Source organism: Daphnia carinata, chromosome 8, assembly GCF_022539665.2.
Source record: "Daphnia carinata strain CSIRO-1 chromosome 8, CSIRO_AGI_Dcar_HiC_V3, whole genome shotgun sequence".
NCBI lineage: Eukaryota > Metazoa > Arthropoda > Branchiopoda > Diplostraca > Daphniidae > Daphnia > Daphnia carinata.
In genome coordinates, this window is record NC_081338.1 from 2,492,440 (window position 1) to 2,756,497 (window position 264,058).

At 40.3% G+C, this 264,058-nt stretch overlaps 48 protein-coding genes, 4 long non-coding RNA genes and 1 other non-coding gene across 73 annotated transcripts; 20 read left to right on the forward strand and 33 right to left on the reverse strand.

Annotated features, from left to right (window-relative positions):
- Positions 1-2,941: 2,941 nt before the first annotated feature.
- LOC130703875 (lithostathine-1-like) lies at positions 2,942-3,858 on the reverse strand. Its single transcript, XM_057525330.2, has 4 exons — positions 3,684-3,858; positions 3,540-3,625; positions 3,354-3,471; positions 2,942-3,221 (listed from the first exon to the last, which is right to left on the reverse strand). Exons 1-4 carry the CDS (start codon positions 3,802-3,804, stop codon positions 2,974-2,976), a joined length of 573 nt encoding a protein of 190 aa, XP_057381313.1. The 5' UTR covers positions 3,805-3,858; the 3' UTR covers positions 2,942-2,973.
- A 1,120-nt stretch (positions 3,859-4,978) lies between these two features.
- Positions 4,979-8,592, forward strand: LOC130703856 (uncharacterized). 2 transcript variants are annotated; one of them, XM_057525305.2, is made up of 9 exons: positions 4,979-5,139; positions 5,216-5,448; positions 5,507-5,893; positions 5,952-6,098; positions 6,181-6,309; positions 6,367-6,906; positions 6,966-7,043; positions 7,118-7,365; positions 7,423-8,592. In XM_057525305.2, exons 2-9 carry the CDS (start codon positions 5,220-5,222, stop codon positions 8,140-8,142), a joined length of 2,478 nt encoding a protein of 825 aa, XP_057381288.1. In that variant the 5' UTR covers positions 4,979-5,139; positions 5,216-5,219; the 3' UTR covers positions 8,143-8,592. The 2 variants fall into 2 exon arrangements, with proteins under 2 accessions (XP_057381288.1, XP_059352434.1); XM_059496451.1 differs by having other exon boundaries at positions 6,187-6,309.
- A 948-nt stretch (positions 8,593-9,540) lies between these two features.
- Positions 9,541-14,224, forward strand: LOC130703860 (kinesin-like protein Klp10A). 3 transcript variants are annotated; one of them, XM_057525310.2, is made up of 17 exons: positions 9,541-9,846; positions 10,079-10,173; positions 10,355-10,450; positions 10,547-10,685; positions 10,749-10,877; positions 10,944-11,083; positions 11,174-11,202; positions 11,403-11,583; positions 11,711-11,908; positions 11,991-12,128; positions 12,194-12,370; positions 12,432-12,567; positions 12,634-12,788; positions 12,847-13,050; positions 13,116-13,290; positions 13,366-13,565; positions 13,957-14,224. In XM_057525310.2, the coding sequence occupies exons 1-16, from the start codon at positions 9,786-9,788 to the stop codon at positions 13,524-13,526; spliced, it is 2,214 nt and encodes a 737-aa protein (XP_057381293.1). In that variant the 5' UTR covers positions 9,541-9,785; the 3' UTR covers positions 13,527-13,565; positions 13,957-14,224. The 3 variants fall into 3 exon arrangements, with proteins under 3 accessions (XP_057381293.1, XP_059352435.1, XP_057381291.1); XM_059496452.1 differs by lacking the exons at positions 9,541-9,846; positions 10,079-10,173; positions 10,355-10,450; positions 10,547-10,685 and having other exon boundaries at positions 10,723-10,877; positions 13,882-14,224; XM_057525308.2 differs by lacking the exons at positions 9,541-9,846; positions 10,079-10,173; positions 10,355-10,450; positions 10,547-10,685 and having other exon boundaries at positions 10,723-10,877; positions 11,994-12,128.
- Positions 14,225-15,972: 1,748 nt separating this feature from the next.
- LOC130703863 (fibroblast growth factor receptor 1-like) lies at positions 15,973-18,346 on the forward strand. 3 transcript variants are annotated; one of them, XM_057525313.2, is made up of 9 exons: positions 15,973-16,283; positions 16,350-16,508; positions 16,591-16,771; positions 16,833-17,206; positions 17,286-17,480; positions 17,547-17,728; positions 17,810-17,942; positions 18,020-18,143; positions 18,207-18,346. In XM_057525313.2, exons 2-9 carry the CDS (start codon positions 16,394-16,396, stop codon positions 18,223-18,225), a joined length of 1,323 nt encoding a protein of 440 aa, XP_057381296.1. In that variant the 5' UTR covers positions 15,973-16,283; positions 16,350-16,393; the 3' UTR covers positions 18,226-18,346. The 3 variants fall into 3 exon arrangements, 2 of the variants coding, with proteins under 2 accessions (XP_057381296.1, XP_057381297.1); XR_009421501.1 differs by having other exon boundaries at positions 15,974-16,283; positions 17,810-17,938; positions 18,207-18,224; XM_057525314.2 differs by lacking the exon at positions 18,207-18,346 and having other exon boundaries at positions 15,974-16,283; positions 17,810-17,938; positions 18,020-18,198.
- Positions 18,347-19,195: 849 nt separating this feature from the next.
- On the reverse strand, positions 19,196-20,971 carry LOC130703876 (immunoglobulin domain-containing protein oig-4-like). Its single transcript, XM_057525331.2, has 4 exons — positions 20,729-20,971; positions 20,140-20,273; positions 19,932-20,081; positions 19,196-19,835 (listed from the first exon to the last, which is right to left on the reverse strand). Exons 1-4 carry the CDS (start codon positions 20,841-20,843, stop codon positions 19,677-19,679), a joined length of 558 nt encoding a protein of 185 aa, XP_057381314.1. The 5' UTR covers positions 20,844-20,971; the 3' UTR covers positions 19,196-19,676.
- Positions 20,972-21,459: 488 nt separating this feature from the next.
- Positions 21,460-26,450, reverse strand: LOC130703854 (uncharacterized). Its single transcript, XM_057525303.1, has 11 exons — positions 25,468-26,450; positions 25,228-25,381; positions 24,792-25,126; positions 24,219-24,732; positions 24,034-24,162; positions 23,824-23,951; positions 23,553-23,759; positions 23,377-23,483; positions 23,130-23,294; positions 22,957-23,064; positions 21,460-22,888 (listed from the first exon to the last, which is right to left on the reverse strand). Exons 1-11 carry the CDS (start codon positions 26,364-26,366, stop codon positions 21,522-21,524), a joined length of 4,113 nt encoding a protein of 1,370 aa, XP_057381286.1. The 5' UTR covers positions 26,367-26,450; the 3' UTR covers positions 21,460-21,521.
- A 611-nt stretch (positions 26,451-27,061) lies between these two features.
- Positions 27,062-30,294, forward strand: LOC130704142 (ATP synthase subunit alpha, mitochondrial-like). The gene is made up of 9 exons (XM_057525616.2): positions 27,062-27,192; positions 27,622-27,744; positions 27,800-27,913; positions 27,990-28,186; positions 28,241-28,384; positions 28,561-28,799; positions 28,859-29,088; positions 29,257-29,566; positions 29,746-30,294. The coding sequence occupies exons 1-9, from the start codon at positions 27,133-27,135 to the stop codon at positions 29,976-29,978; spliced, it is 1,650 nt and encodes a 549-aa protein (XP_057381599.1). The 5' UTR covers positions 27,062-27,132; the 3' UTR covers positions 29,979-30,294.
- Positions 30,295-32,043: 1,749 nt separating this feature from the next.
- On the reverse strand, positions 32,044-33,739 carry LOC130703880 (uncharacterized). 4 transcript variants are annotated; one of them, XR_009004834.1, is made up of 7 exons: positions 33,584-33,739; positions 33,198-33,287; positions 32,941-33,028; positions 32,709-32,784; positions 32,467-32,539; positions 32,308-32,385; positions 32,044-32,146 (listed from the first exon to the last, which is right to left on the reverse strand). It is a non-coding gene; the product is annotated as an uncharacterized LOC130703880 (long non-coding RNA). The 4 variants fall into 4 exon arrangements; XR_009004836.1 differs by having other exon boundaries at positions 32,044-32,539; positions 32,694-32,784; XR_009004833.1 differs by having other exon boundaries at positions 32,044-32,539; positions 33,584-33,738.
- Positions 33,740-35,844: 2,105 nt separating this feature from the next.
- LOC130703859 (integrin beta-PS-like) lies at positions 35,845-39,889 on the forward strand. The gene is made up of 20 exons (XM_057525307.2): positions 35,845-36,009; positions 36,070-36,244; positions 36,312-36,452; positions 36,520-36,576; positions 36,642-36,660; positions 36,772-36,877; positions 36,952-37,122; positions 37,187-37,450; positions 37,524-37,676; positions 37,747-37,878; positions 38,016-38,111; positions 38,178-38,266; positions 38,377-38,422; positions 38,489-38,591; positions 38,653-38,718; positions 38,783-38,877; positions 38,974-39,112; positions 39,173-39,328; positions 39,399-39,526; positions 39,587-39,889. Exons 1-20 carry the CDS (start codon positions 35,857-35,859, stop codon positions 39,647-39,649), a joined length of 2,352 nt encoding a protein of 783 aa, XP_057381290.1. The 5' UTR covers positions 35,845-35,856; the 3' UTR covers positions 39,650-39,889.
- Positions 39,890-42,862: 2,973 nt separating this feature from the next.
- Positions 42,863-46,966, forward strand: LOC130703858 (integrin beta-PS-like). The gene is made up of 20 exons (XM_057525306.2): positions 42,863-43,023; positions 43,084-43,258; positions 43,326-43,466; positions 43,534-43,590; positions 43,656-43,674; positions 43,786-43,891; positions 43,975-44,145; positions 44,210-44,473; positions 44,548-44,700; positions 44,772-44,903; positions 45,040-45,135; positions 45,202-45,290; positions 45,401-45,446; positions 45,513-45,615; positions 45,677-45,742; positions 45,807-45,901; positions 45,998-46,136; positions 46,197-46,352; positions 46,423-46,577; positions 46,639-46,966. The coding sequence occupies exons 1-20, from the start codon at positions 42,871-42,873 to the stop codon at positions 46,675-46,677; spliced, it is 2,355 nt and encodes a 784-aa protein (XP_057381289.1). The 5' UTR covers positions 42,863-42,870; the 3' UTR covers positions 46,678-46,966.
- Positions 46,967-47,010: 44 nt separating this feature from the next.
- Positions 47,011-48,324, reverse strand: LOC130703877 (troponin C, isoallergen Bla g 6.0101-like). The gene is made up of 6 exons (XM_057525332.2): positions 48,168-48,324; positions 48,040-48,067; positions 47,824-47,967; positions 47,541-47,660; positions 47,327-47,458; positions 47,011-47,248 (listed from the first exon to the last, which is right to left on the reverse strand). Exons 1-6 carry the CDS (start codon positions 48,168-48,170, stop codon positions 47,220-47,222), a joined length of 456 nt encoding a protein of 151 aa, XP_057381315.1. The 5' UTR covers positions 48,171-48,324; the 3' UTR covers positions 47,011-47,219.
- A 1,639-nt stretch (positions 48,325-49,963) lies between these two features.
- Positions 49,964-51,528, reverse strand: LOC130703868 (serine/threonine-protein phosphatase PGAM5, mitochondrial-like). 2 transcript variants are annotated; one of them, XM_059496455.1, is made up of 5 exons: positions 51,219-51,528; positions 50,993-51,156; positions 50,721-50,935; positions 50,521-50,651; positions 49,964-50,460 (listed from the first exon to the last, which is right to left on the reverse strand). In XM_059496455.1, exons 1-5 carry the CDS (start codon positions 51,392-51,394, stop codon positions 50,310-50,312), a joined length of 837 nt encoding a protein of 278 aa, XP_059352438.1. In that variant the 5' UTR covers positions 51,395-51,528; the 3' UTR covers positions 49,964-50,309. The 2 variants fall into 2 exon arrangements, with proteins under 2 accessions (XP_059352438.1, XP_057381305.1); XM_057525322.2 differs by having other exon boundaries at positions 50,521-50,654.
- A 179-nt stretch (positions 51,529-51,707) lies between these two features.
- On the reverse strand, positions 51,708-53,312 carry LOC130703864 (protein ABHD15-like). The gene has a single exon (XM_057525315.2). The coding sequence runs from the start codon at positions 53,219-53,221 to the stop codon at positions 51,992-51,994; it is 1,230 nt and encodes a 409-aa protein (XP_057381298.1). The 5' UTR covers positions 53,222-53,312; the 3' UTR covers positions 51,708-51,991.
- Positions 53,313-67,310: 13,998 nt separating this feature from the next.
- LOC130703871 (uncharacterized) lies at positions 67,311-69,146 on the forward strand. Its single transcript, XM_057525326.2, has 5 exons — positions 67,311-67,458; positions 67,664-67,954; positions 68,039-68,187; positions 68,265-68,412; positions 68,999-69,146. Exons 2-5 carry the CDS (start codon positions 67,695-67,697, stop codon positions 69,117-69,119), a joined length of 678 nt encoding a protein of 225 aa, XP_057381309.1. The 5' UTR covers positions 67,311-67,458; positions 67,664-67,694; the 3' UTR covers positions 69,120-69,146.
- A 5,051-nt stretch (positions 69,147-74,197) lies between these two features.
- Positions 74,198-80,208, reverse strand: LOC130703867 (protein tramtrack, beta isoform-like). 2 transcript variants are annotated; one of them, XM_057525321.2, is made up of 7 exons: positions 80,075-80,208; positions 78,758-79,006; positions 78,350-78,552; positions 77,642-78,263; positions 77,481-77,573; positions 75,466-75,628; positions 74,198-74,894 (listed from the first exon to the last, which is right to left on the reverse strand). In XM_057525321.2, exons 3-7 carry the CDS (start codon positions 78,530-78,532, stop codon positions 74,702-74,704), a joined length of 1,254 nt encoding a protein of 417 aa, XP_057381304.1. In that variant the 5' UTR covers positions 78,533-78,552; positions 78,758-79,006; positions 80,075-80,208; the 3' UTR covers positions 74,198-74,701. The 2 variants fall into 2 exon arrangements, with proteins under 2 accessions (XP_057381304.1, XP_059352436.1); XM_059496453.1 differs by lacking the exons at positions 74,198-74,894; positions 75,466-75,628 and adding an exon at positions 76,302-76,939.
- Positions 79,680-81,528, forward strand: LOC130703862 (trimethylamine monooxygenase-like). Its single transcript, XM_057525312.2, has 3 exons — positions 79,680-79,819; positions 80,061-80,274; positions 80,343-81,528. Exons 2-3 carry the CDS (start codon positions 80,078-80,080, stop codon positions 81,496-81,498), a joined length of 1,353 nt encoding a protein of 450 aa, XP_057381295.1. The 5' UTR covers positions 79,680-79,819; positions 80,061-80,077; the 3' UTR covers positions 81,499-81,528.
- Positions 81,529-81,631: 103 nt separating this feature from the next.
- On the reverse strand, positions 81,632-84,069 carry LOC130703865 (oocyte zinc finger protein XlCOF6.1-like). 3 transcript variants are annotated; one of them, XR_009421517.1, is made up of 11 exons: positions 83,914-84,069; positions 83,618-83,663; positions 83,032-83,560; positions 82,909-82,977; positions 82,674-82,788; positions 82,348-82,556; positions 82,246-82,288; positions 82,079-82,188; positions 81,901-81,977; positions 81,764-81,832; positions 81,632-81,704 (listed from the first exon to the last, which is right to left on the reverse strand). XR_009421517.1 is itself a non-coding variant. In XM_057525319.2 (10 exons), the coding sequence occupies exons 2-10, from the start codon at positions 83,654-83,656 to the stop codon at positions 81,821-81,823; spliced, it is 1,203 nt and encodes a 400-aa protein (XP_057381302.1). In that variant the 5' UTR covers positions 83,657-83,663; positions 83,914-84,069; the 3' UTR covers positions 81,724-81,820. The 3 variants fall into 3 exon arrangements, 2 of the variants coding, with proteins under 2 accessions (XP_057381302.1, XP_057381299.1); XM_057525319.2 differs by lacking the exon at positions 81,632-81,704 and having other exon boundaries at positions 81,724-81,832; XM_057525316.2 differs by lacking the exons at positions 81,632-81,704; positions 81,764-81,832 and having other exon boundaries at positions 81,839-81,977; positions 83,914-84,068.
- A 325-nt stretch (positions 84,070-84,394) lies between these two features.
- On the forward strand, positions 84,395-85,571 carry LOC130703872 (H/ACA ribonucleoprotein complex subunit 1-like). The gene is made up of 4 exons (XM_057525327.2): positions 84,395-84,548; positions 84,612-84,736; positions 84,922-85,137; positions 85,199-85,571. Exons 1-4 carry the CDS (start codon positions 84,506-84,508, stop codon positions 85,478-85,480), a joined length of 666 nt encoding a protein of 221 aa, XP_057381310.1. The 5' UTR covers positions 84,395-84,505; the 3' UTR covers positions 85,481-85,571.
- A 577-nt stretch (positions 85,572-86,148) lies between these two features.
- LOC130703853 (protein dopey-1-like) lies at positions 86,149-94,724 on the reverse strand. Its single transcript, XM_057525301.2, has 16 exons — positions 94,478-94,724; positions 94,212-94,398; positions 93,955-94,150; positions 93,554-93,889; positions 93,323-93,458; positions 93,105-93,241; positions 91,554-93,008; positions 90,283-91,489; positions 90,042-90,226; positions 89,788-89,968; positions 88,299-89,716; positions 88,017-88,228; positions 87,802-87,945; positions 87,538-87,733; positions 86,806-87,109; positions 86,149-86,736 (listed from the first exon to the last, which is right to left on the reverse strand). The coding sequence occupies exons 1-16, from the start codon at positions 94,622-94,624 to the stop codon at positions 86,524-86,526; spliced, it is 6,654 nt and encodes a 2,217-aa protein (XP_057381284.1). The 5' UTR covers positions 94,625-94,724; the 3' UTR covers positions 86,149-86,523.
- A 492-nt stretch (positions 94,725-95,216) lies between these two features.
- On the forward strand, positions 95,217-96,880 carry LOC130703873 (zinc finger matrin-type protein 2-like). The gene is made up of 5 exons (XM_057525328.2): positions 95,217-95,371; positions 96,003-96,217; positions 96,285-96,358; positions 96,424-96,569; positions 96,634-96,880. The coding sequence occupies exons 1-5, from the start codon at positions 95,354-95,356 to the stop codon at positions 96,778-96,780; spliced, it is 600 nt and encodes a 199-aa protein (XP_057381311.1). The 5' UTR covers positions 95,217-95,353; the 3' UTR covers positions 96,781-96,880.
- Positions 96,881-99,696: 2,816 nt separating this feature from the next.
- On the forward strand, positions 99,697-109,543 carry LOC130704143 (proton channel OtopLc-like). 3 transcript variants are annotated; one of them, XM_059496449.1, is made up of 13 exons: positions 102,041-102,215; positions 103,483-103,998; positions 105,799-105,854; positions 105,952-106,145; positions 106,436-106,550; positions 106,656-106,881; positions 107,053-107,111; positions 107,175-107,270; positions 107,347-107,635; positions 107,707-107,881; positions 108,117-108,390; positions 108,457-108,655; positions 108,739-109,543. In XM_059496449.1, exons 1-13 carry the CDS (start codon positions 102,056-102,058, stop codon positions 109,125-109,127), a joined length of 2,748 nt encoding a protein of 915 aa, XP_059352432.1. In that variant the 5' UTR covers positions 102,041-102,055; the 3' UTR covers positions 109,128-109,543. The 3 variants fall into 3 exon arrangements, with proteins under 3 accessions (XP_059352433.1, XP_059352432.1, XP_057381600.1); XM_057525617.2 differs by having other exon boundaries at positions 108,141-108,390; XM_059496450.1 differs by lacking the exons at positions 102,041-102,215; positions 103,483-103,998 and adding an exon at positions 99,697-100,052.
- Positions 109,544-110,796: 1,253 nt separating this feature from the next.
- Positions 110,797-112,876, forward strand: LOC130704144 (procathepsin L-like). The gene is made up of 7 exons (XM_057525618.2): positions 110,797-110,850; positions 111,265-111,405; positions 111,782-111,832; positions 111,900-111,982; positions 112,094-112,229; positions 112,351-112,511; positions 112,641-112,876. The coding sequence occupies exons 1-7, from the start codon at positions 110,797-110,799 to the stop codon at positions 112,849-112,851; spliced, it is 837 nt and encodes a 278-aa protein (XP_057381601.2). The 3' UTR covers positions 112,852-112,876.
- Positions 112,877-113,566: 690 nt separating this feature from the next.
- Positions 113,567-114,720, reverse strand: LOC130703869 (uncharacterized). Its single transcript, XM_057525324.1, has 5 exons — positions 114,538-114,720; positions 114,400-114,447; positions 114,248-114,316; positions 114,048-114,110; positions 113,567-113,993 (listed from the first exon to the last, which is right to left on the reverse strand). Exons 1-5 carry the CDS (start codon positions 114,685-114,687, stop codon positions 113,568-113,570), a joined length of 756 nt encoding a protein of 251 aa, XP_057381307.1. The 5' UTR covers positions 114,688-114,720; the 3' UTR covers position 113,567.
- A 1,476-nt stretch (positions 114,721-116,196) lies between these two features.
- On the forward strand, positions 116,197-117,928 carry LOC130704145 (procathepsin L-like). Its single transcript, XM_057525619.1, has 8 exons — positions 116,197-116,295; positions 116,396-116,536; positions 116,657-116,815; positions 116,858-116,908; positions 116,967-117,049; positions 117,166-117,298; positions 117,435-117,595; positions 117,718-117,928. Exons 1-8 carry the CDS (start codon positions 116,197-116,199, stop codon positions 117,926-117,928), a joined length of 1,038 nt encoding a protein of 345 aa, XP_057381602.1.
- A 280-nt stretch (positions 117,929-118,208) lies between these two features.
- LOC130703878 (uncharacterized) lies at positions 118,209-119,070 on the reverse strand. The gene is made up of 3 exons (XM_057525334.2): positions 118,938-119,070; positions 118,697-118,844; positions 118,209-118,610 (listed from the first exon to the last, which is right to left on the reverse strand). The coding sequence occupies exons 1-3, from the start codon at positions 118,950-118,952 to the stop codon at positions 118,462-118,464; spliced, it is 312 nt and encodes a 103-aa protein (XP_057381317.1). The 5' UTR covers positions 118,953-119,070; the 3' UTR covers positions 118,209-118,461.
- A 581-nt stretch (positions 119,071-119,651) lies between these two features.
- LOC130704302 (uncharacterized) lies at positions 119,652-120,527 on the reverse strand. The gene is made up of 3 exons (XM_057525781.1): positions 120,462-120,527; positions 120,221-120,368; positions 119,652-120,134 (listed from the first exon to the last, which is right to left on the reverse strand). The coding sequence occupies exons 1-3, from the start codon at positions 120,474-120,476 to the stop codon at positions 119,986-119,988; spliced, it is 312 nt and encodes a 103-aa protein (XP_057381764.1). The 5' UTR covers positions 120,477-120,527; the 3' UTR covers positions 119,652-119,985.
- Positions 120,528-121,095: 568 nt separating this feature from the next.
- LOC130704264 (uncharacterized) lies at positions 121,096-121,947 on the reverse strand. The gene is made up of 3 exons (XM_057525744.1): positions 121,825-121,947; positions 121,584-121,731; positions 121,096-121,497 (listed from the first exon to the last, which is right to left on the reverse strand). The coding sequence occupies exons 1-3, from the start codon at positions 121,837-121,839 to the stop codon at positions 121,349-121,351; spliced, it is 312 nt and encodes a 103-aa protein (XP_057381727.1). The 5' UTR covers positions 121,840-121,947; the 3' UTR covers positions 121,096-121,348.
- Positions 121,948-122,920: 973 nt separating this feature from the next.
- Positions 122,921-123,830, reverse strand: LOC130704237 (uncharacterized). Its single transcript, XM_057525704.1, has 3 exons — positions 123,670-123,830; positions 123,429-123,576; positions 122,921-123,342 (listed from the first exon to the last, which is right to left on the reverse strand). The coding sequence occupies exons 1-3, from the start codon at positions 123,682-123,684 to the stop codon at positions 123,194-123,196; spliced, it is 312 nt and encodes a 103-aa protein (XP_057381687.1). The 5' UTR covers positions 123,685-123,830; the 3' UTR covers positions 122,921-123,193.
- Positions 123,831-125,098: 1,268 nt separating this feature from the next.
- LOC130703924 (protein crumbs-like) lies at positions 125,099-126,194 on the reverse strand. The gene is made up of 4 exons (XM_057525383.2): positions 125,933-126,194; positions 125,686-125,823; positions 125,427-125,555; positions 125,099-125,356 (listed from the first exon to the last, which is right to left on the reverse strand). The coding sequence occupies exons 1-4, from the start codon at positions 125,988-125,990 to the stop codon at positions 125,292-125,294; spliced, it is 390 nt and encodes a 129-aa protein (XP_057381366.1). The 5' UTR covers positions 125,991-126,194; the 3' UTR covers positions 125,099-125,291.
- An 802-nt stretch (positions 126,195-126,996) lies between these two features.
- LOC130703919 (DNA-directed primase/polymerase protein-like) lies at positions 126,997-128,751 on the forward strand. Of its 2 annotated transcripts, XM_057525377.2 has the most exons (3): positions 126,997-127,342; positions 127,479-128,585; positions 128,644-128,751. In XM_057525377.2, exons 1-2 carry the CDS (start codon positions 127,080-127,082, stop codon positions 128,581-128,583), a joined length of 1,368 nt encoding a protein of 455 aa, XP_057381360.1. In that variant the 5' UTR covers positions 126,997-127,079; the 3' UTR covers positions 128,584-128,585; positions 128,644-128,751. The 2 variants fall into 2 exon arrangements, with proteins under 2 accessions (XP_057381360.1, XP_057381359.1); XM_057525376.2 differs by lacking the exon at positions 128,644-128,751 and having other exon boundaries at positions 127,479-128,634.
- A 48-nt stretch (positions 128,752-128,799) lies between these two features.
- Positions 128,800-132,927, forward strand: LOC130703916 (sodium-independent sulfate anion transporter-like). Its single transcript, XM_057525373.2, has 14 exons — positions 128,800-129,190; positions 129,961-130,244; positions 130,314-130,404; positions 130,471-130,575; positions 130,639-130,859; positions 130,949-131,123; positions 131,187-131,351; positions 131,427-131,455; positions 131,520-131,652; positions 131,719-131,859; positions 131,957-132,102; positions 132,164-132,343; positions 132,422-132,575; positions 132,673-132,927. Exons 1-14 carry the CDS (start codon positions 129,109-129,111, stop codon positions 132,756-132,758), a joined length of 1,992 nt encoding a protein of 663 aa, XP_057381356.1. The 5' UTR covers positions 128,800-129,108; the 3' UTR covers positions 132,759-132,927.
- On the reverse strand, positions 132,867-134,882 carry LOC130703918 (methyltransferase-like protein 17, mitochondrial). The gene is made up of 8 exons (XM_057525375.2): positions 134,442-134,882; positions 134,121-134,382; positions 133,837-134,050; positions 133,632-133,775; positions 133,494-133,577; positions 133,297-133,426; positions 133,101-133,239; positions 132,867-133,032 (listed from the first exon to the last, which is right to left on the reverse strand). The coding sequence occupies exons 1-8, from the start codon at positions 134,818-134,820 to the stop codon at positions 132,912-132,914; spliced, it is 1,473 nt and encodes a 490-aa protein (XP_057381358.1). The 5' UTR covers positions 134,821-134,882; the 3' UTR covers positions 132,867-132,911.
- A 4,951-nt stretch (positions 134,883-139,833) lies between these two features.
- LOC132088234 (uncharacterized) lies at positions 139,834-140,321 on the reverse strand. The gene is made up of 3 exons (XR_009421623.1): positions 140,184-140,321; positions 140,029-140,115; positions 139,834-139,968 (listed from the first exon to the last, which is right to left on the reverse strand). It is a non-coding gene; the product is annotated as an uncharacterized LOC132088234 (long non-coding RNA).
- A 466-nt stretch (positions 140,322-140,787) lies between these two features.
- Positions 140,788-142,875, forward strand: LOC130703917 (WD repeat-containing protein 55-like). The gene is made up of 6 exons (XM_057525374.2): positions 140,788-140,977; positions 141,041-141,464; positions 141,525-141,707; positions 141,773-141,846; positions 141,910-142,076; positions 142,184-142,875. The coding sequence occupies exons 1-6, from the start codon at positions 140,911-140,913 to the stop codon at positions 142,778-142,780; spliced, it is 1,512 nt and encodes a 503-aa protein (XP_057381357.1). The 5' UTR covers positions 140,788-140,910; the 3' UTR covers positions 142,781-142,875.
- A 434-nt stretch (positions 142,876-143,309) lies between these two features.
- LOC130703914 (cytoplasmic FMR1-interacting protein-like) lies at positions 143,310-149,033 on the reverse strand. Of its 2 annotated transcripts, XM_057525371.2 has the most exons (20): positions 148,681-149,033; positions 148,428-148,607; positions 148,175-148,356; positions 147,946-148,074; positions 147,659-147,866; positions 147,393-147,596; positions 147,197-147,316; positions 147,064-147,135; positions 146,782-146,996; positions 146,593-146,723; positions 146,351-146,521; positions 146,206-146,288; positions 145,906-145,974; positions 145,611-145,684; positions 145,368-145,541; positions 145,076-145,304; positions 144,460-145,005; positions 144,219-144,388; positions 143,719-144,135; positions 143,310-143,657 (listed from the first exon to the last, which is right to left on the reverse strand). In XM_057525371.2, exons 1-20 carry the CDS (start codon positions 148,888-148,890, stop codon positions 143,315-143,317), a joined length of 3,927 nt encoding a protein of 1,308 aa, XP_057381354.1. In that variant the 5' UTR covers positions 148,891-149,033; the 3' UTR covers positions 143,310-143,314. The 2 variants fall into 2 exon arrangements, with proteins under 2 accessions (XP_057381354.1, XP_059352509.1); XM_059496526.1 differs by lacking the exon at positions 145,906-145,974.
- Positions 149,034-149,369: 336 nt separating this feature from the next.
- Positions 149,370-163,260, reverse strand: LOC130703913 (reelin-like). Its single transcript, XM_057525370.2, has 41 exons — positions 162,955-163,260; positions 162,707-162,789; positions 162,517-162,638; positions 162,326-162,396; positions 162,142-162,244; positions 161,726-162,055; positions 161,432-161,666; positions 161,203-161,360; positions 160,844-161,144; positions 160,416-160,775; positions 158,146-160,355; positions 157,900-158,066; positions 157,605-157,833; positions 157,251-157,534; positions 156,660-157,182; positions 156,448-156,591; positions 156,209-156,374; positions 155,948-156,130; positions 155,740-155,851; positions 155,522-155,675; positions 155,347-155,440; positions 155,062-155,279; positions 154,740-154,978; positions 154,517-154,670; positions 154,196-154,448; positions 153,980-154,127; positions 153,808-153,915; positions 153,566-153,737; positions 153,324-153,466; positions 153,103-153,260; positions 152,829-153,025; positions 152,099-152,752; positions 151,921-152,029; positions 151,582-151,855; positions 151,268-151,502; positions 151,013-151,193; positions 150,676-150,917; positions 150,364-150,534; positions 150,084-150,305; positions 149,791-149,965; positions 149,370-149,729 (listed from the first exon to the last, which is right to left on the reverse strand). The coding sequence occupies exons 1-41, from the start codon at positions 163,184-163,186 to the stop codon at positions 149,598-149,600; spliced, it is 10,446 nt and encodes a 3,481-aa protein (XP_057381353.1). The 5' UTR covers positions 163,187-163,260; the 3' UTR covers positions 149,370-149,597.
- Positions 163,261-165,769: 2,509 nt separating this feature from the next.
- LOC130703921 (tryptophan 2,3-dioxygenase-like) lies at positions 165,770-168,252 on the reverse strand. Its single transcript, XM_057525378.2, has 11 exons — positions 168,093-168,252; positions 167,862-167,934; positions 167,710-167,803; positions 167,577-167,644; positions 167,447-167,512; positions 167,224-167,361; positions 166,938-167,165; positions 166,718-166,861; positions 166,545-166,650; positions 166,389-166,482; positions 165,770-166,325 (listed from the first exon to the last, which is right to left on the reverse strand). Exons 1-11 carry the CDS (start codon positions 168,128-168,130, stop codon positions 166,103-166,105), a joined length of 1,272 nt encoding a protein of 423 aa, XP_057381361.1. The 5' UTR covers positions 168,131-168,252; the 3' UTR covers positions 165,770-166,102.
- Positions 168,253-172,468: 4,216 nt separating this feature from the next.
- LOC130703915 (periostin-like) lies at positions 172,469-178,634 on the reverse strand. Its single transcript, XM_057525372.2, has 14 exons — positions 178,249-178,634; positions 177,051-177,149; positions 176,280-176,344; positions 176,067-176,173; positions 175,782-175,997; positions 175,528-175,659; positions 175,284-175,455; positions 174,845-175,054; positions 174,647-174,784; positions 174,467-174,582; positions 174,169-174,359; positions 173,940-174,105; positions 173,702-173,824; positions 172,469-173,620 (listed from the first exon to the last, which is right to left on the reverse strand). The coding sequence occupies exons 1-14, from the start codon at positions 178,365-178,367 to the stop codon at positions 173,480-173,482; spliced, it is 1,995 nt and encodes a 664-aa protein (XP_057381355.1). The 5' UTR covers positions 178,368-178,634; the 3' UTR covers positions 172,469-173,479.
- Positions 178,635-179,239: 605 nt separating this feature from the next.
- On the reverse strand, positions 179,240-180,282 carry LOC130703926 (ER membrane protein complex subunit 6-like). Its single transcript, XM_057525385.2, has 6 exons — positions 180,129-180,282; positions 179,901-179,972; positions 179,749-179,837; positions 179,592-179,684; positions 179,508-179,527; positions 179,240-179,417 (listed from the first exon to the last, which is right to left on the reverse strand). The coding sequence occupies exons 1-6, from the start codon at positions 180,172-180,174 to the stop codon at positions 179,387-179,389; spliced, it is 351 nt and encodes a 116-aa protein (XP_057381368.1). The 5' UTR covers positions 180,175-180,282; the 3' UTR covers positions 179,240-179,386.
- Positions 180,283-181,394: 1,112 nt separating this feature from the next.
- LOC130703927 (serine/threonine-protein kinase svkA-like) lies at positions 181,395-190,884 on the forward strand. 2 transcript variants are annotated; one of them, XM_059496570.1, is made up of 14 exons: positions 181,395-182,170; positions 182,244-182,386; positions 182,445-182,705; positions 182,779-182,864; positions 182,953-183,222; positions 183,400-183,625; positions 183,709-183,788; positions 183,859-185,689; positions 185,767-185,857; positions 185,939-186,145; positions 186,406-186,547; positions 186,635-186,834; positions 188,581-188,733; positions 188,884-190,884. In XM_059496570.1, exons 8-14 carry the CDS (start codon positions 185,656-185,658, stop codon positions 190,529-190,531), a joined length of 2,475 nt encoding a protein of 824 aa, XP_059352553.1. In that variant the 5' UTR covers positions 181,395-182,170; positions 182,244-182,386; positions 182,445-182,705; positions 182,779-182,864; positions 182,953-183,222; positions 183,400-183,625; positions 183,709-183,788; positions 183,859-185,655; the 3' UTR covers positions 190,532-190,884. The 2 variants fall into 2 exon arrangements, with proteins under 2 accessions (XP_059352553.1, XP_059352554.1); XM_059496571.1 differs by having other exon boundaries at positions 182,222-182,386; positions 183,400-185,689.
- A 270-nt stretch (positions 190,885-191,154) lies between these two features.
- Positions 191,155-192,749, forward strand: LOC130703922 (E3 ubiquitin-protein ligase MARCHF5-like). The gene is made up of 5 exons (XM_057525380.2): positions 191,155-191,188; positions 191,459-191,522; positions 191,581-191,789; positions 191,854-192,344; positions 192,420-192,749. Exons 2-5 carry the CDS (start codon positions 191,464-191,466, stop codon positions 192,567-192,569), a joined length of 909 nt encoding a protein of 302 aa, XP_057381363.1. The 5' UTR covers positions 191,155-191,188; positions 191,459-191,463; the 3' UTR covers positions 192,570-192,749.
- Positions 192,629-193,695, reverse strand: LOC130703923 (2-aminoethanethiol dioxygenase-like). Its single transcript, XM_057525382.2, has 2 exons — positions 193,278-193,695; positions 192,629-193,195 (listed from the first exon to the last, which is right to left on the reverse strand). The coding sequence occupies exons 1-2, from the start codon at positions 193,582-193,584 to the stop codon at positions 192,762-192,764; spliced, it is 741 nt and encodes a 246-aa protein (XP_057381365.1). The 5' UTR covers positions 193,585-193,695; the 3' UTR covers positions 192,629-192,761.
- A 6,546-nt stretch (positions 193,696-200,241) lies between these two features.
- Positions 200,242-202,351, reverse strand: LOC130704254 (probable RNA polymerase II nuclear localization protein SLC7A6OS). The gene is made up of 6 exons (XM_057525734.2): positions 202,097-202,351; positions 201,898-202,038; positions 201,613-201,830; positions 201,423-201,548; positions 200,854-201,097; positions 200,242-200,463 (listed from the first exon to the last, which is right to left on the reverse strand). The coding sequence occupies exons 1-5, from the start codon at positions 202,253-202,255 to the stop codon at positions 200,890-200,892; spliced, it is 852 nt and encodes a 283-aa protein (XP_057381717.1). The 5' UTR covers positions 202,256-202,351; the 3' UTR covers positions 200,242-200,463; positions 200,854-200,889.
- Positions 202,352-202,820: 469 nt separating this feature from the next.
- LOC130704080 (trimethylamine monooxygenase-like) lies at positions 202,821-204,476 on the forward strand. Of its 2 annotated transcripts, XM_057525563.2 has the most exons (3): positions 202,821-203,179; positions 203,247-204,163; positions 204,224-204,476. In XM_057525563.2, the coding sequence occupies exons 1-3, from the start codon at positions 202,965-202,967 to the stop codon at positions 204,385-204,387; spliced, it is 1,296 nt and encodes a 431-aa protein (XP_057381546.1). In that variant the 5' UTR covers positions 202,821-202,964; the 3' UTR covers positions 204,388-204,476. The 2 variants fall into 2 exon arrangements, with proteins under 2 accessions (XP_057381546.1, XP_057381545.1); XM_057525562.2 differs by having other exon boundaries at positions 203,247-204,476.
- Positions 204,477-206,183: 1,707 nt separating this feature from the next.
- Positions 206,184-208,875, reverse strand: LOC132088199 (uncharacterized). Its single transcript, XR_009421513.1, has 3 exons — positions 208,833-208,875; positions 206,874-206,983; positions 206,184-206,758 (listed from the first exon to the last, which is right to left on the reverse strand). It is a non-coding gene; the product is annotated as an uncharacterized LOC132088199 (long non-coding RNA).
- Positions 208,876-210,568: 1,693 nt separating this feature from the next.
- Positions 210,569-228,116, reverse strand: LOC130704051 (protein O-mannosyl-transferase TMTC1-like). The gene is made up of 14 exons (XM_057525530.2): positions 227,609-228,116; positions 225,651-226,069; positions 224,659-224,836; positions 222,870-222,943; positions 220,304-220,558; positions 219,807-219,894; positions 219,548-219,651; positions 219,047-219,102; positions 218,587-218,720; positions 216,673-216,782; positions 214,915-215,271; positions 214,098-214,211; positions 211,912-212,100; positions 210,569-211,413 (listed from the first exon to the last, which is right to left on the reverse strand). The coding sequence occupies exons 2-14, from the start codon at positions 226,046-226,048 to the stop codon at positions 211,035-211,037; spliced, it is 2,436 nt and encodes an 811-aa protein (XP_057381513.1). The 5' UTR covers positions 226,049-226,069; positions 227,609-228,116; the 3' UTR covers positions 210,569-211,034.
- Positions 228,117-238,349: 10,233 nt separating this feature from the next.
- On the reverse strand, positions 238,350-240,574 carry LOC130704076 (alpha-(1,3)-fucosyltransferase C-like). Its single transcript, XM_057525556.2, has 2 exons — positions 239,580-240,574; positions 238,350-239,495 (listed from the first exon to the last, which is right to left on the reverse strand). The coding sequence occupies exons 1-2, from the start codon at positions 239,688-239,690 to the stop codon at positions 238,404-238,406; spliced, it is 1,203 nt and encodes a 400-aa protein (XP_057381539.1). The 5' UTR covers positions 239,691-240,574; the 3' UTR covers positions 238,350-238,403.
- Positions 240,575-240,709: 135 nt separating this feature from the next.
- LOC130704077 (nucleolar protein 16-like) lies at positions 240,710-241,883 on the reverse strand. Of its 2 annotated transcripts, XM_059496470.1 has the most exons (5): positions 241,666-241,883; positions 241,477-241,591; positions 241,276-241,419; positions 240,909-241,062; positions 240,710-240,845 (listed from the first exon to the last, which is right to left on the reverse strand). In XM_059496470.1, exons 1-4 carry the CDS (start codon positions 241,764-241,766, stop codon positions 240,910-240,912), a joined length of 513 nt encoding a protein of 170 aa, XP_059352453.1. In that variant the 5' UTR covers positions 241,767-241,883; the 3' UTR covers positions 240,710-240,845; position 240,909. The 2 variants fall into 2 exon arrangements, with proteins under 2 accessions (XP_059352453.1, XP_057381540.1); XM_057525557.2 differs by lacking the exon at positions 240,710-240,845 and having other exon boundaries at positions 240,863-241,062; positions 241,666-241,882.
- Positions 241,884-242,133: 250 nt separating this feature from the next.
- On the reverse strand, positions 242,134-249,448 carry LOC130704300 (unextended protein-like). Of its 2 annotated transcripts, none has more exons than XM_057525779.2 (14): positions 249,310-249,448; positions 246,140-246,287; positions 245,777-245,893; positions 245,380-245,659; positions 245,037-245,284; positions 244,785-244,958; positions 244,285-244,456; positions 244,060-244,223; positions 243,857-244,001; positions 243,758-243,787; positions 243,407-243,693; positions 243,202-243,340; positions 242,844-243,139; positions 242,134-242,772 (listed from the first exon to the last, which is right to left on the reverse strand). In XM_057525779.2, exons 1-14 carry the CDS (start codon positions 249,348-249,350, stop codon positions 242,590-242,592), a joined length of 2,424 nt encoding a protein of 807 aa, XP_057381762.1. In that variant the 5' UTR covers positions 249,351-249,448; the 3' UTR covers positions 242,134-242,589. The 2 variants fall into 2 exon arrangements, with proteins under 2 accessions (XP_057381762.1, XP_057381760.1); XM_057525777.2 differs by lacking the exon at positions 249,310-249,448 and adding an exon at positions 246,956-247,534.
- A 320-nt stretch (positions 249,449-249,768) lies between these two features.
- On the reverse strand, positions 249,769-251,069 carry LOC130703954 (small ribosomal subunit protein uS3A-like). Its single transcript, XM_057525418.2, has 5 exons — positions 250,993-251,069; positions 250,681-250,764; positions 250,380-250,615; positions 250,141-250,328; positions 249,769-250,043 (listed from the first exon to the last, which is right to left on the reverse strand). Exons 1-5 carry the CDS (start codon positions 251,023-251,025, stop codon positions 249,856-249,858), a joined length of 729 nt encoding a protein of 242 aa, XP_057381401.1. The 5' UTR covers positions 251,026-251,069; the 3' UTR covers positions 249,769-249,855.
- A 211-nt stretch (positions 251,070-251,280) lies between these two features.
- Positions 251,281-251,796, forward strand: LOC130703963 (uncharacterized). Its single transcript, XR_009004856.1, has 2 exons — positions 251,281-251,392; positions 251,704-251,796. It is a non-coding gene; the product is annotated as an uncharacterized LOC130703963 (long non-coding RNA).
- Positions 251,797-252,298: 502 nt separating this feature from the next.
- On the reverse strand, positions 252,299-253,780 carry LOC130703951 (general transcription factor IIF subunit 2-like). The gene is made up of 6 exons (XM_057525416.2): positions 253,444-253,780; positions 253,224-253,375; positions 253,017-253,103; positions 252,833-252,957; positions 252,619-252,762; positions 252,299-252,558 (listed from the first exon to the last, which is right to left on the reverse strand). Exons 1-6 carry the CDS (start codon positions 253,653-253,655, stop codon positions 252,442-252,444), a joined length of 837 nt encoding a protein of 278 aa, XP_057381399.1. The 5' UTR covers positions 253,656-253,780; the 3' UTR covers positions 252,299-252,441.
- A 1,009-nt stretch (positions 253,781-254,789) lies between these two features.
- Trnaq-uug (transfer RNA glutamine (anticodon UUG)) lies at positions 254,790-254,861 on the reverse strand. The gene has a single exon. It is a non-coding gene; the product is annotated as a tRNA-Gln (tRNA).
- Between the last annotated feature and the right edge of the window lie 9,197 nt (positions 254,862-264,058).

Below are 264,058 nucleotides of genomic sequence, written 5' to 3' on the forward strand. Positions count from 1 at the left end.
TAGCCTTAGTCACTCGTTTGGGCGCTACCACCGTAGAACTGACAGGTGCCTGTGAAAGAATAGGAGCTTTAGTCTTAGCTAAATTTTTATCGTTACTTACTTTTTGCTCAGCCTCGGCCTCAGCCAATAGTCTTTGCTGAGTCCGCTTCCTCTTAGACTCCAACTCGTTTTTCTCTTCCAGTGATTGTATCCTTGACACACGAACGGGTGGATTAGGAACTATTTCCCTGTGTCTCTCCTCCACAGATTGAATTGGTGGTACATGGCTTAACTGCTTAAGTTTAGCCATCAATCCATTAAGCAATTTCCCAGGTGGTAACTGGCACATCATATTGGGGTTCTGATTTCGACAACTCAAGTATGGCCATTTTCCTGTTCGCTTGCGAACAGGTGGTTTCGAAGTGGTAGGATGTAGCCTCAGTCTCAGCCTTAGCCTCAGCCTTAGCCTCAGCCTTAGCCTCAGCCTTAGCCTCAGCCAATAGTGTTTGCTGAACCCGCTTTCTCGTAGTCTCCAACACGTTTCCCTCTTCTTGCGATTGTACCCGTGTCACCCGTATACGTCTAGGATTTACGTCCCTGTATGTATACTCCACAGGAAGCAGTTTTCTCGGTGGTAACTGGCGCATCGTATCAGGTTCTGGTTTCAGCAGCACTGGTATCCGTATCCCTTGCAGCCGATTTAAATCAACTGACACTGCGAGATATGGTCGAAAGGTTGGCATTTTCTTGTTAGCTTGTGAATAGGTAGTTTAGAATGTGAGCTTGAATATGGGTTGTAGGAGAGGTCTGCCTAGCTATTGGTTAGACAGTTCAGCAATTAACTTTGCTACTTTAAAAACTCGGATAGACGATTGTAGGTAATGCATTTCGCATGGCACACAGGCCATACGCAACTGTTCATCCTTGAGAAGGCCAATAAGCCCTTGCCCGTGCAGTCTGACACCATCCGGCGACTTTAAAATAGGAAACGCAGTCGTGAAGTTACGATAATGTTTGGGGGAGCTTCATTTTTTGGCCACCAGGTGGCCAAATTTGCTATGCCTTTCTCTTCTGAGCTACAGACGTAATTTCGTCTGCTGTTGTTTACTTGCTTTTTGTTTTCAGGTTTATCGCAATATCAAAATTCAGAATATTTACATAAAATGTAAGAATTATCCATTGACACCCATATATTTAGTGATGATCACTTGTCTGTCTCGTAAAGGTGAGTGCATAGACCAACCCCATTCATCTTTGTGTGAACAGTAGAATTGGCTATTATCCATTAATCTTGTTTCCTAATGCTGAATCGTTACAAGTGCTCAAATAGCCATCTTCGTTTTGTATGTTTTCGACCTGTCACCGTATAGACATTTTATGTTTTATAAAGTTTTTTGTGTGAAAATCAACAATATGTGCTGTATTCTTCAAATATCTCAATTAATAATTTTCACCTTACTTCTTAATTATTTTTCAGCCTTAAATCTTCAAAAGCTGTGCAACCATAGACATTAAGTTTAACTTGCATCGTTCAGCCAACATATTACCCTTTTGTTATCAATCTTGTCAAACATGGTTGGGAAATGGATTTTTCAATCTGCCTCATTATCTACCAGGTTACTATTGAAAAGTTTTATCAAATTGAACTGAAGTTGGCGGTGAGAGTTGAATATCTATGAACTGCTGTTAGTCCAAACTAACAGAATGGTTGTGTTCGATTGAATATGATATTGATTGCATATGAATGTTTGGCAGCTAGAATGTGTGGCTACAGCTAAATTCAGTGCTCATCTCATCAGTCAGCTTTTTCGAAATTTACCATGGAAAAGTGAGTTTACTTTAGTGGCATACTTGGCTGGTATAACAATCGTATTCGCCATGATATAGGTTTCGATTTATTGAATTCTAATGTTGCGTTTATTCGAACATGGAAAGTAGCAAGTGCAGTATATTAGCCTCTGTTAATGTTCCAGTAAGGGTAGTCATTATTTCAAATGAAGTGTGATGTCTCAATTCAGCCATATTATGAGCCGGCATCTCGATTAACTTTTTGTGATCTAAATTACAGTAGAGATGTTGTGCGTGAAAGAGACTTTCGTCATGAAATAGGCAATATTGAATGAATACTGTAATTTCTTTGGTAGCCGGCATCGAATTTTAAAATGGAGTGCTAAGTAAAGGCACTAGAAAGACAGGAAAGGGAGGAGAAAATGTTCCATGCGTCCTTTTTAAATAAGGATATTTCCGCTAAAAAAAAAACGAAGAAAAATGAAGATAACAGAAAATTTAGGAAACAAAAAAATGCAAGCTGACGACGTACGGCTTCTTCTTGATTCCACATATCTAATTGGAACTTGACTCATCTCATGTTGCCGTCGTTTCCTCAAGCATTAGGTCAGGAACGAGGGGATTTCCTCTCGTTGGAGCGTTGGGTTGTATACCCTTTGTATGTGGGGTTCGATACACCCATTCTGAGGCGTACCTTTATTACCTTGCATTCCATCTCCACAGTTAAGGTTTAGCTCTGTTCGGCCTTCCCAGGAAAGTGACACCAACCTGCAGCGTTGAAAATTTGCTCTTAATAGTTGACAAACCATAATTGTTGATAATTTTTACCATCTTTTTCTCCAATTTTTTAGATGAGTGTATCCAATTTCACTCACGTTCGTTTTTTACTTGTTTGATGGGGTAGGTACCTCATTGTAAAAATCAATTTTATTCTAATAGCTTGTTTTGAAAGCTAACGAATTACATACTAATGGTTTCAACTAAAACGAAAATTTTATCCTGCTAGTTTATAGCAACAACGCCAGATACACAGCTTAAACTCTATGTTTGAACGGTAAGAGATTAGTTCTTTGGTTTGTTTCACGAAAACGGTCAATAATCGGTATAACCAGTTTTGTTGTCGTTTGACAAATAAAAAAACACTTCGCCTTCAGATTTCGCCTTCATATGCTGCTACGTTCGACCGTAACATGAAATTTGGTTTATTTAAACTGGTAATGTTATATTTTCTTCACATATAAAAAAATTTGTAAAATCACATGGAAAGTCAGCCCATCTACCTTGAAACGTACTATAATTAATTTCGGTACAGTAACCATCGAGGTTATACACAGGTCTTGTAGAGGCCCAGTTAGTGTAGGTAAACGGCTGGCCAGGATACGGCCCAGTGGACCATTTCCATTGATTCTCACTGTAGGAGCCTGAAGTCCAAAACCATGGTTGCTCGAGTAAGCCTGGATAATTTCGAAACATTGTAAGGTACTGTATTTAGATTTTTGAGATATACTGTACAGTATATCTCAAAATGGTTTCGTGCAGCACGTGCTGCACGAAACCATTTCGTATGTAGGGAACAGCAGGCCCACCTTCTGTGTTGTTAATATGTTCGTGAATCACATCATCCTCCATTTTTGTTTCTATACTTATCAGGGTATAATTGTTAAGTCGACAGTAATATTTCGCATCATTCCACGTCATGAGAAACTGCAGCAAAATTCTGTTTATGTATTTTCGTGACAGCTTTTTGAAATTTTTTGTTGTTGCATCTCTACCAATTGTGTTGAAAAGCAGTAGCACTTTTCCAACAAGAAATAGCAAGGAACACGAACGTCGTTGCGAAAATAGTCGGGACAACTTTCTAGTTAAAAAATGAAAGGCTTTGTCGTCTTAAAATGTTATGAACATTATTTTTATACCTGAGTAAGCAGAAAGTCCATTACTGTTGGCCAAGTTATCGTTCACTGGCGAGACAGTCGGCGTAAGCGCAAAAATGGCACAGAACATCAAATGATTTGAAATAAAAACTTTTAGCCACATTTTGCAGTAGTGATTTAAATTTTCTTTCTTTGCTATAGAAATGGGAACAATTATACAGAAACTTATATAGGTTAACTAGTCTACAACGCCATAAATCCGTCCAAATTCTTATCTAATCAGGTATTAGGGAAAATACTATCATATTATGTATGGCATACAGCCATTTGAGAATAACAAAAATGCTAAGATGTGGTATAATGTTATCACGACTTTTATTAGCCCATGACAGCACAACTTTGAAAGTGCTCGGTTATATATTTCTGCAGTTTTCAACTGCGCTACTTAAAACTGTCACGTTGGCTATATGCAACTTTATTTAAGATTTAGCATTACTTACAATCTCTCCTTTTTATTCTCTCGGTATTAAGTTAAAAAAAAATGTATATGGAACAGCATGCCCTTCTTCCTCCCCCTTGAAATGAATTGCTTAGCAAAAATTCAACAGTTTGCTTCACCAGTAAGAATCGAATTGCGTATTTTGTTTCGATCATTACGTAAGTCGTCGGACAGTAAAAAGACGAAAACTAAACAAAACTAAACAAGTAATAAGTAAATAAAGAATCGTCATTAGTGAAAATCATGCAGACGTTATCAGTCCAAACGGGATATAGGTGATGTGCGAACGCAAAAACAAAACCCATTTTGAAAGCGGTAAATGGAATGTTCGCCATATAGGCTAATGTATCACGAGAAAAACAGAAACTATACCCGTGAGCTATCGGTTTTGTGAGCCTTAAACTTGTGCGTGACAAATATATATATATATACATATGTAAAAAAAAAAAAAAAAAGGAAAATACGTATCCCACTTCTCAAGCACCTTGAACGGGCTTCTATATGGATATAAGGACACGTGACGGCGATGTTGTAAACAAAGGAACGCTGCATTTTCAGTCGCACGATACATTGTTTACTAAAAAGAGGTAGCAGCGTTCAGAACTTTCCGTCGAGCCAAGGGAAAGAACTTGGCTGGCAGTTTACCAAACATGTTCTTCTCCATGAAAAACTGAAAAACAAATGCCACTGCCGTTTCTTGTTGGTTCGTCGTCTAGATCCCATATGGCAGTAATTGCTTAGCCTGAAAGGTCACCCCTGTTTTCACAATTGCGCGTTGCAATACTGTTATGCAGGCATTCTCGCGTTCCTTCGAATGTTTATATGAGTATGACTCTTGTCCTGGTATGACTGTTTTGGTCAGCTGCGTAAATATTAGAAAGTAAACGTGATCAGACGTTGTTGAGGGACACTGAAAGAGTGGGATCGCTTCTGAGCATTTCACTGTCAGCTGATAGTTTGTAACTAATCTAACTTAAATTAAAACCTGCTTGTATAGAGGTATAACAGACATAAGTCTATTTTTGCCAAATTTTACCATTTCCCACTTATTGCTGCCTGTTTTCAATGTCTACAGAACTATGGAAGAAGACATAAGCAAATGTTTTAAAAATACTTTGGAAGAGGCAAATTCTGAAGATGACGTGGAGAATAACTGGATGTTTGTCCTCTCTGAAGATGTATCGTGTGCAAAGAGTGATGGAACAGATACATCTGACAACCACAGTGAGCAGGGAAGTGATTCTGGCAGCTCAATAGTAGTCATTGATTCCCCAATTCTTCCTGTCTCTGACATGCATCCAGTTTCAGGTAAACTACTAGTTCACTACATGCAACTGTAAGCCTTGTTTTGAAGTATTCTTTTTAGCTGACATTGCACAACAGGAGTTGCCAAAGTACGAAGAGAGACAGACAGAAGGCTTTGATGTACCAGATAACATCTCCTGTTCTTCTCATCAATCAAATAACAATGAGTTCTTAAAGGAATGCAGCCCATATGAGGAAATGGAGCAGCCAGATACTTGGGATTGTGATCATGAAGCTCCCGTACAGAAAGAAGGGTTCTCAATGTCAATTCCTAATAATCAGTTACATGATGATGCAACACCAACCAATGAAATCCTAATGAAAAAGGAAAATGGAAATAGCACTAACCCTGAATCTGTTCAACATGGAGAAGCTTTGTTGAATGAGACTGAGTCAGCTGAAGATTCCCAAGTAATAGATGGATTCACTGGTTTATCTGAACAGCAGGGTATCATCATTAGAGCATTGGCAATCTATAGAAAAATAAAATGTGTTCTTTATTCTAGATGATTCTTTAAACAAAGTTAACCATGACTTGGTAAATGGTGACAACGTCGACACCTGTCGAGAAGAAGAAGCTGCTTCCCGCGATAAAGTTTTCTCGGAGCTTCAGAAAGAAAGCGACGAAATCAATCGCGTAGAAAAAGAGCCAAGTATAATAAATGAAAACATTTTATTTTCATATTCCTTGTGTTAATTGACCCCCCTTCTCTCTTTTATTTATTTATTCTATAGCGTTAGTGATTTCAGGTATGAAAGACAATGTCACGGAAAATAACGCGAACTTCCAAATAATACAGAACGAAACACCCCTGTTCGAACAAGCAACTGATCAAATCCCTTGCATGACAACGGAGCCGCCAAGTATTTCCCAAGTCATGGATGGTATTTCGGAAAACTTTGTACCTTCTTTTCGTGTAGGTCTTTCTAGTGTTGACGAAAATACCATTAGCGGCGTTGAATCAGAAGAAAAAGCCGAAGCAGCTGTGTTGGTTTATGTCGCTAATGACGAAAAATCGTCATTACAAGAGGATACAGCATTCTCTACTCAACCGGATGACCAATCAATTTATTCTGTAGATGATGACTCAGAAGACGAAACTTGGGATTTAAGCTTGGAAGTTCTTATGAATGCGAATTCTCTGGCTTCGTCACTTTCGAGTCTTGTACAACAACCTTCCTCGCCGTCACCCCTGGGCAATGAAGCAGATGGGTATCAACGTAGCCATCCGATGCTTAAACCTGATCTTTTGGAAGAAGCCAATCGAATTGAAGAATTAGACCTAATGGACTATTCGGCTGTTACTAACCCTGATCTTCCTGCTGAGATAGCCGTAGCCAACATTGTTCCAGATCGGCACTACGTACATCATCCCAATCAACGTTTGAACGAAAAGCTTAGTTTTGTTATGGCGTTTGCTCTGGCCGCAGTTGTTGGATTCGCTATAGGGCACATAATAGGTACAGCAACGGTTTTGAACACCCTTATAAATTATTAATCTATTTTGATAAAATTTCAGGATTGTCGGACAACTTTCCGTCTCGTTGTAATTACTCAGACGAGTCCACCAAACCCGTAGGCTCCCATTCTTATGAAGGTTTGAATGCAGTATGCTAATGAACATTTGACAGAAACCAAAAGATTATTTTTTTGCGTTCTCAATTGTGGTAGGATGGACTGAAAGCGATCTATTAGATGAAATTAAACGTCTAACGTCACATAACGAAGAATTAACCAGGACTCTTAGAGAGCTATCCGGACAAGATTCAACTGGTTGTCGCTTTGATCTTCAATTAAATGAGCTCATGTCAGAAAATTGGGACCTGAAGCAGTCCATAGGGAGAATTCGCTATGGTAAACCCACTCGATCGGTCGAAGACCGCGATACAATCAACCACCTGCAAACGGAAAATCAAGACGTAAAATATGATTGAACCGGACACAACAAACCCCTTGCTAATTTCCTTGTTTTATAGCTCCGCGCTACAGTAGGTAAGCTGCGTTATCGCTGTGGGCAGCCGCTTTCTAGTCCACAACAACAGGGCCAACAAATCTTAGCGCCACCGATGGCTTTTGTTTCACGACCATCTGCCATCGAACCGTTATGGAAGGCACTCGAGGCGATGAATCTGACAGGCACCTGGAATCATCTGGTCAACTATCGTAATAATCGTTCCATAGAAGACCAACTGAAAAGGGTTAAAGATTCATCTACAGATTTGATCCGTTTGATGGGTTTACGCCGTGAAGAATTGATTAATCTAACTAGACAGACCCGGAACCCTGTTACCGAAAAAATGGAAGCAAGGTTCAAAAAAATTACCCAAAAAACGGTAGACTTAATGGAACGCGTTAACAAACATCACAAGTCATTTGCTTTGTTGCTGGAAGAAGTCGACAACCGTTTGGAAAAAATGCGATTCAAGTTGGAGTCTCAGTGGGAAAATCTGTTACGGTCCTACACCGACTCTGGAAATAGATTCGAAACTTTGGAAAACACAAAGCCATTGAATTCAGATTGGTTTTGGTCCATGGGGCATCATCGGGACAAATTACGACGTAGTGAGAAACAGAGCGAATGGATGTTCGACCGAGCTAGAAACCGCGAGCTAGAACGTCGAGCCCGCAAATTCCAGGCAAAACAAAGAAAGCAGAAGCCATTCCAGGGAAATTCCTGGAATCAATATTCTTCGTGAGGTAGTTATGTTTCGCTTATTCGTTATTGATATGTATCAAATGTAAATGTGAGCCTTTCGAATTAGGACAATTTTTTTTACGGTGTGACGTTAAAAGTTAAATTTTTTTTTTTCTTTGCTTAAGCAATAAGCCATCTTTTGCTTCTTTCTTCTGTTTTGTCTGTCTGTTGGTTTGGTTTTCTTTTCAACAGTGGTGTTCTGTGAGTCATTAATGACTGCAATGGAAAGCTTTCTTCGGGGATACTTTTTCGCTACGACTCGGGATGTATCTGAGTTTCGAGCAAGTTTTGGGATTGGTACGATTGGTGGCTAAATCGGATCCTTTCTCTTTGCCTGAACCTTTGATAAAACGGTTTGGCCCCACTTGATTTTTTTTATCGCATTAGAAGTTCGAATTGTGTAGTTGATATCAAACATAGGGGATATAATAAAGTCTTCGTGCAAAATCTACGTTTTTTTGCAAGCTGTTATCGTGCTTGTGTAATAGATCAAGCCAAACAATTGTTTCTTACATTTTTTTAAACCAAAACTATATATTGCGTACATAACAGCGCATAACGCTTATTTATCATTACTACTTTGGTTCCCCAATGGTTAACACTTGTCAAATTTCCATTCTGGGTGATATTATCCATGCCAAAGAACTGAAGTCTGCCTGTAACTGGAAAAAAGGAGTAACCAGTATATATTCAGCAAAAAAAAACAATCACTACTTCACAAAGGTAGACTGCTGAGGAATGCAAAACTCGTTCGGTAAATAACTGGTTTTACTTCTTTGGTCGGCTAAACCGTTGACAATAAGTGTAAAGGATATATATATATAATATATATGTTTTTGTTTAATTTTACACCTACTCTGGACATGAGCTTTGAAAATTCATTATAAAAAGATTTGTAGAAAATCGAAAATGTGCTATCTTAGGTAGGCCCACATCTATTATTTTTAAATAATATCCTTTTTTTTTTTAAAGTGGACAATAGTTGGATCTTAATATTATAATTTTGGCATAGCTAAATAAGCTCAGGAAGAAACCGGCGTTGTATTGATTTTCAAATGAAAAAAAAAGAAAGAAAAGAAACAATTGTTATTCTTTTGCAGTAGAATATTCTTTTTTGAGCAGATACTAGCGCCAGTTGTAGAACAAAAGAGAATAACGGAATTACCAATTATGACGTCGTATTAAACGCTAATTTCCCTAGGTGCCCACGAAGGATGCTGTTTCCCTGATTGGCTCCAGAAACAGGATCGGGAAATATTCCTAAAGAGGAGAAGCGACGTAAAAATAAAAAGTTCAGGTGGATAAAACAAAAGTTTCAGTATTGGAAAACCAGCCGACAGATGGCATGCTAATGGAAATCGTATCTGCTGCACACAACCGAGGCCAGTCTATGATTGTCTATGGATCCAACACGAGTGGCAGTTGCTATTTGCCCCGGTCGACTCGGTTGACAGGAGGGAATCAGTTCTGGGGTTTTGCGCCTTTATCACCGTTTTTTTGAATTTTAACAAAGCACCAGAACCAGTCACCTAATCTTTGATATCCGTTACTTATGATCATCTTCATTCGGAAGTGATTTAGTATTTACTATTTGACAGGTTTTGATAAATTGTCTTGTGCTCTTGCTCGTTTTTTGTATTCACAATGGACGAGCTGTTCGATCTGATCAAAGTGGGTGGTTCCGTGGATATTCAGAGGACTGATGGTGGGTTACTATAGTGATATTTATGTGTTTTAATGCAATTAGAATCATTTTGTTGGAAGAATCATTAAGTTGCCTGCTGACATATACTACCACTTGAAGTCAGTTTTCAAGGCCAAATGACTTCCTGTTTTGGTCTTTTTCATAGGTTTATGTGACTCACCATTATTTCTTTAGTTTCAGGTGGCACATTTTGTATTGTTATGTTAATGTTTCTTCTTTCTAACTTTTCCAGGACGGATTCACTCAGCTGTTGTATCAGGAATCAATACAACAACCCGCAGTGTTACCGTTGAATGGTTTGAAAGGGGTGAGACCAAAGGGAAAGAGGTAACATGTAATTCATTACTTCTTATTTCTCACTTGATTACTCTTCAAAGACTTCATTGATCATCATTGACCAACTGAATTAAGGCCAAATAGTTCATCATAACATTAGAATTTTGTATTCAAATTATGTGCTAATTAAAAATTGTTTTATTTGTCTGCTGTGTGCCACTGCCATTTTAAGATCGAATTAGATGCAATTTTGGCTTTGAATCCGGATTTGATACCAGCTCAACCTACCGAAAATGTTAGAACTCTGCCTTCAAAATTGCCCGCGCCGGTAAGAACCCATGATTTATTAAACCGAACTTGCACGGTGTGAAATTTAGTTGATCAAATTATTTTGTTATAATTATTCATTTTTTTTAAATCTTAGTCTCGTCCGTCAGTTGCTATTGTGCCGAATAACAAGGGTGGATCCATTTCAACCCGCTCCACAAGGCAATCACAAGCAGCTCACGTCCTATTGGCTAACCAAAATAATTTGGCCTTCTCACAAAATGGACCTCAAACAGGCATGACAAAACTTTTTGCTAATATGAATTGCTGCTTGACTTGAATTATTCTTCCATGTAAAGCTGTAGCCCCTCGTGCAGTTGAAAGTATGATGCCTCCTCCTCCTGCTCCTGTTGTAGCTCAGCCAGCTCCTTCTGTAGTTGCTCCCCCTGGCGGCACAGTCACACGCCAGTCGGCTATGAATCCTCAAGGTTCAGTAGAAAACTTTCACATGCATCGATTTCCTCTCCATACCTTAATTTGATCGATTACTGTAGGTGGAGGAGCAGCTGCTCGTCGGCGATCAAATGTCGTGAAAGAAGTGGAACGATTAGAAAAAAATCGCGAGGAACGGCGCGCACGACAAGCCGAAATCAAAGAAGAAAAAAAAGCGCTTATGAATATGGATCCAGGCAATGTAACTGCAACATTTTTTTCAAAATCGATAGCACAGATTTTTTGTTTGTAAAAAATTTTGTTTTATTAACGCTTTCTGTTTTATTTCCAGGTGAATTGGGAGTTCCTTTCAATGATCAGGTAATGCTGGAAATGGTTTTTTTATCCGCATGCACGACTGACCTTGGTGATTCATTGGGCGTTGACGGGCTTCGAGTTTTATCCAAGGGCGACAATCAGATATTTTTACAAATGCAATGGGTGTCACTGTGCAAGCATCATCTTATTAGACATCTCGTGTATTTACCTTGGCTTACTTTTATGCATATTTGCTTTCAAAGGGAATTTCAAGCGACTTTGGAGTTTCGGCCAATCCGAGATACGGATGGAGTTGAGGATCACCAAATCACTGTCTGCGTCCGTAAACGGCCACTTAATAAGAAAGAACTAGCGCGCAAAGAGGTGGATGTAATCACTGTACCTTCCAAGGACAGAATCATCGTCCATGAACCTAAAACTAAGGTATAAACGATGCAGCCATTCGAATTGGTCGCCCTTTTTGTTTTGTGTTCGCTAAAATTTCGTTCCTACAGAACTTGCTTTATTAACCTTCAAGAACTTTACTTAATTTTGTTTTCCTTTGGAATAGGTTGACTTAACCAAATATTTGGAAAACCAACACTTTCGGTTTGATTATGCTTTCGACGATACGTGCGACAATGAGAAAGTGTACAAGTACTCAGCAAAGCCGTTAGTTCAGACCATTTTTGAAGGTGGAATGGCCACTTGCTTTGCGTACGGTCAAACGGGCAGTGGTAAAACGCACACAATGGGCGGTGACTTCCAAGTATTATAATGGTGGATTCCATTGCCTAACAAACGGAAATCCTGTTCTAATATTGTCGTTTCTTGCGCTTCGCATTACAAAGCAGGGCAAAACTCAAGATTGTAGTACGGGCATCTATGCTAAAACTGCTCGAGATGTCTTCAAACTGCTCAAAAGCCCCAAATACCGCTCACAGGATCTGGTTGTTTCGGCCAGCTTCTTTGAAATTTATTCCGGAAAGGTGAGCCTACTTTAGTGGATTACGTTCTTTACTAGTATAACAGTGGTTATTCGCTTTTGATTTAGGTATTCGATTTACTGAATGGCAAAGCAAAGCTGCGTGTCCTGGAAGACGGCAAGCAACAAGTTCAGTTGGTCGGTCTCTGTGAACGTTCCGTTGATAGTGTGGAGGAAGTACTAAAGTTGATTCAGCATGGTAATGGAGTGAGAACTTCTGGCTCTACATCTGCCAACGCACACTCTGTAATGATTAATTGGATAAATTATTATTCATCCTTCTAATCGGGTTTCGTTTCCTCAATAGTCTCGTTCGCACGCTGTGTTTCAAGTCATTCTCCGACCGCGTGCTGCTCCGACTCGTCTTCATGGAAAATTCTCTCTGGTCGATTTAGCTGGTAACGAGCGTGGTGCCGACACTTCTTCCGCCAATCGCCAAACTCGTAAGTATATTTCACCAATACATTTCTTCACCCCTGTTTCTAAATATGACTTATTTTGGATCACAGGAATGGAAGGAGCAGAGATTAACAAATCGCTACTGGCTTTAAAAGAGTGCATCCGAGCTCTTGGTCGCAAAGGTGCGCATCTACCATTTCGAGCGTCGAAGCTGACGCAAGTCTTGCGCGATTCGTTTATTGGTGAAAAATCGAAAACTTGCATGGTATTATTACATAAAAACGTAGAATGCAACGCAGAGTTCAACCTATTGTTTCTTCTAGATCGCCATGATTAGTCCTGGTTTGATGTCATGCGAACATTCGCTTAATACATTGCGATACGCAGATCGTGTCAAGGAACTCGCAGCTGATCCGTTGGATTCCGGAGGCAAAGGGTCTCCAACCGCCATCGATACAGGTAGCATTTCTCCTCTAATCGAAGAAGACGGACAAGACGATGACCTGGCACAACTTCGATCGCTGAATGTAAGCACAAATTCCATGGTGTAGTGTATCTACATATTTGTAATTTCTTTCTGGAAATTGAACAGGAAGGAGAACTATCCGCTGATCTGTATACATTCCATGAGGCTGTCTCGCATCTTCAAGAAATGGAAGAGGACGTCTTAGATACGCATAAGCTAGTGCTGGATCAAATACCAAAATGGCATCAAGCTTGTGCCACTTTGCTGGCCATGACAAATGAAGTCGACTATGATGTGGATGGTACAATTCGATTTTTTTTTTTCGTCTTGGCTTTGTTTTATACATTCTAAGTTGTTTTTTTTTTTGTCCGACTAGCTTACGTTCAGCAAATGGAAGACATACTAGCTGAGGCTGGAGAAGGATTCCTACGTCTGAAATCTAAAGTATCTGCGTTTAGAGCCGAACTGCAGGCAGAAGAAGAAATGTCTCGTAACATCAAAGAAGCTAATCCTACGCGTAATGGGAGATTGCAGTAGTGATGTTCACATAATGTACCAGTCCAAAACAGCAGCAAAGTAAGTGCTCATAATTTATATACCATTTATTACAATGCAAATATCCCGTACATCAAGAAAGATCACCGTTCCGATGATAGTGTTATTGCAACCGGCTACTGTTGCGTTAGACAAATTCAATGGAAATCCTTAAATGTGCCTAACGTAACAGCGGATGGTTAGCACTATGGAACGGTGTGTAATGTTAGAGAAAACTTTAAGATCAAAGAAAAATCTGGCAAACATTTCGATGGAAGGGATATACCACCCTCCGAAAAGATCAGAAACAATACAAAAATTGTGCTTAAACGCATTTTTTTTTACTCGTTCTGTCCAGATGGATTTCTTCCATTTTGATGAATCGTTGTAATAGAATACAACTACAACTGAAATATTTATGACTTTTGACAAGGTGAAAAGCTGACGGAAACTTTTCAGCGCAAGGCATTCCATCATTCGTCGATATTATTGCCCTACGCCCGGTCGCGGCTTTTTCTTTCTCCAAAAATTGGTTCCCCCCTATTTAGTTTAATTAAATTCAACATCGGTATATGATTTGCGTGCTTTCATTAAAGAAATGTCAAATGCATCAGCATACTACCGTGAACCACTACCATCTCTGCCTTGTGATAAGCTATTTGACCCTCATTATCTTCACTTTCGTCCCCTTTAACCTATATCCAGAATGCTTGGCTGCTGAGACCAATTATGAAAAATAGTCTCTCTTCATATTTGTCAGTGCTTATTAACCACCGGATGCCTTTTGCTTAGCTGTATGTTCCACTCAAGCACATTATGGAAAAGAACGGTATTTTCTGTTTACTCTTCGAAAATGAAGATTCAACTTGTCAAGAATTTAACCAGACTGCTACGGACCGATCAAACTATGCGTGAAAAGACCGTATCTCCGATGATAATACACGACACATTTCATCAAGTCAATCAAGAGGTATCTATTATCTCAAATTTATTACATTATTTATCCGTTTCGGCGATATTATTAGCATGCATTTCGACTAACCTGTTCCGTTTTTTTTTAGTTTTAACTAAAATTGATACATTCACAAAATAGAGAAAAGAGGATCCGTGCCTTGATGTTCGGCTTGTTGTTGCCTCTACCTATCTAATTTGAACTTGACAGATCTCATGTTACCACGATTTTATCAAGCGCCCGATCAGGGACGAGAGGACATCCAACGCTAGGTTGCGTACCTATTGTATGCGCAGGTCGTTACATCCATATTGAGGCGTACTTTTGCCTCGGCGGCCACTTTTATCACATGTCTGATATATTTTATCCAATTCTCCCGTCGGCAGACTATTAATGCCTACTTAATTCACTAGACCATTTTCAGCAGGCATCCCCATGAGTGTGTTTAGCGCTCAACGTTTTATACTTGGATTTCTCACGCTGGAACTCTCTTGTTGGGGGACTCACGTTCACCTAAGCCAATAATAATAAGGCGCCAACAGAAAAGTAAAAACTTCCTTCACTTTTATAGAAGTTCATAGAAAAGCATAAAGAAGTATAAATCAAAACATACTGTAATACTATTTCCACGATTAAGCGTTAGCTCTTCAGTGGGTTCAACGTGAGGATGACTTCAACATCGCAGCCAAACTTCTTCATAATACTTGACGAGTAACAATTCTGCTGATAATTACCATCTCTTTCTCCAATTTTGACGGTAACTAAATTCCATTGCAACTTTTCGGTTTGCACTCTACGTTTTTGCATTTTCTACTTAACAGGAGCTTGTATGTCTAAAACAGTGGACAGAACGAGAGGGAAGGCATAGAAATTGCGTGTGTAGTATAAGCTACATGTGATTAATTTTAGGTTAATAATCTGTAAACTTAGCTTTTCGGGAAAAATTCTATGCACAAAATGTAACTATCATTAACTAGAAAGGGGGTTAGCTTTAAACGGGCTTACACTGTACAGGATTCAACAGCTGGATGTATGTGTTCCACTTGACCCGGAATATTAACAATGGTTTGCTATTGACAACAGATTTTGTAAGTAGCCTAAATAGTAGCTAACGAGCGTTGTAAGTTTGAACTGCATGGGTGGTATGCGTTACTGAAATGACACACCATCAGGAATTTGATACCTAATGGATTTGCGGGGAAAGAGCCTATGTAAGAAAACGCAACAGGCCAAGTCGTAAATGAAAAGCACGTTGAAACGCGTGCAAAGAAAGCAAGTGAGTAACGTTATGCAGAGTAGCGTAACCAAAAAAAATAGTGCATTCAACCATTTTGCATGCTTTTTACGATTGTTATGGAGCGTTGGCTACGCATCTGGCCTGCAGCTTTGCTGCCGATTAGCTTTTCTCGCGATCTGGTGTTGTTTCTAACAATCTAGAGATGCTTATACTCTGCTCGTTGTACCCATAGAGAAAACGCGGGGTGGCACAACGTTTCAGTCGGCATTCATAACTCGCTTTCATCACTCACTCGCTAATGGCTTGCTAACGGATCATTTCTTTAGTTAACTGATCTCGTTTTTGTAAACCATTTCTCTTTCAAATTAGTTTCTGATCGTTTGGCGGTGTTCAATTTCAAAATTCGAAAGAGATCATTTTGAACAATGATCCGGCTCGAATTTGATAACAATTTCTTAATTGATATATCCCAAATAGAAGTACAACTTGCATCCGCCTACACAGTCTTCTGTATGTCTGCAGCCAAGTAGGACTTGTCTGTTGGAACAGGAAACCGATTTGAAAATTATTTGTGAGTAAATGCTTCATGATTTTGAAAAATGCAATTAGTTTCCGTTCTAATTTTTTAAACCTATAGTGCTTACAAAATCTACAACTGAACGTTTGAACACGAACAGACATATGGAAAGACTGTCTACAATTGCACAGTCAGTGTGTTTCCGATCGATTATTGTTGCTGTTTTGATAACGTGGACGTCACCAACCCTATGTAAAACTATTCGCCATCATTGCACACGTAAGTTTTCACAGAATGTCTTTCATTGAGTTAAAAATATTTAATACTATCAGTAAAGTAAATAATCTTTCCTTATTTTTAGCTAAATTAAGCAGTCTCTATGCGTATGAAGGAGACAATATAGCGTTCCGTTGCCCAGAAAAATTGGAGTTTTCACATACAGACCGAATCCATCCCAGTGTTGAATGGTACTTCAATAATGGAGTTGAGACAAAAATAATGGATAGAAAAAAACATCGAAGACTGCGCTTCTCCATCCGTCGGTTTGTGTTGATATGGTACATTTGGGGTCTATTTGAGGAACGATACTTCTATTTGTTCTAGAAACTCCATTCACATCGATAATGTCCAACGGGAAGATGAAGGGGTCTGGGCTGCATTACCACGTTCTGCAGAGCGATTCCAACACGATGTTGGTGATTCTCGTTTAAAGACTTTGGCTACCTGTAATTTCACGCTGGGGGTTCTAGAAAATCGCAAAAATCCTACATCGCCTTCTAGAGACAGTCAAATTCGGACACCAGCCTGGGAAGAGAAATCATTTGAGCTTTCGCAGGAAATAAAAGATCACCCATTCATTGAAAATAGCCACAGTAATTTGTCGCACCAGAATAGACGTTTTAGCGAACAAAGAAAAAGTTTGCGATTAATATCGAAACGTATTGGAGAGTCGTTGGCTCTTAAATGTCCTAATTATGGTATATAAAATATATTATTTTCATAACATTTATCCCTTCTACGAGAAACCTAATTGAAAATTATGTATAAACACCAAAGGTTATAGATCGTCTTCGCAGCCGATAATTGAATGGAGAAAAAATGGGAAAACAATTCAACATTCGAAAAATCGTAATCAGTGGCTACTAAAAATTCAAGCGATTACAAAAAAGGATTCTGGCGAATACGAATGTGTTGTATCTAATAGCCACGGTAGCGTGAATTTTGCGTTCCACTTAACAGTGCTACGTAAAGGTATAACTAAATTTCATTGAAACGCTGGAACAATTCCGTAACCTTTTCTTGCTCTCTTTAACGCAGATGCCGTGCTGAAGCCGAAATTGTTGGGAATGCAGAACGTGACAGTTCGAGTTGGAGACACTGCCCGTCTCAACTGTAGCATGGCTTCTCAAGGCTTTTCCACTGTCGAGTGGTTACTCCAGACCACTGTCAATGGATCTAATGTCGACTCTACGGGTGCTCCCTTTTTCGAAATTCTAGACGTGAGTCTATTTCGATTTCATATATACTTTGCTATTCTTTAAAAATTAAAATCCATTCGTATTTAACACAAAACAAAACAGGTAGATTATTCCGACGGGAAAGATAGACGAATTCTTTCCATAGAGAACGTCACCCATGAAGATAATGGAAAATACTTTTGTGTGGTGAAAAACAAACACGGAACATCCGTTCAAAGTTCTTGGCTAATCGTAGGTATTTTGAATTATTGCTTTTTCAATTTTTCGTCTTACTTCCTTACTCGTCATTCCCCACGTTTTGTTTTTACGTAGGTGATGTAGAAGATATCCTTTTTAACGAGTTTAATTCCAAAATTTCCACCATTGGATCAGTGTGTGGGGTTGTTTTTATATTATCTATTGCCGTTCTCTTCCTGTTAGTCAGGGCAAAACGCAGGTAATATACTTGTTTGCTCGTTATGAAACTGATTGTAACAGGATAAGTTATGGTTTCAATTAGACGCCAAAGAGAAAGATGAAGAGCTGGTATTCGTAACAGATCTCCTATTCTGAACAGGAGAGAAAACAGTTCACTGTCTCCTCTTGGTAACAACGAAACACAACGCTTGTTAACAGATATGCTACGTGAAGCAATTGTAGCCGTGCAGAGTTCTCCCTTGCCAGATATCAATAAAAATCAACATAATAATTATCAGGCTAAATTCAATACTGATTCAACAGTCATTTGTTGTTGTATGCCCAAGCTAGTTAACCGTTTATTTGGACAATTGATAGATTACTTGTAATGCCGCTATAACAATTGAAGGGTAATTTGACTAGACCTCGTTCGCAATGAAGGAGAAGTCTAGTCTACTAGGAATCTACTAAATACTAGGCCCCTCACTCCGTTCGTGAAGTTTCCGATAGCGTTTGGTCCTGGCTGCTATTGAATCGCGGCAACCTTATGCTCTGATTGAATTCAACGGCTCCCGTTGTTCGCAAAGTTTGCGATAGTCTTGCAGAAAAAAAAAATCATTCAGTATCATCAAAATTGACCGCTAATTTCGATTAATTTATTGGTTTTCTCTTTAAACCAGCCGATTTTAAAATAAACGAAACTAAAATGTTTTTACCGCCCCAACTTTAGATTTTTTTTTCCGTTTCGGTCAAAACTTTTAGGCAAATTGAAAAATTAAATTTATTTTCATGATTAGCATTTCATTAAAAATTGAAATCATGTAATTGAAGCAGAATTTGAAATTTGGTCAAAAATGAAAAAATGGGAAGGGTATAACTTTCGAAAAATGTGGCTATGGCGAGTTGGATTAAATGTTCTTCGCATAACGTCGTGGTTCCATTCTTCTGCTTCCATCAACAAGAAGAAAATATGTTTGAAATTACCAAGCCGCGTTCTTAAAGAATTCAAGATTTTAACAATTGATTTCACCATCCCCCCCCCCACCCCACCTTTCGCATGCAAAAATGTTATGGCTTTTTCCATAAATTGTATTTCAATGGGAATGACGTACGTAAAATTGCGTGGACAATCCCAAGGACAATAGCAAAACGTTGAAAACTTATTGGTGCACATAAAAAGAAGAATAACCAACTATCGCGACAAGAATAGCGATTGGCCGATGGGCGACAAATTAAACGGGTCCAGTTGGATACATTGAACGACTGCCAAATTCCCTAGTGTTTTTTTACTGGCTGTCAGTAGGCGGATGAGTTACTGTTGGAACACACCAGGTTTTTTCAATAAAGCTGGAAACGTGCGAGAGACATTGACATTGGTATAGTAGAAAGAGCAAGAAAAGATAGATTGGATGACGAGTATTATATGGCTCTCCGGAGAATAACATGAAAAGTGAAAAATATTGCAAATCGACCAGAATATAATAAGATTTAAACGAAAAATGAGATGTAGATATAGTTAACTCAATTTCAACGTGTTGCAAAATTCACAACTTTCTCAGCCCAAACAAGGTTCTTAATATACGTCAAGGGTGTAATCAGTACGAAATCCTCGTTTATCTACGGCGTATTTGTTATCTGCCTGACATTCGTAATATCCTGAGTCTCGCTGGGTAGTTGGATCAATCTCCATTTTGGACGTAATCTGGTCTTTGCCCACGTTGAATTCGTGCACCTGAACGCAAAAACGCACGTAAGACACATGGCGTTCCGTACATGCGAGAATAACCTAATGCGCAGCAATTTACAAAAGTGATCTGAATAAAGTTACCTGAAAAAAGGGATGCTCGTATAATTCGATGCCATCTTTTAGCCATGTAATGCGTGGGCGCGGTAATCCTTGTGCTTTGCAGTAAAATGAAAGTTTGCGGCCTAAGATGTACTCCGATTCGAAATGGGAAGCGTATTTAATTGAAGCTCCCTATGCAAATTCTAAGTTAGGTCGTATAGAAATGCATAGCAACAAAAACGTCACTTACGTTTGGGTTGTTATAATAGGCATCACCAGCTGATGATTCTAAAAGGGATTCTTTGCCACCTGCTCTGTTGTCTTTACTGATTAAAATGGGACCACCTCCACTTTTTCTACCGCCACCAGATTTTTGCTTCATACCTATAGGGCGTGTTCAAATATGGGTGGCATTAATATTTTGTGTAGGAATATACGTCCCGCAACGTATCGGATACCGCACGCAATGTAACAAATCCAAGCAAACAATCAGTGTTGCCGTTATCGTATTAATAAAAATCGATCAAACAAAAACGATCCATATATTGACTACCAATATATTCTAGATTATATCAAATTATCTTGGAGCGGGGGGGGATTTGCAAAGCTAAGCTTAATTACATGTTCCTAGAAAGTTTTGCGATTAATAAGCCAAAGAACAATGCGATTCATTGCGACTCGAAAACCGAAAGGAACACAAGAGTAAATCTAGTGTCGCCTAATTTTAGTTGGCAATAGATAATAGCATACAAGAGAATTACTTTGACATATCCAGTTTAAATTTTTAATGACGTGACTTAAAATTCAGTAAACGTTTTTTCCGGTAAGCTAAGTCCTACCTCCGCGTCCGCGACCACCCGATCCAACAGCGCCTTTACCGACAGCAGCGGCATCAAGTCTACTAAAAAGGAGACTAAACAAGAATAGGCTCAATATGAAAGAAAAGGTCTTCATTGAATATTATTTGAGTTCGATCGCTTGTAGAGGTCAAAAATGAATAATTAAGTTAAATTTTTTTTTAACAATAAAATTCTTCTAACAGGAAAGGTCTTAACCACTCGAGGACAAAACGGAGACTGCAGTGCCCGTGTCTCCCGCTCACGGTCGCTTTGATCAAACCAAGTCGTAAACCTATGCGTCCGCGCTTCGACCTTCCATGCATCGATTTTTTGCTTAAATATTGCACAACGTGTCAACCATAATTTACTCTTACTGCGTTTGGAGTGTTCTATACCTACAACAACGATGACAACGTTTGCATCCACTTCGTTACGTGTCGTTTGCCAGACAATGATATCTGGATCTTACCCCTGACATTTACAAGACGAACAATGGCATGCTTATAAAGCAAGCAAGTTCACATGATCCTCGTTGTCAGGTTTACTCTCATAAAGACTAATCGTCACTAGTGAAACTTTGCTAACCTTCCTGGAATTGATGACGTAACGTAGGACAAGGATCTAACCTTTTAAACAACAAATCTAGAAGAACTGGATTAATTAAGCACAAGAATAATAAAGGGAACCATCATCAACCGTCGAATAAACAACAATCTGGTTGCCAACGCATCTCTCGTTTAAAATCTAATGAGGAAAACTGCACGTTCATACACAAAAGGTTCTCAAAACAAAACTAAGCTAAAAATTTGGCTTCAATAGAACTTAAAAGGGGGGAATTTTCTAAATGAAATAAACTGCCTTCTTTTGGCGCTTGGAACTTACAAGGTGGTGTTTTTGATTCCTCGATAGGAGAGGTGTTTGGAATGAGTCGTCGTCGCTTAGGAACGGGAGTCTTCTCAGCAGACGATTGGAAAAGCTTTCGTTTGTGCGAGCTTGAATCAACAAGCGTCAAGCGTTTGGATTTTGTTTCGGTTTCTTCTTCGAACTCATATGGATCTTCGGTGTCGCCATTATTAACCAGTACAGAAAAATCCGGTGGAGGTCGAACACCGCTGGTTCCCTCGACGTTCGGCCGTCTATAGTTGACTACCGACCAGTTGGGGTTATGTTGATAAAAATTACTGGCTTGGTTGTTTTGATACGAAAGTGGATGCCGTGACGAACGACGCAGTGTCAAGGGCGAAACGATCGCAGGACGTTCAGCTTTAGCAGGCGAAACGATCGAAGGACGTTCTGCTTTAGCGGGCGATTGAAGCTCAACTTCTTGATCCTGTCGTAACGTATTTTCATCGAGCTTGTGTACTTCACGTTGATTAAAGGGAACTAACATAGATTCATGAGATAATCTGGAGTCATCGCCCGAAAATCCATCTGCCTTGTCTTCTTTCTTGGACTCATTTCCTTCGGGTTTCAAAGGACTATGGAGCTCCAACTGGTGTCTACCCGTAAAATTCGTGTCATCCAAAAAGTGGATTACTTGATGTTCAGATCGACCAAGAGGGCCAGTTTTACACGGCGTTCTGCTTTGATGCGATTGAAATGACATGGGTGACTTCAAGATACTCCTAGGGTCGGGGACAACCTTCGATGACGGAGTTGCGGGTTGAAAACTGAAATCAAACTGCACTTGTTTGGGTGTTTTCATTGGCGTCTTATGAGGCGTTCCCTGGACCAATATTGAAGATGCTGCGGGTTCACCAAATGTTAATCGCTGACGGGACGGCGTGGAAGGCGGTAAAAGCATAGCCGAATCACCCTTTCGCGGGGTGGCGAGCGATGGTATAAGATGTGATGCCTCTGGCTCGGCGACAGTTGTTCGAGGACTAAAACCAAGCTCAGTGGTAGGCATCGAGTCATTCCTCGATAGAATCTTAGAAAAGAGAAATCGTGCAGATTGCCCAACTTGTGGACTAGCGTCTTCTATAGGTTGGATGCTGGTGTTGGCTTTAGCTTTTTCTGACCAGACTTGGCTCTCTCCTCTTGACCAGTTCCGTGATGCTCCCTTTTCCGGATTCAACTCCGATGTTAACGTGGAGTAAAAAGATGCTCGTCGGCGTAATGCGATAGCTGCTTCCAATCGTCGCGGGCTCCTTCGCAAAACTATTTGGAATACAAGGAATAATTCATTTCAGTCATATTCTATGACACATGTAATGCCTTAAACCTACCTTCGTGTTTGATTTCTGGTGATTCACCGACGACGTGGATGCCATCAGTTTTTTTGTTTTTATTATCGCTACGAAGACGGGACGGTGTTTCTGGCGCTAGTATAGCATCTGTTAATAAAATAAAAAAAAGTATATGCTGTTTAGGGAAAAACCGCGATAATTTCGAAAAATACTTGGTGCTTTGCTAGGCGTAGTGAACTCCGTTAGTGGTTCGAACGATGTGTTCAATTTTCTTGGTGTGTAAGCTCCCTTACTTGGCGATTTACTTCGAATTTTTTGAAGGGGTATCTCCGCCCCAAATTGCAAGCTACGACGTACTCGCACGACTTCATTGGATTCTACGAGTATCAAAGACAAGGTCAGATGATTAAATACGAATGCGCCGGGGGTTTCTTTTTGTTCGCCTTTTGAATGATTTACCTTCTTTCTTCACAGGGACTGGAACTTTTTCCATCTTGTTGGGAAGAGTAATCTGTTTCTTGTGTTGAAGAACATTGAGGCTTGGTTGCCTGGACAATGTCCTCGATCTGTAATTATACAAAACCTTTTTTGTGATAAAGGATGCCGAATTTGGGATAAAATGTTTTGACCTGCACCTTAGTTCACGTGCGACTGATCTTTGACTATTGTTTGTTTCTTGCAGGGAAGCAATTGAATGGACAGACGGTGCTTTTGAACTAAGGGCGGGACTAGGCGTCCGAATTGAAGTTTTCAGTCGCACCTGTTCACTCAAGTTGCTCGGAATAGGCTGATTTAATTCTTCGCCCAAACTAACTAGAAATTCAGGAAGCATGTTTTCAAAACTGAAGAAAATAATGCAATTATAAACGACAAATTAGCAAAGTTCAATGTTTATCATTTTGCTACCTGTGTATCAAGGCATCCTGGAAAAAGGTCGAAATAATTTGGGGATTGGAATGGATTGCGAGCATTTGAAACAGGCTAACAGTCTCTTGAAGCATATCTTCTTCTTCTCCTATTAACGAGGGGACAACCTTTTTGTTTCGTATTTACAGAAGAAACGCAGCATTGGATTATTTTTGCTCTAAGTAAAGCCACAGTCAACTTAAACGTTACCCAACATAATTCAAGACGAAGCATGATTTGAAATTTGAATTCGATGACTTTGCTATCTTTCGGCGTTGTGCGATTAACAGTTCCAGGTTTCTTCAGCAAGTTTTGTTGGATTATTTCATATCCCGTTCCCTGTTAAACATTTCATGTATAAGATGAATGGCTATCGTCAATATGCGATTACTTACCAATGTTTTTTTTTCTTGGAAGACATAAAGGATCGTACTGGCTATCACCTGCACCAAGCACAATAATTGCCAGTCTTCAAGCTGGGATGTAAACTCCTGCTGCTTGAGCTTTAGACAGCTATCTAATATCTCTTGTTGATCAAAATTTTCTGTATTTGGAGTTAGTCGAATTAAATCTTCCCCAAAAGCGATGGATGAACGCAGGTTTGACAAGTAGATTTGAAGTTCTTTCCATACTTTCTCCTTCTTTTCTTCTGCTACTTGCATCTCTTTGTAGATTTTTTCTCTTTCTATTTCATCCTTTTTTGCCCGTACCTCTTGGCTTTTCTGTAGAAGAGTAGAAGCGCGAAGATTTTGAATCCTATTACTGCCGATTTTCTTAAGTGCAGCTTCGTTACAACTGGCTGAAACACCTCCAGGTATGTCGCTTTGGGGCATAGGGAGGGACAGTTGATCAAATGAGTTGTTATTGAACTCCTTTATGCCTTCTTCTTGAATTTCTTCATTTTGAAAACTGATATTAAATAATTTAGAGTCAGTAAAATAAACGAGTAAAAACCTAAGATTATGTACCAGTCCTTTAGCATTTGCCAATGCACTCCTACGTGAGTTCCTTTCTTTTCGACGTAGCTTCCTTTTATATGACTCAGAATGTATCGCCTTTGGTCCTGGTTAGTGATTGAAGACGTCATTTGTTCGGCGTATGATGAACAACTAAGGTTATCTTCGACGAGCTTTTCAGCAAAGCTTCTAGTACATGAAAATTTTGGCTCTTTCTGGCTTGTATTTTCAAAAAGACTTGCAGCCCACAACTGAAATGTGGAGTAGTCGGAGGATGGGAATAACATAGAAGCTGTCCGTGAAGTAAGTGGTGAAATGCAACAGAATCGATCATTCAACTGACCAATCTATTACAAAAAAAAACAAAAAAAAACAAAGAAAACATTATGAATAAGTAAAAAAGTAAAACTAAAAGTTTAATATACATTGGCAAAAGTAAATATGTTACCCATGATATTTTTTGTAAGCAAAGCTCTGGTACCAATGTGCTATTGCTGGTGAGTAGAAATAGTGATTCATAGTTCAAAAAGCTGACGACTGGTACTGATGTTTTCTGTACTGCCTTACAGTTGATCACAGTTTTGTTAATTGTGTTCTCCAAACTATGCAATGCACAGAAAGATAGAATGTAAGCATGAACTGGGATGGTGAACTATATTTCAAAAGAGAATAAACAAAAACACAGTACCAAAGACTAGATTTTATGCATCCTGGGTTCCAGCACTGGACTTGGAACTTGATTGGTTCTTGATTTAAAACAAAAACTATTATTTTAGAACCAAGAGAAAGAGATTGGCAAAAATGACATTCTTTTGGGGGGTCATCTTCTGTAAAACATGACGCTTGCAATATTTGACTAAAACTGAAGGGTGAGATAAGGAACTGTGCATTAAGGACTGCCCCACGTAAGTTATTTGCAATTTTTCTAAACATTGTCTTCATATTATTTGAAAAATCTATGAAATTCAGGCTTAATTGGAATTCTTGGAAACGTTTTGCCAACTCTTTAGGCAATATGGCATTTGTAATTGATTTAGTTGATAGTTCATCTTGTACACTGAATTTACAAAATGATCTTATTCCTTCATCAGCAGGTACTTCGGTAAATATGAACACCAAGTTTTGCAATCCCTGCTCAAGCTGTTTTCCAGCTTTCTTCCCTTTCCTAGTAGGTGTCAAGGAATCAGAGGGTGCCTTCCAATCATAATCTGAGATTATATCTTGAAGGGTTCGACTAAGAACACAAGCTCCAGTCATTTGACTGAAACACGCTCCATCAGTCAATCCATTATTCTGTTCAAAACGAACATTCAATGCTTCTTCAAACTCCTCTACCGTGTAGGCAGTAAGTTCCACAAAACTTGCTTTGTTAGTAAGATGGTAATTTGATGAAGAGTAGAAGCGGTAGCCCCACCGAATATTAATTTGTTTTTCACTGAAGTAGTTCAAAATGTTCAGAGCAATGTGTCGTAAAAGATGAATACACTGTGAACGGAAATCATCATCACTGTTAACTAAATTATTACTGGATCTGTGAGAAAGCAAATCTAGATCAAAGAGCAAAATTATGCTTGGTCTCACAGCCATAATGCACGAAATATAAAAAATTGCAACACATTTATTACAAATTGCTTAAAAAAAGAAAACATTCAAACGCTTTTCACTGCAGATTTTCAGATGATTTTTGAGGCGCCTTTAACAACGTTGCCAGTAAAAGTACGGCAACAAAAGCACGTATTTTTTTCCTATAGATTTCGAAATCCAATGCATTTTTTATCTTTTTCATACGCCATTACAATGCTCTTTGACAATTTTTTTTCATATAATGTGATTCTATAATACATTTTTTTTGTCAACCAGTAGTACTGCAAAAAATAATGAGTCTTCTTCGAATAGCCCGCCGATTGAACATAAAAGAGAGTAAAAGCGTTGCACGATCTAAATTATGAATTAGAAAAAAAAATTTAAATTCTATTTTACCCGAGGGTTTTCTTAAGAACTAATATAGTGTTTCTTATGTATTCATCATATATTTTCATAGTACGACACTTTGTAAACTCAGTTAATTTAACGATTTTTAACGTTATGAAACGGAAATTCATTCACATTTTGTTCTTCTATGAATTAAAATTACAATTATTATTCTTCCTGGAATGTTAAAATATTTGACATAAAAAATTTCTTGTTATTGAACTGATAGATATTTGGTTTTTAGAATTTTTGGTAATTTTCATGTTGAAGCAATTCAAAAATGACAACATATGGACATCTTCCGGATTGGCATCCATCTTTTTCTTAGTCGTCTCCACTTGTCCTGGTCTTCAAGTTCAGTATACTTCCTTGAGTCGAGAAAATGCTGTCAGCACGTTTGGTCTCGTCAGTTGCGCGCCAGCTGCCCAAAAATGTCCCAAAGGTAAGCATTAAGGTGTTCCCAAATATTTTCTGGTAGTATTTTAGAAAATTTGTCTTTTTATATTCTCAAACTCGTTCGATTTATCGGCTCGAATAAGAGGCTTACCGGCCGGTTCGGCTCGTGATGGCCGCCATTTTGACGAACATATTTAATGATTATTATTTCAAAGTACAATGGAATTCACAATATTACACCTGTAAAATTCATCAGTACAAGGAGCAATAGTCAATGGAATCACATTAAACCCTCAACAGTCCATGTCAAATTGATTCATCAGTATTTCTATTTTACTCAACATTTTTGGATTCCATTTCTTAGACCTATAGTGACTTCAGGAACTACTCTTATAGGCCCCTGTATTCTCTAAGTCATACCTGATGAAATTTGTGTTGTTCCATTTTTAACTCACATACTCTTGAATATCTTTAGGTGGCCCGCAGGTCTCTGCCAGCTATCCAGGCTGCAGTGCGCCAACTGCATGTAACACCAACGACCAAGGCTGCTGAGATTTCTTCCATTTTGGAAGAACGTATTTTGGGAGCGGCTCCCAAGGTGAAAATTTTTATATAATATACTTAAAAAACTCGAAGTAATATTTTTTGTGTAGGAGAACTTGGAAGAAACTGGACGTGTCCTCAGCATTGGTGATGGTATTGCTCGTGTCTATGGCCTCAAGAACATTCAGGCTGAGGAGATGGTGGAATTCTCTTCTGGTCTTAAGGTGAGGGAAATTACCAAGTTGAGAGTAAAATTCTTCAAGGTAAGCTGTAAATAACAGTCCCTTAATTTTGTCTTAGGGAATGGCCCTCAACTTGGAGCCCGACAACGTTGGTGTTGTCGTGTTCGGTAACGACAAGTTGATTAAGGAAGGCGACATTGTCAAGCGAACTGGAGCTATCGTCGATGTCCCCATCGGCGCTGAGCTGCTCGGCCGCGTCGTTGACGCTTTGGGCAACCCCATCGATGGCAAAGGCTCCCTGGCTGGAGCTAAACGGTATTTCAGCTCTACGTTAAGTGCCATAACCTAGCCTTAACGCATTGTTTCTAGTGCTCGTGTGGGTGTCAAAGCTCCTGGCATCATCCCACGTATCTCTGTGCGCGAACCTATGCAGACTGGCATCAAGGCCGTCGATTCTCTCGTTCCCATCGGCCGTGGACAGCGTGAGCTGATCATTGGTGATCGACAGACTGGGTAAACTGAAATTTATAATCTTTTGTCCTATCAAATATGCGAGGATGAGAATTAGAATTATGAAGCATTGCTTTTGATTTTAATCAAAGAAAGGGATTTCTGGTACTGATAAAAAAAATTTTGAAATTAAAGTTCTGTTCAACTTCAGATTTATAATTAGATGTTTTTCATTGCAGCAAAACCGCCATTGCCATCGATGCCATCATCAACCAGAAGCGTTTCAACGATGGTGCCGATGAGAAGAAGAAACTGTACTGTATCTACGTTGCTATTGGCCAGAAGCGTTCCACTGTCGCCCAGATCGTCAAGCGATTGACTGATTCCGATGCCATGAAGTACACCATTGTCGTGGCTGCTACCGCTTCAGATGCTGCTCCTCTGCAGTTTTTGGCACCCTACTCCGGCTGCGCCATGGGTAGGTGACAGTATTTTTTGGGGATATGAGCAGCTCTAAAAATGTAATCAAATCTATAGGTGAATATTTCCGCGACAACGGCAAGCACGCTTTGATCATCTACGACGATTTGTCCAAGCAAGCCGTTGCTTACCGTCAAATGTCCCTGTTGCTGCGTCGTCCTCCTGGTCGTGAGGCCTACCCTGGTGACGTCTTCTACTTGCACTCTCGTCTGCTTGAGCGTGCTGCTAAAATGAACGAAGTGCACGGAGGTGGTTCCTTGACCGCTCTGCCAGTTATTGAGACCCAGGTATGTATGCGACGAAAGAGCGTTAATGCCTTAATGAACTGATGACATCCAAATGTGCTGCAATATACCGTGAGCAGTCATACCTCTAAGAAGACCTGACCACAACTTTCTTTTTGAACATTGTGGCTGTGATTTTGTGAGTTGAATTTTTTTATTTGGATTTTTCAGGCTGGTGACGTATCAGCATACATCCCGACCAACGTCATTTCCATTACTGACGGTCAGATTTTCTTGGAAACCGAGTTGTTCTACAAGGGTATTCGGCCAGCCATTAACGTCGGTCTGTCCGTGTCCCGTGTCGGATCGGCTGCTCAGACCCGTGCTATGAAGCAGGTTGCCGGCTCCATGAAGCTCGAGCTTGCCCAATATCGTGAGGTCGCCGCTTTTGCCCAATTCGGCTCCGATTTGGACGCTTCCACTCAGCAGCTTTTGAGCCGTGGTGTTCGTCTCACTGAATTGCTCAAGCAAGGCCAATACGGTAATTCCGTAGTTAAAGTAGTCACATACTAAAGTTGAGTAATGTAATGATGAAAAAGAGTTACCGTTTGATTCTTATGAAACCAAAATCTTTGGCTGCATATTGCCTGAACCTCCTACAACTCGTGTTCACGTAATTTGCGCTCTTGCTATGGTTCTCACTGTTGCATTTTCTTGTAGTTCCCATGGCTATTGAGGAGCAGGTCCCCGTCATCTACTGCGGTGTCCGAGGATACTTGGACAAACTTGACCCTGCCAAGATCACCGCTTTTGAGAAGGAATTCTTGCAGCACATCAAGACCACTCACAAGGATGTTTTGGTTGCTATTGCCAAGGACGGAAAGATCACCGACGAGACGGACGCCAAGCTGAAGAAGATCGTCACCGAATTTTTAGCTACTTTCCAAGCTTAGAAGGGAGGAATTTGACCCATCAAACAAACCGTTGGGTTTAGTAAAAAATCGAGGTTATCGCCATCAACACCCAATTACGTGTACATTTTTTCCCTCATTTTTTGTAGTGCACTGATAGAACTCGACCCGAGTCGAGGGAAACGTGTATGTAAAAGAGAAAATAATTAAAGTCATCAAAAAATGGTGATCAAGGTCATTCATAGTTCTATCAGGTGATGAATTGATTAAAAAAAACAATACAGAACAATTGTCCTTGGTTTTCCGAGAATTATTGAAAGGACACGGTTGCAACAAATAGAAGCGTATTTACTCCAGATTTGTCTCATTTTTTACGATTATTTTGTTTTACAAGGTAGCACGTATTCAGCTGGCAAGTTATAGCCACTACGTGCATGCGTCCAATAGGGAGTAAGAAATCATCGGACTCAGCCTTACGTGAATGTAATGGAAATGTCGTTTCAGAATGCTCGTTTGTTTACATAATATGCGTGTTTTTTAAGTAAATTGATAGTCCATGAGACTTACCAATGACAAGAAACCCTTCGAGTTCAAAAATCTTCTTGATATATGAAGACGTCTGGGTCTATACTAAAAGAAATCTTTTAAAATTAAGAAAACGGACTATTGAATGCGAGAAAAGCGAAATACACGCACAGCGTTGTAGTCAGCGTCTAGTTTACGTGTCTCCTGCGAGAGGTTGGCAATTGACAGAATCGTCATAGCTTACTGTATCATCTCATCGAGGCAGAATGCCTATCGAGAAATTCAATATATTTTAGAAACAGGTGGGTTGACGAGAAAACGAGTAATTTTCCTGAAATCAGCTTTAAATTTAGAGTATACACGTAATTTTGTTTAGAATTCCATCTGTTTGTGTTTTTCGTCAAATTGTTGGGCTTGAAAATAAGCCGGACAAAATAATAAGCCCAACCTTTTTACCGATTTTGCTTTTTCTCCAAAATCTTCATATTAGCAACGAACACAGATGTGCTTTAGATTCAAAATCCGTGAAAAATCAGGATAATTTACTTTTAGTTTTTATAACATCAGAAATTTCTGAAAAAATTAACAGAAAACGGTAACAAATGTTGGCGCAATAGCATGGTAGTACAGCGTAGTTATGCTACAACGCAATACTCAACGGCTCTCGGTGTTCGCAAAGTTTGCAATAGTCTTGGGAGAGAAAAATCATATGGCATAATCAAAATTGAACACGGATTTCGATTAAGTTATTGGTTTCCTCGTTAAATTAGCCTTTTCTGAAAATTTATGATGTTTGTTTACGTTTAGTTCAAATATGTAGGTACAGCGGGAAAATAACTTGATTTCCGTGACGTTCTTTAAATTTTGAGAAAATTCTGAGGGCTCCTAATCTATATCTTCGATCTTCGATTCGTGTACAAAACCTTTTCCCTTATCTGGCAACATGCATTTGATATAGAACCTTTTTCTTACCAATCAACAGAACAACATTATTTATCGAATTAATGATATGGATTTTTTAGCACGTATGATATACACAAACTTTTTCACTTTTAGCTATCAAATCACGTGTTTTCCATTGGTAAGTTACCTTGGAAAATGTTGTATAGGTAAACGCCGATGCTGCACTTCTGTCAACTACCGGACTCCTATATCTTGCTAGCAAATAATTTCCAATTTGTTTTAGGTGCTGATAACATTTGAATTAAAGCTCAAATACAATTTTTATTTTTACTAAATAAAATGGTCTCGTCGTTCACTTATTTTACAACAAAAATTAGAAAAAACAACTTAGTCAGTAAGGTACCTTAGACTATCATACTAATTTAATAAAATTTTGTTTAGTGAAATGAAAAGTTTTCATTTTACTTAAAAATACATACAAAAAAATCATCAGTTTACTTATTAATTTGATTTTCAATTCTTATTCTGTCGCATCCTTTTTCCATTTGTCACTACGAATACTGACAATATAACGTGCAACCTAACCTATAACATTAAACGGAGTTTATTCCTAAATCAAGATTAAAAACTTAACCTGGTGGTAAATATTTATAATGGAAATTTTCTTGAACGGAGACGATTTGATAAACCAATTTTTATTGAAAACTGCTATATCGGATCACAATATACCAAAGATTGCTTTAAGTCACGAATCAGCTCCAAACAAATGCAAGGACACCTCACTGCAAATACAAAGAAAATTAGTTTCACCCCTAAAACTCTGCAGATTATCTGCGGAAAGCATCATCAGGTATAAGCAGCCAAAAAAAGATTTTCATCACAATCAAACGGTAACTCGTTATCATCATCTATACACATTGCCTGAGTTATGTTGTACAACTACCTTCAGTCAGTAGTTTGACGACAAGGTCTTCTTTTATATACCGCAGCTTCTGGATCATATGGCTCGCAGAGACCTGCACTAAGATGTAGACAAGCCACAGGGAGTACAGCACATTTTCACAAGAGAGCATGGATAAAGCAGGGAAATGTCAGTAAATACCTCCTACCGTCCAAATGACAGCACCGTGATAAGTTCTCTGCAGTAGAAATCCCAACGGAAGTAAATCCATCACCTGCATATTAAATTTCTTATTAAATAATTCTCTTGCTAAAGGCAGGAAGTTTACACACATCCCATTTCAGTACCAGGAATCCATTGCTTATATTTTAATCAAGGACTATGCCTCATAAGCAAAACTTCTCATCACTAAGAAAAGGTACACTTACGAGAAATCAACCTACCCAGGAACATCCGGAAGAAAAGCAAATTTGAACATCAACAGTAGTACGAACCAAACGAACCTGGGCGGCAGTCCACCTAAATGAAATATGCGATAAATCTTGGAAAGACGGAAGGACAACCATTGTCTGCATTAAACGATCAGGTCTTCTTAGAGGTAGACTGCTCATGGTTAATGCAGCACAAAGTTTTGTCATCAAAATAAAAAAACATATAGGTGGAAGTCAGGCATACCATGCAAGTCCTTGTATAAAACAAAAGCCAATCCCCTTCCAGGTACCACATGGAGAACAGCAAACATTTGTTCAAGGCACAGCTACACCTGCAAATTAAAACTATTAGACTTCATCTCCTCTAGCTCAAAAAATCCTTACACAAATAAACTTTCAGTACCAGGAATCCATTGCTTAAATTTAATCAAAGACTATGCAGACTCATAAGCAAATATTCTCATCATTGCAAACATAATTTGACAAAAAGTTACAACTTACTAAGGCCAGAAATTCAAGAGAAAACTGAATGCAGCAGACCAGCATCAAATCCATATTCGAGATTCAACAGAGCCATTTCCATGGCATAACCTAAGATTCAAAGGACCAAAATGATACATTTTCTTAGCAGTTCACCAGTACTATGAAGTATAATTCAGAAACATTTTAATAATACTAATCAGACAAAATTTGCAGCCAAGGAGATTTTTCACGAGAGTCAAATGGTAACTCCTGTTGTCATCATAAAATAGGAGTGTTTTGGGATACGTTAAGTAAGCACAGACTGCAACTATCTACGGTTACAGTCCATCGCCATTATAACGAATAGTATAATTCTGGCATGTCGACTACAAACAAAACAAGTTTACAAAAATCATCATACTTACTGGATTTCTGCGACTCGTCCAAACTACAATTAAACTAAACTGCTCCATGCTACGATTCAAGTCTAAGTGAAAGAACAAGGTCGATGTTCCTCCTTTTATCTAGAGAACCATGCTCGAAACAATGGAGCTGAGACCGCGTCACCGAAATGCCGGTAGTAACAGGGTTGCCAGTTTTGTATCGAAAATGACAGTCTATCCATGGTGTACAAGTAGGTAGGGCTCGGCCCCGCGACGATCGGGCACGATTTTGGCCGACCCGCGTGGTTTTTTTTTTTTTAAAGGACAAACCGGTGCGGTTCGGTTTGCCAATTTTTCCAAACCGATTGAACCGCGGTTTGACACGAAATTTGTATCCCTTTACGGTTTTGCAGGGTTTGCACTATGAATTTCCAGTTTGCATAGGACAATACATCAGTAACAGAGTTTGCCGCTAGATGGCGGAAAGATCGAACCAATTTTCGATCGCGATACTTACAAGTCTGATTGGAAATTTTATTTCAAACAAGTTTCAGACCGCCATTACGTTCATAGCAATTAGTGATAATTACTTGATTTGTAATTTTAGCAAAATTTCAAAAAAAAATTTTTAATAGCGGTTCAAACCGGTTTGGCCCAGTTGCAAACCGAAAACCGAACCGCAGTCAAAAATGGCTAAACCGAACCGACGGTTTGACGATTTTTAAATGAAAAACCGCGGTTTGCCCCGATCAACGACGATCGGGGCCGAGCCCTATGTACAAGGATGGTGAACAGTGTTTCCACTTTCCGCAAACTGTTATCCCTAGAACGTTGCCAGACTGGGGACACAAATCCCTATTTTTAAAAAATAAATCCCCAGAAAAATCCCTGTTACCAGCTGCTACTTTCTGAAAAGCGCCCCGTTCAATACTGCCCGCTTGGTGGCTCTTATTGAGCCCAGTACTTTTGAAGTTGCATAGAGGCGCCAAAGGCAACAGCGGATGGGTCAAAAATCTCAAAATCCCGAGAAATCCCCAGAAAATTAAATAGGCCCTGGACAATCCCTGAAACCCTAGATTTCCATAACTACACCCTAGATTCAAAAAATTTTCCTTAAATCTCCCTAAATAGGGTAATATCCCTAGAAGTGGAATGGCTGATGGTGAAACAACTCTTCGTTATAACGGCCTATCTCGGCTGAAGCCTGTTTGGGGTCTAGGTTATATATTGTCAGAGACGCCTAGTGGCCGATATTGAAGTAAAAGGTAAAGGCTGCACCTACTTGAAAAATTTTTTAAGTCCAAACAAGGGGACGTGTCCCATTATCCCATTACCTGTTAGTCTGTTACATATCAAAATTAACTTCTAACCTTTGTGTAGTTATATTATCGTATTTTTATGTTTAGTTCGCATAAAATGTGGGAGAAGTGGAAAAAAATCTTTTTTGTACTTGTTGTTTGTACGCGCCGCGCGTGGCCAGTTTACGTTAGGAAAGGAGAAAAAAGAAAGATTTATACTGGGTTCGAACTCGAGACTCCCATACTGCAATCAAGTGTTCTATCCATTAAACCACTGTATTTGTAATTACTCTCCTACCGCGATACTAGTAGATCTCCGCAGTACTTCTAAGTAGTTCCGATGGTGGCGTCGGCTATATCTAACCTCAGTTAGGCCACACCCACCTCCCCTGAAACAGGCTTCATTCGAGATAGGCCTTAAAATGGAGAGTTGTTTCACCATCGTTGTACACCATGGTCTATCATATGATTTTTCACGAGTCATTTGTTTACGGATAAATAACACTGACGATCAAATCAATTACAATACAAATATTATATTAAATTTGTTGTTAGCAATCATTCAGTGGGTGAAAAAGTAACTTTTCTTGTTTCTGGTTAACCAAAAATTTGCCCGTTAATTGTTCAATGCCCCAGTTAACTACAGTTAATGGGATGAAAACCAGGAAATGTGTAACTTAATGCTAAACATCTTTCAAACCAACCAATGCTGTCAGTTTTACAAATGATTGACTACATTTAGAGCTTAATCTTCGATAGGGATCTTGTCTAGATGATTGGCAGGACCATTACTACACGAAAAGTGGTTTTGAAATCTAGTTTCCTGTAACCTGAATATTAGCTAACTTGAGAAAATTACAAAACTTATGTTCAAACAAAAAATAGTCAATCACTATCAGGATGTTTATCATATCTCCAACGTATTTTGACGCCAACGCGAGAGCCCATAGGTTTTATAAGCTAGTGTTAACCTAGATAATCAGTCTAGCGCGCGTTGGTAAAGTAAGGTGGTCGGCCATGTATTCTCCGTGTTGGAAGTTCTGGACAGTTTTCTGTGTTTTGCTTGCTTATAATATTTATGTGCAAGGAAATGCCTATGACCCTTGTCTTTCCCCTACAACGTGCGGTGAGTGCATCCGAGTACCGAATTGTGTTTGGTGTTCCCATAAGGTACGTATTCATATTATTGTCGATTTTCAACAGCATTTCATATGGTAACGCCGGTCATAGAATATGTCAGTCCAAGGCAACAGTAGCCATCCATGCCAACTGAGAGACTTAATGACCTACTGTCCAATCGAGTCGCTGGTTGATCCCATTCCGGTAGAGAAAATTCTTGTTGACAAACCGGATGAACTTATTCAACTTCGTCCGCAACGAGTTTCGGTTACCAATCTACGTCAAGGTATAGTTAAGTTCACATTTTGCCAATAGATACAGGTAAAACACACGGCACATTGTGGAAGCAACAGGTCTTGTCCACAACTTTTCGATGCAATTCAAAGTTGTGAAAAACTATCCAGCTGACTTGTACTATTTGATGGATGTATCGCATTCCATGCTTGATGACAAGAATAACCTAGTACGATTGGCAGGATCACTGGTGGAAACAAGTAAATGAAGTGTATTCTTCATGTCACATTTTTATAACGATTGACATCATTTTTAATAATCGTTTAGTGCGAAATATTACAACAGAGTTCGTATTGGGATTCGGCTCATTTGTTGATAAAAATGGTAAGATTTTTCTCGTTAGTCCATCTGGCAATAATTTACCATTAACCAATTGTTCTTATATCCAGTTATCCCGTTTGTTGAGAAGTAAGAATTGCATTTTTATGTTGATGGTGTCACCTGAATAGCGTATCAAACTTTACATCAAAAATTTTGGCATAACTTGAAATTCTTTTATGGTTGTCTTCCATCGTCAAGAACTAATGCGAGCTGTGGCCCAAGATCATTTCCTGAAATTGGCTGTTCTGTAACCTATTCGTTCAGCCATAAATTGTCGTTAAGCGACAATGTCAACGAATTTACCGTATGCGATTATAGCTGTAGTTGAATCAGCGCAGTTAAGGCACACATGTTATTCTCTTGATCGATGGTCGATAGGAAACTGTAAATTCAACACGTATCGTGACAACTTTCGACGTACCGGAAGGAGGTTTTGATGCTCTTCTTCAAGCCATGGTGTGCAAAGATCAAATTGGCTGGAGGGAAAGATCTCGACGCTTGATTGTGTTTGCGACAGATGCACACTCTCATCTCGCTGGAAACGGAAGGGTATTACCTCAAGATAAATTATTATTAGTTTTCCATTACATTACAAAAATGAACGGCGATGCAGTTAGGAGGTATAATCAAGCCCAATGATGGCTTATGTCATCTTGATTCAAACAACATGTATGCAGAAGCCCTACGTCAGGATTATCCATCTCTTGGTCAAATCAGCCGGTTTGCAAAGGACAACAACATGAACATAATATTTGCCGTGACAAACGATGTTAAATCTAGTTACCTGGAGTTTAGCAAGTTTGTTCCCGGTTCTTCTGTTGCTAATCTTGATCCAAATTCAGAAAATATTGTGGAGCTGGTTCGCGAAACGTACGAGGTATTATAGAAGCTATGCTTAATTAGTAAGGAGAGTCTGTGTCTAAATATTTTTGCTTTGCGTAAATTTATAGAAAATTTCTTCGTCAGTTGAAATGATTGACACATCGGGCCCAGAAGTGAGAGTGCGTTACTATACAGCTTGCACCGGAACCTTGGTACGGGAAAATAATAAATGTGAAGGACTCAAAGTTGGAGATATTGTTAACTTTACAATAAGCATAGAAGTATGATCATCCATTTGTTTGCTTTTCATTGATTTTAAATATTATCAGGATTTACAATTTTCCTTTTTAGGCAATTGAATGCCCAGCAAACGTTTCTGCCCGTACACCAATCATACAAATCAAGCCAGTTGGCGTGAACGAAGTTCTGACATTGGACCTCGAAATCGTGTGCGATTGTGCGTGCGAGAAACCTGGTGGCCACGTGAGTTAAAAAAACCATTTCGGTGTTCTTGTTTGATGTCCTAAAAACGGAAGTACTGGCTTTTAGCCTTTATCTTGCATTACCCTAATAGCCGGCTAAGAACGCTATCATTCGTTATCTATATGTACATTTTACAGGGTTTTGTAGCAAATGCGACCGAATGTAATTCTTCAGGTGACTTGAAATGTGGCGTATGCGAATGCGACAGCTCGCACAGCGGAAGTCATTGCGAAGTAAATAAATCATTCATAAAATTTCACAAGAACGAATAATCAGTGAATAACTATGATTTCACACAGTGTCGAGGGAACGAAAATATTGTTGAGTTGGAGACGAATTGCAAACCTGACAATGCGACAAAAATTCTTTGCAGCGGCCGGGGTGACTGGTATTTTAAAATTTTTATTACAAGGAACTTAGGGCCCTAGCGAAAAACTGAAAAAACAAACGTGCGTATAATCCCATTAAATAATATCAAAAATTATTTATCATTTGCAGCTTTTGCGGTAAGTGCCAATGTCATAAGCGTCCTAACTCGATGGAGGTACGTACCGTTACGATACTACGCCGCGTACTTGTACAATTAATCCAAGTGTAACTAATGAACCAGGAAATTAGTGGGACTTACTGCGAGTGCGATGATTTTTCGTGCGATCGTTTTGACGGAAATCTTTGCGCCGGCCATGGTTCTTGCAATTGCGGTCAATGTTTATGTAAGGCATCACCTGTCTCTTTAATATCATTACGTATGACGTAAAGGAGTTTCCCTTTTAGGTTACGCTGGATGGCAAGGAAGTGACTGCAACTGTAAGACAACGAACGAAACTTGCATCCCGATTGGTAAGTTGAAAACATAATACACTTCCTGTGAGACTATGCTGTATAATTTTCTTGTGGTAAACAGGTGGCGGAGACGTGTGTTCAGGTAATGGTGTTTGCAATTGCGGCAGCTGCCAATGTTCAGCTACCTCGAACGGGAGATATTGTGAAGACTGTCCGGTAAACATGGCCTTCTGGTTCTTTACTTTATGATATTAAGAAACATTTTAAATTATATTCTATTTTTAAATATTTTGGCTTGTATCGCTTCGATAGACGTGTCCTAGCAGGTGTGACGAATTTACACCCTGCGTTCAGTGTAAAGTCTTTCAGACTGGACCTTACTCGGCTGACAATGAAGCAGTTTGCAATAGCGAATGCACGTATTCCATCGAAACGCAAGAGACAGTTCAAGGTAAAAATGACGAGGCGTTAAACGGGGCAGCCGTCTAATGGGGCTATTGGATTGTTTTAGTGGAAGAGACATCCGAAAGAGAATGTTCTTACGAAAACGAAAAAAAATGTACGGTAAAATTCGTTTATGGCTTCGATTCGAATGGTGCTATACTAGTCCGTGTCCAACAAGAACCTATTTGTCCTCCACCAATACCTGTACTGGCTATAGGGTTCGGTAATGACGCAAGCACGCCAATGCGACAGCTTTTTACTTTTATGCCACCTTTTCTGTAATTGTTGAGCAGGATTAGCTGGAGCTCTGATTGCACTTTTGTTGCTTGCGTTGTTATGCTACCGCCTCGTCACCTATTTTTACGATAAAAGGGAATATGCACGGTTTCTAAACGAGCGGGAAAATGCAAAATGGAATACCGTAAGTCTGTTAGTTTGAAAAGCAAACGAACCAACACTATCGAATCTCTTTTGCTTGCAGGACAACAATCCTCTCTACGTTAACCCGACGGGAACTTTTAAAAATCCTACATACAAATTATAAATTGCCTTATTTTTGCTAACTTTCAAATGTCGCACTTTATTACCGATATCACTAAACGGGTAAAGAGATCAGTTCAATTACAAGAATATGCAGTCACCGTAGTCCTACATAAATAAGTTAGATTCATTGGCACCAAGAAGCCATTACATTTTGTGTCTAATGTATTAAAAAAAAAATGAAGAAACACTTCTTTTGTAATTAAATGCAAATGCAAAGAATAAAATCGAACAGAAACAAAGAGCCAATTTCTCATGTGTATAATGTACTGTAATACAACTGCCAGCAAGCAACTTCATTGTACAGATAGTTATAAGAAATGTAGTGAGGAAAATACCAAAAAAAAGGAGAAAAAGCTTTCAAAGCAAAAAACTTCGGTAGAAAAATTGCAATCAAATCAAAAGATCGCGAAACAAATATGAATCTTTGTTTCGATTTGAAGATGTCTTTAGTTAAACCGAAACTAGACCTATTCACCAGTCCATCATTTCCATGAACTCTAAACATTTAAAATGAAATGAGAAAACAGCAATTAACCCCGTGAAATAAAGTGCAGGTAAAATCAAACTGTTACCGTCGAAATCGATGGTTCCTAAGCCGTCCTCGTCGATTTCGGCGATGATTCCGTCCAAATCGTCGGGAGTTAGCTTGCCATTGACCTCGTGAAAAATTTCCCGTAGTACGGAAGTGGTGATGTATCCGTTGCCTGTTAATAATAGTTTGGGAACAGAGGCATTGGGCACATGTTCCGTAACAAGGGCTCTCTTAACCAGTTATTATATTCCTACCATCTTTGTTGTAAAGACGGAAAGCTTCTTTCAACTCGTTTTTCGACCCACGTTATCGAACACCTTCTGCAACACTTGAGAAAGTAATCGAAGATACACAAAATATTATTCTGCCATATCGAATAAGATAAGAGAGTTGACTTACTGACCAGTTGTTCCTTGTTGACATCTTCCTGTTGTACCAGAAACGAGAAAAATACATTACATCCAACCCAAAGACGTAAAAAAGTCGTTCATCACACTGCACCACAAGGCGCAATTGTTAACAGCCTACCATGGTAAGAATTTGTTAGATTGGACACTGAAGTATAAACGGAGCTAATCGGAGGAGTCGAGTTACATATTTTTACAATATAGAGAGACGCGTATGGTATGGCTATCGGCTGCAGTTTTCCGGCAATAAGTCCGAGTGGGTATTGGGTTTTTTTTGGCAAAAATTACAGGATGCGACATAATCTCGTATTTCCGCCGACATGTTTCGGCACCAGAAACGCTCTGAGATGTTTGGTTTGACTTTTGCGAATTCCAAAATGTCCACTTGTTATAAATGCGTGGCATGATTGAAGAATATCTCTAAAGAGAATTGGGGGCACAACTAGCTGGTGTTTCTTTTTCATTTCTACTTCCATTCTTATGATACAACACAGTACTGTAAAGCTGGAACTGGCCGTTTTCTTGAACAGTTGCTTTAGTGGCCGCTAGTCCTTGTAATCGAATCCCTGTATCCTTGATGGGTGCTTCACGCTGCTGCCACATGGCAATTTCTAGTGGTGAATACCAAGATATACTGTACGCAAAATTCCGATCGTCGGCATAGGATGACGCGGTAGGGCATCGGCTACTCTGTTGTCAATTGTTTTTTAATGTCCGATGGAAAAGTCAAATTCTCGTATCTCTAATATCCAACGTGCAAATTTGCCCTTGATTTCTTTTTTGTCAGCCGTCAGCTGCCGACCGATGTATGCAAATCGGTGAAACTCGTAACAATGAAAAACTCGTGGATGTTAAATATCTATTGTGGAAGGTCTATATATTGAACAACGAAGACACGATGAAGTAAACTAATTTTAGTAAAATCACAATATCGTGTCACAATATTTCGAATATTTCTTTAATTTATGAATCAGCTCCAGACACACAAAGAACACATCACTGTAAATAAAAAGAACTAGCTTCGCTACTAAAACCCTGCAGATTACTGGCGGAAAAAATTATCAGGTATAAGGAACCAAAACTTTGATTTTCATCATAATCAATCGGTAACTCGTTGCCAATCTCCTTTCACATTGCCAGAGCTATGACATACAATTGCCTTCGTTCAGCATCCTGACGTCCAAGTGTTCGTTGGCAACTTTTTATAACCCTATGTTCTGGATAGAAGCGCCAACGTAAAACAAAAATAACATACGCCAATTTTTTGTATCATAATCGCTCGGAGAGATCTGCATGAAAACATCAGGTCTTCTTAGATGTAGACTAGTCACGGTGAATACAGCACACAAATTTCAAGACGGAACAGGAATAAAGCAGAAAAATGCCAGTAGATAACTCCCATCCTCCAAGCGATAGCCTCGAGATAAGGTCCCTGTGTAGGAACCCAATTGGAAGTAAATCCCTTGCCTGCATGTTAAAGTTCTAATTAAACAATTCTCTTGCTAACAGTAGGAATTTCAAACATAGCTCTTTTCAGTACCAGGAATCTTTTCCCTTAAATTTTAATCAAAGACTATGCCTCATAAGCAAAATATTTCATCATTAAGAAATAGTACACTGAAGAGAGATCAGCCTATCCCAGGAACGTTGCGGGATACAAGTGTAACGAAGCCAAATATACTGTATGTCTTCAACTTATATTCCCTTTCTTTCGCATCTATATTCATTATAAAATGTAAACTATTAATTGCCACTCACAAATCAAAGATTTTTTAAATGGCGTGATAATGGTGCGATGGTGAGCGTCGCACCGTGCCGCCAATCAAACTGTGTTTGTAGTGATGCTGATGACGCAGGGGTGCGTCAGCTTGCAGGAATTCATCTGTGTCACCCGCGTTGCGTATGGTGTGGTGCAGTTAATGGGAAAAAATAAAGCAAGCAACATAAATTTTAAGCTTATTCGATACTAAACATATTTCAAACCAAACAATGCTATTTATTTTACAAATGATTGACTTCATTTAGAGCTAAATCTCCGATAGCCATCTTATTGTCTCGACATGACCATCTACCACTAAGAGGAAATTGGTTTCGAAATCTAGATTCCTGTAACGTGAATATTGGCCAACTTGACAAAATTATAAAACTTATGTTCAAGCAAAAAATGGTCAATCTGTTCTATCATGGTGTTTATCATATCTCCAATGTTTACTTTATCCGCCAACGCAAGAGCCAATAGAAGATAATCAGTCTCACATGCGTTGGTAAAGTAAGATGGTCGCCATGTATTTTCCGGATTGGAAATTCTGGACAGTTTTCTGCGTTTTGTTTGCTTATAATACTTATGTGCAAGGAAATGCCCATGATCCTTGTCTTTCCGCTACAACGTGTGTTGCGTGCATCCGAGTACCGAATTGTGTTTGGTGTTCCCATAAGGTACGTATTCATATTATTGTCGATTTTCAAATGCATTTCATTTGGTAATGCCGGTTTTAGACGACGTCACTCCAAGGCAACAAGAGTCATCAATGCCAACTGAGAGACTTAATGACGTACTGTCCACCTGAGTCGCTGGTCGATCCCATTCCAGTACAGAACATTCTTGTTGTCAAACAGGATGAACTTATTCAACTTCATCCGCAACGAGTTTCTGTTACCAATCTACGTCAAGGTATAGTTAAGTTCACATTTTGCCAACAGATTCAGGTAAAACACACGGCACATTGTGGAAGCAACAGGTCTGGTCCACAACTTTTCGATGCAATTCGAAGTTGTGAAAAATTACCCAGCTGACTTATACTACTTGATGGATGTATCGCATTCCATGCTTGACGATAAGAATAACCTAATGCGATTGGCACCATCGCTGGTGGAAACCAGTAAATGAAATTTAACCTTTACGTCGCATTTTTATAACGATTGTCATCATTTTTCATATTCATTTAGTGCGAAATATTACACCAGCGTTCCAATTTGGATTCGGCTCATTTGTTAACAAAAATGGTAAGAATTTTTTCATTGATCCATCTGGCAATAACTTACCATTAATCCATTTTTCTTATATCCAGTTATCCCGTTTGTTGAAAAGTGAGAATTGCATTTTTACGCTAATTTCGCCTAATTATTTAACGTATCTAATTTTACATAAAAATTTTGACGTAACTTGAAATTCCTTTGTCATTGTCTTCCCTCGTCAAGAACTACTGCGAGCTGCGACCCAAGATCACATCCTGAAATCGGTTGTCCTGTAACCTATTCGTTTCGCCATCAATTGTCGATGAGCGCCGATGTCAACAAATTTACTGTAGGCGCCTATAACTGTAGTTAAATCAGCGCAGCTAAAACGTACATTTTTCTTCTTTTGATTCGCTACATGACGGTCGATAGGAAACTGTAAATTCAACAAGTATTGTGTCAACTTTTGACGTACCGGAAGGGGGTTTTGATGCTCTTCTTCAGGCCATGGTATGCAAAGATCGAATCGGCTGGAGGGAAAAATCTCGACGCTTGATCGTGTTTGCGACTGATGCACACTCTCATCTTGCCGGAAACGGAAGGGTATTACCTCAAGATAAATTATTATTAGTTTTCCATTACATTACAAAAATGAACGGCGATGCAGTTAGGAGGCATTATCCAGCCCAACGATGGCTTATGCCACCTTGATCCAGACAACACGTATATAGAAGCCCTAAACCAGGATTATCCATCTCTTGGTCAAATCAGCCGGTTTGCAAAGGACAACGACATAAATATAATCTTTGCCGTGACAAACGATGTTAAATCTAGTTACCAAGAGTTTAGCAAGTTTGTTCCCGGTTCATCTGTTGCTAATCTTGACCCAGATTCAGAAAATATAGTGGAGCTGGTTCGCGAAACGTACGAGGTATTATAGAAGCTATGCTTAATTAGTAAGGAGAGTCTGTGTCTAAAATATTTTTGCTTTGCGTAAATTTATAGAAAATTTCTTTGTCAGTTGAAATGATTGACACATCGGGCCCAGAAGTGAGAGTGCGTTACTATACAGCTTGCACCGGAACCTTGGTACAGGAAAATAATAAATGTGAAGGACTCAAAGTTGGAGATATTGTTAACTTTACAATAAGCATAGAAGTATGATCATCCATTTGTTTGTTTTTTCTTTGATTTTAAATATTGTCAGGATTAACAATTTTCCTTTTTAGGCAATTGAATGCCCAGCAAACGTTTCTGCCCGTACACCAATCATACAAATCAAGCCAGTTGGCGTGAACGAAGTTCTGACATTGGACCTCGAAATCGTGTGCGATTGTGCCTGCGAGAAACCTGGTGGCCCCGTAAGTTAAAAAACCATTTCGGTGTTCTTGTTTGATGTCCTAGAAACGAAAGTACTGGCTTTTAGCCTTTATCTTGCATTACCCTAATAGCCGGCTAAGAACGCTATCATTCGTTATCTATATGTACATTTTACAGGGTTTTGTAGCAAATGCGACCGAATGTAATTCCTCAGGTGACTTGAAATGTGGCGTATGCGAATGCGACAGCTCGCACAGCGGAAGTCATTGCGAAGTAAATAAATAATTCATAAAATTTCACAAGAACGAATAATCAGTGAATAACTATGATTTCACACAGTGTCGAGGGAACGAAAATATTGTTGAGTTGGAGACGAAATGCAAACCTGACAATGCGACAAAAATTCTTTGCAGCGGCCGGGGTGACTGGTATTTTAAAATTTTTATTACAAGGAACTTAGGGCCCTAGCGAAAAACTGAAAAAACAAACGTGCGTATAATCCCATTAAATAATATCAAAAATTATTTATCATTTGCAGCTTTTGCGGTAAGTGCCAATGTCATAAGCGTCCTAACTCGATGGAGGTACGTACCGTTACGATACTACGCCGCGTACTTGTACAATTAATCCAAGTGTAACTAATGAACCAGGAAATTAGTGGGACTTACTGCGAGTGCGATGATTTTTCGTGCGATCGTTTTGACGGAAATCTTTGCGCCGGCCATGGTTCTTGCAATTGCGGTCAATGCTTATGTAAGGCATCACCTGTCTCTTTAATATCATTACGTATGACGTAAAGGAGTTTCCCTTTTAGGTAACGCTGGATGGCAAGGAAGTGACTGCAACTGTAAGACAACGAACGAAACTTGCATCCCGATTGGTAAGTTGAAAACATAATACACTTCCTGTGAGACTATGCTGTATAATTTTCTTGTGGTAAACAGGTGGCGGAGACGTGTGTTCAGGTAATGGTGTTTGCAATTGCGGCAGCTGCCAATGTTCAGCTACCTCGAACGGGAGATATTGTGAAAACTGTCCGGTAAACATGGCCTTCTGGCTCTTTACTTTATGATATTAAGAAACATTTTAAATTACATTCTATTTTTAAATATTTTGGTTTGTATCGCTTCGATAGACGTGTCCTAGCAGGTGTGACGAATTTACACCCTGCGTTCAGTGTAAAGTCTTTCAGACTGGACCTTACTCGGCTGACAATGAAGCAGTTTGCAATAGCGAATGCACGTATTCCATCGAAACGCAAGAGACAGTTCAAGGTAAAAATGACAAGACGTTAAAAGGGGCAGCCGTGTAATAGGGCTATTGGACTGTTTTAGTGGAAGAGACATCCGAAAGAGAATGTTCTTACGAAAACGAGCAAAAATGTACGATAAATTTCGTTTATGGTTTCGATTCGAATGGTGCTAGACAAGTCCGCGTCCAACAAGAACCTATTTGTCCTCCACCAATTCCTGTACTGGCTGTAGGATTCGGTAACGACGCGACCACGCAAATGCAACAGCTTTTTACTCTTGTGTCATCTTTTCTGTAATTGTTGAGCAGGATTAGCTGGAGCTCTGATTGCACTTTTGCTGCTTGCATTGATATCCTATCGTATCGTCACCTATATTTACGATAAAAGGGAATATGCACGGGTTCTAAAGGAGAGGGAATGTGAACAGTTTGAAGACGAAACGCAAAATGTAAAATGGAATGCCGTAAGTCTATTAGTTTGAAAAAACAAACGAACCAACACTATCATTTTTTTTTTGTTTGCAGGGCAATAATCCTCTCTACGTTAACCCGTGGGTAACTTAAAAATCCCACGTACAAGTTTTAAATCTACTTCTACATAATGTTCCCGTAAAAAAACTTTTTTATCCAAATCAAGGGCTGATATAATAATAATTATATATTTTGAAGTTAAGTGAAAACAAGGGAACAATGATAAAATGTTATTAAGATAAAAACTTCTTAGACCCTACTTGGCATACAGTACCTTAGTATTTCGTAAGGAATAGTTTTTTTATTAATAATTGCCGATGCCTGATTGCCTTTACATTTCGCCAAGCTAGTATATTTGAAAAAAAAATATTTCAAGCGGCGCTCTTGTTGTGCAGGAAAGAAAAAAAAATAAAACGGAAAAAAGAACCCATTTCACGTGTGTATAATATACAAACAGCTGTCAGTAAACAACTTCATTGTATATAATGTGGTGGGGAAAATACCAAAAAAAAGGAGTAAAAGCTTTCAAACCCAAAAAGTTCGGCAGAAAAATTGCAATCAAATCAAAAGATTCCGAAACAAATATGATAGTTGTTTCGATTTGAAGGATGTATTTCTTTAAAACGGTGATAGGCCTATTCACCAGTCATCATTTCCATGAACTCTAAACATTCAAAATGAAATGAGAAGACAATTAACTCCGTGAAATAACGTGCAGGTAAAGTTAAAATCAAATTCTTACCGTCGAAATCGATGGTGCCTGAGCCGTCCTCGTCGATTTCAGCGATGATTCCGTCCAAATCGTCAGGCGTTAGCTTGTCATCGAGCTCGTGAAGAATTTCCCGCAGTACGGAAGTGGTGATGTATCCGTTGCCTGTTAAGAATAATTTGGGAGCAGGGGCATTGAGTGCATGTTCTATGACAAGGACTCTCCTAACCAGTTATTATATTTCTACCTTCTTTGTCGTAAAGACGGAAAGCTTCTTTTAACTCGTTCTGCATCTCTTCCGCATCTTCTTCGACGAGAAACTGCGCGGCCAAAGTAACGAATTCGGAGAATTCCAATTCTCCGGAGCCTAACATTGAAAAAAAAATGTACGTTTAAAAACTATAACTCCACCATGAAAGCGCATACAGCCAATAGCTGGAAACTAAATACATACTCATTGCCCCGCAATAAGGAGCATAAAGACTTTCGAAATCATAAGCAGTAGAATTGCACGTTCAGATTTTACTTACCGTCGGCATCTACTTCGGCGATGATGGCCCTGAGCTGTCGATCGTCAACTCGGTGGCCCATCACTGTGAAAATCGTCCTGACCATAGAGGAAGGGATGCTGCCCTTCTTGTTGTGGTCGAAGCTGTCGAACACCTTCCGCAGCACTTGAGAAAATAACCAAAGATACACAAAAATATTATTCTGTCATATCGAATTAGTTAAAAGTGTTGACTTACTGGCCAGTTGTTCCTTGTCGAGATCTTCCTGTTGTACCGGAAACGAGAAAAATACATTAAATCCATTTCAAAGACGTAAAAAAGTTGTTTATCACAATGCACCACAAGTTGAATTGTTTTTAGCCTACCATGGTAAGAATTTGTTTGATGGGACACTAAAGTACAAAACGGAGCTAGTCGAAGGAGTCGACGTCGGGGACAACGGATGCTAGACGACTGGTCAGAGAAGAGGAGGAACCTCTGGAAGGACGGCTAGTTCATCCTGGAAGTCTATTGAGGAGCACATCCATTCATCCAGTGAAGGCATCTAAAATTAGCAACAGCTCCTCGACGCGCTTATATTGCCGTTTTCACCCCAAGAAAGTGGAGACTGTTTGCCGTTCGTTGGGCTTCCCCGTCGCGGCAAAAGCAGTATGGAACTGAGTGAAGGAGGCGCGTTAAGAAACTCTTCCCTCCGAATCCTAACGGAGTTGCAAACAACTGTAAAAGCCCGGCGATCCCTCCGCCGAGTACGACCCACTTCAGCAATTAATTCTCAACAAACAGCCGGCCAACACGTTCCGGTTTTCCCAAAAAAAGTCAACACAGAAGGTGTTAGTGACGCAGATAATTTACTCTCTTTCCCGCATCACCTGTCAGAATGTCATGATATCAAATTAAATATTCATCGCTCCTTCCAATTTTACACGTGTATCGTCAAGGAATGTCTTTCCGATTGGCTCCGATCCTAAAAATCATTTTCTTTTGCTAACGAGAGGCGGATCGACTGACTCATTAAGTCTTTGCTTCGATAATGCGATGATTTTATTCGCTAACTGAGAAAGAGACATTATTCTAGTACGTTTGTATTCTATTGCGCATCAGTCAGCACGACACAATTTTCAAATTCAGGATGTCATCACGAGAGCGCCTTCGTTCAAACCATTAAAGTACAGACGCTCTATGGTTTCAACGCAAGATATTTTCTACCGTGGGAGCCGAAGGACGACGAACGAGTTGCAGCTGTTTGCCTTTAACTCTCTGCCGTTGATTTTTTTTTGTTTTGTTTGTTTTTTAACTTCGGATGGGGCGATAGAGACGAGGGAGGTAGCGTGCAATGCGCAGCGTGAAAACACAATCTATATACAAAAAGGCCGTAAGACAGAGACAGCAACTGGTGCTACCAAAGGGGAATACCGGACGGTCGAACGTTTTTACGGTCAGAAAAACGAAAAAAAAGGAAGAAAAAAAAAACCAACAGTTTACACAAGTGACGGAAATAGAATCGAGAGTATACTTATATACTAACTGCGTTCCGTTCTAGATTCAAACCCACGTTACAACTAGAATGATGATGAAGCGGAGGTAGAAAATGCCTACGCATGTCCGGACTTCCTAAGTTGAGGTGTCGATTAAACGCGCGTTAACTCATCATATTCATAAGACGATAGTGATCGACGCTAACAAGTAGAGCAGTTTTTTGCCAACATTTTGCTAACGTGTTCAGACTATCAAAATCGCGTCGTTCCGACAGAAACAGAGAACCCTCACGTGAAAACTGCGAGTTGAATACGCAGTTTTGTTCGAGCTCTCGCATTATTGAATGTTATCAGGTGTTGGAATGTTTTTTTTCTCTTACCACTACATTGTTTTTTCCTAGATTCTTTAGGGAGAGAAAGAAAGGCACATTAAGTGATAAAAATAATAAGCTTTCCTTTTCCTTTAAAGCTATCTTTCTCTAGACTTACGCGTAGGACAAAAGTGATTTCTCATTTATGACTGCCATCACTTGACGCAAGAGTTCCGACCCGTTCTACGTTATTTCGTTTGAAATATGAAATCGGTTTAAATGTTCGCAGAACTTGAGCATTACATTAAAAAAAAGTCAGTTTTTTCTTAAGTGAGCGCCCACGTAAAAGCTACGGCGAAATAGGATTTTCTCGGAAAAGACGAAGGCGTGACTGGAAAGAGATTTATGGACTTTGAGTCAGGATAAATATGGAATTCGACTGGGACTAGGAAACAAGGGAGCAAACTAGGCCATGGGCAAAGATCATAGCCAAGTGTTTTGAGTTCATACGAGCGATCGCATATTTTTTATTGGTTCCGAAATAAAAACAACGGCATGTGCTTCGTCATTGCTGGAGAAAGAAAATGAAAAGCCCACAATGCTAGCAGTTTCTAATGATGTCACAAGAAAAGATGGTAGTTAGCTGTTTGCAAGTATTGCGTTTTACCGAATTCTACTCCGAGCATTGCTGTTACATCATCTACTGATCACCATGCAGACGTCACGTCGTGGTAAGTTTAGCGGGTGGAAGATGGCCACAATCGCCAAGAGCTCGTAAAACAACGCGTCCGGAAGGTCGGATGGCAATCCAGGTGATACTCGCGTTATGGAGACTCATACGTAACCAGGCCTCAGGAGGCAACTGTAAAGCTCTAAATAATAAAAAATCTTTATCATAAAACTGTTTGTTGATGTAAATTGTGAATGCTGACCTGCAAACAAAGTAGCGGATAACGTTGGCGTGGCACACGAGGATTTCGTAACTGTCTTCTTTTTGGGAAGCATCGGCTCTGTGGAAGTATTTTCTGAAAGCAGCTTCTATTCTCGCGCCATCTCGATAAAACTGCTAATGATTAGTGAACCAGTTTAATATACAGAACTGAGATCTGAAAGAAAGTGAGAAGTAGTTTACATGCATCTCTGGCTTCCAGTGACCGACTGGGGGCTCTGGAGGAAAAGGAGCCCCTTCTTGAAGCAAGTCACAAGTATTTACAGGCACATTAGGTAGGTGACCGGAAATGACTTTGGCTGTCTCTCTAGCCCTGCACATGGATGATTGCACTATAGATGTGTATGGCTTAGCCAACTCTTTCAAACGCTTTCCAGTATGATCTGCCTGCTCAATACCTAAATTCCAAAATTCATTAATGATATTCAACAAAAGAACAAAAATAGATTTTTTACCCAAAGCAGTAAGGTATCGTTCTTCATCTTTTGCACCCTTTAAATTATACTGGCCATGACGAATCAAGATAAGATTTCTCGTTGCTGTTGGTTTTACCTTCTCTACTTTTTCGCTATCAACTGATCCAGACTTGGACGGTTTAACCAAAGTGTGTGGTTCTTGCCTAAAAGGCAGGTAAAGTAAATAAAATCATGAAACTAGGAAGCATTTTTTTTAAATTCTGACCTGTCCCAGTTGAAATCCCATTTGGACCTTGAATTTTGATTGGCAAACAAAGCAGGGTCTTCCCTATACTTTTCTTCAAGGGCGACCTCTGCTGCACTTACGGCAAGATAGCTTGCCAATACGCCACCAGCAGCCCCAGCTGCGATGATGTATTTAATCTTACGCAGCAGTCGCATTTTGTTCTATTGATGTTAATATCTCGAGGCAAAAACGAAAGGATACGCGAGCTGCAGTGATTATTATACAAACAATCTAGAGAAAGCTCAGGACAACAATTTAACTTGACACATTGAAGGACCGAATACGATACGATGCCAGATCGAAATTTACGTAGATGCGTATCTTTGCCAGGAAGTATCAAAGAATGTCAGAAATGCCACAAATAAAACCATTATCTCTTTCATTCCGTTGTACAATATGATAAATTTTTATTTTTTAGATAATCTGTAACAGATGTGATATGACAGGAAAAATCATGTGCATAAGAGCGAAAAGCCACAGGAAACAATGAATTGCTAACCAGTTCTTTTAAAATCACAACAATGAATTTCAAATACACTAGGGTGTGAGCATAATCCCCTTGGAACAACACATTACCAAATAAATAAAACACATGAAAAACTAAAATATTTTTTGAAAATGAACAAGACAAAGAAAAGGAAACAAAATAAGATCTGGAACACTTAATGGCAAATACTTGTGACGAAGGAACACATCATGAGGCTGGAATCCAAAAACTTGCATGAAAAAAAATATATGTATGTGTAACACTTTTAGCAGGAACTGCGACTAGATCGGCCGTGTCTCAAGTGATTCTTTCTTGGCTTCCGCGAGGCGGGTGAACACGTAAGAGATCCGGCTCGGCTGCGTCTTGTCTGCTGACATTGTCTTTCTTGTTGATGTATGGTGACAGATAAGGGCCAGCTAGTGAAAGCCAACACTTCGTGAATAAAATCACCTATTACGGCATCTGCAAGCCGGGGCGTCGGTTGCAGATGTCCACAGTGGCCACCCAATGGGCAAGTCACCAAAATCAATTGCGGGTACAAACTGAAAAGCTCCTTGGGCAGAGTGTTGGCCGGCACCAGCGGATCATCATCATAGTGAATTACGAGTAAAGGAACAGCTATGTCATCGGAATCACGAAGTGGATCGACCGTTCTTGAATCCATTGGTACTCCTTTGCATTTGGAAAAGATCCAATCGAGGCCGGTTGGCGGTTGCTGCCACAAAGGGCTAACGGCAATGGCCGAGTGAATCAACGTACTGCTTCCAAATTCGCCCAGATAGGAAATGAGAAGAGAGGCAGCATGACTAAATCCAACCAAAGCCAATGGTGAGTGAGGATGTTGGACGCTCAGGTACTGAATCACCTGTCGCAGATCACCGCAAACAGACGACGATGAAGTCATTGCGGTCAACGGCGTTCCGGCTAACCCACGTCGATTCCAGATCACCGGCTGATGTCCCTGGTGGACAAGCGATTGACAAACGGCCTGTAAGTCTCTTTTAGAATCACAAACCCATTGCCCTGGCATTAAGATGACAACCCAACTGAATTTACTCGACGCTTTGATGTCAAGAATCAACGGGGATGCTATTCGAGGCAGCACTTGTATCCAGTCGAGCGAAACCAGTCCATCATCGTCCATCAGGAGGTATTCACGTAAAAAACGAACTTGACCCGTCCACCGAGTACAAGTTTGAGTGGCTATTGTAGCCACCAAAATGAGCAATGCCCGCCAGCTACCGGTCACTACAGTCCAGCAACCGGGAACTGTGTAAGCGGCTCGTAGAGCAGGTAACGTGCTAATGAGTCTCTCGGACAAAGAAGAAGGACGATAATGCAAGGACGGATAAACCGGATCACCTTGTTCCAGGACGAAGAACACCAAAAGCCGGAGTAGAGCGACAGACAAGAGGCAGCCCATGATTAGAATTAGAAATGGCCTGAAAATCGTGTCACTGAGGAAAGGCAAGACGACCTCCATCAGTGGCTCCATTTCTCCAAAATGATTGGCAATTTGGACGACACCGTCTCAAGACGGAATCAGATGGTCAAGAATCCTAAGTCATTTCAATGTTCCCGTTAGATTAAACAAACTAACTGATATCAACAATAATATGTTAAGTATATGCAAAAAAAAGGAACGCAGTAAAAAAAAACAAAAAAAACAAACAAAAGAATTGGTTAATGCGACAAGTTCCAATCGCGAATGTCCTTGTTCTTCGCTGTTCTATTCAAGCTTACATGTTACAGGATTCCACATTTTTTTTTCCTTGTCAAAGAGAAAAAATTTGCATTTTGTAAAAAATCAAATGAATAAATAATCAAACGCGTACCGAGCTTGTCAGAGAAGATCCAAATTGATCTCGATGCAATTCAGCGCTGTCATCATCGACAGATGACGTCAATGATGCACTGCAGTTTGTACGTACAGTATATTTACATTAGGAGAGTGAAAGCTCTTGGATATTTTGGAACTTCTCGAAAGTTATAAATAAAAGTTTCCGCCTACTTTCAGACGCTTTCAGGTTGCAATTGAATTTAAAGCTACGCCTTCACAGTGGCTTAAGGTTTTCGAATTTTAAGAGTTAGGAAACTAAAGCCTGTCAACGTCTACCACTGCCAAATGCGATTGCATTCATCGCTCACATTTGCATGCATCACGACCGAACCCTTCACATGCTCACATCTAAGTGTACCTAAAATGCTTTTCACTTGCGAATCGATAAATAGAACATGATAGCTCCTATCACAGAAGACAGATTACGTGCAAAATGATAATCAGTTTACCATGAATAAAATATGGTACGTTGCTTTTCAAGGCAATTATACAAAAAACGATTTTCTTCTTGCCTGTTTTTTTTCTCCTAATTCAGTCGGCTAGTCTATTTTGAACTTGACGTGTGCCATAGGGCTTATACACTACGACCTAGACGTTAACGCACATCTATCTAGATAGATGTACAGTTTCAAGCGCAAATTGCGTATCCTCTATTTAACGGCTCCTGTTGATATTGTTTCAAACGACATTGATCGATGCTGATTGGGTTTACGTAGTACCTTGTTAGTATACACAATGTATAAGCGTACATTATTACGAACGCGTTCAACAGCTCGAACGCTGGCGCAATACAGACAACTGGAACTGTCGTGCGGTGCTAATGCAATTTTGTCTGACATACTATACAGGATTTTGCTACTTTATGTAATACATTGCTCCACGTAGGGAAAGCTGGAAGAAAAAAACAATTGAAGCTCTTAGATTCGTTTTGCTCCCCACAAGAGCACGTCTTCGATGATTTAACTTGGAACACAATTTATCGCTAACTACGATAAAGATATGGGAAGTATAAGTTCATATACCTGTGGTAGGAAGTCCTGCTAGACATCATTCTGGGTGTAACGAACTGTAAAAGTTCTAGGACGCAGCATGGATGGTAGAACAAACAAACTTCAATTTCGAAAACCACACATCAGCCGTGCGTCTCGCGCAGTCAAGTAGATAGACAATCTTCTAGCGCTGATGCAACACTGCGACTGTTAGATAATAAGACTATAGCGCAACAGAGAGAAAACAACCACACCAAATCGAACACGAAATTCCCGAAAAAAAGAACTAACAACTCCTGCAACCGCGGCATTGTCGACATTGTCGACTGCCGTTTCCCCCCCAACTAGCATCGATCTTAGTCTCAGTCGATTGAGAAAGTGAGCGAATTTCCAGTTACTTGTCTCTCTCTCTCTCCGTGTAAACGCTTTGATGCGAAATGCACGTTTTTCTTTTTCCAGTTGGACGAACTTTAAGACCAAAAGCCGAGTCTGCGCCATGAAAATCAAACGACTACGTGTTTTCCGTCTCCATCCGTGTAGACGATCGCGTTTGTTGTTGTTTCCTCATATGTGCGCCTCTTTTTTTTTTTTTCTACGATAAAACATAAGCAATGCTTAGACAACCCTTTGTCTTTGTTAGCAAAAAACATTCCGTACTCGTACAGCAATAAAAAAAATGGCACACGGAGGTGCGATCGCTGCAAATTCTTGTTGTCGAAGCGATCAATCGTTTTGAAAGGCGCATGTTCTTTATTATTGCGCACAACTAGACATATTGGAGATTGCTTGTAAAAACCGTTGCCTTTTGATGTGCGTCTTACGCAGCATGCAATCACCGACATCCCGAGAAAATCCTGCCTGATCCCCGATTCGCTTTTGTTCGCGATTATAACTTAGATATGTTGTCTTCTCTCGCGAGACTATTGCCGTAGCATTTTCGTTCATCTTTATGAGGCTCTCGGCGTTCTGTCTTGTGATAAATTACATCCAGAATTGTAAGCCTCCAGATATTAGCCTCGTGGCTTTTATATGATCGTTTCCTTTTGTGCCATTTTCCGTATATTCCCAGTGAATTTTTCAACTTGCAGCAGCACGAACCGAGTCAGTGTAGTCTGTTGCAAGTTGCAAGATAAAAATGAGTTATGAGTTCTGTCTTTTACCACTTATTGTATTGCGTTCCGGCAATGCTCGCGAAGCACCAGCAACCATTGTTACGCTAAAAACACGTTAGGATGTGACACAGCAAGAAGAACGTTCTATTATGATCCGGAAAAAAAATAAATCGAACTCGATATGTTCCACCGGAAATCAACGCACACTGTAATGAAATTACCGATAATAAATAGCACGATCAGGTGTCTTTCCGGGTTTCAATTCCATGTGTTACGTGCTGAAAGAAGGAAAAGGCCGGTTGCCAACCAAATGCCGGACGATGTCCACGTTGTGTTGCATAAGGTTTTAATCTTAGTGTTGTCAATTAGCTGTCTGTGTAGTGCCATAAAGCCTTTTGTGTGCGGTAATCACTTGTCGATTCGAAAGCTATATAGCGGAACAGCGAAATGCAATTATTCTTTTCTGCCATTACCGAAGCGTGGGCTACATAGAGGGCACACACGTAACAACGGGTAATAGATGTACGACTAGAACCTAAAACTATAATGCATTTCGGAATGATGTCAGTTCAATCAATGAACTTTGTTTGCGTCTAACGCGGTTTTTCATTCATTGTTTTTGTTTTTTTACTGGTATTATGTATTGTGACAATTATCCAGGAAGTCTGTGGTTTTCAATTGTACGGAATTTACAGATAGAATACCGTAGGTGTACGGAAAAAAAAAATAAAAAATAAGGACTGTATAACAAATACGGTATATTATTAGCATAAAATATGAGACCCCTACCTCGTTTAGTTGCGTACCTGTCGGCTGTTTGTAACGGGATCGTAAGAATGGCGAGACGCACAACGAATAGTCGTTAGACAAGTTAGGGCGGTTGCAAATCCATGATCAGACGACACATGGAAACCAATAACAATTGACTGATGGTGATGAGCCCAAAGTCCTTTGATGTTTTTGCACGCTACATCGTCGGCAATTGTTGTGATATCCATTAGGGCTGCAGTGAATAAGACTCGCCCGTTCGGTATGACCTTTGATGGGCAAGGCACTGGAAAATACCGAACTTGGCATGAGAAATCGATGACGTCCTCCCCTCTCTATTTGGCGTTGCTCCAGTGAATAGGAAAAAACTCAAGTTCATGGCTGAGATTAAAGATGAGAGAACGCAACGTGCACCTTTGTTGGGAACTAATACTCAATCAATGGACCATGAAATTCAAACGAGAATCTGATATCTCTTTAAATTGGGCCTCTTCCACTTGTTGACTTTGAACGCTGTTGCTCCTTCTTCGGTGTAATCAAAGGCTCATCGACGTTCTGCTTTGTAGTCACGAAGTCAAAACGAAATGTTACGTGAGCCAGCACTAATTATTTTACAAACAATCAACAGAAAGCTGAAGGCAACAATTTCACTTGACACGTTGAAGAATAGAATATTATACGATGTGATATTATAGGCATATTGTGTCATATAATGTCATAAATTTTAATTTTCTTAGATAATCAGCAATGTGTTTGATAATGACAATGGAAAAAATTAGGTTGTTTTATTTGGAACATCAACGCTGAGTTACAGAGAGAACGAATTGTACCAATATCGAGCTACGTTTTTTGTTTACAGTTTATAGCGGTTTTGCTTTGATTGGCCTACAAATTAAAACCCGAATGCGCCATCACCCACAGAACCTGATTCCCATGGTAGTCTGTGCTCTATGATTTTTTTTTTCTCCGACGTCATCTCGTTAGTACTGTTCTCCGCAACACAGATCAACGTGGATCCATAGCGTAAGTCGAAGCTAATGCTAGATCCGACCCAATCGATTTCATCGATAGCAAAAATCGCTGGGAGCAACACGAGCTCATTAAAGGCGCCCTGTTTGCACGCGGAACCGTGTTCTACATTTTAAAATGCATCAATTAGGAAACCTTAGCAACAGAAATGAATGAATCATTTGCCCGAAGAAAAGAGCAAAAATCTATTATTACGTAAGCGTCCGAACCCGGATTGCGCTTACATTCGATTCAAAATCCATCGGAAAGAAAATTGTTTCATCACATCAATAGATGGCTCGTGGCTAGCTGGACTTGAAGCATCACCAACAGGAAGTTCCGAGACGATTCATAAACTTGATGATTCGTGAAAACGCGTTATGAGGACACAGGATGCTGGAACCCCGTGGTACGAAAAAATCCGTTGATTCAGTCAACGTCTGGATCGCCCTTTCAATTTGTTTACGTGGCAAAACACCAAACGCCCAATTTTATTTATTTTTTTCCCCTATATTTTTCCCGGTCGTACGATGTAGTACAATTCGTAATGAGACCACCGTGTGACCGACGGCCAAAATGAAACCGGGCAGCCGACGTCTGTGCGGCGAAGTGCGCAACATTCTCATTGCATTCTGGTTATTGCTGAACAGTTTATACATTATAGACAGATAGGGAAACAACTGGCGTACAAGTGTTGAATGCAATAGCCTTGTTGTTTTTTTTTTTTGCCTTATGATTACAGCCGCCTGTGCAACGCGGTGTGCCCCGCCTGTGGCGGTATAGAGTACAAGTACAATACGCGTAACGGCGGTGAACGAACCGACAGAGACGACGTGTGGTAGCAGCAGATGGGGTAGTCTATAGCAGGTGCCTTTCTGGTCATTTGTTTTTTGTTTTGTTTTTGTACCGTACACGCGTTAGACCATTTGGCGAATGGAAAAAGAAGTAGTTTGTAGTTGACTCCAGTGGCCGTTGAGTTAAAGAGATGTAGATGACCAAAGGACGCCGTGATACGTCATAAACCATTGATGAATAATGAGAGAGAGCGACCCTCTAATCGTTTGAAGTCGACGAGTTGCTAGTGACGTGGTAAAAAAATGTCTTTCATGGGCATTGGGGTCATTGATTCCATAATATCGGAAGTCGAAAGAAAAAATGTGAACAGGTGACGCATATGGAAATGAGAAAACTGTTGGCGTCAAACTGAACAGCAAGTCTTCGCTTGTGACGGCGTGAATTCGTAACCTGAATTTCAAGGTCCGTTCCGTCTGCTGTACGACAACCGAGTTGTCCAAATATGACATTGTTACCGTCAACTGGATAATCTTGGAACGAAAATTGATGTTATTGTCTATTCACATAGGCGATTGAGCTCGTGATGACGCTCAGCGATTTTCTTATAGCACGTTCAAAGGCGCAATAGTAACAGACAAAAAAAAAAAAAAAAAAAATCAAATGTCATTAATGAATGAAAATGGCACATTATTTTGTCATTCTGGCTCGGATAGCTGTTGGAGAAAACTAAATAACGCAAAAACTTTCTCCGACGTAGATTTCAGCTGAAAATGACTGTACTTGTTCTATCTCCATTATTATATTATATAGGTCTATTATTACACGAGCGTTGTAATCACAAACGATTGTTCGTTTCCCTTTTCCCGCTAGCCTTCTTCTCTGCATTGTGTTGATTTCAAAAAAAAAAACAAAAAAAAAAGAACGGCATCGGGTTGAGTTGCGTGTAGTTTCAAAATTCCCCGGTCTTTAAAATAAATAAAGAAGAAAAAAAAAAAAAAAAAAAAAAACGAATGGCAAGGAGAAAGGGGTTTCAGCAAACAATGGAAGGAGCACAGAGAAAATGCCATCGTGATGAGTTCTTTTAGCTTTCGGCACATGACCGCACGGCGGAGAAAGGCGAATAGCGGAGGAGACGATATTATTCTTTCGGTCGGCGTCTGCAAATAATGACAAGGTGGATAGAACGCGGAAATCGGTCTAAACAAGACAACAAGTGGCAAAAGAGAAAATGGTTAAAATACACAAGTAGAGGTGCAAGTAGAAACGAAACTTTCTTTCACGAATTGTTTTCTGCTTTTTTTTTTTTTTTTTCATCTCTCCCCCATCGTCTTTTTCTTTTTTTTTCCCCTCATTTGCAGATGAAAAATGCACGGAAGAGAATGAACGCCAAAGGTCACGAAAAAGAAAGAGAGAGGCTCATAATCGCGGCAATTAAGAGAAAGGAGCCCTCCACTGAAGTTGCAGGGGTCGGTGGCATCATCTAAAGTGAAACTTTTCTTTTTTTTTTTTTTCTTTTTTGACGGCCGGAGAATCTTAACGGAAATCCGCCTCTCTCTTTCACCTGTTCACCGTTGAATATGTGTCACCTATTTTTGTTGTATATCCGTGTTAGAGTCCCGCGTCTATGGCGCCTTCGTTTTCTACGTACGAACGAACAATGGCCGGGTTTTTTTTTTTTTTTCAAAATTTGTCTTCATTTTCTTATGACGTCCATTCGTTTCCTTATTGTGGATGGAGGGGGGGATGTCCTCTTACGTGTACATTCTTTTTCTGGTCGGCACATGAACGAACAATTGAAAATGCAGGGCTTTAAGTGATCCACGTTATACTTGATCGTGAAGCCGAACCAACCGCTTGTGGTGCCGTTCCGCCAGCCGCTTGCGCACAGATTTCATTGTAATGCGTGATGCATCTTGAAAGCATTAATAGTTATACTTAGAACTCCGATTACAACCGAAAATTCTGTGAAACAAAAAAAAAAAAATGAATTGAACAGAGGCCCCCTCTCAGATCGAAAGTAGGTCAATCCTCTCCACCTTAACGCATGCTGTTTTCGCGTCAGATGTTATATGCGAGGGTCAACTCGAATCAAACGAACATTGAAAGCGAAAATTATTTTTTTAAATATCTCATTTCACTATTTTTTTTTGTTTTGTTTTGTTTTCATGTGTACGCGTTAAAAATGAAAAATAATACGATGCGCATTTCGGTGGAAATAAGTATAAAAGATGTAGTATAAAATGCAGCGGTTATCGTTCCCGGAACAAGAGAGACCCGAGTTCATGAGCCCGTCCAAAAAGGGCCATCATGAATAGAGGGGGGGTCGAAAAGGATAGGTTTGGAATTTCTTTTGACTTTTTCCAGCAAACTGGAAAGGTTTCAGCCCTTTTTTTTTTTTTTCCTTCTTCTTCTTCTTCTTACTGAGAATGATGGAAAGTTTAAAAGGCGAAAGACGACGATGACGTTGTTCAACTCGCACACACACACACACACAACCGGAGAAGGGATCTAACGGTACTTTTTCTTTTAAAGTTATTCATTTTTTTTTCTTCTTCTTCTTTTCGTAAGCGACTCTTGGTGATGGCCAGAGGCTGTTGTGCTGGAACGAGAAAAGCCGCCCACAAGAAGCCAAAGAAAACCCATATCTGGTTATCCATGAAGATGAAGAAGAAAAAAGAGGAGGCAAAACTCTTGCTCGAGTTGTAGGTCATTGGGTCATGGTGCAATCACCTTCCTCTCTCTTCTTCTTCTTCTTCTTCGTCTTCTTCAACCAATTCTTCTCCATCTGTGTAGTTTTCTTCTTCTTTTGGGCATGTACAAATTGTGCGTACAAAGAATGGCTTCCAGGTAAGAAAAATAAAAAAAAAAATGTTTGATCTTTTTTAGGTGATTACTTTTTCCCCATCTCAAATGGGGAGTGCTAGGTGGAGTAAATTCCATCCGGCGGCGATCTTGTTCCAGCGTTTTTTTTTTTTTTTTTTTTCTTTATAACGCTATCGTCCCCGCTGTCTTCCATCCCTTCTTTTCACCTTCCTTTCCATCTTCTTTTAAGCACTTACCTTGTCTTCTTCGGTATTTTTTTTTTCGTTTTTGACCGACTCGTGTTGTTGTTTTGGCTGTGTGTGACCTCTGAAGGTCACACATAGCCGCTATGAGGCAGCCGGAAGCGCCAGGACCTCCGACGCGTAGTCGCCTATGTATTACTGTCGTCGCATTCAGTCTGAGAATACCATGTCTCGTCAAAACATTGAATTTTATTTAATGATTTGTTTTTTATAAATCCGCCTATTTTTTTTTTCTTAACTTGATTCTGTGCCACTTCGTCGCTAATAATCCAATTCATTTTGTTTCAAAACGGAATGTGATGCCAACAGCATAACCTGAATTTTAAAGAAACTCGTTTTCTTAGGATTATTCCTGAAATGTGACCAAAATTTCTAACCTTTGGTTGCGAATAGCTGTGCAAATGTCACAACATCCTGCGTCGAATTTCAGCAACGGACGAAACGTGACATCCAAACAATTTCGTTCCAAACTCTTGTTTTCATTCAGTTTTTTTTATTTTTATCGTGGAAATCAAATGCAATTTGCTTACTGCAATTAGGGAAGCTTTTAAAAGCGGAATGTCGTCGGTGACCTTTCTAGTTCATTGGCGTTAGACCTTTCACACGATGATTGTCGTTCACCAAGTAGGAAAAACAAAACAGAGAGGAGGAGAACTACCAGAGAAATACACAGCGGGAGGTAACGATCTCCGTTACTTGTTACGGCACAAGAACTGTATGCCTCAATGCTATAGAATGTCATGGCCGTGTTTGGGGGCTTCAGTATCTGACCTTGACCCTGACTTCACCAGCAACGGTTTCTTCTTCTTCTTCTTCTTCTTCCTAGTGGCCCTCTCCCCCCCCCCCTTCTCCTCTCGCCGTGTTATGTACAGGTGAGAAGAAGCCGAGGTTCAGAGACGAGTCCTTCACTTTGAAGAGGAACCCACATTTTTGCCTCTTTTTCTTTTCTTTCGACCTGCTTTTCATCTTTCAAAAAAAAAAACAAAAAAAAAACATTGGTACTGTATAGCTCATTAGTATTCAACACCGTTTGCCAACGCGCAACGGTACACTGTTTGTGACTTCATTTCTCTTTGAATATAATAAAAAAAAAACAAAAAACAAAACAAAAACACATTGAATCTTCCCAATGAGCAAATGTTTTAGCTGATATGTTTTAAGAGATTCGTTTCAATGTTAACAAGCAAAATGACGTGTATGTATTAGCAACGTGAGTATACTCTGAACGTTGTGCACTTGTCAAGTGACCAAGGGGGGAATGAAACAACATTTCGTTGTGGAACTTCAAGGTGAAGAAGCAACGGACCAAAGACAAGGCCGAACGGTGGGATGGCCGTTGCCATCGATCATTCAACTCTTTGTAACATTCAATGGAATGATGGAAAACGAATAAATTTGGTTGAGCGTCGAACGGCGGTGAGAGGAACGTGAACTTTGTCAAACCACTGAACCGCATAAATGGACCAACGGGGTGTGCGGTTCGACAGCGTGTTGCGAATGATTGAACGACATCGGAATTGCAGTCGGCACTGGCTCCCACTAATCACGTTAATTCATTTCGGAAGCCAAAAAGGCCGCGTCATTCACGCACGTATCGGCAGATTCCACTTGGAATCCATCAATCACTCAACACCACAAATCCAAAAATGATTTTTTAATAAAAGTCTTTCGACGTGATATGTAACCACGCAAAGACCGAGATTCTATTGTGAGCTATTTCAAAGTTCAATGAAATCACGGGTCTTTAATAATAATTAAAAAAAAATAATAATAATAAACTTATTGTTATTCGTTCCCGCGTGTTTCTTTTTCAGTTGTATAGCCAGTCGGTTGAATAATTAGCTTACACGAATGCCGGCCAGAAAAAAAAAAAAACAAGTTTTGGTATTTCGGACAGAGGCGAATGGGTGACATTCCATCGCTTCCTGGCTCTTAAAATCCTAAATCAAAGACAACGACAAACAAACAAAACTTGAGATCAACTCATTTCTTGCTGTTGGACGGCTGCCATTTCGAATTGTGGCATCAGTTGAAGTGAAACGCAAGCTTTAAAGGTATCTATATATATACATACATACATGAGAACTTTACCCGGAAGACAAATATGCCAGCCGGTGGAACTATACATAAATGCATGCGTGAACGATGGTATAAACGCACGAACGCCAACGCTATGACACATCGTTACTTTTGAGGACGGCAAAAAAGGAGGAAATGACCGATGCTAGACGCCAGTTGCCACACACTTACGGATGGAGAAGAAGAAAAAGACCGTGGTGGTTGATTCATCGCCATCACAGCTGCGAAATAATATATGCATTTAAAAAAAAAAAAGAAAAAAAAAGAGGTTTCATTGTGCTCATATGCTACGGGATTTCGTTGTGTACTTGAACGTCGAACTGCTTTATGGAAGCAAAGAAAGACAATAGGGAAAAAAATAAATAAATAAATAAAATATCTCTCTGGTTGTCGATGTATATAAATCAGTAGGTCGTTGACCACTTGTTGTTTTTAAAATAAAAGTCAACTTTCTTTTTGCCTTCATTGTCCCGGCTACCTGAAAAAAAAAAAAAAAATGTCTGGCATGAGTTTTTTCACCCTTTGGGCTTTTGATTTTGATTAGATCCTTAGGAAAAAAAATAATAATAATAATAGTAAAAATGTGGAACGTTTGCTATGTGCATTTCACGCATTTTAGTTTGTTTGATTTTTTTTTTTTTTTTTTTTTTTTTTAGAACTGATGAAATTTCATCCGCCCTGTTTCTCCGCCGACGGCCAAGAAACAGTGACGTCAAACGAGCTGGCATCTGGATGAGAAACCTCACCATCGTCTTTCGCGTATATTTGCGTGTATTACAACTTACTGAATGACACCGTTCTTTACGTGTACACACAGAAAGAGTCAGAAAAAAAAAAAAAAATAAACCTCGTTTATACAACTTTGACATATCACGGTTTATAATGGATGGGACAGTTGCTTCTGATTAACGTCCGATGATGCCAGCAGACTGAACCCATTAGATAGCTGTAAAAAATAAAAGAAAAATTGTTGCTGAAAAGTGATCATTAATGGGGAGGAGGAGGCCTTTCTATGCGTGTAGGTGACCTAAAAAGGGAAAAGAAAAAAAAATAGCGAAACAAAGGCAATTGAAGTAGCCAAGAGAACAAAAATAAAAAAAAAAAGGAGCTCATGAAGAACAAACAGGAATGAGAACCAAGAAAGAAAAAAAGAAGGCATCCGCAAACGGATCGCCATATGTTGTGTAAAAGTCAATATGACACGTTTAGAAACACACGTGGGGTATGTACCCTAAGAAAAGAATGACTGAAAAAAAAAAATAAAAAATAAAATAAAATAAGAAGAAATTTTGGGTTTGGCTCGCATAGTTGGGAACCAGCCTGGGCCCACCACGTCCGTTTGTATGTAGACGGCTGTTCCTAACAGACGGGACATTTCTTTTTTTTTTTTTTTTTTTTTTTAAATATGACATATTGTTCAACTATCCAGCTGTTTTTTTTTTCTCTCTACCCTAAGGAATGATGAATGATTTAGTTGAACGCGCTCATCTTCGCCTAGTTGCGGCCAAGTGAAATCGGGATTTTGAGGTGCATCCGGTTGGTGCAGTTGTATCACCATAATGTTCCGCCCTTCTTTTTCTTTCCTATTAACAACAAAACCACATAGCAGAAAAATGGAGAGAGTGCACAGCAATCGACTGGTAATGTCGAATTTGAACAAAAAAAAAAAACAAAAAAAAAAAACAGGTACATGTTGGAGAAAACTCGCTTAGCGAGCGAAAGAAGGGCATTGTCCGTCTCTGTACGTGTGTCAAAGAAGGATCAAACCCAAACGAAAAACGCGAATATTTAGCGAAAAGTGGGTCCTATTAAAATTGCGCATAATTAGGAACTAACTAACGGTTCACTTATGCGCTGTATGTGCGCTCAAGGAAATGTAGAAATTGAAGAAACACGAGAGTTTTTTTTTATGACTTGTACGTCTCATTAGCGTGCGACTTACTATAGTGAATAACGAGTACAAAATGGCGGCCGGGTAGGTGGTCGTTGATTCCGGATGTTAATTCAGATAAAAAAAAAAAAAAAAAAAAAGAGAAAACTGCAAAATGAAGAGGATGTGAAAACTGGGAAAAAAAAAAAAAAAAAAAAAAGGTTTCGCTTCTGGAAAGATCCGTCAACTTTCACCCGAGCGTTTCCCCCCATTTCCGTGCTGTCGACACACAGGAGCGTGATGCGTCTCGAGATAAAGAAACATAAACACGTGAACTGAAACACGAGATGATTTAAGAGCACATAGCTAAGAGCGAAAACGAGACCTTAATAACGACCTGTCATTGTTTCTCCTTCGTTAACAAACGTAAATTTTTGCGAAAAAATGTAATGATGTAATGAATCTTCTTCATTGCGTCATACCGTTTATTCATGAAAAGAAATTTGCATTAGCTTCCTAATAATGACGTGCTAAATAGCGGTGAAAAATTTCACGCGAGAAATCTCCGCATCTTTCTCGTAGAACTAGAAATGCAAATGAAAAAAACAAAAAAAAAAATCTAATTTTAAATGATATAGATTGAGAGAAAAAGAAAAAAAGGATCATCCGCTATGTTGACTACCCAATTGGGCGGGCCAGCACAGCTGGTGACGTTTCGTGTATGAAAATTTGGTGTTCGACTTGTGATGGTGGCCTGACGGTTTGTGCGGCTGTCATGGCGAAACAACAGAAGCTCGCATTTGATGGTCCGAAAAAAAAAAAAAAAAAAGAAAAGAAAAATGAAGAACGCGGAAGAGAAGATGCACGCGGAGAGGGTCACGGTGGTCGGTCGTCTAGGTGGACCGCAACAATGCAAACCGCTTGTTTTGTCCACAGACTCTTGAAGTGTCTTCTTATTTCTCATATTCAGCAATAAATAACATTTGATTAACAATTCAATGCAGATCAGCTGCGTTTCTCGCGTTCCCGTTGTTTATTTTTAGAATCCAACGAACGATGAATGGTGTTTTAGTTTGACTCTATAAGTCAAACATTCAAAAGACAAATCGTTGTGACGTGAATGAATATTCTTGCATTTGTTTGCTTGAAAGAGGGGGGAGGGCAATGTTAAAAAAAAAAAAAAAAAACGGTGTCTGTTCAAATGACGGAACCGAGTCATCTTGTATTCCCGTTTCTCTTTTTTCTGTGTTATCAAGCACGTATACACACACACACACATATTAGCCCGTTCCTGGTTCGCTTGTCCAGCTGCTGGCTTGACCTACTTATCGAGGAACGAAAAAAAAAATGTGTTCCCAAAGGGGACGGACATTAGGAAGAAGAAGAAAGGAAAGGAGGGACCGAAAGGAGGTGGATGAACGAGAGAGTCTATACGGAGGGTGGCAAACGAAACGGTCTAGCCGGACTGCGCTTCTTTTGGGCGGTGAGTGGCCTGATGTTGATGGCATTCCGGGTGTACAGTTTTGAAAAAAAAAAAAAAGAAAAAAAACATGGCCTCCCTCATCCCACCTGTGCTCACCACAGGACCTCCTGTTTTCTACCCCCTCTCAAATCTCCTACCACCTTCTTTTCATACCTTTTTTTTTATTATTTTAATTTTTTTTTTTTCTTTCCCCATTTCGTCTTCCATTTCTCTTAGATTTTTTACTTCGGCCCAATGTCCAGCAAAAAAAAAAAAAAAAAAAAAAATGGGTGGGTTTTGTGGGGGAAGAAAAAAAAAATAAAATGAAAAAAATAAACCCAAAAGAAAAGACGAACCAGGAGGCCGCTCTATTCGGCACGATGGGGGCCGAGACGGCCTGCGGCTAAATGGAGAAAGAGAGAGAAAAGGTAATAGATGCATACACACACACACGTACGTACGTTACACGGACCTACACACACAGACACACACACACACACACACACACCGAAGCCGTGTGGGCATTTTCCAGCGTACCTGTGGCTTTTCTCCAGTGGGACCTGGCTCGGGTAGAAAAGCAGCTGATTCTGCCATACATTTCATCAGTCTACGACGATCTACTCGTGAAGACACTGTGCTCTCTCCAGTCCCTCGTACAATCTTCTTGATTTTTTTCGCCCACCTCGACTCGAAATTTGTGGATTTACTCCCCTTCGCTCTTTATCCATTTCGATAGCAAATCAGGTAGAGTATCTCAGCCAATTCAATTTTTAGATTGACGCTTTTTGCATTTGTCTCTCTCCCGCTCCCTTGCATTGGGTTGTGGAGTAAGCGCAAATGCCAAAACTCCAATTCAAACGAAATGCTAATTTGCTTCTTTGTTCTTCTGATCGTTCGTTCTCTTTGGCCGTTCTGTTCATCGCAAAAAAAACAAACAAAAAACAAACAGCTCGTCAATTCCCTCCAAAAAAAAAAAAAAGATGGCCATCTCTCGCAGTGCAGCATTCGTTCTAGTGTTGATGATCGGAGCGGCGTGCGGCGCCACGCTCAGCGGCAACACCAAGCCCATCAATGGCAAGCCTTCCTTGATGGCTATCGCCAAGCAGGTCTTTGCCGATCGGGAAGGAGCCGCCGTTGAGCGACAGGCCGTCGAACAGGACAGCTACTTGGAGGCTCTCGAATACTCTCAGAACTCGGCTGCTCTCCAAGGCGAATCTGGCGGTATTGGCGGTTTCTTTCGGTAAGTTCATCACAAACTTCCTCATATTTCGATTGGCATTTTTTAATTGATTCATTTTGTTTGTTTATTTTAAAATCAAAACAGCTCCATCCAGTCTGCCGTCTCTGATGCTGGTCTCAGCCGCGCTGGAATCGCCGCCGCTGCCGTCGCCGTCCCCTTAGTCGCCATCGGTGGTCTTGCCTTGTTGAGCCCCTTGGCCCTCGGCCGTAAGAAGCGTGACCTCGATTCCGACGGTAAGCATTTGCAATCCAATTGTTTCGAATTTGATTGACGCTCATTTTTGGACGCTCGTTTTTATTGTATTATACAGACAGCAAACCAGATGCCGTCGATCGTCTCCGCGCTCGCGTTTCCGACATCTACACCGACGTCGTCTCCTCCGACGAGTGCATTGAGCGATTGGTCTGCGAGTTGGGCGGTGCCGCCAAGAACATCTACTACAAGGACTCCGTCATCCGGTAATTATGAACACGAGTGCACAATCTCAGTCTCATTTGGCCCTTCGTTTTCAAACGTTCAAACAAACCCGTCCATTTTTTTATTTTTGTTGTTTTCTTTAATGGTTGAATAGCTGAAAGGGAGTAACAGTAAAAAAGAAGGGATGTGTGTGAGCAAGAGTACCGTAGTGCCACATAGTAAAAAAAAAAAAAAAAAAAAAAATCCCCATGTAAAGAATGAAGTGACGCATCTTCCGGGTTGACCTCCTTTATCCGAATAGGGTCAAAGTAACGGACCGGTGCGAGCAACCTGTCTCGAACCGAGCCCGTCTCTTGGCACCCCTCCATTTAAACTCGAAAAATTCTTTTGGTTTTTTTTTTTTTTTTTTTTTTTTTTTTTTTTTTTTTTTAGCCTCAAGGTCTTCTTCTTCCTCTTAACAGGAAGAAAAGGGCCTGTAGGCTTTGTTGTTTTACCTGTTTTTATTTTTTTAGAGGGCCAATTGATTACGATCATAGTGTGAAATGCTTTTGCTCCAACACAATAGCAAGTATTTATAATCATACGTTTTTTTTTTTTTCGTGTGTGTGTGTGCGATCATTTTTACAGCGTGATGAACTACTTCGCCCCTGCTTCTTACAAGAAGTACTTGACCACATTGAAGAGCGCCGCTTACACCGGTGATGTCTCCAAGTGCCGGCTCATCAAGTGCCACCCAATCGGCTTGTAAAGCAAAAAACAACAACAACAACAACAACATACTAACATTTTAAAATGCTCATCCGAGTGAAGTGTCAAAGAACGGACCTCGGGAAAAGCCCAGACGAGGTGCAGCGCAAGTCCCTTCTTCCCTTTATTTTTTTTTTTCAAATTTTTTAAAAATCTCTTCGGATTTTGCAACTCTTTTCTTACTAAAAAAAACAAAACAACCCACATCGACTGACGATGACGACGATGACGGATGACGACGACGAAGCTTTTTTAAATTATTACGTCACGAATGATGGCTTGCGTTGATCATCACCTCCAAAAATTGTTTTAAAAAAAAAAAAAGAGTTTTTTTTTTTTTTTTTGCGGGTTTTGTTTTCGATTGAAGAAGACGCTATTTACTTCTATCAACACACTTCCAGTCTCTCTTTTTATATATACATAGACACCTTTGGAGAATTTCGGCTCATTTTTTTTTTGTTTGTTTCAAACGCGACAATTTGCTTCAAAACAACCAATGACAATCGTCGAATTGATTTCTCCTCCAGACTTTTTGTTCTTCCTCCCCTCGCAATGTTTTTGGTCATTTTTAGTCTTCACCATGACGGGCGGACGTCTTCCTCTTGTTTATGTTCTCCCTGAAAACATTGAAAAAATCGGGAGCGAAAAATTGTGTGGACGAATCCACGACAACTTTGTATTCTCCCTCTTCATTTTGATATATTTATCCCGATTTTAATTCCTCATTTTTTTTTTTTTAGTTTCTTATCACAATTTTCTATCGAAGACAACGACGCATTTCGACGACCCCGACAAGCTCATGTTTCTTTCTCAATCTCCGCCCCTCCCCTTTTTCATGATTCCGGCTCACCTCTTGTATGTTTCCTTTTTTTTTTTTTTTAAATATTCCGACCTACTTGTGAAAAAAAAAAAAAAATTCAACACGATGAACGATGATTTATCATCGAATCATCAAGTGTAAGCTGCAGGCAGCACCTTTTATCCTCTATCCCGCCCCCTCCTCGAATACTTCTCATCACATTCCATTACTTGAGAATTAATATAATCTGTTTATTTAGTACAACCAAAAAAAAAAAAAAAAAAAACAATTGCCTTTTTTTTCGTTCACTTGTTTCCCTGCGAAACACACACACACACACACACAACCACACGAAAATTCCGGTTCTTTTTCAAAGGTAATTTTAATTGACTCGATTACAGCTGTTGCGGACCACGCAACAAGCGGGGCCCTTTTCAAACCATTGTACACATTGTCAATTGTTTGGTTATGTTTTTTTTTTTTTACTAACGGTATTTGGGATTCTCATATATATTGGAACGCTTAGAAAAAAAAAATGGCCACCGGGCTCGTGCGGTTTATCCATTTCGGGACTGGAAGGAAGGGCTATTGGCCGAGGTCACCTCATGACGCCATTTCCTGCCTGGCTATATATAAAAACTATTTCTTTATTTTCCCTATCATTTTATGTAGCACATACAACTGCACACAACAGCGTGTTTTTTTTTGTTTTTTTTTGTTTACTGCAAATATTTTTGCGCACAACAAAAATTAATGCCAAGGGAGTGGGTTCTCTGCCCAGATGTTGTCTGGGATCGACGTGGGAATAATACGAGTCCCTCAAAAAAAAAAAAAAAAAAAGGAGTAACCGGATGATGGAATATTTTAAATATTCCAACAGCTGAGGACGATGTTGAAAAGGAGAACACAAGGTTGATCTTTTTTTTTGTGTGTGTGTGCTTCGTTCGCAGAATATAACGGTGAAGGCTCGCATGTTGACTGGTTATGGCAAATCTAACGTGTATTTTTTTGGGGGGGTCTTTCCAGATATACGAAAAGAACCGTCATGATAGCTTGTGTCCAAGGAGACAACAGTTTTGCTGCTATATAATTCTAAAGCAAGAAAAAGAGAGGAAGCCAAAAAAAAAAAAAACAGCTGTTGTCCGAAGAACGAAGAGGTAGCCAGAGCGAAAAGAGCATCGGCATCAACAGCGGGAGGGGAGTTTTAACACTATTATATAGCGGTATCATTTCTTCTTCTTCTTCATCTTCTGCTTCTTATTTTCCTTAACCATTTTCACATTCGTGATACAGGTGAATCTGTTAACAGATCGCAGACTACCTGTTTTTGTGTGTGTGTTAAACGCAACGCACAAAAACATCTGGACTTGTTCTGATGAATGGGAAATCCGCAGTTTGATCGTTGACCAAGCGGGAAAATTTTCGTTTCGCATAAAAACTCATCGAATATTTTATTTATTTTTTGGTTTTCTTAAATGTTGTCATGTAGGAAGAAAAAAAAAAAACAATAAAGAAAAAAAAAGTGGGGGGGGACAAATTGTATAATTAGCCAGACGGGCAAATGGAGGAAGCATAGAAATAAAGCAAAAAAAAAAAAAAATAACGGTAGTTTTTATCCTGCCTTTTTTTCAACCAAATCCTATCACATCGTTTCGCTTCATTCCAAGGTGGTTCGTTTTTTTTTTCTTTTTGGGTGCTTGCATAGTCAAGCTTCGACTCGTACGAGCGTTTAACGGCCACGTATCATCAAGTAAAAATATCGTTTCTTCTCGTCGTGAGTCGAATTCCCGTTCATTTTATTTTTCAAGGACATGTTGGAAAACACGGATCATCCTTCTTTCAATCCGATGGACGAAATAAAAATGCACAGAACGAAATAAGTTTCAAGGAGGGAAAAAAAAAAAATATATATCGGGTGTTGTATTTTGGTCTTCAGCGGGTAAAAAGATATAATTATACAACATTACATTCATTATTTTGCGTTTGATATTTTTTGTCCCGTATCGTTTTTTTTTTTTTAATTTGAATTCTTAATTTTGTTTTTTATTTTTATTGGAAATGTAACTTTTTATTGTTTTCACCTGCAGCTATCACTGAATTATTTGTAATGAAAAAAAAAAAAAGGAAATAATAATAATAATAATAATAATAAACAATCAATCAAATTTGTAATTGTCTTCTCCTGGGGGGAAAAAACCCCGGCCGATTTGGAGGTGGCGGCCGGGTAGGCAAAACGGTGGGAGGTCAAAAGAAGAGTCTAGAAGACAAGCGTGAAACCCCAGCGTTAGATAATAAAAAATGAAAAAAGAAAAAAAAAATTTTTCTTATAATATTTATCTACAGTTGTAACAAGATCGAACTCGCCACAACACAAAATGGCAACGAGTCGTGCAACAGTGATCGATTCAAGTCGTCAGATTTGAAACGTTTACACGAAAAATAAGAAGAAAAAAAAAAAAAAAACAAAGAAAAAATCGTATTGGGTGTGGCTGAAATTGGGGAGATGAGGCAAGATGTAACCGTTAAATCAAAAAATAATAACCGAGTAAACACACATGTTACAATATTAGATGGGAGGGGGGGGGGGGACTTCTGATAATCTAGACAACTAATATTATTGTAAATTATCTGCTTTTTTAGTTTTACCGATCAAAAGATTGATGAAACTGTAAACATAATTCGAGGCAAAGGCGATACATGTTGCAAGCACTGGGTCAGTGCAAACGAACGGCACAAGAAGGTCACTATTAACTTGTTTTTTTTTTTTAATTAGATGTTTAACTGATTGTTTCTCTCTACGTCATTTAGGTGCCATCATTCATCCTGTTTGATTCCGTCGCCGGCTAGAAGCATGGCGGCCGTTCCATCCAGGATGCCGTGAATGCGTGCAATGTGGCGCTGTAGGTCATCTTTGCGGCGAAAGAAACGGCCGCAAACGTGGCACGGAAATCGCGGAGGCAGACCGCATTCGTAGCGCATATGCCGCATCAAGTTCTTGATCATTGACATTTGTTTTGTTTGTTTGTTTTCGATTGTAGAACGCAAACATAAATAAAAAACAAATGAAACAAAAAACAAAAGAAAATGTTCTTGGTCAAGCAAAACAAATAATTTCAAGAAAAACAAACAAAAAACAAAACAAATTAATCGATTACTAAATCATTTCAATCAGATTGAAAAATAACAGTAATCATAAGAATAGTCTAAAGCCAAAAAAAAAAAAAAAAAAAAAGAAAGAAAAAAAAGAAAACTAAATTAAATAAAAAAGAACTGAATTTACATGATACGCGGCGTAGGAGCGGCCACATTGCGTGCAGACGTAACGGCCCTGCTCGTTGGGAGCGTATTTTTTCTTGCGAGCCGCGCTGTTGCTGGCCGTGTTACTTCCACCGCCGGTTCCCCTGTCTCCTGAACGCACCACTGGCGATGACGAAGACTCCTCCGAGCCTGTAATTTAACACACAAACAATGATCGCAATTTGAGAAAATGAACAATTCATTAATCATCCGTCCGTTTGATTTTTTTTTTTTTCAGCTTCCACTTGTTTCACAGAACTTCAATCGTCAAGGCCAAATAAATCAAGAATAAAAAAAAAAAAAAAACAGGTGTAAGATATCGATTATAAAAGAATCACAAAAGAAAGGCATCGATGTATTCGTAATTAGTTCGCTTTGGGTGGGGTAACAGTCAAAATGACTGGCGTCGCCATACAAAGGACGTGTCGCTTAGCACAACCAACCAACCGATAAAGAAAAAACAAACAAAAAAATAAACAAACACGAAAACCGCGTTCGTTTCTGTGTATGTGTGTGTGCTGTAAAGTGCAAAATCAAGGCCCTAATCACCATTAAATATCATTTACGAAAGCACGGTATCTTCGCAGGATAGGGGCATTCATCGATGCCCGTTATTTAACCATATAGGGAGGCAGAAAAGGGGCTGTCATCACGTCCGTCTTTTCCAATTACCGAATTGGAACGATTTATCCCTCAAATTCGCCCGCCAAAATAGAGAAGGGAATATTCAAAACATAAACAAAAAAAATTACAGTTTAACCGAGAGAAAAAAAAACCCCAAACATATACTCACATAATAATTAATAATAATTAAAAAAATGCATCACAAAGAAAGGGGATGTCAGGTGTACCTCCTCCTTCTCACTCACACACACACACGCACAAACGCACAGCGTATCCTTAGAGGATCGATCAACAGACAACTTGGATTCGGGATTAATAATAATAATGTATCGATTAAAACCGAAGTCGAATAAAAGTGGGTTAGATTGCAGCCAACAGTGGCCGTTTTTCTTAACTTTAGTCTTATGCGCGTACGACGAATGGAGGGCTATATCTTGGTTTCCCCTATGATCATATTACAAATACGTAATGGGAAGAAGAAAAAGAAGAAAAAAAAAATTAAAAATAATGACACGTTATAAGGTTTAGGAGGGCACGGAATATCATCCTTAGATCGTCACCACCACTATTATCGGTAAAGCATTTTGATAATCGGCCGGAATCACATCAGCGGAAACACAATCATCGTTGGCCAAAGCTAAATAAACACGTGGCCATATTTTGGTACGTCCATCATCAAAAACTGGAACCAACAAAAAAAAAAAAAAAAAAGCTGAAAAAAAATCGATCATAGCATTTATATAATTTAAGGGGAAAAAAAAGGGGTGTAAGGAAAGGTAAATGGATATCCGTTGCGGAAAAAATCGTTGAAAATGGACGGTTTGTTTAATTTTTCTTTTTCACGTAAAGATTTCCTCGTTCGCTCAAATGTTGACGGGCGTAAGGGGCTGGCAGTTGCTGCGGACGGCGTGGGCTCGCAGATTGGAACGGCGTCGGAACAGGCGGCCACATAGGGAACAGGCAAACTGGGGTGGCTGATCGCCGCAGTCGTAGCGCCAATGGCGTCGCAGATTGCCATACAAGTTGTATGAGCGGCCGCATCGATGGCACTCGTACCTTATTTTTTTTTTTTATATTATTAGACTTGTGGAGGTTTTTCTTTCAAATCAAATGCAAAAATGTTGCTTTATGCAACGATTCGATCCAGCGCATAGTCAACAGTCCTCTTTAGCCGCCGACAACCGAGTTGAAACGTGACCCATCATTCTAGTGCGTTTTTACAACATACGCCATCTTGTGTTCAATGGTGGAATCAAAACAAATAATCTTTCGTCGTTGCATTTTTCACCATTTGGCACATTAACATATCTTGTTCTATTTTATAAGTTACAATAAGAGTCCAGAAAACTAACTCGTCATGGAGGATGACACGTCACAAGACAACTCGGTTGTAGGGCATTTCATTTTCAAGCGGTTTACTGAAGTTAATCTTTCAAAACCCCATTGTTTTCTCGTGTTGAACCCTAACGAATTATTTTGTTCCCTAACCAAATGAACCGCCCTTTTTCTGAAAATCGTGTCGCAAGTGCCTAAACGGATAGGCTAAACGATGGCTGTAAGAGGACTGTCAACCAGCGGCGGATAGTTTGTTACAACAACAACAACAAAAAAACTAATTGCGTTATACCTGCCCAGCTGGTTCGGCAAAACCTTCTTTCGCGACTTGGATCGATTGGTGTTGGTGGTGGTGGTGTTGGCGTCGGCAGTGGTGGCCTCGTGCTGGTGGAGGTGGTGGGTCATATTCGGTGGTGCGCGAACGTGCGTTTGCTTCGTCCACCTGCCGACTAATCCTGCAACGAGAGAGCCAACCAGCGTCACTAAGATATTTTTCTTTTTTTTTTTGTTGTGCCCCCATCCCACCCCACTCCCTTTTTTTTGCATTGATTGCTTCAAGTTTCCACTCTCTTTTTACATCAATTGAATTCGAATTTACGATCTTTTTTAAAAAGAAGTTTTGTTTGCAAATTTGACATATTTAAAAAATGAATTGAGCTTTCGATCTGGCTAGGCTGGCCCCCACCCTTTCGCAGCGCTTTGTGAGCTGGATGGCAAGATGCAAAAGAGGGAGAGCGAGAAAGAGATAAAAGAGGAGAAAATGAACTGTATAAAAAAAATAAATAATCCAATTCCACCACCACCACCTTCGCGCAAGTGTCCATTTCGTGCTCAATGTGTGTCTGTAAGGCATTGTGTACAGTACATGCCCAGCATAGTAAAAAGGATAAGAATGACAGCCCTCTCCACAACGAGGCCGGAATTAAAATCCGGAACCCCCCCCCCCCAAAAAAAAAAATCCTTTGTTTTTAACTAGCACGCAAAACCAAAGCGGTCCGTCTTCTGTTCTCTTAGTCGTCTTTCAACGCGCATCGTCCATATTTCACCCTCTACCTAATAACCAAGTGGCAAAAAATCGCATGACTGAAAACGGCTTCGAAAAACGGCAGGGGAAAAAAGAAGGCCGAGTGTCTTTCGTCCTTTTTGTCTTCGTTTCGGTATAAACAACAGGAAAAACAATCTGTGTAATGCAATGCCATGGCATCGATTCCAGCCTCGGTAATCACAATGAGTAGCTTCAAGAGAACAATTGGTATATACAGTAGTAGGAAAGCGATAGGAAGAGAGGTAGTTCCCATTTGTTTTCTTTCTGCATCACACACAAAATATCACACATATAGACACTCATTCACTAACAGAGGAGCACAACAGTCGAGACGTAGAGAGAGAGTGATGAGCTGTGGACTATAAAAAGGAGAGGGTGGAGGGAGGCAGAAGCCATAGTAGACGAGAGGCAAAGTGAAGCCGAGGAGGGAAAACCCGATTGTTAAAGTGTTAAAAAGAGGAAGATAGAGACTCGGAAGAGGGCCTCGAGTGTATCCTCGCCATGTGGCGAGTCACGTTGTTCTTGCGCGTAAAAGACAGTGGGCAGATGGGGCAGCGGAAACGCCCTGGCCGTCCGCACTCGAGTCGGGTGTGGCGGTCGCGGTTGTCGCGCCGGTTATAGCCGCGGCCGCAACGGACACAACGGTACTTAGTAGCTTCTCTCTCGGATTCCACCTCCACATCCACTTCCGATTCCTCGTCCTTCGAATCTTCCACCTGAACTTTAAGGTGAAAACGCAGAGAGAAAGAGAAAAACAACAACGTGTCAGCCTCTTTCTCCTCGTGCTCTATGCTTCATTCTCATCCTACCACTTGGCCCATCCCCATGCCATATAAACTCCTAGCTCATTTGCACTGACCTTCGTACATTACGCTTGCCTTCTGACTGGTTGAAAGAAAGACATAGGACAAGAGAGTGCCCTAATGTTGCAATAGAACGAGCTATTTTTCTATCGATTCAATAAGCTTACTACCATAACGGATGGAGAAAAAAGGGTAAAGGCAAATGTGAAGAAAAGGAGCCAATATCCAAAGAGCACGTCGGAGGCAAGGTTGTTGGGGAAATTATCGAAGAAATGAAAAGCGAGGAAAGCAATGGTTGGGTCAACCAATGTGTCGAGAAATGTACGGGTACGGAAGTATAAATAAATCCAACCCCAACAGCACACACTCAGACAAGGGAAAAAATGCCCCAGTTTCTTTTCTCTTTCGCGGCTAAGAGATAAAATAAAAAAATCTAGATGAAAATTCAAATTTGCCTACCTCTTGCAGAATTATTCAGGTCAACATGATCCAGATGTGCTTGTCCTTCTCCGCTCATATGTCCATCGGCGTCATCGTTCCAGCCTTGTTCTCCTGTTCGACACGTAATAAAAATAAATATGAACAAAGTCACGGATAAACTGAAAAAGAAAATTTCCTACCGCGTGATGCGTCGATCCTGGATGGATACTCGGAATCACTCCAGTCCTCTTCATCCCCGCTGCCGCCACTGTAATCAGCTTCAAGTTCCGTTTCAATTTTGGGTTCAACGATAGAATATTCTTCACCGTCGTCAATTTCAATGTTCAGGTTGTCGGCTGCCGAGTTTGAGTGCATATCGTCATCAGGACGGCTGTCTGTTGGGGAAGGGACGGGGCTTTCATTTCGATCATTGGGCGCTGCGACAGGAGTTGCGGCTGTAGGTGGAATGCGGACGAGAGAAGGCAGTTGGTGCTGAGGTAGTTGAGTCTTTTCTGTGGGAGGTGTATCTTCTTTGGATTGTTTGCGAACTCTTTTAGGGGGTCTGCTGATGGAGGATGATGAAGGAGATGAAGAACGCATGGCTTTCTCCAAAATTCGCTTTTCATTCTTCCTGTCTCTGTCCCCATCGGCTAATCCTTTGATTTTTAAGGCCTCTGCTGTGTTCAGAAATGCAGCTAGTTGATCCTGGGATACATTTACTTCTCCCCTGTACATGTAGTCTACCAGTGCTTGTAAGTGATCAAACTTGACATCTTTTAGGAATACAACAGCTTGTTTATCCCAATGTAATGAGAGTAGTTCCTGTTAATGAAAACATTAATTAAAATGTTCAAATCAATATCAAATCAAAAAATGATTACTAGGCTATTAATAAAACTAATAAGTACCTGAAAGTAATTTGAACAGGCACATAAAACCAAACGGTGCACTTGAATAGACTTTCCTTCGGCAGCCAATGTAACATCAACCAAGCTACCCTTTTGAAGAAGAGCATCCATCACAGACACTAGCGTGCTGTGATGGTTGTTCCATCTTAAGCAGTATTCCTGCACCCCACTACTCGGTCCCATTTTGAAAAAATATCCTGTAGCTGCAATACAAACAAAAGAATTAAGGAGCTGTTGTGTGTAAGAAATACGAACTCATATAGCGGCCATGCATAGCTAATGCGACCATACGACGAAAAAAGCACAACAACATGCAGTGGTTCTACTACGCAATCGCCATTATGCAAACTTTGATTGGTAACACAGTAACACAAGTCGTCAATAATAACTGTGGTCAAATCTTATTACCACTTCTTTTGAGAGGCACACAGTGTACAACAACTAGTTGCAAACAGAAGATGATTTTTAAATCAAACTTGAAGACGTGGAATGAATATTTGCTATTAAAAGTGGTAACCACCTGCTGCAATCCGGATTATTCCGCTCAAGAAAATGGCGTCCAATCGACGCTAGAACTGCTTCCGGTCATGCTAAGCAGCGCCCAATCCGCCAAGCGGATGATTTTTCAACTTCAGTCAGTAAACAAATCTGAATCGACTGAAATCAAAGCACGATTTTAGTCTAGTAAAACATTATAAAATGCATCTGAATTACCGTTTTACAAAGAATAAAATGTATCTCCGTGAGGCAAATGGATACGTGAATATTAAACTCAAATGGTTGGTTATTTCTACGCCGTAAGCTTATCTGCGTTGTTGCTAGAGCAAGAAAAATTTACTACACTGCCAATGGACCTCATATGTTGGTTTACCAAAATTTTACATTACAGCTGCCAATTAATTTCCATTCTTAGCTATTGTAAGTTATGAATTCCTCGTTCCTTAATGATTCTAGCAAGTAATAGTGAAGTATGGCTGAACTAGCTACATAGTTTTTTACTTAAAACACTCTATCTAAATTCTGAATAATTCTATAATTTTAATATACTTGGAGGAACTGAACCACCTCTACAGCAATCCTGAATAGCCAAAATTTCTTTGTATTAGGGTTCTAGGAGTTATTAAGAGTTCTCTCCTTTGACAGTTTAAAATCCAAGTGGAGACCCATTTTTCTCAGGTTCAAACTCCTCCACAGATTCCACTTTTCAACTCTAAGCATTAATATTTTCACCCAGAAATGATGAATGTGAAACTGCAAAGCAGTGTACAGGTACCATTTTGCTTTAACAGCCCATATAGTTTTTAACTTTTTACGCCATCTTTTGGGATTCATCTTAACTGAGAGAAATTTATTCACTGGGCGGAAGATAAAGAATAACGGATCCGAAACTGACGGGCACCCAATCTGGTTTCTATAGTTGAGCACCAGCCTCCTTTGTGAAGAGCTCTGCCTGCGGTTCTTGTTGCTAAGGTAACTCATCGACATTTAAATATTGTAAGATTCTCGAGTTTGAGAGAAGATAAACTGTTTTCATTGGGCGTTTTTTTTACTCGAGAACGTTAAATCTTTGCGTTTTACAAGCGAAAACACACGGATATTCATAAGCAAGCTACCATAAATGTAGGAATAATTCCCGTACGAAAACAGTATTTGCATAAAAGCAGTTGAATTTAACATTGCGATGCATGCTTATGAAAAATAATGTGAACAGGTCCGTACACTTACATCATGGATCGTCCAGTTACTCCACGAATCGCCATCATTGGTGCTGGCCCAAGCGGATTGTCCCAAATGAGATCTTTCGCCCTGTTGGAATCTGCTGGCGAACATATCCCGGAGATTGTTTGCTTCGAGAAGCAAAGCGACTGGGGAGGGATGTGGAATTACACTTGGCGGACTGGCCTAGATGAATACGGAGAACCTGTGTAAATAAATTCAACAGTAAATTTTAGTGACATTTACATAGACATTAATATATATATATTTTTTTAAGTCACGGGAGTATGTACCGACATTTGTGGTCTAATGCACCAAAAGAGTGTCATGAATTTGCCGACTACAGTTTCGATCATCATTTTTCGAAACCTATCTCGTCTTTTATTCCGCGTGAAACATTCCGAGAATATATCCTCGCGAGGGCTGAACAATCGAATATACGACGGTATGTTCAATTTAATACTGTGGTAAGTTATGTGGACTTCGATCCCGAAAAAAGAAGTTTCTCTGTTCAGACAAGGCATCTGAATACAGGAAAACGTTGCAGTGAAAATTTCGACTACGTCATTGTTGCCGTTGGCCATTTTTCTGTGCCAAACATTCCTTACTTTGAAGGAATAGAGACATTCCCAGGGCAAGTCATTCACAGTCACGATTTTCGCGATGCTAGACAATTCGTTGAACGGGACATCCTTATTGTCGGTGGAAGCCTTTCCGCCGAAGACATTGCATTGCAAACATTTAAATTCGGTGCAAAATCGATAACGATCAGTTACAGAACAAAACCAACGGAAATCAAGTGGCCGAAAAAAATCGAAGAGAAGCCTTTACTGGAAAAAATTGAAGGAAGAACCGCTTATTTTCCTGACGGTAGCACGCTCCAGTTTGACTCCATCATCCTATGCACTGGCTATAAGCATCATTTCCCTTTTCTCGCGGATGACCTTCGACTTGATACCAAGAACTGTTTATATCCTAGCCAACTGTACAAGGGTGTCTTCTTCCAGAAGCAGCCGCGATTAATATATCTAAGAATGCAAAATTTGTTCTACAGTCTATCGTTATTCGATTGCCAGGCGTGGTATGTGCGCGACCTTCTTCTTGGTCGGATATTACTCCCTGATACCTCAAAACGCGAGGAAGATATGTTGGCGTGGAAATCTCGTGAGGAACAGCTCGAAGGAAAAGGGGATTCCATTGATTTCCAAACCTCTTATCTGAAAGATCTGGCTGAAGCTACAGATTACCCTCTAACGGAGTTGAGTTTAGATGCAACTGCAGCAACATTTAAAATATTGGTGGCCGATAAGCAGTCGAACATTATTAACTATCGCGACAAGCCATATACCTCTTCGATATCAGGCACAAAGGCAGCGATCTGTTCGACTCCATGGATGGAAACCATAAATGTTTCAGACGTCGGCTCCTCTTAAGAAAAAAAAAAATCATTAATGCTTGGTAACACAATCCACGTTTTTATATCGTCGAGTACGTTGCAATTTCTAAAATACAATAAAAGTTCAGGTTTTATCTACTCACTTTAGTGCTTTCACAAAAAAAGGAAGGTGGTAGACTTCGGGTGATAGAAGTGTCGAAGTGATCGACATCACTTTATCAATACCGCTCCATTAATTAAAATCTAATGAATTGGCACTTTAAATAAATTAGCACCGTAATGTTATCCTCACTTTTGCTCACTATGTTCGAAACCCGTAACGATGATGCTATAAATGACGTTGAACAATATCACCAGTATCAAACACGATGCTATATTCACGGAAGAAAAAGTTATTAATTTGCGTTTACGGTAGGTTGAATTATAAATTGTCGTTCACTTCTAAAGCCTCAGGCTCGGACGTTTTAACGTTATGTTTCTTCATATGTTTTCCGTATCCCGACGACTCAGAAAACGCTGCAGCATTTGTTACGCCGTAAATAAAAAAAAATACATTAGTTAACATGTTAATTTATGTATACATAAAATATGTATTGGAGATAGTCAATGATTAATACCTTTGTCACATATTGAGCAAACAAATGGTTTGATACCGTTATGTCGATTTTTATGTTCATTTAACGTCTCCATACGAGTAAACTTCTTTCCGCACAAGTCGCAGATGAACCTAAAATCAAAAGTATGAATGAAAAGTCGTAAAACAATTCAAAGAAAATGTCATTACGGTCTTTCACCAGTATGAACGCGGGCGTGCCGTCGGAAGTCACCTTAAGAAGCAATACTTAATGAAATACCGGCATATTTTTAAGTTCAATAAGTTACTTACTACTCGTAAGGAATGACATGGAGCATTCTTGGCAGGAGTATTTTTTCACTTCTTCTCCTTTATGTCTAAGCAAATGAGTTTTCATTTGCGATTTTTGTCGGAAGGATTTCCCACAAAGTTCACAGAGATGACATCGTTGATCGACATGTGAAGCCATGTGAGACTGCAAAATACTCAGTTGACTAAAACGCTTGCTGCAGGTTGAACACCTGTTTTGAAATATGCAAATATAATAGCGAACAAAACGTAATAATTAAATAATGAACACGTTGTGCCCATGGTGATAATAATGAAAAAAAAAAAAAAATAATAATAATAGAAATTACTGATATGGTCTCTCGCCAGTGTGCCTCCTCATATGAACCAGTAAAGTTTTCTTTTCCAGAAATTTTGCGTGGCATTGTACACAGGTCCAGGTTTTCTCACCGATATGTGATTTTACTAATATTATGTTGAGCACACAGAAAAAAAAAAATGGAAATTAATAAATGGAATGAAAGCAGGTTGACGCTGCACACTTATTATCCTTCATACATTTCTTTTCCAATTATTCATGTTTACCGTGTCTTTTAAGGTTACTTCCAGTCGTGAACGTGCTTCCACAATGGGGGCAATGAAACGGTCTTTCACCTATTAATAAAACTATTAGCATAAGTTAAAGTTCATTGAAGACTTTCAGATTACCAGTATGTTTTCTACCATGATCTAAAAGATGGCCTTTAGTCCTAAAGGAAACTCCACAGATTGTGCATTCAAACTGTTTGGTTTTTCCTTTATCAGCATCTGGTAGTTGTTCAGAAGAGCTAACTTCACTCCTCTCCTCAATGCTTAAGGGAAGTGTTAATGGGCACACGCCATCCATATGAATAGACTCATCATCTGCACATTGAATGTCAGAAAAACTGGCAAGTGAATTGTCAGCTTCTATGGTGTCTCTAACTGGGAATTTGTTAGAAATATGGCCATGGCTATTTTCTGTGGCAAAGGGCCCTGGAGTTTCATCTTGTGCTGTTGACTGTTTAGATGGTGGATAAAAGAAAAAACTTGGAGCACCAACAGATGCGGGAGGCTCTTGGAATGCAAGTGCATTTATATCTGCAGCTGAATTATTCACTATTTCTTGAAGTTTCTCAGACAAAATATTCCACAGCTGAACAGCTCTAAGTTTTTCTTCTGCAGTCATGGAAGGCACCATGGAAACAGCTGCCTCAATCTGAACAGAGCAAAATTAGAAATTTCCACTAGCATATGGTTAAGTAACATATTTTACCTTTTCCTTGAAATCAATTAGAGAATTTCCAGTCGCCATAATTGCACTATAAAATTACACAAATATTTTCCTTAGTGCAAGGAATTTTACTTAACCATCAGATATTATTTACATAAAATAATTCACTATGCCAATTGTTTTTAAAGTAGACAACCCTCTTTCGAGATTCAATAGGATTTCTAGACATAATTTGAATGTAATTTTAATAGTGCCACCTTGAATATTCACTTACAACTTCACCAAAAAATTACACAATCCATCACCACAGCTTAATAACCCAAAAGAGATTGACTAACTTGTTATGCTTCAATTCAGCAGAAACATTTTGGTCTTATTGGTAACAAAGTAACTGGATTTCATTTCTTTGAAATAGCAACAGCCTGCTAAGTGACATGGACTCTATGATACTTTTATTAATTTTGAAGTAATTTGCATTGAAAGAATATCCGTTTTCGGACAAATTAACATAGCAAAAACTAAACCTAAACAGAGTGCTAGTATTAAAATTACATTCCCCGCATGCTTCATTTGTTTCATTCGCCGATACCGATAGTGATAGCCCTTATAGGCCGATAGCTAATTCTATTACGGTGGAAAAGCACGAATTATTATTATCATGTTTCTTGTGTCATATTTTTTAATTTTCCAAGCTGTGTTGGAATGACTAAATGAATAATTTACTAATTTACAATTTTCCAGATGTTGTTTCAATAAATTCTTAAGCCACCTGGCGAATCTATTATACACCATTTTCATGTTGCGCTTCAAATCTTTTTGGCTTCTGCTGCGAAAGTTGTCAGGTTCTCCACGTGGTAGAAGCTTGAAGATCAATCTAGATCAGGATTTCATTACAATTTTTCAGTTACATTGAAGCATATATAAATTTAAATGTCGTTTCGAGGAGGAAGAGGGAACGGCGGAGGTGGTAGAGGCAAGGATTTAAACGTTTATTTTATTTATTTTAAAAACAGTTCACTAACTTTATTGGACACAGGTGGAGGTTTCGGAGGACGTGGAGCTGGAGGAGGCCGTGGCGGACGCGGCGGTGGTTTTGGTGGACGAGGAGGTGGTGGTGGTTTTGGTGGACGTGGTCCCCAAGACTTTGGACCTCCAGAATATGTAAGTATCGCTATAATTATTATAACATTTAAATGGATGTGCCAAAATGTGTTGGCCAGAAATGTTATCACCGATTGTTACCTGTTTGCACTGCTCTGTAAAACACATTCTTTTCTACTATTATTTTTCACATCCATTTGGATATTAGACATAACTAGTGCCCTTTACCGATTTTCTTTGTCTAGGTAAAGGAGTTAGGATACTTCACTCACCCTTGCCAGGATGATCTGGTCTGTAGATGTACACTTGATGATGTTCCATATTTCAATGCCCCCATCTATCTAGAAAACAAGCAACAGATTGGTAAAGTGGATGAAATTTTTGGTTCAATCAAAGAGTATTCGGTTACAGTGAAACTTAGTGATGATGTAAAAGCCAAATCATTTACGCCAAATCAAAAGGTAAGTGTATCTGTAATTGTGTGATCATGAGGCAGTTATATATTGATGTGATGTTCTGTAGATCTACATTGACCCTGCAAAGCTACTGCCACTAGCCAGATTTTTACCACAAACTGGAGGTGGACGTGTACAGAAACGCGGTGGAGGCCGTGGAGCACCTGGTGGCAGAGGCGGTCGTGGAGGAGGGTTCGGCCGTGGCGGTGGAGATCGTGGTGGTCGAGGAGGTTTTGGTGGACGCGGCGGCGGTGGATTTGGCGGCCGCGGCGGCGGATTCGGTGGACGAGGCGGCGGTGGTGGATTCGGTGGACGAGGCGGTGGTGGATTCAGAGGAAGAGGAGGCTAATATGTTGACTGCTTGTTCATGACGGAGATTCGCTTTTGTTTCTATTGACCATAACTTTCTTTTATAGGACTTCAAATACAAACTGGAGACTCATTGTGTGAACTTTGAAATCATGTTGGAGCAACCAAATCCTGTCGGCTGTTTCTAGCGTTCTTCTCGTTCAGAATTTGTCGTTCGGCCATGTCTTCGGCGACAGAAGTATTTTAACCACAATAAAAGAATTTCGGCAGTATTTGACACAAGATAAGGAAGTAGATGTCGTTGATAGTGATAACGAACAAATCACCTAAGAGAGACAGAAACAGCAGCAGAACTGTCTCAAATGTTAAAGGTGTTGCACTTATGGGTTAAAGAAAAATTCACGGCAATGCAACTTCACGTTATGGCACACAGCAGCGTCTGTTGCCAGTTATGGAGTCTCCTTAGACTTGTTTTACACTGTTAGGTATTCATGGCAAATGATCACCTGTTGACTAGAGATGCTTTCACATCCCTCAAAAATACCCTTCCCGTGTAAATGGTGGGAAAATGTTTTTACCGCCAATACGATTCCAGAGGGTTTTCTACCCTTCGCCTGCGAAAAAAAGGTTTTCTCTCGATAGAAAATTTCTTACAATTGTACATAATTTTTCCGTTTACACTGTTTCTGTAATGTGACTTGACACAACAGACTAACAACGTAAATTTATTTTATAACCACTTCTTGAAAAAGATTATATCATTTAACCAAATCTAGCCCATCCACCGTGTTATGTGCTGTCGACAAGAAACTATGTAGAGAAATGGGGAATATTCATCCAATAGAATAAAAAAAAACTAACAGAAAAAACAGGTATGGGCAACTTTAAAAATGTGTGAAAAAGGCACACCTCGAACGACTTTGGACGGGTAAAGTTTGAGGGCAGAGTGCTCCATCAAAAACTCGAAAGTTATAAATAACAAGCGATAGTGCGATATTACTTAGAAATAGGAAAAATTTCTACAACCGATGGAGGAAAAAGGAAGGGAGCGCGAGACTAGTTTACCATGACATTTCATCACGTTCAAAGTGGAATAGGTTCCAAGAAATCACGCTCTAACAGAGTTTCCATGAATGAGACTATATGTTCTTCATTTGGTCGGGCGCGTGGGCAACGCTGCTCAATGGCGTGAAAGAAAGGTAGGAGATCCATCAAGCTTTTAATCGTGCACGCAGATGGCAACGCGATATCGTCCAAGGAGATGGTAGGTGGTAGAGACGTTTTTGCCACATCCACCTAAAGAAACAAGTAAATAATTGAAATCAAACATTCAAACGGCAAACGTTCACGAAAGCGAATACCCACCTTACTTCGAAGTAAACGATAGATCCGGGTGAGATATGGAACGAAATTGGGAGTTACGTGCTGCTGCATACTTCGGCTACTGCCGCTAATGTCTCCGTCGTTGACATTGTCATCGCCGACAAATGCCCAACGATACATTTGAAATTGAGGGAGTCTATTTGCTGGGAGGATTAGGGCCAGATGAAGTAGTTTACAGGTGGCTAAGTAGAGATGCAACCACGCCGGGTGAGCGTTCCCCTGCAGACCATTGGTGGTACTTGTCACCCATGTTGAATCCAAGGCACTCAGCCTACGAATCTGTGAACTAGAAAAATCATCCAAGTTCAAGCAAAGTACACTAAGCATATGCCAAGCTAAAAATAACAGGAAAACGGCAACATGCTAAAGAGAACGTGCACATTCAAAACAACAGAACGTGAGATACTGATCAAACATTCAACCCACATACTGACATCTAACCCTGACCCAAATATCTGGTAAAAGTGGCAAACAAAGAAGACACGAACGGAGAAGCTACAAGTTGCTAAGACGCCTAAGCAAACGCTCCACTTCTGGTATATAACCAATACGAACATTCGAATGTAACCACGATGTACCTGTTCCAATGCCTGTTCGGATATTCGTGAGGCAGATTTTGTAGCAAAAAGAAAATAGAGGGACATGAGTCCCAAAATGGAAGGACATCAATGGTTGATTTCCAATTTAAAAATCCAATCGCGACAACTGTATTACCTGAATTCTTCCGTATCTCGACGAAGTTCGTGTTCCAGTTGCGATAGCACTTGAACCGTTTCGGCAATCACTGACGGCCACAGCGATGTCACGTGTTGCTGGGATGTCCTCAAAAGTAGAACACGGAAACACAAGAAAACTTGGGCTTGGACAGTCGGCCATGACTGAGCCAGTCGAAGACTTTCGGATAATTTTTCTGTATGAAGTAAATAACAAATGTTTACATGCTGGTGCTGTTAATGATACAGTAGTCATCATTCAAACCTTGAATATCAGGTAGGAAACGCTGATACTGATCTCCATCAGTGCAAAACAAGGTAAAAGCTAATCTTTTGAGAAGCAACGTTCTCGTCTCCATTTCCAGCTCCCGCGAACTGAAAAGTCCCGAAGGGCTAACTGAAACACGATCTGCGTTACGGAAACAATCAACGTGAATATAAATCCTAGTTCTTTCAATGTCATTTTTAAGATTCACGTACTGAGAAATTCGCGGAAGGCGTCTTTATCGTGACACATGAGATTGTCAATTATGTTTTTCCAATGACGCAGAGTCTCAACGTCCATCATGAAGAAAGTAGGATCCAGCAACAGATCAAACGCGTCCTTCCTCCATGCACGTCTTGTAGCAGGATAATCACTGAGCGAACTCAGCAAAAGGGACGCAGCTCTCATGCCGGAGATATTCGATTGGCTAATCCACATGAAACAAAAATAAAAGTGATGTCAAGAAATTCGAAAATGTTAATACGTTTCACAACAACCTATGGTGTCGAAGATAGGGAACAACATTGGCTAATAGCGATGTTAAAAGAGGAATCACGCGTTCCTTGTCTTGACTAGGAAAAATCAGATCTTGTAAGGGAGCCAACAGCTCGGCCAACACGGCCAATGCCTGGATACTGTAGCGTGACGTTTTGTTGCCATTACTTGGATTCACAACGACAGCGGCATCATCCGTCGCCGACATGTGGACAGAAGACGTGTCGCTGGATGAACTACTCATTTCATCCAGAATAGTAGCATCATCACCTTCGGCGGCCGGAGTAGAGGACAAGGTATCTCGTCTAACCGAGAGGTTTCGTCGTAGCCACGTTGTCTGTTCGAGAGACGCTGCCGCAACGGCACCGCATGCTTCCAACAGCTTACCAGTGACTTCTTGCAATTCACGTTGATCACGTTTCTCGCCAGGTGTCTGATAACGTTGAACAGCTTCTCCAAAAACGACTAGTCCAGCAAAGAGGATCGGTGGTGCCATGGTCGTGACATCTCGGAGCAGCTGAAGGAGCGATCCCCAACATTCGCCTAACTGAACTCGATTGATCTTTTGCAGGTAAGCATGAAAAAAGTGAAGCAATCCAACTTCCAGTCGTGAACTGCGATTATGTAGTTGCATCTGAAGCGGCTGTTTAAGTACTTGACGCAGTAGCTGCACGAGAGTGTCTGGAGGAAGAACTCGCACGGATGAAATGAGGTCTACAAGAGCTAGCTGTTCGCTTCCACATTCGGAAATGATTTTCCTTGATTTGCCATTGCTGGTCATCGAGTCTTTCCGTTTCTCCACCCAGGCCACGCTGACAGCAGCTAGTAAGCTTACTCCGTGATGATGGCCGATTGGACTGACGAATTCAAGCAGCTTTTGGCGTTGTACTTTACCAACTGACGTATCCATCGAGGAGGCTTGCCACAAATAACCGATGCAAACAAGAATTCGTGGCAAATTGGAAAGCATCTGTCTTCTTGCGACTAGGTACGGATCTCCACCTGCGGATGCGCTCTCATTGCCGAAAGTGCCATTGATGCCGTTGGGTGTAAACGCGTGCATCAAATTGTTTAAGATTTGTCCATTCGGATTTGGAGGCGTGCCACTTGCGTAGGCATTCGACACTCCCCAGCTCATGCCACCTAGCATTCCAGCTGATCCAGCAAGAGTGGGACCTCCTGCATTGTGAGGCGAATCTACTAGGACGAAGTGACAGAGAGCAGTAAGAGCTTCCAACTCTGTGATAAGGTAATCGGGTGGGCAGGTTGGATGCTGCGTGGAGGAAGCCGCTATTGATTCTAAATTGAGGCAAACTTGTGGAACGAATGCATTTAATAGAGTCGGCAAAGAGCGACCCATCAGCGGTAAACTAGAAACTAAAAGCCGAGAAAATTCAGTGTGGAGCCAGCGTGACGATTTCTGTTAGCGCAATCACAATCAATAAAAACATTAAAAAAAGTGTATTAAAAATTTAAAGAAATAAAATTTACCTGTTTGAGGGCCGTAAGAATTGCAGTGGTAAACAGGGGTTGTGAGTGAACTGGAACACCTCGCTGATAAGTACCAGGGACTGAGGCAGGTGAAGATGCCGCAACATTAACGTTAGGTAGATCGCCAGGCGAATTCTGTTTGGACAGTTGATCTTCAATCGCCATTATTGATAACAAAAGCCTATACAAGCCAAACAAATTTGACATGAAACGACATTTTTATTTTAGAAGTGCATTTAACCATAGAGACTCACTTTACGAGGGATATCAAGGTAGCCTCCGAATAGCTACTGCCTGATTTCTCGTCTTCTTCATTAAAATGGATGATTTCTTCAGTCAACGTTGGTAGCAGACCTTGATTACCGTTCCGCTTTTTGACGGGCTTGTTATGGTCTAATGTAACGACATGCAGCATAGCTAGAATTGAATGTAAAGCAACCTACGAAGAGAATACATTGAGAAGAAGAACGAGAGCAAAGAAATGTGGATTCAAACCTTTTGCACCCGACAACGGGTCAGCATATCGGAAATGAATGACGAGAACCCTTTGCCCAAATCTCTGACCAACGGTAGCAACTCAGAAAGGAACATGTTGAGGAGTTGAACACACGCTAATTGGACTTGTCGATTCGATATGATTTCTTGTCTCGTCAAACTGCTCATTCCAAGCGATGAGTAGTAAGTTCTCAGGTGGTAGAGCAGCAACTGTAACAAGATCTCTAGGTACATGCTGCTGCGGTTCGGAGCCATCATATCACCGGACACTTCGCCGTAAAAGCCATTGCCAAAGAGACACTTGCGATGGCGAGCTAGAAGCTCTTGAAGTAAAACAGAATGAGGCGAGCGGGACGAAGCAATCCCAGTTGAAGAGAGACTCAACAACAACAGTCTGGGCTGCAGCTGCAGTTGACTGCGCAACGTTCGAAGAACGTGAAGCGTTTGCTCCGCATCGCTAACTTGACAATACAAAAGTATGTGATTATGAAGGGGATGTATATCGGTGAGTTTCTCTACAGCGGCCGAATTGGATTCCTTTAGCTTGAAACGGGCAGCAGCCGCAGCGGCCACAGCTTTATTGACAACTGTTTCAATGAGTTCGTCGAGCAAAGACTTGGCTATTACTGAGGATTCAGGTTCTTTAGGAGATTCTTGTCCAGAGTCTGTAGACGTTGCCGAAGTAGTGTACGTGCCTGGAACATGAAACAAATCTTCGGAAAATGGATTTACAAAGAGTCCGACTGTCTGTTCCATAATTTGGTGTTGTGGAAGTTGCCAGGGGAAGACGACTTGGCGATCAACAAAGGACTCGGGAGCTCGGCCATCGGCGCCGAGGCCAAGCGTTAAAACAGAACGGCTTGGACTAAATGGACGAGATTTCGTTCGGCTAGGCGTAACATGGTAAATGACATGTCCGTTCACGGAACTAATGGCGTAAATGTTATCCTCTCGATCTACAGGCTGCTTTTCGTTTTCCTGGTTAGTGGGCTGGAAGGTGACATGGCGAATGCTCACGCGGGCGGAATGAGGTTTGAGCAGCTTCAAAAGAAGTGGGTCCAATATCCTGCTAAGGTCGTTCCGCAATAAAGCCTGAACGAACCATCCTTCGGCCGCGGTCCTTTGTGGACTAGGGGGATCTAACGACAACCAATCCAGGAGCAATTGCAAGCAACGGTCGAATGTCTTCAATCGCCGAGAGCCCCACCTTATTTAAGGGGAGAGGTTAATCATTATTTATCGTAAAACAATTAAGTGGATTACAAGTTTACCTCGATGGTTCCAAATCCCTTCCCAAGTGCCAGAGGACGGTGAATTTTTCCACAGCGGATGAACAGCCTTCGTTTCGTCGCATTTGTTGGCTAAGACTAGATAAGATGACATCTTCGGCTACATGGCTAAGAGTAGGCGGAGCAAGCGTGTGGAGTTGGTGAATCAATTCTGCACATTGCTGGCATTCGGCCGTTGACCTTACACCTTCCCAGAGCTGTCGAGCCATTCGCTGAAAGACGCAGCTTTTGTTCAACAGAGTTAGCAGTTGTGTAGGCGTAATAACTGGAAGTAATACGACTGTAAACATATCAGAAGGTATGTCTCCTTTTTGTAGATTGGTAGTCTGTTCTGGTTTCCAATAGGCAGTAGGTATGATGGACGAGGTTATCGCTGTCAAGTCAAGCAATGTAGCCGTGCCGATCAAGTAAATTGTATTCGATTGAGATGAGGAATTTGACAAACAGCAGCTGGCCAAGCACAAAAGCTGCAACCAATCTGGCAGTGTGCTCCAATCTTGATTGTTTGATATCACTTGATGGGAAGCCATTGCTGCAGCGCAATATGTCGGGAAAGTGGAAAGTTCTTTAAGAAGGGTACAACATTGCTTCAGCACTGGGAGCAGCCGAGTTAGTTGGTCGACATCAGCTAATTTCAGCTCTTTCGACAGATCTAATTCGTACATTTCCTGAGGTACAGACAGTGGTTTTTCCAGGGTCAAATAACTGCTGGTGCTGGGATTAACGCACTCTTCCAACATCTCTTCAAGCGATGGAGAACAATTGACAGTTTGAACTGACAGTATCTTTGATGCTTGCCCTAATAACGTTGTTCTATCGGAAACAAATATGCCAGGGTTGAGAAGCTTGGCAAGTAGTTGTTGGATTGCCACCACTGAATGTTCAAGCAATTGCTTCTGGTGTTGGGAAGACGAGATTAACGCTGGACTACTTGGAGGGCTGTGAAACTCTCCTGAACTGGATTCGATTGCTTCTTCGCCTTCCGAAGGACTGCTCCAAGAGCCAACTAATTCCTCCGTTCCTTCGTGGGCAGGAAGAATTTTCTTCAATAGCGTGAGACAGAGTTCGATTCCGGCTAACACGGACGTAGCACTCATCGTACCGAAAGAAGCATGCAACAGGTCAGCTGTCTGTACGAGCAGTGAAGGTAGGTGTTCGACTTGCGTGTCACTGCTGGAATCTACGGACAGAAGTTCCAGGAGGAAAGCCGAAAGCTTGCACATCTCGAAGAAATGAGGTGAACCTTGACCCACTTGCTGTACCTCTCTGCTCGTCGTTTCAATGCAACTGCTTTTCTGTAGAAGGCGGCCTGTGTAAGACCAGATGTAGGCTTCTTCTAGTGTCCCAAAGAAAAGGTTGGCTGTTTTCACGAGCTCATCGTGTTGTGCCGCTTTCTTCTGTTTTTTACTTTGGTCATGGTTGGAAAAATATAATGACCTTTTAAAAAACAAAATAATATCAAATAGAGTAACTCATTCCATATACTAATCAAGTACGATGAACGATTAAAATGGAATGGTGGAAAGGCCATACCGAAAGACATCGATAAGAATATCATCTAAAATGATGGGACCAATTTCAGGTTTGTCTAGCAACGATATCAAGACTCGATACGGTTTCATATCTGGTGGTTTAGCTACCACGCTATTTTTTAAAACCAATTGGAGAGACTAAAAAAAACAAAAAACAATTGTTAGCCAGTCGATAAAATGCAGCTTTTAGAAAAATAATTTTAATGATGGTTGTCGTACTTCAACTAAAAGATCCTTGGAATATCGATGGAAGTAGGATTTCATATTAGGCGAGTCCCGCGATGTGTCGTTGACTAAAGAATCATCAGCACTCAAAAGTTGTGGCTCACTACCTAACAACCATGAGAAGAGTCGTCTAAATTGCATCCAGTCGATTGGTCGTTGCGAAAAACATGTTTACAAAATAGATGAGTTAAGTTTTCAAAAACAAAAACCTGGAAAGTGTATCACCTATTAAGCGACATATCTCTTCGCAGCAATGCCGTGACGGCAGCTGCAAGCAAGTGAACCACATCAGGCTTGAGCAAGTGTGATCCATGAAGTGGAAATGCTGCCAATAAAAACTCGAGGGCGCTTCGTTGCACTAGAACACTGCTGTCTTCTAATGAAGCGCACATGGAATGAATCATTAGATCTACATTTTGGCCTAAAATTTCGAGTTGGTCTTCTATTGACAGCTTTCGATCAAAATGTGATAAGATGTAGGTATATGCAGGAAGCCGTATTTGTGGATTCTCAGCAATACATTTCCATAGGCAACCATAGAAAAAATTGGCGGAAACTCCGCTATAAAGCTTGGTTATCTATCTGTTTCAATGAATATTATTGAATTTATTTTTGCTTAAACTTACTTGCAGATTTTGTCAAAAAGTGTGCTTGTGCGGTCATAATGGTCAGCACCCTCTTCCAAACCAGGAAGAACCCCATTCAAAAATCCACTTAATCCTGGTTTCAAATATTCTGCAATTGGTATCAAGTGTATCTCATAAAGAGATAATAGTACTGGCCTCACATTTATTGCAGCATGTGCAAGCAATGGATACAAGCCTGAAAATTGTGTCATAAAGAACATGAAAAGAATGTTTGACAAGTAAATGTAAGTAATTACCAGCACTGTATATAAACAGTTCATTAGAAAGTCTTGCAGCCCCAACTAACTTGAAAATTAGGTCATATGTTTCTAAAGCCTTCAGGTGAACACCACTAGGAAGTGCTGGGTGGAGACACTGAGCAAGACGTTTTGCTATAATGACCCTCCTTGGAATTATGTTAAACTTGGAATGACTTTGTAATACCTAAAATTAAGGTTTTTCAAAAAGAAGGCAATATAAGGACGACATTTACAATAATGCTAGTTGAGCCCAAGGAAAATACCTTATTCAATTTTCCAAGCGCAGCAATAAGGTCGGCCCATTCGCTCGTATACTCGAAGTTTTTCAGAGCTTTATCCACTGAATTAATGTAATTCCGATATTTCGGTTCATCTATGAGTTCCAGTTCTTCTAGACTTAGATGAGACATATTTCGACGTCAGGAGCGTACTTTTATTTTTGTTTGTGTTATCTTTTTCTTTTCATGGCGGACTGAACGTTTATGTTGATTTGACAGCAAAGTGTCGTCTGCTGCACATAGAGCTCAGCCCTACGTAGATCGGGGAGCTATTTCGCCGATTCGGTGCGCGGTTTGCGGGTTCAGTGCCACCCCAATTATATACATGCACTACATGCATATATTTCTATTATATGATTATTTAGAATAACTTGAATTGCTTTTTAGGACCGCTGGCCAACAAAAGCAAATTATGGCGCTAGTCACGTGATTTGGGTTAACTAATCAGGGCAAAGGGTCACTGATAAGACAACCAAACCTCTTTTTGTTTTTGATTGGCGCCAGTTGAGCTCCAACGTTGCTCCCGTTGTAGCACCTTATTGTAGTTATAAGCCACGTACCACACTGTGCAAGAAATCCTCATACCGAGCTTCCATGCTCTTCTTTTTTTTTCGGGGAGGGCATGCGGTATCCCCGATTCCTTGGCGGTCGGGGCTGACTTTAACATTAACGGCGTTAACCGAATGATTGGTTAAGCTTCATTTCCAGTTTGGCAATCGTGTTCTGCTACATTCCTTCTGCTCGTGGCTTTCGGTATTGTTTACCTATTTGGAATACTGCGTGACAGGAGACGTTTTTCATAAATTAAATAACAAGAAGATAATTAAACTTACCGAAAAATTTAAGAAACTAAAAAATCAAATGGCTTCATCTTCCTCGGTAAGGGTCAAATCAAGTTCTCTATTCCTTCATCTGCATACCTATTGTTGCTTCCAAGGGACGATTCAGAGTTTTTTGCTAACAGACTGAGTGATAAACATGCTACAACAAACTAAGTTCTATTTTTTTGGCCGTACTTAAACTACTGCTATGTGGCTTTCCAGTTTTTCGCCAGGTTCATGCATTAGATTTTTTTGCTAAAGCACTTTTACCAAAAAAGAAAAATCATGATGAAAATATATTCTGGATTCATCTTGCAGTTTTCTGCATAGTTTGTGATAATAACTACCACTTAGCTTTAAGTCTTGCTATGCCTATGCTAAATGATGTTTATTTCAACATATGTTTTGCACATTTTAAAGCACAATTTGTTACGTTAGTGGGAACAGACAATTGCAAGAACAAAAATATGATGTGTTCCCAAAAGACAAAAAGTTTTTAAAAACATTTTCAATGGAATTTCTGCAACCTGAAACTAATAAAATTGGAACATTGCTTTAAATGCCCACATCCACAAGGGCACAAGATGTATTAAAACAATCTCAACAATCATGTTTTTTTTTTGTTTTTTTTCAAATAAATTTGACGTTCATTTTTTTTCTCCTTTCTTTGCTTTTCATGAATGTTCCAGCAACCGGCTGATCATCGCCGCAAATGGGACCGAGAAGAATACGAAAAACTAGCGGCGCAGAGGATTCGCAAAGAAAAGGAGGGAGACGATGATGACTTTATGCTTCCGTCAAAGAGAGAACTTTTAAAACAACGTGACTATAAAGTTGACCTCGAATCACGACTAGGGAAAAGCGTCGTGATCACGAAAACCACGCCAGCCGCGCAAGGTGCCGGGTAGGTCAAACACTCTTGTTTGATGATGCGTTCCTGTAGCTAATATCCACGTTACATTTTTCATCAGGTACTATTGCAATGTCTGCGATTGCATCGTTAAAGATTCCATTAACTTCCTTGATCACATTAACGGAAAGAAACGTACGTACCTAAAGTTAACACCACTTTTTTTCTTGTTCTGAGATGTCCATTGTACCTATTTTCAGATCAAAGAAACCTGGGTATGTCCATGAAAGTCGAACGCAGTTCTGTTGAGCAAGTCAAAAAAAGATTTGAGGCATTAAAAAAGAAAAAAGAGGAAAAAACCAAGGAGTATGACTTGACAGAAAGAATCCAAGAACTCAAAGAAGAGGTAAAATATGATGTAGTTGAAGCGCATTGTTGCTGTTGAATGTCTGATCACCTATATTTATTAGGAAGAGAAACTCAGGGAATACAGAAGAGAAAAGAGGAAAGAAAGAAAGCGAAAGCACAACGAAGTTGACAAATCGGATCAGAACGACGATAACGATGACATGGCAGCCATGATGGGATTCAGTGGTTTTGGCTCGTCGAAAAAGTAATGATGAAGAACATGGTAAACTACATCTTCTAGCACTGCTGCATATCTACATTGTCTCCCCTTTTACGTTCGGCACGAAAAATAAATGTTTCGTTAAATAATTGAGAAGGTTGTGCACCCTCTTCTCGTATTCCCCATACTTCAATGGTGAAAAAAAAACTGAATGAAAACTAATGCGCGAAAAACATCCGAAATAACTGGGCCATCAGGTACGAAAAATTGCTTTCTACCTGAAATCTATGCGCCACCAGTTAACCGCAGACCTTTGTTGGCTGGACGTTCGGAAAGGCCGTTTCCTAGAAAAAAGCTCAAATCAGAAATGGAAATAATCTCAGAAGTGGGACGTAACGGCATACGTGTCGAAAAATCTCAAAACACGTACGCGGCCGCAACAATTGAAGAGAAAAAAAACTAAAAGTTTTACAGAAGAAAATTATCCATAATTACCTCATTACCTGATGCACTACCTGGGAAAGTAGCCCTGATTCGGCCGTTTGCTTCCGCTGCATTAGTTGGCTGATATTTCGTGACATGCAAAACACGTTGGCCACCGACGTCAGTTGCAGAGGGGCCGCGAGAAGTTCCCTGTCCCATTTTACACCAACGTCTACATTGTTGAGTCCACGAAGATGAATGCCTTCGCTTTACGTCCAACTACATGGTAAACCAGTTGGCTTACGAATGGCCTTTGAATCGAAAGAAAATCAAACATCGAGATAAAGTGAATTCGATTTACTCCACGTCTGGCTTTTTAAAATAAGAAATTACAAGTGTGTACGAGGTACAGTTAAAATTGCATACATTTCATCATACCGATATTCGCATCCAACGTCTGGTCCACGAAAAGTATACCCACTGAGGTTACTACGTCTTCCTTTTCATTCTAATTATAGTTTTCTGTTTTATTTATGTTTTGGCCATACGGATATCCTGGACGCAAATGATTTCGATGGCGCCACTTCGAGTCCGTGACGAAGTACACCAACCTCAACGCGAAATAACAAGTAATAGCTAGTATTTGGGTGGATAACTCTATCGTGTTGAAGTGCCATTTGTAAAAAAAAAAAAAATAGACAGATGGAAATCAAAGAGTAAGGTGCTTCGAATCAACGCCAGATTGTGATAACTTGAGAGGGTGGCGCACGCAACGTTTGGTAGCAGCCCGGAAATGTGGGCTTGCTAAAAGCTTGGCCAGCCGAGTGGCACGGCCGCGTTTTTTAATCTGGCGCAAGGCCTTTTCCAATTACGGTGCTAATGATCACAACAATCGCGTCGTTGTTCAACTACTGCCGCTTTGTTTTCGTGCCCGTGGTCTAAACTAATGTTCCATGCTAACTGAAAGCAACGGCCGCAATCACTACGAAAGCTTTCCCGTACACGTCTATTTGAACTAACGTATTCGATTTGATGTACTACCTTAAAAGGCGCGGGGTGGGTTAACACTCGAGAAGAAGAAACGAAGAGAGGACGTGATCGAAAGATTAAACTGGAAACATAAGAGACTGAGGGCAACGAACACGCAAAAAGACTCTTGCAGATTCACGTACTCGTTGCAAGAGATGAGCGAAGAGGTATGTGTGATTAGCTCGTGGACGACACTTTGTAAATTACATGTACTGCCTTACACGTCGAGGACGAAGACATATTTTTATTTGGCGTGCGAATGACGAACGGTACATTATCTAGCGTTACGATTGTGAAATCTAGTGGCGCTTGCTTATTTGAAAGGAATCAACAGATGCCACATGAAAAAAAATAAATAAAGGCGGCGACGTTAATCTTTCTGAAAACAAAAACATTGCTGTGTATGAAGATGAGGCCAGCGCTGATGCATCGCATAAACTTAAGCGGTAAACGACAGTTAACGCAGTTTCCATGAAATATCAAACTGTTCTGTAAAAGATAATCTAGGGAAAGAAAAAAAAAGAAAACGGCATTAAGGAAATGCAGACAGCTGGGGATTGACGTTCTATTGTGTGTTCCCTCCTATGCCATATTGGTACGGTACGTGAAAAAAAAAAAAAAAAAAAATATTCTTTATCATCCAAAGAAAATGAAGTGGGGGCCACCTGCCGACGTCATCGTGGCCGGGATTCCGTCGCAAGTCTTAACAATAACGGCACTTTATTTTCTCAGTCAAAATAAATATGCGCAAATGTCCGTGCATACGTGTGTTTCTTCCAGAGGAACTTGGAATAGATTGAGTCTCGTCTATACAAACGTAACGATATTCTTGCTTGGTCGAGTGGTGACTGAAACAATCCGACGAAAAAGCCGCGAGATAATTTCACGTGGACGCGGCATTTAAAAAAAAAAAAAAGTGAGCAAAACATGCGGGTTTGGCTAGGCCACTCTCGGAACGGAGGACCGGCCCGAAAGAAAAAACAAAGAAACAATACGAAAAAAAAAAAAAAAAAAAATAACAGAATGTATGAATAACAACGAGAATAAAAATGTGCGTGTAAATACACATATGTGTATAGAAGAGCCAATGAGGTAAAGTAACAGATGGTGAGCGTGAGTTTTGGGTTTTGTAGCGGTATTTACGGCAACCCACCTCTTCCGAATCCATCCCCGCCTGCTGCCACTGCTGGATATTTTCTTCAGTGCGTGGCTTAGCTATAGAGATGGGACCGACCTAGAGCCGCCTCTGTCGCCATTGCCACCGAATTTTCGGTTTTACCAACCAACCACCAACAGACGTCACTGGCGGCTTTGGCCTGATACCATCGAGAGAGAGCACATACTAGCGGCAGTTGTCTGTGCAACATGCTCACAGTCTTCCACCAACTTTAGTCCGTGCTGCAATCCCATTGATCGAGCTTGTAAGGGACTTTACTTTTTGCTGGCCATCATCAGACGATTATTTTCAAAGCGGCGGACGTGTTCTAAATACCAGTGCGATCATCTTCGATTTCCTCTGGAGAAGACCTAAGGAGAAACTGTTTCAATTGGACATCATGTCTGAATTCGAGCCCATCCCGGAAGAGAATCCTCGACAGAGTGCTAGCCGATCAGCGCAAAAAGATGGCGGTTCTTCGGACAGGAAGAGCAAGTCGGGCGACAAGCACGCCGGACGCGAGAAGAAAGTGCGCAGCAGCAAGACGAGGAGCAGCAAAGGTGAATCGTCGGGTCACGCTGGCCAAGTTCACGGCAGATCCGGTAGCAATAGCAGCAGTAAATCGGGTAGCAAACAGAAGAGCGAACCGCTCATCAGCTTGACCTCTACGGTCGACGTGGATATGGCCGTAGCCGAGAACAACAGCGATCACGGTACCGTGCCCTTCATTTTTCTATTTTTGAAGTTTGTTTTTTGCCTCACGTCATTTGTTTCTTCTTCTTATTGTGGTTTGGCCGTACAAAATAACAGAATGTCATCACGATATGCTCAATTCGCTCAGCGTGCTCGCTATTGACTTCTCCTTCAGTGTCCTTGCTCTCTTTCCGTCCTCCGCAATTTCCACGTTTATCCCTATCGTCTAGACAGCCCTTTTTATATTTCAAATATGTTTTGGATTCACTTGAATGTGTGGCATTAAAGCGAATTTCAACACGCTCATCCCGCGGATAATGGTTTCACGTAAATGCCGTTCATGACACACTGCGGGTTCATGGCAATTGCTTGACCGTGTCGAAGCGAATCTCGAGTCTCTTGTCAACCGCAAAAGCGCTCGAGTAAACGCGTGTTTTTTTATTTAAATGTCGAATTTTATAAGCTTTATTATTGTGGCGAGTTGCTGTTAGTTTCTGATAACGATACGCGGGTGATTAAACAGAGCGTGAAGCGATGCGCTTCCTCGATAGGTAACGCGATCCTGGCCCAAATTTACGTTTCTTTTTTTTTTTTTGGTTCGCTGTTTGGACATGATAAAAACCACATACGAATGCGGTAGCAACAATAGCGTAGGGGTTTATGTCCCGTAAGTTTGTCGGTACCTGGCGAAATGAAACCCAACGATTGGACGCAGCCATAACTGTTGAATCACGCACGATCCTTCACAGACGACTTGGTGATCCGTTGAAATAGATTCAAGCGTATCGGATGATGAATCACATGAAGATGCCTCGAGGAATCGTATGCCACGAATTGTGCCCCCGCCAAAACGAAAGAGCTGCCAATAAAAGCTGATCGTGTTCAAATCCGTTTTATTGCATCGAACTGGGTTGTGTGGAATACGAATGCAAACATGTGTGAGATATATGTCCAAGAGTAGGTCACTGTGTTGAAACGATACCGCCACCTATTGTATAAAAGGCTCTTACAATTGTTTGCCTTATGTGCAAAAATAAACTAGCTGAGAGCGACACGAAGCCACTCTTTGAGTGATCCGTGTACCAACAGATTGGCCCACTCGTGCCCGGCAGGCGTGTCTGGACCTGATACTGCGCTATTTTGTACCGCCATTCTTTCCCTCGCTTTTTTTTATTATTAAAGCCACTGATTTTGTTCTTCAATCACGGCATACTTGTATAGTTCTTACCTTGTTTTCCAAAGGAACATATGATGCATTAGCACCCCGAGAAGAAAAACGGAGGATCAAAAGGAAAGATTGTATAGAAGATGAGCATATTCTTCGGTATTACTGTGACGCGGAACCATTCGTCAATGGTAGCATCAAGAGAAAAGCGGCAACCGAGCGTGAATAGCCGCGAGTGTATTGACCGCTATCTTTTTTTTTTCTTCTTCTGGTCTTGTTTTTTATCCAGATCTTGCTCCTTCTGCTTTTCTCTCTTTTTTTTCCGTCTTCTTTTCCAGATGATGAGAGAGTTCTAAAATGTTCACTCCGTCAGTTAGGCGAGCAGCGTGCATACCAATGGACGTTTCTTACGGGTCTCATTCTCGTTTCGCCGTAAAATTTTGAATAAAAGCGTTTAGTTTTCGGGAATTTTTACTCATTTTTCTGCGTGGCATGCGTGAATACCGCTATGCCGATTCCATCTTTATCGTCTCTCGTTACCGCGTTCTCGCCGTGATTTTAACGCGCGTGAAGCAAATATTGAATTTTCGCGTTTGTTGTCGTGATTTCTCATTCAAATTCATCGCCCATGGTGATCAGCTGGCTGAAATTGTGAAGACCATTTCAAAGTGACTTCTCGATGAGAAAAACTGACACGTTCCTCGTCTTACTTGTAAACATTCTTCAAGCCTTTTGTTTTTTTCGTGCATCATCGCTTTCCGGCCACCGGTACGTAATAATCGATCTAACTCGATCATCACTACGAACGTAAAAAAATTATTCAAATCGACCTGGAGAACAAAATAAAAGGTCAAAGAAATGACGACCCAGAGTCACAACGATCGCGATTCGGAACTCTTCTGCATCTCACAGAACGCAGTCATCGAAGCACCGAGTCAACCGCGCACCTGTTGCGAATCTTTGAAGATGGCGTCCATCCGCCAATCAAACAAACGTCAGCCGGATGGTTGCACGACAGGTACATTTTCCAAAAAATTTAGACAAGCAAAACAACGTCATTGTTTGACCCGTATATCGGAATGCGTTCCAACATTCCAACGACTTCCCTGTATGAAAACGATTCGTTTACAGACAAGGAAAATGGGCGAAAAGAAAAAACAAACAGAAACGAATAAAACTGTAAAAATAAAAATAAAACGATTTAAGAGAAAGGGGTAAGAAGGGACAGCTGCTGGACAATGGAAAGGCTCGAAGTTCTTACGGTATTCTCCTTTTTTTATGGGGATGTTTACACCAGGGGGGGGGGGGGGGGGGGGGAGTACAGCCGATGAGAATTGGTAGTTTGCCAGACTTTAATCCCGTTTTTGCTTTCGATTAAAATTTTTTTTTTCCTTGAACGTAACAGTACTGCAATGCTGTTAAAAAAAATAATAAGGGCGACAGAAGTAGGAACTTAATGAAATCATTTGGGCGTAGAATAATTCATGGAAGGATAAGAGAAAAAAATAATCAGAGTTGAGGAAATGAAACTTTCCAAAAACCATCTGCTTGAACTCAGGTGTTAACAATCTTCATTTCGATACGTACGTACGGTAGATTTTATCAATCACTGGGCGAAACGCAAATGACGGGCTGAGCGTCGATTCGTTCCCCAACAATTTGCGTACCGACGTCCGAATTTGTAAATACATAACGTTTTCGTTGTAAATAGTTAATAATAGCTCTATGTAAACAGTTCGCACATGAATCTAGAGGGAAAGAAATTAGAGAGGGGCGTAATAAAAATAAGAAAAAAAAACACATTAGTTTCATTCGTCGATTTGTACCGCTGTATTAAGGACAGATGAGGCGGAAGGAGCGGAAGATTAGAGAGACACGGGCATAAAAATTGAGTTTACACACACACACAAGGCAAGAAACACCTGCACCTTGGGGTTTCAGACATCATCGATGCTTTTTTTTTCTCTTCGCCTTCCTATAAACACACACATTTAAGAGGTTCGCAGTAGCAGCTTACATGTACACACTTGCATTCGTTCGAGCATGTTTGCGGTGATTCGTTCTCATCGGCTACGTTTTGGTGGGAAACTCCTTTTTTTTTTGTTCCATCCGTACGCACCTGTATGTTTCCTCCCTTTTTAAACGGACGTCATCAGGTGCTGGGTGGAAAAAAAAAAGAAAATAAAAGTCGCGACAGCTCGTGTGTGCACAGACGTTCTGTAAAAAAAAGAGTATTTAACCAAAAAGCAAGAGTACTGACGCTCGGCCGGCTATTTGCTGTTCAGAGTCCGTCGCGAAGAGTCACATCGGTACGGAAAGGCATCGCAACAAACAGTTAGTAGCAACAACTGGTGTTGTTTCTTCGTCCCGTCCACCTTGCGGTGTCACATCGTCGGCTACATCGGTGCAGGCCAATCGTCGAAAAGAGACGGCTACTAGCAAGAGGGGATCTCATCGACGTTCCAGCGCATCAGTGAGAAAGCCTGCATGCAAATCGGATAGGAATAAAAGGAGTCAACGTGCAACGAGGGAATCGAGCGACGAGAGCAATCATTACGCTGTCAGCGGAGCTGTGAACACCAAGTTCCAGTTGGTGTACGACGTGATTCAATTGGATCGCGGCAAGGAAAGTCAACTGCATTCGACATCGAGTGCATCGGCCATCAATAGCAACGTGATCGTCACACCCGCATCGGCCGCTCCTTGTGATAAACATCCGCCAGAATATTTCGCCCAGTTGCTGCTCGAAAAGCAACAACAGAAGTCAAAACTGAATCAACTCTGGCCCAAACATTGGGGATGTAAGATTATAATTTTTTCAAAACACTTTTATTCCTTCTCTTTCTATCTAATTAGTTTTCATTGTTCCCGGTCCAATAGGGAACGACGATTTCCGATTGAAAATGTTCTTATTCTTCAGACTGTCTTAGTTGTTCTATAGGCTCACTTTGAATTACTATTGTTTGAATTTCTTGAATTGTTTTATCGATCCGCTTCTTATAGCGAAACGATAATATCGTATTTTTTTCGGATCTCATTGAAAATCAGCGCTATCTTTAGCGATGAATGTACGAGGAAAATGAACGCCACCCTAGCATTTCCTCTATATAGAAACTGTTCTCATACCCGTTAATTTCCGATATGGGCAGTCTGCGTGTGATTTCAAAAATTGGTGATCGGAAAATGAAACCAATTCGGCAGATCATTTTAACTTCCAAAATAACGTTACAGCCGATAGACAGAGGTTTTTCTCAGAGACTTCTCGTTATCCGATTTCCCATAGTTAACAGGACAAATGAAATGTGGTAATTGTCTTTACGTCTAACGTTACAAGTGAGTAGAAGAATACCTTGGGATAGATCGTCCGCCTATTTTCAGAACTTCTATATATATACATAGAGAGGGAGAGAGACATTGCCCATACAAAAACAAGTGTAAAAGAGATACACAGCAGATTGGAGACGCGTGTGATATGCTATAGGCTCTACTACCGGGGTGAACGCACTCCGCGTGCGGGAGCCAAACTCTTTTGATAGCTTCACATTTAATAGTCGAAATATACTTGATGTGGCTGTGAAGCTTTTGGGCTATACCACCGCTGTGTTCAGCCCAAACGAGAGAGAGCCGAGAAAGAAAAACCGTTAGACTCTCATCAGACGCCGCGGTAAGGCATGGAAAAGAACAGAGATGGACAAATCCCGAGTGAACGACGCTAGCGGTCCAAATTACGAACAGCGTTCCCTTTAGCGAGGGAAAGACGGAGGGTTAGCCACCTAATAAAATAGCTTTGATGACTATAGAAAAAACCACGGCTTGTTGCCTTCCCCTATAGTTCTTTCGATACGGATCTTTCGTGGTTTAATGTCCACTCGTTGATTATTCAAAGAGATGCTGGAAAACATGCAAAGGCTGGACAACACAATTTTTTGGTTTTCAGCAACCGTTAGTCCTGGCGAAGCGTGCTGCGTTTAAGAAGAACAAAGCTGTCAAAAGAGACGTTGCGTTGCGAATGTTCATAACTGCTATTAGATTTTTTTTTTTTCAAAGTCACGATGTTGATCCTTTTTGGCCTAAATCGAGGGGAAGATGGCCGTCACTCGTCCTGCATAGTTGGCCCATCTGCTGTCCATCTGCTGTCGAACCCGTTAGAAATGAAATTCGAGCTTTTCTCTCCGCCACGATCGTAACTCACGGCCACACGAAAACCCGCAAAATAATTAATAACTGGTCGTCTTGATTTACAACAACAAAAAAAAAAAAATGGACTGAATTACTTTTGTTCTGGTTCCCATTGATAAAGAGTAATTAATCAATAACCTCCAGTCAGAATGGACCACACTGTGTTTTGGGTTACTCGGTCAATTCAATTTTTTCTTTTCTCTGTATCTCCTGCAAAACAGCCAATTATCACTGATTGGCAAATCTGTTAGGAAGAGAGCGTGATCGCAAATGATGATGAATAATAATCAGCTTGCACGCTGAGCGGCGATAAGTCATTGACGTGCCAACCGACATTTTAGAAAACATTCAAATAAGCCCGTGTGTGCTAAATTACTGTAACTTACTAAACATTCACGTTTTTTCATCGATATGCAAATTAGCTTATAACGATCAACCTGAACGGGACTCTCTGGACGGAAATTTGCCCAGCAGCTCGGTAAGTGATCATCAATTATTATAGACTTTATTTATAATTGCATGTTCTTAAAAAGTGTACAATGATCACCATCTCTTTTCGTACGATGTATGTACAGTTTGATCCGTCGAAATCCAGTCGCAGTTTGAAGGAGAAAGAAGCGGAAGCGACAGGCTTGTCCACATCGAGCATCGATACACCGAACTTCAATCCTCCGCTTTCACCGCGCAGCATGGCTGGCAATAAATCCATCGCTCCGTCGACCAAATCCGTCATGAAGAGCGCCAACTGGAGCAGCGAACGCGAGCCTTTGTAAGTTTCCTGTCGTAAAAAAGAAAATCTTAAATGATAGGAAGTAGTCGCGTTTCTTGATAACCGGAAAGAACAACCTACATGATCTAGTTATCAAGTTTAACAACTAGGTTACTAACGTTTCTTTAGTTTTTTTGTTTTTTTTAGAAATTATCCATGACCCGTTGTTTACATCAAATTTAACGATATAGATTTAGTTGGCTTTTCGTTTATTATTTGTACTTGGTTACACACAATAACCCGCACAAAATGTACATCTTTTTTATTTTCGGACGGGTTACACATTCCAGCACTCACCTGTGGGTGTCGCTGAGCTCGATGTACGGCAAGCTGCTGGTCGTCCTCATGTTGGCCTTTTGTTTCACCGAAGTTATGGACAATTCCATCGCTCCATTGACTTTCCAGGTACAGTTTCAAAAACCAACTAAACTCTGACATTTTAAGTAATCAATTAAAGTAAAAGGGTTAAACTAAAAATCTGTTTCGTTTCGTGGACTATAATGTGCGCAGGGTGTCTTCATGATCTACTTGTACGTGGGCAGCATCGTCGCCATCATGTGCATCTACATTTCATTGTTGATCGACCAATGCCCTTCGTTAACGAAATCGCGTGAGAACTTGACAGGTGTTGACGCCGAAACTGGTTCCGTAGGCTCGTTTGACACGCTCAAACGGGCTCACATTTCTCGCGCTCAGACACCTCGTACTTCGTTCTACCTGCGCGTCGGAGCCCTTGGTAAACACACGAAAAACCTATTCATCCTTATCGTTCTTCCGTTATTCGTTTCCTTGTAGCCCTCAGCTTAATTTTCAGCATTTCGGTTTCAAAAATCAATGATCAATCATCGTTAGCGTTATAGTTAGTATCAATTGTTTTCATTGTTGATGTTTGTTTCATTCAATCCAGTATTTGGATTGGCCACTTTAATCTTTAACGGCTTGGAGATCGCCATGCATTCTACCATGGTATAATAATTCAAATGTTTTGCTACATGAAAACGCGATGTGTTAAAGACATTTCTATTACAGGAGGGCAAATGTGTAGCAGAGATCGTTTTCGCTCACCCGATCTTGCAGGCCTTGTTCACCTTCTTGCAAATGCACTTCTTGTTCGTCAATTCCGAGGTACGTACAACCATTTTGCAGACATCTTTTTTTTTCGAGTTTCAATTCAATTTCGTAAATTTGGCGGAGGATACAGGTTTTGGTTGAGAAATTTGGACTACTGGCCCGCTTTGGTTTCATGCACCTGATCGCAACCAACGTGTCCTTGTGGATCCGCACCGTTGTTTGGGAATCGGCCAACGAATGGCTGCATTATTTGCATCACCAACGACTCCATCATGGAGCAGGGCTCGGAGCAGAGATAGGAGCCATAGCCCAACGGCAGTTCAGCGGACGCAATGGTGGATACATGCCCAACGCCGACTACGCCTATTTCGACGATGAAGCCGACTTCCCTGCGGCCAATAACATTGACTACATCACCGGTATTATTGTTACATTCATTGTAACCACGCGATTAATAGAATGAGAATTTTATTTTGTTTTGAATGAGCAGCCTCCGTCGGTGGTCCGTCCTCGCTATCAGCAAATTGCAACAGCACGTTCGAGTTCATCACGACGACACACATTCAGAACATGGTCGGCCTCTACGAGTGTTTCAACAACAATACTCTGGGCAAAATGTGGGCCACTTCGATGCCTTACCTGTTCCCGTTCTTGGTCGAATACAAGTAAGAATTATTCCTGGCATGGCCATCCGCTTGTAGTGAAAAAAGAAAAAAAAAAATATGTGAACGCATTCAAGTCATATAGCTTGCTGATTCATTCGAAACCATTTGGCGAAAAAAAAAGAAGAATTCGAGAAAGAATCTAAAAATGTCAAGCTCAATGGTTCCGTAATGTATCAATGTGACTGGTTTGTGATGATGGCTGACGGGCCAACACCCGTTATTATCTTCTTTTTAGACTTAAATTGGAACTTCATTTCAGCCTGATCGCTGCTGCCGTCGCTTACATTATGTGGCGCTCGGTCGGCCAGCTCAAGAAGAACGGCGTCTTCCAGAGCCGCCTTCACAAGCAGCTCACTTCCGTGCCGGATGATATTAACAACACTCTGGATCCTCATCGTCCTAAAGGCCACTGGCGTGTCGATTGCCAAGGTGCCAGCAAAGGTCTTTTCCTTGGCTTGCTCTCGCTTGTTGCCGGTATCATCGTCCTCATCATCTTTTTCGTCATGAAAGTAGGTCTATTTTCACTATTTTTATTGATTGTGTAAAACTAATTTGAATGCCATTTTTTTTTAAAGGACAATGTGGATTTCCGACCGGACCTATTCTGGCTATGCACTGGGACCCAAGTAACGGTTTTAGCTTTGGCTACCGTTTTTAATGCCATCGGTTTCGTCCAGCTTCCGAAATTATCGCTGTCACTTCACAAACCGCTTCATTTGGACGTTTTATTGGCTAACATCACAACTTATGGAGTTTTCATTTACGCCATTTTCGGTAAGTTCATTTGGGACAAATTACATTTTCCAGATGACGATAAAATTGTTCATGAATTTTCTCCTGTCTGGCAAACATCGTAGGCCTGATTGTTGGTGGCACGAATTTATCCGATCAAAAACACGTGATGATCTTTGTGAGCAATGGCTTGTTGCTTCTCCAAGCTACGATGCAAGGCATGTTTATCGCTGAAGCGAGCAAACGAGTGTGCACGTCGCGTTACCAGATGCTGTTCAAGCCCGGCAGACAGATTGTCACGTTCCTTCTGTTCGCCAACATCACGCTCTGGCTACTCGACACGTTCATGACGCACAACTGGATGACACAGGAGCTGCAGTTTTCTTTCTACGGATTCCTGGCGTGGGGAATCATTTCGCGCTTGTCGCTACCTCTCCTCGTCTTCTACCGCTTCCATAGCGCCGTTGTTCTCATCGAAATCTGGAAGAACACTTACAGGACCAAAGACGTCTAAAAGAATGACGTTGCTTTACATAGCCGTTTATCAAGAACATTTTCTTTTTTCCCTACTCGATCGTTTTGTTCTCTTACCTCACCGCAACATCCACATCGACACATCTTTTATGAAGAGTTTTTTGCTACACTGATGGCGAAAAATTCTTCATTTATTATTTCATCTGGCCATATTGATAATTACCCGCATCGATGCAGATTCTTTTTTCTTATTGTAACTCCATTATCGCTGTTAATGCTTACTCAACATTTATAGATGACGTTATAACTATCGCCGAATTAGGTTTCTCGATTGCGTTAAGACTGAAACTTCGCCACGAGGATGCAATTCAAATCAACTGTCGCAGACCTTATTGTGCGATACAAAAAATTGAACATTAAAGAAAAACATTTAAACAATAATCGACAGATAAATGACATAAGGGAAAATGGCCATTAAGTGCTGGAGAATGCAATAGACCACTGCATCGAATGGCTTTTGAATAATGTCCAGCCAAGCATTGCTACAATGTTAATTGAACGGCTTGAGGAGCAAGACTTTGCATATCACGTCGTCCATCAATCAACGTATGGGACGACGTATTCATATTTGTCAATATCTATATGAAATTTTTCATTTTCTTTTTAGATTTTTACTCGATTATATCAATTCATTCCCGATAGGCCTACCCATTGCCTATTGTGTTTCTATTTATTTTGAAATTGATATTTGTTGAAAGCTATGTATTGTGTGAGTCAACGATGCGGCATATTGTACAATCTTAATCACCCTTTCTATTACCTTGCATGAGATTTTTGCCGACACATGAAAGCAAAGTACAGTAATGGATAGATGGTCCGGTTATGGGCGTCCATAAGCAGACGGAACAGTCGTGACGTCCTAACCCAGCACGTCTCTCTAGTGAAATGACATATATGCACACGGTATTCGTTATACTGCGCCGGCAAGAAAAAGATATGAGTCTGATCATATGTTTCGTATGTTTTTATTTTATATGCATAATGTTTTTGAACAATATTGGCTATACATTACCGAACGTAGCTATTAAAGCACTTATGAAATACAAAGTTCTGCATTTAATTCTTTCCAAATTATTCAAAAATGCTTTGCCACCTACCCACTTCTCTCCAATAAAACTGACGATGCAGTTACGCTGTTCCATTTATGCCATATGTATAAAAGTGAACCAGCCCAGATGTAAATGTGTGGTTTTTTCAGGCTTTTTACGGTGGGCATATGGAATAGCGTGCGGCTAACATCCGGTATTTTGCTCTCTAGAACTATGAACAGATGCGTTCATGCTACTTGTCTAAACAGTTCAAAGACAATATGTTCAACCCCACTGTAGTGGAAATAAAGCTAGAAAATATAAGCTTAATTCGAAACACTTGCGTAACGTGCGTCATCTAAAAGTATATGTAGAAACATTTCTATCCATATATTAAAATAAATGAAGCGCCTTCAATGGGGCGGTGGATCTCTAAGCGGTTCGTGTTGATTCGTTGACAGCAACTGGACATGTTAGTTTGGAAATGATTACGCTGTTATAGGCATTCAGCATGAGCGTTGATCACCCAGCAACAAGTTGTGCCACGTAAACTGGAAATGGCTGTCGCCCAAATCATTGGCCAGCCTAATTTTTAAAAAAGTATATAATAGCCAAGTCTAGATGGTAAAATTGACAGTCGTTCAACAGCACGATTCGTACTGTTCTCCTACTTGCGTAAGACTTCTGTTTTTCATCGTATATTTTGCCTATTAAGTTGTATGCCCAATTGTCCTCTTATGATATTGAAATTTGTCAACTTAATTGAAACGAAATAATGAGAAACAAATTTTTACATATTCAAATTACATAATAGATACTGAATTGAATGATTGAAAAAATTCAAAATGTATGCCTAACATTATATTCATTTATAGTTTGTTCGGGATCGCAATCACTTTGTGAAAGTTAAACGAAGCTCCTACTTGCGTTTGCGGTTTTGGCCATCACGGCTAGCCTTATCAACGGCCAGTGTGATTACGATGATGAATTCAACTGGAGGGCGTATAAGGTATTAAACTATTATTCGTGGAAATGAGGATGTGCATAGGTTAGACCTATAGTATTGCCTAAAATTCTTAATCATTGCAGAAAACTTACGGTAAAAACTACACAACTGCTGAGGACGCCAAACGCAAAGCCAATTTCAAAAAGGCAGATGATTTCATCAAGAAGCAAAATGCTCTTCCCAATAGTTCCTTCAAAGTGGGTCATAACGAGCTCAGTGATCTAGTAAGTCCTTTTTTCTTGTATTTATAACAATTCATTTCAGCGCTGCATACCACCGTAAATTTGAGTACAAGACCATTATAACAATTATAATTCTAACGGAAACCAACCCCAATTTTCTTTTTTCTTTTGATGCATGTACAGATAATTGCCAAAACGTTGTGCGTGTTATAGTCTGACACTGAATTAGCTCAACGACTTGGCGTCAATGAGGTTCCCGCAGTAAGAGAAGATTTTTCTGATTTTGACGCTGGTGAAGACCGCTAACTTCCTCCTGCAGATGTAAGTGTGTCTATTCACTTGTACGTTGCTCTGCATATCCTAATTCTGTTTATATATTTTCCATAATTGTTTTTAAATCTTCATTTTGGGTTTGCAGTTGGACTATCGTAATGACACTTGCCTATCTGCCATCAAAAACCAAGGACAGGTAGGGTCTACTTGTCACATTAAATTATTGCAGTGAACAAAAAATCATTCATTTTGAATCAATTCAGTGCGGAAGCTGTTGGGCTTTCGCCGCTATCACTCCACTTGAATTCGCGAAATGCAAGGCTAACAAGACCAGTGTCGTTTTGAGGTAAACTGGAAAAACAAGGGGAAATTTGCATTCTGTGCATTTTTGTACAGTTCATTTCTTGACAATGGAATCCCCATTTATCAATTAATAATATTATTTCTATATATTCAGTGAACAACAGTTGGTCGACTGCGATAGAAACAGCACTAATAAAGGATGCAATGGCGGTTTTTACTCAACCGCTTGGAAATATCACAAGGCGGTCGGTGGAGCTGCGAAACAATCCCTGTACGCTTACAACGCTGGTGTAAGATGTTGCATTCTCTCGAGTTTTTATTAAATTAATATTATTCTGCTCGTTATACGTTTGCGTAAGCGTCAGGCGTAACTATAAATCACTACGCTGTTTCTTTGTGTCGTTTCAACAGGCAAATAACACTTGCAAGTTCAATACCAGCATGGTCGGAGCCAAAGTCTCTAGTTTCGCGGCAATTCCAGCCAAAAACGTCACAGCAATGCAGGGGGCTATCCAGAAGTACGGCCCTATTGCTGTAGCCATTACCGTCATCAATTCTTTCCAATATTACACGTAGGCGACACTTTTTTTATTTGGTTTGCGCATAGGCTATTCTATGTATATATGGCCCACGAGCCAACTTTGCCTGTCAAAAATGTAACAGTTGCATTTCGTTGGTATTCATTCCTCAAATGTATATAGATCCGGCGTTTACGACGATGTGAAGTGCAACAATCAGAGCATAAATCACGCGGTTTCAGCCGTCGGTTGGGGGACGCAAAATGGAACAAACCATTGGATCATCCGTAATTCGTGGGGAACCTTCTGGGGACTAAAGGGTTACATGCTAATGAAGCGCGGTGTCAATCTTTGCAAAGTTGAAGATTATGCTTACTACGCTATTCCTTTATAAGAAACCCGATCTTATGCTATTCTGTTGCAACGGTGAAACAACAAGGAGCAGTTACCTGCGCATAATAAAATCCATTGCATAAACCTATGTACTGCACTGTTTTACCTTTGTATGCTGCATTGTCTTACCTTTGGGAGGCGTGTATTTTGGTTCTATGTGGGATTGTGCATTTTTGGTTTGAATCGGGTACCTGGAATTTAATACAAGGGATCATAATCAGAAAACAACGAAAGCAGTGAATTTTCCGTTTCCGTCAGTTAATAGCGATGGCGACTAGGAGCCCTCTCATAAAGTGAATAATGCCTTGCGCTGCCTTTGTTGCATTCCGTCGGTAGAGAAAAGATGTGGCCCTGATCAAATGTCTTTGAATAGCATTGGCTGTATAGTAAAGTGAATGTAGTTTATAAGCACATATGAAATACAATATTCTGATTTTAATTGTTTTCTTTTTGTTCAAAAATGCTTTGCCATCACCCTTTCTCCTCTCACTACCCTTCTGCATTTTGTACACTGCTCTCATAGTATTCGTTTCCTTTTTCTTAAGGCAACGTATTGTACAAAACTCTAACGTCCTTAGTTTAATCCAAGCAAAAAAAACACAAATTAAATTGTTATGCAAATTTTATGTATTAATGAAGAAAAAGATATTCATTCCATTCTAGAACGAATCACGGGAAATCATTTGTAAAAGATATTGTTGAGTCGGTACAGTTTGGTCAGTTCGGTGGTTCAGTAGTTGCTAGCATGTTATCAGCTTCAGACACCGATCTTCCCGCATAAAGTGATGTTAAACTCGGTTGCTGGTTAGATTTGCATTGTACACAATTGCAAAAGCCGCGCAGAATCTCGTCGTGCCGTGCCTTTAGAGTTGCATATTTTTTGGGGGCGTCAGCCAATTCAACTCTGGCTATTCTTAGTCTTTCGCGATATTGTCTGCCGCTGTCACGCTCGTGTTCTGCCTGCTGTATCATGGATTCTTTGGCCCGCTTGAGTTGTCTGATTTGCTCTTGGTAATCTTTTCGAATGCTTTCTAGCTGCTTGTTTACGGTTTCTTGGTTTTCCTTTTGTGCTCTCAAGTCATTCAGCGTAGCTTTCAGATTGTCTATTTTAATTATATTGTTCGCTTCCACTTTGGGCCTCGGCTAAAGATGAATTAAAAAATTAAATAAGATGGGACAAATCAAATAAATTTGTACCTTGAAATCAATTTTTTGAATGGCCAGCTGCTCTGCATAAAAATTCTTTCCATTCTGAATGAGCTGAAAAAAAAAATACGAAATGTCCTTACAAATTTCAATGGAAAATCAAATAGATATAGAAGCGATGCTGAGACGAAAAATGTTGATGCTTTGTAGTGTGAGAATCTATTCTCAATGTTGTTGTTAGATAATCTTACGTGTTCAGCCAATTGTGGCAAAGATCCAACTGGAGCTTTTTTACAGTTCAACATCACTTTGGTCAGTTCCTACGTTTATAAAATCAAGTTAGATCCCTCGTTGTGCTTAAAACTTGTACTCTCGTCTTTAAACAAAGAAACGTTCGCTTTACCTTGTTTATTATCTCCTCAACGATGGGGCCAACACGAAGAACTCCTATCTACATAGAAAACGTATACATGAACAAGCAAATTCTTAATGAAATAACCTGGGAATCACATTTTAAGAGCAATGATATTATTTTACTTACACTAGCGTTTGCTGGTCGGTCAAGTTTTTGGAAAAACTCAGCCATCGTCGAATTCAAGGACTGGATGCAAGCTTCGTCGTTTTGAAAGGAATGTTCCGATAAGGGACTCACAATTTTGCTTGTTTCGACATGTATATCCCTGGCCATCATGAAAGCTGTTAATACAATCAGCACTCTGATCAAAAGTTTATACACTGCCATGGCTACGTTTTGGGTCGAGAAAGACTTTTCCAACTGCTATATATATAGCAGTTGACGCGTGTATAAGGCGCGTGCTAAGAGCGCTATCGAAGTGAAACATTATACGTTCAAATTACGTGATTATTTGATTGCGTCTTGTTTCAGTAACTAAATATTACGTTTCAAAGTCAACCACGTAAAGCATTAAGTTATAGTTTGTGAGTTCACTTAATTCCATGTCAAGCTTACTAAAGAATAAAAGGATCTGATTCAAAATTCGAATGTAAATGAGCAATAACTAGACTGTTGCGTGCATCAGTTGTTATAAAATATGCCTAGAATGTTTCAAAAATCCGATGAATTGTATATATCCCATGTATATAAGGCCAACTAGCCAACTCGAGCCTTTCGGTTGCCAAAAATCGCAAAAGTATTGCGTTTCGTTGCCATCCATTCCTATAAATGCACATAGGCCCGGCGTTTACAATAATAAAGCCTGCAATTATGCGACTATGAATCACGCGGTTACAGTCGTCAGCTAGGGCGTGCAAAGAGGAAAGCAATACTGGATTCAGTATGGTGCAATTCGGTTTTACATGCAAACCTGAAATTCAATTTAAGCCACAAGGCGTATGTAACCTTAAAGCCCAAATGAAATACAAGGTTCAGCATATAATTGTTTCGGCGGTAAAAACCCTTTCTCACTGCACATTGAAGCATTTACTTTGCTGCGTTTATGCTAAATATATTAAAGTAAACCCTAATATATGTATAAATATATGATGTTGTTGCTAGGGTCACCTATGTGGCCGAGATTGGAATCATTTGCGACCTCAATTCTCCAGCACTATCAGTAGTGCAACACTCGGTTCAGGGTAAATGCACGGACCGATCGGCATTATCGCTACGATGCGCATAAAAATGTTGGCTTAATTTGAAACAATTGCGCAGTGTACGTCATCGAAAAAGTGTTTCGAAAAATGTCTGATCCAAATAGAGTTAGTAACCAAAGCGTATATCCAATGTTATGGGGGACTCCTATATTTGAAGGTGCACATGCCGGTTCTTCTAACACACGGACACAAAATACGGGTTCAGAATCGCTATCTCTGTCGTAGGCATTAGACATATGCGCCTACCGGCTGGACCAGCAGGTAGTGGCACGCAAACAGGTAATGCCTGTCGCTCAAATCGGTGGCTGGTGTTGCTATATTAGAAGAGTGTATTAGAGTCATCTGCAAAGGGGTAAACACCTACAGTCGTTCAGCAATACCACTTCTATCTGTTACCCTACCTGTTTAAGTATATCGTTACTCATCGCATATACGCTAACTTTCCGTAAGCTGCATTTCCAATTGAACTCTCATTATTATTTATCAAATGAAGTTAAATTATTCTACATTACCCTATACACTCACGAATAGTCCGCTAACAGCTTTCGAGATCGCGTAACACAACAAGTATATTTTTCAAAGTAAAATGAAGTTTCTTCTTACATATGCCGTTTTCGCCATCGCTGCTAGCTTGATCTACGGCCAGTGCGATTATGACGATGAATTTAACTGGAGAGCGTACAAGGTAATGAACTACCTGTAGGAAAACAAAGATGTGTAGGAGCTATAGTACTATACTAATAAACTGGCTATACTATATTTTTATTTTTTCTCATATATTGTAGAAAAATTTCGATAAAAGCTACACAGGTGCTGAGGACGCCAAACGCAAAGTCAATTTCAAAAAGGCTAATGATTTCATCAAGAAGCACAATGCTAATTCTAGTGTTTCCTTCAAGGTGGATCATAACGAGCTCAGTGACTTGGTAAGTCCATTTTTCTTGTGCTTAAAGGAATATGTATTTCATCACAGCACGCCAGGCATAAATTTTATACCTCTAGTTCAAATAGCCATCACTTTACATTAAGTTAAGACTTTCATGTAGACTGAAGATGAATTTGCCCAACGACTTGGCCTGAAAGGCGTTCCCCAAGCAAGAGGAGATTTTGCCATTTTTAGCGCCGGTGAGGATCGCCAAATTCCTCCTGCGGGTGTACGTGTATCTATGAATTTTTACGTTACAAGTGAAATCCTTATTCAGATGGTATTATTCGTAATTACCTTAAATCTTGTTTCGTGAGTGCAGTTGGACTATCGTAATGACAATTGCATGCCGCCTATCAAAAATCAAGGAGCGGTACGATTTACTTTTAGCATTCAACTTGTGCAAAATTATTTATTTCCAAACAATCCAGTGCGGAAGCTGCTGGGCTTTTGCTGCCACCACTCCACTTGAATTTGCCAAGTGCAAGAAAGACAAGACGAGTATCATTTTGAGGTAGGCTAAACTGAAGCGACGACAAAAGTTGCGTTCTATATGCATTGTTATGTAGAATGGAAACAGAGAAATCTTTCAGCTATCGTTTGCTAATAGTCAATTATTTTTGCCTTTAGCGAACAACAGTTGGTCGACTGCGATAGAAGCAGTTCAAATAATGGATGCAATGGCGGTTTTTACTCAACCGCTTGGAAATATTACATGGCGGTCGGTGGAGTTGCGAAACAATTTCTGTATCCTTACGCTGGCGTAAGTTGTCGCATCTCTCTGGCATTCGTATTTCGTTGTTCTTATTCTGTCTCTCAAACGTATACTCAAGCCTTGTGCGCCTTCTTTTATCGTAACTATAAATCACCACGGGGTTCTCTTTGTTTTGTTTCGACAGGCAAATAACACTTGCAAGTTCACTACGAGCATGGTCGCAGCCAAAGTCTCTAGCTACACAAACATCCAAGCCAAAAACGTCACAGCTATGCAGTTGGCTATCCAGAAGAATGACCCTGTTCCTGTTGCCATCAGCGTCACTAGCTCTTTCCAGTTTTATTCGTAAGTGGGTAAATGCTATTTGATTTACAGTGCACAAGAAAGTTGTGGCCGCCTCGTCAACTTAAGCCAAACGGTTCTTGTAAAACAATTAGCCTAACTCCTCCATTTTGTTGGTTGTATAGATCTGGCGTTTACAAAGATGCGGCATGCAATAATATTGGTGTCAATCACGCGGTAGCAGCCGTCGGCTGGGGCGTGCACAATGGAATAAACTATTGGATCATTCGTAATTCGTGGGGACCCAGGTGGGGACAAAAGGGGTACATACTGATGCAGCGCGGTGTCAATCTTTGCAAGGTGGAAGATTTTGCTTATTATGCTATTACTGTATAAGAAACCCGACCCTATGCATAGTTCGTTGCATACATAACCAATGTGCTACATCGCGTTACCTTAATGTGCGCTCCATTATCCAACCTTCATTCGCGTTGTTTTTTGGCCCATGTGGAATTGTGGGCATTTCTGTTCTGGATGGCTATATGGGAATTTAATACAAGTGAATCAGCATAGCATTAAACGTAAGTTTTTTGGAGGATTTTAGGTCAATTTAATTGGATCAGTTTTGGAATGCGGGGCATTAAGCGCATTCACTATAGCAAGTGATTCATTCAAATTGTTTGTGCAAGGAAATGGGTTGTATTTTTCCGCTAGTAGATGGTGATTGCAGGCAGGCAAATACATAACACTATGAAAAATGGTTAGACAAAGAACTGCGCAGCAGTCAAATGTCACAACGCTTGAAAAATATCAAGTACATAAGTCTTCGAACAACTGGCTTTGTTAAATAACGAATGAGCTGGTTGTCGGACGGCGGTTTTTCGTCATGGTTCGGTGGAGAATCAGGTCTCTGCTATCGTCTTCATCGTTTAATAGCTGGCACCATAGTTGCCGACGGGGTGGTCAGAGTACCAGCCGAAAGCTCCGTATCCGCCAGTGTACGCTCCGTAGTCAACAGCGTCACTGCCTCCGCTGGGGTAGCTGGATGATGCGGCATGCTCGGGTTCGCGATGATCAGCTAGTTCAGATCCACCAGTTATTATCGGCAAATTTGAATGAGGGAGCAAGTAGGAATTTAAACCATTTGCATTCATAGGAACTTACTATTGGCCTGGCGGGCGACACGATGGTGAGCGGGGTTGAAAGAAGACGGTCCGTTGACGAACTGGATGTCTTCAATTGGGATGGCCAAGAATCGGGGACGAGCCGAAGCGGCAGCAATGACGGCAGCCAAGCAAAGAGTGACCAAAATCTAACGTAGCAAAGATGTTAAAACGTGAACTCCAATTTAAGGTAGCAATCAAGTAAATATGCGAAGCGAATTTGTAGTTAAGTTGAAACTAACCAGTTTAGAAGCCATTGTTTGTTTTGAAGGTTTGGTGAACTTGTTGTTGCCGGAGAAGCTCAAGAACTTGTGTGTCTATTGGGGCTGGATGAGGCTTTTTATACTCCACCTGGCGTGCCCCAAAGCAGTATTCCTCCAGCCCATTAGCTTCATTTTCACGAAATTTTCTCCGTTCGTTCTATAGCAATGGTACCAAAACAAAAAACAAAAAAAAACAAAAAAACTCGTAGCCCAGATCGTTGAGCAAGAGCTGGAGGGGTTCTGGGTAGGAAGGAGGCAACTACCTACCTACATTTTGTTTATATATAGACGTGCACTAATAATTCCAAAGGATATTTCAAATAATACTCAATACTAGCCTATAACGTCCCAAGTGTATTTTGATTTGATGCACATATGTGGTCAACGCATAGTAATCCGTTACGTTGCTTTCATTTGCAAGTTCACTGCTAATACTCACTACGCGATTGTGGCCGTCGGAAGGGACGTGCAAAAAGGAACGATTCATTTGTTCATCTGAAATTCATAAGGAACTAACCAACGTCCTAATGCTGAGCGGTGCCAATGAGTGCAGGATTTGAGGGGCTTGCTTACTATACTGTGCTAATACAAGTGACCCAATTCTCTACCGTTCGGCATTGAAATGACGAGGAAACAAAATCCATTAATATGCGATAAAGTCCATTGCATATGTGAACCTTTGTGCTCCATTGCTTACGATTCATATTTCTTTATTCCAAATCGCATCGTGCAATTAATTTTCAAACGGTCATTTTTAAGTGGTTCAGTATGAAGATGCGGACGCACGGTGAACGCCAAGCCCAATGCAAAACCAAAAATAATTCAGTTTGTAAATGCGATGAAAATGGGTTGCTGTATTTGCCTCGCAATTACATGGTCATTGCGGACAACATAGTTCGGAGATAGGCACAACCTTTAGAGAAACTAGCTTTGTTAAATAACGAATGAGCTGGCTGTTGGACGTCGGTCTTTTGCCAGTGTCCGGTGGAGGTCTGCAGAATTACGACTTTTATATTGTATTCGTTTTTTAATAGCTGGAACCATAGTTGCCGACGGGGTGGTCAGAGTACCAGCCGAAAGCTCCATTTCCGCCAGTGTACGCTCCGTAGTCAACAGCGTCACTGCCTCCGCTGGGGTAGCTGGAAGATGCGGCATGCTCGGGTTCGAGATGATCAGCTAGTTCAGATGTACCAGTTAATATCGGCAACTTTGAATGAGCGAGCAAATAGGAACTTAAAGCATTTGCATTGATAGGAACTTACTGTTGGCCTGGCGGGCGACACGATGATGAACGGGGTTGAAAGAAGACGGTTCGTTGATGAACTGGATGTCTTCAATTGGGATGGCCAAGAATCGGGGACGAGCAGATGTGGCAGCAATGACGGCAGCCAAGCAAAGGGTGACCAAAATCTAACGTAGCAAAGATGTTAAAACGTGAAGCCCAATTAAAGGTAGCAATCAAGTAAATATGCGAAGCGAATTTGTAGTTAAGTTAAAACTAACCAGTTTAGAAGCCATTGTTTGTTTTGACGTTTTAGAGAACTTGTTGTTGCTGCAGAATCTCAACAAGTTATGGGTCTATTGTGGCTGGAGAAGAGGCAATTTTATACTCCCCCTGGCTTGCCCAAAGCAGTATTGGTCCAGCTGATTATTTTCATTTTTACGCAATTTTCTCCGTTCGTTCTATATGGCAATTTTTTGTGCCATGATTATCACCTATAAGCTAGCACCTCAACCTCAGAGGTTATCCAGCACCCGCACCTCAACTCGGATTCTATCCAGCCACCGCCCCTCAACCTGGGATGCTATGCCTTACCCCGCTATACTAACGCGATATTAGAAAAGCTATCTCGCTCGGCTATTTCAGCACATAAACATATTTTAGCACATAAACCTATGTGCTGCAACGCGATGCCTTGATGTGCGCTCAATTGTCCTACCTTCATGCGCGTTGTTTTTTGGTCCATGTGGAACTGTGGGCATTTCTGTTCAGGATGGGTATCTGGCAATTTAAGACAAGTGAACCAGCATATCATTAAAACGTAAATTTTTGGGGGGATTTTAGGTCAATTTAATTGGATCAGTTTTGGAATGCGGAGCATTAAGCGCATTCACTATAGCAAGTGATTCATTCAAATTGTTTGTGCAAGGAAATGGGTTGTATTTTTCCGCTAGTAGATGGTGATTGCAGGCAGGCAAATACATAACACTATGAAAAATGGTTAGACAAAGGACTGCGCAGCAATCAAATGTCAAAACGCTTGAAAAATATCAAGTGCATAAGTCTTAGAACAACTGGCTTTGTTAAATAACGAATGACCTGGCTGTCGGACGGCGGTTTTTCGTCACGGTTCGGTGGAGAATCAGGTTTTTTCTATCGTCTTCATCGGTTAATAGCTGGCACCATAGTTGCCGACGGGGTGGTCAGAGTACCAGCCGAAAGCTCCGTATCCGCCAGTGTACGCTCCGTAGTCAACAGCGTCACTGCCTCCGCTGGGGTAGCTGGAAGATGCGGCATGCTCGGGTTCGCGATGATCAGCTAGTTCAGATGCACCAGTTAATATCGGCAACTTTGAATGAGCGAGCAAGTAGGAAGTTAAAGCACTTGCATTCATAGGAACTTACTATTGGCCTGGCGGGCGACACGATGGTGAGCGGGGTTGAAAGAAGACGGTCCGTTGACGAACTGGATGTCTTCAATTGGGATGGCCAAGAATCGGGGACGAGCCGAAGCGGCAGCAATGACGGCAGCCAAGCAAAGAGTGACCAAAATCTAACGTAGAAAAGATGTTAAAACGTGAAGTCCAATTAAAGGTAGCAATCAAGTAAATACGCGAAGCGAATTTGTAGTTAAGTTAAAACTAACCAGTTTAGAAGCCATTGTTTGTTTTGAAAGTTTTGGAGAACTTGTTGTTGCTGGAGAAGCTCAAGAAGTTGTGTGTCTATTGTGGCTGAAGATGAGGCTTTTTATACTCCACCTGGCGTGCCCCAAAGCAGTATTTCTCCAGCCCATTAGCTTCATTTTCACGAAATTTTCTCCGTTCTTTCTATAGCAATGGTACCAAAACATAAAACAAAAAAACTTGTAGCCCAGATCGTTGATCGTTTGGGAGGAGCTGGAGGGGTTCTGGGTAAGAAGGAGGCAACCACCTACCTACATTTTGTTTATATATAGACGTGTACTTATAATTCCAAAGGATATTTCAAATAACACTCAATACTATAACGTCCCAAGTGTATTTTGATTTGGATGTACATATATGGTCAACGCATAGTAATCCGTTACGTTGCTTTCATTTGCAAGTTCACTGCTAATATGGTTGGTGCTAACATTGCTAGCTACGCGTCTATCCTCAATCAAGAAAGTCACATAATTGTGTTTCTATTACCATTATCGGTCCTTTCTAGCATTATTCGTAAATACGAGTTTATCTACCTATCAAATACATGGCCGCTTGGCTAAAGTAGGCCAAATAATGGTTAAATTATGATTGCCTTCTTTCGTCACTATTCATTTTAAAAACTGACAGGTGCAGAAATGCAGCCTACAATAACAAGAGTACAAAATACCGCGATTATGGCCGTCGGAAGGGCGTGCAAAAAGGAGCGATCCATTGGTTCATCTGAAATTCATGAAGAACTAACCAACGTCCTAATGCTGAATGGTGCCAATGAGTGCAGGGTTTGAAGGGCTTGCTTACTATACTTTACTAATACAAGTGACCCAATTCTCTACTGTTCGGAATTGAAATGACGAGGAAACAAAATCCATTGATATGCGATAAAGTCCATTGCAAAAGTGAACCTTTGTACTGAATTGCTTACGATTCATATTTCTTTATTCCAATTCGCATCGTGGAATTAATTTTTAAACGGTCATTTTTAAGTGATTCAGTATGGAGATGCGGACGGACGGTGAACGCCAAGCCCGATGCAAAGCCACGAATAACTCAATTTGTAAATGCGATGAAAATGGGTTGCTGTATTTTCCCGGCAATTAGTTGGTCATTGCGGACAACATACGTACAAAATAGAATGAAAAACGGTCAAACAGGTGACTGCGCAGCAGACAGATGTCGAAACAGTTGAAAATATTGACAATGTTCGGAGATAGACACAACCTTTAGAGCAACTAGCTTTGTTAAATAACGAATGAGCTGGCTGTTGGACGGCGGTCTTTTGTCGGTGTTCAGTGGAGGTCTGCAGAATTAGGTCTTTTATATTGTCTTTATCTTTTAATAGCTGGAACCATAGTTGCCGACGGGGTGGTCAGAGTACCAGCCGAAAGCTCCATATCCGCCAGTGTACGCTCCGTAGTCAACAGCGTCACTGCCTCCGCTGGGGTAGCTGGATGATGCGGCATGCTCGGGTTCGCGATGATCAGCTAGTTCAGATCCACCAGTTAATATCGGCAAATTTGAATGAGGGAGCAAGTAGGAATTTAAACCATTTGCATTGATAGGAACTTACTATTGGCCTGGCGGGCGACACGGTGGTGAGCGGGGTTGAAAGGAGACGGTCCGTTGATGAACTGGATGTCTTCAATTGGGATGGCCAAGAATCGGGGACGAGCCGAAGCGGCAGCAATGACGGCAGCCAAGCAAAGGGTGACCAAAATCTAATATGGCAAAGATGTCAAAGCGTGATATGCAATTCAATTTTAGGAAGAATACACATAAGAAAATGAATTCGTAATGAAGTAGAAACTTACCAGTTTAGAAGCCATTGTTTTGCTTTGAAGTTGTGGAGGAGAACTTGTTGCTGGAGAAGCTGGAGAAGTTGTGTGTCTATTCGGGCTTAAGACATGGCTTTTTATACTGCACCTAGCGTGCTGGAAAGCAGCGCTCGTCTAGCCCATTAACTTCAATTTCACGCAATTTTCTCCGTTCGTTCCATTGCTGATGTACAAAGAAACACCCCTTATCCCAGATCGTTGATGGTTGAGGAGGAGCTGGGCGCTGATGAGCTGGAAGCCACAAGTGTGCCCATATTTTTTACGTATAGAGCTGTGCTTATACAAGTCCTCACAGTCTCGTAATTTCGCCGATTTATTATTAACGTATTTTTGGATCCTTTTCTGTTCCAATACATCCACCACTCATTTGGGACGACCTTAAAAAAAAACCACGGAAGTAAGACAATACATTGTAGACGCTGGGCATCATTTGGCAAACACAGCCTTTAGCGTGTATGTTTCGCCTGCAAAACTTCATCGTGTTTGCCTTTAAGGCAATTTGAACGGTACAGCTGTCATGATGGGGGCCTATATCCTTAGTGCTAACCTACATTTGCTTGATGATGGAAAAAGATGAAATGAGAACAGAGCGCCAGCATATGCAACAAAACAACCATAAAACTATGAACTACAAACGGCAGAACGCATGGAAAGTTAAGAGGAATGAACTGAAAAGTAGCTTTCCTCGAGTGTATGTGTGCCATTGTACGCTAGTTGCCCTGTTATGTTGGACCATGCAAGACCCTGCCGGAGCGCCCCAAATCCAGACCTTCCAGGTAATAAGCAGCTGTTGCAGCCACAGGTAACTAGCAAGCTATCTATAAATTCTCTTTCTACAAAAAAATTTATATGATTTCCTACATTATTTCTGAGCCGCTTTCGCTAATAAAGTGTTGGGACGCAACCGTCACCTAAGCTTTTAACAATAGAAAAATGTCAATGCGACTTATACTGAGCATGAATAAAGTTTTACATTTTCGGATGATTCAATTCGACATTATATTGTACATCGTTGTATAGTAGCCTATATTGTTTCTGTGGCAAAACGAGAACTGTAATCGCTCCAATGGAATTTCAGAAGTTTGCGGAATTGCGTTAGAGATCCCGTTTAATACGCGGAATTCAGCCCCAAGCCATTTAATAGAATGCACCGTTGAATTTGCGCTGGTTAATAGCATTCAATTATGAGAAAATGCCAAGATATTCCGTTAGATCAAAAATTTTACTCATTTAAACACCATACGCCGTAATCCCATTTCGGTTTTTTCGATAATGGGTAGTAAATAGGTTTATTCAATGTGACGATGTATTTAACCGACAGTTATATAGGATCCCAATTGGCAGGGAAGAATGTGATAGGTGCATTGGCGAGAAAACGAAATCGGCTATATTCATTTGTTTTTACTTTTTCAATCCGCTAGTAAAATGTGGAGGTAACCGAAATGAAGACATGCAACAAATTCAAATTTTCATTTGTTTGTGTAGTGAATTAAAATGCGCCGTTTTGCTTGATCAGTTGTCACACAGCCTGAAATTTTATATCAATTTAGCGGCTAGATATTGCGCGTATTCAAATACCATAGTTGCATTCGACAAGTTTAAACAACGATGCACTGGATGGGCAAGCGCTCTCCAGCTCGAAGGCTGGAACGGCGTGGGCAACCTGGTATACAAGCAGTCGTCGAGTTAGTATACCTAGCGTTGTATATGCCTATAGATAACGTTTTACTTACGCTGCTCACACCGATCACCGAAATAATTTGTGCCTGAACAAAGGCAGTTATAGCCATTGGGCGAGTTCAAAATTTGCAAGCAGCTTCCTCTATTACAGGGCCGTGATGAACAAGGATCTTGCGATCGACCTAATTATTTTGACAGTTGTTTCGTTATTGTAGACAATTGAATGGTTTACATCTCTGATTTCCAGTGCATTATTCAATATTTCAGATCAAGAATAAGGAAGTGGGGGCAGTATCTACACAGACAACATACCTCGGAGAGCAGACTCGCATTCTCGTTTATTAGAATAACGATAGTCCGTATCGCATCCTGTTCCACACAGACAAGAACCTTCCTGGATCCTGCATCCTTGACGCAAGCGATTCGAGTCACAAGTCGCCCTCACTGACTCTTGTTAGCCATGATGGTAAATGGTGACAAGTTCAAAGCAAATCACCGTTGTCAATTGACTGGTTGAACAATGAAAGATAGCCTATGGCAGAAGAAATAATTCACTTACCAGATAGGAAGATGATCAAAAGAATGGCAGTGATCCAACCTAATAGAGAGGGCGACATTGTTGTGCTACTTATCAGTTGTTATTCAAACAATCAGATGTGCCAAATAACGGGCAAAAGCTAAACAACTGCAGACAACACTTTGGAAAATTGACCACTTTTGGCCAGACTCCTTTCAGCACCCACTGTGACTACTCAATGCTCATATGTAGTGAACCTAGGCTAGGAGCATGTGTTCCACAGACAAGCTCCGAAAACAGTATGGCCTTGATGGTACCAGAAAATCCACCCTCTTCCTTTCGACTTTTGGATGCGGCCGGAATCGTATTTCATGCACATGTCTCTCGTCTCTTGAGCATTTTGTACTAGATGGCCTGCCATTAACTGTGGAGAAACAGTGGCCTCTATCTGGGATGGACGTCTTTCTCAAAACTGCTACGCATTCGTGCAGCTTTTGACCTACGCCCACATTGGCTTATCTTGTTGCGTCTCCGCGGTGTCCACTACTTGCACACATACGCTTGCGCTACTACTTAAGGTCACGTGGAACGTAAAAACGTAGATATTAGGGGGTTCAAATAGTAAACTGACGAATTTTCTGCGTTGTTTTCTTTGATTTTTCATTTTGCATTTATAAATGGCATTTGTAATATTTAAGAGAGTAGCGCAGTTTACTTACAACTTGTAAGTCTTACAAGGCCACACTGTTTTTATATCTGTTTGGCTATTTTAGTTTTCATGGAAAAAAAGATTATTGATCAGCAAAGCGTTGATGTTAAAAGAAATTTTTAAATTGTATGAAATTCATAAAACGCATATCTGATGAAAAAAAAAATTAAAGGCCTCCAAAGGCTCGCGGTCGGGTCTAGCAGTGCTATTTTCAATGTCTTAACAATGGCCTTCTGCGGTTAAACTTAACACGACAAAAAAGCATCGTTTTATCAGTGTGTTAAATTATCACCATTAGACAACACACACACAAATTTCCGATAAAAGAAACGCAAATAGAATATCACAGGCAACCATCTGGCAATGTTGCAAAACCTAAAGCAGGCAGAAATATAACGATTTGACAACACTCAAACTTGGCGCCAAAAGGATCAACCATCAGCTGATTCAAGAGAAGAAAATAGTATAAGTACGCCCGAAATGTCGGTTAATTTCCCAGTCAGCAGTTTTTATTCGAAAGAGAGATGTAAACGATTATTAGAAATAGAAATTAAGTTGGAGAGGAGTGTCTCAGAAACAAAGAAAAGGCCTTTACCCCCTCGTCTAACAAGCTCTTTACAAGGACACCCTCCAGACTGGAAAATTTTTCACAAACAAGAAGAAGCATTGGTTTATGCAAATCAACGTGGGCTAGGTCTTATGACATTTTCTTTTGAAGAACAAGTCCCTGGTAGTGAAGGCAGGTAAATCCACAAGCATAAATTTTGTTCCACATGTATGTACTGCACTTTTAAATAAAGTAAACTGTAAATTGTCACATTTGCTTCGTGGAAAGTCTCAGCAACATTTCAAATCTATTATTTTATATTTTCATTTTAGAAGGAAATATGTAGTTACTCATCCCACGAACATGTGGAAGAACCACATATCGAGACCACCTGATCAGCGTTGTAGTTATGAGGTGATACCTGCTGGAAGCCAATCCAAGCTGTACTTTGATCTTGAATTCAACAAACTTGCAAATCCAATGAGTGATGGCAGCAAAATGGTTGAAACTCTATTAGAAGCATGTTCCTGGGCTTTGGAAGATGTCTACAATCTTCAGGTTAGAAAATGTGATGTGTTGGTATTAGATGCAACCACAACCACCAAATTTAGTCAGCATCTTGTATACCAAAATCCTACAATTTTCTTCAAAGATAATTTCCATGTAGGAAATTTTGTAAAGCATCTGATGATGTTGGTGAAAAACTGTAATATTCCCAACATCGATGGGAACGACCAGCGGGATTTATTTGTAAAGAATGATAAAGGGGAATCTGTCAGTTTTTGCGATCTGGCTGTCTATACGAAAAACAGAAATTTCCGCCTCTTCCTAGCGTCCAAGTTTGAAAAAAAAGTTCCTCTTCTTATTGCAAACACCAACACGTACATACCTGATAGGACTCGCTATAGTACGGAAGACTGGCCAACTGATGACGCTGCCATCTTTTCCTCATCTCTAATCACATATTTTGGAAACAGACAGCAAATTGAAGCTCAACAGCAAGAGCAACTGTTAACTTTCGAAAATAAGCAAGTCGATGAATTGACGCCGGTGAACTCAAGTAATGATACAACACATGTTAACTTGGCAAACGATCCGTCATTAAATGGCTATAAATCTTCTCCTTGGATTGAAATCGACCGGTTCGTCACGGAACTTATTGCCCCTGCAGGCACAATTCGCCAATGGGTCTATTACGAGAAAACTGAAACAATTGTTTACCATATTCAGGGGACTCGCTACTGTTCTAGCATTGGTCGGGAGCACAAGAGAAACCATATCAAGTATGTTGTGAATTTACCAAACGCAACGTATTATCAGAGTTGTTTCGATCCTGATTGTGCTCAGTCTCGCCAACCACCACAGCCAATCCCTCCAGAACATTTGCCCTGGTTCAATTTACTGACTGATTCCACATCCTTCGACATTGTTTCATAAAAGTATATATCCTGTTAACTAAACGCCTTAAACATGGCTAATCTAATTTCTTTTCATCAGGATTGAATTCAACGTAGCTGTGTACGTTTTTTTTTTTTTTTGTGAAACAATGCTGATGATTGGCTGCATTTATGTGCAATGAAACGAAGAAAAAATTACTTAAAACTTTCCCTCTGTTCTGAAATTACCCTTGCAAGATAAAACTAATTTGCTTATCAGGAAGAGAGAAGCCGCTCAAGGGCTCCGGAGTTCTCCTCTTCGGCGATATACAGTCTTCACAAGACAAAAGAGAGGTGGAGAAAGCATCACATGTTCGCTAGAGGATAGCCGAAACCCTCAAGGCCAAATAGTAGGCGACAACAACGGTGTATCGACCATGTCGTTGACATTCGAACCAATAGAGCTGCCGATGATGTCTCATACCACGTGCTTCTGAAACACATTCCGTCTTCACTTGCAGTACCGTTGGGATCTTCAGTGATTCCGTCACAAGTGACTGAAAATCTTTCGACGCAGACACTTAACATGCGATCATGGTGGAATTTGCCTACCAAATTACAGCATGAGGATCACATGGAAGAATCGGATTCGACAGTCACATTGACAGGTCAGTTTTTCATTTTTGATCAAAAGAGAGGCTTCCTAGGTATAGTAAATTGGTAATTGTTATTATTTTATTAACATTAAGAATGTGATCCAGTCATCTTGGGCCTTATTTGTTAAGCCTAGTCCATTCTAGATTATCACTCATTTCCTTCTGTTGACAATGTTGACTCATAAACGTCCTCAAACTTGCTATCAGGTTCGATAACCAAAATGCTTAAACAAAACTAAAATTAAAAAAAAAAGTCAATCGAAAAAATCAGATGTAGATTAAAATCAATTCGGCGAAAACGGTACCACGTTAAGGCTGACGTTTGCAGCAATTTTCTTTATATCGGAATAATCTGATACAAGTTATCTTATTTATGATTTGCACTGACTATTTGGGTTCTCCAAGAAAATTTAACAGCTACTATGGATCCATGTGACACAAAATTCTGAAAACTAGGCAAAACTTTTTCTCAAGCAAAAAATTGCCTAGAATGCAATGCTTTTTGTGTATGTGTTGTTTAGACCAAATTTTGTGTTTTCATAGTCAGTTAATTATTGTTTGAAATAGAAACTGTTTAGTCGTCAGAAGGACCAACAAGCAATACTTAACGGAAATTACTTCCTGTTGTTGAAGCCGCTATCAGTTAGAAACGCAAAGGATATGGCTTCCTTCTAAGTTACAAACTCGCGTAAAATGCTTAAAGTTAATATTTACTTGGCTTTTTTTCCCAACACGAACATATTGCTTTGTTTACTATAAAAATCTGTTTTCCACGTTATTAGGTGCTGAAGACGAATGTACAAAGCTGAGTGATAGTGGAGGACCAAAATATGGATCGATTGTTCATTTGAGCCCAAGTCGGATTGGCAATCTTTCTTGGTGGAAGAAGCGTAAAGAGCGTATCTTCCGTAAGAAAACTCTTTTGATGCGAGTCCCAATCCTGCAATGGCTACCGAACTATTCCACAAATGACTTTGTCGCTGACTTGGTTGCTGGAATTACCATCGGAATTACAGTCATCCCACAGGCACTTGCATATGCAACTATTGGCGGACTTCCTCCTGAGGTGATAGTTATTGTTTGAAAACCTCCTGCTTATAATTCCCATTTTTATTTGTGTCATTTTCTTATCTAGTATGGACTTTATTCCGCTTATATGGGATGCTTCGTCTACGTATTTTTGGGAAGCACGCGAGTCGTAACAATTGGTCCTACGGCTCTCTTAGGTTTTATTTTTGCACCATTTTTGGCATTATTTATTGTATACTTTATCTTCTTTTTTTACCATCAAGGTTTGCTCACACACGACGGAGCTCTATTGATGGGCCCAGAAGCAGCGGTTCTTTTAGCTTTCCTTACTGGTTGCATTTCGCTCCTGTTTGGAATATTCAATTTCGGTTAAAACTGAATTTCTCTTTACAAGGAAGCAAATATTAACTTGATGATTTATCGTTTGAAAGGCTTCCTTATTGAGTTCATCGCAGCTCCAGTTATTGCCGGATTTACGACCGCTGCCGCTTTAACTATTGGCACGACTCAAATTTCTTCCCTTCTTGGTCTGAAATTCCAAGCTGCTGGGTTTGTAGAGACTTGGCAAGCGGTATTTGAGCATATACAGGAGACGCAGAAATGGGATGCTGTAATGGGATTCTCGAGTGTTGCCATCTTGCTAGCTCTGCGTGTAATAGGAACTTTGGATTGCATTTCAGCCGAGTGTGCTCATTGGCATTACGCAATTTTAATTAATTTAATTAATATTATTTTGAGAAGTTGTTGGAGAAAGTGCGAATAGGCAAAGATGGTGATCGCACCCGCATTCAATGTTTCATCAATGGAGCTTTCTGGTTAATATCTGTATCGCGGAACGCGATAGTCATTATTGTTGGGTGTGTGATCGCAGCCACGCTGATTAAATCAGGACACGACGCTCCTTTTGAAATCACAGGTAATAAATAACGTGGACAACGTTTTATCGGAAAAATTTACGTAAAAAATTCTTTTTTCAAAGGAAATATTACCGGTGGACTGCCTTCTATTCAAGCTCCTAGTTTTTATATCGAACAGGGAAATCAGACCTACAATTTTGTAGAAATCTGCCAGAACCTTGGGTCGGCCCTTTTTGTTACTCCTCTAATTGCCATCCTCGAATCAATGGCCATTGCCAAATCGTTTGGTAAAGTATCCATAAAGAAACTTTGGTTCTAATATTAGATGTTAATTTTAAAAAATTTTCGCTTGTCGGACGTAGCAAAAGGTCAGCGAATTGATGCCAGTCAGGTATTAACGAAATAACAAATTAGAAAACAATTAGTCGCTAACTTTTATTGTCGAAAACTGATAGGAAATGATTGCAATAGGGACTAGCAATTTATTAGGATCCTTTGTGTCTTCGTTCCCAGTATCCGGATCTTTTTCTCGCACGGCAGTTAACAACGCCAGTGGTGTGCGAACGGCATTTGGCGGAATCTACACGGGTAAACGCAATTACCAATTCAGTTTTTTCCCCCTGAAACTCCAATGAGGTATTATTTATTTCATAGGAGCTTTGGTGCTGCTTGCTATAACTGTTCTGACACCCTACTTTTTTTTCATACCCAAGAGCTGCCTTGCAGCTGTTATTATCACTGCAGTTATTTTTATGGTGGAAGTTCACCTAGTTAAACTCGTTTGGAAATCTCGAAGTATGTGGTAACCTTTAGACGCTTTTTTTAAAATATATATTCTGGTATATACCAGTTGTTTATTTATTTTTTCCCTCTTCCCTTATTTTGCGTTTAGAACTAGATTTGATTCCGCTATTTGTCACCTTCTCGTTTTGCTTGTTTCTCAGCCTGGAGATCGGCATTATTGTTGGTACGGCAGTTAACCTGGCAATGCTTCTGTACGCAACAGCCCGCCCACGGATAAAAATTTTAACATTTCAGGTACATGCTGCGAGTGTTATTTTATATTGCAAGCATCATATGAATAATTTACACTTTTCAGAACACATCTGGGTTTGAAAATCAAACTAAGTACTTGTACATTACACCAGACCGAAGCGTAGTGTTTACAGCCATAGACTATTTCATGTCTACAGTGAGAAAAGCTTCCGCTCTTTACCCTGGAGTTCCAGTAGTTATTGATCTAAGCTACGTATCGATTGCAGATTTTTCTACTGCCTATGTAAGTATTGTTTTAATCTTAGTCAATAGTTATATTTAACTCACAAGCTCTCTTTAATCACCGTTGATTCGTACAAAGGGTTTCGACAATTTAGCAGAAGATTTGCACAAACGCGGCCATTCGGTTGTTATTACCAGAGCACATCCAAGAGTGCTAACCATTCTGGAAGGCGTTCGGGGATCCAAACTTCATGTGCACAGAGATGGGGTAGAATTGGACGTTCTGCTGCAAGGTTAGATCTTTTAAACCTAGATTTAGACCATTTCTTTGTAAATGTACATTTATGAAGCGGTAAAATAACCCACATTTTTTTATATACTTGTTTTTAGACCTTTGGTCTACTTGTGCTATCACTGGAAAAAATCTTAAAGATATAGGAAACGATACAACTCAAATTCCGATCAGTTCTAAATAGCAAATGTACGAGGCTGTCATGGGAAATGCATACCAACATACCTGACTACAGAATGTATTTTCGTTAGTATGACTGCTTGTGGCATCAAATGGGGTTGATGATGAACTTCAGGACAAATTGTATTCCATTTTACTTCGTTAAGTCACCAATAAATCAGGAAAGTTTAAAATTTTCTTTGTCGTCAGGTGAATGGTCGCGCTGTGCTTCGTGATGGGATAGCTGAACAGGTAATAAATCACCCCATTTCGTTTTGCGAGCTATTGTGTTATCCTCTCTGAAAACAGAAATAGGCATTTAAATTTTCGGATTGAATAACTAAGGTATTTAAGTTTTGTTTTTTACTTGCTATGCTTTGATCGGGTAACTACTATTTCTTCAAGTTTTCCCTCATTCGTGCATAATCTGCATATAGTATGGCCAGAACGAGTGAGAACAGGCCGAACAACTCTAGGCCATCGTGAATCAGTTTCAGACCGAGGACCTGATGTGTTGAACATTATCAGCATTGAATGTGTGCAAAGCTATTGTTATAGGTTACCTTTTTTCAGGACTACATAAGAAAACCTTTCTTTAAGCACTTGCTGTTTCTTCATAAGGGATTCATATTTAGCTTCAAAATTGCAAGGAGTTGAGTCAGCAAATCTTGGGCAACGCGCCTCATGTGGGCACTTTTCAATTTTAGCAAGATAAATATTCCAGAAAATAACGTTTAAGTTTGTTTTGAATTAGCCTTACCGGGGAAAAAACGTGTCCTTCAAGATTGGCTTCCTTACCTTCGTCGGATAAGCTGAGTAAGAAATCACGAATTTCAACTATTACCTAAAATAATTGCATTTGTTAATGATACTCGATGTTCAGCAAGCCATATCATACCTCATAAGCCGCTCGACTTCCATGCTCTACAAACACTAAATAGCCTTGCGATTTACGCCACAACGATAAGGCCATTTGCAAACGTAGCTCTGCCGAAGGCAGTTCCAGAAGAGTATGGGCGCAAACAACAAGATCATATTTCACCTAAGAAATAGGGAAGACAATGAGTAGCATTAATGGTTTTAGCAAAACAAAGGTAAATTACAGCTGGAGAGGCAGGCATGAACTGTCGAAAATAAAATCCTTTTAAGGTAGAAGATCCTTCTGTGCCATCCTCTCCCATCACCCTAGATTCACCCTGTTGATTGGGCCATACTCCTCCTTGAATAAGGGTGATGGCAAGATTGTTCATATCAACAGAGGAATCAACACAGAATACTTCTTTGAATTTATCCATCCCCCAGCATGACTTGGCTGACCTGAGGAGCAAGCATATTCACAACACGACACAATTAGAGAGCACACAGTTAAACTAAGTAACATATTTACCATAATGCTGTGCCAATCCCAGAGCCAAAATCGAACAGATTTTGTGGTTGGAAGCCTGGATCTCTACTACGTATTTCAGAGAATATTTTGTACAGTGATGCAAAATCTGGAGCCAACCTTGCCACTAAGTACGCCATGGCCATTGATTGGTTGTAAACAACTGGTTTCCATTTGTATGCTGTTTGTTTTACACTTCTTCTTATTTTATTGTTTAAAGAGTTTGATAGTCTCTTCTCATCATCAACACTCATAAATGACATATCTATAATGAAACACAACAAATAGGAAAATTTCTAGAGAGAAAAAAAAATACTAATTTACCAGGAAAGAGATGAGTTGCACTCACTCTTTCAGTGCATGATACTTCTATTTGTTTTAGCTGAGACTCTGTCAATGGTGGTTTTTTGAATATTAGATGATGGTTCAAACTTTCTGAGTTGTTAATTAAGTTTCGATCCTGGTAGCTACCCAGGATTTTATCAACCGCTTCCTTCAACCGTTCAGGCAATTTTACAATGTTATGACTTTTAATTCCGAAGGAACTGTCTTTTTGAGGAAGTTCCAACGTCGGACAGTTGGAATCTCTGTTGACGGGATGGTCAAATTTAGCAATTGGACGTAATGACGAACCAAATGAACAACTTGTAATATTTTTTGATAAATAACAGCGACTGTGCAATAAATTTCTATAGGAAAACATTTTGATTTTTAAACCACTAACAGACGACACGCCGATATGGCAGCACACGATGTTGGATACATTGGAGGAGGCGCGAAATGGGTAAAATTTTGGTACAATTACTTGCCTAATTCCTTTTCTGCACCTAGATGTGGAAGGGCAGCTAATCAGATGAAAAATTATGGCTACAATCATGAAGTTTACCTTGTATATATATATGGCAATCCGTTTTTCCAATTTAAAAAAAAAATAGAAATATCGGTATTTTTTCTGTTATACTGCTATCACCACCTACCGGTCACATTTCCGGTTAATGCTCTCATACACTCACCAAATATTTGTTCCTGAATCAGCGCTAGCGCTGTAGCGTACTGGCGCGCTAGCATTGCGTCAAATATTCGGTTTATTTCAAAAACGATTAACTTAATGAAAAAATAGCTATTTTTCCGGAACCAGCATCAAATTTTCAGTATATCCTGTAATATACAATCAATTCCTATGAGTGTCAGTTTTTGCAGAAAAAAATTTTAAGCCCGACCGAGAAAAGTCGGGCTTATTTAGTCGGGCTTATTTAGTCGGGCTTAAAAATTTTTTCGGCAAAAACCGACACTCATCGGAATTGGCTGAATATCACAGAATTTATTCAAAATTGAACGCTGATTCCGGGAAAATTGTTATTTTTTTCATTAAAATAATCGTTTTTGAAATACACCGAATATTTGATGCAATGCTAGCGTGCCAGTACGCTACAGCGCTAGCGCGATGCAGCAGAAATATTCAGCTTGTATGTAGAGAACTAGCTAGAAATATGGCCGGTAGATGGTGATAGCAGTAAAATATGGCAATCTGGGGTTGGGATATGGCAATCCGTTTTACACAAAAAAAAAAAATAATAATTTCGCCAAAAAAAAAAAAAAATCACACTTTTTTCTTTTTTTCCGACACGTAGCCATCTACCGCTCAGACTCGTTATTACTGGCGTAAGCAATTTCAGTCCATTGGATGCCATTCGCAGTTAGTTCAGTAACGTGGATGGAGAATAACGCGTGGCTGGAGGAACAATTGAAAAATGGATAAGATAATACAACAAAAGGATGATAAGTATAAACATTATTATATTGGTTTTCAATTATTAATTATTGTTTATTAGATCAAAGTATGAAGCTGCAGGCCCAATTATTGGAACAACACAAAATATTAGAAAACAGCAAAGCTAAGGATGGTAAGGCCTAATATGTAATGATTCTATTTATTTGCTTTTATTCATTTGTGTTTTGTAGCTCAAATTTTGAGTCTACAAGCTCAGCTAGGGGAAAAGAACAAATTGGAACGGAACAGTTTCCAAACAGTGAAGGAGGTTTTTCCAAACTCATCCCTAACTGAACATGAGAATGAATTGGCATTAGGCGAACACAGTCAGGTACCTAAACTTTTCAAATAAGAATTCAAAATAAGTATAGAATTTTAACAAACAATTATTTATTGTTTAGTTATTCAGTCTACCACCTGACAGTGTGTTAAAGTTAAATTCTGTTAGCGCTGCACTAACAGAATTGTTAGTAATAAGTCCATGCAGCGAAGGAAGTGAACAATTGTGGGACCGTATTTGGGCTGAAAATGGGTGTGGTACGGAAACCCAGAAATAGCACAAGTTCAACATAAAACATGAATTAGGTACTTTTCGGTTTTTTGTCTATCGAAAAAGTATTTTTAATGCTATTATTTTGCATTCACAGAATTTTAGCAGGGGATCAAGTCAAGTCTGGAAGTGTTACAGGATGGAAGAGTGAGCCTACAGTTGAAAAACACAGAGTGCATTACCATTAAGGTATGAGGTAAAGTAATAGAGTATGCACATTGTCTAATGAGAAGTACCATCTTGTGTAAATGAATGTTGTATAACAGCAATCCTTTATAGTTCTGTCACAGCTAGAAGCCTCAAATAATTCTGCTTCTCTTGCTAAAGAATAACTTGTCCTTTACATTGAGAGTGTTGGTGAAGCTGGGTAATTAAATGGCCCTAAAGATTTTTCATTTAGTTTGGCATTGAAGCAATGATCATCATACATGGACTCTTTAGGTATGAAAGGAATTTTCTTGAAAATTATATGAATTTATGACAAAGCATTTCTCCTGCTTTTTGCCAACCATGTCTAATCTAAAAAAAAAATTTATCCAATAGGAAAGGATTTTCAGCATACTGGGAACACAACTATCAACAATGCAACATTCTAGGGGTGCTATTTTATCATTCAAGAGCCTTATACAATGATTTTCATCTGCAATTTGTATGGCCTTTCCCAAGCTTCTGCCAGAAGTTGAATCTATAAGTCATGTAAGTCACATGAGCAACAATTGAGATGCTTAATGGTTGTTTTTCTTTTCTCAGTGTAGGTTAATAGTAACATTGGATCTGAAAAGATTCTTGGTTGGGGCAAGACACTGAATAAATTGTAATGATTGAATGGATGACATGACATTTCAATACTTAATTTGGATTCCCGAGATGGTATCTTATATTTAAAAAATTGAAGTGCATATCTGGGCTCCCTTCCTTTCCGTAGCCCCGTTTCCCCTTGACTCGTAATAAGCCCGTAGGGGGTCATGCCCCTACTGTACGGTATATATAAAAACAACATATACCGAGGTTTGGAGGGCTCTGGCCGGAAAGGGGACGTGGGGGTCCGCTTAGTCCGATGATGTGTTCACGGAGGGCGACGTGGCTACCGACAAATCCGAACTAAAGGTTAATCGCTCCTGTAAAAATGTTCCAAATCTTCAGCTCTTCTTCCGGCTTCTCTTAGCCAATCACCGGGTAATCTCCCCGGTGGGTCAACAAGGCAGTGTCTCCCCCTGCCGGGGTTGACGGCAACTTTTGAAAGGGCTATTGTGCCTTTTTAAAGTTGCAAAAATAATTGTAATGTGCAGAGAATTGTCAATAAATTTTTTTTTATAAAATATTTTTTGCAAAATTCATTTCTTTCATTGTCTGTGTTCACACATTACATATATCAACTTTTTTTTATTTTTGCTTTGCTTTATTTGTTTTTGTCACCTCTGATGATGCATTGTTTCCATTGGTTTATCGTTTATCTGTAAGCATTCTATTATTATCCAGGGATCGAACCCTGGATGTTCGGCATACCGCGCCGATGCTCTACCAATGAGCCATGAATCATATGATGTCAAGTTGGCTTTTTTCTAGTGACTTGTGGACTTGCATTTACACTTAAAATAAAACTGAAAAGCAATTCTGCAATATACGCTTCCACTTTTATTCTACTTCATTTTTACATATCTACTGAGGTTTGAACCCAGGGTAACAGGTATCGCAGCTAAAGGCTATACCACAGAGCTATGAAACTTATAGAGGAGAAAAATAAAGATATAGTTATGAAAGACTGCATAAACATCCTAGACGATAACATATGATATGCGATAATAAAATATTTAGATATATCTCGTGGTTCAATGTTAGAGCATCGGCGTTGCACGCTGAATGTCTGGGGATCGGTTCCCATATGAGTAAAATAAAATACAAAATTACTTCAAAAGTTATCCAGATATTACACGTTGTTCCTTGAATCTAAGTTGAAGAATTCAAAGCGTGTAATAAATAATAATTGAATACTTACAGATAAACGATAAACCAATGGAAACAATTCTTACCATCAAAGTTGACAAAAACAAATAAAGCAAAGCAAAAAAAAAAAAAGTTGATATATGTACTGTGTGAACACAGCTAACACAGACAATGAAAGAAATGAATTTTGCAAAAAATATTTTATAAAAAAATTTTTATTGACAATTCTCTGCACATCACAATTATTTTTGCAACTTTAAAAAGGCACAATAGCCCTTTCAAAAGTTGCCGTCAACCCAGGCAGGGGGAGACACTGCCTTGTTGACCCACCGGGGAGATTACCCGGTGATTGGCTAAGAGAAGCCGGAAGAAGAGCCGAAGATTTGGAACATTTTTACTGGAGCGATTAACCTTTAGTTCGGATTTGTGGGTAGCCACGTCGCCCTCCGTGAACACATCATCGGACTAAGCGGACCCCCACGTCCCCTTTCCGGCCAGAGCCCTCCAAACCTCGGTATATGTTGTTTTTATATATACCGTACAGTAGGGGCATGACCCCCTACGGGCTTATTACGAGTCAAGGGGAAACGGGGCTACAGAAAGGAAGGGAGCCCAGATATGCACTTCAATTTTTAAATAATTAATACCGTAATACGCGGGAATACACAGGCGACTGATGGAGGGAAATTCTATTCCGTACTTCAAATTATTATAACTTTTCGTCATCACATCCCAACCAGAAACCTTCGCAGGTTCACTATTGCTATTAATCTAAATTAAGAAAATAAAACATAGATAAGCGTAAGACGTTCTTATTGATATCGCTTACATGGTACATAAATTCATCATCTGCCATATTCCTGTAGATTCCTGGCAGGAGCTTCTAAAAGGCTATGCAGTTGCTTCTAAAAGGCCATGCAGTTGCAAATGATCACCATAGCCAAAACTTGAATACGAAAGTTTGGAACAACCCTTCGTGTTGGCCACAGAGATCTTCCATGGGCTTTCCGTTTGGACGTTCCATGCACCTTAAAAAAAAAAGAAAGGTTACAAAGTTGGTTGTTTTGATCACTAAACGTGAAGGTAAAGAAGGTAGATGGTCTCGGCAGTCTTGACGACAATTTCCATCATAACCTCATATCACCTCATTTTATGGAAAAAGAATTTCGTAGGTGACAGTTCAGAATAGAAAATGGTTGCATTCAAATCTTTTGACAGATGGGATTTAGAATGTCGCCTTAGGGAGCACACCGTGATTTTCAAATTCATTAAATGCTTGTTAGCCATTGCTTGTTAGCCATGTTTGGGACATGACTAATGAGCTGCTTCATGGATACAGTTCTTTTTCTTAGTTCTCTCCAGGATGACCTGAATTCCAGCACGTTCTACACACATATCAGCACTTAGCGATACACCAATTAAAACAATTTAAAAATTTAAAATAGTACCACCTTTAATGTTTTTGACTCCATGATTCATCTTTGTTGCAATTGGGAAGGCAAGGCAACTGATCTATGGTGATTTATTCAACACACTTGCCATAACCATTATCCCAATGTATCAGCTTTTCTGTCAACAGTAGTTTGCTAATACGACATTGACGATTAAAATTAGAAAACTAAACAAACTCAGCGGAAAAGTATTACCAGGGGGTAACATCTTGCATGTTGACGAAGAATCCTAGGTTTATCATGTACATGGCAGAATATCCACATTGCCTAGATGGCGCAATCCTTTGCGTCATCACACAAATAATAAGTAAAACATATTGAATTGAAACCAAATTTAACTGAAGTTTTACCAAACAGCCGGCTAGCACCTCTGAATTCCAAAACTACGCCTACACATTCGTATCAAGCTTTTCCAGCGTGTCTCACCTTTGTCATTTGTTTGCTTTTTGCTGGCATTTGTTTCGGTTGCTGTCACCATCTACCGACCGGTAGATCGCGATAGCAGTGAAACAGAAAAAAAAGGCCGATATTTTTTTTTTTTTTTTTGGGGGGGGGGGGGGGGGGTAGGGGTTAAAACGGATTGCCATAACTAGGTTTAATTTAATATTTAAAATTATTGTATAAGACGCATCATGCCTTAAACTTTAGTATTCCAGTTTTCGTTGCAACATCCGCAACTGTTCTTTGCGTAATTTTGACTGAACATTAAACGTGGAGCACGAAAAATTGATTTCGTTTTTACGTAAAATTTATAGCTTTTCAGTTTATAAATTTAAAGTTTAATAATTCAAACACATCAATTAGGATTTCTTTTACGCGTTTTAAAGAGAATTAAGACAATTAGCTTGTAATTTTTAAATGTGTTAAAAGTTAAAGAAACCAATACAATGGCAATCGAACTGTCAACGTTGATTATTAGAAAATAAAATACATACTAATAGCAGACAACGAAAAAACACGTGGTTAAGTGTATACAGTTGCAAAAGTTTTGAATAGTGATATTAAATTGTAGACGAAGCAAAGGAAAATCGCGTTATTTAAACGAGTTTATCGAATTCTGCTCCAACTGCCGAAACTATGCTGGAAGAACAAAATGAACCTTCATCAAGTGACGAAGATGAAGAGAGTCTTTTTTTGCCACAAGGTTTTCGATAACGTAGCTAGCTAAGAAAAATTACATTATAACGCATTTTTTCCTGTCTGACAGCCAAAGAAGTGTTTGCCCAACGAAGGAAGCCTGTTGTCATTCCCCGTTTTCCAGAAAATTTCACCAATGAAGAAATAAATCCTGATGAAGAAGATGCTGATGATAGTCTTACTGATGAAGAAGATGAACTGTCAAATGACGAAACAAGTGAAATAGCAAAGGCTACCACAGAAAGCAGTGAAGAAGAGCAAGAAGATGAGGAAGAGATACAAAATCAAGGGGAGACCATTGAGCAACTAGCTGCTGGTCGAGAAGAAAAGGAAGATGATGATATAATTATTGCCATCTCTAATGCTGCGAAACCCCAGGAAAAAACAAAGCCACCTGACCTGAAGACGTCTTTAAACTGCATGGTAACAGATATCAGCTTTCATCCAAATGAAGAGCTGATTGTGATGTCAGACATTGAAGGAGAAATCACCTGGTAAGAAGACTATTGGCATGGCTGTTTTTACTCATACTGAAATTTATCATATTGCTACAGTTATAAATATGGAAATGAGGAGAATGAGTTGCTGCATACTCTTAATCATCACAAAAAATCATGCCGTGCCCTGACATTCAATCATGATGGAGCTTTATTGTTTTCAGCCTCCAAAGACAAAAGTGTTGTAATAACCGACACGGAAACCATGAAAGTTACCCAGTCCTTCTTCAAAGCTCACAGGTAATTCTTTTGAAATAGATTGAAGAAGTGCAATAATGCATGAATTTCCCTTCCAAAAATTTCAGTTCACCCATCTATAGTTTGCTCTGTATGGATGCAAATATTTTTGCATCCGGTGATGATAATGGGGTGGTAAAAGGTATTAACTAATTTTGCGGTACGCTAACAGTACATAAATCACATGTTATGTTCTCTCGTAAAGTATGGGACAAGCGTCGCAGTGTACAAAAGCCCGTTGCCGAGTTTAAGGAGATGGACGAATTCGTTAGTTCGATGATCACGGATTCGGGATCTCGCCTATTAGTATGTACTAGCGGAGAAGGAACTTTGACTGCGTTTAACCCCAGAAGAAAGAAAATGGAAGGCCAGGTAATGAAATTAATGGAAAGACGAATCATTTACGAATTATTAGTAGCATTATGGGATTAATTTTGAAATTAATGCTGCGTTCTTACCTTATTCCCGCCTTTTGCCAGTCTGAAGTCTATCCATCTGAAATGAACTGCGCTGGACTAATTCGACAAGAAACCAAAGTCCTTGCCGGTCTTGGTAACGGCAATATGTACATTTTTGATTGGAAATCTTTCGGCTACCACAGTGACGCATTTGGAGACCATCCGTCGGCAATTAACTGCATGTTGCCGATCATGGATAACATTGTTATTACTGGTTGTGACGACGGCAAAATCAGAGCAATCAGTCTATTCCCACACAGGTTCTTGGGAGTAGTGGGGCACCACAAGTTTCCAATTGAGCGATTGGACATTTCAACGTGTGGCCACTATATAGCTTCGACTTCGCACGATGGACGAGTACGATTCTGGAATATTTCATACTTTGAGAATCCCGACCTGAAACTGATGGAATCAACAACAAAGAAGTCCGTGCGGAACAAGAAACGTTCTTTACGAAAAGAGAAATTAGGATTTCAGCTCCCATCCTCAAAGAGGCGGAACAAAGGAGACTTTTTTGCAGGATTTGCTGAACCTGAGCCTGAAGCCGGACCTGCAGAGGAAGCCGAAAATGAGTCAGAATCAGAGTCTGATACCGAAAGCAGTTCCGACAGTGATTAGTATTGATTATTTCTCCTCTCCATTTCCTTAAGCTTGACTACGTGGTGTTTTGCATCCGATGAATCTGGACTAATACAATCGAAAAGTTATGATAACACGATTTTGTAGGAAGGCTGTTGCTGTAAAATTTCAGTTTTGCACTACTGCCGGGATTCATATGCAATTAGCAACTGAAACGATAAGACAAACAATTTTAGAAGATTAATAAAACTTTAAAGAAATCCCAATAGTAATAAAAAAAAAAACAAGTAGGAAAAAAATTCTATTATTTTTTGTTTCTTTTTTGTTTTGGATCTTAACTTGGATGACGCATTGATGAGTCGAAGAATGCTTCTCAACGGCCTCAGTTTAAACCATATTGAAATTATGCTGAAAACATTCGTTGCAATGGATGGGTGTAAAAAGGTGGTAATGGGATCGGGAACTGATTGCATAACATAAGGTAACCAGCTCGTAGATTAGAAGCCAAGTTTGAGGGGAGGAACATATTATAGTTGAGAAGGATCAAACACGTAAATCGAGAAGAATATCATTCTAATGCTGTTCTATTGTCATATTCGCGATTATACCTGACGTGTTGGCTATGTTCATGGACTGTCGAAGTTGGTCGGGTCGATAATAATGACCCTGATTGACTGCTAGAGAATGATGAATAGGAGGCTGAAAACAACGAACGTGCTCCACCGGTTGCGAATCAACATCACCCGAGCTTGTTTTCAAATATTTGTTGAGGGTAGCAAAGATTTGCGAATTCAACACTTGGAATCGGCGAATGCGATCTACCAATCGCTTCAGCTGGATGCCCTTGACTGTTTCATCCTTGTTATCGACACGTTGCACGCGCAAAATATGATAACAGAAATCCAATGCTTCAAATCTATCAATGATAGTGCGAATAAAACAAATATTTTTTGAAGTTTTAAAAATCATGAACAAACCTGCGTTGTTGTCCCAACAAGACAATCATGGCGCATCCGGCCCAGTGAAGCCCTTCTCCGAAAAGCTGTTCAACTGTAAACTCATTTTCGCCAACGGGAATACAGTAAACAAACTGTAAGGCGGACCAAAGGCGGTGGAATTCCGTACACTCGTCAACAGTCAAGACTCCATTGACGGGAACAGGACCCGTCCAGATAGGATCGTCTAAAAACGTGCGGATGCGGTTGAGCACCATTTCAAAGACCGAAAGACCGCAACAAAGGCGTTCCCGCGTTAACAGATCTCCCTCTCGTGCAATCAGAGTTTGTTTTGCGGTGCCGAGTTTTTCGATGTTGGCGACGATTTGCAATGCCGCATACTTGTTTTCCAGTTTTTTCTGCTTAGCTTCCAGTTTTTCTCCTTCTTTTACGAACGGTCTGCGGGGTTCAACAAGTAAAAGGCATCGCAATAAAAGAATGATCAATGTAAGGAAAGTTCCGGAATGCAAAATAATACACACCTTGGGAGAATGTTTTGAAAAGGCGCTGCCTGAAGCAGATCGCAGACTTCTTCTTGTGACATTGCTTGTTCAATCAAGAGACAAAAGATCAGAGCGTTTCCGAACTCCCTAAAATTGTGAAACAACTCTGTTCGTGCATCAGGATATTGCACTATGTCGTTCAATTGCGCCTGCGAGAGAAACACGGAAATACGTATGCGAAAATTTTTGTCAGCGAGCAAAAAAAGGGTATAAAGTGTACCTGATAGTACCCCAAGACACCTGTGGACCCGTAGTCGTAGCGAGGCATTTTGCATTGTTTAGGCAACGCTTGCATCAGAGTCTTTGTGAACTGCAAAATATTGCCTTGCACTAAAGATTTAATAATCTTGAGAATTTCTTCCATGACGACCGCGATGCCCTGGTAACCGAGAAGATTGGAGATAGCCTTGAAATGTGGCGCTCCCACGAATCCTGAATACTGATTAAATATAGTTCCATTTGCAATGTTCAACGCCTTGCTGCCCCACAGGTAATGATAGGGTGTTTGGGGCGGTTTGTCTCGGTGGACCGGTTGACTAAAGAGCAAGTCACGGCACTTGATGAAGCGTCCTGTGGCTGCGTTATAACAATAAGTGGGCAAAAAATCGTAGTTGAGTTCCCAGAAGACGTGAAGCGTCACGCGCCCATATGGCGCCAAAACGTTGTGATTGGCTTCTCTCCACATGGCATCGAAATCATCCATTGCCAAATTTCTGCTCAACAACTTATGAGTCAGACGATTCACTTCTAGGAGACCACTTAACTCCTGCAACAATAGAAGTTTATTACAATTTCAACTAGGAAACAATCATTGGTAATGTAATTCAATTCCTTACTACTACACCGGTGATATCGCCACCTTCAAAACGTGCTACGGATAGTTCGAGAGCTTTTAGAAGGGCGGCATTAACGCGCTGGGAAATAAGACGATTTAAATCAATTGAGCGCCCCAACAACTGAACGTGGCGCTGCTTCATCAGAGTTTCGTAACGGTTGGCAGGCGGATAGGTAAAGCGAGTACCTAAGGCTGCACATTCAGCACGGAATCGTTTATCCAGCATGATGCTAAAATAAAAAGCTTTAGAGGCTAAACAAAAGATAATAATATACACATAATGTAATACGTACCTTCCAGCTAGATGTTTATAATAAGCGAAAATTTGTTCGCTTAGTTTATAAACGAACTGATCGAAACAGAGGTTGACTTCAGCTTCGACTTCATCGTACAAAAACTGTTTACGGAAAACAGTGAGTGCGTAATGGGCTGAATCATTGTAGAGATCAAGTGGGAAAAGAACACACCTAAACAAAAATATGGTAAATAAATAAAAAGACGTCAAGACCAAAATGACAGGGAAAGAGTCAACTCACTCCATCATGGAAGGTTCCTTAGTACGCAGAATATGATCTGTCAGAATCCAAGGCATCGACATGTCGATGGGAAACTAGAAACGTCAGAAAGAAAAAACCGTTAGCACAAATAAAACTAATAGCGATTGAATACATGACAAAACACGCATCACAACTTGAATTATCAACTATTAAAGCGATTATAGGTTCATGCTGGTAATGCCACGACCTAGGTTTTGATTAAGGTATTTCTACTCAAAGCAGGAACGCAAGACATCATGCCGAAGCAGATTCTCATGAAGGTGATAGCTTATACCTGAATTCTTTTCTCCAGTGTGACCACGTCTTTGCACTCCTCGTTGTGTTGATGTTTCACGCAACATTTCTGAATTTGCGACATGACAATGACCGATAAGTAAAGCGAAGGGAAGAAAAAAGGCGACAGTGAAAAAGAACAATAAAATACAACACGCGCCATTCGCTACTTCAACCTTTTCAGGTCAAGTAGACTGGTAAAGCGTGCCTGCGTTGTCTTTTCGTAAGCCAAAGAGCCAAGCCTTTCCCAGCCACCGAATTTTGAACGGACAGAAAACCTGATTAAAATTCGTTTTCTTACCTGAATTCTTTTGCCCATTGTCATTTCGAGATAGAACTCTCGGTACCATAGTTGTGAAAGATCACACGATTGCTGTAGGGTTTCTGTAAAGAAGAGGCAGCTTTAAAAAATCAGGTATAACTATAGACATTTGAAGGAGATGTACCGCTGAAGTTGAGCAGGTAATTCCAGAAAAATGAATTCTTATGGAATTGATCAATCGCCATGAGGTAAGATCCATCGATGTCTTTGCGTAGTGTACGTTTACCTCCAGATTTGTCCGCTATTAGCGACTCCAGCATGGTTCGGACCATATAGAGTTGGGTTGACGATGGACCTACATGACAGAGGATTAATAAGCTGATAAAGAAAAAATAAATAAATTTACATAGTCATATATCGACGTACCAACATTTCTTCTAGGAACCTGAATATCGAAACCATTATCAGGATCCTTTTTGCCTTTGGTAGCTGGGTCATCCTGAGGTTCTGTGCCTCGAATCCAATCGGCACAAGTTTCCCGGACCGAAACGATGATGCTGAAATGATTTCAGTTAAGAATGGTCTACATTTACTTAGTTTGATGCACAGACATACCTGCGAATCAAGTCTTTCTTGTTCTTTATTGCCTTTCGTAGGGGTTCACGCAAACTAAGTTGAACAAAATCCTGTAGTTCAGCATAGACATGGCGACGGATAGCATCTGCAAATACCGTCTCCATTCTGGCCATAAGAACTTGTAATCCTTTGATCATGGCGATGATCTCGATTAGGGCAAACTTTTCCTCTTCGGTGTAATTATACCTCGTAGCCTAGACATAAGTGAACTCGAAAAATGAATACGTTTGTATGTTTACATGGAAGACGACGAAGGTTTACCCTTTCGTATTCCTCTGCTTCAGCTGGGCAGTCTTTGTTTTGATGATGATCGGTAGGATGCAGAAGTTTCCACTAGGCGGAAAAAGCAAAATTAGCAGTTGAAATAAAATTCAGATAAATTTCGAAAACCTACGGAATAAAGCTCAGTCACAATGCTAGTCCATTCGGATAAAAGATGTAATCCACGAAGAGCTAGCTCCATCATTTCTTTCATCTCCTCTGGGGAGCGTGTCTCTTTATAAGTAGTAGTGACCTATTTTAGACACGAGCAAAGGTTTTCAACGATTAAACAATCGGATGTTAGTTTGAATGTTTCCAAATGGTTCTACCTCATTGCTATAGCGCGCTAGTTCGCTGGTGAATTTGACGTGATCTTCACGGATCTGTGGCAAATGAACCATTAAATCGGCCTGTGGCGAAGGCAGAGTTGCTCCACACAAGGGCCAACGAGAAGCGTCGTAGGTTTTAGAACGCTTGATATAATTAAACGGAGCAATTTGCATGTCACCGAAGAGGGGGACCACTTCCAAATTCTGTTAAAGAAGAAACATATTTACAAAATGTTTGAAGATAAAATATGATACGAAATAACAACTTTAAAGATTTTGTCGATTTTGTCGAGTCTAATACGCTTTTTGTGATCCAACTTGGAAATGTTTATCTGGCATATTTCTGAATCCATTAGGAATAATCCGAAGCCCAAAACCTTGACTAGCATATGTTTCTCTTCCGGAAGAAGATACATGCGGGTTTCGAGCATGTGAACTGCTAAATTGATGACATCAGCCAGCAACTCTTCATAACTAAATTTAGTACCACATACGACCACATTAATATCTATACTAGCTGGAGTGCCAGTTTGCTATAAAAGAAAGAGCTTACGATGGAATTTTTTCAAGAGCCTCTTTTAGCGAGTCGCGAATTTTGTTTTGGGTGGCCAAGAACATGGAAAGATTTTGTGATTCTTGTAATGCCTGTTGGTCTGTCATTACCTTAAGGAACTGGGCAGCTCTGAAATACATAAAATAATCATTGTTTACATAACAAATAGTAATATTCATATAACAAATTTGATTCTTGTTTGCAGTAGAGAAACAAATATTAAACTTACCTGCGATATGCAGAGTAGTCGTTTTTTACACTGGATTTCATGTTCTTCAGTTCATCCAGAACAGCAAACATATTAATGAATTTTCCCAAAGTGAGCAAATAGGCCTCTGACACGAAATCCTTACGGTTCTCGGCATGGGATAGGCGTTTAACTTCGGCACTAAAGCGCTCAATTGCTTTTCGCTAATGTTTAACAAAATGGAATTTAATCAGCATGTAATACAGCTGAAATTTCTTGTCTATGATATACATACTTGAAAGTACATAAAATTCAACAATTTGTTAACTTCTGGTGCTAAAACCTGAACAGTTTTTTCACATATTTTGACTATGTTAGGCTGCTCATTTGATTTAGGCTGAGGAATTGCCCTGGAACAGCATCTCCAGGTATAGAGCATTACCGCATGCTCTTGGCCTTCTTGAAGCATATCATTCTACAATAAAAGTATTTGCATGAATGAAAGTGTTTGTCATATCCTGAGTAAACGGCAGTCAGTGATCGCTTACCAGACTTGCATGAACAGTGGCCTCTTCAATGTACTTGGCCACACCTGTCACAAAAGCTGTTCGATCTTCAAAGTTGGTATCAAAATTTGCTTGATACACAACTGAACAAGCTTGGGCTTCAATGCATGGTTGTTGATCTGGAAGAGGTAATTCATCCAACACTTCTACGTTGGATAGTGCGTCGGCAAGCGTAACTTTTTCGGTGGCCATGGTACTGGTGCATAACCAAAATCACTGTGTGAATTTTCAGTTCAAATCAACATACGAGTTGGTTTCGTTAGTTAACGCTAACGAAAGATAACGGATAGTTTTTGTTGTTTTACCTCCCCAGCAGTGAACAACAACGCAGAGACGTCAGAAATTGGCAGACGCCCTTTTTCTGCAGTACAACACTGTCCTTAAGCTGCTTGAGATGCTTACCGCTAGGCGGCTCTCCTTTCTATTTTGAATCCTCGTGTGAAAAAATGGCGGGAAGCCAGAAGAGTCAGCTCAGCGCACGAAAATCGATTTGAGGAACCAAAAGAACCAGGAAAATAAGGCATGGGAAGCCCAGAATCCGCATAATATATATTTCAAAAAAATATATATCCTATATATATCCTGTTCAACCAGACCTGACATCTAGGTTTACCCCACAAGTTACTTTGCTGTGTTACAGAAACCAAAATTTTGCATAACGGAGTCGTAGAGATGTTTTACGTGTTATTGCTTTACCGTCCAGTTCTTTGACCCCATGGAATTACGCAATAGCAATACACAACGTATACCAAATTTTTGGTCATGAAAGCATTTTGAATGTTTTACACATTTTTAAGCCCTTGCTGTCATATCGTCACGATTTATCAAGCAAGTTTAGATTAAAACATTAGCATAACATGTAATAACTGTGTGTAGTAGAAGGACATTTTCTACTAAATTTAAATCAGAATCTCGACGTTATCTAACGCCCACTGATCCCACGTAGGTCCTCCGTGTTGCGGTTGCCACCATCGAAATTGAATAGTTGAGGAGTTGGTTTGAACGGGTACATTATATATCATCCGCTGTGGCTAAATTTGAATAACGTAAAAATCAGGATAAAGGCTAGGTTCAACACAGCAACAAACTTACCTGAATGAAATTGCGTATGCCATGAGAGGCAAGCAAAAACCAGTCGACGCTATTGTAACTGTACTGAAGAAGCACAACCCGATCAAGAATATCTGATCTGTAAGTGTTAGACGGTTGGATGCGACACGACGGGATCTGTTGAGGTGTCCCTATTCGAATTACGAAAGCGAGGCGCCTAAGGAATTAAAATCACTCTGTTATCGTAAAAAGTATTTAAGAAATTACAACATTGGAACGGAAATATTTGGAGGAACGATTATTTTCATAACATGTTTTTATAACTTCAAATGTACCTAACCACGCGGACGTCGATGGGTACAGTAAAAGCCATTCTTATACCACATCCATCAAAATGTAAATGTTTCCCATGGGCAAGAGGAATCAGAGATCCGCAACCGACTTTGATACTTCCTCCGGTGATGCTTTCCCATAGTAGCGATGGGTTAACGAGGTCGTCAAAATGATCCATTATAGGTAATGATGAAGCGACCAATACTGCCTTGGAACTCGAGCAGCTGATTCAATGAAAATGTCAAACGAACGTATTTTGGAACTAGAAACTTCAATCCATACCTCACGCCTTCATAGCCCTTATCGCAATGGCAACGCCCACGGATACAGTCTCCGTGACCGTGGCAATGCGACGGACACATTCGACCAATGTAAACATCTTTCAACGCCCACGTGTTTTTCTCTCCTTTTCCTATTCCATTTTTCTGAGTCATCCAACGAAACTGCCACGTGCTAGAAGATAACTCTTTTATTAATGTACGTTATGCACGCCTAATGCTCCCTCTTTACTGCTGCCTGGCTTTTGATATCCACATCAACATGGAACAAAAACACATAGTGCTACTGCAACATTGTGAAACTGAATTGACTTACTTGGCGAATGGGATCGATTTGAGTGGGATAATGACCCGCTGCCAAATCGGGAAGTTGCCAAATGCTAATGCAGAAGAACTATGATACATCTGAGGATCGCACAACGAATCCGTTGAACTTGGCAAACAGTTTGGTTTTGCTAAGGACCATGAAGGCTGTTCGTATCCTTGCCTCATTTCAAATCGTACTTGGCTTCTGTTATTGTTGCCATGACACGACATTATTCCACACGATGTTCTGATCTGAAAAACATAATAATAATAAAACGAATGGTTAGGATTTTTGACTGGCTTTTTACTTGTTCGGATTCATTTAGCTATTGTAAATATAACGAGACCTTAAAATAAGCAGCGTAGTTATCTTTCACTATAATGTGTCTGCTTGTGATTCCGGCAAATCGACTATTTTCACTAGAGACAAAATTCATCGACTTTTCCGTTTCTGGTGCGCCACAAAGGTTGTTTGAAATGACGCCATTGGGATGAAACTGCCATTGAGTTTGATTGAGTGATTCCCCCCTTGAAGAGGATGCAAAATTAAAAATAATAACGAGCACGGTTTGGAAGGGTTGATAAGATTGGATTCCACTTACACGAAATCGTCGTAGATTTCCGACAAATGCTCTCTGGAGTACTCGATGGCAATATTGTCGATAAGCCACACTGAATGTTTCTTCGCTGCCTCTGAGCTCGCTTCGGAAACTACAGGTTGCCACCAGCGTAAAATGGAATGCGGATTTTGGCAGTCTTCCGGTATAATCGCATGAACTGGAGCAGGATTTATGTAATGTTGAGGACTGTAGTCTTGAATTAGAATCCACGTGAAACCTTATGGGAAAAGTCGTCGAAAAATAATTTAGCATTCTATGAAGAAATCACACTAGGATAATACTGAAATTCTAACTACCGCTATCAGCTGAACACTGTAAGAATACGTTTTGTGCCACATCTTCAAGGTCTCTCCTTCCTTTACTCAATTGAAAATTGAGAATGAATTCCACGTTTTGGCCAAATGTCAAATCCAGCGGTATGGTTTGTAATAATTTTATCCCAGGTCCTTGAAACAGTCCTGCTGCCCCGTCACCAAGTCGTTCATTGGGATTGGCGATTTTTCCACCACTAAAAAATTTCCAATGCGGTTTTACGGTGGAGCCATCATTGAAATCATCCGCCAATGTATCCTATCGATTCCGTACAAGCAGCTATTATTTTAGAAACCAATTTAAATTGCATGTATTTAAACTACCAGGCCGACCAAGAGCGAGTCATTGATTGGAGGTCCCAAATCAAATTCATTGACTGCCCAAGAAACAGAGGCAGACGATTTCGGATGCCTCCAACGAAATCGAGCAAATCTAAGATATTTACAAAAATCTGAACATCAAAGTATACTCCAACCAAAAAATTCTTATGAAGCACTTTACCTTGCTCCTGATATAATTTCAAGTGAGTATTGATAAGTTTGCCATTTATCAAGTTTCTGATAAACGCTTGGTATTTGCGGCCCAGGACCTTTTTCACCTCGCACTTTCATTGGATGAAATAGCTTCCAGCTCATACCGTGATCATACGAAATCTCTAGCCGGACAGGCAATTTGATTGGGACTGCAGCCAGTTCTACAGAATCAGATCCTTGGCCACAATCACCGACGAGCATTTCGAAGGAGAGAATGCGTCCTTTAGCGTTCACGACTAAGAAGTCAGACGTTTCGAGGATTGATTCTTCGGCAGTGTTAGATCTTCCGCGCATAATATGACCATGTCGGCCACAAAACGAATCGTGTTGATCGACGTTGATTTTCCTCCACCACAACTTTTGTCCAAACAGACTATTCAAGAATTGTTTTGGGTGTGTAGAATCGACAGATTCTTCAGCTTGGTAATCAGGAAAGAGTTCCCGCGAATGAACATTTCGCTGTTTGGGTGGATTTGAAGCAACGGACACATCCAAAGGACGACCGATTATGAAACTGTCGATTGCCCAATCTTCTGACATTCGACCAGAGTGTCCCAGTTGCCACCAGCGGAGCTTTACGTCACTTTTTTGGACATCTTCCGGAACAAGAAAGCTAACCAGCCTATCTCGATCAAACAAACTCACGTTTTCAAAAAGGCTGTCTGAATGGTTATTGTAGTTCAGCCGTTAATTTTTACCTGGAGTCCTGGAAATGATCGAGAGATAGCGACAGACCGGTATGCCATTTCACTCCTCCATTTAAAGAATATTGGAAGAGTAATATTCCTTGGTTTGGACTATTTGGCACTTGTCCACAGCCAGATCTCAAATGAAACTGGATGACAGTTACTTGATACAGGTCCAGCTCACGTGTTTCAGCATAACGACCGCACGACTTTTCCCAAATTTTAACAATTAGTATAATAAACAATACACAAAGATGTTCTTTGGTAACAGGCACAAACGACTTACATCATGAAAGTGAAGGGCTGGTCCGGAGTCAAGAGTTCCGCAGAGAGACGATACTGACCCGCCATTGATTCTGGACCACACGCTTGAATTCCAGCCATTACTGAATGTCTCCCGTACGCTTGACAAAAGTTCAGTTGAAGATATTTCGCAATTGTCTCCTACAAAACAAATAATAAAAAATCGTTTGCGCAATACTGATTGACATTTTCCGCCGAACTAACCAGTCCAGTTGGGATCACATTGACAGTATCCTTCCCAACAGCGCCCTCGTCCGTTGCAGTGGCCACAGGAAGCTCCGACGTAAACCCAATGTAAAGACCAATCGATTGATTCGTCATCGCTTGTCCATCGCAAACGCACCACTCTGCCGTTTTCACAATGAAATGTTAAGGATGTAATAGCTATTGACCAGCAATTGACTGGTGTTGCGCAATAGATGGCAAAATATAGTCATTTATAATACCCTTTGTTGAGTGGGATAGGCGCTGTTATGGTACGTTGGTAACCGGTGACTTGCGATAAAAGTTCTGAATGAAATTCAAAAGCGTCACAATCGACTGCTTCTCCAGGTAGGCATTCGTCAGGTAGATTTCGCCAAACCAGTCCATAATTATCAGAATATTCTAATCGCACACCTGCATAGCATCGTAACGACAATTGTAAATTGTAGATTAGCATTCCGGAGCCAACAAAAGCCACGCTTACGACTGCACGAATGAGGATGATCACATCCTGATGAAATAGCGTATTGCAAAAACATCTGATCCGTTACTCTGATATCCTTCGTCATGACCATACTTTTCCCGTTTGGATCTGTTAGTTGAAATGATAAAAAATAAACCCAAAGAAACAATGCATTCAGTAAATTTAAACATACTGGTAAAATGAAGTGTCGAATTAGATGAACCACAAGATGGTTCCAATGAACCTCCGGAAACGAAGAGCCAATTATCCTTTGTCGTTTCTAATGATGCGAATTCATCTTCAATGGCACTCTTGGCGTAAAACTCCCCTCCAACGTAAATCTGGTGTCACATTTCATTTCGCTTATTCATCAATTTCTTTGAGAGCACAACCGATATTTTCCCCATACCTCGTCTACAGACCACATGGTATGCAAATTTCCATTATTTCCACCAAGCTGAGACCATTTCAGTCTGGCTGCTAAGCTCAGCGCTCGGCTAGGAAGAGGCACTTGGCGAAGTTGTTGAGATGACAAGCCATTCAGTGGGATAACTTCAAACGTAGTCCATTCAATTCCACCATTTATTGAATATTCGACAATGACGAAAATCTCGTTGTCGGACGGTACTGAATCCGATGAATCAAGATGAAACTGGACAAAACTATTTTGAATTGGAATTATTATCTAATGATTAACGCCATATAATTTTTTGCATTTTTTCTTCTTTACTTTGCATTTGATAAATCGAGGTCGCGCGTTTCCAACATTCTGACTCCTAAACGATCCATGACGAAAGCTCCTCCTATGCCAATTTTACTTGACGGTTGAGCTCTTAGTTCTCCTCCTATCTGACGCAGCCATAGCGAGTTCTCTGGAGCATCATCTACGAACACGAAAAAAACATCCAAAAATGATTTTATTTAACCAACATTGACCCAGTTTGGGTTCCTACCTTGGACAAACGACTCGTGAATGTTTTGAGGGTTCAGCGTGAAAATTTTTACCGTTTCGCACGCCTCGCCTTGGTAACCCTCGTCACATTCGCAGGATCCTTCGACTGTACATCTTCCATGTCCGTTGCAAAGTTCCGGACACTGCGGACTCAGGATAACGTTTCGTATGGCCCACTGAGGAGCCAAATGCCCGTCTGTTCCGTTTAAAAATCCCTGATACCATCGAAATCGAAGTGGTCTGTAATTTATGAAAGTTAATATCACTGTAAGATACAATTTGATTGTTGGAGAAGTACGCTGAAGTAAATTTTGGTGACCCACTTGCTTGTCTCCAAATGCGAAAGCATTACAGTTTCCCTTTTCCATGCATTGGTTGTTTTGGAAGAATAAACAGTGGATGTTTGATGTGGCATTCGGTCATAAGGATTTCGACCAGAATCGTTTACCACTAAATGCCAATGTCGCCCTCCGTCAATGGAATATTCCAGTCGAACAGGGTGTTCTAAGCTAAGATCGGTTGTTCCACATCCAACGTTAACCTAAAAAACTTACTCTTCAGTTGTAACATGGATTAAAGAGTTTAATCGAATCTAATAGGTAATATGCCTCAAACTGAAGGACAGTTTCTGATGTAATCATGGAATCTCCCGTAAACACTTGTTGCTCTCCTAGTTCACCTTGAAAAACTAAGGCATCGTCTCTGTATGAAACGAAAAATGCCAAAATTAAACGAAAGGTACGTAAAATGGTAAAGAATTTCTTATTAAGCATTGGTCAAGACCTCGAACAAAACGAGTGAAGTTGGCCACCGAACCAAGTTAGCCATGAAGAATCTTGATCGTTGAGTTGTTGAAAGTCGCTAGTTAGGATTACACCCAACGGTGTTGTGCTATGAAGAACCAAGCCATCAATAGCCCAAGTATCCAAACCTTCACCTGTTAATCACAAATTTCGGTGTAATAACAAAAATGATGTATGTAAAACCAACTTGTATTATACCAGCGTGAACAGGTTGCCACAGACGCAGTCGTGTACAATTTGTAAGATCTGGAATCCGCATTAGGTTGACAATCACCAGCTGAGGGTCGTATTGCGGGAGTATTTTGATTTCCTTTTTTACGTGCGTAAGGCGCATTAATAGACGTTAATAAACATTAAATAGGATATTGCTAACAAATTCACGGTTTAGCTAAGCCTTAAATTTCACCTGAATGAGAATCCAAGTAATTCCGCCGTTAACAGAGTACTGCAAAAGAAGTCGCTGATGTAACGGTTCTAATGAGTTTACGTAGCTTTCAGCTTCGGCCCAGCAATGGAATTTGATAGTCATTTGGACATAAGACGCTGCTGTTAGGTCCAAGTCTGTTGACTCAAAATAGCGCAGGCCGTCCTGTGCAGATACGTAACACACGACAAGGTTGATACATTCGAATTTCAATTTTCAACACTATACAAGTCTTTTATGGACCTTGTGGAAGATAGCAGCAGGTCCTGACATTAATATTCCACATCCAGTAGATATATCTCCACCAGAAAGGCGGACTAAGTTGGAATCTTTATCGAAATGGCTTAGAAGGCCTCGAGGAAGAGGAATGATTGGAACGCAATCAACATTACCATATCCTACATCGCAACTGTAACACAAACACAAGTTATAATTCGTCATTTTTAACTAAAGCTTGTAAAATTAAATATTCAAAGACATACTCGCATTGCCCATTCTGGCATGTTCCATGGCCAGAACACATCCACGGACATGTACCACCGATATAGACGCGTGCAACACCCCACACCATCGGTCCACGGTCTTGTCCATTTTCGCTGATCCAGCGGAATCGTGTCGATTCCGTTCTATATATGAATGAGAAACATTAATTTTCAGTTTATTGCTAATCCCACTTGTGTTTCTTTAGTCTTACATGGAGCGTCTGGGTAGATGTACGGTAATCCGAGTGGCATTATTCTCGCTATTTATTAAATATCGACTAGGCGGATGGAGGTATTCACATTGTTGGCTTAGTTGCTCCAGCCTGTAACATTCCTCTTCGACCATATTCCAGCGGCGACCCATATCTGTTGAATATTCAAAACGGACCTCTGCTGTTCCTGAATGAATGCCTGCTGGTAATATTAGCTGGAACTGGGCAAAGGTTGGGTCGCTAATCTCCATGTCCCATGTTTCCGCATACGACAATGAAAATCCATCTTCCAAATCAGCTGGTCCCAGTAATGTGTCGACAGGATCGAGCTGTTCACGAAATATCAAGCCCTGCCATCCCATCCAATCCGTAATTGTTCCATCGGTGTTATTAACAATATCAGCGATGTCGTTCAATTGTTGGTCTTCGATAGGTTCATCCGATTGAATCTCATACTCGAAAACGATTGGGTTCGTAATGTTCAAGTTGACCAATACATCGTCCAAGTACCACTGAAGCCCATCTGTGTCATGGAACCGTAAATCAGTATAGCATTGTATTACCTTACAAACTAAACGCGACAATGAATACCTCGATGATTGGCGTTCGGGTAGGTAAGTTGCCACCATCTAATAATAGTTCTGGGAGTTCTGGCAGAATCGGGTAAATTGCAGCCTAGCCTTCTTTCATCGACTTCCGTGTTCAAAGGCCAGGCTTCCAACGGGTTCCAGGTCAGCCCATTATCATTACTGTAGTCGAGAACAAGAAGACTAGCAGCGGGAATCTCTGTGGACAACGATTTACGTTTCGCAGCTAGACGACAGTTTTGTTTGTAAATGGGTACGCTTGTTACAGCAAGGGTGAACTGCACCATCCTGTCACGAATGCAATTCATGATAATAACTTAGTATCATTATTTCAGCCACAATTGTGCGAATTAATTACCTTAAATTCCTGGTGTCGATTTCTATTGTTTGCAACGAACGTGGTCCTCGGCCTCCGAAGAAGACCACTCCATCAGTGGAGCCATCGCAGTAATTGGGTAGCAGTTTTCCCCCGACAATGCGACCCCAGTGTGAACGCAGTTTCGGTGTCGAATTTATGTGGTCCTTGTAAACAAACGTGTCATAGAAACCAGCCGGTGTGCTCTGCTCCGCTTCGGCACAGTTTTCTCCTAGTACGAAACATGATTTTGCAAATTTTTTGTAGAAAATAATAAGCTAAATTCATCGCAACGTACCTGTGTAACCGACATCACACGTGCATAATGAATGCCAACATCGTCCATGTCCAGAGCACAATGACGGGCAAGGATGACCGATGTACAAGTTCTGGATTTGAAATCCACGAAGCGGATGGTGTTGTTGATCTCCTAGCCGATGGTGTAACCAACGAAGCAATATCGGCCTGCAAGTACGTCACACAAAATAATGTCAGAGAATTAGTTCAACTCGAATAATTGAAACTCAAAAATGATTGTTTTTACTTGTTAGCCATGGATTCGCTAGCATTGAAATGAAATCTATTCACTACGCCATCCTCTTCCGACATAAAACTGCGATAGTTTAATCGGCTAGATTGACGAAATCCTTGACAATTTGACCATGAATGGAGACATTCCGGTTGAACAAGCTGCCAATCTACTCCTCCATTGGCTGAATATTCGAGAAGGATTTGTTCAGACGTATCGGGAAAGGAAGCCGAATCAAATCGTTGGGCAACTATGTCGAATTGAATCGTATCCCCAACGTCTAAGAATAATTTCTTTGTAAGGGCTCCGTACCAAACGATTCTGCTGGGACAATTGGCGTCGAAAATCAAACACGACGACTTTGGATCAGGCTCATTACGCACAAGCCAAAAGTCTGCGTTTTCATTTAATGGCTGACTCAGTTTATCGATGTCCGCCCCGGAAAATATTTCTGCTTGTGATGAGCTGGTCAATCCAGATAGGCTCCAAACGTTTCTGTCTTTGCCATGGACACCTGTTTGAACGAAGCGGATTCTAAATGGTGGTGGATTGGGTTTGGATTTTAGGCTTTCAGGTGGCAAGATTTCAATTTGTTCCAGTTGAGGTTGCCAGAAAAATGGGCTACGGTACTCGCGAAGAAGTTTCCAGTCAATGCCGTTCCACGACACTTCCAATTGGACAAAAATGTCGTGAGATGCCGCTTGAGATTGCTCACAGAATCCTAGTCGCAAAAAGAACATCACTACGATGCCTGGTGAGTAGACAATTTCCTTCGTCTCCAGCAATCGCATGCCGAGTCCATCAAACATTATGTTCTGCGTTCCGCGTACAAGACAGCCATCGCGATCCGTAACGTAATGATGTCCACCAATCATTAATGCATAACTCTCGTTGATCGCCTTAAGCGTGGTAAGTGGAGGGTCTGGTAGACAGTTCTCTCCACTGAATCCATCGTCACAAACGCATCCTGATAGCGAACAACGTCCATTGCCACGACAAAGTTCAGGACATTCATCTGGCCCTGCATAAAAGTAATCGATGCCCAGTGGACTGCGATCTGATGGACGACTTCCAGTTTGAGCAATCCGGAATCGGGTAGCTTCTGACCATGAAGCTGGAGGAAGTTTAATTCCTATTCTTCTCCAGTCTTGTAGAAAGGATACATGTCGTCGGCTGTCATCCAAATCATTCCAGTGTTTTCCTCCGTCAATGGAAAATTGAACTACGACGCTATTATTGTTTAAAAGCGGAGTCGATGAACTGCATCCGACAGCTGATTCTAACTGGACCACAGAGAAAGGTTCGATCCGTACGGGGTATGTTTCTTCCAATTCATCAGCTTGAAGAATCATGACACCATCTCTCTTGCAGAATTCTTCTGGCAAATGACGACCCACGAAAGCATCGGCCGTCGTCGGTTGAACGTTACTAAAGCTGCTGTTCCTAATCAGCGTGTGAGTTAGATTAGGTCCAATGTAAAGATCATCTACAGCCCACACGTCTTTTCCAGCTCCAGAATGTTGGGCTTGCCAAAGTCTGAACCGACAACTAGGTCCTTGTGCATCTGACGTTAATTGGATTCGAATCACTTGAGTTGATTCTTCTTTTGTCTGCTGTGGTTGAATAAATTTAAGCAGAGACCACGTAATGCCTCCGTTACAAGAAGAATGTACGTAAATAATTTCTACTGGCCTGTCAGGTCCTGGACAGTGATGTCGATGTTGACTTCCAGGCCCATTCATTCTAATAGCGAATCGTAAAATGTGACTTTCAGTTGTGTCGAGATCAAATGTCACCAGTTGTCGATCACCAAACTGATCAAAGATGGCCGCCATTCCAGCTCCAACTTGTCCACATCTTGTACCAAATTTCTCTCCAGTAAATCGAGCAAACTTGAGCTTAAGATCAGCAGCGTCTTGTTCGAAATTCTCTCGAAAAATGGATGGAAGTGGCTGTGTGGGAAATTGGCACCATTCGCCCTGGTATCCATCGTCACAAGAACAGTGACCTTTCTCTACACAATTCCCATGACCACTGCAACCCAAATAACAGTCTTCAAGATAAATGTCGTCCAACGCCCAATGTCTACGGATGTCAATGTTAGACAAACCACGACCCTTTTGGATGAAACGAAAACGCACAGGATCGGCCAGAGAAGCAAATGGAATGGGAAGTGTGATACGTTCCCACGGATGTGCTGCCATCTCCTGACTAGACCACGTCGTCTAGAAATCATGAGTATTTATTTACATTCATCTTCTCGTTTAATAATAAGAGGTTATCACCTGGATTACGTTAGAATAAGCACCGGTGCATGTTGGAGGTAAACAGAGACCATGAAGATTGTTCCAGCTGTTTCCATAATCGTTTGAATATTGCACCATGACACGGAAAGCGTCGTTTTCTTTCAAGGGCAAACTGACTGACGTGTTGTCATTTTTTTCAGGTAAATCGCAGGCCATATTCAAACGAAATTGAAGTATGTATTGAATGGGTAATGGAAGCGCTGGATGCAAAAGAATGTCATTCACGGCCCAGGGTGAGGCCTCTTCGTTGGAGAGATTTTCACCCAACAACTGCCAGCAAATCCTTGCATTTTTTTCTTGTGCTTCACTTGGTATTGCAAGTGAAGGCTTAACAGGCTCCTTCAGTATTAAGTAATGGCAGCTGTATAATTTATTATTCAATCATGTAATTACTTTCTGTATTATACTTTTTCAAGGAAAAGTCCAGACAGAATGGTGAGTCTCTTTTTACTGCCATCATTACGTTCAATCCATACAGTCAACTTGGATGGAGAACGTTGGGGAGTCTTTTTAGTGGTCTTAGTATTTTTGGTTTGTTTTTTGCATGGAGTAGATGGCTCAAGATGAAATCGTAGGTTACCAGCTGAAGACAAATCCAACAGAGGAGAACAAGCCGAAAAAAAAGAGCTGTTGAATGTTTGTTGAAGAACCAAATGTCTTGAATCACTTTCACAGTTGGCTTCAATCCGTGCGTTCTGAAATTCCCAGCTATGAAACGTATTATAAATTATTTTTTATCCTGTCGCAGTGTTAAAAATCAAAATACTGCTCGTCCGCAAGAAGTCCGTTGAAATCAGGTCTCCATAAAATTTGGTCAGACGTTGGGCTAGACGTAAGCTGAAAATCTCTAGTCGATGCCCAATTGGGGCCGAGATGGTTGGAATTGAACACGAGCGCTGCCCCTGTACTCCCTTTACAACCACTCTGCATTTCGTACGAGACGTGTTGACAAATAAGGTACCGTAAGATGTTATTAATAAATATGAAAGTAATACATGTATCTGTCCGCCAGGCAAGGATAGCCAATCGGCTGTGCTGAGAGGGTCGAAGTCAGCATGTAATTCTAGAGGTCGATCAGCTGTGTTGGTTACAACCACGTCGTCAATTGCAAAGCATACATGACTATGTTCACCGGGCAGTTGGACGGACCACCGGAAACACGTTTCAGGTTGCCGGATTGCCGACGACAACGGTATCACATAGGAAGCCGATTCTCTGTTTCCTGATAAGCTAACCGCAAAGAGACGATCTAAAGCTGTGGTTGTATATGCAATAAAGGCAAGAATTACCTGGTAATAGTTCGAAACGGAGACCAGTTAGAGCACACTGTGTCATAAGGGGAGATTAGTTGGCCATAAAATATGGTAATGTTAGCGTTGAAACTCGTTGTGATTGTTGTGTTTTGCTTTTCAGCTGAGCAGAATGTTTGACCGATTGTGAACTGAAGAGTTCCAGCGCTGGTCAAATTTAACGCGACGCTGGACAATTGAAGGACAGTTGCAGTTGAATGATCTTCGTTCATTGAAGACGTTTCCTCCATTCTGCTGCATAGCGTAGCCGAAAGTCCATGAAAAATTGGTTGACAACTATTGCTGACATGAAATCCCTCAGATTCACTCCTAATTCACGAAAATTATATTCAGACTTATTTGCCTCATTCCGTTTGCAGTATAGTGGTAAATTTCCAACATAAATTAAGTTGTACCATAGAGATGGAGAGAAATGTCCGGTTTCGAAATCGTCTCGGAAAATAACGCCTCCCTCCTGGTTCACGCCTGATAACTTCACGCTCTCGGCATCATGTTCGTCTAGCAACGTGATAACGTAAATTTTTTTTCAAATTTCATATACTCTACAAGCAATAACGACAATTTTGCGTGCCACAATACCAGTTGCTGGACATAGGTGATAAATCCGCTGGTCCTTCAATACAAGGGTTTCTTGTCGTGTAAATGTTCCTCTAAGTGAACGCGAAACCATAAGAATGAAATAATGTAGTCACGCTAAATACGGTTAATAATAGTCCGGCAAATGTGTCAATTTGACGAAAGTGTTGAAATTAAATATTAAAATCAGGTACGCGAAATGAACGCAGCCCATGTCTTCGGGTGGTGCCATCCAACGGAAGTCGATTTTCCTTTCGTCCGTCGGTCGCCGTTTTGCATACGAGTGCAATATCGTGCACATTTTCCGTTGCCGGTACTAGGGGGCGAAAAAAAAAGAAAAGGTGTCATAGATTTTATAGGATGAACTGAAGCTGCTTCGTTTACTTGTTTGCCGGCCGAGCCACTCGTAGTAGAATAAACTCCCGTGATAAGCGCTGAATCGAAATCTTCAGTCAATCGCACAGTGACTACACAAAACGAAATCACAATTACAACAAAAAATATTATGCAATACACCAATATGAAAAATCTGAAACTATGGGGAGCATACAGAAAAAATTTGTATGATGTGTTTTGTTATAAAAAAACGACGCTTCAAAGGATGGCATCGATAAAATCAAATCGTATTTTACCTTTATACACTTGGCCACCGGTGTAAAAGCGTGGATTTCCTGACAGTTCTACCTTAGCTATTTGCGTTGTCGGTTGGTTTTCATCCCAATCGTCTTGCAATCGGTCAAACTGTTTGCAGGGGAAGAAAAACGGCGATGAATCAACAGCGTTGGACTGTTGGCTGTTGATTCTGTTCGAGAGACCTAACAAAATAAAAACCATCAAGCTAAGGCTTCGATATATTGCCGCCATAGGTGAAGCCGTCGGCTCTGCGTAAACCGCAGATATATTCGAACCAAGTGTTTGACTCAACTTCTGAAACACGAATAACATTTAACAGCATTCGTAAGAGTTTATTTGGTACAATGTTATTCATAAATATAATTTCTTGATAGTTGGGACTGATATAAATTAGGAGGGCGGATGAGTGTTTTATCAGATATCTGGTGGACCAGTCCCTTCCGGTTAATGGAGTTGTCTAATAGGATTGATCGGGTAAAGTAAAACTAACCTTTGACTCTTCCGTCGGAGCGACTCTGAAATGTCAGCTGGTACGTACAGTACATTTAAAATACCACGATTCAATAAACATTCTTTCCACACAGAGAATTCTGCTGAAAAGGTAATGTTTTAGGTTTGAATCAAATGCAGTCTTATCAGTAAAAGGATGTAGGTAAATTTCAACATTCGATGATGGTTTATGGCAAGCTCAGTGTGCCGGTAGGTATGCCTTATTACGGTACTGTCTCCAGAAGGGTCTGTGCTCTCGTTGCAGACTCTAAAAGTGTCGCTATTCTTTAGATGTGCACATCAACTCTTATGTAGCTACTGTAAATTCGGGACCTCAACACCGTTGATAACGTCGTAATGCAATTTCAATGACAAATCTATTTTTCAAAAACATTATGTTGGGCAATGCTTTATATGAACAATTACGGGAAATTTAGCAGCGGATATGGTTGATAACTCATTCACATAAAATTTTTCTGACAATTAAATACAAAATCAGAAAATGTTTTGGACATCTACTGGAAAGCCCTTGATGCACACAGTACTAGCCTATCCTGGCATACCACTAGAAGAAAAGAGGGCGTGGTTTTTTGGCCTTTATGACAAGTGACGTAATGCAGTACTTACTGTACAATATTTAGTGATTCAGAAATAATGCACATAGCTCAAGCTTTCACAGGCAATGCCCTTTCAACCTTATGTGTTCAGCGATAAAAACTTGAGAAGATAACAGATCAGCAATTCAAGTCTATCAGATTCTCATTCTCATGAATCCATGGCTCATTGAATTTATTTATTTACTTGTCAAGTGTACAATATTAAACTCGACAAATCTAATCAGGAATACGCCCACTTCATTGAGTGTTCTTCTGCTACGTTTGGTTGGCCATCGGAGTTTACTTGACGCTTGTTCCATCACGAAAACGATTGGGCGGGGGCAGGTGTACTATGAATTTAACATTTGTTTTTGTCCTAGTTCTTCCTCAAATAGTAGCTCATCTACACCTTAGTTCACACGAAAACTATCTCTTGGGTTTAACAACATCTTTTCTTTTCAAATTAGGGCAACACGTACACATTGACATGCAAAAATGAGGAGGTGTGTCTCACTCTTGGTTTTACCTTGACATCGCTTTCCAACAACCGACGGTTTATTTATGGTTGTCTTGCAACCTGCGACTCCCCAAGGTCGATTTACAAAGACTATTCCGACATGTATCTCTATTCTTGGAAACTGCGATCGTACCATGTTTTTTCGAATTCTTTTACGTTTTCTTTAACTTAAAGAAATTTTAAAAAATTGACTGGATAATTGTTGGTTTTGCAAGTCCAGGCAAATGATCCCTCAATGCGTTTCTTTTGCTTTTTTTAAGGAAAGATTTTGAATTAGTCGGTCATACGTTGTGTGGTCTAACATACTGTGACGTAACATACTTTTGCATCACAGATGTCTCGATAAAATAACTTAGCCGAAGCATTACTTGTATTGTGAATTACAGTTAAACCTTTTAATATGAAATTTTTTCTGTTTTTTGGATATAAAAATTTAAGTCATTGAATAATACAGAAGAACACATGCACCCTAACAGGCTTTAATGAGTAAAAATGTGCAGCGTTGATTTCAAGTACAGTATCATTGCTACCACACGACACATCAATAATCAAAACCATATTGAGAATCCCAATATCAGGAGCAAGAGTAGGATATAAGGACCTTCAAGCAAGAATACAACGAAACAGTAGACGAGCAGAAATGCGGTCATAATCCAAATGACCAAAAATTCCAACATGTTGTTTATTATCTCGACAATGGGAGGCATCCTCCGGGCGACGTTGGGAATCACAAGAATTTCAATAGGCCCGATCATTTCCAGATTTTGCTTGCATTAAATCCAAGCAACAATTGATCTGTGAAACACGTCACCTTTTTTTTTTTTTACCTTAAATGGCTAAATCGAGTTCAACTGCTGTTTTTTTTTGAAGGCCTTCATATGCACAGAAATGTTTTATAGAAACGTACAACTTGGCTTAACCTTTATGCAATAACAAATAAATGTCATTTACCAGTTTAAGCTCTTGGGACGTTTGCTCGGGCAGGTGCTTTCAGTTGACACTCGTTGTTTCTTCAACCGTTTGACGACTAGTTCGCATCTTGAGGAACTGGGATCGACGTTGATCAATAGGTTGTATATGACCACTATTTTCTTCGAATTAAGTCGTGCTATTGTAATGACCTTCGCGAAACAAACGTCTCACATCAACAGAGAGAAACAGGATCTGTTCTTTTTTGTGTGTGTGTGTATGGCAGGGTTTTAATCCACGTCGTTGTTTTTGCTCTTCGCTATTTTCTGGCAGTGTATTCACAAAATCCTTGAAGCGCATGGATTTCCAAGAAATTTCTGGCACTAGCAAACGATCTATAGAAAAACTAAATATGACATATGGGTAAAAAAGCAACTAAACGTTGCTGACATATTTCACAAGTGAAAAGAGCAGGTTTGCATAACAAAGGTGTGTGACTACTATGATGATTGTTGACTATGACGTCATCAGATCATCGTCAGCAGGATAGTACTCTTGAAGATGTCGTCGGTTGTAACATGGTGGCAAAATAGAAACGAACAAAAGTGGAAGCATGAAAAAAACAAACTATGGGTGTTACAGTGAAAGCTCTCCGGATGTTTCGAGCCCACCGATACTACTTCCGCTCTGAGATTTGTTGTCCTCTTCCCCATGATGTCCGGCCTGACGACTCTGCGAATTGGGATCCTCGCGGATGGAAAGCCTCGTTTTCATGTAGTGCGATAATGGTGGTATGTGTTTACGTGGCAGGATAAACGTTGACAGATTGAACAAGTCCAAAAACACCTTGTAACGATCACTGCGAACATGTTGCAATGCCGTTAGCAGAATATAAGGGCGAATCGATGTGAATTGCACTCACCTTAAAGTTGATCGTAGGTATTGATAGCCACTTGAGCCACCGGTTCCAATGCGCTGTGATCCAATCATTCGCTGTACCAGCATAACGTGATTATCTAAAATAAGGGAATCATTTTCAAATGCAGATCGACGAAGATGTGTTTTATGACAAGCTTACAACGCCATTTAGTAATTAGCGAATCGATGTCCATTAGGAGACTCAAAAGCTGATGGGGCTGATTGAAACGCGGTTCGTCGCGATAGAATGTGATCATAATGGCTCCCTAAAATATATTATTTTAAATCAATTAATTAACTTCTACGAATGTATAAACTCAGTGCAGCTCGTACCTGTAAGGCCTTGTGGCTGAAACGCCTCTCTCCGCGTGCAACCAGAGCGTTGTGGATGTCCACATCAAAAATGGAATCGAAAATTTCTTTTTTCTTTTGACATTCGGATAGCAAATGGACTTTCAACGCTTCGTCCTTTGTTGCCTGTGTCGCGATCAGAGACAAACAAAAAAATTAATATTCGTTGATTGACATTTTTGAGATGAAAAATGTTTCAAACCTCTGCTTCGTTTTGTTGCTCCTGTATCAGAGCGTCGACAGCTTCATGATATTGCGACCAAAAATTGCTAGGATGTTCCTCATCCAAGCCAGGTGTCCTCTCCAGCCATCGTTGAACCAATTCACAAAGTGATGGCTCCTCCTCTGATCGCTGGAGTTCCACCACGGCGGCGGGATCATTGCCAAACACTTTGATGTAGTTGGATTGGTTGTAGCGCACTCGGTGTTCCTATAATATCGGCATTTTTTAAAAACATGTACAAAGAACAAATCGATGGCAATTTTACCTGTCGAATTCCTAATTTGTTTTCCAGCAACCGAAATTGAAGACTTTGGAATCCTGAACTAGGCGTCAGATATTCGCGGAATTCCATAAAATCGAGAGGAGTCATAGTTTCGAGAATCATAACTTGATCTCTCAACAACTTTATCCCCCAAGCAATTAAAAAGAATCAATAAATCTTTTTAAAAAGGTATTGTTCCCAAAAATGGAACATTGATTAAACTCACCTTCCAAATGAGAGCGATGCGATTCATCCTCTTGAGGACTTCCAACATTTTTCGTTCCTCTATTTCCTATTGAGTTGACCTTCAATTAGAGCTTGTGTTGAATATGCTAAAACAACTGAAAAAAATGTACCTGGGTAGAGAACATTTCACGAACTGAATCCAATTCGTAGAGGATCTGCTTAAACCACAACTCGTATGCTGTTGAATAATTTCTTTATCTTTAGCTGAAACAAATAGGAGATATAATGAAGAACACGAGTTACCTTGATGAGTGACGATGAAGAGATGCTCGTCGTGCACGGTTTCACTGCCAAGTTGTTCGCTCATCAACCTCTGGCCGTCCAAAATTTTGTCCAGCTGCATCGATCGCAAATTAGGAACAACTTTTATAGGCGTCTTTTAATGAATGGCTTACCTGTAAGTACTCGCCGTACATCATGCCAGTTGAATGATCGGCCATATTGATTCCATCCTGAGCATCACTTGATCTTTCTCACGTGAAACGTAAAACGCCAAAAGCCGGTGCAAAGATTAGTTCAAAGAAATCATTGATTTTTTTTTTGTTTTTGGCGCGCCATAGAGTACAGGTTTTAAGCAAACTGTGGGGGGGGGGGGGGGGGGGGGGGTAATTGAAGAAAATGTTCACCTGAATCCATTGTTCATGGGACATCCACCGCCACTCATCTTCGTTAATTGTTGGCAGATTGAAAACAATGTTTAACAGATGAACGAAAGTGTTGCAGTAGGAGAGCGCGCGAATTTCAAGAAGGAACGAAGCACTGCGCGCAAAGGACTGACGTGGTCGACACCGATCAGCTCCGCTCTTTATATAAGGGCTCTCCTGTTCGTGGCACCTCCTGTTCTCATGTCTGGGGGGAGCTGTGGAAAAAAAGGGGGAGGTGGTTTTGGGTGGAGGGTTTTCAATATAGCAATACAGACATGCATGTGTTGCGCACGTCATGTCTTTCTTGCTGGCAAAAAATGCGAATGTCAGACGAACCATTTTCATAAGTCGAATCGTTGATTAAAAATTTTTTTTTTTTTGAGTGCTTATTAATTAACCTTGCGTTCGTAGTGTAAGGCTTTTGATGTCTGAAAATAAGCCACTTGTTCGTTGACTGTTGGCTCCATGAAATCAGGGCCCGGTTCGTTGGGTAAAACGGCTTAGGCGGAGTACCTGCCGATAGAAGAGCTCCGCTACCTGCTATCAGCCAAAAACCGGTATTCGTTAAAAATAAATTGATGGCGTTGTTTCTCTTTTTGCGATTGCATCACTTCTGAAGTCGATTTCGTCATGCTTCATTTGTTTATGTTTGGTAGGATGCCGCTGGCGTCCGACATCAAGAACGGTTAGAGTATAACATTACCGACCAACAAAAATCGTGATTCCTGAAGTCTGAATTTTTCAAAACAAATGCCAAATTGTAATTGAGGTGATCACGTGATCGTGGCGTGGTGCATCGAACAGTTTTAAATCTCCGTATCCAACTGTCAACGATTTGCGTTCACCGTACGAAAGACAGCAGCAAAATCCTCTGGAAAGCCAAATTCCATTGTTTCTTAGACTTCTGTGTTCGACATGAACAGAGACGATTCACTCTGGGCCTGCGTGACGACATAATACAATCACGTGAGCGTCCTATTCATTTCTTTTGATAGCAACCTGCTGGTAAAAACAATCTGCCAGCAAAACAACCTGTCCCAGGCTTCACGGATTGCCATTAATACACGACACGTAGACGGAAACGGTCAGACAGTATAGGGTGGACATAACGATCTCTTTTTTTTTTCAGTATCTGTGTGGTGTGTGTAAAAGTGTTATTTTAGCATATCGACAATCCCTCCCCCCCCCTTCCCCCTATTTTTCGTCTAGAAACACTAGTAAGAGTTCCATGTTTGTAGCTATACTTGCATCGCTAACATAAAACAACACACGGATAGTAATTATATCTTTTTTTAAAATTTTTTTTTTCAGACAGTGCGGTCGTAAGTCTTCCGCTGCAGGTTTCTACCGTAGCAGCTTAAACCAGAAAATGATAGCTCCCGTTATTCCTCCGTCTTAAACGTGCATTGACGACCGCGTGCTTCTTTTTTTCTTTCTTTCTGAAATCTACGCTGCGTGACATCTAACGTCTAGTGTCTGTTCAAATGAGAATGGTCTCGTTTCCCATCCCAGATTTAATTTTTTTTCGGCATTTGTTTTGGCACCATGTTCGGAGAAAGAAATGTTTGCAAGTTGGGACAAAATGGGTTAGGCTGGAACAAATAGTCGGCTCAAAGACTTTCTCAACATGTTCGAAAATATCCGTGTCATCGGGTCCAAAGGCTCGACGGAGATTAATGAGCATGAAGAACCGGCCGTCCGTATCGGTCTACAAAAACAACGATGGCTACGTATATAACAAATCAAGTCGAATAGGTCAACTCCGTCGTGCAGTCCATAAATGAATTCGACAAGCCCTTGCATAAATATTTGGATTAAACCTAGCGGGGGAAACGGCGTACTCGTGAAACGTCGTTGCCCAAAACGATTTCAGACTTGAAAAAAAAAGAAAAAGATAAAAACGAAATGGAGAGACAAGCCCTCGTGAAATCTACGTCGCCATTGGTTGGCCGGAGACGTGCCATCCGGCCATGCCTTCGGGATCCCGACTCGTCCCAAATTTATTCTATTTTAAAGCAATAGTTGCCACATAATCTGATATTTTTGTATAGATAAAAAAAAATGAAATACTATCTGGACATGGAACTTTCGTATTTAAATGATATTTTCCGCCACCTATCGAGTTGATCATGATGGTGAAACATTTCCATCTGTTTTTTTTTTTTGCTGCGAAATCTGTTACTTGTTAGTCTGTTTGTTCCGGGAGGGATTTGTATACAAAAAACATACAAACGAGAGCGAAAACATTCTTTCGCCACAAGAAGAAGAAAAGGTTATCTTGTTAAACACGAGTTTCCAAATCGTCTACACGCGCCGTTGCCCACCCTCACTTCGAAACATGCAAAACAGGTTAAATATTTTTGGTTCTTCGTTATCGTAGCTATCGCATTCGGCTTCTTACTGGCGCATATGACGATGTTAGGAAAATATCGAATCAGCTCGATTGATACGATCAAAGTTCATGTTTACAGATGGCAAAAGCGGCTGATAAAAACTCTCGTTGGGTTTCCATCCGGTGGTTTTTTAAGTATCTCCAATGAAAAAAATGTTCCATAACAAGCCGGTAGAATATTAATGCACGTTATACTACGCTACGTAGGTTGTAAAGACAATCCACCCTCAAGGATATCGAACGAAAAGACCAGTGAGTAATTGCTGTGATTCCCATTTTGAGTTGATTCCATGTTGGACTAGACGGCGCCATAGTTTTGGCTGGAATTTTCTGTGTTATGATTCGAATTCCTTTTTCGTCATTAGGTGGCCAACAGACTGTTATTTATCGCTGCAAGTGAAACGATGTTTTCCGTGAATCCCATTCTTTTTGAAAGACCGAGAAATGAATGCGAAACAACGCAGTTGGTAATAGTTTTACATCTTTGGCATATGTAAACATAATGCTTGTGGTAGAAAGGTCATCGCGTTATCTCCATATTCTTTCGTTTTCTCTTGCCTTATGAAGAGGGGATTGTGATGTGTTCTACCAACTAGACTATCGCGCAATAGTTGTCTGAATATTCGCGCAAACAACCAAGACATTTCGTTTTTTTTTAAGGACTACTATTATGTCAATAAGACGGACACGTCTTAAACGTTTCTGAGATTTCGTTGAGCTCCTGGGAGATGTGATTTAATGATCCACTTAGCATTCGAATTAGCCTATTGGATTTCCATGCCTAATTTTGCTAATATCTAGCGCATGAAAAAAAAATCATGTTTTTGGTTTTTAAATGTCCTTGTTTGGGAGCAAGACCTTTTTCTCACTTGTACGTGTCTCATAGTTACGTTCACATTCGCTATATATCGTGAAAGGGTTTCTCTTTATATAAAAAAGAAAGGCAAACCCTACACGTTCAAGTCACACAGCGATGTCTACGTTTCCTACGTGTGGCGGATGAAGTAGTTCGTATCAGAAGAGGGGAAGTAATAACGCTTCCATCGCACACTTTGACAACTGCTTAAGGCTTCCTTTTATTTTTCCTCCCCGCTTTCTTTAGAATCTTCAAGGTGTATCATGTACTTTTCCTCTCTTGTTTTTATGTTGCGGGGGTATGTACATTAGAATATCATTACGCCGAAGAGGGCGAGGAAATAAAAACACAGTCCCATTATGACGTGGCATTCGAAATCATTTGACTAATTTTGTGTTTTTCTTTACGGGGTAAGGCAACGATACAATATACCATAGAACAACCGAATGCGTGTGTCAACATTTCAATATGGGTCCAACGGCTTATAGCGATTGGTATGTGCAAAAGGTCTCAGACATAAGCTATGTTCGTTTTCGTTAACCCAAACGGATTTAACCCCTTTTTTTCAAGTAAGTGGATTACGCTTAGTCCTGCCATTTTGTGCTCTGTTTGGTGGCAAAGCCAGCCCTCTATTCATATTACGTTGAAGTATGCCGTGCTGGCAAATGGTTCGACCACAATATAGTCCCTCAGCAACTGACTTGCACGTGTTTACATGTGTGCAGAACAGCACAAACGTTAAACGGCAAGACAAAGTATTTTTCACTGCTAAATTCCTGAAGAGCCAGATTCATTTAGATAAGAAAACATTCCCAAGCGGAGTAAATAGAACCACTGTTTTCGTGACTGTATAAAATGAGGTCATTTGCTTGTTAGTTTCTTATGGTAGGTTGAAGATCAAGATGGTTTTCAACCCATATGAAACTCGAGAATTCGATAGTTCACCTTTATCTTTCGATTGCACTGCGATGTGTTGCTATCTAATGACAAGCAGCCGATACAGTGGAACAGGTACAAATGTTAATTTTACCTCTTTTTTTTTGCCTTTCATACCAGCCGTGATTGTAGAATGAGTTCCCAAAATCCCCGCCAATTGCGTTCCAGTGTAAATTGAAAGTGGAGTAGCTTTCTACTATCAGCCGTACGAGTAAAACGCAACATTTTTAAAAAGCTTTACAGACTTTTAAACAAAGTGGGTTACATAACCAAATGGGTCTTACATTTCCAGATAGAAAGAAGATTTGGGAAGGGAGGGGAGAAATTAGATCTCGTTTAAGTATTTTTTTTTAAATACTCAACTTGTTAAAAAGAGGAGGAAACTTGAATATCATGGCTTGGAATGGCTTCCTTTTTTTTTTGCAACCATGTGCTATCGATCTATCTTTTGATTTCAAGTTGAACGTGCATACATATAGAGAACCACAGAAAGCTAAAATGGAAAAACCAAGAAGATTCGTCTGAGTATTTGTGGTTTAATTGCCCTATGTTAGGTAATATACGAAATCGAATTGCATGATCAAAATAAAATGCTTGAAGCTGAATCACGTCCTGTTATCCATTAAGCATATGGAACCAGAACATCAATGATCTCAAAACGAGTAGAATTGAAAAAAAGAAAACGAAAAAGCGTTTGAACACTGGGGCAACCGTATGAGTGGATTAGCTACATGAAATTTTTTTTTTTTTTTTCTTTTTTTGCAAGCCACTTCCTTAATGAAACTATGAAATCTGGTTTTACATAAGACGTTGATGACCATTCGGATATAAGGTGTACATGTTTTTTTGTTTTTTTTTGAAACGCCGGCTAAAGAGCCCAATGGCCCAACTAACAGTGGGGGCAAAAAATAAAAATATTTGTAGGCACAGAAGATGGTTAGAGAAACGACCAGTTGAAAAAATAAAAGGTTAACATTCAAGCGTATCCTGTAGGAGGGTATAAATGCTTTCCACCTTTGAAACAAGGATACGGGGAGAAAAATAGAGGTATACTATTAGTGGATCCGAGAGATTATAGGCGGGAGCGGGATGAACAGCGCGAAAATTTCAAATGCGCATTAGAGGGTTACGAGCAGGAAAAGAAGAAGATATTGTTTTGTTTTTGTTTTTTTTGACAATGATTCTTTAAAAATTAGCTCCATCTCCGCGAATGTTCACGAGGGGTTCGGCCGGCTCGTCCATGTCTGGCATCAACACTTTATCGATGACGTGGATGACGCCATTCGTGTTCATCAAATCAGTTTTGATGACTGAGGCTTCTCTTACCTGTAAGAATCGTATCGATTTTCAATTTATGCAACAAACTTTCAGTGATTTGAATCACTGTTTTTTTTTAAATCGTAATACTTTGAGAGTGGTTTCAATTCGGCGAACATCCAGCGTTCCAAACAACGAAGGCAACTTGTAGATCAGATTGGGCTTGAAGGAGTCGGAATTGAACAGTCCCGGGACGACGTGATTAGCCACGATCTTGCATCAGTTCAAAGATTTAAAAAAAAACGAGATTAAAACAGACAGCGCCATCTTTTAGTGCTTTCCCCTTATAAAACGAAACAACAATAAAAGAAAAGCAGTTTGAACTGACCTTTTTCAAAAAGGAGCGATTCTTCAAAGCCTCCTCGATCACTGTCGCACCCAATTCTTCGAACGCGGCATCGGTCGGCACGAAAAATGTGGACGAAATGCCACCGGCGGATAGATCGAGAGCGTCGCTGCCCGTCATCACCAACTCCATGGCTTGGAGGAATGTCCTTGTGCATCCCGTAAGATAATTAGATCAATCGTTTAACCAGCGAAAGGTGTTAAAAATTTACTTGAAGTTGCCCTCGCGTCGGAGCAGATCGCCAGCTGAAATGTTGGCTGGAATCATGACACGATTGATGATGTGAATGACACCATTCTGGCCTTCCATATCGGCTTTCTCAACGACAGCGCATTCGACTCCAATCGCTTTGCGGTAAACGCTCAAGCGCAGCGGGTTTTCTTCGTCCAGAGACATGACGATCTACACATATAGGCATGAACCCAATATTTCTCTCTCTATAAAGTCTTGATTTTTGCCAACGAGTAGATCTAGAAAAGATAGATTGGTCAAAAGACGAAAGGAAATACCTCGCTGTCTTTGATTTTGTTGGTCAGCAACCTGCCCTGCGTAGCGTGGTAGAGGATGGCCGCCTGGGCTTTCTCCTGGCTCGAACGCATGTCTTGCAAAACTGCTTCTGGCAGCGCTGTTAGAATCGGACGTTGATGAATAGAAATTGTTAAATATAAAAAGAAAAAAAAAAGAGGTACAGTAAAAAGCCGCTTCGGACGGGATGAAGATGGTGTAGGCACCGAATTTGGAGAAAGCTTCTTCCACTCCACCGATTTTGACGAGTTCCATGAAAGTGGTGAGCCTCTCGGATTCAGCCAGTTCAAGAAGATTTTTAGCTGTGATTTTGGATTTTAGGAAATGAATTGCTTATTAATTGAAAATGAATGCAACCAAACCTCGGTTGGGTAGGAGGACGTCGTCGAGCATGTGAACTAATCCGTTGGAACCGAGAACGAAGTCATTTCGCAAACGAGACCCTTCGACGCTGACACCTTGCGAATCGCACTCCAGACGCAGCCGGTTTCCAGCAAACGTCCGCATACTGTGGTCGTCAATGATTGCCGGAGCGCACAGCGGGTGCACCAGCACGTGGTTCTGCAACAGAGCTTATAAAAGAAAACAATGAAGGGCTTAAAAGCCGTCAACAACGTCCAACAATAAATATAGATAGGCTATTATTCTTTCGACAGTTAATATAATGAATCAATCAACTGTTCCATGGCATCTTCCGCGATGTAATTTATGCTAGTCCGTTCGTTAGACGGCTGGGAAATGAATTGTAAGTTATGGAGATGGATGCAATCATAAAAACAAAGCTGCTGATATGAACGATACCCAATCGAGCTTCTTTGTCCTTCAGAATAGCATCAAGACGAGAAGCTGGGATTTTTTGGAAGGCCTCGTCTGAAGGTGCCAGGATCGTGATGGCCGCATTGCCGGCCGAGCGCAATTTGTTGAAGAAAGCTGATTCTTCCATAGCTTTGGCTAACACTGAAAATCGACCATCCTAAACAATGAATGGAGATGACAATTCGATTACACAATTATTGTAGCCTTGGTCTTTTCCCTTTTGCATTACCGAAGTTACAATCTCCGAAACATCTCGGCTCATAACTGCACCAGGATCAAGTAGACTGTCGATCACGTGAACGACGCCATTGGTGGCTTCTTGATCCTTTCGCACGATCGTGCGGCAGTTGACAGTCAGCATCTACAGACGCGTTCATAAATAAAAGAAAAACTAGTGAGTCTTATTTGTTCACCCAATTCTTTCAAAAAATCCTTTTTAATTTATTAGTTGCATTTTTTTTTCTTTCAATGCGGTTTACTCACGCCACTGGAATATTTGTTAATGCGTAGACGATTGCCATTGTACAGAGTCGGGATGGTCAGATCAGCTTGGAAAGTATCGGACGTAATTTTGCGATCGGAAATGTGGTAACGTAGGATCGGGTTTTCAATATTCCCGCGGAACGAGTCAACGCGAGCGCGCAATTCGCGCGGAATATTAGCGAAGGCTTCGTTCGTCGGCGCGAACAACGTAAACGCCTGGATTTTTATTGATTTATAAAGAAAGATAAGTCGACAAATAAATGAAACGTGATAGACGTTTCATACCCCATCGCGTGCCCATTCTTTTTGTAGACCGGATTCCTCAACATAGCGAACGAAATCTGTAGCGCCCAACTCACGTGCCGTTTCCAAGATGTTCTTCAATGGCTTCACTGTCAATAACATTTCGTTAGTTAAGCTTCTTTTACATTTGGCATCGTGAATTTATTTTTTTTTTTTTCAGATGAATGAATGCGTAGACACATTTTTTTTTCGTACCTCCTGCACAACCGTCCTGTCCGGGAACGCGATGAAATCCTTCGCAACACTCAAATCGAAGTATTCTGCAAAGTTATGAATCTTGTTACTACGTCAATCATTTCAAATGCATTTAATGGCGTTATATCCACGCTCGCGCTGAATATCGTCCTGAAAAATTGGAACTAGACGAGCAGATCGAGACACTCAGACACAGACATAATAACAAGAGCAGAAAATAATTTTTGAAAATAAAAAAAGCAAATTTAAAAAAAAATTAAACCAAACAAAACAAATCGAACGAAAAAAAAAAAGAGTAAGGGTTAACGAAAATTTCGGCCACCGAAATTTTGACGACAACACGAACATTATGAGAGCATTGAACGCCGCGAAGTAATCAGATCTACATATTATAAACAATCGAATGATAACCCTCAACCCAACCGAATGGCAACCGACGAGGTTGCGTTCGCCTATTTCTTAAGCTCCTTTCATCAGCATTTGTGGTTGCCGGACGGATCGCATCTCGAAATGGTGTACATAAAGCTGCGTTAATGGAACGAGAGTTACACGAAGACCCAATAAAAAGGAAAACATATAAACGCGCAACGCATACATACATTAAAAAAAAAAAAAAAAAGAGAGAGAAAATTTGACATAGATATACGACTATGTACACAAAGTGGGATAGTATATGCGTGAGTGAAGACTGAAAGAGCGAAGACGGGCAATGACGACGGGATGAACGAAAAGAGAACATAGAGGGAAAAAAAAAGAAGGGGATTGACTTACGTTTTCTGACCACAGATCTTGCGCGGCAGATAGTATTTACACTCGGTCCAGATTTTCCATTTGGTCCCAGGCACTTCTTCTACCACGCAGGCGTTCGGTCTAAAAAAGAAAAGAAAAAAAAAAGAGCAAAACATAAAGATTTGTTTTGTTCGTGTTATCTTTGAAAGAAACGAAAGCAAAGCGTGTTGTTCAGCACCTTGCGCCAATTTTTTTTTTCCCGAGTTAATGTATTTTCATTTTCTGTCGAGTGAAAGACGTAGAAACTCTGGCATCGTCATTGTTATTTTTGCGACGCAGCAACATTTGACAAAAACGGGAGGCGGGCGCTAACGATTCGGGCAGATTGTCTGTATTTTAATTCTAATGAACTGCGTGGAGCTCGGTCGCTCCACACGCACTACTCACGATTTACACGAGGCTATTTGATATCCATGAATATGGAAATCTAGGCAGTCCCCCTCCCCCTCGTCTAAAAACAAGGAAAGACGCGTCATTTTGAAGGTACGGAAAAAGAGACGAATAACCCATTTGATATTTGCGACGGAGATGGATGGCCAATGATATGGAAATGAATATTTCCGTACATGGTAGCAAGTGCGCGCCCAACGCTTTCAAATTCTTCTTATCTTTTCTTTTTTCCTACAAGACACGCGAACAGCAGCATCACCCATCTTAGATGAAGAAGTGGGGGGGGGGGGGTCTATATAGTAATAACAACACTGTACATGGCTATCTTGACGAGTTGGCCTGGCCACCTCGTCGCACGAACAAGATGAACCTAACAACACGGAACACGGGCGTTTCCCGGTGCTGTTACACCATATAAGCTGAATGGGGCAAAATAGAAGATTAACGTTAGTAAAACTCATTTGATATGTTGCTGACCCACAAGAGACGAGACTTGACCGACTTTGGCGGATGTCAAACCCTGCCATTTTATCTCGGGAAATCTCGCAAACAGCCGAACAAAATCCTTTTGTGATTTTGGCTTTTGAATGCGGCGATAATTATTCCGCTCGCCAGTGCATTGTCCTGCAGAAAAAAAACGGTCACCGGAAAACGTGTGACCAAATACGGTGCGAGTCCTGAGTCATTTACTTGCGAATCCATAGGGGAGAGGTGGGCATTTCCAAGTTCGGATACGGACGTTTTCACGCGTTTACAACCAGACGAAGGAAACGAAAGCAAATGATCTTACCCTTGTTGGCGGGCGAATCGTATGTGCCACGCAGGCAACTTGGACTTGTTGACACCATCTACCGTGGACCAGGAAGCACAGCAAACTAGCACGACAATCAACAGAGAGTAAGCTTTCATCGTTCAGTTGTTTTCGATGTTATTTTGGTTTCCAAGTTGTAGCCGGTCAACCGTGGGTACCCTATTTTCCACGTCACGACAAGGTGTGTTTCCTCCCCCTCCTTTGCTCTTTTTTTTTCCTTTTTTTTTTTAAAATAAACAAGAAAAAGACGCAACAGTGGGTTGAACACAGTTGTCACGATGCAAACAAGATCGGGACCGAACAATGCTGATCATGCAGCAGTTGACCTGACGCCACAACTTCGACTGGCGAGGTACTGTTCTCCTACCACAGTTTGGTGCTGTACAGTGCATCTTGGACGTGGGAGGTAGGGCCTCTTTCGCTTGCGTGAGCGTGAGTGGACACATCAAGACTTGTCCCGCCTCGTTCGCGCGGTCGCCTTTTCTCGTCCTTTGAGCAAGCCGCCTCCGAATTAAAAACTTTAAATCAACATCACTTGCTATGCCATAATGGCCGCCTCGTCCAACTTGTTTTTATTTTTTAAACATTCGATTTTTTTTAAACAGACTGCAAAGGCATAGAATCTTTGTCGTACATTCATTTAGTCGTGAAATTCGCATGGGGTCAACGACTTTCATCGCTACGTTAATATTCACGTTTAACACAGTCTCGGCATACGACCGAGTGAAATGGTTTCAATGTTTTTGAAAAGCAGTTTTATACTCTCCTGTGAACAGGTAGAATTTCCGACATAAGAAAAGCAAAGTGAAAGGATGAGTGTTGCCTTCCTTGTTCATAAAAAGCATACAATAATTGTAATATTAATAAATAAGATTTGTAGTGAACGATAAATCCCTTTCTTCGTAATTCGTGCTCTTAATGTAACCCCAATTTCAATAAGTCAACATTCACAATTCAAACCTTTGAAATGTAAATGACATTTAATCTATTAGCAGATACAAAACAAAATACAGACTGACAATGAAAATTTTGTCATTTATTTTCCTCTTTTGAAGTGGAGATGGGGTGAGGTGTTCCAATAAACAGTGGAAATGATGAGGCAAGCCCTACATGCTTCCTAGTAGACATGCACCATCCCATAGATAAACCTAAGAAAAGTTTAGTTAAGGAATTTCCTGAAAAACAATTTATATTATATCAATGATAAGAAAAAAAATTTGGTAGTTCAAAAAGGATACGTCCAGAAAAGAACATATGTCTGAAAAAAGAAAAACAATGAGGAATAAATTTTACATATTTGAAAATCTAAAACAAAACATTACAATTAAGCCACCACTCAGTCCACTAGACAACAATGAACTTCTGCTAGTGAAATATTTTTGCCAATGTGGTCCTGCTTTTAGTAACAGAAGAAGCTAAAATATGGAAAACTGATAAGTCATTTTTCATATGAAATTCAGTATTTAGTTTTCTACGTACCCATATTGCAACAGCACAAAATATGTAGAACACAAAGCCATAAAGACTAGTCAAGCCCAAAATTCCAGCAGCAGCTCCTCCAAGAGCAGCTAAAAAATTGTTTTGTTGTATTACCAACTGTTTAGAGATCAATATGAAGGAGTAGCATTTACCCATTGATGTTCGACAGTATTCAACTACCATTGCATTATTTCTAATTGCACCTTCACTGAAAGCTAATACCTCTGAAATAAAAAACAAAAACAAAGAATAAGAAAACCCTTCTTACATTACATCCATTATTATAACATAACTAAAAATATTCTGTGGTGGTGAAGGAGAACGAGACTTTGAAACAGCTCATTAAGATAATTCGTTGCGGAAATTTAACATTTCTTTACCTCCATTATTTTTTTCTACTGGTCGAGTTTTACTCTTGGAAGCCATAATGAAATAGGTTTATTATCCGAAATGAATAAACTTTTGCTTTCAAACTCGTGTGTTTGTTTCACCACGGTTTTACTGCACAAACTGCACCGGTACAGCTAAGCTGTCTGCAATTTGCACCAACGATTATGTCAAAATCAAAGTCCATTCCAGGGCTCGCCCCGTATCAATCGGGTAGCTTTTTTACCGATCGGGGGCGTTTTGGTTTTCAAGGCGAGGCTGCTGAAGGTGCGGGGTGTTTGATTTCCCCGCGTGCCCCGTGTGGCTTAAATCGGGTTGCCTAATGCAATCGATTGCTTACTTGAGCAGAATCGATCACCTGGCTGACCTATCAATAGTCGATTTTACCGGTAGGTCTTTTTCTATAGTGTGGTGAATGGCGCCGTTTGTTGGTCATTTTCGAAGATGGTACTGAAGCGCCTAAGCTGATCCAGGAAGTTAGCCCCGCTCCGCCCGCACCGCTGAATAGGTAATTATGCTTCAGAAAAAACTGAGTACTGAAAATTATTGTATTCAATTTAACAATAGCAAATTTTATAAGCGAAATTTTAATAATCAATAACGTCATAACAACCAATACAAATTACTTAAACAGAAATCGGTAGGCGTTAACAAGAGCTTTCGATTTTTGTAAAAATTTTGGGGAAATATTAAAACGGAAAAAAATAATAGAACAATAAAAGATTTTTTCTTATATCGACAAGGATTAGTGATGCGCTAGAGGCTAAAGCTATACAGTATCTCTGTGAGCTATAACGCCTATCGATAACAGTGCTAAACAGTAACAAAAGTACCAAGCAAAGATTAAAACGTGGAATTTTTAAACTTTCAAGTTCCTTTACTTTATTCAATTACTTATTCGATTTTTCGTTCCATTTTATATGTTTGAATAAAACATAAAAATAGAATAAAGCTTATAATTATTTTAAAATACAAAAGAAGAATAAACGAATAAAAATTTAGTCGAACTGTTATTCAAAATAAATTTTTACGTGATGACAATAAATATAAATAAATAATATATCTTCGGAAGGACACTGCCGTAAGCTATTAGGTGCTGCTTTGCAAAAGTTACGTTTGAGGAATATAAAAATCTCCTTCAACTTTTTGACGCTAGAGGTCCACAAAGTTTTCAGTGCAATGGGGGTGAACTGGATTAATTACAAACACCTTGGATGTTGAATTGGAAATCTGGGTGGATTTGGAAGCACTTGAAGTGCAATTATTAAACAAAAACAAAATACTACTTCGAGTTTTCCACTAATTAATCAACTACCGCTATTCTTACTTTCTTTTTGTTTTGTCATCAACATTCTGGATTCATCTGAAGTTTACAGAAATTCTTATTAGCAGCAGGTATCTTAAGATTCTTTCAAGATACCTCTTCTTCCAGGTATGGCCACTCGAAACAAAGGCGAGTTGTGTCATCTTCATTGGACAGACCATGAATCACTTCTTCGAGGAGTCTGCAACAATCTCTTAACCACAGAAAAGTTTGCTGATGTCACGTTATTTTGTGATGGTGTTGGCATTAAGTGCCATAAATTCATGTTGTCTGCTTGCAGCCCATACTTTGATCAGATATTTTCTGAATCACCCTGTTCACATCCCATTATTATTCTAAGAGATGTATGTTATTGGCAAATGCAAGCCTTGTTGCATTTCATTTACAAAGGAGAGCTAAACACTGATGAAGCTAAACTTGCTAGTTTAGTGGAACTGGCCCAATCACTGCAAATAAAAGGCATAGGTGAATTCAGAACAACTTCATATGAAGTGAACACTGCTACAGCAGAAGAAAGACAGAAAAGAAGATCATCAGTTTCAAGTGAAGTAACAAATCACACAGAAAACATAAAAAGTTACCTGTCAGTAGAAGACCATACCAATACGTTATCTGGCAGATTAAATGCTTTACCTAAAGAAAGCAGTGAACTTCTTGAAAATTCACTCTCAGTTCAGCTTGATGCATCTGACTTCAGTTTACAAGAGACAGGTATCTTGGCTTTCTTATCCATGCTGTAAACCTGTAAAAAGATTTTTCAAGGGCTTTGCCTGGACCTTTTTAGAAGTTGAATACAATTTCGAATCTGACCCTCTTGGAGACAATCAACCTATGACGACGGCCATGCACGAGCCCATCTTGGAATATCCAGAAGAATCAAGTACGGATCCCGCCCCGCAGAAAAAACGCTGTCTCCCCTCTAACTATGTTAGCATATCTGTTATTTTTAAAAAAATGTATTTAAGGGGTAATCAGTTATCAATAGGTTACTGATAGCGACGCCGATGCGACTAGTGATGTTTCGGTTCCGGTAACTGCTACTGCAGCCTACAAGCGTTACACCGATGCACAACTCTCCTCTGCCATCCAAGCAGTAGTTGAGGAAGGAATGAAACAAGTTGATGCGTGCATCAAATACGGGATCCCATTTACTACACTTGCTCGCAAACTGAGCGTTTATCGAACAGGTGGTGGCTGCTTGCGTCCTGCTACGTCAAAAAAGAAGAGAAGTTCTTGTTCATCAAATGTTTGTTATTGGCATTGACCAGTTATATTTGCAGAAGCCTAATTTGTTTTAATTATCACAATATGCTTAACAGGTATCAGTGGCTTCAGTTTTATCCATAGAAACCGACTTGGAAAGTACAGGGAATATCGAAAATGCATCAACAAATGATGGAGTAGTGTAAGTGTTATTGTTGGGTCGTACTAATTGAATCTTTACGTGTCGCAATGTAGTTTTTAATCATATATTTTATATTTACCGCAATTAGGCTCGTCATTGAAGATCCTTTCGACGTGTTGCCGACAGAGGTGAATTCCAAGAATGTGCCGTCCTTAAAACATTATAAAACTTACCCTGAAAAGAATTTAAAAGCAGCCATTAATGATGTTTTGCACAAAGGAATGCGTGTGCAAGAAGCTAGTAAATATTATAAAATTCCGGTGTCGACGTTGGCCCGCAAAATACGTTCTCACAAACCAAACGACCACCAACATCTGCAAACGACGATGTCTTTCGATGTTCATCCGAATTAATGATGGTGAAGTTGAACTAGTTTCACTTTTTTTATTTGCTTGACATTTAATATACATTCGTGTAATCTCGAACATGTCAGCGGTTTTTGGCTAGTTAAAACGCTACGCTACTTGCTGCCTATTTTTGAAATCACATAGATAAGTTGTAGAGACCTTCTGATTTTATGTTGTATTTAACTTAGGAAAAGGCGCATAACTGAAAAAACATCTAACACGCACTCCGACGAATGACTGGACTCCAGGGGTCATGCGTCGAAGACCATCGTGAAACGGACTGGCATTCCGATCGTTCCTAAATGTGAAATTCGCGCCATCCGTATGAAAGGGTTCAGTGGGACAGTGTCGCAAGATTTCGGCTAGGCATTCATCACAGAAGTGAAAGTATAGCGCCCATTGAGACACACAGAAGTAAGGATACTGCGCGCTTCCTACAGGCAAAAGCTCTTTAGCACCGATTGATACAAACTCCATTCAAATCTGCATTTTAACAGAGACCTTCGTAGGCGCTTAAGGCGCCATCAGCTTCGAAATGGCCAGCTGGGGCGTTATAAATATATGCAGATAGTCCGTGGTATGTATTCAAATTCCCTATCCGTCGGAATTTTGATTTCGACAGATGTTTGAAGATATATACATACCAGATCGATTCACATCAAAGGATTTTCGAAGAGCCTAAAGTGGAGCTGAAGCAACAACCGTATTTTATTCTCGTGTTACTTCTGAGACCTGTGACAAAAGAATGGCGACCGGCCAAAGAATCCCCAAGTCCGTTTAATCTGAGGCAACTTTTGTGGTGTCTATCTTGGCATTCTCCAGCTCCTCGATGCATCCATCGGTGGGAAATGAGCCAAACCTTTTGAGGGAGCTGCTGGAGGGGAATAGTGAGCGGGGTAGTAAAGCAAAAGAACAAGAAAAAAAAAACGAAAACAAAGCTCAGATGTCTTTCAATCCGAATCCTACCAGGAATTGGGCCAAATTGTTGACTATGCCTTGCAAAAAGATCACGAAGTTCTAGGCAACAAGGGCAAAAAATTCCAAAACGAAAAAAACCAAAACGAAGTAGCAGACGGATAAGCTCATGACTAAAAGACGAACATTGCGCTGGCGAGAGGAAAAGGAAGTGAATGAACTCGGACGTGTTGTCCGATCACACGGCGAAGAGAGCGTTTACTCGAAAAAGAGGATCCGCCAGTTTCTCTCGCTTACTGTAAATCAAAACGACCAAAAATAGCCGGAAGCTGCTGGCCTCATAGTCCGTCTTTCGAGACGCGTATCATCAGTCGCTATGGTCTAAAGAAACGGAGAGTAAAAGGAAAGAAGATAAAATAGGAGGAGAAGAGGAAGAAGAAGAAATTTTCGTGTCTATTTTCGAGAGGCTTTCCCTCTGCTCATGGGTAAGACGGAAAGAGCGGCGATCCAATATTTTGGGGCGAGTGATCGTCCAGTTTAACGGACGGTTCGGGACGGAATGTGAGCGTGCCCGATATTCCTAATCTTTATGGTAGTGCAAAAAGGGAGAAAGAAAGTAAGTCTATAGGACTTCGCAACACTCGAAATGGGAATTGTCATAGAATTGAAGCTAGAGCAGCTGATACGCAGCTTGGCGGGCTAGAATAATAGAAATGGCCGCTTGATCGGACGAGATAATGTGAGAAGACTGTACGGAATGTAACTGCAGTCGTGGGAGAGCAAGAGAGAGAGAGAGAAGGAGAAAAAAAGGAAAAAGGGAGACAGACAGCAGGAGCACGAGCGATAAGAAGGAAACGTAACCGTGCCGTGCTGTTTTTAGCACACCGTGATTCTGTTTGTGAGCGTGTGGGTGCGTGCGCTTGTCGTCCTGGTCGTCGCCACCGCCACCTTTTTTTTTTGTTTAATACCCTGCTCTTCACACTCGGTCCAGCGCTTTAGTGGTTCAGTCTACTGCAGTGCTTGATGAAATCTAATGGACTTACCGAATTCGAGCTAATTTTTTTTCCGGCCTTCCAATTGTTTGGCCGTTTCGTTTGTTTTCTTAATCGCTGTCTCTATACGTCTGGAAAGTGTCCATTTTGGATTTAGTTATCTCGTGACCACCGAATGGAAAACAAAGCACCCTTCTCATGCTTAACTACCATGTGATTATAGTGGCAGAAGGCAAAGAAAAAAGAATTCACGTCTGCGATCGAGTTGGCGTCGACACGCACCTTATGTGCGTACCACTGGTTTTCGGATCGCCGGGATAAACAACACCGACGCACACCAGCACGTACGAGTCGTTACGTTTAAACAGCAACCGACTAGCGTGGAACATTGTTATTTTGTTTGTTTTTTCGCCGCCCAGCAACGCACCTTGAATGTGTTTACAGAATAACTCGACTGACTTGTTGTTCCGTGTACTTTTGGTGACAGTTGATCCTCGTAATAAGCGACAGGAAACGTAACATTCTACAAGCCACAAAATGATTGTGGTAGATGAAAGTGAACCGGTCGGAGGTAAGTGGGTGCAATCTGAACTATTATATAAGTGAAGTGCTTCATTTATTCTTTAAATTTCATAATAATAAAACCAGAGATCGAGCCTCCCTTTGAATCGCGGGATGTCCAAATTCGGCGCGGTCTAAATGTCCGGGATTTTTTCGAAATGGAAGAAGAAATTGGCCGGTATGAATGTTCGCTTTCTTTCGTTATTTTTCATATTTCTTTTTTTTTGTGAACAGTTTGGCTTTGTTGTACCGCACATAGAGGTAAATTCGGAACGGTATTCAAATGTCGGGAAAAGAAGACGGGTCTTCGTCTAGCGGCCAAGTTTGTGCAAGCCGCCAAAAAGGCTGACCGGATCAACGTGGAACGCGAGGTGGAGATTATGAAATCGTTGAGAAATCCGCGCCTTATCCAACTCTACGACGCCTTTGACGACGGCAAGAAAGAGATTTGCCTTTTGCTTGAGCTGTAAGTCCCTTTGCCTTTTAAAAACAAAAGATACGGCAAGCCAGGAGTCATTTTGCTTTCTATTGGAACACTTCTTTTTGGGGTTTCTCGTGTTGTTTTTTTTTTCTTTTTGGATGGGGAAAGGGGACGAAACGGAAGGACAAGGATTGAGTGCTAACAGCTGAGCAAGCGCTATCCGTCGAGAGCTATACGCTTGCCTGATATTTGTTTTCTTTTGCATTTTCCTTTTTTTTTTTTTTTTTCCTGGCTGCCCGACTAAGCATCGAAGGGGGCGAACTCTTTGAGCGTGTGATTGACGACGATTTCGTCCTGACTGAAAGAGCTTGTGCCATCTTTATGCGCCAAATATGCGAGGGTATCCAGTTCATCCACCTTCAGCACGTCCTACATCTCGACATGAAGGTTAGCCTTTCGCATTTTGCTTTCATTTTCAGCTTTTTTTTTTTTTATCTATTTTGATTCATATAATTTCCTACTGTTTATTTCCAGCCGGAGAATATCCTCTGCCTGACAAGAGCGGGCAACCGAATCAAATTGATTGATTTCGGACTTGCGCGGCGCTACGATCCGTCCAAAAAGCTACAAGTTCTTTTCGGCACGCCTGAGTTTGTAGCTCCGGAAGTTGTCAATTTTGAGCAAATCGGCTATGGCACAGACATGTGGTCGGTCGGTATCATCGGCTATGTTTTGTAAGTAAGCCTTTCTTTATAATACGCAATCGTTTTGTTGGTGTTCAGTCGTCCGCTTTGGGGTCGTCCGCTTTGGGGTCGTCGTGTAAAAGCTTTTGCAAAATAACAGCTGAACGGAACCGGTAGTAACTTGGCACACTTGCGCATTTTATGCAAATCAAATTGGCTAAAAACGTCTTTCTTCATAGACTTGTGTTTATCTTGGAATAGGAAGATGTAGTTTGGTGATGCAATTTGGAAGCTTTCGCTCTTTCTCATTCACATGGCGTATTTTTACTTCTATGGGGAGGGGGTAGTAAATGATGGTACTGTCCCGGCAAAGAATTTTTTTTTACAAGAAAAAACGAACGTGATGGTGGAAGCAATAAGAAAGCTTCCCTTCTATCACGAGCAACAGCCGGATTCCCAGATAGAGCGAAGGTGCGGGACTGTCATTAATCATTCGCCTTTTCAGCAAGCTGTTTCTTTTTCACTTAGTCAACGTAGTGTGGCAGGAACATCGTTTTAAGTTATCATAACAACATTTCTAATGTGGTAAATCGTTCTTGCCATTTAGTTATATAATAATCACGCACTGAATCGGAAGATATGGGAAAGCGAAAATAGAAAGTAAAAATAAATGGCCAGCGAAAAAGAAGGTTGATAGAATAAGGTTCTCGTTCATTCAGTGAGGAAAATGTGGCTGTACTTCGCACTTGTTTTGAAACGTCCCCGGTGTCAACAGGAAGCTGTAAGTTGCATAGTATACAGACGCAGACAAAAACGTTGCAACATTCGGTTGCCAACTTTTTTTTCGCGAGACAGTTCGCAGGACGACTGCCAAAGAATCCGGTGACTAATTATTTCCGACCGTTGCTCGCCTTCTGGGCTCTCTCTCAAATCGCCCTCAAATGGCTGTATTCATTCGTCTTTCTGATTCTTTTGTTCTTAAAAAAAAAAAAAAAAAATGAGAACTCGCTTGCCCTGCGGACACGCCGTGCCATATTGACGAGCAATCCATATGTCGTATATTGCTCTGCCGTTCGAAACGAGCGCTTGTCGAATTATTATTGCTCTTGTTTTTCGCTCTCCTTTTAAAATGTCTAAATCCAAACTGTTGGTAGGCTTGGCGCAGGGTTCTGGTTAGCCGTTTAGTCTCCTGCTGGGTATTCCAAAGATAGCTCGTCCTTTGCGGATCTACGTCATAAAGCATACCAATTCCTGTTCGTCTAACCACTTCCTCATTAAAAGCTTTAACCGTTACTTTTGTTTGCATTCTCCTATCTTTATCGCAAAAAACATTACTGTACGCCAGCTAGCGACCTTGGTCCGCTATAATCTAGGAAAACTGATACGTACCAAACAACAGGGCCTTTTTTGTTTGGCTAGAAAATGGGCTAGGATTAGAATATTCTTAAAGGTGGACTAATTAAAAAACCAAAACCAAAAAAAAAACAGGGGACTTCAGTCGTTGTTGTTGTTGTTTGTTCAGACTGGAGGTAAGCCAGAAGATTTGGTTCTCAATTTTGAATACCAAAGGTGCCCTATTTCAGCACATTTCTTGATGCTCGACGCCGATTGGCGTCCGTTTCGACACGATCCCGCAATGACGTATTTAGCTAGTTCGTCGTATTCGTCTCTGATGAATGAATATATTTTTCATCTTGCATTGTTCTAAACGACCTGGCGAGCGTTTCTTTGCTAACCATCTTCTGCGACGAGTTGACATTTCTGTTTGTTTGTTTTTTCGTGTTGGCTCGATGACAGACTTTCGGGCCTATCGCCGTTCATGGGCGAGACGGACGTGGAAACGATGGCCAATGTCACCATCGCCAAATACGATTTCGACGACGAGGCCTTCAACGATGTCTCGGCCGAGGCCAAAGACTTCATCTGTAAACTGCTAGTCAAACAAATCTCGTAAGTATGACGGCTCAATCTGCCATTGTTATTGTTAATTTAAAACCCAGTTGTCGTGAATTTCATAACAGCCAAATCATTTTGCATAGGGTTATCCTTCTTTGGTAATATCGTTGTTTTATTCATTTGGGAATTTTTCATCTGTGACAGGAAACGCATGACATCGACCGAAGCTTTGAGACATCCCTGGCTGAGACCGCGACCTCCTCTTCCAGCACCTCTTCCACCTGTACAGCATGTGGAACAGTCCTCGTCTACAGCTAGTTCTTCTGCATCATCTACTCCTACACCCACTCCTCCTAGCGAACAAGTTCCTATCACGTCCAATTCATCTCCAATATCAGAAACTAAAGCGGCAAATGATTTAAGAATGGCGCCAGCCGTCATCGACAAAGAACCAGTCACATCGTTTATACCTACACCAAAAACTCCAACTACCGTGCCAAACATGCAGGGTCAACAGGCATCATCGACAACCACAACAAAACTGGTGTCGACGACGGAACTTCGTAATTGCGAGCTAATCAAATCATCCATGTCGTCAGCGAGTAACTTAGTCGTGCCTTCCCTGCCAAATGATGACATTCGGAACGGCCAATCGGTCACCCATGTGGCAACCGTTGAATCAAGGAGTTCAGTTATGTTGCCGAACGCCTCTGATGCTGAAACGGCCAAACCATCTCATCACGCATTGACAAATCAAACGTTATCATCAGTTCAAAGCACAGATAACGTGCCGACCTCATCTGCCATAGCCGCAGAAGAAAATAAGTTGATACCAACCCCGGGTATAATTGAGGTTGAACCGTTGAAACCATTAATGCCAGAGCCAAGTAGCCAAGCCATACCCCAAGACACTATGTCGGCCCCAGTAGTAGCTCCAGCGGCAGTTCCACCAACTGAATTTCCGGATATCCTGCAAGTGACAAAGGTTAATTTAAGGCAGTTTGTTGAGCGCTGGAATTCGCAAACCAACAGCCCCTTTCAGCTCAACTCGGACAGTCCGCGGAGGACAATTTCTCTGCTGATAACCGCCCCATCGATTGACCTAGAAGCTTCACCTGGGTCTCAGTCAGAGGATTCGCCTACGCCGCTAACGGGAATATCACCATCTTCTCCCAATTCGATACCCCCCTCTTCGGTCTTCACAAATCCACCTACGAATGTGTTAAAATCTGATATTCCAACAGAAAGCACCGAGAAAGAGTACAAGTCGAATCATCCTTCGGTCACCGAGTCAAACGGCAATGTCGACCGGATAACTGCCCAGTCAGCAGCCGCCACTTCGAACGCTAACGTGGAGACAGCTATCGAACAAACGTCCGCTCTGCTTAAATCTGTTAAAGATTCACTCATCCGACAAATAGAGAGCGGGACAGCCGTCCGGGATAGAACCGGCGCTCGTGTCTGGGATCGAAAAGGTGGTTCTCCAGTTCCTACTACTTTTGTGCATCGACGGGCGCCCCAAGTGTCGTCCGTATTCAATTACGCCGTACAAAAATTCGAGGCTAAGCAAGTTAAACAGCCACCTACATTTAGAGAATCTCAACTGTCGAAACCATCGAAACCCCGAACCCCTCATCACCCGCCGGTTAAACCTAACGAGCCCGCAGGGAGCACAGAGGATTGGGAGGTCCATCCACCGGTAGAAGCAAGATCTTTTGGCTTCGCCAAACGGCACAAGACCGTCAACACTACGGTGGTAACGACGACTGCCTCAATGCACACAACTACAAACTCGTACGCTATGAATAATAGCTCTAATACAGTTTTCAAAATGGACTCCCACCAACCATAATGTTACACTTTTGATAATCTACAGATGGTGTATGATTGTTGTTTTTGTTTGTACATAAGGGACTGATGGTTAATGTTTTCAAACTGATTGTTCAGTGAGTTACACGGCCTTCTGAGTTGTATAATCCCTATACCGGTGACACAAATTTGTTGGGCGCGACCAGGTGTGAGGAGCCATTATTGTTGATGCATTTTGTATTGACTGCACTGTGCTGTACACCTTAGTCGAAATCAAATTTGACATTATGTTGTGACCTAGAATTCATGTACTACGAGATTTATGAAAAAGTAAAAAAAAAGTGTGATGTCTGATTTCAAATAAAATGTTAGCACAGTGGCCAACATGTAACTATATTTGTTACTTTAATACTCCCAGTTTTTAACCGTAAACAACTGCGTTTCGCAAGCTCTGATGATAACTACCTAGTCACGCAGTATTTTAGATATCTTCGTCACTGATAAGTCTTTAGGCTTTATCTGTTCACCTACTACATTTCTTCATCGTAATATTCCTTGTCATTGCAGGTTTATTGGCTCGTCTTATCCACGCAGGTGTTTAATAAAACATGTCCTTCCCCTACAAAATTGCGTTCGTGATTCCTGTTCATGTTTAGTAAAAAAAACAAATCCATTCCGTAGATCAGACGTTGTTCCAGTGGTAAGAAATACTCCTCATTTATCACGCTAACATTATTCAATTGCACAGTAATGTATGTCAAGGCTTCCGCTTAACTTAACAGCTATCAATAATTGCTTATTTACTTTGGGCTGGGTAGAAGAGAGAGCTCTTCTATTTCGAGAGAAAAGCTTGATTTTGTGCGGCTTCGGTTTTAGTTTTGTTGAATTTTGTTGAATTTTCTCCGCGAAATTTCCACGGCTCACTCCTAGATGTCACTGAGGTATTATTGTGATTTGTGATAATAACTAGAAAACATGGAGGGTGTTGACGATTCTGCTGGAACTGCTAATCAAGCAGATTTACACGATGAAAAGTAAGTAAAATACTTTATCACTTTATAATATATAATAAGTCTCTTTATTTTCATAAAGTAAAAGATACTGCTGGGTTTGTTTCGCCACGGACGAAGATGACTTCACCGCCCTATGGGTGCAACCTTGCCAATGCAGTGGAACAACAAAATGGGTTCATGAGACTTGCCTTCAGCGTTGGGTTGACGAGAAACAGAAAGGCAATTCATTGGAAAGGGTACATTGCCCACAGTGCAATACCCAGTATATTATTGTATTCCCTCCAATCGGTAACTCAAGTTTTTACAAGGTAGCCATTCTCCTACAGAATTCTAATGACATTTTGTCTTTTAGGAAAACTCATTCTCTTTCTTGACATCACTGACCGCATAATTTACAGAGTGTGTCCATTCATTGCAGCTGGTGTTGTTATTGGTTCAATTTACTGGACAGCGGTAACTTATGGGGCACTGACAATTATGCAAGCCGTTGGAGCTAAAGAAGGACTTGCTTTAATGGAACAGTCAGATCCCCTTTTCCTTCTTATTGGTCTACCTACAGTCCCTGTAATGCTTATATTAGGAAGGCTTGTACGGTGGGAAGAAGCTCTTTTAGCTTTTCTCAATAAGAACATTCCACGTGTGCCCATTGTGAAGCATTTACTTCCTACTTTTCAAGTAGCCTCTAACTCTGTTCGTCCACAAGGCACAGAAACTCCTCCCTTCTCCGACCCTGTTTCTGCCACCCGAGTCCTATGTGGAGCATTAATATTTCCTACAATGGCCGTGCTTTTTGGGAAGCTACTGTTTCATCGTGTTCGCTCCAACCTGCAAAAAACTTTCTTTGTAAGTGGCCATTCCAGACAGAAAAATTTGGTTTGGATCTCGTAACCATAACGTTTTTTTTTTTTTTTTTCAAAGGGAGGTATTGCTTTTCTGGCGTTGAAAGGGGTCTTGAAGATGTACTACAAACAACAAATTGTTATACGACAACATCAACGCCGTGTTCTTGACTTCGCCAAACAGCCAACCGACGTCAAAGGAAGGACAAATACCAGTTCTAATCCCTGAATCGCTGAAGTAACAGAAGTTTCGAGATTACGTCAATATGTAAATATAATTATCTTAACTCGAGAATTAACACCAGTTTGTGTATTTCAGACATGTTGACATTTCTTTTGACATGTTAGTTACAGTTACCCTAACACATCTCAGGTGAGGTGCAGTTACTATATAAATTGTGTAAAATTATCTCTGCTTATATCAATGAAACTCTTGATGAAGATGTTTGATGTTAGGCCCACCATAGGCTAATGAATCACACCAAAAGGACGAAGGACATGAGGTCCTTTTTAGCAACCTGATTTCAGAATTACATGGCCCTCCTTCTCCTACATCTGCATAGTAATAGCAGTCTCTTATCTTTCCACAAGTTCCATCAGGATCATATGGGGGTGCCAGAATATCCAGAAAAGAAGCTGAACCACCAACTGTCCCAATAGTGTGCAAATTGTGATCAGAAGGGGAAAGCATTGCAGGGCTGTCCTTCTCACTAATGCAAGAAACAGGAAATCTTCTGGCTTTTATGTACTGAGACTGTCGCATTGAATGACTATTAGTTTGCGCAGGGAGATCAACTGGTGAGTAGCTTTGCACATTAACAGTCCCATAAAGCACTTTTAAGATCCCGTGCATACCTTTGAACAATGGTAATCAAATCTTAGTTTGATATAACTATTTAAAAGAACTGCCTCAACATAAGATTTTAAATTTTGTTACCAACATGATCATGTAGTGGGATGCAAGCACCTTCTTTGAGGATGAAAACACCTATGCTGACAGTTTGGTTTTCAAAAATTTCCATGTATGAAACAGGAGCAGTTCTCGATGTAAACAAATTAAGTGGGAAACGAGGCTGGCCAGAGTTGCGAGATAATCCCAGGTCTTCATTTGGACAAATTTCATTTAGAAGTTGTCGCAGAGCGTTCAGATTATGATTAATATTTGTATTGACCAATGAGCCATTAGGTTTAGTTGCAAATGTGTGCACTGCTGTACGTATCACATTTTCTATTCGAGAACCCATGACTCACAGTTAAAAGGTACATATACCTTGCATGAAATACTCTTAATTATACTCTTAATTACTCATGGGCATGACCTACATGAAGACTTCGAGTTTCACAACTAGACTTGAATCCTATCCTTGTTGATATTGAGAAGCCCAACTGATGGCAAAGATTTTAACCCACAGCCTAGGGCTATAAAATAAGCCCCTTCTCACTAAGTCAAAACCGTCGAGTCTTCTGCCATCTGTGCTTCTGCGGCGATAACACTCTAGGAGCTGTTCTCCTTTCGAGAATAAATTAATCGAAATCAACTTTCAATTTTGATTACGACATGTGATTTTTTTCTCTCCAAGGTTATCGAAACCTTTGCGAACTCTGGCAGCCGTTTCATATTGTTGTGCAGCACAACTGCGCTTTACAGTGCTAGCGCGCCAACATTTATTACAGTTTTTTCCGTTTATTCCAGAAACGTCTTATCTTGTTAAAAATACGAAGGAAATTTTCGTTATTCTTGTCGATTTAGATTCTAAAGCACATCTGTTCATTTATAAATTAAAGATTTAGGAAAAATACGAAATTGGTGATAAAGTCGGGCTTATATTGTCGGGCTTATTTTCCAGCGCAGCAATTTGTCGAAAAAATATACCACTCGGAATTCTATAACAAATATATAGTGCGTTATTATGACAATCCGTTTTACCCAAAAAAAAAAAAAAAAATATCGTTCTTTTTTTCTGTTTCACTGCTATCGCCATCTACCGGTCGATAGCGGTAAAACAAAAAGAAAGGCCGCTATTATTTTTTTTTGGGGGGGGAGGAGGGGGGTAAAACGGATTGCCATAGATTGCATCAAACTTACCCATTCGGCAACCCAAGTGTGCATATGTGTTTCTTTGATAATTATTTTATTTTGCTAGTATGTTTGGTAAACTGCAATCGTGCCCAACATTTTTGCCTTTGCATTTTAGGTCAACTCTTAGGTGATCTATACCTGATCCTGTGTTTTAAAGTGATCTGCTTCCACAGCTACATTTCTGTGTTCTTTTCCGTTGGTCTATGGTTCTGAATTGAGGCAAGTATATCTATTATGCTATGTCACTAAGTACTATAGGGAAAAGAATAACTGAAGTTGATTGAGATCTATTCTGATTCTCCTGATATCCATCACAACAGGTTTTTATTTGCTTTTCAACATCCATTTCATAGTGGTACATGTGGCTTTGATTAATATTACCATAAAGACTGCCGAAAATGGGTGTGGTACGGAAACCCAGAAATAGCACAAGTTCAACATAAAACATGAATTAGGTACTTTTCGGTTTTTTGTCTATCGAAAAAGTATTTTTAATGCTATTATTTTGCATTCACAGAATTTTAGCGGGGGATCAAGTCAAGTCTGGAAGTGTTACAGGATGGAAGAGTGAGCCTACAGTTGAAAAGACACAGAGTGCATTACCATTAAGGTATGAGGTAAAGTAATAGAGTATGCACATTGTCTAATGAGAAGTACCATCTTGTGTAAATGAATCTTGTATAACAGCAATCCTTTATAGTTCTGTCACAGCTAGAAGCCTCAAATAATTCTGCTTCTCTTGCTAAAGAATAACTTGTCCTTTACATTGAGAGTGTTGGTGAAGCTGGGTACTTAAATGGCCCTAGAGATGTTTCATTTCGTTGGCATTGCAGTGATGAACATCATACATGGACTTTTTAGGTATGAAAGGAATTTTCTTGAAAATTTTTTGAATTTATGACAAAGCATTTCTCCTGCTTTTTGCCAACCATGTCTAATCTAAAAAAAAAAAATTTATTCAATAGGAAAGGATTTTCAGCATACTGGGAACACAACTATCAACAATGCAACATTCTAGGGGTGCTATTTTATCATTCAAGAGCCTTATACAATGATTTTCATCTGCAATTTGTATGGCCTTTCCCAAGCTTCTGCCAGAAGTTGAATCTATAAGTCATATAAGTCACATGAGCAACAATTGAGATGCTTAATGGTGTTGTTTTTCTTTTCTCAGCATAGGTTAATAGTAACATTGGATCTGAAAAGATTCTTGCTTGGGGTAAGACACTGAATAAATTGTAATGATTGAATGGATGACATGACATTTCAATACTTAATTTGGATTCCCGAGATGGTATCTTATATTTAAAAAATTGAAGTGCATATCTGGGCTCCCTTCCTTTCCGTAGCCCCGTTTCCCCTTGACTCGTAATAAGCCCGTAGGGGGTCATGCCCCTACTGTACGGTATATATAAAAACAACATATACCGAGGTTTGGAGGGCTCTGGCCGGAAAGGGGACGTGGGGGTCCGCTTAGTCCGATGATGTGTTCACGGAGGGCGACGTGGCTACCGACAAATCCGAACTAAAGGTTAATCGCTCCTGTAAAAATGTTCCAAATCTTCAGCTCTTCTTCCGGCTTCTCTTAGCCAATCACCGGGTAATCTCCCCGGTGGGTCAACAAGGCAGTGTCTCCCCCTGCCTGGGTTGACGGCAACTTTTGAAAGGGCTATTGTGCCTTTTTAAAGTTGCAAAAATAATTGTAATGTGCAGAGAATTGTTAATAAAATTTATTTTATAAAATATTGTTTCCAAAATTTGTTTCTGTTCTGTCTGTGTTCACACATTACATTTATCAACTTTTTTTTTTTTTGCTTTGCTTTATTTGTTTTTGTCACCTTTGATGGTAAGCATTGTTTCCATTGGTTTATCTGTAAGCATTCTATTATTATCAGGGATCGAACCCTGGATGTTCGGCATACCGCGCCGATGCTCTACCAATGAGCCATGAATCATATGATGTCTAGTTGGCTTTTTTCTAGTGACTTGTGGACTTGCATTTACACTTAGAATAAAACTGAAATGCAATTCTGCAATATACTCTTCTAAATTTACTCTATTTCATTTTTATACATCTACTGAGGTTTGAACCCAGGGTAACAGGTGTCGCAGCTAAAGGATCTACCACAGAGCTATGAACATTATCAAAGCAATAGAAAGATAAACATCCTGGACCAGACTGCATAAACATCCTAGACGATAACATATGATATGCGATAATAAAATATTTAGATATATCTCGTGGCTCAATGTTCGAGCATCGGCGTTGCACGCTGAATGTCTGGGGATCGATTCACATAACAGTAAAACAATAAACAAATACAAAATTAATTCAGAAAATATCCAGGTATTATACGTTGTTCCTTGTCTAAGTTCAAGAATTCAAAAAGTGTAATGAATAAAAATTGAATACTTACAGATAAACGATATAACGGTGGCAAAAACAAAAAAGATGAATTGAGCCAGCTAAAAAAAAAAAGTTGATAAATGTAATATGTGAACACAGAACAGAAAAAATTTTGGAAACAATATTTTATAAAATAAATTTTATTGACAATTCTCTGCACATTACAATTATTTTTGCAACTTTAAAAAGGCACAATAGCCCTTTCAAAAGTTGCCGTCAACCCAGGCAGGGGGAGACACTGCCTTGTTGACCCACCGGGGAGATTACCCGGTGATTGGCTAAGAGAAGCCGGAAGAAGAGCTGAAGATTTGGAACATTTTTACAGGAGCGATTAACCTTTAGTTCGGATTTGTCGGTAGCCACGTCGCCCTCCGTGAACACATCATCGGACTAAGCGGACCCCCACGTCCCCTTTCCGGCCAGAGCCCTCCAAACCTCGGTATATGTTATTTTTATATATACCGTACAGTAGGGGCATGACCCCCTACGGGCTTATTACGAGTCAAGGGGAAACGGGGCTACGGAAAGGAAGGGAGCCCAGATATGCACTTCAATTTTTTAAATATAAGATACCATCTCGGGAATCCAAATTAAGTATTGAAATGTCATGTCATCCATTCAATCATTACAATTTATTCAGTGTCTTGCCCCAAGCAAGAATCTTTTCAGATCCAATGTTACTATTAACCTATGCTGAGAAAAGAAAAACAACACCATTAAGCATCTCAATTGTTGCTCATGTGACTTATATGACTTATAGATTCAACTTCTGGCAGAAGCTTGGGAAAGGCCATACAAATTGCAGATGAAAATCATTGTATAAGGCTCTTGAATGATAAAATAGCACCCCTAGAATGTTGCATTGTTGATAGTTGTGTTCCCAGTATGCTGAAAATCCTTTCCTATTGAATAAATTTTTTTTTTTAGATTAGACATGGTTGGCAAAAAGCAGGAGAAATGCTTTGTCATAAATTCAAAAAATTTTCAAGAAAATTCCTTTCATACCTAAAAAGTCCATGTATGATGTTCATCACTGCAATGCCAACGAAATGAAACATCTCTAGGGCCATTTAAGTACCCAGCTTCACCAACACTCTCAATGTAAAGGACAAGTTATTCTTTAGCAAGAGAAGCAGAATTATTTGAGGCTTCTAGCTGTGACAGAACTATAAAGGATTGCTGTTATACAACATTCATTTACACAAGATGGTACTTCTCATTAGACAATGTGCATACTCTATTACTTTACCTCATACCTTAATGGTAATGCACTCTGTGTCTTTTCAACTGTAGGCTCACTCTTCCATCCTGTAACACTTCCAGACTTGACTTGATCCCCCGCTAAAATTCTGTGAATGCAAAATAATAGCATTAAAAATACTTTTTCGATAGACAAAAAACCGAAAAGTACCTAATTCATGTTTTATGTTGAACTTGTGCTATTTCTGGGTTACCGTACCACACCCATTTTCAGCCCAAATACGGTCCCACAATTGTTCACTTCCTTCGTTGCATGGACTTATTACTAACAATTCTGTTAGTGCAGCGCTAACAGAATTTAACTTTAACACACTGTCAGGTGGTAGACTGAATAACTAAACAATAAATAATTGTTTGTTAAAATTCTATACTTATTTTGAATTCTTATTTGAAAAGTTTAGGTACCTGACGGTGTTCGCCTAATGCCAATTCATTCTCATGTTCCGTTAGGGATGAGTTTGGAAAAACCTCCTTCACTGTTTGGAAACTGTTCCGTTCCAATTTGTTCTTTTCCCCTAGCTGAGCTTGTAGACTCAAAATTTGAGCTACAAAACACAAATGAATAAAAGCAAATAAATAGAATCATTACGTATTAGGCCTTACCATCCTTAGCTTTGCTGTTATCTAATATTTTGTGTTGTTCCAATAATTGGGCCTGCAGCTTCATAATTTGATCTAATAAACAATAATTAAAAATTGAAAACCAATATAATAATGTTTATACTTACCATCCTTTTGTTGTATTATCTTATCCATTTTTCAATTGTTCCTCCAGCCACGCGTTATTCTCCATCCACGCTACTGAACTAACTGCGAATGGCATCCTATGGACTGAAATTGCCTACGCCAGTAATAACGAGTCTGAGCGGTAGATGGCTACGTGTCGGAAAAAAAGAAAAAAGTGTGATTTTTTTTTTTTTTTGGCGAAATTTTTTTTTTTTTTTTTTGTGTAAAACGGATTGCCATACATACTTACATATGACAAACCTGGGATTTATGCTGCAGACGGCCCACCAAACGGTATAGCCATCTCTTGGTAAGGTATCCAGTTTTACTTCATTCAAGGGTTCCCGATGTTCAAGAAGTTAGGGGCTTGAAAATAAGCCCGACTTCTCATAAACCGTAGTTGGCGCGCCAGTACGGTATAGCGCAATCGTACAAAACAGCGTTATCGTATGGCAATCCGCTTTACCCCCCGCCTCCCCAAAGCAAATATGGGCCTTCTTTTCTGTTTTACTGCCAGCGCTCTCTATCTTTCAAATTTTTAACCTTTTCTCTAAATACACTCACGGAATATGCATCGCGTTAGCGCTGTAGCATACTGGCGCGCTAGCATTGCGTCAAATAAGTGTATTTCAAAAACGATTAATTTCAATGAAAAAATTAGCTATTTCTCCGGAATCAGCATTCAATTTTGAATATATCCAGTGATATTCAACCAATTCCGACGAGGGTCAGTTTTCTCAGAAAAATTTTTTAAGCCCGACCGAGAAATGTCGGGCTTATTCAGTCTAGAACTAGAAATGTGACCGTTAGATGGCGATGGCAGTACAACAGAAAAAAGGCCGAAGTTTTTATTTTTATTTTGGGTGAATCGGATTGCCATACATGGTTTCTTTATTAAACGTAAAAAAAAAAAAATAAGAAAAGTCTTGCTTATTACTTCGTCGGGCTGAATTTTTTTGGCAGTGCGCTGTTTTGGCGGACAAATTTTAAACTTTATCTTTATTATCGTTATTTCTTCATTGTGTGTGTGTCTTGTGGTCGTCAATCTTAGTGTTTTTTATGGCTAATTTTGCTCTAATCTAATGGTGTGTTTATTTTCTGTATATCCATCGTTATGTGCTTAGAGCCTTTTTCGAGTTTTTTAATTAAACGTCAAAAACACCGTGGGAATTTAGCCTCAAAAACCTGAAAAATTGACACTCATTGGAATTGGTTGCATTTCCCAATACATACTCAAAATTGAATGCTCATTTCGAGAAAATTGTTATTTGTTCCATTAAGTGAATTTGCTAACGCGCCAGTACGCTACAGGACAGCGCTAGCGCGACGCAGTACAAATATTGGGCGTTACAAATATTCGAACGCCGAGTAGCACTTTCACTATAAGAAAAAAAGTGCTTTCATTTGCTTGTCAGCCCAACGACTAGATTAAACTACATTCTTTCTGTTGTATTAGTTCTTGCTGTGCAGATATTTGGAAATTGACGTAACGATTTCTTGAATGAAAATAAAGAATTAAAAGAAGGAAACGAAGTGTAATAGCTGAAAGATAAAAATCGACAGACTTAGTCCGTGCTGGGTTGCTGGAAAAATCAATCAGCTTTAAACGGCTCGAAAACCATAATTTCCAATAGCAATGCGTCTAGTGACCTGAAAAAAAAAAAAAAATAAAACACCAGCAAACTTAAAATCCGGATTCGATTTCTTCGTCTTCTGGTTGGTACACAAGAAAATCTGATGTTGGTTGCAAACCCGCTTACAAAATAGACAGAATGATAGCGCTTCGGCAACCTTTGTTAGTAAAGTGAAGGATGTGGTGAAAAAACTGTTGGCTGTCTAGTACGTTTTATGGCCTCATACCACATAATAGTAGCAGTAGTAGGGCCTACGACCATACGGAGATTCAGTTTGTCGACAAAGATTAACGAAGTGCTTGTCGAAACTAAGCAGTTGGACAGGAAGAGTCAGAAACAACACAACAGACTGCATATATGTATCGCAAATAATGTAACCGTAAAAAATTTCGACACTAGAACGTACTTGTGAGATTAAACAGCATTAGGTCCGTGCCTCCTACTAGTAATATTCGCCGCAATCGTCCGCACTGCAACTGTCGCTTTCGACGTTATCTAGAAGATCTCTTATCGCACGTTCCTTAAATTTCAAGTAGAGATCTTCGACGGAACAGTCGTCTTTTGAATATACAAAATCTTCGTCATCGGATGACAACTCATCGTCCCGCTCCAAATACATTCCACACATTTTACCCACTATGTCTTCGTCACTATAGGGAGAAAAAAAAACAAATAAATATTGCATGTATACATCAGTTTGTTGGTGTATGAAATCTTTCCCAGTATAATTTTCCACTTTTTTTTACCATAGTTTAGCTACTACTATATTTTAGCTTTTTTTGCCAGCTTTTGCCAAAATATTTTTTCTGTGCTTTTTAATTAATTACTTTCAGCAATGCAGAATGGTAAACGAACAGCAATGGATTATATAGTAGGAAACACTCACACAAATAGCTTTGTGGAAATCATATTCATATTCAGTAAAAACAAGAATAGGATCTATATCTGTCTAAAACTTATTGTTCCTAAACTTACCCTTCGTCTTCTTCATCCGTGTCGGGATAATCATTGCGCCAATTGCTTTCGTCGTTAGAATCATCGGTGTCGTTATTTTCACTTTCTTCTTCCTGCTCACCAGGATGGTAATAATACGGTTGAACGCTAGAAGACCAAGTAAAATTAGAAAATGAAGTCAATTCTCCTCTAAAAAAAAGTGTATGGGTACCTCATAAGGCGGTCAATATATCCATCATCAAATGCTCCTTCCTCACAGTAATAAACGTCAAAGACACATTTACTCTCATCTTTCGGCACTTCACATTTTTCGACAAGAAGAGGAACACCATTGCAAGTTGCAACTTCACATTGCTGCTGTTCTTCAAGTACCAAGTCATAAATTTTCCAACTATCTGTTGTGTCCAAATTCCGTATTTTGTTTAAAACCTTAAAAAAATACTGATGTAAAATCCCAAAACATAACACAGGCCAAGTACTCAACTTTTTTTTATACCTTGTACTTTTTTTCACTGCTGGGCATAGCTGTGTCCACCTGTTTTTTGGGCTGATAGCTCCTGTAAGCCTTTGCAGGTTGACGATGGGATTTCAATTTTCCTTTTTGAACCAATTTTGCAAGGTTTTCCACATTTTCTTCCTGATTTTACCAGAATGTATGCTTACTGAAATATGGGGAAAATGCACAATTATTATACCTCATTTTCCGTGGTTCCACAAAACCTGAAAATGTTCTCGTCAATTCCATGTGCTTCAACTGACAACGCATCTTCCACTCTCATACGTTTCGACGCGAGCAGAAGAGCTTCGATTGGTTCTTGACTTAATCGGCGTTTAATTCGTACGATAGACGTCATTTCTCTTTTATTCTGGGGTTCAGAACTGCTGTGATCTTCTGTTTAAGCTTTGCTTTTCACGTTTTGAAATGAAACCACTGGCTAGCAGACAGCCAGACGCTGATTCAGAGATGGCAATATGAAACGCGCGTCATTTGTTTTTCCCTTTAACCCATGTTTTTGCTTAAGCCCCATGCGCCCCATAAAACAAATGCCACACCAGTTACGATAACTGTCGTCGTTTAGTGTCCTCAATAAACTTTATTAACCTTCTTAACATTTTAAACGACACTATTTTAAAAATTGGAAAATAGACATTGTTTTCTTAAAACTATTATACAGACCTACTAATAATCGATGAAATAGTATGTTATTAAACAGCGCATTAAACAGAATCATGATGCCAAACTAAAATTATGCTGCAATTTTTGAAACGTTGGAAACGGGTGAACCAGTAACATAGCGTTCAATCAGGTTCTCCTCGGCGTTTCATAAACAGTGGGAGTGAAAAGGAATGCCCTTGAGAAAAAAGAAATCACCATATCAGATTCTCTGTTGTCTATTCCCGTAAGGCCGTTTAAACAATGACGTACGTACGCAACAGTGTAACTATAGCTGTATGGCAAACAGACGTTCTTAAACGTTTGTAACAATTGGGAAAACCTTCTGAGTTGTGCGTAAAGCCAGCCACCACTCAGACTTTGTGCAATAAAACCGTAAGATCTCCGCGATGTTGAGTAGTGAAAACCTATATCATCGTTTTGCTTCACGAGTAGCCATTATTGGAGCAGGCCCAAGTGGACTGTCTATATTACGCGCATTTTCCCAAGCAGAGAAAAATGGTGTAAAAATTCCCGAAATAGTTTGTTTCGAAAAGCAAAGTGACTGGGGTGGTATGTGGAACTACAGTTGGCGAACCGGAGTAGACGAATTTGGCGAACCAGTGTATTAAGTTCATTTACATAGTACGCGGCGCAGACTAGATACACTTTTAATCTTCCATTTTTTTTAGGCACAGCAGCATGTATCGGCATTTATGGTCGAACGCACCTAAAGAATGTCTCGAATATGCCGACTACAGTTTCGATCAACATTTTCGAAAACCCATTCCATCATTTTTACCGCGTGAAATGATTCGTGACTACATTGTCGGCCGTGCTTGCACAAGTACGTTGCAAAAATACGTCTGCTTCAACAGCGTTGTCAAACATGTAGAATTCGATGCCGATCGAAAGCATTTCACCGTTCGTGTCCACAATTTGGTAACAGGAAAAAGCAAGTCAGAGAATTTCGATTATATCATTGTAGCTGTAGGACACTTTTCTGTTCCAAATGTGCCATCCTTCGATGGAATCGACAGTTTCCCTGGAAGGATTCTCCATAGTCACGATTTCCGTGATGCTCGACAGTTTACCGGGCAAAACATACTTGTTGTCGGAGGCGCTCTTTCTGCCGAAGACATTGCTCTTCAAACTTACAAGTTCGGGGCGAAATCTGTTACCATTAGTTACCGAACCAAACCATTCGGTTACGCTTGGCCTCATGAAATCGAGGAATTGCCTCTTTTAACCCATATTGATGAACGAACTGTTCACTTTAAGGACGGCAGTGAACGCACCATCGACACCATTATTCTTTGCACTGGTTACAAACATCACTTTCCGTTTTTGGCTGAAAATCTTCAGCTTCATACCGAGAACTGTCTGTATCCTGACCAGTTGTTCAAAGGAATATTTTTTCAAAGGCAGCCACGACTTGCTTACCTTGGAATGCAAAAGTTTTATTATAGCTTGCCATTTTTTGATGCTCAAGCGTGGTATCTTCGAGACGTCATACTTGGTCGCATTTTTTTACCTGAAGAGGAAGATCGTGCCAGTGATATAAGGCTGTGGCGTGAAAGGGGAAAACAGCTCAGTGGACCTTCTGAAGGTATCGATTTCCAAGTTGACTATGCCAGACAACTGTTGGATATTACTGATTACCCGAAAGTTGACCTGCTGGCAGCTGCAGCCATGTTCAAGTTAGGTAGAGTTCACAAACAGGAGAATATACTGGAGTTCCGCGACAAACTGTTCACCTCGCCATTCACGGGAACGCCCTCCGTGGCCAATCCGCTTCGTTGGATTGACGCGAAAGAAGACAACATTCTTTAATGTTGGCAAAATTGACCTAAAATGTGTAATTTTTCACTTTTTAGATGGATATGTACACATAAATCTTCAAATATATTTTTGTTGTTACATTTGCGCACGATAGATGTCTTCTCCTGTTCAAATTTTTCCTTTTAGAGTCAGCGATGAAGAAGTTGGAAGTTTGAAAAGTTACGAGATGAAATATCGTTACTGAAGTGTTACAATAACATGGAATTTAATCACCATGTAAACATAATCACGATTGTCATTCTAGTCAAATGACGCCGAACCACAATTGCTGTAGAGAGGTGACGAAATGTCGTGCCACTTATACAATCACGAGCTCTAATGCTATATAGACCATGCATTTACGGAAACGCGGCCCTGCAACGATGGCGGAATCACTGGAATTTCATCGATCTCGTCTGGAGCGGCTTCATCAGCTGGCCCCATCAAGTAATCTAGAGTTTGCCACAAAGAAATATGCTGCATTTAACACTGGCGATACTAATCTAATAGATGTGGTGCAAAGGAGGACATGAACAGTACTTGAATGTTCTGACTGCCTCCCTTGCTTCTGTAGAACAAAAGGATCAATCCCAATGGGTACAAAAAGCTTAAGTAAAAGCAAACACAAATTTACTTTACTTTCTGCGTTCATTCCGCTCTTCCGAATCATGTCATTCTCTGAATCTCTTGGTACTTCTCCCCTGTATCAAAATTGCGTCTTGTTACTGTACGCTACCTTAGTAATAGATTCACTTGTGATGCGTCCAGCCACGGACAAGAACAAAGTGTTGGATCAGCCATCAGTTAGTCACTAGTCGTACACCATTGTAAGGTCAGCTATGTTCGTTTCGAAGTCATGGTCTTGATAAATGTAATGGCGCACAAGCTGCAAAAATGGAAAAAAACGACCACATTGCATAGAAATAGCATCATTTCAATTACGTAATGTCGTTGTCGGTCTGACAAGTGAATAGAATGCGAACAACTGTAGTCAGAGATTGCTGTCTGCTAACATGTTTACTTTAGCAGGGTTGAGCGATGAATTAAATCAAGTTTTTTTTTCGCTTCTTTTTTCTCGCTACGTCATAGTTACATTTACCTTCATCAGACAGAGGCGGAAAGAGGTAGACACAAGCAGATGGAAATAGGAGTGAATCGATTTATTGTTTCCGTAGTACTGAATGATTCAATCGACGCTACAACTGAATCGAGTCTCGTGGTCTGCAACTCATTCGGGTCTTGGTTTCAATCGAGGCAAACGTATTAAAATGAGGACCTCTACATTACTCTGGTTTTACTACCCAGGTATTACCTATGAAGGGCCGGTTGACGGAAGAGGATGATTATCCCGTTCCTGCGTAGTTCCATACTCGGACAGCCCATAAGAAATTCCATTATGTACCGGTATGTTTGGTATTACTGGTGGTAACTTACACTGCACTGCCATTGCAGCTGTTCCTTATTCATTCTGCGCTGGCTACCACTTGCTAATTAACAGACGATGGGCCACTGGCGTAGGCATTTCTTTTTTGTTGTTCGGCTAATCCCCCACACGAATTCTTGCTGGATAGACATATAGCTGGCTTTCTTCTCCTCTGAAGCCGTTAACGACTAAATGAGGGCTTTGCGGTACAGTAGCGTGAGGTGCTGCCGGTGCTACTGGATAGTTGCCAAGCGCCAAACCCTCCCTTTCCTCGTCAAGGCAATTGAATCAAGAGCTTCGAACTGAAAACATTGAACCAATTTCTTTTTTTTTTTTTGGTAGCTTCCCAAAGCCAAGTGACACGGGGGGCACAAAAGCACTTGCATCATCTCTATTTCGTCGTATTTTACTTCGTAGATGAATCCAGCGAAAGAAAAGGAGATCATATCATGTGAATAAATCTACGCAAGGAAGCAAACACAAGGGCTTTAAGAGGTGCACATAAGTTGAAGGGCAAAGCTATATATCAGCTGGCTACAACTGCTAAATATTTCATGTGCAAATGGTCGAATAAGTTACAATACCAAGGCACGTCAGAAATGTAGGCGCGCTAGCCGTCATTTTCAAGTAACACACTATAGCGCGGCAGCGGATCCTGATGTGGATATCTAAGTAGGAAGCTTTGATGGAACTTCCCGTAGTTATACATGTTGCATTACTGCACACGTTCAGCTTTGCTGATGTCCAGTTCAGCGACAGCAAAGCTAAAATACGGGCCATGGAACTGTTTGTTTCACAGCGGTTTGTTCTTGGGTCGAAGACGTGATGCGTTTGAGGCGTCGGTGGTTTAAATGTCCCTCTTCTTTTTATTACCCTTCGCTTTTCTTGTGTCCTTCTCTGCCGTTCTATAGAATATAGATGTACAGCACATGGTGGGATCCCAGCAGCTTTTACTCGTTTCTATAGATACACTATATTTCTTTAAGTGCTATGCTGTGGACTATAGTAACAGTGGATCCATGCTTCCATACAGTTATGGATATCAAGCACACAGAACACATAAACATGTACCTACTTATACTATGTGCTGCATTGAAGGTGGATCGCGAGTCAGTGTAATCGCAAACTTGGTCGTCGAGGAGCATTTGGTGTGTAGGCGTGTCGAAAGAAAGAAAGGATTTTCCCCTATTCAAATGGAAATTGTTCGAATGTCTTCCCTTTTGCTCTTTTGGCTAGAGTTGCAGCCCTTACAAACACATAGAACATGTGCACGACAAGCTGATTACATGCCTTTCGAGTATAGAGGGAAAGGACAAAAAAGGGAGAGAGTTAGAAGGAGAGAAATAAAGCTTGAGCTTTGAATAATCAATTAGGTTGCCGGGATTAGGCTTGAGCAGATTGTCGGTCACGCAGACTATCCTTTTTCGTGCTTGCACGCTCCCATCCGGCTGAACGGATGTTGGAGGCATCATGGTTGACAAAATGAAACTGAGGGCCTCACAGAATGACTGATTGACAAGTATAGAATGCAGCAGCACATCCATATAGATTAGCCTTTTCAGTTAACACACTAAAGCCTGAACGTAATTGATAAGATCGTATATCTTCTTAAAAAAATTGTGTGTATTTCTGCTGAGACTTTTAAATAAATGACTAGGGGGTAGATAGCTAAATGTTATCAGGGATACCCAAGGAGCTTATAGCCCATATCGTTTTTTAATTTCGTTCTTTTCATATCGTTTTCCTTCCTTTTTTCTGTGTGTGGCTAGAACGGATTGTGGAAGGCGCGGTGATGTCATGGCCAAGTACATTAACGATCCGCTGTACTATCCCTACACTATGCACTATCGATCAGGATAGAGACCACGATCACATGTTCAATTTAATCAACTCAATATTGTGTGCTACTCTTTCCTTCTTTTCAAATGTAATCATAGACGGAGAAAGTCGCTGATCAGCGATGGCAAACCGATTTTTGATCATCGAGGTGATGTAGAATAAAGCCTTGTGGGGTCGTACAAGTAAAGGCTCTATCATTCCGGCTATAAACCCAGCCGGTTCTATCATCTCTTCCGTATTAGCTTATTAGGTAAACATCAGAGGCTCACGTTGGAGTCGACGGCAAGTCGTCAAGTGGTTAACGAACTTGCTGCCGCTAATTCGTGCGCGGGAGTTGGCAAACGAGAACAGTTCGGGACCAAAGGGGGGTTTCTCTTTAACATTTGACGAAGCGAAAACTGGCAAGCGAACCTTTGAACATTTGCATCGTAATACGATCTTCTGTATTCATTTTGTGTCATCCAAGCTTTCTACGTTCTGCCCCCCCCCCCCCCCCCCCTAAATTTCTGCCGGAATCGTGCATTGAACTTTAACGTCGGCAATCGCTTGGGTATAACGAATTGCACTTCAAGTATAGCGAAAATAAATACGAGAATAGATCAACAACAATGTCCGAAATGTGGCGAAAGAAAGAAAGATGATGGTGAGCTACGCGTGATTAGTTTGACGAAGAAAATGGCGATGTGATTGATGCAATGTCAGGATCCTTTTGCACTTGTTTACACGCCAATCCGATAACGTACGCTATTTTCGCCGAATACATTATTCACTGAAAAAGGTTGGATGTTGATCTTCCATTTTTCAAAGAAGCACAAAGGAATAGATAAATAAATAAAACAAAATGTACGAGGCGGAAATGAACGATCGAATAAATAAGACGAAAGCTACTGAAACCCTGCGTAAGTCAATGGGTCAGTTTAGGGTCCCATTCACAATGAATAGTAGAGAGACGAACGACATAAAGTTCATTGACAACAGATTGACAGGTACCAGTAAAAATATTTAAATTTTACGGAAAACGAACGGCTTCACATCGGAGAGTCACCATAATTCATGAGGAAACGGCCTTAATTGGCACCCCTCCCCCCCCCCCCCCCCCACCAAAATTAAGATACATAAGCTGTTGAAGCATAACATGCCCAATAACTCATAAGTGCTTCTAAATATAATATCTATTCATTAATCTATTACTTACCTCATTAATATAAGATGCACTGTGTTGTACGGTTACAGCAATTGTTAATGTATCAACCATAACAGAAAAAAGTCTTCTGCGTCATTACATCAGCTGTCATAAAAGAGGTAAAACAGCAACCACTTAGAAAAAAAAACAAAAGAATAATACAAGCACGGCCATAGGTTTACGCAACCGTTAATCTACTTGCAAGAACGGAACCTTATACCTAATGGTTTAACATAATCCTGTATCACGGCAAGCTTTGATGCATAAGTCTACCATCATGTGATCCTCCTCTTGTACCTACATTCAATAATTAAAAACTCGGATTAACATATTAGAGCAACTGAATAAAAGCATAGCTTTTGCTATCCATATGCCACACACGAGCATTAATAACCAAATATTAGCTCACGTCGTGCAGTTAAATGATGTACAGAGCACGTGAAATTTAAGTAATGCATAAGTATACTGCAAAAAAGAAGTAGGGAAAAGCATCGTTCAAGATTTAAAGGAAACACAGTAATAAAACAGGGCGGATGGATGAAAGACCCAGGTATAGGCTGAAAGAGACAGGCATCCAAATAAATAAAACAAAAAGCAGGTAGAAAAAAGTGATGTTTTACGTATTTTCAGATACCGTTGAAAACGAAATAGCGTGTAAAGAGTAAAAGCTTGTACACAACGTGAAGAGAGGAGTTTTCAATGGATCGATAATCAGGATTGTCGGTGTTCCTACTCTATACGTAAAGCCTACAGAACTGTCCGATATTATTCGGCTAGGCCGGACATGGCACACCCGAAACACTCGCCCTTTCTTTTATCTCCTTCCATCCGGCTGCCCCCCCTCTAGATCTTGCTCTTATTTCCCTACTCGGTGTGTGTAGATGGTAATCGATGCGGATCTCAAAGGGCGGCACGCTTTAAAGGTTTGTTTTGCTTTTTTTTTTTTTGCGATGCTTTCTTTTTACGTTCTGCTGGCTTATTGTGCTGGATAGCATCATTCTGCTAACCGATAGCCGATCCGAATTCTCGCTTCATCGAGACGTCCTAGATGCGCGGTTGCCACTAGCGTTGCACAACCGCTAACAGCTGAGAACCCAGCGGCACATCCATCCAGTGATCGTTGGTAACGCTGCGTGATCAGACGAATGTTAGCCCAACTCGCATGCGGGACACAAGAGTAAAACCATTGTGCTGTAATTCGGCCAACAACCATTGGCTGTTCCAGCTGAGAAAAAATAAAGCCGTTGAAACTGAAAAAGTCAGAAACTTGACATGGATGCATTCGTTCTCGTTCCAGGCTGACGGACGAAGAGAAGGAAGAAGATAAAAATCAAATAGCGCGCTGCTTCTTTTAGAGTTTAACACGGCGATAATAAAGTAAACAGTCCGTTAGATGGTGACGGCAAACCGCAATATAGTCTGGCGGTCGGTTGATGCTGCGTTAATTGTTCCGTAACTAAACGGATATCATGTGTTACGAAAGCGAAACAAATCTCTTGGACCAGTATAACACGATTACACGTCGTTGTGAACACACGCGTACTGCTTCTGGCTGATCATTCATGAGCCGTGATGCGGTCTGCGGCGCTTTCTAATCTGATGCGAACGGGGGCGCGGACGCCGATCGATATGTAGCAAAAATAAATGATTTCCGCTAGCCCCGCGAAAATGAGAAATCAACAACATGTAACCAACAACATTTGTATTCCATTATACCCGAGTGTGTATATATATCCTCGTCCATCAGCGGAAACAAAACATTGGCGTGTCATCGCGTTACATCAACACTTTCTTTTCCTTGTAATTATATGCGTCAGAACAATATACATTTTTATGATTACATTCGTTCGTATTTTTTTCTTTTCATTTATTTTGGCCCGTCAGGTCACTCAGTTATGTTCCAGCAAGGATTTACGTAGTGTGACGGCCCGCGTCATTGGGTCCACATTTCATGTTGACAAGCATTACTTAGTCCGCAGCTATAGCGCACGTGTCGCGTGATACAGCTAATCATACAGTTTTAGATGACATTGTTCAGGATTATACTAATTAATCATGACGAGAAATCTGAGTCCCGGTTACAGGCCAAAGCGAATCAATTGTTATTATACAGTTTATGAGGTTTGATTGATAGATAGGAAAGTTTGGCAAACCTCGTATAAGTAATAACGATCTGTCAAGAAAATAATGGTAAATAAATAATGAGATAACCTTTTAGTTTTTGGCCGTTTTGTTCCAACGGTAGTTGGAGGTAGTGCCGCCTCGGTGCTGACGGGACTCTTCCCGTTGCGGCTGATGATGCAATTTGGGCTGCTGCTGATGTGGCAATCGATTGGCCGTGATCCAGTGGCCGGCCATGGGCATTGCAGACGCTGGCGAATGGTGAGCCGCTGGTTTTGCTCCAATCGTCGTTTTCTCTGCATTCCTGTAATGGTTTAGAATTCGGCCATTGCTGCCGGACCCAGTATCCACATTGCCGCTGTTCTTCTCCGCTTGCAGCCAGTGCAGTAAGTTCAGAGCTTCTCGGTGGTTCGAGTTTAGAGTGAGAACTTGATTCAGCAGATGGACGGCCTGCTCTGTGTCATTCCGCTGCCTGTCCGTCGTTCACGCATGCAACGCACACACACACACACACAAAGTTAATAAAGGAACAAAAGACGTGAGCAAAGCTCTCTACCTTCAATCATGAACCATTCGCTGTCTCTCTTTTTTATTTGTGTAGGACCCCCCCCCCCCCCCCGCGTGTCATTCCCGTCCGCTACGTTCCCTCCCCGTTTAGATTATTTTTTCGGAAAGCTGCTTAGCTTATGCTTACATCATTTAGTTAATTACTGTTCTCGGTCTTAATCGCTACGGATGGCATAGGTCCTTCAGGAAATAAGTCAACGATGCAAACTATACATTTGTAAGAGATTACAAGTCTAATGCCACACGTGAAAACCAATTAAAAGGCTTATGCTTATGTTATCCACTGTGAACCCATTCGATACGTTTCGGCCGCAAATTGACATAAAATTTTCAAATATTTTTAAATAGCTAATTGTTTTTTTTTCGCTATTTATGCAAATAAAGATGTTTGAGTAAAACTTACAAATAGAGGACGGCCAGATTGTAGTGAGCGTGAGCGTGGTGCGGATGAGATCGGATGGCGTCGTGGAAACGACGCTCGGCTTCTTTGACGGCCAACTCTTTGCGGCGGTCACCATCTTCCATATCGTCAGCTCGGGCAAGCAAAACGGTCCCTAAATTATTGAGAGCGCTGGCGTAGTTGGGCCATAATCTGTAATCGAAAAAAAAAGAAGTAAGACACAAATCTTTCGGGGAAAAAGCAATAACATTGTAGATTTGGGTACAATTTTCAATTTGTATTCTCCACTCTCTTTTTTTTTTTTTTTTTTTTTTTTGTTCTGGACTATTCAATAAATAATCTCGGGTCCCCGCAAGGATTTTATTTTTGAAAGGTTTACATGACTGTCAGTGTAAGCCTGGGCTTTACGTATGTCTTCTACGCGTTGGCCACTGTTACGTATAATAGCATAGTCAATAATCTGTCCCGGCGAATGAGTGTCAAATAAGCGGCAACGTCATAGACATAGACTTCTTGCAGCGGGAGCCATTGGTTGCAGCGGCAATATCCTCAATCAAATAACACTAACCAACAGCCAAGAAAAGAGCTATTCGAAAGAGAATATCTGCGTATATAAGATTTCCGGATGGGCTGACATCGACCCATGCTGCGATATACAGTCATGGCCTTCAGCCAGTTTTGGCCGATATCTGGCAAAGAAATATCAAATTCGAAATGCGCGAATGAATAGGTGTCAAGGCAAATGGAAATTCGGTACAAATAGTAAAACTATTGAAAGAAAGGCGTAGGAGAAGAAAAAGTTTGAGAACAACACACACACAAAAAAAAAATTCGGAAGAGGATTCTTTGAATGCATGAATAATTTCCATTTTGCATAATACGAATGACGTGTCTTGGTGACTCTTCATTGGCCGAAGATTATTGGACTTAGCCGAGCGCAAGAAAAGAGAACAAGGCACCAAGTGAAAGGCAGTCCCGTGCTGTAGGAAAGAAGAAATAGAACGCAAAAAAAACAAACAAAAAAACAAACAAACGAGCAAAGCTCCGTGGAACCCGAAAAATGTGTGTCGCTAAGGAAAGGGCGCTGAGATGGAACTGGAACAGTGCAAAGACACTTACAGCGCGAAAAGAGGCTTTCAAAATGCAGATGACAAACCTCTCATATCGACTTGTTTTGGAACCCGCGTCTCTTGTTTTTGTTCTCTCTTTCTCTGTTCACGAATTCTAACGCCCACTACCCGGCTAAATCTAGTCACGCATCTCGATTTGCTTTATTCTCTGACTCGCGTTCTATCGCCGACATTCACGGCCATACATCACCGCCTTTCAATCGCGTTTCTCTCTTTTTTCGCTTGGCAAGTGACGTTTCCATTCAAATACGAATCGCGGCGTGTTAACGCCTTTTTTTTTTCTGTCTGAGTACGCAACGAGCACATCATTCAACTGGAAATGCTTGTATTTTTTTTTGTTGTGTTATTACTTTCTATTGTCTTTGGCAAAGGTATGTTTGCGATTTTTGTTGTTGTTCTGCAACGATACATTGCCGATGAAACGAATGACGTTTTGCCATTAAAAAAAAAGGGAACTCTAAAATAGTAACCGAAATAATCAAATACTTAAAAAGGGCGAGCGAAACCGAGTGGAAGGAATTCATTTCTGCTAGCCAAACAGACGAGGGGAAGTTATGAAAAAACACGAAACTTTAAAAAAAAAAAAGGAGTTCTTTTTCTGGCCAATTTTCGTGTGTTTGTACCTGCAAGTATAACGGGGGGGAAAGCGCAAGTGTGTTGCACTTTTTATTTCCCAAGAAAAAACGACGCAGAAAATCTCTGTAACAAATAAAAAAAAAAAAAAAAAACCGCCAAAGAACAAGCTGCTGGTAAAAAGGAAAACTTTCTACACGTAGGTTTCTAGAGTCTGTCCTTTTTTTTTTTTTTCTAAGTTTAGTTGTGTCTCGTTTTGCCCCCCCCCCCCTTTCATAGCCGTCAGTTTGATGACAATAAACTTGTATACACCGCAAAAGAACACAAAAACGAAGAGATAAGAAGACGATCAGCGCTGACGGTCGAATTAAGGCCGTCTTTTATAGCACGTGGGTAATATGTTAGACACACAAATCAAGTGGAGGAACACGAGAACACTCGCAATTGTAGTGGAACAAGAAGAAAGAAATAAAAGATGAAACTTACTCGATGGCTTGCCGGTAGTGATCGATAGCGGCTTCCCAGCGGCCGTCGTCTTTCTGGATGTTGGCGTAATTGTAGTGCATCTTGGCGTTATTGGGCAGAGTCCGCAATCCCGACCTGGCATTCGCACCGTCGATGTAAAAGCGAAGGGGGCCGCATACAGATAGGGGCGAGAAACAAGAAGAATACTCGGAATGAAATAAGCAAATAAATATCGATCGAGCCAATCAATAACCACGGCGGCATTCATACGCAGTGTGTCGTTCGGAATTTTGGAACGGCTCAAGTACAAATAGAAAAGAGTGATAAAAAAAAGAAAAGAAAATCAAAAAAAAAAAAAAAAATGCGCAAAAGCTAAAGAAAATGAGCTGCTGAATGATGAGTAAAAGAGAAAGAAAATTGAAGAATGAAAAGAAAAAATGTTGAACACCGAGCCAAGAATGTACAGATAGCCAAGCGAATGGCGCTATCAGCCATTCCCGGCACGTGCCACTCCGACTATTTCGCTCCCTCTCTCTCTTTTTTTTTTCTTTCACATGTATATATACGATGTGTCTGGTATATATACTGAAAAGCGCGAGACTAGAAAACTCAAAAAATAGGAAATCAAAGGAAATGGTATTGGCAAAGCCGTTCCGAAGAACAGGACGAAATCAAACATCGGCATTGATTTTCGTGATTGCAGTTCTGCCGAGCTCCCCAATCAATTAAGAATTCAACTGAGGAGCTATTTGAAATGTAAACCGGAAGTCTAATCACAGATTATGGCTATAACTTAAGGTGTTAAAAAAAAATTCAAGATTGAAAAGTAAAAACTTGCTCGAAAAGCGTGCGACGATCGGCCCAGTCGAGGTTGCGTGTCCAGGTTTTGGTGACAAAACTGACGGCCAACAGGATGGCACCGAATACGAAAAGGCAACGGGCGAACACTTGACGGCCAGGCCACCAGCAGTTGGACGAAGACGACGACGTAGGAGAGGAAGAAGAAGAAGAAGATGAGGAGGAAGAAAAAGAAGAAGAAGAGCAAGTCGACGACGAACGACGGCGTCGTAATGAGGTATAGGATCCGGTCGCACTTTGATGGCAGACCAGTCGGCCGGCACGGATCGTCCACCGTGATCGTGTTGAACGAAAGACGATCCGCAAACCAAGAGCCACGATCAGGCAATAACCCAAACTGCAAGTGCCATAAAAAATCAGAAATCAAAAGACGTGGAATAAGAAAAGGAAAGCAATTGAACATCATCAGTATCACAGTCCCCATTCACGCAGCTGCCCTCTATTGTTTGCTATCTTTTTTTGTTCCCCCCCCCCCATTTTTACTGTTTATATATGTGGAGGCTAAAGTATACAGCATCGACGTGGAAGTGAGGCTGAAATAGAGGCATAAAAGGGATAGTTTCTTTATTTTTTGTTGTGTCTCTTTTTCTTTTTACGTCAACGATGGAGACTGAATTGACGTGAAACTGGGTACAGCAGTACGTTCAGTGCGGACGGCCGGATGAGATCAGAAAATGAGAGGGGGTAAAAAAAAAAAAAAAAAGAAGTGGGGTACATGGAATGCTCTTTCAATCAGCTTCCGTCTGGATCGGCTCGTTTGTTTCTCACAATGTTTCTATTCGTTCGGCATCCATCATTCTTTTTTTTTGCTTCCTTAAATTCTTTACATTTCTCTCTATTGCTATGTTTTTCCTTATCGTATATATGTTCCGCCTTCTCCTTTTTTTGTGTTTTTTTTACTGTCTGATCCATTTGTTTTACCATCGATTTCTTTATTGTTTTTATAAAACGGGAATTGCCAGGCTCCTCCGAAAGACGACCAAGAAACAATAAGAGAAGGGAGGACTATTCATCAGACATACCAAGACCCCTACTCGGACAACAACACAAAATATAGCGAGGGTAGGAGGATTACACATATTGAAGTGGAACACACGGCAATGCTGCACATGCCATTAGACCGTAATTGCATAGACCGTTCGTCCTGGGCAATTACGGGCATGTCTGTATGTTACAACAGTTTCCCCCGCAGTTGGCCCAGAGAAATAAGGAGCGGGTGGGTGCGGGCAGAAGGAACGCAAGGACAAGGAGAGAACGGCTTAATTTGAAACATCGTTAGATCGTCAAAGGGGCCTGCTGCCACTGTAACTGCTATAATACATCCACCAACATCCTGGATATGGTTAGTCTACACAATAGAGAAAAAAAAAATAAACAAATATTTTTTTTTTCTTTTCTCCAAACTCTTTCTTAATTTGTTTTCTTTGTTCGTTTCTTCTTTGTCTTTTTTTTTTTTCTCCTGGGTTTCCTTTCAAAACCGTTGAGAAGAAAAACCGGAACAATAGTGACAGCAGGGAAAACAGGAAAAAAACAAAACAAAAGAATGCAAAGTAAATGTAAAATAGCCCAATAGGAGAAAGAACACGTTTTTTTTTTTTCTTCAAAACTCGAGGGTAGAAGAGAATATTTTTAAAAAAAAAATAAAGCAAGCACACGAGCGAAGAATAAATGATATCATTAATGACCGTATATATAGTGACACGGAAATTTTCGGCACTAAAGTGTATGATAGACTTACCTTGGGAGGTAGAGAAGCCGCTCCGCAACGACGAATCCGCACGGATAGAACAAATTGGAGGCTGGCAGCATAGGCCAAACCATGACAGCAGCGCTCCACAAAATTAACTTCTGAAAATGGTTTCAAATAATTTAAAAACAAAACTTTTTTAATGGCTGGTGATCGACGTTGCACGTACGAACTTAATAGTTCGGCTTGCCAAAGCAAAAAAAAAAAAAAAAAAAAAAAAAAAAAAAGAAAGAAAGCAATTAAATGACGTCATACTCTGCCGTGTAGTTAGACTATATTGCGTGAGCAGATTGGGCCCACGGTAAACGAAACCGAGGAATAAACAAAGCAACTAATAGGATGAAAGAGACTGAACCCTTTCCGGAAGAAAAAAAAAAGAGAAAATGGAAAATGCTAAGCTGGTTCAGATCGTTGGTTTCATTTTTTTTCCTTCCCCTTTTAAATCTCCTGTTTCCTATTTCATTGCGAACCCTTTTACTTTTTTGGCTGACTGATTTTTAGACTTGACTTGTCTCTTCCCTTTTAGTCGGCTTTTGTTTTGATGTCTTCATTGAGTTGATTGGCGAGGCAAACAAGCGGACGGGATAACGTGCTGTTCGATTGATTTTTTTTTTTTTTTCGTCTTCCTCTAGTATTCTTTTTTCCTTTTTTTTTAAGGTCAACATCAAAGTGAATGGAACACGAGCGAGGACTCGAGAGGGCAGCGGTGCGCTAGAAAGAGTTCTGAAGCCTGGCTTGGTTTCTTTCGTGTTACGTCATCGCATATGCCAACAGGCAAAATAGCTGACCACATTCCGCCATCTCCTCCAACGCGAGAACGATGTCGTTTTAAAAGAGAAATAGCTTTCTTTTTTACGTACGCTTATTGCAGTTCTACAAAAATAAAATCATAATTCAATACTTCCTGTTTGCGTTTTTAAAGGGTGGGAAGAGAAATGGGTTCGGGTGCACAGCTGGAAAACTCAAAGAGTGGCTGTGTGTTTGTCGACCGAAAGTGCGTGGGCTGGACGTGGAAGCCAAAAAAATAAAATAAATAATAGCAACAGTCAATAAAACTAGCAAGAAAGTAAAATGTAGGGGTGCGTAGATTTGTCTGATAGATTTGATTTCCTCTCGCGCATGAATTCCCAATTGCTCGTTTTCGTTGTAAGTTATTTTTTGGGGCTTTTCAAAATTCAAGCTATCTCACTCATATGCGTCAAGATTCACTACAAGCACGATGATAATCAACTAAGGAAAAAAAAAAAAAATAACAAAAGTTGACATTTATTCAGCGCCCTTAAAAAAAAAAAAGAGCGACACGAATAAGGGAAAACAATTGTGACTGGAGCTGATGTGCGTGTCAACGTGCCAGATGATCTCTGCATTGAGTTTTTAGCACGTCGCATCTAGATTGTCGCAATCCTTTTTGATACGTTTCCAGAAACGGGGGGTAGCCTGCGATTAAGATGCCAGACCCACACAGCATGCGGCGCTTAGTGTCACTTGCACATACGGGGGCCTGTCTAGCTTATAAGCTGCCTAATATAAGCTTTCTTGCTACTAACAGAAGAAAGCCGCTCGACGGACGAACACAGACGCTTATCTTAAAACATAATGAAAAGAATTTTAAAGAAACTTGTTTAAAAAAAAAAAAAAAAGTAAGAAAACATTCCTAAACATAATAAATGAAGAGTGAAAAAAAATGATCTCTGAGGAACTTCGCATTTGGCTTCTGTCGCATATCATAATCACGTTTTTGACACGTGATAGTATCCTAAATGTTTCGCGATGTGCAAAGTCCAAAAAAAAAACGGGGCGGGAGGTGACGAGATTTTGTGGCATAAACGACGCATTTAGAAGGAAACCAAACGCCCTAATGATGATTGCATGTAAAGAGAGAGTTAATAGTAAAAGGGAACTCACTTTGCGGTTGAGCCAGGAGTAGACGAGCGCTGCGGCCAGCGACGTGTAGAAAAGAAGAGTGCCCACATTGCGCCAGTCCCTCCAGTCCTCCACCAAAGGGATGGAGCCATTCTGCCAGTCGTAACTGAGTAACACTGGACGTGGTGTTGCGTGATGTATCCCGAAATGTTGTTAAAGAAACAGAGCAAAGAAAAAAAAACAGTAGCATAGTCAGTATTTATTATTATTATTTTTTTAATTACTCTTTGAACAATTATTACGTTGATAGTCTTTATGTGATTTTTGGCCCCCCCCCCCCTTTTTTTACGTTGGCCAAATGGCGTTACTTAAATATATAAGTTTTTTTTTTTTTGCTACGGTCTATGCTCCTATTTATAGGCACATGAAAAACAATGTTAAAGCTATCGGAAATGGCCGGCTGAGACGAGCCGAGTGGCGTAGCGGTAAAGGAAGCACTCACCTGGGGCCAAGAGTAGTCCCATGTTAAAGGCTGGTAGATAGAGCATGGTGAGTATCCTGCGAGATGTGGAAACCGCCGGGTACGACGTGATCAAGTTTAATGTAAAAATCCAAGAAAAGAAAAAAAAAAGAAAACATGCAATGTCCATTAGAGTCGGGATGCAATCACTTCCCATAATTTCCGTCATGCACACATGTGTCTACGTGTGTATATATATAAAACACACAGGTAGATATCCGTAAGAGATGTATGCAAGGCGAAGGGGCTTAGGCGAATTTGGTTACATCCATACGCAATCCCTCACATAAAGGGTGTGTTTAGTTGAAGGCTATCCCGCTCTTAGCTGCTAATCCCGTCTTTTTTGGAGAGATTTACTACTGCCCAGCGCCGTAGGATGCCCCGTGGACAAGAAGAGGTGAATAGGAGAAAATCGGATATTTTAGACGTACTACGTGACACATATAAGAATGGGGTCTGCAGTAATCATGCCGCATCGTATACCTGGCTTTTCGACTGGAAGCGAAGGCCGCCGGATTGTCTTGTTCGGAGAAAAGAGGTAGCTGGCCTTGTTGCAGAGCAATCCTAGCCGCGAGCAGTACCAACGTCTATTTGATAACGAACAAAATCCAACATTAGATTTACAGATTTTCTATTTATTTAGAATTTATCTATTTATTTATTTATTTTTTTTTGGAAAAATGTATCCCAAGGTAATGCCTTTGGAGATGGAATGAATCGATATGAACGTATGATTTCTTACGGTGAAGAGCGACAAAAGAATAGGCCAGCATTTGAAGACGACTCTCAACCATGGCCAGCAACTACAGCTGTTCCATCTACTCGTCGATCTGTATGAGAAAAATGCAATTTTCAGTTTATCAATTGTTAAAAATTAAAGTGAGAAAAGCGTTCGTTCAGTGTTCGGACCCGAGAGATTCAATGAAAATTATTTACAAAGGATTCGGCCCCCAATGTGATTCTTGCGAACCCATCACGCACTCGCCATCGTTTTACGAAATGAGCATTTTCATAATTTCTACGATTCGATTAAAAGTTCGTGGATTATTGAAAACAAGGGGATGTTGTTCGACGTCAAATAGAAGTCTCATAAATAGACGTGCGACAGTTGACATAGTCCCCGATTTCCCAACTGAAGTTGGAATTTCTTTATAGGACACGTCGTTAACGTTACGGCAAAAGCAATTCCACACATCGGCGTGATGCATAATCAATGAGAAAGACTAACGGACAAAATACTTGTTGCTGGGCGATGTGTCAATTTTGGCACGGCCGCATCGACGCTCGTCGCAGCCACTGGCAGATTGTTGATGTAGACGAATAATATCCCAAGTGATGGCGACGGGTAGAGCTGCAATCCCGTTCTCTTTGGCGGCCAGAGCCAAGAAAGCCGATAGCAAACTAACAATCCTCAGCAAGAGGACATTAAAACAGGTAACCGGATGTCGAGATCCGCTTCTCATTCCGAATGATTTTTGATTATTCATCGTCGCCCTGTGTGCGAAAATAAAAACAAAAAAGTTGTTGGTTGGCACAGACAAAATGTCAGCGAAAACTTTCAAATAACATAATTCATTCGAACCGCCATTCAAACTATATAATTAATCAAGGAAGCACGAGCAGAGCGTAATAAATATTTCTGTTTTTGAGTTTCGTTTTACGCACAGATTTCTGCTCAGTGCGGATCGTGTTCAATGCGCAATAAAGCTCCTGTCGTTCACAATGTAGGAGCAGAGTGTGTTACACGAGCTCACCGGTTTGGACACGACGCGTATGTATACTCAAGTCAATACAATGTTAATCAGCGATACGGACGGCGAGGAAGCGGGAAAGGGATGAGACATGTACGTCAATACCTCTCATCCTACTGAATTACTAATGCTGCATCAGTTGTATTATGGATATAGTCTTACGGTGGCGGACAGTTGCATCGGCAAAAAGCTCGGGATCGTCTCATGTTGTTCAGCCATCTCGTATAGATATGGCGACAAACGCGAAATTAGAATGTCTATTAAGCAAAACATTCACTAAGTTCGTCCTTATTGTTGCGTTAAGAGCTGGAAGGATAAAAACAAGTTCACGGTCATGCAATTTTGTTTCGCAAAATTCAATATTTCTATAGGACGAACCGATAAATGCGTAATAAGCCAAGTATTGGATTAGGGATTTTTTTTTTTTCTTTCGGTAGTAAATAAAAGATTTTGACAGTGGCGTTCGTGATCGCTGGTGCAGATGTGAAAATACGAGAAAGAGATATTGTACTTGATACGGCAAGGCAGCCGTTACAATGTTATGGTAGTATGGGCTGCCCAACAGTGTCAGTATTTGTGCTCGACGTCAGTGAAATGACAGAGTGATCGGACATTTGAGAAGAAAGAAGAGATGAAACGAAAAGAGACGTATCCATCATTCCCAACGACATTGGGCAACTCTTTCACGTCAGCACAGTCATTCAGCCATCTTGCCTCTGGTTAGAGACCACACACACTCTAGCCCTATTGCATTCACCTTGGTCATAATCTTATTACTCGCTCGATTGAAATTCCAAGCTATTCGAAATCATCGGTAGAGTTCGTTCACAATACGACTCGTATTATCAACGTCCTTCTCATCGATCGAATTTTGATTAAATACAAAAGAGCTTTTAATAATGATTTTTTTTTTCTACTCGTTCAATTAATCAGCAAATAGATGTTTTACCCCCGCAACCCAAACACTCTGCCTTTGTTCATTTCCTGCACACATTTCCCGCTACGGACGTGCCTTCCTCAATTGATTGTGTCTATCTCGTGTTCGATGATTAACCTGACTAAAACATCTGCAGCCAATGCGATTGTCACTTCTAGCAGCACTTTTTTTTTCTTTTATTTCGGGATAATGTAAAGACGTATCTGGAAAAGCTCGCGACTGCCGTCAAGAAAAGGTGTTATAGATTGCAAGTCTTAAAGTTCTTACAAACGCCAGGAGCTTATAGTTTATCCTATTTATATATATATATAGCCCCAACTAAGAAGATAGCATTTAAGCCAGCACAATCCCAAATAGCGAGGCGTATTCACTTGAACATTGTGACTCTTCTTCGTTGAAGTTTAGCAAAGTTTCGAAACCCCTCGCAACCCTTCCAAGCTTATACACTTTCACATAGAGGTTTTCTGTCTGTGGGAAATAGAAGAAGTCGTATAGCTATACTGGAATTCAGACAAAAGATTTTTTTTTTTTTTTTTTTTTTGCCACAGATGGAACACTCCCAGGGACAGCCTCTGATTTAGAACCGGTGTCGGGTAACAGCCGTCCACGACGTCGTCTTCATATTCCTTTTCTACCTTTTTTTTTTTTCTTTATTATTCTCTTTCCTTCTGTTCTTTATTTTTCTTGTTGAAAGGGGCAGGAAACCCAAGTGGGTAGCCCAAGACGGAAACATATTTTAAAGTTGAGAAACTTTCCGGAATAATAACTCACAACTTTTTTGGGGGAGGGGGGAGGACGGGCAAAACTGCTGTTTGGGACGAGTTCTTATTGGCGCGTTGTATTACTAACGACCTCCTTCATTGAGCACTCATGTCGTCTCGTCTATTTTTCATTCAAGTTAGGTAGTGCTCCGCATCGCTCTTTAATATAAGACGGGCACTGCACAGCTCTAGAATAAACTTAGCGATCTTTCGAACCATTAACGTGATTGTCAGACAATACGGTTCCTTGGCGACATCTCGATTTCGCTTTTTGCATGTTCCTCTAGTATGACGTCATTTACCCGGTTTGTTAAAAAGTATAAGGTAACGGCATATAGATTTAATGGGCTTTTTACCTGTCATGGCTGATGAAGGACAACAGGAAAAACAGAGTTGTTAGGATGTCGGCCCTGCCCACGATACCTGAAACCTGCAAAAAAAAAAAAAGGAAGCAAATGAGATGCTGAAGTTCGTTTTCCCGTATCTCGTGTACAGAGACGAAGAATAGACGCTATTCTAAAAAAAAAAAAATCAAATTATTTCAGCAGACGGAACACGCCGACGCATATTGGTATGAAAAGGTTTACAATGTCACGTCAGTATGTTGCACAGGAAAAGCGGATAAACGTATATGGGATGTAAATAACTTATTTTTCTCCTTTGCGCTGTAGGACTGATGTATTCCGAAGCGCGTTCGTTCTACCCTCGCACCCCTTCCCCGCTCCAAAGAGGAGAAAATCTGAATAATCTGCTTCATATCTTCGTGTTTTTCATTCTTCACTCTCTGTTTGTTTTTCCTGCCTTTTGTGTATTGAAAGGATTTCTCCCGATCTTTCAACACATTTTTTTTTTTATTCTCCGTATCACTTCTTTATTCCAGATAACTGATGTCAACATTATTTTTGATCCTGAGCAAGTCAAACTACATTGTTGTCTTTCGTTCATCTTATTGTTTTTTTTTTCGCCCAAGTTATCAAAGCCACGAACCTGTCACAAGTCACAATCCCTATCAGCTTGAATCAATACCGTTGTGCATGAAAGCGTGCGCCAGCACATTTTGCCCGATGCCCAAGCAATCCAGCCGGAAGCTCCAAACAACAACAGCAGCTTCGTCGGACGTACTGCTTTTAATAGCTACAGGACAAGTCAAACATAGACGTACACACACACAGTTCCCCCCCCCTTTTTTTTTTGATCGCAATCTATGAGATCAGAAATTGGAAAGACTGTTGAAAACTGTAGAGCGAAAGAGAATAACAGCAAGAGAGCGATGGATGCTCCCTGGATGGAAAGTTTTGTGCCCTCGTCTGTTGTTTTCATTTTTCTGTACATTTGTACAAATGAAAAACAGGGAGGAGAGAAGAAACAAAATTGGATAGGCAAAAGAAAAAAACTAAAGGAAATAAGTTCAATGACAATATGAGTTCATCCGGAAGATATCGAAACGTCAGCTTGATATGACGTTTCGCCCGTTACATCGTTCCCTGAAACCTCCCCCTTCGCCGTTCCTCTCGGGAAGTAACTTGTTTGACACTCTAGATACGAAGGCATCAAAAGACTGGCCAGCTTCCATTTTCTCATTTCGTCTCATTTCTTTTCCGATTTTTTTTTTTTATATTTATTTTCTCTTTAATTGGAAAGGACTTTTTCTCGCATCCGGAGTTTCCGAACTTTCCATTTCAACGAGCTCGCTTCACAATGCTGATTTGAATCGTCTTTTGTTTGGTGCTCGGCCATGTTCTCTTTGACAATCAGAGTAGTATTCATACTGCCACTCTTCCGTCAAAACCGCTCAAAGTCGCTTCAATTTTCTTCCTAATTCCGTCGGCTCTCTATTCGCACTTCAGTTCAATAGGGATTGATGTGTTCACGTTGACATTTTATTTTTATTTTTTTAATTCCCACCCTTTTTTTTTTTACAGAGAGACAGCCAAAAAGAGTTAAGACGGTTTACCCTCGAGCCTATTTTGCGCGACTTTGTACAGAGCCCCAACGATCAAAAGAGTCCGTCTCGGGGGCTAACGTAAAAAGACGGGAAATTGAAAACAAGTCAAAGCGAATGAGACAGACACAGACACACACACACACACACACACAGAGAGAACGGAAGAAGCGAAACAAAGTGAATATATTGAGACTTGTTACCGCTTCCGTGTGGATCGGATGGATGGCGAAGAGCGAAGCGGTCAATAGAGATGACAACTTGGAGAGGCCGAGGCAGTTGAGACAAAGCCACGCAAACAGGGCGCTGACCGCTGCATGGAGGATCACGTTGACCGCGTGATAGCTCCAAGGATTGAGTCCGCTCAAGGCATAGTTCCACCTATAGAAAAAAAGACCGGCATGAGCCCTCACGCAAAAACAAATCCTTCTCTTTTACACACAAGACACGATGAACATCGACTGCTGTTGATGGATAGACGCAATGTCAGCAACCCTTTCTCGTACTGGTTACGTTGCTCATTGTTTTGCCTCGTAACGTTTCTAACCCAACCAACCAAGATCATTTTATCTATGGCGGATGTTCGATTGTTGGTCCCCCTTTTTTATTCTTATACTGTATGGCGTTTCTTGACGTCTGTATTATGCGCTTACGTATAGATGAATGGTATACCAGGAAATGAGAGACAGCAATAGTGATGGAGTGACTTTGAATCAAGAGATCTGATAATAGGGTTGGGTAACAGAAGCAGGAGGGAAAGCGAAGAATACGATGATGTTAGACACAGCGCACAGACAACAAAAGACGGTCGGGCCAATACTAAAGTTCTGATGACGAACAAGAGAATTCGTCCAAAAAGGGTTGACATTGCTTTCCGTGATTTCGTCTATACACTCTCGCTGCCCCCCCTTTTTTTTTTTTTGCACTTGATTATTCTTCTTTTCTTTCAATCGTCCCTTTTTTTTTTAATTCATCCGCTTTAACCTTGTCTTTCTGCGCCATCTTCCGTCTATACAACGCGTGTCATTGATCGCCAATATCTTTGTCCGTCACGAATTTTGCGATCAGTACAGTACGCTACTGTATACGCTAAACGTGCAATTGTATGGAATGAAGCTCTTGATTAACAAATTGCGCGGAACAAGGTGGGAAGCCACACAACAGAATGCAAATATGGTAATAGCGATAGACTTACTTGAAAGTGAGAATGGTGAGTGGGCGATAAGATTTGTGACTGCGAGGGTCGAGCAACGACGTCCCCCAGAAATCGTTGTAGAGGAAATCCCAGGTGCCGGCCGTCGGGTCGGTGATGTCCCGGTTGCCGGTGATGGCACTGAGATCGTCGTGGACGAAATCGCCGCCTAGCGAATTGGTGTAGACGCCGACGGCCAGCGCCGGCGGTATCAGGCACGGTAACCATTCTCTTAATGTCGCACCATGTTTGCCTTCTTCAACACTTTGCCGGGCGGACCTTTTTCCGCTGCTTTTACAACAACAACAACCGACGCGTTGCTGATGTTGCGCTCCTACAAACTTCATCGATTCGCACTCGATCCCGCCGCCCCACAAATGACTTCTCTTCTCAGCGCCCATCACTCGACCATGGTCAACAATCTGAAAAGAAAACAAACATTAATTTTCTTGTGATAGTATGTAGCATGGAAGCCTGAGGCTATGCGTAAATAGTGCAGACGAAAAAATGTTGCATTTAAAGAGTTCTAGCTGTTTACGCAACGACAAAATTCTTTTAACATAATGACAAAATGAAAGAATATTCCTTGCCCGTTCCGTTGGAACACGACACAAGAGCGTCTTTTTGAATATTATAAATATTGAAAGGATACTACGTTGTTATTGTGGAGCGTGAGAGGGTCGCGTGACACGCACCGCGACACACTCTCTTCGTACATTGCTATTTAAAGTGGGGTCAGGTTGACAACGGATGGGGGCGTTGTTGATCATATCGGTGGTTATATAGCTGGCAGAAGTGATACACACGTAACCCATACATAAAATTCTAGCATTATGTGCAGCCCTCATTTTTTTTTTTTTTTTGTGAGGCAGTCCCTTCTGACTCATTCTACCACTGGATGGCATATAGCTATATATAACACCAAGTTGCTAATCAGCTTGAAAAGTTTAAAAAAAAAAAAAAGTTTTGTTTTCTGCCACGAAACACATAGACCCATCGATTGGTGTGCCTTCTTTTTTTTCCAAACGTAAAACGAATTTTAACCAATACAAGGGAAAAAAGGATGGGAGCTAGCTATTTTGCATATACACCTATATACCATAGGAGAAAAAGAGAATTTTTCCATTGCTGTCGGCTTATCGGTGACAGTGCGGCGAGGCGCAACCGTTTGAAACGATGGATGTCGGGAGCCCCGTCGGCAGCAAGTCCCTCGGCTCGTTTGTGGCGCGTGTCAAAGAGAAACGAACATTAGCGTGATGTTCTATAGCTGCGCATCGCCATTTGTATCATCGTCAGATGTGCTCAGCAAAGGGGGAATCACAAGGGGGAAGAAAAAAAAAAGGGATGGAATAATTCAGCTGAAAAGACGGGAATAAATTCAGCCCAAAGTTCAACTGGAGCGGCAATTAAAACTCTGCCAGCACAGCGGCTGTAAAAGAAAAAAATTCAATGCCTTCTGGAATAACAAGCCCTTGATTGTCTTTCGTCGTTCAGCCTCCGTGCATGGGGTCGTGAAAGGTTGTCTTCTACAATCTATGGCTTTATTGTCTTTTGTTAATCAATTCGATCTTAATCCTTTATTTTTTCTGTCTTTTCAACTAGCCTCGATTGAATTGATGTCACTTGCAATGTCTGCTCTCTTTTTGTGTTACGATTTGAAAGGATTTCGATTTCCGAGTTGTTCTGGTGTTCCTGTTATCGGCGGATTCGTTGTTAATTGTACTACATTTCGAAAATGCAAGAACTAGGTCACTTCGTATGGCAAAGAAGTTTGGACATTTGGAAAAAATTCGAACATTCAGCCATTTTGAAACTATGGTCATCAACAAGCACTTAAAAATAAACCTGAACTAATTGGCGTTTGTCAATCATTTGAACCAAATAAATAAACAAAATGAAGAGTCACAATTTCAGTGTTTCACAGCGTCACGTGAACATGTCGAAAGGCAGTCATAACTTACGTCAGTTGAATGATGATTGGCTGGAATCTGTAGCTATTTCACCCTTCGTTGCGAATACTGCCAAACTAGCCAACGTAACGAGCATCCACTAACAAGTCGATGATGAGCGCAATTTTTCACGACATTCAATAAAAAACAGACAACTTTTTTGTATCGCTGATGAAATGAACGTCTTTCTTTCTCGAGAATTGACCGGCGAATGGCCAATGGTCAAACAATTACGGCCTTAGGCTGACCACAGAAGGGAGGCGAAGAAAACAAAGAAAAATTGCGCGTGAACTCAATGACAAGTTCAGACTTGTCCGGCCCATCTACAGTCAACATAAACACCAATAATAAAAACGAGTAAATAAAAAAATAAAGGATCTTAATCGGAAATTTGAAGCACTAGTAATGAAGACTTGTGTTGCAATTGTTGTCACAACTGTTGTCTAAATAAGTATTGAAAGAAAAGGCAACTTTTTAAGAATGACAACGCCGTTGCCCGTTGGCTGCCGGTTTAGCAACTGAACTGACTGCGTAGCCGTCGTTCTTGAACGTTATATAGCGTCTTTAGTCCATGGTGGCTATTCAGTTGAGGCAGCTAAAGCTTCAGACTTTGCGTTCGTGCACATGGGGTGGGAAAGAAAATCAGGGTAAGAAAAGAGAGCGCATGCCCAGTACGTGTGCTAAAGTTTAGCATGGAGTTGGAAGTAAATTACTGTTCGACCTAGCGCGCAGCACACCTCGATATACAGCAACGTGAAAAAAGGAGGATAACAGCCATAGGTCTGCCAAAAAAGAACTGGAATTTATTGTACCAACTAGCAGCTAACTAACTTGGTAACTACACTTCCTTTTTTTTAGCTAAAAATTAAAAGAAAAAGTTTGAGGCAACTTTGTCTGGTGTGGTGGAGATATTGGTGCAGTGTTACAGCAGCATCATCATCATCCGGAATTCAATTTGAAGTACTGGTCTTCCAAAAGAGAGGGGGGCATGAAAGTCAAGAGATCAGTGGGTAGAATCCTTTGGAATCACGGATTTCATCACAGCATTTCTTTGATGGCGACCAACTTATATAGATGACATTGACTCCGCCCCATTACCGTTAACTTGGCCACCCATTGCTCGTTTTCATGGACCTATATATCTTGCACTTTCGACATTATAGCACCGAGACAACCGGCTATTGAAAGAAATGAAACAAACAAAAAAAGTAAAGGAATGCAGCAGCTTTATAGTATTAAAGAAAGGAATGAACACCCCCCGTCCCATAAGGGCAATAACTCGGATTCTTTATAGTGCCACTTTTGACCAAAGGTTTTTAACTTCTTAGTGACCTGCCTTAACTATTTCCTGAATTGTTTTATACATCCTCAGCTACAAAGACTAAGAGGAAGAAACGTTATTTTGCATTTAAATATCATATAATTGCTTAAACAATTAAAACACCTGTCAGTTTCGATCGAAATCACAAGAGATGCTCACGAGTCTTTTGATATGAGAAAAGAAAAAAGGTTGGTTCCCTATTCAATCTTGCCTATACATAGGTAGAGCCGTGATATGCAAAGTCAAGGATAGATCAATCCACATCTGGGTCCTCTCATGTTAATGAGTTGACGTTTAACGAGCGCCCAACTCGGCTGTTGGAGCTGATGACAAGATTGAACGAGTTTCTTTAATGACTGACAGCGTCGATGATCTGATGGGCTTAGCTTCTTAAATTGCATATCCCTTCGTTATGAATTTAAGTTGCTATAGTCTATAAAGTCTAAACGATTCTTCTTCTTTAATTCAGCCGTATATTCGACAATGACGTGAATTTTAAAGTGCGTTGCGTATTCTGGAAAAGAACATAAGTCAATTACCCAAGTTTGACGTAAAAAAGAAATAGATGAGATTGAACGCAAAAAACATCGTGGTCATTGACGATTTTTATTTGTTTGTAGACTAGAGCCGTGAAAAATTTTGGTGCGAGCGATAAATTTTGTCAGGATTCAGAGGACGTCTACTTATAGCCGACGCTTCTAAACTTCAATACGGAGAGCGTAGTACAGCAAAGAAGAACATATACACACTTTGGTAGCTTCCCTTATGACTTGTTTTCCTTGTATACACATCACCATTCTTTTATGGAGTGGGTCTACATTTCTCGTAACCTTTTCGACGAGTTCAAATAAATAATAGCATCAATTGCTATACATACATGAGAAACCCAGTCCACACCAAACAGAAAAACAATACCATATCAAATCGGCTGGAAGAAAAAAAAAAATTGGCTCCAAGCCATTGAGTTCTTTTGGCTTTTCAGTAAGTTCTATATACTGTAGGCCTATGGAACGTGTATAGTCAGGTTTTGTTCGCCATTGAGCGTGAAACCCATGCTGGAAGAGGCAATCAAATGTATGCACAGGGAAGCTCGCGCCGTTGGATTAGTATTGTATGTACATTCATATCTGTATAGCGTATAGATGACGTATACCTTATCTGCGTAGTAGGAAAGGGGTTGCAATACGGAGGCTACAGTGACATGCCAATTTCTATTGTTGTACTGTATTCGGAGTCGAGGAGCTTTCATTGTTTCCGAGTTCCGCCATATAGTTTCCACGTTGCAACCATCTCTCAGAGAATAAAAGGGGGCAAGAAAAGGAAATAGGAGACAACAAATGACAGGGGCTGAATAAGAAAGTAAAAATGGGAAGGATTGGGAAGCGAAGAAAACAACAATCCAAAGTGGTGGAGGGGATGATCATCTATATCTACCATACAGAACAGCTCTATAGGATAAGATGACAGTTGGCATTGACAGATGGACGATATTACATCAACATGGATGAGTGGAGCCCGGCAAAAAAAAAAACGTAAACAAAAAGCCAAAAATAAAAGATTGGGCCGTACATCATCCGAAGAGAGCAGTCAAATGATATCAAAAGGATTTATCTGTACGAAAAAGTTAATGCTTTCGTACAGTTTTATTTGCCTGTCTGGTTTTTGTGTTTTCCCCCTCTGTTGTTGTTGTTTTTTTCTTAGAAATGTTTAAATGTGTTTGCATTCTTTTACCGTGTGAATAATATGTAACCACTAACGAGGTTGCGGAGAACAAGACAAAAACAAGCCGATCCATCACTGTTGGATAATGTGGTGCTGTCAATTAGTGCGAGTGACATGTTGTCCTCCTACAAGTCACGGCGGTCCTATACATATTTTTTTTCTTTCCACCATATATTATTGGCCGCACAAGGAATGATCGTTAATCCATAATGCAAAATAATCGTCGACGCATCGTACGACGCAAAGATGCGTGTGGGTGTGTCTTTGCGTTGTGGAAGACACACATGAGTCGTGACTAGACGACATACTTTCAGAAAAAAAAACCTTGTAGACGGTTTAATATGGACTCGTTTTGAATTTCAATTGTTCGTTTACTGAAGACGAATTTGAATATATTGTAGTATTCGAATCGTGTAGTTGTTGCGACTTTTCCCCAGTTGTTTTTTTATTGGTTCTGGTTGGAAGCGCATTGGGAAAACTCTTAACGAGAAAACAACGACGAGTGCCTAAAACTGTCGCATCCAAAGTTACATGGTCATGTTTTTGTGTTGTCGTTCAACTTTCAAATGTTCTTTTAGCGTGTCATCCAATCGACACGATAATCACACTGCGGGCAATGACGTAGAAAATGAAAAATGTCGCTCTATACAGTACTTTTATATGGCCGACAAAACATTAGGAATGAGTCCTCTCTGTATATATATATACGTACATGTGCTGATTGAGAGGTGAGTGAAGAACACAAAATCGATTGAAAACTCGACCCTCCGTCTTTTCTTTATCCTGATCTTTCATCTTAACCAGGGCGCACGCGTCTAGCAAGTCCTCTCTTTACACTTCTTTTTATTCAGACAAAATCGTGTGATTGTCTATTGAATAATTCAAAAAGAGATCAAGGCTAGTTGTTGAATTCCTAGAAAGAAAAAAAAAGAATGAGAACTGCTTTTATTTTCTTTTTCTAATACAACATGTAGACAGTATGTAGAGATACCTACAAGAAACATGAACTTTGCATCTGGACCAGATTAGCAGAACATTCGCGTGAACGCCAGCACGTTCTGTGCCTTTTGGATACATTCCGCATATTCTTTCCATTTGATCCATTTAGTCGTTGGGCAGAACGTGACACCTTTACTGACAAAAAATAAATACGTGGCTGAATCAAAGAATCGGATGGCAAAGAGAAAAGACCCTCTTCTTAGAGTACGTGCACGTCCAAAAAAAGTGTCGAAATGAGTTGGATGGGGAGCGTTACGGACGAACGCCATAGCAAACAGAATGCACTGACAGTTTTGGGGGACAAGTTCGCAAGACTTTATTATCATAGATTTGTTGAAACATTCACAACCGTGTGAAGGGAAAGAAGAAATCGGCCATCTTTTCGCAAGTCAAAAGAAAAGTTAAACTTTGCTATGCAAACAAGCCAGTGCAATTTTTATTGCTAGCGAAGGGTCCCTCGCTGTATTTGAGCTGCGTTGTTCATTGGATTTTTCTTTTCAGAATCGATTCCGGTGCGGATCTTTGTCGGGAGGGTTCGAAAACGAGTTAACTGCAAATGAAGCGGCGGTTTAGACGGTCGGGGAAAAGAGAGAAGAGCTTGAAGCTGAAGACAAACTCTTTTTGTCGCTTCACCTCGGGGGACAGAAAGGAAATGGGCCAACAAGGACTATGTGTGCAACGCACGATAGCGCAATATATGACGTAATTCAATCGTCTAGCTTATACACACCTATATAGATAACGGGTCTTTTATGCACTTTGATTTCCTATCGTTTCGCATTAGCGGTGATACAAATGCAAATTGCCAGTTTTCAAAAGGCGAAAAGAGGAAATAACACGAACAAAATAATGTCAAACACCTTCACAAAGACGATGGCATTTTCTCTTACGTTGGTATTAATATGCGTAAAAAAAAATACGAAGAGTTCCCTCGTTTTTTTTTCCCCAATCCGGGCCTCCGTCTCATCTGCTTAATGTGATGGAAGCCATTTGATGAGATTTTTCTAGCTTTTTTTTCTCCTTCATGCTGACTACGATGCGCTTGACGTAGCACAAGAGCAAAACACTCTGTTCCTTTTAGAAGGTTCAAACCGTTTCGTATTCGCCAGAGGCCTGCCTTCAATTTTTACTGCATTTCCTTTCTTCATCCTGCATCATTCGATCGATAATCAATTTCTAATTTTCACTTGGCCGCTTTTTTCCTTCACGGCCGAAAAAACTTTAATATCTTTCGCAAAAAAACAACTGCATTTTCTCTTGGTCCGTTCGCAAGCCCTGCGATATTTTGATCAGAGATGTACAGGCCCGCAGCTGGGAAAAACTCATCATCTTTATTACTTTACTTTGCCATCCCGTTGCTATCTTCGTTGTACTCGTGCGGACTCGCTAATAAGTGATAACCTATATTCACTTTTGCTTTATGTTGACTATCGTTTTCCCCTTTTTTTTTTTTTTTTACTTCTGGCTATATTGGATGCTGTACATTTTTCAAAATGAAAATGTTGCAGTCCGAAAACGCAACGTGTTTGAATTTGCCGCACAAATGGAAAAGCTTCTCCGGTGCGTTACGTCCATTGGCAATTTGATTTTACAAAATACAGAATGAAAATTCGCTCGAACAACGTTGCTACGAGTGACCTTTCGAATAAACCGATTGCCGTGACATCAAAAAGAATTTTCATCTATTGATGAAGAGGAAATCACTGGAGGCAGTTAGAAGAGAAAAATGAGTCCCGCCGGAAATTACCTTAGATCTGTTGGGGACATTTCATTCATCACCCAAACATCGTAAAGGGCTTCACTTTTATACATATATATATATATATATCCCTTCGACTCTACACACATGTATAGCTGGAGCTCTACAAAAAAAACTAACTACTAACTTAGCATTCTTTCATTTCTCTATAGCTTTTTTTCTTCTCCCCCTTGGATACAGAAAAAGGACGTTCACATTCTTTTTCTACCTCAAGCTTTTAGACAAATTGAAAGCGAGAGTTGTATACATCTTGCCTCTTTTGCTATCCTTTCTTGTGCAGCTTCATTTCCTCTCTCACAATCGGCCGAGTAGCAAGTTGCCTGTCTTTTTTAGAAAGCCGCGTTAAATTCCATCCGCTATGCGGATGCTTCTCGAGCAATTGGCCATCAATGCGTTCACGTTACAAGAATAAAGAAGACACACACACTGTTCCCTCTTGCATCGAAACAATTTCCGCCTTTACTTATTGATGTACAACAAGTAATAAAAAGATCGTTGGTGTGGCGACGAATCCGGTCTGGTACATTTGGGGGTCTCTCCCTGGACACTTCCAAGTTTTCTTCTGTTGTGTGCAGACGGAGAGAATCTTGGCATCCAGCGATGAAAAAAAGTGCTTTTTTAAAAAACGTATATTTCTATTCTTATTTGTAAAAAGTTTATGACCAGTCCCTACAGTCTTGTCGACTGCTTTAGTGGGCGAGGCTACAAGCGAAAAGAACGAAGCTTGCGTGATGATGAATAGACTCAAATGGAGGACCTGAAGAAAAAAGAAAAAAAAATGTGCAAGACACAGGCACGGCAACGCGGAGGGGCTTCCGGGAATCCAACACTAGAGAAAACGAAGATGAAGAAACAAAAAATGTTGAAGAATACAAGTTGCATCCTTTTTCTTTTTAGCCCTATTGCAGATGTATAGGACGGGTGCTGATGTATATACACAGATGAAGATGGAGAGCAATAAAGATATTAGACTATATACGCCCGGAAAACTTTGCTAACAGACAGTGTTATGTTTTGCTGATTATTGTGAAGACAGTGCCTCTGGGGCAAGTTACGTCAGTCGGCCAGTCCCGCATACGCGGGGGCATTCAGTCCGTATCACAATTCGCTGTACCTCGCCTATTGTGCGATATCCTAGGTGTGTATATCACTGAACAAAGAACCGACAAAAGGCCCTCGTACCATTCTGGATATACTTTTGATATTATTACTTTCCCTTTCAAGGTTCATCGCGCCCAATTTCTTCGGCATTTTTCTTTTTAGCATACGAAACATATACTTTCAATGCGGTGTTCGTATACAATGTAGGACAATACAAACGCGGTGAAAAAAAAAATGGAGAAGATGCAATCGATTCTTAATGGCATCTTTCGTAGGAAGATTCTCGAAGGTTTATTTGACAGCAGATAGGAGAAGAGGTCCGCTTTTACGGTAGCCGTATCTAGCACGATGCGGGCAATAAAGACATGTTCACTTGTGTATACTAGCAGCCTGTAGGACACAAAAGAGACGAGTCGAAGCGACGAAGTAGCAGAAAGAATATAGGCCTACAGAATGCCTCACGTGTCTACAGATCCACTGATAGGGAAAGCGAAAAGAAAAGCTCGAAACGTAGAGCGAGAAAAAGTGCGAGACATATAAAGGATAGAAATAAAAGACATGTATATCTCTATATAAATAGGTCCGCTTTCATGTCTGGTAAAGAGAGAGAGAGAGAGAGAAAAAATGATGAAAGCAAAAGGAAAATGAGAATAACACATTCTCTATTCTTTCGTCTACTATAGAAAGAGAATTTAAAAAAAAAAAGAAATAACGAGCGGCTTATAATAAAAGAAGAATAAGGAAAAGACGAGAAGAAAGGATATCCGCAAGCGGAATGCACACTGTACAAGTCGCCGTGTTTTCGTCAATTCACTATAGGACTGCCATCCGAGGCTGGAAATGTCCCCTGCAGCTATTGATTCTGAATATAAAGTAATAATATATAAATACACATACCTATACATAGACGCTCTTTATGTAAGGTAAACGGCCCGCTATTCTTTAGTTTTCTAACATCTACCCTATTTGATTTGCCATTTTTTTTTTATTAACGAGTTAAATTCTTCTTCAAAGCGAATCACTAAGGTTTCCCAAACAGGACCTCAAATGGCCCGTCTTTCGTCCCGCCGGATTATATACCAACGAAAATGCGTCGTGATTGATGATGAAAGCGGAGGATTTCCATAGCGATCATTTCGTGTTCCGTCTGTATTGTTCTTAAAGATGAACTTTTCGCGCAAACAAATTTCTATCCCTTGCTTTCTTCTCTCATATTCCGGCTATTATTATTCATTATTCGTCGGCAGCAACGATCGGAGAAATATGAATGAATTTATTGCGACGGCCAACTTCGAACGTGTGAGCAATTCCACCGTCAGTTCAGTGATACAATGAGACCTTTAATGCGCCAAATCTATTAGAAATTTTTTTTCTTCAAAGCTGCTCTTTCGCAAATGAATTCGGCCATCTCTCAATAAAAGATGATCCGAACTGTCACCAAATCCTCGATCCATCAAGATGTCGAGATAGTTTTCTTGTACCATTCGCAGCCTGTCTTCTTAAATGCCAGCGAAGGGCAACAATAGAAGAGTAATGGAATGAAGAGAGAAAGCTGAATCATGTGATATACAGGAGAAAAAAAAAGAGACACTCTTACTTTTATTCTCTTCCATGGAATAAAGAATAAAAATCATGCTCACACCCATAAAAATGCTCTTTCCTCGTCGACATTTTCTCTTTTTTTGGCCTAAAGCCTGTACATGTGGATGCGCTAGCATTGTCTAATGGAAAAAGAATGTCCTCTCTTTCACACGATTTTCATTGCCCTCCGCACTCTTTCTATAAATACGGTTATACATATATAACAGCACTTGTAACACGCGCCTAATGGCATGTCCAAATGACCGGGCCGTAAGGAGCAACACGGAGAGAACAACACCGTCTGGCGCACGTTCATTTGGCCAAACGGTAGGAGCACTTTGAGACTGTTTTTTACGTGTCTTCAACTGGATGCCTATACAAAGTTGCAGACACATCAATGATGATAAAGAACCCATTGCGCAGAAAAAAAAACGGTAACAAAAGAAGGACGACGATAAAGGAAGAAAGCGCAGCTTATATTTCCCAACTGACAGCGATGATCGATGAAACAAATGCCTTTGTCGATGGTCAATTCCTAAAGTAAGCTCTGCAACCTTATTCGAACGAAAACACACACCGAAAACAAAGCTAGAAATCGTTATACGTATAGGTAATTTCAGAACTGGCTCTAATCCAAACCCACTGACTCTCCACGCACCGACAATCATTTTTTTTTTTGTTTTGTTTTGCTTTGTTGTTGGAAGTTCCGTGAGAGGTTCGCTATCACCATGAAAACCCAGAAAATAAAGGAAGGCAATTTGCCGTGCCGACGTGAATAACTGTATGGCAAAAAGAAAGAAACGCATTCATTATCGCGGAAAAAATTAGAGTTTCGTGAATCACCGCCCCACTGTCGCCAGCCGTCCGCACGCCAATGGCCAGAAAGAAAAATATGGCGACAATGCTCATCACCGTCGCACGCATTGTTTCGCTAAGTGCAACTTAACAAACGGGTTAGATAAGAAAGAGGGTGATTTTTTATTCTAAAAATAAGAAATAAATCAGGAAGAAAAGGATTTGTGCGTTTGCATAATAGGTCGACTAGTATTGATGTAAGCGCCGTCGTTCGTGTTGGGTCTGTCAGTTTCACAAATCAAAGGGGAGGGAAATAAAATAAACAAAAGAACTCGACTCACTCGAGGGATTGAGGGGAGATATTTCGCTGACACTATTCTCCGTGACACCAGAAATAAAACCAAGGAAACAAAAAATGGATTTTTCAAAATGCTTAGACAAAAGAAATTTTAAATGGTGAAACTTGACATTCGGGCAACCCGCAAACGCTGAGCGACAAAACTTGATAGTTGTCGTCTCCCCCTCCATTCTGCCCGTCGGGTCTAGTTGGCTCCTTTCAACTTTTAGTTTTTTAAAAGACAGTTTCGACGATAGACCATCAAGGGATCGGCGACCAACTTTGATGCGCTTCCAAAACGTCATTGGGCCAAGCCAAAAACCGTTTAGATTATTCAATGAGCGTGAGGCGAAGGTTTCCGATGAGCCAAGCGGACGGATGAGCTTTCCACGTTCGTCCCTAGCTCCGCAGTTTTCTTACATGTCCCTTCGTCGACGTTGACAAACACAATTTGGGGCTTCTATTTACTAAAACTTTCCATCTATCCGCCCCGTTTGGGGTGTGCGGGGCTTGATGCTTTGGCACGAATGAAATCAAAGTTTGCCAAATGGCTACTCGTGTACGTCTACGTGGGAAACAAAACGAATATTGCATCCGGAGGAATGTCGTCCCCTCTCTCTCTCTGGAGGAATGGGCATTTTACCAAACTTTTTCATGTCCCCATTTAGAAGCCATTCTGAGAACAGAGCGCATTGTATGAAGTAATGAAAGAAAAAAGGCACAGTTTTGAACGTACCGATGAGCTACGTTTCCTAACTTGGTAATACAGAGATTGGCAAATGAAATTTTTTTAAAAATAATTTTAAAAATGCTGAAAAGAGAATCGATTCATGAATTTGCAATTGAGTAAACCACTAGTGATTCGGCGGTTAAGAAATCACCACTTTGGTACGCCATTTTGGCGCTTCGAAATGTATTCAAAATGACATTTCCTTTGATTGAAGCTGCAATGACCTGCGCCTGTGAAACGCCCAATCCAAAAAAAAGATAACCCCAAAAATGTTTAAGCAAAAGGATACCCCGAGGAATACCAGGTAGTTCTTTCCATCAAAGCCAATTTCGATTTTTAATTTATTTTAAATGGCGAGTTGAATGGGGAAATATGGTGCTGGGATGGATATTAAAAATATATATAAATTGAAAGGCCATACCAGATTGAAACCCGTTGATATCAAGAAGAAAAGACGTTTGTTTAATTCATTCTCGGAATGGGCGTATTTCCCACTGGTAGGTTGCAGCTCTCAGGATCATCGACCCACCACTTCAGAATGTCTTCATACGTTGTTAACGGTAGTTGTTCGTCGTGAGAAAGTTTGCATAGGTGACACCATCCTTGCTTCGTATCCAGATGAACATCAAAATTCGGTTGCCAGTCAAAATAGCGCTCATACAGCGAATCAGTTTCGTTCAGTAATAGAAGGTATTTAGCAAGCTCTTTGGGCGAATCAAAGTCTTTGACATCAATGAAAGAATGGAACGGTGCGAACTGAGTATAATCCACGCCACCCATGACGATCGGCACCGTGTCGTAAAGGAAACCGGTGGTCAATTTCTCCGTCACGTAATCCGTGCACAAAGAATTTTCGAATCCGATGTAAAACTTGTAGTCAGTCCGGAGCATTTCACGACAATGCTTCCGATCGGTGCACGTCAAATTGCCGCACTTTCCGTAAATGTCTATCGGTACGTACCGGCTCAGTTCCTCAACGTACATTTCACGTTGGCTGGGCGTTACGCAGTTGGATACGAACCAAGCCAACAATTTCTTCTTGCTGCTGCCGATGGATTTTCTTTCGGTTGGTGTCACGTCACTACGGCGTGGAATCGGAAACATCGAAGACAACGTGAGCTTCCGTGGAACAATAACACCGTACGAGTCGCGATTAACAATATCCGAATCCAATCGATACGTCATCGTCCAGTTGAAAAATCCGTATCGAATGCGTTCATTGAGCAACGGTTGCGGGTCGGTGTTGGCTGGCGATTCCATTTCGTAGAACACAAAACGTTGATGGGGGAACCGAGTGTCAGGTAGATCGGACAGGTTCATGTTTTGGGCAGAGAAGATGACGACATCGCTGCGGTTAAACAGCATCCGGTCGTTAGTGACGGTGCAAGAGTGCGTTGGACATTGAGCGTCGATAAACGGTTGATGACCGAAGCCGAACGTGAAATTCTCGATACCGAAAAAATGGTTCCAGTAGAGAATAGTTTTCAACGCTGGAATGCCCTCGTCCTGAGGGGTTTCTGTATTTGGCAGAACGTTCTGGATTCCAAATTCAACCTAGAAAATAAATGAAAATGACATTTTACATTAGATATAATTGATGTTATTGATGTGGTGGACATATGTATGTATAAATCATACTTTATTGGCATCCAGCTGAAGACTGAGGCTGTAGAGGATGAATAGCACGGGGAAGCAGAACAAGAAGATAACCAAAACTTTATGTTTCCGGTACTCCAATGCCACAGCCATTTGACATGAGTTCGATCTTCAGACTTTCAAAGACGATTTTTAGAGAAAAAATGACTCCTTCCAAAGAAAGGACAGAATTTGAGCGGTCAAGTCTCTAGAGTCACAAGCAGCGTTGTAAAATTGCCGAAAAGAAACTCTTAATGTCGTCCATCACATTGCAAAACGAAATATTCTGCTAGTACGCAAACGAAGTTTGAATCCACGAGGAAGAAATTTCGCGAGATTACACATCGTCTTTTGCAGTTTCCACACCAAATCGACAATCTGTATCCAATTCAATCAAATATTTCTCTATTGTGCCCATTTCCTAATGCGAAATCGTATCTTTTGGCCATGTTCTAATAATCTAAGCCGCCCTATAGAACGATGTAATATGCTCAGCCAGTAGATGCTCTTTATTCTGAGGACGGTGATTCCTCGTTTAAAAAAAATCCCGATATCACCTCGAAAGAGAAGCCTTCGTTTCACACAAGCGTCAACAACGTGTGAGAAACCAAAGGTGTGCAATGAGTGGGACGCCCCTCTCAGAAATAAGAGATAGTGACAAAAAAAAAGTAATCGACTTTGAAAATTGAAACCGTAAAAATCCCTGCTTTTCACCCACGAGTGTTATGCAAATTTATTGGAAACTTTATAACTACTTACCAACGCCTCTCGTTTCTAGCGGGTTTCCGAAATGTTACGAGTTTTTTTTTGGTTCCGACTTAGCTTCAACTGAGGGCTCTGAAAGAGGCTTTCTTTACAGGTCAACGAGAGAAGTAAAGGAAAAAGAAATGGACGAATATTTAGAACGGATGAAAATAAAAAAGAAATGGGGTATCTGTTGCCGAACATGCATCATAAAGCTCTAACTTTTTAGACGGATCTGTTTCTATAATAGCGTATTCTGTTTTTACGATTTCCTAGCACTCTAGTTGCCAGGTTAAATTGATGGGAATGTCTTTCCTGCCATTGGAAATTTTCCGCATTCATTTAATCTTTAACTACTTTGTTTTTCAGGATTTCATATCTGTCAATTTCTTCGAACTATTACTATGCGCATGGAGCTCACTAGATTTTTAGATGAAATAATATCAAATTATAATACTTTGCTCGAATTGCTCAGAATACGCTATCCGACTTTCAAAACCAGGGACCACGGGGAAACCATGATTGCTATTTTTAAAAATGTAAACGGTGTACGTATTTATTCAATACAAAAAGTTTTCACATTCAAACCTCATTCTGTGACAGACTCTGTTGAAGATGGGAGCTTCCCACAAGCTTTCATAAATTTAACCAAATAGGCTGGTCTTTTCTTAAATTGTTTAATTTTCTGTCTTAGCTGGGCTGCAGTTTCTTGGTAGTAATTCTTTTTGTCCATGGCCATGGCCTATTTAAGAATGTCATACATTAGACAAATTTGGTTTGTTTCCCCACATTCAGCTAAATGTAAGATTCATACTATCAGCAACATTTGCTTAAACCATTCTACATGTATAACCATGATATAAAACCAAAACCATAATGGGTGTTGTTCAAAGAAACAATAGGTTATACCCAATTAGTAATGCAAGGACATTTGAAAAACTGGGCTAGGAATTACCTCATAGTCCTCTCCATGTTTCTCGAGAAGATATTCAATCCATTTGACTTTTTCTTTTGGCATTCTCATGGTTCCAGTTCTCGGAGCATTCGACTCTTTTTCAAGTTCTTTAACAACAGTTGTTGGTTCTGGATTTTCAGGACCCTACAATAGGAAATGTAAGCTTGTATTTAGTAGTGAAAATGTTTATGAAAATCTTACCCTAGGTGTCTTAGTGCTGACGGGTAGTGATTTGTTTGAATCATACACCAGTCCCATAACTTTTAAATTTTGACTTGCTGATAGATTACTTCTCCAATTATCTTTTATAGCTGAACTAAACCACAAGAAATTTAAAAAGTTAAACTATTAACACTGTCCAGTAAGTTGAAGTATTAAAGGCATGCTTACCAAGTGATGTTTGGAAGCTTCCTAGCTTTCTTTGCAACCTTTTTTTTGTCGACATGGTACTGAAACTTCTTCCTCCCTCTTGACTTTTTGTTGCTTACCATCTTACCAAAAAGTTATTTTATCTCTTAACAGCGTCAAAACACCTTTTAACGTTTAGGACACGTGAAATTCCAACAGCAATATTCAGGACTTCACGTGGTGCAGCTCCCTAGCGGAAAAATAATAAACTACAAGGCATACGTTCTTAAATGGCAGCCAGAACTTAGAACTCGAATCGCCCACTAGGGTGTGCACGCTGTTAATCGGTTAATTAACTGATGACCAGACCCTATGGCAACGCGGTTCCCCCATTCCCACATTCTGTAAGATATAGTATACCTACCTATTTATGAAAATTAATATAAAAATTCCCATTTTTATTTTCGGGTACGAACGAAATAGGATGCAAGTACAAGTTTTATGCCAAGATGTAAGACTGAGTTTTGTATTGAGTTCTAGCTAAAAGCTAGACAGGGTTCTTGACGGAAGACCGACAGGTTTAAATGTTTAATAGTTACAAAAGAACTGCGTATCGCATAAAGGAACCGTGCAAAACTTCAGACACATAATTTATACCGTAAATACTTATAAACATACTGTAATCTCACTATTATGCATAGAAACTGAATTCTTAGAATGTGTGACTGTGCAAATAATGCGAGGGATTTAACAACGTAGAGAAATCTATTCTTGTTATTCTGGATTTGTATCATGCCTATAGCTTGCCACTTGCATTTGATTAGCGAAAGTGTTATTTTTTTTTGTATTATTTTAAATGTTCACGTTCATTTTCCCTCTTAACACATTTAAAGAGACTTTTCAGGCAAGAGGATATTTTTTTTTTCTTTTTTTTTGCAGCACTGAATTTTCCTCCCAATATTTCATCTAATTTCCGGAGTTTTCTCCAATAAGGAAACTCGCTTGAGCGGGTAATGGTGGGCCGTTCAATAAACTTTCACCATCCTGGATGCCCAATGCGATTACAGTGGTGGTATTGGACATCAAATAATCTGTGCAATATCTGCCCTGCGCGATAAGCGGTGAATTTTCGTTGAGTGTATGATCCCCCTTTTGATTATAAACAAAATAAATATGAACCGTGCTCATTACGAAGTGTTAAAAACTGGGGTAGAACTTACTGAGCCAATTCCGTCTTCTCCATTAGGAAAAATTATGACTTGTTCTAGATTGCTGTCACAGTCCGATATCCGCTTCGTGGCGTCACCACGTTGCGTCCTTTCGAGTACAGTGGCACTACGAGCGGCCTGATAAAGTACACGACTGAGGCAAAAATAGACGACGTCGGTTACGGCACGGACCGTGTAATCAGTGACAAAGGTCTGCCCACGAGCTGCACTGCCACCTCCCCCGTCGGGTGAGACTGCCATTCGCACCGATTGGACGCTGCGAGAAAGTTGGGTAGACGACGCCGACTCTGTTGTTGTTGGAATAAGTTAAAAAGTCGGTAACCGCAACGAAGGCAGAGACAATACTAACCCATTGCCGATGGAAAAGACATCAGGGCTTGTGAACCGTAATGACTGAATGGCCCACTTTCGAAAACTAAGTTTTCTTTCCCTACAGTCACTTCCACCCGGCCTTCAAGGATCAGTACGAAATAATCGGCCGGTTTACCCTGGATTATGAAACGATTTAAAGATACCCGTGTGAGAATTCTTTTAGACTTTGCCATTGTATTTACCTGTTGGAAAATGAACGTCTCGGGCGGATGATGATCAGATTTGTCTGCATTCTTATTAACGCGTATAAAACGTATGATTTGACTTTGCTGCATCAATCGTCGGAGAACATTTGTTGAGATCAATTCCGGCTTGAAGAGATCGATTGAAGAACTCAGAAATTGAAAAGCTGCTAGAGCCAATTGGGGAGAGATCTTGTGAGCGGTCTGTTCGTGGTATTGCAAAGCGAAGCCACTGAAATCTTGGAAAAGCCTTCCTTTTTCTCGTCGACGTTTGCTGCGGTTGTCCACTGTCAATAAGACAATTATAAAGCAATGGACTACAATACGTAAATCACGAAATTTTAGGCTTACTCCAAACGTCTGTTTCATCGACGATTTCCGCTAAAAATCAAAGAACAAAACATTATTGATTTCTAGTGGCAAACTTATTCCTTTAATAGGAATACTGACCTTGAATCAATTCTTCGATAATATCTTCAAGTGTGACTAATCCGACAGTTTCGTAGAAGGGATCTCCATCTCCTTGACAATTGACCCGTTGAACAAAAGCCATATGTCCCTTATGGCCTTCCTTGAATTCTTTGAACATGATGTCCTAGGTGTATTGTAAAGTATCATAAAACGAACTATTTCGAAAAGATAAGCTGTCATACGAGTGTCGTGTCCTCGAAAATGAAATTGCACTGATTCTTATAGAATCTGCACAACGTCTTCAACGGAATGGCGTCCTGAGGATCAACTAAGGCAAGTTCTTTGATGAACAACAATCCGATAATGTTATTCCGTTCTCCGTCATAGATTGGCACTCGCGAAAACCCTGTTATTAAGACAAGCGATAATTATTTGTTTTAATTAAATTTAAAAAAAGGTCACCGCACCTTGTTTCATAATTTCAGAAACAGTTTCGAAATCAAGCAGCGAGTCGTAACTGAGCATAAAGACATCTTCCAAACGTGTCATAATGTCACCCACTGTTTTGCGACGAAGTTCCAGCGCGCCAGCAATGATATTCACCTCTTCTTTTTCGAGATCGTGGTATTCTTTTGTGACCTATTGACAAACGCAATAAAAAGTAGTATACAAGATATGATATGCAATGGGACCACTGCAACAGGACAATGCTTTCATTCGCAAAAGGCAACCCAAGCATTCTCTTTCGTAGTGTACTCCATCACTGTTACGACGTAAAAAAAAGCTAACTACAACAAGGACGTTGCCTACGCAGATACAGGGGACGTCAAACATCAGCAATGCAGATGTTTCTTGTTTACATCACGTTACACATTGAAATGGATTGTGAAGTTGACTCTACGAAGAATTGCGTAAACCTATGCGTCTCGTTGCAGAGATTCAGAAATGTTTCATTTTAATGCTTTACCTTAATCAACTCTTTTAGCCTTTCTCGATTGTAGTAAGCACCGAGTTCTTCGCCCAATATCCGGTCCAAAATTAACGAGATCGGATACGACATCGGAAAGGTAATCAGCATGAAAAATTTGGTAATCCAAACTGTGTGGGCTCCGATAGCAAGTCCGTGTCGCGAACAAATAGCCTTGTGTTACGAAATACAGAAAACGACAAAATGGGATAAATTAGATTAACAACAACAAATGTACCAGTTGCAAAATACCTGCGGAATGATTTCACCAAAGATAACAATGCCTATCGTAGATCCTATAATAGCTACCAGTCCAGATGTTAAGTCGTCCAGTAGAATGGTGAGCGAGTTATTAACCAAGACATTTCCCAATAGCAGAGTGCATAATAGATAATTTCCGTGATTGCGGACGGGACTAATGGTTTTGGCGTATTGCTTCTCTTTTTCAGTTCCAGTATTTTCGTAGATTTTCAGCTCTGTGCGATCAAGCGCCATCAAACCTAATTGCGAAGGGGTAGAATGATGGCCATATTTAGAGCCATGCCGAGCCATGTTTTTCACTGTGACATGAAATTGGACTTGTATATATCGCTACCCAGATTGAGACCGGAGAAGAGACCCGATAATGTCATAAGAACGGTGATGATGACCACTTGGATCCATAGGGGAAGAGCAGGCTGGTAAGTCCGTATTTTGACACCCGGTTCGCTGCCTTGGTGGATCCAGCGATTGTGCCCGTCGGTCCGCTCCAAGGAGCAGATGTAGAAGGCGGGTGTCTCTCCAGAATTCGTCAGACTTTCATCGACAAACTGATCAGAGCTCGGCAAGCGGAAACTTACCAGCGTCGAGAATGCAGTCAACGAATCTTTATCGATCTGCCGTGGAGGCACGTCCGAATAGAATAAACAGCGTAGGCGCAATGGATAACCTCAATAAAGCAGACTATTCTCGAGTCGGCACAAGTATTGACTCGCTAATCCAGATCGACTTACGTGAACATTGACGGCGAATGGCAGGTTATCACAGTCGGCACCTCTTTCCCGTCCTGCCATCACGAAGCGCAACTCGGATCCGTTGTTGAAGTCATAGCCGAACAGACGAGCCGACACCTACAGTTTAAAAATGTCAACAATACCACATTAAAAGATTTCCATCGCTGTAAAATAAAATCAACAAAAAATACTAGATGTTGTTTAAATAAAAAAAGCAGATATTGCATGAATCGATTATTAGGTAACGAAATTTAAAATAAAAATCGAAGTTTTATCATGTCAAAACAAGGGGACACGTGGTAGTTTGATCAATGATGCATTTTGAAAAACTTCGACTTGGAGAAGCCATAAAATGGAGCTTACGGTTGCGCCAGCCAATACAACTGAAACTCCATCTTCATAGCTGACTCCTTTATCGACCTCTTCGACGCGTAGGCCCGTAATTACGGCCGGTTGAAAATCAACCGCAACAGCAGAGGCGGTTTCGTTAGCCGAACGAATGCCACGGTTACTAACATCAAAACAAAAAGAAATAAAAAAAATTACATTATTATTATATGTCATATAATATATAACTACTAAAACAAACAATTCCCAACGTATCAGTGTGTCGCCTATTGTATAATTCTCAATCCTCTTATCAATTACAAAACAAATTCATCCGAAAAAAAAGAACGCGTCTCAACAACAAGAGTCCGACCAAAATACCGCAGCGTGCATCCCGAAACGATACCCCAGGCAACTACTGCCTTTCTTGAAACGAAAGTTAAATCACGTGACTACCATGAGGAACCGCAGTGTTGACGTCACAAGCGTACGATCCGCTAGCTCTCACAGTTCTGACAAACTGCTGCTGCGCCTGCGCATGATCACACTAGCTCGCTGTGTCTTTTGTTTTGGAACGGCAGTCTTACACATAATTCAAGCAATACGCGTCAACTAAGCAATACAACCGTGTATAATCTCATTCAGAAGATTTTGTTCTATTTTGTTTTGTTGGCTGCTGCCAGACAAAAAAAATTAAGAGAGAACAAGGCAAGTGCTGCATAGAAACTGTGATCCGCGATTTAATCTCGAGATAAAGAGCCGGTTCAACTTGAAAAAAAAAGGGATTTTGTCCCAAGCTTATTATAATGGGTGAATGTTTGCTAAGGTAGTACGACATTTAATAGCATTTACACGTAAGGCAGAACTAGAGGAATTGGCGTCTTCCACAGTCCCTTTTCTGTCGGCTGGCAGAGAACCAAGCTTCCAAATGGATCGAAATTCAACGGTTTAGTCAACAAACAACGTCGATCAATAGTAGTTGCATTCCGATCCCATTCTAGGTGTACGCCGGACGATTGACACATTGCCTCTGATTTAGCCACAACGGCCACGTTGAGGTCGTCGACACCACTACAAGCGCACAATTTAATCCGAAATATCCCATGGCTTTCTTCATGTAAATGAGCTTCAAACGGCTCGTTGTACGTACACAGAGTATCACCACCAGGCACTTGACTGGAATAAATGACGGCACAATTAACTAATACAATAGAGAAAATGACGACGGGAAAGAAATATACTCGTCCGTACGACGTCATGTTCTCTAACGTTGTATTTACGATAAGACCCCAGAGCTAGAGAAAGAGCGGGGGAAGGGGGGGAAAGCAGAAAGGGAGAGCCAGCAAGAGACAAAACCCACGCACTACTGAGCATGCGCAGACATTTTTCTGGCGCACGACCCGATAGCTAAATATGCTCTACAGACTGCGCGGCACTAGATGGCGCCGAAAAAAGGAAGCCTTTTCATTGGACATCGAAATATTTAATGTCACCATAGTTACGTAGAATTCGTTGAAAGATTACTGACTAGGTAAAAAAAAAATGGATCAAATGTCTCTACAATCAGCTTCTATTGAATTTCTTTTTTTACGTAGAATTCGTTGAAAGATTACTGACTAGGTAAAAAAAAATGGATCAAATGTCTCTACAATCAGCTTCTATTGAATTTCTTTTTTTTTTTTTGTTGTTGTTGTTGTTCAAGTAATGCAAACTACGACACAGCAACTGAAACCTCTAGTCACCTCCAATGACATCGTCTTATTGCAAAACCTTGTCATAATGGTACGGCTTGACGATCACGGGACCTTCGCCCGTCTTGCTACGCCTGATCGGCATGTGAAAATAAATATTGACGGAATGTCTTATCACTAGGAACACGTGTGCATGAAATGGTACGTTTGCTGAATAGTCACTTTAGCGTTCCACGGAACGTGACCCACATCAGAAAGCAAAGGAAAGGTTTTCAAATTCATTCGACCAAACAACCCACATTACACGAGTGAAGGTGAGAAATTGATAGAGCTATCTGCGTAAATCTGTGCAATCAGTTAACAAATTACGACGTTTTTTGATACACTACGAAGATCAACAATCACACACAAAAAAATACGAGTTATCACATGATTGGTAAAAACACTTACCATGCAGTTGACGACCAAATGAAATCGAAAACATTGGACGAAACGAACACTTGACAGAATCACGGAATTAATCTACAATATTCCCTAATGTTGATCATTTGAATATCAAATAAACGGAATTTCACGTAAGCCTCGCGAACCCCAAAAATACATTCTCTTCCTTCATCCTTTAAATTAAGTTACACATTTTAATTCTTGGCACGTTTCTAATCTTATTAGTCCTTGCACGACCTTTTCCAACTCTTTATTTCTGATGCAAGAACGACGAACCTATTTTCGTCTGAGGCACTGGATAATTATTCAAAAGGAAACAGTTTTCCGTTTTAATTTTCTTTTATCAACTGCCTGTGCTCTACATGATAGAGATTCGACTAGCAACGGAACATTCACCCAGCCTCATCGAGTTCTTGGTACAAAATATCTTAATTTCGTCTCTGTCCCAAGAGACTGATCAACACAAACTATGGCGACAAAGATAAATACATACTCACTTGAATTTAATGCCCTATTAAATTTGGCTTCTCCCATAGATTTCGTTTTGTAGCACATAAGTTTAGTTTCCTGACAGTATTTAGTAATCGTGAACACAATAGAGAAACTTGGAAGCAACTGCTGCACGTGAATGAGCAGAACCTCTGACCAAGAACCACGTTTCTCCGTAAAGCCGATACAGCCTCTGATACTCTTGCTTGGAGGTTTGGACTACCACCCCCCCCCCCCAATCCTTAGGCAGAAAATATTTTTATTGGCTTATCAGGCCATTATTTGATAATTGTTTGACTATTTTAATTATCACAAAAAAAATCGTTTACAAGTCTCTCGTAAATATTTAGATGTGCTAGACATAAAATCAAATAGTTTTTAACCCTGCGTTCACACTGACACCTTTGTCTTCACGTGCTGTTTCAACAAAACATCACATGAGGTCTCCCTAGATGCGTTGTATAAACACATACAAAAAAATCGGTGTTACAGATACGGATTCTTTCCCACTATTAGATACGCGCAATTACCTATCATTCAACTCTATCTCACATTTAAACTACACGAGAAGAAAATACTTACATTTCCAATATAATGAGGGACCACAATATTGATAATAACATTATTTAATCGAATTTACTTCATGGGAAGATAGAAAATTAAAGATTTTCACTAGGTATTATCTTCTCGCTTCTTGGTAGCATAGTTCGAACTTAACTGTCAACGGTAACTTGAAATTTTCCCTCAAGGTTGATTTTCCACAACCACTTCGCCTAGACTATTGATGGGATGTGAAATTGCCGAACCCTGCCAACTAAAAGCCTGGAGGAATCTATGTTAAATTACTACATCTGGCGGAGACTTAAACTGGCGCGAAGTTTAACATGTTTTCTCAATCGTTGAGATGGAATAAATCCCAACATAAACCCGTCATCAAGGTGACTTAGGTGTAAATGGGACGGACCTTTAAGGTAGCTCAACAAGAGGCGGAAATGCGATCTCTTAAGATAGATAAATCATTAATTATAGGACTCGTGACCCTGACCAGGCAGAAGCATGTATTTTAACTCGTTCATTTTGGAAACTGCGGTAGTTAATCCACACTCGCCCAGTAAATAGACAAACTCCTTAGGCAACCGCTTGGACAGGAGGTACTGCTGCGATTTCGGACAACTTCGCTGCTTTAAGTTCCTCCACAATGTGTGTTTCGTCTTTGGGTTCCAAGATGGAAACGTTGTCCGGCAATGGTCTTTTAGGTCCATTTTTGTTGTTGGGATCCCACGGCAACATGATCTTAACCCTGATACCAAGTACTCCTGTAACAAAAAAAAAACAAGAAACCAAAACAATTTCAGTACATGAAACAGCTCACACTAAAGTAATTAACCTAGTTAAGTAAACCTCAAGTAATACCTTGGCGAAGCAAAACGTGTCTGACAGCGGAGTCAACATAAACGTTGGTAGGTTCACCACTGTGGATCATCAAGCCATCAACGAATTTCATGCTCTTGGCACGCTGTCCACGAAGTTTACCAGACACAACAACTTCACAACCCTTGGCTCCAGACTCCATGATGAAACGGAGAACACCATAGCAAGCTCTAAAACAGGGTGTTAATACTAGAAGAATTGTATCATTTAGTTTATTTTACCTTCGGACAGCTAGGCCACCAATGAGTTTGTAGCGTAGGGATTCAGCCTGAGCAATGGCGCACAAGCCACGGGTAGCAACCTTCTCAGCATAGAGCTCAACAGTTCCCTCCTGGAAACCAAATCTCTTCTGAACAACAGAAGTCAACTCGCGGATACGACGTCCCTTCTCACCCAAAACATTCTGAGTACGGGTAGCTAGAATGATGATTTCCGTACGAGTGGGGGCCAGACGGACCTAGAAAGTTTCGTAGACTTCGTTGAGCTACGAAGTTGCATTAACAATAAGTTTTTCAGAATTACCTCAACTCCAGAATAACCATCCTCAGCTAATTCACGAGTAAGGAAGGAGTTCAATTCAGCTTTAAACACACCTCCGGCCACAAACTATCATAAGAGTAATTAAAGAATAAGAATGGAAGAAACCCACTGACAACAAGAAAACATGTCAAGACAAGCATAGTTGAACGGAATCTCCATCCCAAAAAATCTTTTACATCCTAGACTTAACCAGTACACGGACATTATATTCCACTACAGTCACATCCTTCAATGCTTTAATGATGAAAATATTGAACGTACGATATATGCGAACAATTTGATTAGTAAACGTACCTTTCGTTTTTTGGAGATTTGAGCGGTCGCCATTTTATCCTGTCAGCCGGTCTACTAGAAGAAGGAATATAGAAGGCTTGATTTGTAGACGAAGTTGACAAAACAACGTTGCCTACTTTTCTACTCCCTCTGTAGGTTGTTTTTCTTTCGAAAAATTAAAGTTCTTTAGAGTTTAGTCAATTTAAATATTAATTATTATTTAAAAAATAGAAAATTTCAGAACGGATACTATGAAAGTTTTTCCTAAATGAAAAATAAATTCTCTAACTTATTTTGTCAACGTTGACCGGAAGTCTAATATGTCTATTCTTTGCTTTTACAACCGTGATGTTATAAGTAGAAGGCTAAGTCAGCTCACTAGCAGCGTGGTCTCGTGGTAAAGTTGTCATATTTCGTATTGGTGAGTAATTAATATTATAGCAACTCTTAGAAAAAATATTGTGTTTTGTGCATTCCTTTGAACCACACAAGTCCGATTTGGCTTATAGTGGCCAAGCGGATATGCTAAATCAATAATTATTCCGATCTACCGTTGTTATCCTTATGTGAAACAAACGGATTGAACCGAATCAATACATTAAAATAAAGTTTTTGACGCATTTGAAGCTAGTTTTCACTTGCTCTTAAACTTGTATTGGAGAATGCTTTTGGGAAGCAGATGCTGTGGGCATTTTTAGAACTTGTTACTAATAATTAAATTTTCCTTTGCAGGTTACTGTATTGTACTGACGTGAGCAACAAAGTTTTTGTATCTGAACATTTTTGGGAACGATGTTGTGAAATACAAAGCTGTTACATACTTCAGATGCAATTTAAAATTTTTTTACACTGGTTCCAATAACCATGAGCAACTAGGTAACGACATGCTTGTCTGAGTACAATACTGTCTTGATTGCAATGTTTCCTTATGTCACACATTGTAGGGACAAAGAACATTTAAATTCTATTCAGGTTACACATATCTAAATTTTACAAAGTTACCTATAACTAATTTAAAACTTTGCCTAATTCCTTTAAGACTAATTTAAGACTTAACAGAGACCACTTAATAGCATCATTGCCTACCATGAGCAAATATAAATTTCAAAATCCATTTACAAATTTTAATGTTTTGTCAAGCTCAATTGCGACTTAGTGATTAACTTACGTTTCCTTCTGTTTTATATTTAATTCATCGGTAACCATCAGTCGATCAGCAAATGATGAAAAATTACGAAAAACAAGTATGAATCATAATTCACGCTTATAAATCCAAAGTGCTTAAAGATACACTCAACCATCGCGAACGCTTCAAAGAGTACCACAAAAGGAAAATATACATGGCAATTTATTTATCAAACCAATTTCGAGGGCAGTTTAGACACTTGTGAATGTGCTAAACTTGGTGTGCATCTAACAACTGGTTGATCATTTCCCCCAAATCACAGATTTTATGAGAAGTTTGTGACACTAATCTTTGTCTTCGTCTTTGTAATGACGATATTCTGGTTTGAGTTCCCACATATTTTTGTGAGGATTTTTTAAGTTATAGACACAAACATCTTTTAAAATTTCTTTGAGATAGGTCTATGGGAAAAAAGAATAAATAAAATGTGCTAAATTTAAATTGATGACAGATTCTATTACCACAGGCTGATTGGTGATTTTCACCAAATCCTTGATATTATAATACTGATGCTTTTCAAATGCAGCAAACAGCATGTCCATAACCTTGCCTTTGTCATCTCGGGCCTTCTTGCCTTCAGCTTTCTTCTTTTCTTCAAATTCTTTCTGTAATACAACAATAAAAATGATATCATCTGTGTTATATAATAAAAATTCATAAAACTTGAATTGTTACATTATGCTTGTGGTCAGACACAGGCTTGTAGCTCTGCACAACCCTATCTAGTTGCTTCACTATCCTGGTGGGTTGGGCAGCTTTGATCAAACAGTCTCGTTTCAGTTTCATGTAACTTGCATTTGCTAAAAACAAATCGGTGAGCCAGTATTCTTAAAAAAAATTGTGTACTATTTGTTTATACCTGTCGGTCTGCATTCTAATTTTTGGACAACTTTGCCTTCAAATGAGATCTTCTCTGTTTCCATGGGTGAATTTGATGATGCTGGTGCTGTAGAAAGAATACAGATAATGACACCATATCACCATCAAAAGATAACATAACAGAAAACCGCTTTCATAGTAAAATCATAAAGTGTACAAGCTTTTTTGGCAACTACATAGTACTTACTTGTATTCTGAGAAAATACACCCAAAGTCTGAGAGGTAATTGTGGAAACAATCAACCCATGTTCTTTTGGAATGGGTTCCTCTCCCTTTTCCTGGAGGCACATGATAGCCTCTGATAGAGTCAGTTTGACTTGCGGTTTCTGTCCTTGCACCCTGTGTAACAGTTGAGAGCAGTTTAGCTTTTGTACTATTCCTAATAATACTCTGATTTGTAAATATACTTGGTAATATTCAGTTGGCCAGCTGTAATATTTCCAGGACATTTCTCCCAACGACTTGAAATGTATTTCGGCACTTTCACCAACCAAACTCCCCGAGTAGCTCCAGCCATGTCCATATCTTTTTCATAAACAACGACATCCTTCTCTTTCTCTTTCTCTTTCTCTTTCTCTTTCTCTTTCTCTTTCTCGTCCTCTTTTTTCTTTGAATCCATTTATTTCTACAAGATTGGCTACGTAAGTGCAAAACAAATCAACGCGAAACCGTCGTAATTTGTAGATAAAAATAAACCAGTTAAACAATGAAACTAAACTATACCGACTGTATCGTCACCCGCTAAATAGTTATCGTCTGCTAGTAGAGAAGCACGCTGGAGGCATTTCATTATCGTTTTCACTTGTTTTCACTCTTTTACCTATTCCAGATTTCAGGACTGGGGAACGTATGGAAGATGGATTATACCCATATTTTACGGCCGTTATTTGAAAAACCAATGAGGAAGAGAAAAAAAAGACAAGTTGTGCTAATGGAGCCTAATTTCCGTTAATGCAAGGACAAGATGGGCAGGTTGGCGTGTGGACAAGCCGAAACTGAAATGCTGCCACTAGACAACGTGCTGCTACTAGAGACGCAGGACAATATGAAGTAATGTATTATTACGCCCAAGATGTTCTGCTTTTCGAAAGTAATTTAAGCCCAGGCCGTTCTCTGATTTCTTACTACAGTTTCTGTCGTTGATTGCGTACAAAATTGGAGGTGAGGAACAGCTTTATTGCTTTTAGTTGTATTTTTCATCGTAGTTATGCAGGAAATCGTATCTATGTCCTTAATATCATTCGAAAACCTACAAACATTGTGAATTTTGGCTTTGTGTATTTCTGCGAATTTGATCTTGACATTTTTGGAAATTTCTGGGAAACTACCTGCTCGTGACGTGGTTTTTCTAACGGTGTCTTCTAGGTTCTAAATTCTAAAAGGTTAGGGTCAGCATAGCATTTCGTTACTTTTATAAAACAGCAAAAATTTTACTTACCACTAAATTTTGCCAAAAAACTCGCAGAATTCGTGTTTTACCGTAAACTGTTTGCACCAATATATTAAACTCTGAGCTAGTCACTGAGTAGTTAAAAAAAGGAATATCCGCTTTCGCCAGAGGGCCTAAAAACTAAAATGTTTTCTCAATTTCCAATGGCAAGAAGCGATTAACTGACAAAGCAAAACTATAGAATCGCGCGCCATTCTGGCCATCGTATCGCTATTAAAATCGTACATATTAAAAAATAAAGTTTATCGAAGTAAAAATATTTCATTGTGCTTTGAAACTTGAAAATGAAAAAAAAAAATTCCTAGGTTCTACCGAGGGTTGAACTCGGATCGCAGGATTCAAAGTCCTGAATGCTAACCATTACACCATAGAACCGATGAATGAAAGTCTTCTAAGTCTGTACAAGTCCTGCACAGAGGAACCGCGATTCTAAATGATCCAATCTCTGATAACTTTCGTCTTCGAAATACATTTATTAGTAGAGTACGTTTCAGTAAATTTTAACATCCTACCTAAATATTATCGGTTATTACCACTTGCATTATATAATTATTTTTCGCGGAACATTTAAAAAATCGGATTCACTGGAATTTGATAGACTTTCAGATGAGGGTAGCCGAGAAGCCCATTTCAGCTAAGTTACTTTAGCACGAAATAAACATTTCACGATGAAGTACTCAATCATCTTTTTGCTCTTTTACGTCATACCCATCCGGTCGAGCTGCGTCGAAAGCCCAACAGCAATTTTCGACAACGACACAGTCCTTGTTTAATAATGCAGGTCATATATTCGCCAGAGTATCATTACAAGCGTAAATAGACATTCGCATTTGCAACTTTTATAGCGTGTCGAGCAACCGAAGGACCCCAGCGGGAACAAATGGAAAACCAGTTGACGAACGAATAAGTCCCGTAATAAATCATCGACTTTCTCTACACAACATGATGACATGGAACGTCCAAGACAGCTGGATTTTTTTTTTGTGAAAAACATTCTATCAAACACTCCCAATTCCAAGAATATCTCTGTGTGCTGGCCGGCCCATGAACCTCTACTTGGCCATTGCATAATTCGCTTGAAAAAAATACCGCTAAACGTTAAGATCGAAACAGTGAAATCAAAAATAGCTGTATAGCGATAACCCATTTCAACTGGAGGTCCGTTTATGATCGTTCCACTGCAGCTAATAATGTTTCTCGTCCAAAAATATTCCACTAATGCATAATGCAATATTCAGAGCCGAGTAAACAGGATTGACAACGTAGCAGCTTTTGTCGTTTTGACACAAATAATGTGCACAATTCTTAAGTAGGCTAATACACACGACTGCCTGCAGGCAATGGAAATAAATGAACCACTTTCCCTGTACTCTGTTACCCTCTGGTTTCGCTTCAAATTATCAGCCACGATTCGGTGACCGCACAACGACTCTTTGAATCTTCTACGACGGAGACAAGGTATAACGATACGCAGCGCATTCTATTAGCCTAGGAAATTAGGACATCATCAAACATTATTTTTTTTCTAAAAATGGAGAATTAAAATTCTAAAACTAAACAACAAAAAAAAAACGCAATGAGCTGTAATTACAATGCGAGGCCTCTCGCGTTTCGCTTTTGCCCAAGAAACCGGTGTTTATACGCTGCGTATATTTCTAGCAAACATTTATATGTACGCACTGCCAAATTGGTGATGAGGAGAAAGTTAATGGACTTATAAGAGCTGGGCGCCAGCGCATTGTTGTTGTTGTTGCTGGTTTTCTACATTTCATAGAATTCTAGCAGGCCCATAAAATTAAGCGGAAAGTTTCTTGATTACACGAATAGTCCTGACGTAACGTGAACACAATTGCATATGGATAAATCAAGGAGCATCTTAAATTCTCGTATATATTCTCGCTCAATGATCGCGTAGGTAGTCGATCAGACGGGGGAAAAAGAAAAGATGATTTGATTTATATTGATGTTCCATCAGAACGAAGGACGAGATCTATTCTGTTTGACGAAACATGATGGTTGTCTCAAAAAGGCAATGAAAAAAAGGGGGTCGTTGACGGTAAAGGTGCTTCGATGTTTTGTTTTGTTTTTTTTGGTTATATGACGTCTCACACAGAGTAACCAGTTGAGCAGGTTGGCGTTGAAAAGTGGATGGAAAGTTGGGCACTTGGCGACGGCCCCTCTTGTGTTTCATACGATTACTTTACGATGGCATCCACTAACGCTGCAGTGAATATTAATGTGACATCGATTTCTTTATTTCCCTCGAACAGGGCAGTGTATTATAGCCTACATACGAAAATATGATTAGCAAGTCTACAAGGGCAGGCAGTTCTCGTGTGATGCATCTTCGATTTTCAGTCCGTTGAAACACCAGCAGAGTTTGAACGGATCAAAACAATTTCAAACTTTACTGGCATTAACAGAATTTCAATTCTTTAAACAGGCTAGTTACGAAGCAAGAAGAAGAGGCGACAAATAACAAATGAAATGTAGGTCAGGGTAAGACCTATCCTGACCGTTGTGTATACCTGTACGCAGTTATAAATAGCATCCCCCTATAGTTTGGCTCCATACTGGACTGTTGGGGAACAGTTTGCTGTAGGTCAGGTGCTCGAGTTTAAAGTCGTAAAAAAAAAAAAAGAAGATTGTTATGATGAGCATGCTGAGGCCCTTTTTTGGTGGGGTAGACTTCGTATTGTTATACTTACTATCAGTTATTGGTCACGGACGAGTTCTCACGTAAGCGCAAACAATGGTAGATGCCCTAAAGAAACATCGCATATAGAAAGTGGTTTTGTAGGAATCTGTGCGAATGATTTTACAAGAAATTTGGGGACACATGCACTGCATAGTTTCTCATATGTTTTGATAAGAAAAATGTGTCCTGACAAAATCGACGGCAATTTGATATTGCATAACAAGTATTCGGAGTAAAAAAATAAAGTTTCAAAGCATTTTATCCGTTTGTGTTTATCGAGAGACATTGTTTTCTCCCATAGTTGATTGATCCATAACAGACCATTAAAAGGACGGTGGCGACGTATTCACGCAAGGTAAACGACATGGAAAAGACAAAGATTCGATTGACTTTTAGCATAATGCCGGTTTATCAGAGGCAAATTAGATGACTCGACTGGTTGAACTGTTGACTTTCGACGGTAATTTCTGCGAAACGCCAATGTACCCTTCTATATGGGCTATATACCTATATAAGCTCATTGTCCTACAAAATACGTCCGAAAGTCGAAAGCCAGTTTTGCATATCAAATGCAGTCGCCCAACGTAATTCGGACGTTTTATAAGTGCGTGTAAATAAATCCACGTAATGAGAGAAAGTGGACTCTTTATGAGTTATTTGAACAAATGTGTGTAGTCAAATTTCATTCACAGTGTAGTCAAGTGCCGTTAGAAGGCGTCTTATCACATCCCTCCCCCTCTTAAAAAAAAAAATAACATAACACTTTTATATGCAAAAATAATGGACGTGTAGAGTCGACGAGGCCGATCCAATCTTTTTCTTTATGGCCCGTTGTACTTTCATTCGCATAAGACAAATTATTAGACTCGTCTCGAACCGCAATTCATGGGAAATTGGTTCCGTACGTGATGAGCAATTTCGAGGCGGAAAGAATCAACGGAGACGGCCATGTAAAAAGCCCTGCAATAATTCAAAGGCAATAAAAATAAAACGAAAATGAAGATGTTTTCAGGAAAATGGCAAACATTTGGCACGGGGGTACCAGTTTTTTTTTAAAGCGACCTAGACTAACGACGTCTGCCGCTTAATGTATGTAATTAAATATACGTGAAAGTTGTTGTCTTCCGTAACACACCCTACGAGATCCAAGTTAAGCTCTAGAAAGTCTTGATTCAATCCGCTTTTTAGACGAAAACCTCATCGTTATTTGCGGCTTTTGTAACAAGGTGTGGTCGTCTGGCAATTTCCTGGAAAAAAAAGGGGACACAAATTCTTTAGATTTTTTTTTGTTTTTTAACACGCGTTTGGGCTTAGTCCATAAAAAGCCAAGTTTTCGTCTCAAATATAGTACATACACTATTGAGTAGGCCAATGAGAAAATGGCCATCGGCTTCGTTTCAGAATCTCACGTCTGTTTGTTTAGGCTCAGCTGGAAGCGCTCGGAGATGATCATTCGGATCGATTTGTGGCTTTATTGAATCTCACCTACAATTCATTGCCCAATGAAACAGATATGCAAATTAGAGTTACCACCTATATAGGACACGAAGCTCTTTGATTTTCTATACGGTATCGATTGTTAGATTATCACGTTTCTCGAAGCGAAGCGACGTAAAAAAAAAAGAACCAGTCGTTACAAAAGAAAAAAAAAATGTGGTGCAATCGTGTTTCACACGATAGGATCAACACGAAATTAGCATTGCGATTTGTTGCGTGATTTTTCGGCACAATAAACCATAGGGCTAAATTGTTTTAAAACGAGGGCCAATAATGAATGCGTTTCTTGTGTGCAGAGAAACGCCCTCCTGTCGCTTCAGGCCGTTTTCGTTGTTTAAAAATACCATTCTAAAAAAAAAAAAGTTCACATTCATTAGTAACAATTTCAAAATGGAGGTGAAACCCACTTCCGAAAACTGTTATATCTGGCGCAGTGCGTACAATTCCACGAAAAAGACAAATCCCTCTAAAAAAATATGGGATATCGCGATAGCATATATACCAGTTATATATCAATCTGTTTGTTTTGTTTTTTTTTGCCACCCAGAAGTTATGGAAATTAAAAAAAAAAAAACCTTGTTGCAGCCATCGTCCATGACCTGTTTATACACCTTGTTACTGTGCGCGTCTGCGAGTTGTTTGACCTGCTTTTATAGATCATTATGAAACCTCGGTACAGAGCCGTTCAATACCATCGGAGGCAATTGAACGAAAGGGATACAAAAACAAAGGTGGAACGTTAAATCAAATCTTGTCTGCAAAAAAATAACAAAAAAAAAAAACAAGCTAACTGAAACATAATCATCTCATTGATTTATAACCAGATGAAGGGGATGTTCGCATTCCGGATCGCTACCAAAAAGGGAGTTCTACATTAACCAATTGTGATTTCTAATTCCAAATTGCGTTCGAACAGTTTCGTCACGTTTATTCTTTTAATCTTGAATGAAAATCACAAACCGAATCGGGTCAAACAGACACAGATTTTCGTTTGTCTTTTGTCCGCTTAGTTTCGCTGCTGTTCACGATTTTTGAAAAGCTATTGCTAATAACAAATGGACCCCCAACGAGACATTTGGACACCGCCATAGACGTTACATGACGTCTAGCGTTGCATCACTGCCAACCTACAGGGCGAAAACGATGTGCAATTTCGTAACCGATGTGACACACCTTATTTGGGCATCGTAAAGTGAAAAAAGAAATAAGATGCCCACATCAGATAAGTTTGAAATCCTTGAGTTGAGCCAAGGCTTTTCCGCTAGTTTTTTTTTTTTTTCGGCGAAACATGCATGAAAAACATCTTTCAAATTCGATAGATCCACGACAAGCATGATGGTCCAACGAGGAGTGTCCCATACTTTTAGCGAAATAGAACTGGAAGTCTAACGGCTGTGCACAATGGGTAAGAGACACAAGAATTCGCGACAACTTATCAGCATATGCAGCGCATAAATCGTTTGAACAACGTCGTCGAGGTCAGTTATAGAGGTTTGCTGCTCGTTTCAGCGCATCGTTACGCCACGGAAGACTTGATTTAGCACTCAAGTGGCTTAATGCAGGTGGTGCTATTCATAAAAAAAAAAAAGAGGTAACAGACATGTTTTCTTTTTAAACGTGCCTTTAACGTCCCAGACATATGAGACTGGTATAAATTTCTATTTCCTAGAACTTAGCTATATCAGCCTAGCTTTTTGAATGGCGATGGAAAAGAATTGGCGATGTCTATCCAAAAAGCGCGACCACTAAAAAATGATGTGAAGAAAATATACGAGTATCAGGAGAGCCTGTAGACTAGCCTCAGGTATATTTTCGATTTCTAACACACACACACAAATTCTGCCGCATTTACCTTTCAAAAAAAAAAAAAAAAACTTCTCGTTGTGTGTGATGGACAGACGCCAAGCAGTTTCTCTCGCATTCCAGGAATCACCAAAGAAGAAAAATAAAATGGGCCAGCGGTTAATGGCTACCGTCCACATCGTTGTTCCTGACCAAGTTAGGGCGTATATTCTAAAAGCTTTTGTTTTCATCATAGTTAGTTCCTAATATTTCGCTGTTGGGAATGAGGCAATGCATTTGCAAATGATAAACCTACGCGTGCAATTTCGATGCGATTTGCCTACAGACATTGCGAATGTTTGCGTCCCTTCGAAACATCTTGAGATTCGTGATGATTAATGTTGGAAGGGAAACACAATGTGTCTATGTTTGCGTCTATGAACCTATTAAGGAAGACGAACTATGCGCACTTGTCTAGCCTCAAAGCATCTTCTGCTTTACTTAGACGACTGGGAGAGGGGGTGGGGGCTCGAAATAGAGAAGGCTGAGAAGACACTTGAAGTAGGAAAAAAAAAGGAGGCGCCCTTTTTATTTTCAGATGGTACATAGTTATAAAAGAAAAGTGCGTACGCAGTCTGAAGGAGTGGGACACTTGAGCCCCGTCTGTGAGATGACCGTTCACTTTCAAAATGAATTTTCAAAATAATTCAAAAGAAATCTATTTTATTTTGACCAAACATCGTTTTGACAATACCGGAAACTCACCTGCATAAATATGCACGGCGGCAGACATGGATGGAATATTTTTTAATCGAACCCAAAGATTGGACGGCTTTGATAAATATGCGGTGAGACTATGTAAGCAATTCGACCCATTTCCTGGTCACAGCCGGTTTAGCACACGAGCCACAAATAGAATACAATTAATTGATGTTTATTTGGTCGTAAAGGGCCGTTTGATTGAGGAAAAGGAAATTACCCAATTCGCCGATAACGGTTCAATCAATCTAGCAGTAATTAAAACTGTGCGTTTTTGCTCTGTTACTTTCCCCTTCTATAAATACTGGATCGAACGTGAAGAAAAAGGGTCAAGTAATTTAATCGTTTAATTGCAACCTATAAATCTACGAGTCTTTCCACCAGACAAATGGTATTCCCTTCTGAAAAAATAAAAAATAAGGGAACTCAAAATTGCGGGAAGAGTCGTGAATTCCTGTCGTACAGCGTGCCTTTTTGCTGAAACTTTGAAGAATAGAGGCAATTAAAAAACCATAAAAGGTTGATGGGGACGCACTGTACCTGAGTGAATGCTACCAAAGGCCAGTCTATCATCGACGATCTTTTGCTTTTCCTTAAAAAAAAAAAAACGTGTAATTTTTTTTTATGGACCTCTACTCTCAATGGACCAAGGCTAAGAACTGAAAGATGAGCTATGATGAGTTACACGTGAATAAAAAAAAACAAAATTTCACAAGGTCAGACGGAAACATGATACTGACATCGTCAACTATCACGCAGTCGATAAGGCTCCTACCCTTGACTCATTTCCGCATGAAGCGCATAGATGTGCGACTAGACCCGGGAGGCCGCGCTTAAATGACGCCACACTTGGCCTTGTTGTTGCACCGTAAACTATAGAAATTGTATTCCAACGCTAATGTTATTATCCTATGTAAATGGGCGAAGAATATAAATAATAAAAAACGCTAACGGTTCGTGTCTCCATTGAAGCGCAGCACTACAACCGAAATTTGTATATTCTACTGTTTGGCGAGTAGGTGAGGGGAACTTGTTTCACGTCGTCAGTACACGGGATCAAAATTAGAAATCGGATTCTCAGAAACGGCCTATCTCTTCTCTTGTCTTTCGTGCGATGGTTGTACGAATTTCTTTTTTTTTTTAAACAGCGTTCTAATCATTTTTTACTATTCGCAGAAGCACGTCCCGTCTATAGGCATCAAGGGAAAGAAAATAAGCAATCGAATGGTGTTGCCTTGGCAACTGTGCCATTCGACAAAAACGTTTTGATTAGCATATGCAGTATATGAAACAAGAATAGACAAGTCAGACCATACAGACAGCCAACGAGTGTAACTGTGTGTGTAACTCCTAGCGAAGAAAGTTGTCGCTAACTTGTTAAAATGCCGTGGCACCAGCTGGCTCCTTAAACTCGTTGGCGGCCAATCGTCCACGTCATTTATTTTCCGAAAGATCGAAAGGCTTTAAAAGAAAAAGAAAAAAAAGGACTCCCCCTTATTTTCGACAATTGAGACATTGGATAGAGTTGAAATGAAGCCATTTATCATTGGCAATCGAACCCGCATCTCTAAAGTTAACAGTTTGATTTCGGTCCCGTTGTTCCCCGAATTGGTTCCCGTTCATTTTTCGGAATTTTATTTATTTATTTATTTTTTTTATTATTATTCAAATGGGTCGTTTAACGTGTGCGTTACCCACTTGCGCGTGGTATTGCGCATTTATAGTTAAACAAGCAAGTTTGCCGTGTATTCATTTGAGTTCCAAGGCAATAATTTAGCAAGAGTTACACAACTAAAACACGACCGCAACAATGAAAATAATGGGTAGGAGTATCCTCTCGTAAATCAAGCGAAAAAAAAATTCTTGAATGAGCTTTTGCTACGGTGCTGTGTTGATTTAAGCCGAAAGGAAGGCACTGCAAACATGGCCATTTTTCTACGGTCGTCTGTTGTTGAGCGGTTCTATTGTGCGATCCGTACTTGGCCTCGTTCTGAAACGGTCGGAAATAATTTTCGAGTTTTTATTTCCTAGAAATTCGCCTTCACTTCCATATTGCGCCATATTGATGCAAGGCTGCCAAAACCTGTCCTGTCTCCATATAAATTTTTTTTTTTAACTTATTGTTAGCAAATTTTCGAGTCCCTACATTTAAACATTCCCAACAGTCGAGTCCTCTGTCAATAGAAATATTTTTTTTTTTAATGAGGCCAAGACTTAAAGAAAAAAAAACATATATAGGCACGATACGAAAAAGTCTAGGATTTCAAATGCCGTTATGTTTTTTTTATGATATCTCCTAGCATCTCGATGCAATCGTGAGCGTTTGTAGGCGTCAATTTGATTTCCAGCTGGCAATTCTTTCATTTTCTACTTCCTAGAAATGTGTTTTGATTTCCGTTGAGATTCAATTACGAACCTATGCAAATACAAAGGAAAGAAAGTTGTCATTCAAGCGCTATGCGAGATGGACGTGTGTATTTACCGAGATGCAAAAAACCAACAAAATGCGCCGCTTTCGGCTGTATTCACATGCGTCCTTCGATCAGAAGAGAATCGAAAGAGAGAGGATGTTATGCACGCCATGAGGAGGGTACACGTTTGTAGAAAAAAAAAAAGGAGCCAAAGACGCTGCGTGTAACACTTCCTGAGCAATTGCGGTCGTGACACACAGTGTAGATAGTATAAAACTAACGGTATAGGAAAGAAACAAAAAATATTTCGGCTGCGCAACGAGTATAGGACAACAGCAACAGAAACAAAAAAAAAGAGTGCGGAAAAGATTTAAAAAAAAAAAAAAGAGGGGGAGGGAAATGAGCCTAAAAAAAAGGACACGACA

Bases quoted from the DNA above. Each gene is read 5' to 3' on its own strand.
- LOC130703875 (XM_057525330.2), bottom strand. From the start codon at position 3,804: ATGTGGCTAAAAGTTTTTATTTCAAATCATTTGATGTTCTGTGCCATT. The intron at 3,626-3,683 runs GTATAAAAATAA...TTTTTTAACTAG, and splicing joins TGGACTTTCTGCTTACTCAG to AAAGTTGTCCCGACTATTTT. The intron at 3,222-3,353 runs GTGGGCCTGCTG...GAAATTATCCAG, and splicing joins ACATATTAACAACACAGAAG to GCTTACTCGAGCAACCATGG.
- LOC130703856 (XM_057525305.2), top strand. From the start codon at position 5,220: ATGGAAGAAGACATAAGCAAATGTTTTAAAAATACTTTGGAAGAGGCA. The intron at 7,044-7,117 runs GTTTGAATGCAG...CAATTGTGGTAG, and splicing joins AGGCTCCCATTCTTATGAAG to GATGGACTGAAAGCGATCTA. The intron at 7,366-7,422 runs GTAAAATATGAT...CTTGTTTTATAG, and splicing joins TGCAAACGGAAAATCAAGAC to CTCCGCGCTACAGTAGGTAA.
- LOC130703860 (XM_057525310.2), top strand. From the start codon at position 9,786: ATGGACGAGCTGTTCGATCTGATCAAAGTGGGTGGTTCCGTGGATATT. The intron at 10,878-10,943 runs GTTCAGTAGAAA...CGATTACTGTAG, and splicing joins GTCGGCTATGAATCCTCAAG to GTGGAGGAGCAGCTGCTCGT. The intron at 11,084-11,173 runs GTAACTGCAACA...TTTTATTTCCAG, and splicing joins TGAATATGGATCCAGGCAAT to GTGAATTGGGAGTTCCTTTC.
- LOC130703863 (XM_057525313.2), top strand. From the start codon at position 16,394: ATGGAAAGACTGTCTACAATTGCACAGTCAGTGTGTTTCCGATCGATT. The intron at 17,729-17,809 runs GTGAGTCTATTT...AAAACAAAACAG, and splicing joins CCTTTTTCGAAATTCTAGAC to GTAGATTATTCCGACGGGAA. The intron at 17,943-18,019 runs GTATTTTGAATT...GTTTTTACGTAG, and splicing joins AAGTTCTTGGCTAATCGTAG to GTGATGTAGAAGATATCCTT.
- LOC130703876 (XM_057525331.2), bottom strand. From the start codon at position 20,843: ATGAAGACCTTTTCTTTCATATTGAGCCTATTCTTGTTTAGTCTCCTT. The intron at 20,274-20,728 runs GTAGGACTTAGC...CACGCCCTATAG, and splicing joins GGGTGGTCGCGGACGCGGAG to GTATGAAGCAAAAATCTGGT. The intron at 20,082-20,139 runs GTAAGTGACGTT...GAATTTGCATAG, and splicing joins CCTATTATAACAACCCAAAC to GGAGCTTCAATTAAATACGC.
- LOC130703854 (XM_057525303.1), bottom strand. From the start codon at position 26,366: ATGGCTGTGAGACCAAGCATAATTTTGCTCTTTGATCTAGATTTGCTT. The intron at 24,733-24,791 runs GTACATAATCTT...ATTTAATATCAG, and splicing joins TGGCAAATGCTAAAGGACTG to TTTTCAAAATGAAGAAATTC. The intron at 23,295-23,376 runs GTAAATCATTCA...TGATACTCGTAG, and splicing joins AGTCCCTGTGAAGAAAGAAG to AATCCAATGAAGTCGTGCGA.
- LOC130704142 (XM_057525616.2), top strand. From the start codon at position 27,133: ATGCTGTCAGCACGTTTGGTCTCGTCAGTTGCGCGCCAGCTGCCCAAA. The intron at 27,745-27,799 runs GTGAAAATTTTT...TTTTTTGTGTAG, and splicing joins TTTTGGGAGCGGCTCCCAAG to GAGAACTTGGAAGAAACTGG. The intron at 29,089-29,256 runs GTATGTATGCGA...TGGATTTTTCAG, and splicing joins TGCCAGTTATTGAGACCCAG to GCTGGTGACGTATCAGCATA.
- LOC130703859 (XM_057525307.2), top strand. From the start codon at position 35,857: ATGTATTCTCCGTGTTGGAAGTTCTGGACAGTTTTCTGTGTTTTGCTT. The intron at 38,112-38,177 runs GTAAATAAATCA...GATTTCACACAG, and splicing joins ACAGCGGAAGTCATTGCGAA to TGTCGAGGGAACGAAAATAT. The intron at 39,527-39,586 runs GTAAGTCTGTTA...TTTTGCTTGCAG, and splicing joins AAAATGCAAAATGGAATACC to GACAACAATCCTCTCTACGT.
- LOC130703858 (XM_057525306.2), top strand. From the start codon at position 42,871: ATGTATTTTCCGGATTGGAAATTCTGGACAGTTTTCTGCGTTTTGTTT. The intron at 43,259-43,325 runs GTATAGTTAAGT...TGGAAGCAACAG, and splicing joins TGTTACCAATCTACGTCAAG to GTCTGGTCCACAACTTTTCG. The intron at 43,467-43,533 runs GTAAATGAAATT...ATATTCATTTAG, and splicing joins ACCATCGCTGGTGGAAACCA to TGCGAAATATTACACCAGCG.
- LOC130703877 (XM_057525332.2), bottom strand. The intron at 47,661-47,823 runs GTAAGTAAAATC...TTTCAATGTTAG, and splicing joins CGCCGAAGTAGATGCCGACG to GCTCCGGAGAATTGGAATTC. The intron at 47,459-47,540 runs GTAGAAATATAA...TATTCTTAACAG, and splicing joins CCGTCTTTACGACAAAGAAG to GCAACGGATACATCACCACT.
- LOC130703868 (XM_057525322.2), bottom strand. From the start codon at position 51,394: ATGCGACTGCTGCGTAAGATTAAATACATCATCGCAGCTGGGGCTGCT. The intron at 50,936-50,992 runs GTAAAAAATCTA...TTTGGAATTTAG, and splicing joins ACGATACCTTACTGCTTTGG to GTATTGAGCAGGCAGATCAT. The intron at 50,461-50,520 runs GTCAGCATTCAC...TTTATTATTTAG, and splicing joins ATCCGCTACTTTGTTTGCAG to AGCTTTACAGTTGCCTCCTG.
- LOC130703864 (XM_057525315.2), bottom strand. From the start codon at position 53,221: ATGGAGCCACTGATGGAGGTCGTCTTGCCTTTCCTCAGTGACACGATT.
- LOC130703871 (XM_057525326.2), top strand. From the start codon at position 67,695: ATGGCCATCTCTCGCAGTGCAGCATTCGTTCTAGTGTTGATGATCGGA. The intron at 67,955-68,038 runs GTAAGTTCATCA...AAATCAAAACAG, and splicing joins GGTATTGGCGGTTTCTTTCG to CTCCATCCAGTCTGCCGTCT. The intron at 68,188-68,264 runs GTAAGCATTTGC...TGTATTATACAG, and splicing joins GCGTGACCTCGATTCCGACG to ACAGCAAACCAGATGCCGTC.
- LOC130703867 (XM_057525321.2), bottom strand. From the start codon at position 78,532: ATGGGACCGAGTAGTGGGGTGCAGGAATACTGCTTAAGATGGAACAAC. The intron at 77,574-77,641 runs GTAGGAAATTTT...CGTGTCGAACAG, and splicing joins CAGGATCGACGCATCACGCG to GAGAACAAGGCTGGAACGAT. The intron at 74,895-75,465 runs GTATAACGCAAT...AAAAAAAATAAG, and splicing joins TTGCCGAACCAGCTGGGCAG to GTACGAGTGCCATCGATGCG.
- LOC130703862 (XM_057525312.2), top strand. From the start codon at position 80,078: ATGGATCGTCCAGTTACTCCACGAATCGCCATCATTGGTGCTGGCCCA. The intron at 80,275-80,342 runs GTAAATAAATTC...TATTTTTTTAAG, and splicing joins GATGAATACGGAGAACCTGT to TCACGGGAGTATGTACCGAC.
- LOC130703865 (XM_057525316.2), bottom strand. From the start codon at position 83,656: ATGGCGACTGGAAATTCTCTAATTGATTTCAAGGAAAAG. The intron at 83,561-83,617 runs GTAAAATATGTT...TGCTCTGTTCAG, and splicing joins TAATTGATTTCAAGGAAAAG to ATTGAGGCAGCTGTTTCCAT. The intron at 81,978-82,078 runs GTATTAATCATT...CAAATGCTGCAG, and splicing joins TTGCTCAATATGTGACAAAG to CGTTTTCTGAGTCGTCGGGA.
- LOC130703872 (XM_057525327.2), top strand. From the start codon at position 84,506: ATGTCGTTTCGAGGAGGAAGAGGGAACGGCGGAGGTGGTAGAG. The intron at 84,549-84,611 runs GCAAGGATTTAA...TATTGGACACAG, and splicing joins GAACGGCGGAGGTGGTAGAG to GTGGAGGTTTCGGAGGACGT. The intron at 84,737-84,921 runs GTAAGTATCGCT...TTCTTTGTCTAG, and splicing joins ACTTTGGACCTCCAGAATAT to GTAAAGGAGTTAGGATACTT.
- LOC130703853 (XM_057525301.2), bottom strand. From the start codon at position 94,624: ATGTCTCATCTAAGTCTAGAAGAACTGGAACTCATAGATGAACCGAAA. The intron at 93,890-93,954 runs GTAAGTTTAAGC...CAAGCTTTATAG, and splicing joins CTTTTTGACAAAATCTGCAA to CGGAGTTTCCGCCAATTTTT. The intron at 90,227-90,282 runs GTTTGAATCCAC...TTCTCTTCGTAG, and splicing joins CCCGTTGTCGGGTGCAAAAG to GTTGCTTTACATTCAATTCT.
- LOC130703873 (XM_057525328.2), top strand. The intron at 96,359-96,423 runs GTACGTACCTAA...ACCTATTTTCAG, and splicing joins TCACATTAACGGAAAGAAAC to ATCAAAGAAACCTGGGTATG. The intron at 96,570-96,633 runs GTAAAATATGAT...TATATTTATTAG, and splicing joins TCCAAGAACTCAAAGAAGAG to GAAGAGAAACTCAGGGAATA.
- LOC130704143 (XM_059496449.1), top strand. From the start codon at position 102,056: ATGACGACCCAGAGTCACAACGATCGCGATTCGGAACTCTTCTGCATC. The intron at 107,112-107,174 runs GTATAATAATTC...TTTCTATTACAG, and splicing joins TCGCCATGCATTCTACCATG to GAGGGCAAATGTGTAGCAGA. The intron at 108,391-108,456 runs GTAGGTCTATTT...TTTTTTTTAAAG, and splicing joins TCATCTTTTTCGTCATGAAA to GACAATGTGGATTTCCGACC.
- LOC130704144 (XM_057525618.2), top strand. From the start codon at position 110,797: ATGGTAAAATTGACAGTCGTTCAACAGCACGATTCGTACTGTTCTCCT. The intron at 111,406-111,781 runs GTAAGTCCTTTT...TTGGGTTTGCAG, and splicing joins ATAACGAGCTCAGTGATCTA to TTGGACTATCGTAATGACAC. The intron at 112,512-112,640 runs GTAGGCGACACT...AAATGTATATAG, and splicing joins AATTCTTTCCAATATTACAC to ATCCGGCGTTTACGACGATG.
- LOC130703869 (XM_057525324.1), bottom strand. From the start codon at position 114,687: ATGATGGCCAGGGATATACATGTCGAAACAAGCAAAATTGTGAGTCCC. The intron at 114,448-114,537 runs GTAAGTAAAATA...TTTTCTATGTAG, and splicing joins ACCGACCAGCAAACGCTAGT to ATAGGAGTTCTTCGTGTTGG. The intron at 113,994-114,047 runs GTACAAATTTAT...ATTCATCTTTAG, and splicing joins TTCAAAAAATTGATTTCAAG to CCGAGGCCCAAAGTGGAAGC.
- LOC130704145 (XM_057525619.1), top strand. From the start codon at position 116,197: ATGAAGTTTCTTCTTACATATGCCGTTTTCGCCATCGCTGCTAGCTTG. The intron at 116,909-116,966 runs GTACGATTTACT...CAAACAATCCAG, and splicing joins CTATCAAAAATCAAGGAGCG to TGCGGAAGCTGCTGGGCTTT. The intron at 117,299-117,434 runs GTAAGTTGTCGC...TTGTTTCGACAG, and splicing joins TTCTGTATCCTTACGCTGGC to GCAAATAACACTTGCAAGTT.
- LOC130703878 (XM_057525334.2), bottom strand. The intron at 118,611-118,696 runs GTAAGTTCCTAT...GATCTGAACTAG, and splicing joins TGTCGCCCGCCAGGCCAATA to CTGATCATCGCGAACCCGAG.
- LOC130704302 (XM_057525781.1), bottom strand. The intron at 120,135-120,220 runs GTAAGTTCCTAT...CATCTGAACTAG, and splicing joins TGTCGCCCGCCAGGCCAACA to CTGATCATCTCGAACCCGAG.
- LOC130704264 (XM_057525744.1), bottom strand. The intron at 121,498-121,583 runs GTAAGTTCCTAT...CATCTGAACTAG, and splicing joins TGTCGCCCGCCAGGCCAATA to CTGATCATCGCGAACCCGAG.
- LOC130704237 (XM_057525704.1), bottom strand. The intron at 123,343-123,428 runs GTAAGTTCCTAT...GATCTGAACTAG, and splicing joins TGTCGCCCGCCAGGCCAATA to CTGATCATCGCGAACCCGAG.
- LOC130703924 (XM_057525383.2), bottom strand. From the start codon at position 125,990: ATGTCGCCCTCTCTATTAGGTTGGATCACTGCCATTCTTTTGATCATC. The intron at 125,556-125,685 runs GTATGTTGTCTG...CAAAATAATTAG, and splicing joins ATGCGAGTCTGCTCTCCGAG to GTCGATCGCAAGATCCTTGT. The intron at 125,357-125,426 runs GTAAGTAAAACG...CTTGTATACCAG, and splicing joins CGGTGATCGGTGTGAGCAGC to GTTGCCCACGCCGTTCCAGC.
- LOC130703919 (XM_057525377.2), top strand. From the start codon at position 127,080: ATGTCGGTTAATTTCCCAGTCAGCAGTTTTTATTCGAAAGAGAGATGT. The intron at 127,343-127,478 runs GTAAATCCACAA...TTTTCATTTTAG, and splicing joins GTCCCTGGTAGTGAAGGCAG to AAGGAAATATGTAGTTACTC.
- LOC130703916 (XM_057525373.2), top strand. From the start codon at position 129,109: ATGCGATCATGGTGGAATTTGCCTACCAAATTACAGCATGAGGATCAC. The intron at 129,191-129,960 runs GTCAGTTTTTCA...CCACGTTATTAG, and splicing joins TTCGACAGTCACATTGACAG to GTGCTGAAGACGAATGTACA. The intron at 130,860-130,948 runs GTAATAGGAACT...TATTTTGAGAAG, and splicing joins CCATCTTGCTAGCTCTGCGT to TTGTTGGAGAAAGTGCGAAT.
- LOC130703918 (XM_057525375.2), bottom strand. From the start codon at position 134,820: ATGTTTTCCTATAGAAATTTATTGCACAGTCGCTGTTATTTATCAAAA. The intron at 134,051-134,120 runs GTAAATATGTTA...CTTGCTCCTCAG, and splicing joins GGGATTGGCACAGCATTATG to GTCAGCCAAGTCATGCTGGG. The intron at 133,578-133,631 runs GTATGATATGGC...CAATTATTTTAG, and splicing joins GAAGTCGAGCGGCTTATGAG to GTAATAGTTGAAATTCGTGA.
- LOC130703917 (XM_057525374.2), top strand. From the start codon at position 140,911: ATGCTGGAAGAACAAAATGAACCTTCATCAAGTGACGAAGATGAAGAG. The intron at 140,978-141,040 runs GTTTTCGATAAC...CCTGTCTGACAG, and splicing joins GAGTCTTTTTTTGCCACAAG to CCAAAGAAGTGTTTGCCCAA. The intron at 141,847-141,909 runs GTATTAACTAAT...TCTCTCGTAAAG, and splicing joins TGATAATGGGGTGGTAAAAG to TATGGGACAAGCGTCGCAGT.
- LOC130703914 (XM_057525371.2), bottom strand. From the start codon at position 148,890: ATGGCCACCGAAAAAGTTACGCTTGCCGACGCACTATCCAACGTAGAA. The intron at 147,597-147,658 runs GTTGTTATTTCG...CTTCTTTAACAG, and splicing joins AAATCGACAAAATCTTTAAA to AATTTGGAAGTGGTCCCCCT. The intron at 146,724-146,781 runs GTATGTCTGTGC...AAATCATTTCAG, and splicing joins AAGAAAGACTTGATTCGCAG to CATCATCGTTTCGGTCCGGG.
- LOC130703913 (XM_057525370.2), bottom strand. From the start codon at position 163,186: ATGGCGGCAATATATCGAAGCCTTAGCTTGATGGTTTTTATTTTGTTA. The intron at 156,375-156,447 runs GTATGTCTTTGA...TTTGTGTTACAG, and splicing joins TGCCAGAATGGGCAATGCGA to TTGCGATGTAGGATATGGTA. The intron at 149,730-149,790 runs GTAAGTTTGTTG...ATTCAAATTTAG, and splicing joins GCATACGCAATTTCATTCAG to CCACAGCGGATGATATATAA.
- LOC130703921 (XM_057525378.2), bottom strand. From the start codon at position 168,130: ATGAGTGGCGGTGGATGTCCCATGAACAATGGATTCAG. The intron at 167,166-167,223 runs GTAAAATTGCCA...CCGATATTATAG, and splicing joins ACAAATTAGGAATTCGACAG to GAACACCGAGTGCGCTACAA. The intron at 166,326-166,388 runs GTGAGTGCAATT...ACATGTTCGCAG, and splicing joins TACCTACGATCAACTTTAAG to TGATCGTTACAAGGTGTTTT.
- LOC130703915 (XM_057525372.2), bottom strand. From the start codon at position 178,367: ATGAAAGCTTACTCTCTGTTGATTGTCGTGCTAGTTTGCTGTGCTTCC. The intron at 175,456-175,527 runs GTAATGCAAAAG...TTCATTGTTTAG, and splicing joins TTTCGGAGATTGTAACTTCG to GATGGTCGATTTTCAGTGTT. The intron at 174,360-174,466 runs GTATTTCCTTTC...CTATATGTGTAG, and splicing joins ACAAAATCAAAGACAGCGAG to ATCGTCATGTCTCTGGACGA.
- LOC130703926 (XM_057525385.2), bottom strand. From the start codon at position 180,174: ATGGCTTCCAAGAGTAAAACTCGACCAGTAGAAAAAAATAATGGAG. The intron at 179,838-179,900 runs GTAAATGCTACT...ACAATTTTTTAG, and splicing joins ATACTGTCGAACATCAATGG to CTGCTCTTGGAGGAGCTGCT. The intron at 179,528-179,591 runs GTAATGTTTTGT...TTCTTTTTTCAG, and splicing joins GACTGAGTGGTGGCTTAATT to ACATATGTTCTTTTCTGGAC.
- LOC130703927 (XM_059496571.1), top strand. From the start codon at position 185,656: ATGATTGTGGTAGATGAAAGTGAACCGGTCGGAG. The intron at 185,858-185,938 runs GTATGAATGTTC...TACCGCACATAG, and splicing joins ATGGAAGAAGAAATTGGCCG to AGGTAAATTCGGAACGGTAT. The intron at 186,835-188,580 runs GTAAGTAAGCCT...GCTCGATGACAG, and splicing joins GGTATCATCGGCTATGTTTT to ACTTTCGGGCCTATCGCCGT.
- LOC130703922 (XM_057525380.2), top strand. From the start codon at position 191,464: ATGGAGGGTGTTGACGATTCTGCTGGAACTGCTAATCAAGCAGATTTA. The intron at 191,523-191,580 runs GTAAGTAAAATA...ATTTTCATAAAG, and splicing joins GCAGATTTACACGATGAAAA to TAAAAGATACTGCTGGGTTT. The intron at 191,790-191,853 runs GTAACTCAAGTT...TTTGTCTTTTAG, and splicing joins TATTGTATTCCCTCCAATCG to GAAAACTCATTCTCTTTCTT.
- LOC130703923 (XM_057525382.2), bottom strand. From the start codon at position 193,584: ATGGGTTCTCGAATAGAAAATGTGATACGTACAGCAGTGCACACATTT. The intron at 193,196-193,277 runs GTAACAAAATTT...CATTGTTCAAAG, and splicing joins CCCACTACATGATCATGTTG to GTATGCACGGGATCTTAAAA.
- LOC130704254 (XM_057525734.2), bottom strand. From the start codon at position 202,255: ATGACGTCTATCGTACGAATTAAACGCCGATTAAGTCAAGAACCAATC. The intron at 201,549-201,612 runs GTACCCATACAC...TTGGTCTTCTAG, and splicing joins TATATTGACCGCCTTATGAG to CGTTCAACCGTATTATTACC. The intron at 201,098-201,422 runs GTAAGTTTAGGA...TTCTCCCTATAG, and splicing joins ACGGATGAAGAAGACGAAGG to TGACGAAGACATAGTGGGTA.
- LOC130704080 (XM_057525562.2), top strand. From the start codon at position 202,965: ATGTTGAGTAGTGAAAACCTATATCATCGTTTTGCTTCACGAGTAGCC. The intron at 203,180-203,246 runs GTATTAAGTTCA...CATTTTTTTTAG, and splicing joins GACGAATTTGGCGAACCAGT to GCACAGCAGCATGTATCGGC.
- LOC130704051 (XM_057525530.2), bottom strand. From the start codon at position 226,048: ATGGGCGCTGAGAAGAGAAGTCATTTGTGGGGCGGCGGGATCGAGTGC. The intron at 216,783-218,586 runs GTGAGTTCCCTT...AACCATTTTCAG, and splicing joins ACTCCTGGCTCAACCGCAAA to AAGTTAATTTTGTGGAGCGC. The intron at 215,272-216,672 runs GTAAGTCTATCA...TGGCACTTGCAG, and splicing joins CGGCTTCTCTACCTCCCAAG to TTTGGGTTATTGCCTGATCG.
- LOC130704076 (XM_057525556.2), bottom strand. From the start codon at position 239,690: ATGGCTGTGGCATTGGAGTACCGGAAACATAAAGTTTTGGTTATCTTC. The intron at 239,496-239,579 runs GTATGATTTATA...TTTATTTTCTAG, and splicing joins TTCAGCTGGATGCCAATAAA to GTTGAATTTGGAATCCAGAA.
- LOC130704077 (XM_059496470.1), bottom strand. From the start codon at position 241,766: ATGGTAAGCAACAAAAAGTCAAGAGGGAGGAAGAAGTTTCAGTACCAT. The intron at 241,420-241,476 runs GTAAGATTTTCA...TTCCTATTGTAG, and splicing joins TCAGCACTAAGACACCTAGG to GGTCCTGAAAATCCAGAACC. The intron at 241,063-241,275 runs GTAATTCCTAGC...ATTCTTAAATAG, and splicing joins AACATGGAGAGGACTATGAG to GCCATGGCCATGGACAAAAA.
- LOC130704300 (XM_057525777.2), bottom strand. From the start codon at position 247,362: ATGACGTCGTACGGACGAGTATATTTCTTTCCCGTCGTCATTTTCTCT. The intron at 244,002-244,059 runs GTATGACAGCTT...CAATACACCTAG, and splicing joins TTTTCGAGGACACGACACTC to GACATCATGTTCAAAGAATT. The intron at 243,788-243,856 runs GTCAGTATTCCT...TTTGATTTTTAG, and splicing joins TATCGAAGAATTGATTCAAG to CGGAAATCGTCGATGAAACA.
- LOC130703954 (XM_057525418.2), bottom strand. From the start codon at position 251,025: ATGGCGACCGCTCAAATCTCCAAAAAACGAAAG. The intron at 250,765-250,992 runs GTACGTTTACTA...CTCTTATGATAG, and splicing joins AAATCTCCAAAAAACGAAAG to TTTGTGGCCGGAGGTGTGTT. The intron at 250,329-250,379 runs GTAAAATAAACT...ACCCTGTTTTAG, and splicing joins GGTGGCCTAGCTGTCCGAAG to AGCTTGCTATGGTGTTCTCC.
- LOC130703951 (XM_057525416.2), bottom strand. From the start codon at position 253,655: ATGGATTCAAAGAAAAAAGAGGACGAGAAAGAGAAAGAGAAAGAGAAA. The intron at 253,104-253,223 runs GTAAGTACTATG...TTCTTTCTACAG, and splicing joins TGTATTTTCTCAGAATACAA to CACCAGCATCATCAAATTCA. The intron at 252,958-253,016 runs GTATAAACAAAT...ATTTGTTTTTAG, and splicing joins ATTAGAATGCAGACCGACAG to CAAATGCAAGTTACATGAAA.